The 205611-nt window shown below is 42.3% G+C and overlaps 6 protein-coding genes, 3 long non-coding RNA genes, 2 other non-coding genes and 1 pseudogene across 31 annotated transcripts; 8 read left to right on the top strand and 4 right to left on the bottom strand.

The window, feature by feature from the left end:
* Window positions 1-26895: 26895 nt before the first annotated feature.
* Window positions 26896-28588, bottom strand: Tlcd2 (TLC domain containing 2). The gene is given in 7 exon segments (XM_078041084.1): window positions 26896-27147; window positions 27149-27299; window positions 27301-27458; window positions 27980-28011; window positions 28014-28198; window positions 28412-28458; window positions 28460-28588. Coding segments are annotated over 7 exon segments (954 nt in total).
* A 1717-nt stretch (window positions 28589-30305) lies between these two features.
* Window positions 30306-36837, bottom strand: LOC120884179 (uncharacterized). The gene is made up of 3 exons (XR_005726467.2): window positions 36711-36837; window positions 34603-36011; window positions 30306-32582 (listed from the first exon to the last, which is right to left on the bottom strand). It is a non-coding gene; the product is annotated as an uncharacterized LOC120884179 (long non-coding RNA).
* Window positions 36838-40864: 4027 nt separating this feature from the next.
* Window positions 40865-52897, top strand: Wdr81 (WD repeat domain 81). Of its 5 annotated transcripts, XM_005327905.5 has the most exons (10): window positions 40867-44801; window positions 46290-46397; window positions 46664-46854; window positions 46977-47167; window positions 47444-47609; window positions 47687-47852; window positions 48503-49192; window positions 49837-49982; window positions 50308-50487; window positions 51750-52897. In XM_005327905.5, exons 1-10 carry the CDS (start codon window positions 41135-41137, stop codon window positions 52068-52070), a joined length of 5826 nt encoding a protein of 1941 aa, XP_005327962.2. In that variant the 5' UTR covers window positions 40867-41134; the 3' UTR covers window positions 52071-52897. The 5 variants fall into 5 exon arrangements, 4 of the variants coding, with proteins under 4 accessions (XP_021583835.2, XP_040125213.2, XP_013215256.2 ...); XR_002484248.3 differs by lacking the exon at window positions 51750-52897 and having other exon boundaries at window positions 40865-44801; window positions 48503-49206; window positions 50308-50442; XM_013359802.4 differs by lacking the exon at window positions 46290-46397 and having other exon boundaries at window positions 40866-44801.
* A 1111-nt stretch (window positions 52898-54008) lies between these two features.
* Serpinf2 (serpin family F member 2) lies at window positions 54009-62514 on the top strand. Of its 5 annotated transcripts, none has more exons than XM_078042628.1 (10): window positions 54009-54149; window positions 55538-55604; window positions 55754-55813; window positions 55912-55974; window positions 56254-56455; window positions 56948-57091; window positions 57214-57417; window positions 57817-57959; window positions 60491-60695; window positions 61345-62514. In XM_078042628.1, exons 2-10 carry the CDS (start codon window positions 55542-55544, stop codon window positions 61755-61757), a joined length of 1497 nt encoding a protein of 498 aa, XP_077898754.1. In that variant the 5' UTR covers window positions 54009-54149; window positions 55538-55541; the 3' UTR covers window positions 61758-62514. The 5 variants fall into 5 exon arrangements, with proteins under 5 accessions (XP_077898754.1, XP_077898757.1, XP_077898759.1 ...); XM_078042631.1 differs by having other exon boundaries at window positions 55754-55807; XM_078042633.1 differs by having other exon boundaries at window positions 55754-55792.
* A 1039-nt stretch (window positions 62515-63553) lies between these two features.
* On the top strand, window positions 63554-63645 carry LOC120884668 (small nucleolar RNA U83B). The gene has a single exon (XR_005727089.1). It is a non-coding gene; the product is annotated as a small nucleolar RNA U83B (small nucleolar RNA).
* Window positions 63646-64389: 744 nt separating this feature from the next.
* Smyd4 (SET and MYND domain containing 4) lies at window positions 64390-125529 on the bottom strand. Of its 12 annotated transcripts, none has more exons than XR_013436254.1 (12): window positions 125106-125446; window positions 123976-124121; window positions 113270-113414; window positions 107140-107229; window positions 104265-105417; window positions 92152-92334; window positions 91563-91726; window positions 89900-90023; window positions 88849-88965; window positions 88224-88347; window positions 69974-70451; window positions 64812-64931 (listed from the first exon to the last, which is right to left on the bottom strand). XR_013436254.1 is itself a non-coding variant. In XM_078042625.1 (11 exons), exons 2-11 carry the CDS (start codon window positions 124107-124109, stop codon window positions 64793-64795), a joined length of 2382 nt encoding a protein of 793 aa, XP_077898751.1. In that variant the 5' UTR covers window positions 124110-124121; window positions 125106-125444; the 3' UTR covers window positions 64390-64792. The 12 variants fall into 12 exon arrangements, 2 of the variants coding, with proteins under 2 accessions (XP_077898751.1, XP_077898750.1); XR_013436253.1 differs by lacking the exon at window positions 125106-125446 and adding an exon at window positions 125459-125529 and having other exon boundaries at window positions 64813-64931; window positions 89891-90023; XR_013436252.1 differs by having other exon boundaries at window positions 64813-64931; window positions 89891-90023; window positions 125387-125529.
* Serpinf1 (serpin family F member 1) lies at window positions 70530-82960 on the top strand. Its single transcript, XM_005327906.5, has 8 exons — window positions 70530-70662; window positions 74615-74702; window positions 76509-76707; window positions 77474-77629; window positions 78015-78218; window positions 79212-79354; window positions 81761-81971; window positions 82579-82960. Exons 2-8 carry the CDS (start codon window positions 74622-74624, stop codon window positions 82836-82838), a joined length of 1254 nt encoding a protein of 417 aa, XP_005327963.2. The 5' UTR covers window positions 70530-70662; window positions 74615-74621; the 3' UTR covers window positions 82839-82960.
* Window positions 86316-116063, top strand: LOC144376139 (uncharacterized). Its single transcript, XR_013436259.1, has 3 exons — window positions 86316-86416; window positions 106377-106446; window positions 115903-116063. It is a non-coding gene; the product is annotated as an uncharacterized LOC144376139 (long non-coding RNA).
* A 52-nt stretch (window positions 125530-125581) lies between the features above and the next one.
* On the top strand, window positions 125582-180270 carry Rpa1 (replication protein A1). 2 transcript variants are annotated; one of them, XM_078042626.1, is made up of 17 exons: window positions 125582-125738; window positions 130813-130863; window positions 132101-132179; window positions 132826-132934; window positions 143099-143187; window positions 157136-157228; window positions 162552-162684; window positions 163986-164088; window positions 165850-165918; window positions 166062-166254; window positions 166406-166545; window positions 166910-167058; window positions 169610-169742; window positions 172023-172199; window positions 173911-174018; window positions 177791-177877; window positions 179325-180270. In XM_078042626.1, exons 1-17 carry the CDS (start codon window positions 125706-125708, stop codon window positions 179427-179429), a joined length of 1851 nt encoding a protein of 616 aa, XP_077898752.1. In that variant the 5' UTR covers window positions 125582-125705; the 3' UTR covers window positions 179430-180270. The 2 variants fall into 2 exon arrangements, with proteins under 2 accessions (XP_077898752.1, XP_077898753.1); XM_078042627.1 differs by lacking the exons at window positions 125582-125738; window positions 132826-132934 and having other exon boundaries at window positions 130812-130863.
* LOC101967482 (14-3-3 protein theta pseudogene) lies at window positions 159440-160773 on the bottom strand (annotated as a pseudogene).
* Window positions 180271-185008: 4738 nt separating the features above from the next.
* Trnaa-ugc (transfer RNA alanine (anticodon UGC)) lies at window positions 185009-185081 on the top strand. The gene has a single exon. It is a non-coding gene; the product is annotated as a tRNA-Ala (tRNA).
* Window positions 185082-188295: 3214 nt separating this feature from the next.
* On the top strand, window positions 188296-192758 carry LOC144375801 (uncharacterized). The gene is made up of 2 exons (XR_013435675.1): window positions 188296-188430; window positions 191796-192758. It is a non-coding gene; the product is annotated as an uncharacterized LOC144375801 (long non-coding RNA).
* Window positions 192759-205611: the final 12853 nt, after the last annotated feature.

Below are 205611 nucleotides of genomic sequence, written 5' to 3' on the forward strand. Positions count from 1 at the left end.
TTCATTGGTGGGTGTCTCTCTTCCATTCCACTTTCCTCTTTGGCAATGACTACACATCCTTACAGCAGTCACAAAGGTTAACTAAACATAAATCATAGACCTCTAAGTAAGAACTGAAACTGTAAAGATCTTAGAAGAAAATATAGGAGTAAAGACTGAGGATATAATATAACTCAGTGGCAGAGCCCTTATCTTACATGCCCAAGACCTTGTATTTAATCTTCAGCCTGCAAAAAGAGGACCAAAATAAAAAAATGGGAAAGTGAAATTATTAAAGATTTAATGGAGATGGGTGGATGTGAAGGATTTGATACAGGTAAATGAAAAGAAAGGAATTAACTAATTCCAGGTGGCAGAAACTAGGAGTTAGAATGCATTTATTTATTTTTGTCATTGCTTCACAGCATGCTAGGCAAGGTCTCTACCACTGAACTGTATCCCCAGCCCCTAGAATAATAATTTAGAAGGAGGAATGAACATGGCATTCTCTGGAAACAGCCAGCAGATCAGCCTGGCAACAATCTAGGATCAGCATTATCACAGTCATTGTAGTGAGATCCTAAAAAAAAAAAAAAAAAAAAAAAAATACCACCTGTATAAGTTTCACTATGTGCCAGACATTTAAACATTGCTCCTGGTGAGATCTTAAAGTGGTCTGTAGTTTCACTAAGAGTATGTTGCAAGGCTGGGTTGTAGCTCAGTGGTAGAATACTGCCTAGCAGGTGCAAGGCCCTGGGTTCAATCCTCAGCACCACGTAAAAATAAATACATATATTGTGTCTATCTACAACTAAAATAATTTTTTAAAATATGACACAGGGCTGGGATTATGGCTCAGTGGTAGAACGTTAGCCTAGCATGTGCAAGGCCCTGGGTTTGATCCTCAGCATCACATAAAAATAAATAAAATAAAGGCATTGTGTCCGACTACAACTAAAACAAAAGAAAACAAAAAAGTATGATACAATGTCAATTTCCTGGTTTGATTGTTATACTAGGGGTATATAAGAAGATAAGCTGAGTAGAGGGTATGTAGGAATTCTCTGTACTGTTTTCATTTTTTAAGTATTCATTATTAAAATGGTACATAAAAACATAAAAATTACATATTAATGGGGTATCATGTAATGGTTCCACACATGTATTCCACACATGTATACATTATATCTGTACTATTTTCTTTCTTTCTTTTTTTTTTTTTAAAGAGAGAATGAGAGAGGGAGAGAGAATTTTGATATTTATTTTTTAGTTATCGGCGGACACAACATCTTTGTTTGTAGGTGGTGCTGAGGATGGAACCCAGGCCGCACACATGCCAGGTGAGCACGCTACCACTTGAGCCACATCCCCAGCCCTCTTTCTTTCTTTCTCTCTCTCTCTCTCTACCTCTACCTCTCTCTCTCTCTACCTCTACCTCTCTCTCTCTCTCTCTCTTTCTCTCTCTGTCTGTCTCTCTCTCTGTCTGTCTCTCTCTGTCTCTGTCTCTGTCTCTGTCTCTGTCTCTGTCTCTCTCTCTCTCTCTCTCTCTCTCTCTCTCTCTCCCATACTGGGGATCAAATTCAGGGTGAATCCTAATGGTAGGTAAGTAGGTAAGTGCTCTACCATTGAGCAACATTCCCAAATGTTTTTTATTTTCAGACAGGATCTCACTAAGTTACTGAGGATCTCACTAAGTTGTTGAGGCTGACTTCAAACTTGTGATCCTCCTGCCTCAGCCTTCCAAATTGCTGGGATTTCAGGTCTGTACTGCTGTGCCAGCCAGGCCTATAAATGAAATTTTTAAATGAAGAAACTAAGGCTTAAAGAATATGGAACTTCTTTCAGGATTGCTTAACAGCTCACACTTAGTCTTTCTGATAAAGCTCAGATGAGTAGGAAAGTGACAAAACCAGAACAGATCTGAAGAGAAAATACTGTCATTATTATGAACCATTCACAGCAACCAAACCAGTGGCCCTGGGTTAAATCCCTAGCCACCCACCAAAAAAAAAAAAAAAGCAAGATAGAGAAAGAAAAATTAAGACCAAGTAGGGCACTATAATGCACACCTTAATCCCAACTACTAGAGATGTTGATACAGGAGAATTGCAAGTTTGAGGCTAACCCAGATGATTTAATGAGCCCCTGTTTCAAAACAAAAAATAAGAAGGGCTGGGGATGGCTGGTCATGGTGATGCATGACCACATCGGGAGGCTGAGGCAAGAGGATTTCAAGTTGAGACCAGCCTCAGAAACTTAATGATATCCTTAGAAACTTAACAAGATCCTGTCTCTAAATAAATAAATAGATAGATAGATAGATAGATAGATAGATAGATAGATAGATAGATAAATAAATAGTAGTAGTAGTAGTAGTAGCAGTAGTAGTAGTAATACATTTTGGAGATGTAGCTCAATGGTAAATTGCCTCTGGATTTAATATCCAGTACCATATAAGTTGTGGGGGGAAGGGAGGGGAGGGGAAGGGAAAGGAAAGAGAAAGGGGGAGGTGGAGAGAAGAGGGGAGAGGAGGGAAGGGAGAAAGGGGAGAGAGAGAGAAGGGGAGGGGAAGGAAGAGAGAAGCAGGGAGAGAGAAATTGAAATAAGACTGAAGGTAGGTTAGAACAATTGAATTGGCAGGGATCAAAGATTAACTTGTGCAAACTCCCATTCAATTGCAAGTAGTCTCTTCAAAGCATAAATTCCCTTAAAGACTTCCTTCTTCAATGATTTAATGTGCACCTCTAAGTGCCTAGACTTTCCAGGATGCCAGAATTCAGAGGAGAGTTCACAATGTTAGATTCTGCCTACTGAGAATGTGTGCTGCTCATGGGGAGATGGACACTAAATAACTAGTCATATAAATAATGATTTTAGTTTTTACAGAGTTATACCATCTTATAGAGCTTCGTTACAAAGATTTGATAAAAAAAACAGCAGTCTATACTCACTTCTTCCATTTCTCCATCCCCAAAAGAAACCATTTTCACTAATTTTAGCTATTTTGGCACTTACTTCCATATCATATTTCCACATTTGGCATATTATTTCGAATAATAAGCATGTATTGCTACTTCTGGATTATTGACTGTTAGGAGTTGTTTACTGTCCTTCCACTATAGAAAAATGGAGATCCACCCCCTCCTCCAGGTTCCCATACATGTGTGCTCAAATCCCACTACCCCCTTTTCCTAATATGGTTAAAATTTTGGTGCAATGAATAATCAAGTCCCCCCACCTCCTGTAGTACTGGGGACTGAGACCTCTGAAACCGTAAATCCTAAATAAACTTTTCCTCCTCTAAAATTGTTCTTGTTGGGACTTTTGGTCATAGAAGAAAACCCAGGACCCACATGTGCTAGACAAGTGCTCTACCAATGAGCTACAGTCCCTGCCCTGGTGAGATTAATAATCAATGTTTGTGGCCAGGCACAAGTAGTTCAAGCCTGTAATCCCAGTGACTCAGGAAGCTGAGACAGGAGAATCAAAAGTTCAAGGCCAGTCTGGGCAACTTAGAAGACCCTGTCTTAAAATAAAAAAATAAAAGGATCTGGGGATGTGACTCAATGGTAAAGCACCCCTGGGTTCAATACTCAGTACCACCAAAAAAAGCAAACAACTAAAAAAGACCAATGTTTACATAATTGTAATTACATGCAATAATAATTGTAATGGTTTAGATATGAGGTGTTCTCAAAAATCTCATGTGTGAGACAACGCAAAATAGTTGAGAGATGAAATGATTGGATTTTGAGAACTTTAACCTAATCAGTACATTAATCTTTTGATGCAGATTAACTGGGTGGTAACTGCAAGCAAGTAGGGTGTGGCTGGAGGAGGTGGGTCATTGCGGGGTGTGCCTTTGTGGCATATATATTTTATACCTGGTGAGGAGTCTCTTTCTCTCTGCTTCCTAGTGACCATCTCCTGTGCTAATTTCTTTTGCCACACTCTTCCAGCATGATGTTCTGTCTCACCTTGGGTCCAGAGCTACATAGCCAGTCATCTATGGACTGAGACCTCTGAAACCATGAACCTTAAATAAACTTTTCCTCCTCTAAAATTATTCTTGTTGGGACTTTTGGTCATAGAAGAAAAAAAATGACTAAACCAATAGCTTATTCTTATATATCACTGAGTATATTATATACTATTCTAGGCACACTGTACATATTAATCCACTTAATTCTTACAATAATCCCATTAATGTCATTCTATTGCACAGGCAAGGATATTGGGGCACACAGACATCAAGTAATGTGCCAAAGACCAATGTGGCTAATAACTGGCTTGGAATTTAAATCCCGTGGTCCCACTCTAGTTTGCTAAAATGTCTCTCTCTGCACTTGGTATGCATGAGTGTGCAGCTCATTTATGTAGCTGTATTTGCTCAGTTTTCTATGGACTGATTGCCAATTACCACAGTTACTTTACTAGTTTTCAATTCTCTACGTAAGTGTTCAGACACATAAATTAATGTATCCAGTTCACCTACTCCCCACCGCCCAAAAAATAAATTCTTTCCCAGAACTTCCTGATATGAAGCAGTATATGCCAGTTTCCCTCTTTGTTTACAGCTCTGTTCCTGTAATCCTCCTTCACTATCCTGTAGGGAATTCCCTTTCTTCTCTTCTGCACTGAATCTCCTATTTTCTGTATCTATGTTTTCCTCTTTCTTGGTAGACTCTCTAATTTTGGTGAAATGTATCTTCCAGGAGCTTTCTTAGAGGATACATGGAAGATAAATTTGAGACTTTGCCCATCTGATAATACCTTTATTCATCCCTCACACTTGATGGCTAGTTTAGCTGAGTATCCAATTCCAGTTTGAAATAATTTTTCCTTCAAATTTTGGTAGCATCGATCCATTGTCTCCCCCCTCGAAGTACTGGACATTGAACCTAGGAGTGTTTTACCACTGATCTACATCCCTAGCTTTTTTTTTTTTGGGGGGGGGTGGTTGGGACGGGTACCAGGGATGGAACTCAGGGGCACTCACCCTCTGAGCCACATCCCCAGCCCTATTTTGTAATTTATTTAGAGACAGGTGCCACAGTCTGGCTGGGCACAATCAGGAGCCACTTGTCAAAAGAAACTAACTTTATTTTTAGAACCACACACGCCAAACAAAACAGCTCCTCAGAAAAAACCCTCAGAGCCCAACTGCCACCACCAGCTTCCCACAAGCCTCTCCCCCAAAACCACAAGCCTCTCCACCTCCCACAATCCTCCTGCTCTTGAGGCCGATTGGCTGGGTCACAATCAGAGCCAAAAAAGTCCCCCAATGAGCAGCTCTGTGGTCTGAAAGGGCAAGGAAACAGCCCAATGAGCATCACCGCAGAGGAGCCAATCAGCTAGATGTTGCTGGGGCCGCTGTGAGCCAATCATCAGCTGGCAGTCTGAAAGTTTGCTGGGGCCCCTTCAGCTGTGGCTCTCAACATCTCCCTCTCTGTTTAAACAACAAGCATGTGGCTTAGGGACCATGCCTGCCTTAGGTTGTCCAATAGTACATATGGTCCTTACTCGTTATCGGATGAGCTGATCTCAAGGCGTCAGCCTCCTGTCTTAGGATGGTACCATTGCAATTGGATCTTACCTGTCACTGACTACTGGTCCAGTATATAGCCACACCTGTGGAGAGGTCTTTGTACCAGCAGGGGGGGAGGTTCTTTGCCTCACCTCTGTTGGCCCCCAAATTTTAACTGAACGATCATGACAAGCAGAAGGGAGGAAGATACACCAAGCCAATTGACAGCTCCTTTTGGAAAATTGTACCACCGATGACATCATCAGCAAAAATACCCCAACACTAACACAAGTCGCTGCACCAACAGATAGTTCACAATGCATACAGGTGAGTTCACAATGCATACAAGTGATACATAGTCCAGGCAAGTTCTGCAAGCAGTTCAGTGATGGCTATTGCAGAAGCTGTAGATTGGTTTTATCTTTGTCTTCACTGACACCGGGATGAAGATAGGAATTCTGGCAATAATGGCTAAAGAAAAAATTATGTAACATTCCAGAAGGCACTAAAAGAAAACAATTTTCTTAACAATTTACATTACCTTGAAGAGAATTATTAAATATAATGAAAAGGAAAGGTGAAAGTAAACAAACAGATCTGTTAACCTCCTGTTTTGTTCACATATTAAAACAACCCTCGGGGGTTGGGGATGTGGCTCAAGCGGTAGCGCGCTCACCTGGCATGCGTGTGGTCCGGGTTCCATCCTCAGCACCACATACCAACAAAGATGTTGTGTCTGCCGAGAACTAAAAAATAAATATTAAAAAAAAATTCTCTCTCTCCTCTCTCTCTCTCTCTTAAAAAAAAAACAACAATCCTCAACAGTTGTTTACCCAATTTAAATTAAACCATTTAAATCACGTGAAAAAAAATATTTGGATACATTTTTTCATGAGCGCTCATCATATATAATATATGGACATACGTACATTAAAACATATAACACAAAACACAAGTGTGCACACATAATATAATACATACAACACATAACATAATAGTAAAGGCCTTATAACTTTACAGATGAAATCTCCATTGCAATGTTTAAAAACTCTATAGTCAAAAAATAGAACTGTTCAGCAAAATATTAACCTAGGTCTGTATGAGCTCAAAAAACAAAATAGAACTTCATGATATGGGAAAGGGCAATAATAAAATAGATATTGAAAAAAGCATCCTGGTTCTGTTGCAGATGTAAGAATAGCCAAACTGGAGTTTTGGATATCAGCTGTTATGGATTTGAGCCAAATCATCTTCTTTTTGGTCTGTAGAAATCACTTTAGTTAATCTCTCTGGAATCCAAATCGGCTGCTGTTTTCCTTGTGGAAACACACAAACAGGCCCCCGACTCCAGACAATCACTGGGTCAGGACCTTGGTTAATCTCTCTGGAATCCAAATCGGCTGCTGTTCTCCCTATGGAAACACACAAACAGACCCCCGACTCCAGATAATTACTGGGTCAGGACCTTTCCATTGTCCTGATAGAATATCCTTCCAAAGTATCTTGGGCTTATGTACATTTTTTGGACACATATGCCTTTCCGCAGCACTAAGTCCTGATGAATCCAAATTTTAAAAGTTTAGAGTAAAAAGGGTTATTTTAAGTTTATCGTTGGGGAATATATACCCCTTCCCAATTCCTTCTTTTTGCTTTAATAAGTACATTTTAATAGTTTGATGAGCTCTTTCAACTATGCCTTGTCCCTGTGGATTGTATGGGATTCCTGTTATATGAGTAATGCCAAAGGTTGAGCAAAATTGTTTAAAAGAGATAGAAGTATAACCAGGGGCATTATCTGTTTTTAACTGTTTTGGAATGCCCACAGTGGCAAAATTTTGTAAGCAATGAGCTATAACATCTTTAGTTTTTTTCTTCGGCATGAAGAGAGCCCATCAAAAATCCGGAAGAAGTATCAACTGTAACATGCAAATATTTTAATTTTCCAAATTCTGGCAAGTGTGTGACATCCATCTGCCAAATATGGTTAGGTATCAGTCCTCTAGGATTGACTCCAAGATTAACTTGTGGTAAAAAGGTCACACAATTTTGACATTGTTTTATTATTTGTCTAGCTTGTTCCTTAGTTATTTTAAAACGCTTTTGTAAAGTATTAGCATTGACATGGAACTTTTTATGAAAATGTATAGCTTCTTCTAGTGTAGAGAAAATATGTATGTCATATGTAGTTTTATCTGCTAAATCAGTAACCAAATTAAGGGCTCCAGGCAATCCTGTATGTGCCCTGATATGTCCTATAAAGAATGGATCTTTTCTGGCCCAGATTAGACTTTGTATAGTGGAAAGCAAAGAGAAAACAGTAGAGGAAGGGGAAATCCTACCAGCATCTTCAAGGGATACTATAGCATTAACTATATACTGACTATCAGAAAATAAATACAGAATCTTTAAACATCACAAAAGCTTGTAATACTGCATTAAGCTCTACCTTTGAGCTGATTGTTTGGGTACTAAAAATGTAAAAGTTTGATAAGGTGTAACTATTGCTGCTGTACCATTATTTGACCCATCAGTGAATATATTTGGAACATTCATGATAGGTGTTTTTCTTGTCATTTTTGGAAAAATTACAGGATGCGATGACCAAAAAGACAATAAAGGATTAGATGGTAAGTGGTTATCAAATGAAACATTAGATTTGCACATGATTATTGTCCAAGTATTTAACTCATTAGCTAATTCATCAATTTGATTCATAGTATATGGAGTAATAATTTTATTGGGAGAAATTCCAAACACTCCCTTTGTTGCTTTTATTCCTTTGAGTATTAATTGTCCTACAGCCTCAGGATACCTAGTAAGAATAGTGTTAGGAGAATAAGATAAATGTATCCATAATAATGGACCTTCTTGCCAAAATACTCCTGTAGGAATATTTTTTGTTGGTAGTACAATAAATAATAAAAGCAAACTTATATCAATTCTATCCAAATGCATATTTTCCATATATGTTTCAATGATTTTTAATGCCTTTCTTGCTTCAGGTGTTAACATTCAGGGTGAATTTGGATCTGATGGACCTTTTAGGATATCAAATAAAGGTCCCAACTCTCCTGTTGGTATACCTAGATAAGGCCTTATCCAATTTATGTCTCCTAATAACTTTTGAAAGTTGTTAAGTGATTTGAGTTGATCTACTCATATTTGAATTTTTGGTGGATGGACCATGGTTGAAGATAATAGAACTCCTAAATAATTATTTGGAAAATTTAATTGTACTTTATCTATTGCTATCTCTAGATTATAATTTTTTAATAAGTTTGTAAGTGTGGCATAACATTCTAGCAACGTGTTTTTATCTTTGTGTGCTAATAATACATCATCCATATAGTGAAATATTTGTAGTTCAGGATTTTGATTTCTAAGTGGCTGGATTACTTTGTTAACATAAATTTGACACATAGTTGGGCTGTTAGCCATCCCTTGAGGAAGTACTTTCCACTCATATCTCTGATCAGGACCTTCATGATTCAGTGCAGGGATAGTAAATGCAAAACATGGACTATCCTCAGGATGAATTGGAATTGAAAAAAAAAACAATCTTTAATATCTATAACTAAAACATACCAAGTTTTTGGCAAAGCAGACAATTGAGGAATCCCCGATTGAGCAGGTCCCATAATAAACATCTCATTATTAATGGCTCTTAAATCTTGCAATAATCTCCATTTACCAGATTTCTTTTTGATGACAAAAATGGGAGTATTATGGGGAGATAAAGAAGGTTGTATATGTCCTTCCGCTAATTGTTGTTTGACAAGGTCATGGGCTGCTTGTATCTTTTCTTTAGTCAGGGGCCACTGAGGAACCCATACTAGTCTTTCTGATTTCCAAGTAATTTTTATTGTCTCAGTGGCCCTTTCTGAAAATCCAACCCATGTCTGTCTGTTCCTTGATCTATTTGTATTGGTGCTGCTATATCTTGTTCTTGTTTTTCTAATCTTTTTCCTTTCCTAAAACCTTGTCTAGTCATAATAGTGGGTGCATTTTGGTTGATGTTATTTGTTAATGTCAAACCTAATTGATCTAGGACATCTTGTCCCCATAAATTTACGGGAAGATGATCTAATACATATGGCTGTATAGTTCCTTCACATCCTTCAGGATCCTTCCAATCTAATACCATTGCACTTCTATGGGGATTAGTCACCACTCCTAGGCCTTGAAGCATTTGAGTGCCTTGTTGTAATGACCAATGTTTTGGCCATTCTTTTTTTTTTTTTTTTAACAAATGTTTCCTTCTCTAAGTTGTTTTTTTTTTCAAGAGAGAGTGAGAGAGGAGAGAGAGAGAGAGAGAGAGAGAGAGAGAGAGAGAGAGAGAGAGAGAATTTTTAATATTTATTTTTTAGTTTTTGGCGGACACAACATCTTTGTTGGTATGTGGTGCTGAGGATCGAACCTGGGCTGCATGCATGCCAGGTGAGCGCACTACCGCTTGAGCCACATCCCCAGCCCTGTTTTTTTTTTTTTTAATAGAGAGAGAGAGAGAATTTTTTTTTAAAGAGAGAGAGAGAGAGAGAGAGAGAGAGAGAGAGAAAGAGAAATTTTTTTTAATATTTATTTTTTAGTTCTCGGCGGACACAACATCTTTGTTGGTATGTGGTGCTGAGGATCGAACCCGGGCCGCACGCATGCCAGGCGAGCGCGCTACCGCTTGAGCCACATCCCCAGCCCTGTTTTGGCCATTCTGGACAAGAGATGATGCTAAGGTCTGCACCTGTATCCAGTAGCCCATTAAATTCATGTCCTTGAATATTTAGTTTTAGCATGGAGCGAGAATCTAAATTTAAAGAAAGCATAGCCCAATCTACACCTGTGGAGCCTAATCCCTTGGAACCTCTTTCTACAGTACAACTGGAAAATTTATCATGTAGGCTGGGTATTATTAGTAACTGTGCTATTCTATCTCCTGGTGAAATTACTGATATACCCTTTGGAGAACTGGCTATAATTTTTATTTCACCTTCATAATCGGGATCAATTACCCCAGGACTTATCATAAGTCCTTTTAGAGTAGAAGAGCTGTGTCCCAATAATAAGCCTACTGTTCCTTTGGGAAGAGGTCCTTTTACTCCTGTGGGAATGATTTGAACTCCCATCTCTGGAGTTAGTAGTGCTCTGGCAGAGGCGCAGATGTCCAACCCTGTGCTCCCTCTGGTTTGTCTGATGAGGGATCTGATGGACAATGTGTCCTGGGCACTACCCTGATGGGGTTGCTGGGTTCCTCCAGTGCTCCGTATATTTGTGGTTTTGGGCCCCGGAACATTGGGCCCCCCCCTGTCCATTTTTTGGCAATGGAGCCTGATGCCTTTCTCCACGATATCGTGGATAAACACCTGGTCCTTGTTCGTTTTTTGATAATGGATGACCCTCTATGGTGGTTTGAGAATGGCATTCATTAGCCCAATGTCTCCCTCTACGGCATCATGGGCAAATACCTGGTATTCTACTCCTTTGATACCTAGTTTTGTTAAACCCTCCTCCTATGGGGCAATTCCTTTTAAAAATGTCCTGTTTCTTCACAATTGTAGCATGTTCCTGGCCTGGCATCTAAAGACTGTTTTACTGCAGTTGCCATGATTTGCCCTTGTTCATTAATGTCTCTGGCATCTAAAAGCCTCTTTTACTGCAGCTGCTATGACTTGCTCTTGTTCGTTACTGTCTCTACATAATTTTATATATGTGTTTAAATCTTCATGTTTCCATGGTCTAATGATATCTCTGCACCAATGATTCACTTGGTCATAAGCCAGTTGTTTTATTAACGGCATTGCTTATTGTGTATTCCCCAAAACTCTGGTAGCTGTTTGAATAAGCCTATCTACAAATTCAGCATAAGATTCATTAGCTCCTTGTATTATCTTAGATAATTGACCTTGTAAACCTCCATGTCCTTGTAAAGTCTTCCATGCCCTAACCGCCTCTACAGCAATTTGTGCGTATACGCCAGGATCATATGCAATTTGTTGCTGCTGATCCTCATAAGGTCCCTTTCCTAACAACATATCTAGATTTCTCTCAGGATAACAGCTGCTGCATTTTGCCTAGCCATTTCCTTGCAAAATTCCTCATATTGGCAACTTCCATAACAGGTATTGTCCTCCATTTAGCACAGCTTTACACATATTAGCCCAATCTGCTGGTGTCATGTTCAAGTTGTTAATGGATTCGACCAAGCTTACAGTGAAGGGTGCTTGAGGACCATAGGTTGTTACAGCCTCTTTTAGCTGTTTCACTGTTTTGAAATTTAAAGCATGGTGAATTCGCTGCCCTCCTGCCTCAAATATAGGGCATGTTAATATTTGAGATCCTGTCTCAGGATCCCAACTATCAACTGCGGGGGTTGGGAGCCTCCCAGCATATAGAGGTGGCACTGTTGGTTGGACACTTACACCCTCTGGTGATAGAAAGGTGTTAGTAGCAGTCTCTTGTAGAGGTGGCGCTATTGGTTGGATCCTTACACCCTCTGGTGATAGAAAGGTGTTAGTAGCAGTCTCCTGTTGTAACTTTTCCCCTGATGGCTTTTTCTGCTCTAAACTTTCTTCCTCTGACTAGTTCGAGAGATCTTCTCTTTTACTTGAATCTTTTCCTCTGTCTGACTAACTTGAGAGACCTTCTCTTTTACTTAAATATTTTCCTATGTCTGACTAACTTGAGAGAACTTCTCTTTTACTTGAATCAATATGTCTTCTCCTTCCTCTACCATTGTCTGAACTGAAGGCTTTAGACTAAGCAAACAAGATACGAACGTCCACAATGGCAATGTGCCAACTGGAAGAGTCCCTGGGCTTTTCTTTTCTACTCTTTTTAAATCTTCACCATAATGGTTCCATTGTGATATATTTAACAACTCCTCCTTAAAAAGCCATGGTCTACATTTTTGTATTGTATCAACGTATGCCCTGACTGTTCTTGATTTTACTGGGATGCCTCTTTCCTCTAACAATTTACTTAACACTCTTTTGGTTTGTTTTTTACTAATTTCTGATCCCATATTTCTACTATAATACAACCCAACAAGATAACACCAAACAAAACTGAGACAGAATGAAATAAAAATGGAACAACAAAAAATCATTATAGCCTTTCTATGCTCCTGAAATGTCCATCCGTCCTTTCTCCCTATCTGTTCCTCAGACACAAATAATTTTTCCTCAGATGTGAGCGGTTTTTCTTCTGTCTCACCCCAGGGACAGGCAACTTAAAACAAAAGTGAAGCAAAACAAAAGAGGAATCTTAAAATGGCTACCCATCCTCTCACCCTGCCCTCAGGGGCGAGCAGTTTACCTTATCACTTACCCTCAGTCATTCCTCATGTGGCCCACCAAATGTCACAGTCTGGCTGGGCACAATCAGGAGCCACTTGTCAAAAGAAACTAACTTTATTTTTAGAACCACACACGCCAAACAAAACAGCTCCTCAGGAAAAGCCCTCAGAGCCCAACTGCCATCACCGGCTTCCCACAAGCCTCTCCCCCCAAACCACAAGCCTCTCCACCTCCCACAATCCTCCTGCTCTTGAGGCCAATTGGCTGGGTCACATGGGTGGAGCCAAAAAAGTCCCCCAATGAGCAGCTCTGTGGTCTAAAAGGGCAGGGAAACAGCCCAATGAGCATCACCACAGAGGAGCCAATCAGCTAGATGTTGCTGGGGCCACTGAGCCAATCATCAGCTGGCAGTCTGAAAGTTTGCTGGGGCCCCTTCAGCTGTAGCTCTCAACAGACAGGGTCTCACTGAGTTGCTCAGTGCCTTGCTTTGCTGACGCTGACTTTGAACTTGTGATCTTCCTGTCTCAACCTCCCAAACTGCTAGGATTATAAGCGTGCACCACCACCACAGTCCATTGATGTTGCTTGATATGGATCTGTTTTCTTTCTTTCTTTCTTTCTTTCTTTTTTTTTTGTTTGTTTGTTTGTACCAGAGAGTAAACCCAAGGATACCTAATCACTGAACCACATCCCCAGCCCTTTTATTTTGTTCTGGGAATTCCATGAATCCTTCAATCTGACTACTCATGTTTTTGTTTCTTTGTTTTTTATTTTTTATTGTTTTTTAATTGTTGATAGACCTTTATTTTTTATTTATTTGTATGTGGTGCTGAGAATCCAACCCAGAGCCTCACACATGCTAGGCAAGTGCTCTACCACTGAACTACAACCCCCGCCCTGTTTTTTCATTTTGGGGTGTGTGTGTGTGTGTGTGTGTGTGTGTGTGTGTGTTTGTGTGTGTGTTTCTGGGGATTGAATCCAGGGTTTCATGCATGCTAGGCAAGCATTCTATCAACAGAGTTATATCCCCAACCCATGTTTTTTGGTTTTGAGAATATTTATTTCATTATTTATTTGATGATTTTCTTTCCTTTCTTAGTGTTCCCTTTCATTATTTTGATATTGGCTCTGCTGCACTGGTTTCTTGAGTGTCTCATCTTTTCTGATTCTATTTTTTTTCATTCTATTTTCTTTTGGGGGGAGATTTCTTAACTTTATCTTTCATTCTTCTAGGAGTTTTTTCATTTCCGATATCACACTTTTAATTCTCAAGTACTCTGTTTAGTTCTTTCTGAATGTTTCTTTTGGTAGTATCATGTTCTTTTCTCATGGTTACAATATATTCCCTTGTCTCTCTGAAGAATTTAAGAAGAGCTTTTCTCAAGTTTTATTATCCATGTTATTTTATCCACAGTTGTTCCCATTTTTCTCTTTCATTTTATTTTCTTCTGTACATATTTCTTATTATGGACTTTTCTCAAAGCCTATATTGATTATTTAATTGAAGTTGTAATAAATGCTTCTGATGAGAATCACAGAGAGATTTAACGTAATTGTGGGTGAAGAGTCTTGGAAATTTTTTTATGGAAAGAGATGTTGGAAATGAGCACTGCAGAATGAAAATGTATAAGACAAAAAGTGAGAAGAAGGAGGAAAACCAGAAGGATCAAAGTGGGGAGAATGGAAAACATATCAGGCATTGGGCACTGCTGATGTGGGTCCTAAGAGAAGAAGAAGCATGGCATGTCTGGTAACCTGAAGAAAGTCACACAAAAAGTGAAGTAGAAAATACCAGTGGTGCATGCAGGTAATCCCAGAGGGTGAGACAGGAGAAGGATCACAAGTTCAAGGCCAGTCTGAGTAACTTTGCAAGACCCTGTTTCAAAACAAAAACTAAAACGGCTGGGGATATATCTTAGTGATAGAGTGCATTTAAGTTCAATCCCAATACCATTTTTTAATGGTATTTTTTAAATGGGATGTTATTTTGCATGGAAATTACATGATCACATTTGCATTTTAACATTCATAGATGAGCTGCCATGGAGAGAATACTTGTGAGGCCAATCTACAGCTGATTAGCCCAGGATGGGGCAACAGAGTTGGAAAGGAATGGATAGATGTGAAAGTCATTCTGAACTTGGTGATTAGTTGTGTGTGTATGTAGGAAGTGGGAGGTGGATAATTTAACTTGAGGAGGATTCCTGTTTTCCTGACTCACACTGGCACTGCTATGCACAGGCTAGGAGAATACTGGAAAGTATAGATCTAAGAGGAAGGATTCTGATGGGGACCCCTGGGATGTCAGAAGGAAACCAACCCATCGTCTATAGGTCATCTGTTCATTCTTGGGCTATATATGTTTGGGTAACCTTTCTCTACATCCATCACCTCTGGTTTGCCTCCCCTGGACGATTCCTAAGTTCCCAATTTCCCATCTTACTCCAGACTCCCTAAGGAACTCACTACTATGTATCTTCCTATGTGCTTGGTACATAGTAGGTACTTTATAAATATTTGTTGAAAGGGAAAAAAAGTAAAAGTAAAAGGTGCTAGAGATACTTGAAACCACAGAATAAAATGGCATATTTTCCTTAGATCACAATATAGACAATTTCACTTGAAATTTTGTTAAATTTTTAAAAATCAAATATTGCTTTTTTTTTTTGTACCAGGGATTGAATCCAGGGGCTCTTAGCCACTAAGACACATCCCCAGCCCTTAAAAAAAATATTTTACTTAGAGAAGGATCACAAGTTCAAGGCCAGTCTGAGTGATTTAGCAAGACCTTGTCTCAAAACAAAAATTACTTCCAGTAGTAGATTACTTAGAGACAGGGTCTTGCTGAGTTGCTTAAGATCTCATTAAGTTGCTGAGGCTGGCTTTGAACTCTCAATCCTACCTCAGCCTCCCAAGCCACTAGGATTATATGCATGAACCATTGCACCCCACAAGGATTGCAATTTCATTGAAACTTTATTTCAAATATTATTTTTATGTTAAAACAGATAATGATAGATTTTGAAGGGGAATGTAAAGTTCATATGATTTTTTAGGAGTCCATATATGCCAGGTGCAGTTCCTATCTCAAAACTAAAAATCAAAAGGACTTGGAATGGGGCTGGGGTTGTAGCTCAGAGGTAGAGTGCTGCCTTGCACGTGTGTTTCACCGGGTTCTATCCTTAGCACCACATAAAAATAAAGATATTGTGTCCATCTACAGCTAAAAAAAGTAAAAATAAAAATAAAGGGCTAGGGATGTAGCTCATTGGTAAACTGCCTCAGAGTTCAATCCCCAGTTACAAAAAAGAAAAAAAAAAAGAGTTGATATATGTCAAGAAAATGCTTCTACAGCTACCTTAGACTGTGTCCATTTCCCTCCTCAATCTCCCCAGGACCCTAGTTCCCCATTCATAATTCCTATATTCTTCTAGTCTTACAGACCAATGCCGTTGACTCATTGTGGAAGGCAGGAACATTTAGATTCTGCAAACAGAATTGGGGAAAAAAAGGCAGGAGCTTGAGGAAAATGGTGTTTGGACAAGCTGCTAAGGGGAGCTGGTGAATAAGTAGGTGGCACTGTTGGTCTGCATCAAGCATTTGTGACATACCAGTTGTGCAAGCTTCTCTGTCTTCCTTTTGCAATGCCCTGATTTGGGATGTGATGCAGGGACAGTCCCCATGCAACTCTCTCAACCTCTAGGATTAGCAATTTTCACTAGTCAACGAGATGAGGAAGTTCACTCAAGGGCATGAGCAGGCAGACCAGATAGAGGGGGACAAAGTTTAACCCTAAGGAATTATTTACTATCTCTGGAATGTCAGAAGCTGTCCCAGGGTCTGTTTTTTTCTTTTTTTTTTTTTTTTTTGGTTGGCAGTGGAGTCCCTTCTAGGGACTCTTAACATCCTTCTTCACTAATTACCTCTGATTCTTCAGCTCCTAAAGCCACATGGCTGATATCCTTATTGCTGCAGGAAAAAAGCCTTCAGTCTGAGATCTGGACTTCTGTGTCTAGGTCCTACAGAAGGTGAGGCCAGTGAAGTCTTGGCTTCTGCTAGATCAGAGGCAGGTACTGCTCTGCAATACCAAGTTAAGTGCTGTTCACGTCTGCAGAAGAAAACTGAAGTGAACCTCTGCCCTGCATAGTTACTGTATTCTTTAAAAGTACAGAAATCAATAGTGGGTAAAGTCTGGCTTTCAAACTGAAACATTCTGACCTATAAATACTACTTTAGAGGCAATTTATGTGACTCGATTAATCTTCAGTTGTTAGCTGGCTCTTACCTTTCCACCTTGAAGTTTTTTCACTTCTCAGACTTTCTATAAAGAAAGAGGCAATCTGGTATATAAGAAGTAGCCCTGAACTAAATCAAAGACCTGAATTCTAATTCTGTCTGTGCTGCAAACTGTGTGGGTATGCTTGGATAAGTTGCTTCACTTCTCCAGGCTTCAGTTCCTTTAGTTCCTCCAGACTGAGTAATTTTTGTGTGTGTGTGTGTGTGTGTGTGTGTGTGTGTGTGTATTGAGGATTAAACCTAGGACCTTGTACACACTAGGCAGGCACTCTACAACTGAGCTACATATGCAGGGCTCTCGTGTGTGTGTATGTGTGTGTGTGTGTGTGTGTGTGTGTGTGTGTGTGAACTAGGGATTGAACCCAGTAGCCCTCTATCACTGAGACACATCCCCAGCTCTTTCTATTTTTTACTGTGAGACAGGTCTTGCTAAATAGCTTAAGCTGGCCCCAAATTTGTAATCATCCTGACCCAAACTTCCAAGTAGTAGATTACAGGCATATGTCACTATACCTGGCTCCCAGACATTTTTAAATTTTATTTTGAGACAGAGCCTCACTAAATTGTCCAGAGTTGTCCTTGAATTACCATCCACCTTGCCTCAACCCTCAGGGTCACTGGAATTTCAGGCATGTGCCACTGTATCCAACTAAGTTTTTTTTTTTTTTTTTTTGGCTGAATTGAGCCTCTCTTTTCCAGGGTCCCAACTGAACAGACTATTATTCTTTGATTCTCATCATTGTTCTCTTTTCCACACTCCAGATGATTCTACTCTTAATGACTCAAATGTAATTCCAATTCAACTTGATCTAAATACTCAAATGATGCTAAAAAATTGTTCTCCATCTTTTGAGTCCTTTTTTTTCTGTGTTGCTTCATGGCTCAGGAAAGCTCTTTTACATCCTGGATTAGCAAGATCAGAACATATAGAGCACATCTTAGCTGAAAGTCCTAGTAGTAGTCAAGGTACTGAGGCTCAATGTCTTTCCTGTGTCATGAACTTAATTTAGCAAAAGAGGATATGATATTCTGTTTGAGCAGGCTTAGATCATATGCCCACTGTGAAAAGCAGTGGGAGAGGGGTTGTTTTCAAAAGAAAATTCCTATACTGTTAGCAGACAAAAATAGAGATGTTGGGGTTGGGTTTGTAGCTTAGTGGTAGGGCGTGTCCTTATCATTGGGGAAGGCTCTGGATTTGATCTCCAGCATTGAAAGAGATAGAGTGGGGGCGTGGGGGTGTCAGCCACAGATGGTACAAGACCTGGGTTGAGTCCAGGTCTTTCTTGGCACTAGGTAAGTAGGCAAACCTGAAAAAATTGCTCAATCTCTCTGAACCCTTTTTCTTTTCTTTCATATAAAACTGATGGATGAATCCATCATATAGGATTAAATTGGATAATGTATAAAGAGTACCTTCCTTGTAGTGGGAGCACAATGAGTGGGTGCTATGACTTAATTAATCATCCTAAAGAAACATTTCATCTCAACAGGTAGTCTTCTTTTTACAGTAACTTCTCTTTCAAGGTCTCTTACAGAATGAGGGTTCCTAACTTGCAATCTGACAAATCTGGATTTTAAACATGATAAAGTGTTGACAATTAATTTACGAAGATTTCAGTTTAATTTTCTCATAAAAGCAGGATTAATCTGGCTAAACAATTCTTTGGGTTTTTACCACAGTGCTGATTTTGTACTAGGAATTGAACCCAGGGATGCTTTACCACTGAACTACAATCCCTTTTATTTCTTATTTTAATACAGGGTCTCACTAATTTGATAAAGGCCTTGCTAAGTTGCTGATGCTGGCCTCCAACTTGTAATCCTCCTGCCTCAGCCTTCAGCTAGCTGGGATTATAGACATGCACCACCGCACCTGGCATGAATTTGCAATTTGACTGTAGAAGATCTGGAGTATTCTAGGGCTTTGTAGTTCAAAAAGAATGTTAACTGGAGTCACAGTGGTGAAAAAGTTTACTAAAACACTATGCTAGTGCACCATCACATTCCTTAAGAAGTATTAAGGCTAAGTACACAAATTTATGTCCATTAATAAAATGTCTCATGTACACTGTAAACAATGTAATAGGAATGAAAATAATTTACCAGGTTAACCCATAAAAGCTACAAACACTAAATCAAATATATAATTTTTAATTTTTTAGTTGTTGATATAATTTTATTATTTTTTTAAATTTTTATTTATTTATATGTGGTACTGAGAATCTAACCCAGTGCCTCACACATGCTAGGCCAGCGTTCTACCACTGAGCCACAGTGTACTTTTATTTAATTAATTTAAATAATTAATTTAAACCCAGGCACCTTTATTTAATTAATTAATTTATTTTTATTGGTGCTGAGTATCAAACCCAGTGCCTCACACATGCTAGGTAAGTGCTCTACCACTGAGCTACAACTTCAGCCCTAAAAAGTATAATCTTAATTCAAGTGGGAGTTTCTAATTTATGCCTGATATTGGCCGAACACAACAAATATATGTGTGTGTATACATATATGTGTATTTTTATCATAAGCAGCAAAAAAATTGTCATTATTGACTCAGTCAATGCAACAAGCTAAAGACATAGTTCTTGCCTTCAAGGGACTTACAATGTCGTTAAAGGGAGCAGAAAATTAATAGTGCAGTGTACACCACAAAGCAGCACATAAGTAAAATAAGTTCTGTGGGGAGCCACTCTGAATGATTTGAGCCTTCCATCCTGAAGCAAGAGGCTTTGACCGGTCATTACGTTTCCTAGTGACCTGGACTGTGGTCCCGGACCAGGAATTTGAGGGCGTGTCTTCAGATGTAGGCGTGTCACCCATAGAGTTGAGCTACACTCACCTATTCCTCTGTAATACTACTCCTTTGCCCTGTTTGGGATAGAATGTTCCATGGAACTACCCTTTTGTGTGTCCCCTTCTCTTGCTCTGCCTTTGGGTGTGGCCTTCCTAGATGTCAATCAACCTGCTGGCAGCAAACATCATGAAGCTAGACTCAACCCCCTGAAACCTGGCCCCTTGCCTCATTCTTGATTGACTTCTCCTCAATAAAGGGGTTCAGCAAGTGCTCTCTCTCACTCTCTCTTTACTGTGGACCCTTGAGGTCAGAGGAGCCGTCAGAGGACCCCAAAGAAAAAGGTATCTCTGTCTCTTGTGTGGTTATTTCATGCAGCCCAGTTCACCTGAAGTGACCCTAGTGTTTTAGTCATAAGGAATGAGACAAAGTTCTATAGATCTAGGAACCACTAGTAAAAATATCTCTCTTCCTCTCTTTCTCTCTCTATATCTCATTGGTAAGTGTTTGTGTATAAATACATATGACATTTGTAAAAATGCATTATATAAAAGCACAAAGCAGCCAGTTGCAGTGGCACACGCCTATAATCCCAGCGCTTCAGGAGGCTGAGGCAGGAGGATCTCAAGTTCAAAGCCACTCTTAGCAAAAGCAAGGCACTAAGCAACTCAGTGAGACCCTGTCTCTAAATAAAATACAAAATAGGGCTGGGGGTGTGGCTCAGTGGTCGAGTGCCCCTGAGTTCAATCCCTGGTACCCCCCTGCAAAAGCATATAGCACATATATAATAGATATATTCAAATTTGTAACTGAATCAACTTTACACTCTCATCAAAATGCAGTTCTACCAACTCTCTATTCAGAGATCCACTTTCTAGCTTGGTTTAGAAAAGCAGCTTCTGTCATCTACTAAAGAATTAATGAGGAAGTAATCTTGAAGACCACTTCACCTGGTGGTTGTGGTTAGATCTAGCAAGCACCATCTTGGTGATTAGACTCATACCAAATAAAGCATCTGCCAATCTCTGCTTTCTTTTCTTCCTTTCTTTTTTAGTGATCTACTTTTTTTTTTAATCTTTCTTTCTTACATTTTTTCTTTTTAATGTGGTGCTGGGGATTGAACCTGGAATTTGTTTATGCCAGGCAAGTGCCCTATCACTGAGTATATCCCCAGCCCCACCTCTATGTTTTTGAGCTTCCATTTTTCTAGGGTCCTGATTTTTCGATTCTTCTTTGAGTCACATCATCTTTACTGGATCCACACTATGTTGTTTCACTCCTGCTTTCGCAATTTTTTTCTTCTTTCTTTTTTTGTGGTACAGGGAATTAAACCCAGGACTTGTGCATGCGAGGCAAGCACTCTACCAACTGACCTATACCCCCAGCCCTGCTTACTCAATGATAATCACAATTAAGTCCTGTCTTTCTGAAATTTCACTGGGCCATAATGATAGACATTTGTGTATGATCCAAAACTCTTCAGATGTCCACTAACCCCAGCTAACTTCATCCTTCCTATAGGGGTTTTACTAGGTAACTCATAACAAAAGCAGTCTTATTTCCCTAGTGGTCAAGTTTTTGGGCACCCCTCACAGATATCATCAATTTTTACTCAGAGGGTACTCACTTGAACCATGAATTTATGACAGTGGCAAAGGATAAGGTGTGTGACTTCAGATGAATTAATATTGACTTCAACACCCTCCTCACATGGGTTTTTCAGATTTCTTTTTCTTTGAAAATTCAAGACAGAAAACATTTTTTGTTAAACAAGGTCTTCAATTAAGATAGCAAATTGAGGGTTTTTTTTTGTTTTGTGTGCGTTTTTTTTTTTTTGTTTGTTTGTTTGTTTGTTTTTGGGGCACTGGAGATCTAACCTAGGAACACTCAACCACTGAGCCACATCCCCAGACTTTTTTATATTTTATTTGGAGTCAGGGTCTCACTGAGTTGCTTAGGGCCTCACTAAATTGTTGAGGCTGGCTTTGAACTCTCAATCCTCCTGCCTCAGTCTCTGGAGCCACTAGGATTGCCGGTGTGCACCACCACATCCAGCTGCAAATTGAATGTTTTTTTTTTTTTTAAATATTTTTAGTTGTACTACACAATACTTTTATTTCTTTATTTCACACGTGTGAGGCAAGCACTCTTATCACTAGGCAAGGATTATAACCCCAGCCACCACAAATTGAGTTTTGAAGATACTATTTTTTTATTTTTCTGTACAAGGAATTGAACCCAGAGCCTCTTGCTTGCTACCACTCTACCACTGAACTACTGAGCCACTTTCTGAGTCCTATTTATTTTATTTTGGGACAGGGGCTTGCTAAATTGCAGTTTGGCTTTGAATTTGTGGTCCTCCTGCCTCAGCCTCCAGAGTTGCTGGAATTACAAGCTAGTAATACTGTGCCTGGTTTAAAGATACTTCATTAAGGACAAACTCTTTAACAAAATTCAACTTTGTCCAGGTGTGGTTGTGAGCATCTGTGGTCTCAGCTGCTCAGTAGGAGGATGGCTTGAGTCCTGGAGATCCAGGCCAGCCTGGGCAGCATAGGGAGATACTGCTTTAAAACAAACAAACAAACAGGGGCTGGGGTTGTGGCTCATGGTAGAACACTTGCCTTTCATGTGCGAGGCCCTGGATTCCATCCTCATCACCACATTAAAAATAAATAAATAAATAATAAAAGTATTGTAAAACAAACTACAAAAAAAAAAAAAACCTTTGTTTCTCTCTCTCTCTTTTTAAAATCCATCCATTAATTAATTAATTTTGTGGTGCTGGGGATTGAACCCAGCGCTGAGCCCTGGCAGCCCCAGCCCCTATTTCTCTATCTTAATATCTATACTTGTACCTCTCAGAGTCTAGTCTTATTACATGGAAATCCTCTGCTCTTATTTTCTGCCTGTGTTTATCTAGTTCCAACTGTGAGTTTCTCCTCAATCTCTACATTTGTGTGTTTGTGTGTGTGTGTGTGTGTGTGTGTGTGTATGTGTGTGTGTGTGTGTATATGTGTGTGTGGTGCTGGGGATTGAACCCAGTGCCTGAGCTCCTATTTGTTATTTTTCCCCATTGAGCTTCAGTGTTTTAGGACTCTGTGACAGAGATCTCACTTTTTAAATTTATTTCCAGGTCTCCATTATTTCTTTTTTTCTTTCTTCATTTATTTTATAATTTTTTAAATTTTAATTTGTCGGGGCTAGGGCTGTGGCTCAGCGGTAGTGCACTTGCCTGGCATGTGTGAGGCACTGGATTCAATTCTCAGCACCGCACATAAATAAATAAAATAAAGGTCTATCAACAACCAAAACAAATATTAATTCTATTTATTTATTTATTTATTTATTTTGTGGTACTGGTGTTGAACCCAGGGCTTCACACATGCTAGGCAAATGATCTAATCCTGTTTGTTTAGCGGTACTTAAAAAAAAAAAAGATCTTGAATTTTGTTATTGTTCATGTATCTTCTCTGTGGATGATAGAAAGTGTTATTTCTTTCTTCCATTGCTTAGTAAAATAGTAACCTTAATCTGCTCTACATTTATCATACATACTTTAAAAAAATTTTTTTTTTTTTTTTGGTACTGGGGATTGAACTCAGGGGCACTATGCCCCTGAGCCACATCCCCAGTTCTTTTTATTTATTTATTTTATTTTATTTTTAAATACCTACCCCTTTTTATTTTGAGATAAGATCTTGTTAACTTGCCAAAGTTGGCCTCAAATTTCTGATCCTTCTTTTTTTGAATTTTTTTTAGTTTTTGATGAACTTATATATATAAATATGTAATGCTGAGAATCGAACCCAGTGCCTCACATGTGCTAGGCAAGCGCTCTACCACTGAGCTACAATCCCAGCCCCAAATTTTTGATCCTTCTACCTCGGTCTCCCAGATTGCTGGAAGTACAGACACGTGAGACCGCACTCAGTGTGCTCTCTCTCTTCATTTCTGTGTTCTTCCTTTCATTCCTTCCAATATTTATTTGTTCTGTTCTTCCCCCTTTCTCCTCTCTGAGAATCTTCTGGTCAGCCCCTTTGCTTATTCTTCTGTCTCAGTGTACATCTCTGATTCTGTCTTGTCCTTCTCTTCCTGCCACTCTCTGCCTATCAGTCACTGTCAGCCAGTGGTTTGCTCTATAGTTGTTTGTCCTTTGTCTTTCTGTCTGCCACCAATTCAACATATTTCCTGCTCCCCTCCTCTGTCAGTGAGTCTTTCCACAGGCTGCCTTCTGCCCTTCTGCCTCTCAGCTCCCCTGACTAATCCTCTCTCTATTTCCACTCTCCTCCCTATGCTAATCTCTGGATCTGCCACTATCACCTCCATCTCTCCAGAGTCTATTTGTTCTCCTTATCACTCACTCTCACTATTTTTCTGTCTAGACTGGCTGTGCCTTTTATACTTGGAATTCTTTTCTATCAGCCTTTATTTTATTCAAATTTCTCTTGTCTTCTTTGTTTGTGGCTAGTTGTGATTTGGGTTCTTCTCAGCCTCTGTAATAACATCTTTTTCTATATTTCTGCAAAGGCGTTCTCTCTTGCTGACTCTCAATCTTTCTTTGCTTCTGCCTTCCCTGTGCCTCCTTCTATCCATCCCTATCTCTGTCATCCTCTTTGTCTTTCCTTTAGCTTCTTTTTTTTTTTAATATTTATTTTTTAGTTCTCAGCGGACACAACATCTTTGTTGGTATGTGGTGCTGAGGATCGAACTCGGGCCGCACGCATGCCAGGCGAGCGCGCTACCGCTTGAGCCACATCCCCAGCCCTCCTTTAGCTTCTTAACGAACTTTTTTTTTTTTTTTTGCGGGGGTGGCCCCTTCCCACTGACGAAATTTGATCATATGTGTTTGCTGGGGATTGAACTCAGGAGCACTTGACCACTGGGCCACATCCCCAGCCCTATTTTGTATTTTATTTAGAGACTGTGTCTCACTGAGTTGCCTAGTGCATTGCTTTTTTCTGAGGCTGGCTTTGAACTCCTGATCCTCCTGTCTCAGCCTCCAGAGCTGCTGGGATTATAGGTGTGTACCACCATACCCTGCTTGTTTATCAGTACTTTAAAAAAAAAAAAAGTCTTGGGGCTGCGATTGTGGCTCAGTGGTAGAACACTCACCTCTCATGTGCAAGGCCCTGAGTTCGATCCTCAGCACCGCATTATAAATAAAAAATAAAGGTATTATGTCCAACTACAACTAAAAAAAAATAAATTAAAAAAGAATCTTATCTTTTGCTTTTGTTTATGTATCTTCTCTGTGGATGATAGAAAGTATTATTTCTTTCTTCCATTGCTTAGTAAAATAGTAACCCAGGGCTGAGATTATAGCTCAGTGGTAGAGTGCTTGCCTTGCACTCATGAGGTCTTGGGTTCAATCCTCAGCACCACATAAAAATAAATAAATAAAAATAAAAAGGTATTGTATCCACCTATTACTAAAAATTTTTTAAAAAATAAAATAAAATAATAACCTTAATCTGCTCTACATTTATCATACCTTCTTCTTTTTTTTTTTTAATTCAGGATTGAACCCAAGGGCATTATACTCCTGAGCCACATCCCTAGTTCTTTTTATTTATTTATCAATATTTATTTTTTAGTTGTAGTTGGACAGAATACCTTTATTTTATTTATTTATTTTTATATGGTGCTGAGGATCAAACCCAGGACCTCACACGTGCTAGGCAAGTGCTGTACCGATGAGCCACAACCTCAGCCCCCCATGTTTTTTGTCTTATATTTTGAGACAGAATCTGCTAAGTTGCTTAGGGCCTCGCTAAATTGTTGAGGCTGATCTCAAGCTTGCAATCCTCCTGCCTCAGCTCCTGAGTCACTGGGATTATGAGCCTGTTCCACTGCTCTTGGCTCAATGTGGATGTTTTGACTGAGAAAGGAGGTGTCTTGTGTCATAGAAAACATATAGCAGGAATATCAGGGAAGGAAGGAAAGAGAGCTCTCAAATGAGACCCAGAAGAGGTCCAACTATTCTTTTATCCATTTGCAGCCAAGTGGGAACCTCTATCACCTGTTCTGCCCCTGCCCTCATTCTTTCATGAGACCCTGGCCCTGGAAAAGTCCTACAGTAAACACTCAGATTGGTTAATTGAGCTCCATCTATGGCTCTGGGCTTCAGTGCTATCTTAAGACAGACCTAGCCCATCCCCATTCCTCTAAGAATGTACATTTTCTTTGAAAGATCAGAAGATACAAAATAATTAAAAAGGTTGAACATAGTAGGACTAGGTTAAGCACAAACTCAATACCTGTAGTATGGCTTTGGGAACCAAAAGCATCAGCAGTAATTGCAGTGGCCTGAGTTATTCTGTCACTTGGCAACTGTAATACCCATTCCTACTGGCAATAGCATCTCTTGTGCCCCCTTCCCACTGACAAAATTTGATCACATGAGGTCTCTCTTTCTTCTGGTCCTACCCCCTTCATACCAGATCTTTCTGATTCTAGTGGGATCTCACTTTCCCTCATCTGTCCCTATGCTAGAGTAAAGAGTTTCTGTTTCTATTGGCAATTTCTTCCAGCTTCATGCCTTTTGCCACCTTGTATTGATAGCTCTGGTTGTTCTCTTCAGTTCTTTTTCTGGAAAGGGTGGTCATCTGATGATGGAATTCAGTGAACAGGAGCCCACATTCCCAGCCAGTCACCAACATCAGCATTTCTTCCTGGATCTTAAAAGGGTGGGGGGTAGATAGCCAGGTGCAGTGATACATGCTGTAGTCCCAGTGACTTGGAAGGCTGAGGCAGGAGAATCACAAGTTCAAAGTCACTCTCAGCAACTTAGCAAGGCCCTAAACATTTTAGTGAAATCCTATCTCAAAATAAGAATTAAAAAGGGCTGGGATGGGCTGGGGATATAGCTCAGTTGGTAGAGTGCTTGCCTTGTATGCACAAGGCCCTGGGTTCAATCCCCAGCACCAAAAAAAAGGGAGGGGGCTGGGAATGTGACTCAGTAGTTAAGCACCCAGTACAAAACAAAAAAGGGGGTACTAGGGGGAGGTTAATTAGCTGGAAGAGGACCTGAGGTACGGTAGTCCAGTCCTTATCCCCATGGAGAACTGTTCAGTAAAGATCACCATCTCCTTATCCTGGCCCCATCTCCTGTCTAGGGCTGGTAGAGGAGGAGCCTGCCATTTTCTGTAGACTTTTAGGCTGAGAATGGAATTGTCCCTGGTGACAGGCTCAACATCACATGTTCTAGTCCACCTGGTTTTCTTCAACCCAAGGAAGGGTGGGGCCAAGACCACAGTGATGACTGATCTGGATTCCAACACACAGTGTAATACTTGCAGCAACCACAATGACCAGTCCAGTTCCACCAAGGATGACCAGAGCAAGAGGCACCTGACATTGCTGCCAGAGCAACCACAGATTCATCTACCACAGGAATATCAGGTGGAAGAGGGCCACTGGTCACAGAGAGGGCTAGGAAGAGGATTTGGTGAGAAAGCAGCAGCAGTTTCTGTAGGTGCAAGCAGGCAGAGTTCAGCTCCAACAGCAGAGACACCACTAAGAAGCCCATGTAGTAACGAGATAGAACAATGGTGCTGAGGCAGCACATTATCTGGGAGAGGCAGCGCATTATCTGGGAGTGGAAGTCTAGGTCAGAGGACCTCCCATGACCTGCACCCATCATGTCCCAATCTCCCAGTCCCTATACAAGGGACTGTAGAGCATTTTGTGAAAGTTTCCCCAAACCTGACCTTTATGCTTTCCCTTGTCATGGGGACTGAACTACCTTGGCTCAGGGGCTGTCTAATCTTGGGGCTTCAGCATCTGTACAGTACCCCCAACTTCCATTCCTGGGCTTTTGTGCCCCATCCCTACACCCTATATCAGAAATCTCCATATTCATAGTTTCTGTGATCAGCTGGACACTTGGAGGGATCCAAGCTTCTTGGGCAGTGTCCAAATTCCAAACTGTGGCCAGCGGTCAATCCCTCCTCCAATTCATCCTAGGATTGGAATGATCAACCCCAGCTAGGGTCAAAGAATTTGTGTGAAGTCAGAGGAAAGAAAGCTAAAGAGAGGTTCAGAACCCAGGTTGGGCAGGTCTCCCTTCTTGTCTGGCCTCTCAGAGTCCTCCCACAAATGGTGACAAAGAAGGTCCTAGGCCTGACCAAGGTCTGGTTCCACAGCATGTAAGCTCCATTGGACAGGAAGTAACCTATGGAGGTGGGAGAAGGGGACCTGAAATTCCCACTCGAAATTTGCCCTTCACTGGCCCAGTCTTCCTTGCAGATCCACTGACATTGACCCCAGCAGCAGGTCTCAGGGCCGGTGGCCGTGAATCCAGTTGGCGGTCGTCTGAGAGAAATGGGGGAGCCACGGCCAGACTATCTGAGACCCCGACCCATTCTCAGTTTGGGTACTTCCCTCCCACCCATTCATGTCCCCACTCCAGTCTCAGACTTTGAAGCAGTCTCCAATCAGTTCTGAATGTACTCGCCGGGTCTTCTAGCCTCAGCTTTCCCTGTTCATCTCATTCCAGTGCCTCTCGAATCCCTGGGGGCCCCGCACGGGAGCAGCACCCCGATCCCGGTTAGCAGGCTGTATATCAGCGAGACTATAGGTGTACCGCCACTTCCAGCGGTTCTGTGCAGCAGATCCCGGCATGGGCAGCAACTGCAGCCCCCAGTGCAGCCCCCGGAAGGCGGCAAAGGAGGCTCCAGTAAGGAGAAATCCCGAAGGCGCCATGGCTCCCTGGGTCAACTAGATCCGGACGGGTTCCTGTGGCCCCTGTGCCTTTCCGCAGGACGCCGCCAAGACACTCTGCGGGATGGGTGGTCTGGCTTCCTTACACGGCTCCCTTGCCCGCCCCGCCCTCCGCATCTGCTATAACTTTCCTCTGCTTGTCCACGCCCCGATTCCTCCGCCTGGCGCTGATTGGAGCAGCCGTGGGGCCACCGCCCTAGGAGCCACGGCAACCGATCGCGTCCGGCATCAGCCTGGGGAGAGCGATTTGGGGTCTTCTGGGTACTAAGCAGGGCAACCGAGTTCAGAGAGACTGCCAGGATGTAAATAGCGGGTTTTTTTTTTTTTCAACTCCTCGTGTCCTGAATCCCTCCAAGTTTCAGAAATGGGTTCCTAATTTTACCTCACACTCCCGAGGGCCCCGCCCCACTAACTCTCACCTTCTCTTCCCTGTTGCCTCATCTTTCACCTACTGTTACCCCTCCCCACGCACCCCTCACAGACTTGAAGGTGAGGCAAGTGCAACCCAGCACTAGGGCCCAACACGGACTCATCTTTCCCTCCCGCTGTTAGTTGTGGGAATGCTACTCCTCAATTCCTTGGAGCCACCCTTCTGCTTCCCAAGGTTTCCAGAACTTTGACACATCCCAGCACTTGTTAAGTACAGGAGTCCTGCCCCCTTACATAGCTTCCGAAAAGGAACAACAGCCCCCATTTTGGAGAAGTAAACCACTGGGGACCCTAGCCTCTTTTTATTTTTCCCCATTTTTTTTTTTTTTTTTTTTAAGGAAGGCGGGGTGGAAATGGGAAGCCTCACCAATGCAGTCATGAGAACTTCTTCCTTTCTTGGTATCTTTTGGATAGGCAGGAGAATCTCTTCCAATCAGAGGACAAGGGAAGGTAACAGGTTCATGTCAGGTTGGGGCAGAATCAAAATAAAAAGTGGTGTTTTCAGCAGCAGGATTGTTAGGATCCTAGAACCCTCTGGGAATTGAACCCAGAGCCTCACAAGCAACAGGCAAGGGGGCTATAAGACTGAGCTACATGCCCAGTCCAGAAGTCTTAAGAAGAAAACCCTTCCCAATCCCTCAGCTCTTGGAGAGCAACAGTTTTTTTGTTTGTTTTGCTATTTTTCCTTCCTACTCCTCTCCACACCTTTTTAGCTGGCTGAGAGCCAGCAAGTCACAAAGCTGCTTTCTGTATGCTGAGGGCCAGTCCTGAAAAGTTAAGTTCACAGGGTTGCAGGAGACCCTGGGTTTGATCCCCAGTTACTCCCCACAAAAAAGAATGAAGTTCATAAACCAGTAGGTGCCCCATCCAAATATTTTCACCTGGGAACATCTCCTCCTTCTTCTACACCATCTTATCCAAAGGTTTAAAAAAATCAGTGATTTTTTTACATTTTTTTTTATTATACGGAAGCAATATACAATATTGAAAATTTGGAAATTACAGAAAAACCAAAGATGAAAATTACATTTATTCTACCATTCAAGTTAACCATTATTAACATCTGAGTATATCTTCAGTCTGTTTTCTATATACACAAGCATACACCCATTACAACAAAATTGTGTGTAGGTGGGTGTGTGTGGTATTGGGCATCAAATCCAGAGCCTTGTGCACACTAGACAAATGTTCTATCACTGAGCTACATCCCCACCCCTACAACCATATTTTAACAACAAAATTGGTTTTAAAATGAAACTGTCACATACACTATTTTTGTAACCTCTTTAATATTCAAAGAGCATTTTTCTTTCCAGTCAAAATGTTCTTGTACATGACTTTTAATGGCTGCACAGTACTCCACCATCTGGACAGATATACAATAATTTACTTAAGAAATCCCCTATTGCAAATTTTCATTACAGCAGAAAAGGAATGAATTCCCAAACAGTTGCTTTCCATTTTTCTTTAGGCCTGGAATGAACGAACATTTTATAACTAAATCTTTAATTATTTTCTTAAGAGAGTCCCAAATGTCGAAACACTGGTTTAAAAGATACGAAACTTTTTAGGGTGTTTAATACATATTATCAAACTTCCATCCAGAAAGGCTGTACCAATTTATACTCCCACATGCAATGTATAAGAGTTCTTTGGCCAATATTGCATCTTATTTATTATGCTAAGGGAAAAATGCTTTCAGTGATTTTTTTTCCTTCCTTAATCATTATTATAAAATCATTTTTTCATGATCTTATACATTTGAATTCCTTTTATGAATTTCCTGTGTATGTCCTCTCACAGCTGCCTCATGCTCCTTGAGGCTGCTTATATAAAAATCACAGGCTGGGAAAGAGCTGGAAGGCGGCAGGTGAAGCCATGGGACACTTCACCATGGTTTCACATCTCCAAGAGAGGCAGAAGGACTGAAGAACAATGGTGAGTGAAGTAGGAGATGGCTGGAAGCTTGTCCTTGGTGGAGGCTGGCTGTTCTCCCTCCTCCTGGGGAACTCCAGTCCTTGATGGGCCCCACTGCTGGCTGCCCAGATCCAGCCCTGTGCTCTCCAGGTCTGGTCAATCACTGGTCTTCTGCCTGCCTCTGTATTTTCAGGCTGCCCTTCCTCACCTCTGCTCTGTGATGGCTGAACATGGCAGAGCTATATGCTCCTAGCTGGATGGACACACTGTGGCCAGTGAAGTGAGGAGGGGAAGAAAGGGTGGAAGCAATGTCCAGGGACAGAGCAGTCTTTGTTGCAGCCTCTGAGTAGACTCAGTCTACCCACCCTCCTCTACCATAGTCCTACACACATCCTGCCCCTCAGATAAGGCTACAGAGGAGCTGGGTTCAATGATCTTCTCTCCCCTATGACTTTCAGTTTCTCATAAATGGAGAATAGGATCAAGCCCCCCTGCACATCTCCTCTCACCAAACAGATCAAACAGCTTCCTGTAATCCCAGAATTTGGGTAGTTCTGTCAGGGAGACTGATCCAAGGCTGAATCACACCAGAGCCCCAGCCCAAGCCCGCAAGTGAGAATGAACGAGGAGCTAGAGGTGGTGGGTTTACACTGTCTGACATCCAAAAGGGGGTCACATCCCACAACCCATCTTCCCCGGTTGTACAAGCCCAAGCTTAGTGTCAGTCACTACCCTGGAAAGCAAAGTGAGAGAAGCAGCAGTAGAACCCCATTGGCTGTTGGGTGGCAGGGGAAGCCTTAGGTCATGCTTGCATGGTGGGAAGTCAATATAAAGACTGAGCTCTTACTAAGTAGCTCTACCTCCCCACCCCCCAACACCTGGGATTGTAATCAGAGATGGGGGAGGGAGAATTTATGTGAAAAGCTGTTTTGTTTCCACCCACAGGGGAAGGAGAGCCCAGGCTGAGTCAGCACAGGTGGGTTTCTAATGCCCTCCTACGTACTCATCTGTGGGATTCCCCATCTCCAGGTGGAGAAACAGGTGTCCCAAAGATTTAGGTGTCCCTAAATCTAGAATCTAGGCCAGTCTAAGAAAACACAGGGAAAAGAGCAGAGGGATGACTTATAGAGGTCAGAGTTTTACTATCACCTTTCCCTAAAGAGTAAACTCACTTTTGGAAAGGCCAAGTAGGAAGATTGGGAGATAAGGAAAGTAGGTGAAAGGAGGAAATCTGGGTCCAGGTGTACAGAGTTTCCTTCTCTCCATTTCTTCTCATTGCCACACAAAGACCAACTAACCTTGGAGAGTTTGAGCCACCTATTCCCCAATTCAGCCAGCATCTCTATCTAAAGCTGCTCCTTTGCTGGGACAATCTGGGTGAAGGTTCTCTGAGAAGGGTTTTCTTTCCTCCCCAAAGCTATTATCACCCCTGCAGTTAAGATCTTCCCAGCCCCAGTTCTGTCACCTTCCAGATGATAGAGAAAGCAGATCCTTCTCCTCTTCCTCCTTGAAGCCAGGGGCAGAGGGCAACAGTTCTTCAACTGGCAGCTTTAGCTGGGTCAGGACATAAAGCTTGCCACTGAAGAACTACTGCGGCTCAGCCAGGTGAGGATGTGGGAGGCACAAGCTCCTATAAGGAAAGGGAAGAAAAATGGGAAGGCACTAAGCAGGGCTGTGTCACAGGGACACCATCCCACTGGCCATCAAAACCCAGCTCCAGCAGACCTTCAGCCTTCTAATGAGGGGGTTCATGGCTGGGACCTGGGACTGAAGGAGCTCTAAACTTCAGAGACAAACAGCTACAAAGAGACTTCCTTTGCTCCTCTTTACAGACCAGAGCTACAGAAACTCTTAGCAATCCACTAGGCACTTCAGCCTCTCCAGCATTCAGAGAGGGCAGGGTCTAGGACCCAGGTCACACCCCACTAGTCACTCAGATACCAGATGAGAAGTTGTACCTCAGGTCCAGAAATGTGAGTTCAGTGATCAACCCAACTGACTTGTTCCTAGAGAATTCAGCTGGAAGAGAGTTTGGGGGGCCTAGACTGGGGAAGAGTGAGGAAGGGAAGAGATCTAGTGTTTGGAAGAATGTCAGCAGAGGCTCCCAGACTGTAAGGGAGAGGACAGTGGACCTAAGCCTGGAGGGGAGGGAGGTATGGGCAGGGTGGCTGGGCAGCTTCCTCAGGACTCTCAGATGCCAGGCATTCCGCTTGCACATTCCGGGTACATCTGGTATGAATTCCAGGCTGTCTGCCGGCCCCTCCATGTCTGAACTTTGTTCCAAGTTCCAAGCCCCGCCCCCACAGTTCCAACGCATGAATCAGCAGGAAAAGCCGGGCCCTGCAGCATGGCCCAGGGAGGGGGCTGGGGGCGTGGCAGGTTGAGAACAGTGAGCTGGGGAGGGCGGGTCTGCAGTGACACTCTGTCCAAGGGCATGGCCCATGCCAGACTGAGAGGCCAAGGCGATTTTGCTTTGGGATTTCTATACTAAGAGAGTGGAAAGATTAGGGTAGGGGTGGGGGGTTTTCAAATTCCAAAAACCTCTTGAGAGGCATGAACTTTATGGTATCTTCCTTCTCTTAGGTGACCATCCAACTCTGTCCAACTCCTCTGTATGAGATGGCTCTGTTCTGCCCACAGAATTCAGAGCTGCTGAGAGTCTGTGCCAAGCAGGTGCCCTTGGCTTCAGGGAGGGGTGGGCCCAGGGCACTGACCCTCTGACCAGCTGCTCCATCAACCCTCTGGCACTCAGACAGCTTCTAGCCCAGTCTGACAGCCAGGATGACAGGCCAAATGAGTTGGAGGCTGGAACTAAGGCCAGAGGGAGGTGGGGGCGATAGCCTACTCAGAGGCCATGGGGAGGGGCCAAGAGTTGGCCGAGAGGTGGGGAGAGAGAGGGAGCCCAGTGATGACTAACCCAGGCGCCCCACCCAGCCAGCCGGCTTCCCAGGCGGTCAGGGCCAGGCCTGGGCTAGGGGCCTCATACCCGGACAGCCAGGGGGGAGGTGCAAAGGTGACCTTCTCTCCGCCCAAGACAGGCAGTTGGGGTTGGGGGGGTTAGAGTTTCCAGGCCCTCCTCCTGCCCGTCTCCCTCCCACCCTCCGCCCAACCGCGTGAAACCCTAACCTTTGGGTTGCATAAGGCCCCCGCACCGTCGCCGCCCCCTACTCTTCTCCCCTCCCCCCTTACATAACATCCCCCGGAGGGAATGAGAGGAGGGACCGGCCCGCCCAGCGACCCCTTCCCTGCCAGGGAACTGAACTGGCCCTGACCCAGTGAACGCCGGTAGAAGCAAAGCACCTCCCCGCTACTCGCTTGTCCAGATACTCCCCATACTAGACGGTCGACTCCGGATCCTCAGATCAGAGGGCGCCTGGGTTAGTCGACCCCGGCCCTCTAGCCCCTCATCTTGCCCGCAGCTACTCCCCCAGACCTTCCGCCATGGCTCTTGTCTCGGACTCTTTCTTTAAACCTCATGACACACTATTCCACCCAGTTCAGGTCCATCTCCCCTCGAGCGCCGCCGCCCCCGCCACCCCCTCTTCCCTCCCCCGGAAGGGCAGGGTGTGGCCGCCAGGACCCCACTTTACCCCATTACCCCGTTACCACTACTCCCCCCCAGTGTAACCGGGTCCCCAGATCACACCCACCTGGTGCTGGGTGTGGGGGTTGCTGAGAGTTAGGGAGCAAATCACTGCGGTCCGCTCCCCACGGCCGGCGGCGCTGTCTCTTCCCAGCGCCCAGCACACACCGGCTCCAGTCTCCGATCAGCTGGCAGCGTCGTGACGCACAAGTTGCGATTGCACCGCCCAGGGCCAATCACCGCCCACTGCTGGGCAACGTGACCACACCCACTCGGGGGCGCCCTCACTTCTTCCCTGGTCCCACCCCCTCCAGGCGTCTCGGTTCTGATTGGCAAGAAGGCCACCCCTTTGCCTAGCAGTGTTGCGTTAAGCCACGCCCACAAGCTCACAAACTGACCAATAGATGAAAAGGCGTGGCCTACCCCTCCACCCAAACGACTGGCTTAAAAGAGAGCTACGTCAAACCGGAGTCTGAAGAGAAGAAGGAAGTAAAGGCGTGTGTGTTTGCAGGGCATACTGGTTAGTGTAGTTTTCGGCCTGACACTCTCGTTCCCAGAATGCAGCGGGCTCTGTGAGTTGGCATTTTTAAACAGATCTCAGAATCCATCCCGGGGAAATCCTTAAAGGGCTACAGCCCCATCTTTCTGGAGCCGTGAGTGCTTCTTTTAGACAAACCCAAATCGGATTCGCTGGCCTCCGCCGGAAGCTATAACTCTCTAAAGAAAGGTGAAATAGGCGATGCAGCAGGAGTGGGCAAAAATGAAGCTGGAAATCAGCCCCTGAGGCAGCAGACTATTCCGTTGGGATACTTCTTGAGGGATTTTGGGGGAGAGAGGGTAGCCCACCTTGTCCAGCCCCAGCTTTCACTGGAGAGAGCTAGTCGACTCCTCCTGGGGAACCCTTTCTAATCAGCTCAGCTTTATTCTTGTTCCTGTCACAGAAGAGTTCTAGAGCCTCTCAAGGGACAGCTTCCTAATAAAAGGAAGAGAGCACAGTCCTCAGTTTAGAGGAAAGGCTTCAGAAATTAGGGGATGGGCGGTGCCAAAGTGCAAGTGACCAGAAGTCCCACTCTTTGATTAACCTCCATTCTGTCCCGCCCTCCAAAGCTCTCCATAGACTCCGGCCTCTTAGGGAAGCGATTTCAAAGGTGGAGACCAATGAAGAGGCTGCTCCTTCCCCAGAGACCAATCAGAGTCTACAGGGCGGGGGATGGGCACAAACTGAAATGAACCCAATGACTTGGCAAAAGCTGCTGAATTGCTTATTTAAAGGGACAAGCTTGCGACCCGCTCCATCCCATCACTTGCTCACCCCATCACCCTCACCAAAAGGGAAAGTGTCCATAAGAATCCATCACTTAAAAGATCCAAATTGAGGGTACCGGTAACAGATAAAGTTGGAGCATAAGATAGCTTCTTCTGTGTTAATACAGACTTCATCAGGTGATTGCCATGGTTCCTTGGAGCTCCAGAATTCTGTGTTCAGAACATTATGCCTTTAAGGAGACATCCTGCCTTCCGCCCCAGTAACAGCTGATTGTTGGAAAGTGTGACCTTAGGGGACGAATCAGCTGTTACCACATCCTCCTCCTTGCATGCCCTCCTCCATCCTATTGTCCAGCACTACTCCTCCAGAGGAGGGGAAATTAGGAAGTGGAACCCAAAATATGGGGGCCAATTGTATGAATCTTGCTCTTTCCCATCACTGCAAGATTGTCACTCCAACCCAGCTCCTTAGAGATTGTGAGTTTGGAGCTAGAGGTATTTCCTGTCAGCATAGTCAGCTCAGACCCGCCCTCTCCAGTCTACTGAGGAGGCCACTATTGGGGAAGCCCGGAATGGTGGACAGCTGGGTGTGTGGGCCCTTGAGGAGGGTACTGGAGACAGTACAGTGAAGCTGCAATCTAAGCTTCACTGCGGAAAGCAAACCTTAGGGTCAGAACCCAGTTTCCCATGCCAGCTGCCCTCTACTCCCTGCTCAGGTTGCTCTATTCCTCAGCAGTCAGGAGCCTGCTGAGGGGATCTTCCTGGCTTTGCCATATACTCACTTCTAATTATCCTCGGGTGCCAGCTGGCCCCTGGGCTGGCTGGTTCATCATTTTCTTTAAGTGGTACCCTGCCCCCATCCACCCTCCCAGAATGTGGAGCTGTCCTGGGACGGCAGTTTGAACTTACTGGTCTGAGAAGCCAGGGCTTTGGCTGGGAAGTCCTGCAGAAAGACCTAGGTAAATATTTCACCCTGCTGGCTGAGAATGCTGACATATGCCTGTAATCCCAGCAGTTTGAAGGTTGAAGCAGGAGGATTGCAAGTTCAGAGCCATTTTCAGAAACTTAGCAAGGCCCTAAGCAACTTGGCAAGACATTGTCTCAAAATAAAAATTTAAAAGGGAATGCAGTTCAGTGATTAAGCACCCCTGGGTTCAACCTTGGAACAAAACAAACAAACAAACAAAAATGTGTATGTATTTTGCCCCAACCCTAAGCTGGGAGTCAGGGTCACTCCAGGACAAGCTTAATGTGAAGTCCCAGGACTGACTTGGCAAGGTTGGGAGAAATTGAGCAGGGCCCTGGCCAAGCTTGGAAGAAAGAGAAGTCTCATTAGCTGCCCCATTCTCCATTATCCTTAGCATAGAAATCTCATCCTCTTTCTCCACAAGGTCCTGGGGGTACCCTTTTCCATTTTGTTTTGCTCCCTAACCTTTCACCCAAAGCAGGCTTTGAGTTTAGATTCTCAACCTAAACATTCTTGACATTTTGAGACAGATAATTTATTGTTGGGGGAGGGGCTGCCCTGTGCATTGTTCCATCCCTGACCTCTACCTCAGATGCCAGTAGCAACCCCCCAATTATGACAATCAAAAGTGTCTCCGGATTTTACCAGATGTCCTGGGGACCAAAATATTACTGTTGAGAACTACTGAGTTAGGAAAACTTGGGTTCAAATTCTAGCTGTAAGCTTATAGAAGATACTTTCCTCAACTACAAAATGGGGTGAATAATAAATTCATGTTTGTTTGTAAGGATTTAAATATATTGTTTGAAAACAGGACAGTACCTGGCCCACTGGCCCACAGCTGGTACATTAAATGTTAACTTCCTTTACTTTTCTCCCTGCCAGATCAGTGAGAGCTGACCTCACTCAGCTTGGGCGGACTTCCAGGACAGCTGCAGCTTCCCTCCCTAGCTATCCAAGATATGACCTCCTGGAAACTCAATATTGAGGTTGGCAAAGGGGATTGACTAATTTGGTCCCAGATTCTCTAAAGCCCAAAGGTGCTTGAGTTGAGATTCAGGGAGAGACTTTGTGGGGTGAGGGAGAGGTAAATTTGGGAGTAAAACTATTATCATTATTATTACTAATTCTTATTATTTTGTAGTGCTGGGAATAAAACCACTGAACTATATCCCTTATTAATATTATTAGTGCTAGGAATCAAACTCAGGGTCTTGTACATATATCCTAGGCATGCACTATAGCCCTCGCCCTAGAGCATTATTTTTCAAGATATGCCTTGAAGATTGCTGCTACCTGGGTGCTTGTTAAAATTCAGATTCCTAGGTCTCACCCTTTCCAGTCTACTAAATTAAAAAGTAAGCTCTATCAATAAAAAAATGAATTAAAATAAAAAAGTACAACCTATTAAAAACCACTTCTTGTTGGATACAGTGGCACATGCCTGTAATCACAGTGGCTTGGAGGCTGAGGCAGGAGGATCGTGATTTCAAAGCCAGCCTCAGCAATTTAGCAAGGCCCCCTAAGCAACTTAGTGAGACTCTGTCTCTAAATAAAATACAAAAAGGGCTGGGGATGTGGCTTAGTGCTTAAGCACCCCTGGGTTAAATCCCTGGTACCAAAAACAAAACACAAAAAAACACTTATCTTGGGCCTGGAGATATAGCACTGTGGTATAGCACTTATTCTAGCTGTCATGCAAGAAGTCCTGGGTTCAATCTCCAGAGCTTCAAAAAGAAGAAAAACAATTCCCTTCTCTAGGGCTCAGGTCAAGGAAGCTCAGAAATCTCAGGAGAACCAAGGCCAGGCATTGCAAGGACATTTCAGTTCTAGGCAGGGAAAGAACTTCAAGAAGTTAGGTACACTCAAGGTCACTACTGTAGTTCAAGCCAACACCACTAGAGGGCAGGACAAACACAGACTTTCAGAAAGAAAAAGTAGTGCCCTGCTTGGTCTAAGTAAATTGAAACTAGAGCAAAGACCAGATGGACCAAGTTTTATTGGTACTAAGAAGGGGGCATTACCTCCTGACCATCAAAATGAGTCCTCTTCTGGGTTCCGTCTCCAGAACCAAGCAATAATAAGAATAAGAAACCTCACGTCACCTCCCCCCAAATACTATGGGCACTGGGGGTGTACCACAGCTAGAATACTTGCCTAGCATGTGCAAAGTCCTGGATTCAATTCCCAGCACCACTGAAAAAAGAGTGGGGGGAAGGAAATTAATGAACAAATAAAAAAATTAATTTTCTCGTTTCAGTTTTTCATATCAAATCTCATTTCCCAGGTGAAAAAAACAATAGTGTAGCTGGTTGCTGTGTTGCTGGCCTGTAATTCCAGCTACTTGGGGAGGGTGAAGAAGGAGGATCATAGGTTTGAAGCCAGCTTCAGCAATTTCGTGAGACCCTGCCTCAAAATAAAAAATAAAGGTGCTGGGGTTGTGGCTTAGTAGTAGAGCGCTCACCTAGCACGTGTGAGGCCCTTGGTTTGATCCTTAGCACCACATAAAAATAAGTAAATAAAATAAAAAAAAAATCAAAAGGGCTGGGGATGTAGCTTAGTAAGTGCTGCCTGGGTTGGGAAAAAAAAACAAAAAAGACACTGTCTCAAAGGTGACCCCCCTTAGTAGAGAGAGAGAGAAAGAGAAAGAGAGGGAGGCACCCTGATTCAAATAAAAAAAGAAAAAGAAAAAAGCAGTTGGGGATATAGCTCAGTGGTAGGGAGTTTGCCTAGCATATGGGAGGCATTGGGTTCAATCCTCAGCACCACATAAAAATAAAGGTATTGTGTACCTCTACAATTAAAAAAACAAAACAAAACAAAATAAGAAACCCACAAAGGGCTGGAAATGTGGCTCAGTGGTAGAATGCTCCTAGGTTCAACTGTAGTTCAAAAATAGAAAAAAAAAGAAAAAAAGAAAAAGAAAAAAGGAGACAGATGCAGATGTAATATTCTAATATTCCTGTCTTTCACCAGGCCTCCCCCTTTTTTTTTTTTTTTTTTTTTTTGAGTTTGAACCCAAGGGCATTTTGCCAGTGAGCCCCGGTTTACATCCTGTTTTACAATTAAGCTGCAGAGGCCCTGACACTTATGATCCTCCTGTTTCAGCCTCTCCAGTCACTGGGACTGGGATTACAGGAGTTTGCCACCATGCCTAGATCCCTGCTTGTTTTTCCTTAAACTCCATCCCCCAAACGCTTACCGGACTCAAAAACAAAAACAAAACAAACAAAAAACCTTAGTTGTTTCATTGTAGACAATGGCCTGTCTGTACTGCAAATGAGTCAGAACTAGGAACCCTTGAAAAAGACATGTAGTTCCAGTGCCTGCTGCCTGGTTTCTGTTCCCTATCCTGTGCTGCACCCTACCCACAGCCACAGTGGCATCTGCAAGGCCGAGACCACACTGGCAACCAGAGGCAGATCTTTGACAGGAAGTTTTGGTGGATCATTTCCTCCCAAGAACTCCAGGCCTCTGTGCTGGGCCACTTCTCTGCCCAGATATCCCCGAGTTAAATCAGAAGAAAAAAGACTCCAAGAAGGATGTCAGGAGGGGAGGGCTCCAGGGAAGAAAGACTTCTCTGGACACCAGCTTCTAAGTCTCTATTCTGCCCCTAGGGCAAATCTCTTTGGTGGCTCTTGGTTATCACCCTGTAAACTATAAACAGTAACAACTGTCCTCACCACCCCACAGAGTGTTGTGAGGGCCAAGTGCAATGTTACTGATGAAGTGCTTGGGGAAAGTAGAAAGCTCCTTGGTTAGGAAGGCAGCGTAGAAGCACTGAGTGGGTTTGATGCTCCAAGTCCCAGCTCTGTCGCTGGCTTTGCTGATAATCTGCATAAAGGTTGGCATCTCTGACAAGAGCCTCTCTCCTCCGCATTCGCCAGGAGAAAAGAAGGGAAGGGAGGGAATGCTGGGTCAGGATAACCTTCGCCTGCGCTGCCAGGGGTGCTGGATTTCAATGCAGCCCCTGGATGGGGCAAAGACTGGACGAGGCCAGGGAAAAGCCGCTGGAGGGTGGACTCAGAAACCGGTGCCGGCAGGAGGCGGGGTCTTGCCGGGCCCTTTCGAGCCACGTGCTGTTGTTTCCGTGCCGGGACGATCACGTGGCCCGCGTCAGCTGACCCGTCACGGTAAAGCCCAGCGCTGGCGCCCGGCAGCCCCCGCCAGGTCGCGCCCGGAGCGCAGGACCCTTCGGAGGGGTAAGAGCGCCCCTCTCATCGGTTGTCGGTTCATCCCAGCCACCTGTACTCAAGTCCCTGCCCCTCGCCCATCCCAACCCGCTCGGCCTGGCACCCAGGAAGCCATCACGAGGAGGGCCGTGGCCGGGCTCGGCCCCGCGCCACCCCCAGGCGGCCAGCAAGAGATGGCCCCGGGGAGTAGGGGGCGGGAAGTCGCCGTTAGCACCCGGAGGGAGGACTGGTCCCCACCCCCAAACCCCGACATGGAGGAGCTGCTTCGGAGAGTGGAGAGGGACCTGAACATCGATGCCCGTCAGATGGCTCCAGCCCCAGGGGGCACCCACATGGTGGCCCTGGTGCCTGTGCGGTGGCTAGCTAGCCTCCGTGAACGCCGGCTGGGACCCTGTCCGCGGGCAGAGGGCCTGGGCGAAGCGGAAGTCAAGACTCTCCTGCAACGCTCAGTACAGAGGCTGCCCCCAGGCTGGACGCGTGTGGAGGTGCACGGGCTGCGGAAGCGGAGACTGTCCTACCCGCTGGGTGGGGGCCTGCCCTTTGAGGAGGGATCCTGCGGCCCTGAGACTCTCACTCGCTTCATGCAGGAGGTGGCTGCCCAGAATTATCGAAATCTTTGGCGCCATGCATACCACACTTATGGGCAGCCCTATAGTCATAGCCCTGCTCCCTCAGCTGCCCCTGCTCTGGACTCAGTAAGACAGGCTCTGCAGAGAGTCTATGGTTGCTCTTTCCTGCCAGTGGGTGAAGCCACCCAGTGCCCCTCATATACCAGAGATGGCACTTGTCCCTCCCGGGGCAGCCCTGCCTGCCCCAGCCTTTTGCGAGCTGAGGCCCTGTTGGAATCACTGGAGATGTTGTATGTTGTGCACCCCTACGTGCAGTTCTCCCTGCATGATGTAGTCACTTTCAGCCCTGCCAAACTGATCAACAGCCAAGCCAAGGTGCTTTTCATTCTCTTTCGAGTGCTGAGGGCCATGGATGCCTGTCACCGCCATGGGCTGGCCTGTGGGTCCCTGTCTTTGCACCACATTGCTGTGGATGAGAAGCTTTGCAGTGAACTTCGCCTGGACCTAAGTGCTTATGAGATGCCCACTTTGGATGAGAACAAGGAAACCCCTGAAAAGAGGGGTGGGACAGGCCATAAGTCTGAAAAGGAGGGACTGGAGAGATTTGGGTGTCCCTCTTGCCGGGAGGAACTTCGGGGCCTTGTGCTAGACTGGGTCCATGGCCGCATCAGCAACTTCCACTACCTTATGCAGCTTAATCGGTTGGCAGGTCGGAGGCAGGGGGATCCCAACTACCACCCAGTGCTACCCTGGGTGGTGGACTTCACCACACCCCATGGGCGCTTCCGAGACCTACGCAAGTCCAAATTTCGCCTCAACAAGGGAGATAAGCAACTGGACTTCACATATGAGATGACTCGGCAGGCATTTGTAGCAAGTGGTGCAGGTGGTGGGGAACCGCCTCATGTTCCTCACCACATTTCAGATGTTCTCTCTGACATCACATACTATGTGTACAAGGCTCGGCGCACACCCCGGTCAGTACTCTGTGAACACGTCCGTGCCCAGTGGGAGCCCCATGAATATCCCGCCAGCATGGAGCGGATGCAGACCTGGACACCTGATGAGTGCATTCCTGAGTTCTACACTGATCCTTCCATCTTTTGTTCCATCCACCCTGACATGCCTGACCTGGATGTGCCAGCTTGGTGCAACTCCAGCCAGGAGTTTGTGGCTGCTCATAGAGCACTGCTAGAGAGCCGTGAGGTATCCCAGGACCTGCACCACTGGATTGACCTCACCTTTGGCTATAAACTCCAGGGCAAGGAGGCTGTGAAGGAGAAGAATGTGTGTCTGCACCTGGTAGATGCCCACACTCACCTGACCAGCTATGGCGTGGTGCAGCTCTTTGATCAACCTCATCCCCAGCGCCTGGCAGGTGCTCCCTCCCTTGCCCCTGAGCCTCCTCTCATTCCTCGGCTATTGGTCCAGACCATCCAGGAGACCACAGGCCGGGAGGACTTTCCAGGACAGCTCACAAGTGGAGTGGGCAGACTGGTTTTAGAGGCTACTCCTTGTGAGGCTGGCTGGACCAGAGAGAGGCCCATGGCAGGGGAAGATGACTTGGAGCAGGCCACAGAAGCTCTGGATTCCATCTCCCTTCCTGGGAAATCAGGTGACCAGTTGGGCTCTTCCTCCAGTCTAGCCCCTCCTGGCCTTCTGTCTTTCTCAGCAGCCTCAGCCTCTCGACCAGGCCGCAGAAACAAAGTTGTTGTCGCAGACTCTGGGGAGGCTGAGGAGGGGAAGATCCTTCTTCCTGAGGGATTCAATCCCTTGCAATTCCTGGAGGAGCTGGAAAAAATGGGCAATTTCCTGGCCAAAGGCCTAGGGGGCCAGTTGGAGTTACCTGAGCAGCCTCAGGTCCAGTCACCAGTACAGCTGCGGGACCTCTTCCATCGGGACATGCAGGCACTAGGTGTCCTGTTGGCTGAGATGGTGTTTGCCACCAGAGTCCGGACGTTGCAGCCTGATGCACCTCTCTGGGTACGTTTTGAAGCTGTTCGAGGGCTCTGCACATGCCACCTCAAGGAGGTCCCTGTATCTTTGCAGCCTGTGCTGAATACACTCCTACAATTGAGTGGACCCAAAAGTCCCATGGTAGTGAAGAGAGGCAAGCTGGACCCACTGTTTCAGTACAAGCCTGTCTCTCAGGGATTGCCCCCTCCTTCCCCAGCCCAGCTCCTCAGCCCCTTCAGCTCCCTGGTTCCCTTCCCTCCGTACTTCCCGGCACTGCATAGGTTCATCCTCCTGTACCAGGCAAGGCGTGTGGAGGATGAAGCCCAGGGACGGGAGTTGGTGTTTACTCTGTGGCAGCAACTGGGTGCCGTGCTAAATGAGATCACTCCTGAGGGCCTGGAGATCCTGCTGCCCTTCGTGCTGTCACTCATGTCTGAGGAACACACAGCTGTGTACACAGCCTGGTACCTATTTGAACCTGTTGCCAAGGCACTCGGCCCTAAAAATGCCAATAAGTACCTCCTGAAGCCTCTCATTGGTGCCTACGAGAGCCCCTGCCGGCTACATGGACGCTTTTACCTGTACACTGACTGCTTTGTGGCTCAACTGATGGTGCGGCTGGGCTTGCAGTCCTTTCTCGTCCACCTGCTGCCCCATGTCCTGCAGGTGCTGGCTGGTGGAGAGACCTCCCAGGAGGAGAGCAAGGGCCTTGTTGGTGCTGCTGAGGATGAGGAAAGTGAGCTCCCAGGGCCTGGGCCTGGCTCCTGTGCCTTTGGGGAGGAGATTCAGATGGATGGAGAGCCTGCTGCCACCTCAGGCCTGGAGCTCCCAGACTACACATCTGGTGTCAGCTTCCATGACCAGGCTGACCTGCCTGAGACAGAGGACTTCCAAGCGGGGCTGTATGTGTCTGAGTCTCCTCAGCCTCAGGAGGCTGAGGCTGTGAGCCTAGGCCGACTGAGCGACAAGAGCAGCACCAGCGAGACTTCCCTGGGCGAGGAGAGGGTTGCAGATGATGGGGGTGCTCCTATGGATAAGAGCAGCCTCAGGTCAGGCGACAGCAGCCAGGACTTAAAGCAAAGTGAGGCCTCTGAGGAGGAAGAGGAGGAGGAAGAGGAGGAGGACGAATGCTGTGTGGTGTTGGAAGAAGATGAGGGGGAGCCCCATGAGGTCACAGGGGCATCTGAGCTCACTCTGTCAGATACAGTGCTGTCCATGGAGACAGTTGTGGCTGCTGGTGGTGGGGGAGATGGTGAGGAAGAAGAGGAGCCCCTGATTGTGCAGTCAGAAGGCAAAGAACAGAAGATCCTCCTTGGTGAGTCCTCAGGTCTGGGAGGTGTTGGTCAGTCACTCCCCTGCTTTGTTCTCAGTATTTGCTGCACTCCTGCTCTGTGCCAAGCTTTATATCCAGTTAGATGCACACGGAGTACACATCAGCAGAGGAGGTGCCAAATGGTAAACAGTCTGAACCCAGGACTCTGTGCATGCAAGGCAAGCGCTCTACAACCGAGATTATGTAGTGTAAATACTATAAAGAACCTTTTTGAGCCCAGAATGGTGCCACACACCTGTAATCAGAGTGACACAGGAGGCCAAGACAAGAGGATTGCAAGTTCAAAGCTAGTCTCAGCAACTTGTGAGGCCTAAGCAATTTATTAAGACTATATCTGAAAAAGTAAAGAGGGTTGGGATGTAACTTAGTGGTAAAGCACCCCTGGGTTTGACCCTGTCCCCTGCCCCCCCCCCAAAAAAAAAAAAAAAACCTAGCTGAGCAAGGTATGGTGTAATCTCAATGACTTGGGAGACTGAGGTAGGAGGTTTGCAAGTTCAGGACCAGCAGGGCAACTTAGTGAGACCCTGTCTCAAAATTTAAAAACTTAAAAATAAAAGGATTGGGGATGTAGCTCAGTGGTAGAGTATCCCTGGATTGAATTCCCACTACTGAGACAAAAAAATAAAAAAGAACAAAACTAGCTGGGTTGCTATGTCTGAATGGAAAATAGGGCTTAGATCTTTAGATCTAGTTTTCAGGAGTCAGAGAAGGCTTTTTTGAAAATAGGAAGGCGTAGCTCAGAGGTAGAGGGCTTGCCTGGTTATGTGTGAGACCTTGGATTGAATCTCTAGCACTGCAAAAATAAATAAATAAATAAATAATTTTAAAAATGAAGAAGAAGTATGGACAGTTGAGGTTCAAGGAGAAGTGGAAAATAAATGGATAAATGATAGTTGTAGCCAGGTACAATGGTGTACATCTATAATCCCAGCTTTCTAGGAGGCTGAAGCAAGAGAATCACAAGTTCATAGCCAGCCTGGACAATTAGTGTTTCAAAACAAAAAAGGTTGGAGTTGTAGCTCAGTGGGAAAACATTCACCTAGCACATGCAAGGCCCTGAGTTTGATTCCCAGCACCACACACACAAAAAAAGGTAGTATGTGAAGAGAAAGAGGATTCAAGTCTGAGGGAACAGCATGTTTGGGGCTCTGAGGCTGTCACATTTTCATCAAAGCAGTGAAAGGCTAGCATGGTCTGTTTGAGAGAGCTGAGAGAAGGGGGCCAAGCCTGGCCTCAGGAGTTTGGGGAGGTTCACTGAAAGGGCGACTTTCCTACAGGTTGTGCTTAAGGAGAGGGCCTGGCCCCTCTGCCACTGCTAAATGGAGGGGTGTGGGATAGCCCAGTTTAGGCCAGGCTCATTGGCAGAGCTATAGCCAGAGTCAGCTAGGTGGGTGTGGTACATCAGGGATGGTGGGAGGAGTGATGAGCCACCGTTATCTGATGAGTTCAGGGTCTGCTCCTGCCCTGCAGATACAGCGTGCAAGATGGTCCGCTGGCTGTCTGCCAAGCTCGGCCCCACAGTAGCCTCTCGCCACGTGGCTCGGAACCTGCTGCGCCTGCTGACATCTTGTTATGTTGGTAAGGCCTGCGGTTGATAATGGAGATGGTGTTTTCCTCCCAGGCCCTTCATCCATCTTCAGTACTCTCTCGGAGATCCTTCCTACCTCTGTCTCAAACCACTTCTTGGGAAGATCCTGGGTCCCAATCTGTAAGCTTCTTCTTAGGGCAGGGCATGGGGCAGACCTTAAGCTAAAGTGAGCAGGAGCAGTTCCCACGGTCCTGGAAGACCAACCTCCCCCTTGCCCTCCACTAGCTGCTCAAGGATGCTGGCTCTTCCTTGGCAGGGCCTACTCGGCAGCAGTTCACAGTCAGCAGTGGCGAGAGCCCCCCATTGAGTGCCGGCAACATCTACCAAAAGAGGCCAGTACTGGGAGACATTGTGTCAGGGCCTGTGCTCAGCTGTCTCCTCCACATTGCCCACCTGTATGGGGAACCTGTCCTCACCTACCAGTACCTGCCCTACATCAGCTACCTGGTCAGTTGCTGATTTTGCAAGCCTTGGGTGGGGAGGCTGTGGACTTAAGGGCTGGCTCAGGATTCCTGGGGTACTAGGGGGTCTATGGGGCAGCCTAGCTCTCATCTACTCTGTGGCCCCAGGTGGCCCCTGGGAGCAGCTCAAGCCCCAGCCGATTGAACAGCCGTAAGGAGGCAGGGCTGCTGGCTGCAGTGACGCTGACTCAGAAAATCATCGTGTACCTCTCCGACACCACCCTTATGGACATCCTTCCCCGGATCAGCCATGAGGTCCTGCTGCCTGTGCTCAGCTTCCTCACTTCCCTCGTCACCGGGTAGGCCCCTGCCCCAACCCTGTGAGGGGAGCAGCCCAGCTGAGTGGCCTCCCAAGGGGCTGGGAAACTCAGGGCAGAGAAGATAACACTGGGTTGGGTGTCAGGAATCCTGGTTCTGATCCCAGTACTGTGATCCTGAGCAAGCAACATTTGCCTCAGTTTCCTCATCTGGTTTGAATCAGTTGACCTTGGAGACCCTGCCATTTAAAGCTCTTGATAGATCTGATCAAGACCTATCTGCAGGATAGGTCCCAGGCTCATGAGCTGTGTTTCTAGGTTTCCAAGTGGGGCTCAGGCCCGGACTGTCCTGTGTGTGAAGACCATCAGCCTCATTGCCCTCATCTGCCTGCGGATTGGACAGGAGATGGTCCAGCAGCACCTGAGCGAACCTGTGGCCGCCTTCTTTCAAGTCTTCTCTCAGCTGCATGAACTGCGGCAGCAGGTAGGCAGGGCTGCCAGGGTGGGGCAGGCTGGGCCAGGGCTGTGGACTAGCTGATTCCCTGGGCTTCCTCCCCATAGGATTTGCAGCTGGATCCCGAGGGCTGCAGTGAGGGTCAGCTGCCAGAGGCAGTTTTCTCTGATGGGCAGCGGCGGCCAGTGGACCCCACCCTGTTGGACGAGCTGAAGAAGGTGTTCACCCTGGAGATGGCGTACACAATCTACGTGCCCTTCTCCTGCCTGTTGGGTACTGCCCTATCGTGTTCCCTTGCACAGTCTTTGTGGATACATCTCTTCCCTGGGAAGGGACCCATACTCCCCTCCAGCTAAGAGTCAGCAGTGGGTTTTAAACAGATTTGGGGGTCAGCCCTCGGCCCTCCAAGTCCCAAGGTGATATATAAACGGGGACTGAGCATTAGTCAGCAAGAGAGGCTCAAGAATCCCTGGGGAAGGAAGGGGAGGCAGGTTGATGTACTGATGATCCACAGGAGCTGTGTGGGAAGGAATGAGTGACCTACCATTTATGTAGCTTCCCACTATGCTGGGCATTTCCGTGGGTCATCTCCCTGAACAGGATAAGCAGCCCTGTGGGTAGATGTATTATTATCCCCCCAACCAAATTCTAAGTGCTGGGAGGGCAGGGCACACACCACCTGTCCAGTTCACTATCATTTCTGTTGCTTAGCATGGTACCTAGCGTGTAGAAATGACCACACACATATGGACTGGATGAAATCAGTTACTGGGTAGGATAGTGAGAGGCTCAGAGTGAGAACTTACTTGCCCAGTTATACAGTCAGATCTTCCCTGTCTTCTGTGGTTTCAAAGCCCTTGAATGGGTGGCGACAGCCACCTGCTATCTTCCCGGATCTTAGGACCTCTTCCACTCCCATCCAGGTGACATCATCCAGAAAATCATTCCCAACCATGAGCTGGTTGGGGAGCTGGCGGGACTCTATCTGGAAAGCATCAGCCCAAGCAGTCGCAATCCTGCCAATGTGGAACCTGCTGTGCCTAGCACCGGCCCTGAGTGGGACCCCCAGGGTGGAGTCTGTCCCCAGGATGATGGCCACTCAGGGACCTTTGGGAGTGTTCTCATTGGGAATCGCATACAGATCCCCAATGACTCTCAGCCTGAGAGCACTGGCCCATTGGGCCCCATCTCTGGAGTGGGTGGGGGGGGCCTTGGCAATGGGAGGGAAGACAACGCCCTGAAGCGGGAGCTGCCACGGAGTGCCCACGGGCTGAGTGGGAACTGGCTGGCGTACTGGCAGTATGAGATTGGTGTGAACCAGCAGGATGCCCACTTCCACTTCCACCAGATCCGCCTGCAGAGCTTCACCGGCCACTCAGGGGCTGTCAAGTGTGTGGCACCCCTGAGTAGCGAGGACTTCTTTCTGAGTGGCAGTAAGGATCGTACTGTGCGCCTCTGGCCACTGTATAACTATGGGGATGGTACCAGTGAGACAGCCCCCCGACTCATCTATGCCCAGCACCGTAAGAGTGTCTTCTACGCGGGCCAGCTCGAGGCTCTGCAGTATGTGGTGAGCTGTGACGGGGCTGTACACGTCTGGGACCCCTTCACAGGTGAGCGGGCCCAGGTGAGGCCTGTTTTGTTGCTGCTGGACCTCGCTCTGACAGGCCCCTGGGAATTGATCCTGAGAGTTGGGGGATATAGTGGTATGTTTTAGGGAGAGATTCAGTGAGGCTATACAGAGGAGCAGTTAGAGCTTAGAATGTTTTAGATCTGCATTTGCATCAGCTCCACCACCTTACTTGCTTGTGAACTTGAGCAAGTCATTGTGCTGTTGGAAGCGTTGATTTTCCCATCTGTAAAGTAGGAATTAGAAAAAGTGGTTTAGAAGATAACACACTTAGAGGTTTGGCTTGATGCATGTAGTACAAGTTTGGCAAACCATTGCTTAATTACTCATTGGCATTATCATAGGGAAAATATGGTTAAAGAGGAGAAGGGAAAAAATAAAAGGGACAGGTGTAATGTTGGGACAGAAAGAGGGAGATGGTATCTAATCAGGGGATACTGTGTAAAGAGAAGACATTGCTTTGGGAATGGGAGCCTGATCTGATCATGGAAGCAGGAAGGAGGGAGAGTCTGGAAACATCTTTAGCATTTTCTGAGTATCCTTGGGGAATGAGAGACAGGGGACAAGAAAGAGTCAGGGTTCTTCCCTCAGCTAGGACCCCAGATCCACTGTGCCCTTCCTTTTCAGGGAAGACACTTCGCACAGTGGAGCCATCGGACAGCCGTGTGCCCCTGACTGCTGTGGCTGTCATGCCTGCCCCCCACACCAGCATCACCATGGCCAGCTCTGACTCTACCCTGCGCTTTGTAGACTGCAGGAAGCCTGGCCTGCAGGTCAGGGGATATGCAGTTTCCTGAGCTCAGGCCTGGTTCTCTGGGGACCTGGCAGTGAGGAGGATACACACCAAGACAGAAAGGCAGACCGCTGCCCTGGGGCACTGGTTAATTTCTCTTTGGAGATAAATCATCCTCAGCAGCAACCCTGGGGACAGGACTCTGGCCTATGATGGGGGTGGGTTCTGGGCTTTTCCTTTCCTCAGATGGGGCCAGAGGCTCAGGCTTTCTGGCTGAAGAAGCTTAAATGGTGAGCGGGACCTGGGGGCAAGAGGGTGGGGTGACTTAGTGACAGCACCTCAGCAGAGTCTCCCTCTGTCTGCAGCACGAGTTCCGCCTGGGTGGCGGGCTGAATCCTGGGCTTGTCCGCTCCCTAGCGGTCAGCCCCAGTGGCCGTAGCGTCGTGGCTGGCTTCTCCTCAGGCTTCATGGTGCTCCTGGACACTCGCACAGGCTTGGTTCTACGAGGCTGGCCAGCTCATGAGGGGGACATTCTGCAGATCAAGGTGATGGGCTCAGTTCCCGTCTACTCCTTACTGCCCAACCTCGGTTCATCACCTGGGCTCAAGGCTCACCCAGGGACAGGTTTGAGCTGGTGTCCCTTATATCTGCTCAAGGCCTGATGGGCAGGGAAGGTGACTCTTCTGGGCCAACTCAGGTGCCAGCTGCACTGCTGAGGCCTTGGCAGGAGACAGGCCGTGGAGGCGGGGACCAAGGGCAGAGCTGACCCTGCAGCTCCATGGAGATGTTCTAATGAGTAACCCTTGTCCATATTTGTCTTGCTTGGAGGGTCAGGGGTCGGGCCCTGTCCGTGACCCAATTCAGGTTAAATAAAGCTCAGCTGGGAGGCTGTTTACTGCCCCCAGACCACTGAGCAGAGTCCATGCCCCCTGCTGGGCTGCTCTGGTGGGGGCAGGAGCAGGCCTGGGCATGGGGATCCTACTCTCTTCCACCCCATTTTCAGTCACAGGCCTGGGGACTAGTTAGCAGTCCAGCAGGGGAGGAGGGCTACTTGTGGGGAAGATTTCTACAGGCAACTGGAACCCTCTTCCCCAGCTTGGGTGGAGACCAGGGGACATGTGTTGTTGTTGCTGAGGCCAGGCTGTCCCCATCTCCCTTCAGATTTCAAGTATCTCTAAATTCTGACATTCTAAGAAAGTGTCAGAAAGGCCTTGGTATTAATCTTGGTTCTGCCACTTACTAGCTCTATGATCCTGTTAGGATTAATTAATTTCTGTGAACCTCATTTTTTCCCTCTAAAAAATGGGGACAATGGCAGCATCTTCCTCATAGAGTTGTCCTGAAGATTAAATGTGGTCATTAATATGGGCAGTATGCCTAGCGTAATACCTGTGGATGGTAAGTTCTCAAATGAGAGAATGATTAGGTTAATGACACTGAATATATCAATGTTAACTATGGTTAATATGATGTGGCAGGGTGGCAGCCTGTCATCCCTCAAGATGGCCTGTCTGAGCTGGGCACTGTGGCTCATGCCTGTAATTCCAGTGGTGTGAGAGGCTGAGGCAGGATGATTGCAAGTTAGAGGCCATCCTCAGAACTTAGTGAGACCCTGTCTCTAAATAAAATATAAAGAAAGGCTTTGGATGTGGCTCAGTAGTTAAGTGCCCCTGGGTCAATCCCTTGTACTCCCCCCAAACAAAACAAAACAAAACAAAACAAGGCCTGTCTCTCCTGGGCAATGTGGGAGGCAATGAGTATACAGGTGGGTCCAGGCCGTTGCTGAGAATCTCCTCTTCTCTGGCAGGCAGTGGAAGGCAGTGTCCTGGTCAGCTCCTCCTCTGACCACTCCTTGACCGTCTGGAAGGAACTGGAACAGAAGCCCACACACCACTATAAGTCAGCATCCGACCCCATCCATACCTTCGACCTCTATGGCAATGAGGTGGTCACTGGCACTGTGGCCAACAAGATTGGTGTCTGCTCCCTGCTTGAGCCACCCTCCCAGGCTACCACAAAACTCAGTTCTGAGAACTTCCGTGGCACACTTACCAGCCTGGCCTTGCTGCCCACTAAACGCCATCTCCTGCTGGGCTCGGACAATGGTGTCATTCGCCTCCTGGCATAGGCTGAGGGACCAGTGGGCTGGCATCTCCCTAGAGTCTAGATCTTCAACCTTGTTCCCCCAGCAGCTCCCTCGAGGCTGCCCCCAGTCCCCTTTCCCTGCCAGCTAAGGCCTCCACCTGAGATTCCAGCCCTTGAATCCTCAAAGCCATGAGGCTGCCAGAGGTCTCCCATTCAGGGCTTGGAAGATGCTGCTCCTAGTCAACGGGAAGCAAGGAGAGCAGGGGAGGCATCTCGTTTCTCCCCAGCTCTGCCCTCTGGATCCACATGGGGATCCACAAGGAAGTTCCAGGAAGGGGAAGGGAGACTGGCCTTGCCAGCTAGTCTCTAGGAAAGCCCCTGCCCCTTTCTGGGCTCTCTCTGTCCCTGTCCCTCAAGAACAGGAAGCTGCCCCAGAGCAGGGCACTGATGGTGCTTGGATTCCAGCCTAAGGAGGGATGACCATGATCCAGGAGTTAAGGGCCTTGGTCTGGGGTTTAAGTGTTCACCCAGCCTGCCCCAGAAAGAGGGCAGAACTGGATACAAAAGGTGGGCTGGGCCAGCTGGTGCCTGCCAGGAGTGACCTATGCCTTGTCTGCCCACCCCTAACCACAGTGTTTGTGCCTTGAGCTGAGGAGGTAGCCTCTGGGCCCAGAACCTCTGGAGGTGTCCAAGATCCTGAGAGGGGAGAGAAGACTCATCTCTGCATCTCAGGTCTCTCCCAGGGGACAGAACCAGTTGTCTCTGGGTCCTAATCTGGAGCAGACATGAGGACTGAGGCTCATGGCCCCTGCTACCTCCTTACTATTTGCAATAGATGTAAATATTACAATAAATCCTTTGGAAGAGCCATGGAGTAGAGTGAGCTTTGTCTTTTTATTTTCTTTTCCTTTCTTCCCTTCTTTCCTTCCTTCCTTCCTTTTGGTACCAGGGATTGATCCCAGAGGTGCTTAACCACTGAGCCACATCATCAGCCTATTTTATTTTTATTTTGAGACAGGGTCTCACTAAATTGCTTAGGGCCTCACTAAATTGCTAGGGCTGTCTGAACTTGCAAGCCTCCTAAGCCACTGGGATTACAAACTTGCACCACTCCATCTGGGTCTCTTTTTTTGAGACAAGGTATCACCATGTTTCCCAAGCTTACCTCAAGGGATGCTCCTGGTTGACCTCCCGAGTAGTTGGAGTTATAGTCGCACACCACCAAACCAAACTTATGACTTGTCTTAATGGTGGTGGCAGGGTGGGGACAATTGAAACTCAGCAGCTGGGTCTAGGAGATGAAGAACAGGGCAGGAAGGTGGGAAAGCAGCCTGATTGTTATTGCTCTTTGGGTGGCAGAGGGTGTAGGGCTTCTGGTTTGTGCAGCCTCAAATCGGTTTTCCAAACCCTCATTCTTAGGAAGAGTAAGCAAGTCTTGCTCCTCATGAGGTAGGACACTTGTGGAGACTGCAACCCTCTCTCTCCTCTCTCCATGCCCTGACTTCTGGCTCACGCTGAATGCAGCCAGCCAGGATCTGGGGTTTGTAAGGGATGCGGGTGGGTCTCTGCATGGGCTTGTGCAGCCTCACTTTCCCTCCCCTTGGGATTGGGGAGGCAGCTGTGGGGGGAGGAGAGGACACTGGAAGCAGGAAACTGGATGTGACTCTGGATCCAGCTCTGTGTCCTTGGGCAGGGCACATAGCCTCTCTGAGCTGGACTGAACAGGGATAATCTCCACTGGGAGGTCTGACATAGTGCGAGACCCCTGTGTGTCCTGGATCGGACCTGGTCTTGGCTGACCAGATCCAGCATCCTCAACTGTCTCCTTCTGAACGTCCATTCTCCAGGCTCAGGTGGATCCAAATCCACAGAGGCTTTGGGTAACTGTTTCAAGACTAGATACCCCTGTAGAAAAGGGGCTTCTGGCACTCATATCAATGTTTAACCGGATGTTCAGGTCAATATTTACCAGAAGAGAAAGCTATCTGAACAGGGGTTGGCTAAGAGCAAAGGTCCTGGTGGGAGGGGAGGGCTAGGCTGGGCTGGTGGAGCCCGCCAGAGCGTGGGGAGCACCGAGTTGGGCCAGAGGAACATCGTGTGCAGCAGCAAGGAACCTGTCGAGGTAGGGTGGAGGGGTGGCTCAGCCTGCCCCTGGGGCAGGAGTGGAGGTGGGGAGCTGCTTACTTGGCTGAGGGGTCTGGGCTGAATTTATTCAGGAAGCCTGTAGTTTTGCAGCCTCCTGGGGTAATGAGGAGTCAAGGTGGGGGTTCCAGAAGAAGTCCCTCTGGGACTTGAGAGATAAGGTCTTTCTTGCTAGGAAGAGTCAAATGCCCAGGTTGGAGACCAGGCTGGCCAAGGGCCCTTGTATATGATGGGGGTGGGCTCAGGAATGATAGAAGGATCCTCTAGAAGGATTGGCCCTGAGATAGGGGAGGGATAGAGATGGGGGATGTGAGACCATCTCTTAGGCCAAGGCTGGGGCTGATTTATCCTCCCCTAAATCAAGACATGCTACTGGGCGTGGTGGCACATGCCTGTAATCCCAGCGGCTTGGGAGGCTGAGACAGGAGAATCATGAGTTCAAAGCCAGTCTCAGCAAAAGCAAGGCGCTAAGCAATTCAGTGAGACCCTGTCTCTAAATAAAATACAAAATAGGGCTAGGAATGTGGCACAGTGGTCGAGTGCCCCTGAGTTTAATCCATAGTTACTCCCCATCCCCCGCAAAAAAAAAGACATGCCATTCCCACCTATCAGCCTGATTTTCCTGAACTGGCGTGGAACAGAGCAGGGGGCGAGGCTTGTGATTCCCGTAAGTCCAAAGGTGGCTGGACCAGTCATTCATTGGGCTCTGCTGCTGGGTCAAGGAGGCAGTCCTCTGTCCACCCCACCACGCCTGCTGAGCCTCAGGGATTCACGGTCCTGTCCACTATTGTTGGCAATACCCGACCAACCTGAGAAAGACTGACCAAACAGACAGCAGGCTGGGTAGGCTCTCTGGTGTGGGAGCCCTTCTGAGAGGCTCAGGACAGGCTTCCACGGTAGTGGCCCTGGAGCTAGCCTGACAGCTTTCTTCCACAGAGGGCCAGGCCTTGTCCTCAGCATTTATAAAGACTGTCTTTTTTGGTTCTCACAATCCACATGGGAGGAGGCGGGGACTTCTGCCACCATTTTCCAAGACAAGGCAGGTACCTGAGGCCTCCAGCCAAGAGGCAGAGCCTAGATGCAAACCCATGTCTGATGAACAATGCAAGCCCTAGAAGAATGAGAACTCTTTAACAACTCCTGATGAACCAAAATGTCCTTAGTGAATGAAATGGGAAGACCTAGAAATGATAAAGGCGAAAACAGTTGGAGGGAATCCCATCCTTCAGATTGAGAACCACTGCTAATGTGTTCTTAGTGTGCATCCTGGTTCTGTAGCTTGGCTGAGTCAGGGTATGTGTGGGTAGGATTCCACCACCTGGTGTGGGAGCTTGAGGTGGAAACTAAGCCTTCTTGTCCCTGACACAGGAACATGACACTGCTCCGAGGGCTCTTGGTGCTCAGCTTGTCTTGCCTGCAAGGCCCCTGCTCCGTGGTGAGGTTGGGCTGAGTTCTGGGTGGGGCTGGTCAGTCAAGTTGAAGAAGTGGCTGGTGGGGGAAAGCCGTGGGGCTGAAGGGGTTTGGGTCTAGGGAGGGCTTGGCTCAAGGGGGCTCCCCTACCTCGCCTCACCCTTTTCTCAACAGTTCTCTCCTGTGAGCGCCATGGAGCCCTTGGACCAGCAAGTAATGGGCGATGAGGTGCATGTGAGAGAAGGGAGGACCTGAGGGGTCTCGCCTGTGGCTTGGGCAGGGTGTGGGACCTGTAGAGAGGATCGCTCTCCATCTGCTTCCTCCTTCTGCAGTCAATTATCGGGCAGGCCCAGGAGAAGCTGTCCCCGCTTGCCCTCCTCAAATTGGGCAACCAGGTACAACCAGGTGGGGCTGGGGAAGAGTGGGCAGGGCCAGAGGGAGAAGGGCCAATCAGCAGGGGTGAGGAAACTGGGAGGCGTGGCCGTGAGGCTGAACCTCAGGGGTTCAGAGGCCAGAAGGGATCAGGTAGGAAGGACCCTCAGGTGGCCTCCCACTACCCTAAGGGCTGGGACAAGGCCCTGCCACAATCAGCCACAGGGTCTATGAAGGAGACATTCAATGTAGTACCTGGAGCTGACGCTTCTGACCTCACTGCCCACAATCTGTCCTTGTAGGAGCCTGGTGGCCCAACTGCCCTGAAGAGGTCCCCAGGAGACTGCAAAGGTGCCCCAACTCCAGAGGAGACTCGCAGGCTGGCTCAGGCCATAATGTCTTTCACCGCTGACTTGTTCTCCCTGGTGGCCCAAAGTTCCACCAGCCCCAACCTCATCCTGTCGCCCTTGAGTGTGGCCCTGGCTCTGTCTCACCTGGCACTAGGTACTGTGGCAGCACCTATCCAGACCAGCAGAACTGAGAGGCCAGTAGGAACTCACTACTCCAGAGGTTATCAGTGGATGGCTTCTTCATCAGGGTCACATGGACATTTGGTAAAAATGCAGATTCCTGGGCCCTCACCAGTCTCTGTGAATCAGATTCCCAGGGATTGGGCCTGAGAATGTGTTTATTTACAAGTTTCTCTAGTGATTTTTGGTGCAAAAGTTTGATAGCTATGATATCTCCCACTGGACTCGAGGGTCTCCTTGTGGGAAACTGAGGTCCAGAGAGGAAAGGTAACTTGAGCAAGATGAGGCCAGTCTGTGAGCAGCATAGATGAAAGTAGCCTTCAGGAGTTCTGTCAATCAGTGGATACAGGGAGAAAGCATGAGCTTTGTGGGCGTACTCATCGTGGGTATCTGAGAGGGCTGGAATGGGAAGTGGGGGTGGAAAAGAAGCCCCCACCAGGGCCTCAGCCCACATGGTCTCCTCCAGGTGCTCAGAATCAAACACTGCAGAGCTTACAACAGGTACTGCATGCAGACTCAGGATCCTGTCTCCCCCATCTGCTGAGCCACCTCTGTCAGAACTTGGGCCCTGGGACCTTTCGATTGGCTGCCAGAATGTACCTGCAGAAAGGTAGTGCCCTGCATGGGAGAATGGTGAGGGAGATGGATTTGGCCTCACGTGATCAGCTGGAATATTGGTGGCTATGGAGGCCCCAGCCCCTGGGAACAGCTTGTGTGGCCCTTTGTGTTTAGGATTTCCCATCAAAGAGCATTTCCTGGAGCAATCAGAACAGCTCTTCGGTGCAAAGCCCATGAACCTGGTGGGAAGGCAGGAGGATGACCTGGCGAACATCAACCAATGGGTGAAGGAGGCCACAGAGGGAAAGATTGAGAATTTCCTCTCAGAGCTCTCAGATAATACCGTATTGCTTCTCCTCAATGCCATCCACTTTCAGGGTACACTTCTCTGCCTAGAAGCTCTCCCCTTGCCCTACAGGCTGAGTGGGGTTGTGTAGGGTCTCTTTCTTCTGAGGGTCTCTTTTCCACCTCAGGCTGGGCCATGAGGCAAGGGGCTCTCTGGGTGTAGGGGCTCAGGAACTGGGATGAGGCGGTTGAAGACAGAGTATCTTGGGAGATAACGGGGGGGGGGGGGCAGAAAGACCCAGAGGGGTTCCTGGGAGCATTGCGGGGGGAGGGGAATACAAGCCCAGATTTAGAAATGTGGGAAGAAAACTCAAATTAACAGCACCCCCTGGGGTCTTGGCCTCTACTTCTTGACCCTTGACTAGGTTCTAGGGAGGATAGGCAAGAGCCTGGTCCTAGGCTACATGGCCTCTGCCCTCTGCCTGGCTGCAGGTTTTTGGAGGACTAAGTTTGACCCAAGCCTCACCCAGAGAGACTCCTTCCACTTGGATGAACAGTTTACGGTGCCAGTGGACATGATGCAAGCCCATTCCTACCCCCTGCGCTGGTTCTTGCTGGAGCAGCCTGAGATACAGGTCACCCTTGTTGGGCCTGGGTGTTGGGAGGCAGAGAAGGGGGGAGGCAGGCTGTGGAGTAGTTACAGGGGTAAAGGGGATGCCCGCTTTCCTTGCAGTCTTAACCCTGAGGCAGGAGGCTCTGAAAGGCAGCACTGTGACTCCACCCAGGAGAACTGAGGCTGCAGGATCTTTGAAGTTTATTAAGTCAATGAAATTACACTGAGCATTTGCTGTGTGTGATACTGTTCTACACACAGTGGGTTTTAGTGGAGATCAGGGTCCTACTCTTAGGAGGGAAGATACACAGTGCATGAGCAAATATAAATCAACACCATCAATTGTTTTTATTTTAATTTATATTAATTTTAATATTTTTTTGCGGGGCAGGGGGTACCAGATATTGAACTCAGGGGCGTTTAACCACTGAGTCACATGCCCAGCTTTTAAAAATTTTATTTAGAGACAGGGTCTCACTGAGTTGCTGAGGCTCTCACTGCATTGCTAAGGCTGGCTTTGAATTCTCAATCGTCCTGCCTCAGTCACTGGGATTACAGGCGTGTGCCACTGCACCTGGCACACAATCATTTTGGATAGAGTTAAGTCCTATAAAGGAAAAAGGAAGGAAGGAAGGGAGATCTGTAGTGATATGGTCAGGGAAAATTATTTCAAGAGGAGGCACTGACTTGAGATCTAGATGCCTTTTGGTGATATGGGTTTATTCCAAGGACCTGAAGTTTGTGGGGCAGCAGAGGGACAATCCCAGCAGCCAGGTAGCTACTCAGTGCCTTAGTAACCCCCAAGCCTTGGAAATTCCACCGGCTCTCTCACACAGTGCTGCTTAGAAGGAAGGATCTAAACCAGGCATCATGGCTTAGGCCTGTGATCCTAGAAATTTGGGAGACTGAGACAGGAAGATCACAAATTCAAGGTCAGCCTGGGCAACTTAGTGAGGCCTTCAAGAACTTAGCAAGATGGGCTGGGGTTATGGCTTAGTGATAGATCACTCACCTAGCATGTGTGAGGCTCTGGGTTCAATCCTCAGCACCACATTTAAAAAAAAAAATGAAATAAAGATATTGTGTGTCCACCTATAACTAAAAAAAATATATTAAAAAAAGAGCTTAGCAAGACTCTGTCTCAAAATTTAAAAATAAATAAATTTTAAAAATGGATGTAATACATTATGATATAATGGTATATTAAGAATTATAATATAAAAATAAATAAATAAAATTTTTAAAAAATAGAAGGATCCAAGTCGGGCATATTGGTGCTTGTCTGTAATCCCAGCAATTTGGGAGGCTGAGGCAAGAGGATGGCAAGTTTGAGGTCAGACTGGGCAATGTAGTAAGATTCTGTCTCAAAATCAAATTTTGAAAAGGTCTAGGAGTATAGCTCAGTGGTAGAGCACTTGCCTAGGAATGGCTTCTCTCCATTTCATCCTGAAAGAAGGCCTTCTCTTCCTTCATTCTTTATCTCCATTTCCCCATCCTCTTTAACCTTCCTCTTTCTCAGGCCCAGGAAACCAGACCTAGTGCTCCTCTCCCTGTGGGCAGGAGGCCTGCACACAGGTGCTCTGCTAGAACCCGAGGAGTTTCAGCTGCAAAAGCGCCTTGAGCCTAGTGCCTTAGCTGCAGGAACTCTCACCCTGAAATTCAGTGTATATACACAGCTGACAAAATCATTGCATGTAGTGAGAGGGAGAGGGGAGGGGACTACCCTTTGCAGTGGCTCCTGCACAGAATTCTAGGTTAGTTTGAAAACCAGTGACCCAGCTGGGCATGGTGGCACACGCTTGTAATCCCAGCAGCTGGGGAGGCTGAAGCAGGAGGATCATGATTTCAAAGCCAGCCTCAGCAATGGTGAAGTGCTAAGCAACTCAGTGAGACCCTGTCTCTCAATAAAATACAAAAAAGGGCTGGGGATGTGGCTCAGTGGGTCCAGTGCCCCTGAGTTCAATCCCCAGTACCAAAAAATGAAAAGAAAAATAAACACAGTGACCCCCTCACATGGAGAATATCAGAAGCAAAGACAGGTGGTTCTTTAGCCCATTCACATGGCTAGATGTACAAGATGAAGAGAGAGACATTATTGATTTCTAGTACTAGGGTTAACACCAGAAGAGCTTTACCATTGAGCTACAGCATCCCCAGCCCTTTTTTAATTTAAAAAAGGCTTTGGACAGTTTCTTACTAAGTTAGGGCCTCACTAACTTGCTAAGGCCAGCCTCAAACTTGTGATCCTCTTGCTTCAGCCTCCCAAGTCACTGGAATTAGTCATGGGCCACTGCACCCAGTGAGATAGCCTTTATTTATTGAGCACAGCCTGAGTCCAGACACTGCTAGAATAAAAGCATTATCTTGTCCTGTCTCATGTCAGCTTGCAGTGGGGCAGGAGATGTTGCTCCACCTCACCAGGTGAGGAGGTAAAGGCTTGATCAGGATAGACTTGAACCCCAGTCTGTCTGTCTCAAAAAGTGCATTCTGGACCAGACTCCAGGTAGGTTTGGATGCTTTCTGATCCTCATGGTCTCTCCTTCCTCTTTGTAGGTGGCTCATTTCCCTTTTAAGAACAACATGAGCTTTGTGGTGATGGTGCCTACCCACTTTGAGTGGAACGTGTCCCGGATACTGGCCAACCTGAGCTGGGACACTCTGCACCAGCCCTTGCTGCGGGAGAGGCCCACCAAGGTGCGGCTGCCTAAACTGCATCTGAAACACCACCTGGACTTGGTGACCACACTCAGCCAGCTGGGTAAGGAGGCTTGGCGTGGGGCTGGGCAAGGAGAAGACTGACTCAGAGCTGGCTCTGAATCCTGATGTTTTCTAGAGGTTGGGGGAGGGTGAGAGTGTATTATATGAGTCCTTTGTCCTTCTGTCCTGGGGTGAGCTGGGGCAACCCAGGGTATGAGGAGCTACAGTGCTGCCCAAGAGAGAGCACTGCAAAGACTCCTAATAGACAGCTCAGGGCAGCATGTGAGCCTTGCTGACTCTCCTGGAAGGGGTTGGAGAAGCTGGGGTGCATCTACCTATCAGCCATATGCTAAGCAACTTCTAGATTCCAGGTACTGCACTGAGAACCCACACTATAAAGAATGCTCAGTCTAATGGGGTGGGCACCTAGGGATTCAGGAATTTATAGTTCATCATAAGTGATAAAGACACAGGGCTTTTCTCCGGCTCACCCAGGGGAATACTGAGCAGGTACCCACTCTAGATTTTGGGGCTGGGGATCAGGGAAGACTTCCTAGAGGAAGTGATATTTAAGCTAAGACTTGAAGGTTAAACAGGAGTTAAGTAGCAATCTGTGGATTCAAGGTGTTCCCTGGCCAAGGTGCTAGACAGGCCCAGGCAGCCTGGGGGAGAGAGGGTGATCCTGACCAGCTGTCTGCTGCCCTGCACAGGCCTGCAGGAGCTGTTCCAGTCCCCAGACCTGCGTGGGATCTCAGACGAGAGGCTGGTGGTATCCAGTGTGCAGCATCAGTCCACGCTGGAGCTCAGTGAGGCTGGTGTGGAGGCAGCTGCAGCCACCAGCACGGCCATGTCCCGCATGTCCCTCTCCTCCTTCAGCGTGAACCGCCCCTTCCTCTTCTTCATCCTGGAGGACACCACAGGCCTGCCCCTCTTTGTGGGCAGTGTGAGGAACCCCAACCCTGGTGCACAGCCTGAGCTCCAGGAGCAGCAGGATTCCCCTGACAGCAGGGACTCCTTCCAGGACCAGAAAGCTTTCCTCCACAGAGATAAGCCCTTTGGCCCTGACTTGAAACTCATGCCACCCTCCGAGGAGGATTACTCTGAGTTTAACAGCCCCAAGTGAGGGCCCTGGTCACCAGCATCCTGAGTCCCCACCCGGACCAGCCTCTCAACTTGTGTGACTCTTTCCAACCAGCTTTGTGGGATGGGGGTGGGGGGCGGACTGGGTGGGCCTTCTGGGAAAGGGGAGGAGCCATTCTCTCCCAGCTCTTCCTGGGGAGTCTGGGGAATGGGCTGGGGCCGGGAAGCCGGCAGGCATTAGGGAATGTTGGGCTGGATCCCTCTTCATTTCTTCCAAAGAAGCTCAGAAGTTGTCCTTTTGAGGGCTAGGGTAGTAGGACAGTGGTGGATCCGGTTTTGTCAGGAAGCAAACTAGGTTAGTCCCTAAATCAGCCAGGACACTGGAGGGAGGGCTGTCTTTGGCCTTATCCCTGAACTCTCTGGCTGGGGAGAAGAGAGGCCCTGGTGGTAGCTCAGAAGGCAGAGCATTGCCCTGGGTTCCACCTCTGTCTCTCATAGGACCTTGTATCCTTCTTGTATCCATAGATCAAGGTTGACATTACCTCTGATGTAACCTGCTAAAGGCCTACCAGCCTCCAGCCTACCCCAGATGTCCTGCTCACTCCCCGTCTCCTGTCCACACACCCTCATCCTTAGAGATGCCAACACTGCCAGGATTCCCCTTCCTTCCTCTCTCCTGTCTTCCTCCTCAGCCGGGAGCTCAGGAGCTGAGGCAGGGAAGGGTTTCATTAGCTCTCTCAGGCAATTTTGTAAAGTTTTTATAGTGATTTTTATGCCACCTGAATAAAGAATGAATGGGCTGGGCTGTTTGGATGTCACTGTTCTGAGTAGGGCCGTAGGGCCGAGAGCAAGTGGGGGCAGAGGGGAGGCAGGGAGGCGGCCACAGAGCAGACTGCAGTGAGCCCTCTCTGTGCCACGTTTGGTCTCTGGCCAAATGCCAGTCCTCTCCAGGGCCACCTCCATGCCAGCCTGGCTCTGCTCTCGGCCTTTTCCTCTCCACATGCCTCAGGCAGCCGGCAACAAAGGCAGCTCAGAATAGCACCGGCCTCCTGGTTTGCAAGAACTGGCAATTAGGGGGTTTGTGGGGCTTTTAATTACACATCAGCCCCTCTGCCAGGAGCTGGCGCCCGCCAGCCGGGGGCAGGCTGACAGCTGGAGGCCATCATGCCTGAGGATTTGGGGAACAAGGTTGGGGGTACCTTGGCACAGGGCTGCAACTTCCTCTGTGAGAGTCCAGGAACTGGGGGCAGCACGGGTGTCTAAGTGGGCGGGGCCTGTGGGTGGCCACGCCTCCCTGCTGGGCCTTCATCTGAGTGATTGCAGGGTGTCCATTTGGCAGCAGCCCCTTGGGTCCTAAAGTGCCTGGAGGTCAGAGAGACCTGGCTTCTCCACGCTTATGAGCTAGCAGCATGGGGAGGTGGATAAAGAAAGAAGCCCGTGGTGTCAGAGAGTTGCTGGGACGGATCGCTAGGGCTCCAGGGCCATGGTGAAAATGTGGTTTTTGATTTAGGAGAGGTAAGAAGTCACTGGAAGGTTAACTCACCCATCAACCAACTTCAGTTTTACCTCTGGTCTTTCTCAGTGCTCTCCTCCTCTCCATTTCAGCTACCAGTGTCCAGGCCACTAGTCATCACTGCCCAGGGTCACTGCCATTGACTGAGTCTCCCTGATGCTGGTCTGCTACTTAATGGTATCCTCTGTCCTGCAACTCCTTACTGAGCACCTCCCAAGTGGCCAGTCTCTGCAAATGCAGCAGTAATAAAGAAAATAGGATCTCCATTACCCTGAGCCCAAGCCCAAGTGGTGGAGTGGTCTAGATAGTAAGTAAAAATTCAAGATAAAGTTCAGCGATGAAGCCTGGAGTGAACAGGAGGCATAGCAGCTCATCAGACTGTGGGACTGTTCCTTGTTGCCTTCCTACTGAGAAAAAAAGCAAAACAAAACAAAAACAAGATCCAGTAAAAAAGCCCCGTGCAGTGGCACATTCCTGTAATCCAGCCACTTGGGAGGCTGAGGCAGGAGGATCTCAAGTTTGAGGTCAGCCTCAGCAACTTAGTGAGACTCCATCTCAGGAAGAAGAAAAAGAGAAGACCCATTAAACAGTATGAGAACTGCTTTAAAGAAAACTCACATGGCAGTGCGGTGGCACACGCCTATAATCCCAGTGGCTCTGGAGGCTGAGGCAGGAGGATCACAAGTTCAAAGCCAGCTTCAGCAATTTAGAGAAGCCCTAAACAACTCAGTAAGACCCTAAATAAAAAAGAAAAAAGGCCTGGGGATGTGGCTCAGTGGTAGAATACCCCCGGGGTTTGATTCCCTGGTACAAAAAGAAAAAAAAAAAAAAAGAAAACTCACATGGGTAACTAGGAAAATCCTTTCCAAGGGTGACATCTGAGCAGCAAGACGGATATTATAACCACCTGACTATTTAGAGAGACCTGATCATTTAGTGTTCAGGATAAGGCAACAGTCAAGGGCAAAGGCCCTGGGGCACAAAAGGATTTGGATTATTGGAGAGACACAAGGAAGGACAGTGTGATGAGAGTGTGAGAGGCCAGAGAAAAAATAAAAAGATGAAACTAGAGCTGGATGGAGTCAGATCATGTGGGTCCTTGCAGGCCAGAGCCAGGGATTTGCATTTTATCTCAAGTACAAAGGGAAGCTGTGCAAGAGTGTTTCGCTTTAAATTTTTTAGTTGAAATATAATATGAAAAGTATACAATTGTAGCTATATATAAGCTTAATATATTTTTTTTTCTCCTGCACTACTGGGGAATAAAACCCAGGGCCTTGCACATGCTAGGCAAGTGCTCTACCACTGAGGACATTCCCAGCCCCTAATTAATATTTTCATGAATCAAATATCCCTGTGCAACCAGCACCCCAAACAAGAAACAGACTTCACATTCCTGTCCTCTGGTGACAGCGATGAGTTTTTACTTGCTTTCAGGCTTTAGATAAAGGAATCTCACAGTCTGTGCTCTCTCGTGTCTGTCTGGCTTCTTTAGTGCAAGCTCATGGTTGTGAGATCCATCTGTGTTTTCGAGGATGGCAATACTCTGTCGCTGAGGAAGCCTTTTAAAATTGCGGGGTGTCGTGATCTGAGTTGAGTTCTGGAAGACTCCTTTGGCTCCCATGTGGGGAACAGACTGGAATGATAGGCACAGGAAGACAGGTAGACAGGCAGGAGATGAAGATACCTTGGCCCAGGTGCTGGCTGTGGAAATGGGGGAAGCAGTCAGAATCGAAATGTATTTTTCAGATGGACGTTATAGAATTTGTGGGTAGAGCCAGGCATGGTGGCACATGCTGTAATCCCAGCTACTTGGGAGGCTGAGGCAGGAGGATCACAAGTTTGAGACCAGCCCAGGCAACCCTGACTCAAAAAAATAAAAAAAGGCCTGGGGATGTAGCTCACTGGGAAAGTGCCCCTGCGTTCAATCTCTAGTATTGAATAAAAGAAAAAGGAGAAGGAGAAGAAGAAGGATGACTTGTGGATAGATGGTGTGGGAGATGAGAGAATGAGAAGGAAGACTCAAGGATATGGGGCTCATCGGTAAATTCCTAGGTCTTTTTTGTTGTTATTAGGTACCAGGGATTGAACTCAGGGGCACTGGACCCACTAAGTCAAATCCCCAGCCCTATTTTGTATTTTATTAGAGACAGGGTCTCACTGAGTTGCTTAGTGCCTCCCCGTTGCTGAGGCTGGCTTTGAACTCACGATCCTACTGCCTCAACCTCTCAAACCACTGGGATTACAGGCGTGCTCCACTACACCCAGTAAATTCTTAGGCCTTTTATTTGTTGTTTATTCTGTGGTCCTGGGGATGAAACCAGAGCCTGACACATGTTCTCACTGGGCTACATCCCCCACACTCGGTTTTTTTGTTTTGAGAAAATGGAGTAACAGTCCCTTTTACTGTCATGGGACACAGAGTGAGGGACAATTATAGGGTGGGTTGGAGAGTTCCATTTTGAATAAGTTATAGTGGAAATACCACAGGAACACAGGGTGATTGGTTGTACATTCCAGTTGGCTTGGAAAGTTTGGGTTATGCCTGTGGTTCTAACATAATTAGTTAGCACCCCCTTTTGCTTTTAGAGGTGTCCCTGTTGAAATGATCAGTTATAGGTTCATCGTACTTACCTGGCATCCATGTGGACATGGTAGTAGTGCGATTGCTGGGTCAAGTAGACAATTGGATATTTGGATCAGAAATAGAAGTGCATAGCTGAGAGCATGTAAAATCATAGGGGATGGATAGAGGTCATCCTTAGCATGTGCAAGGTCCTGGGTTTGATCCTTAACACCCCCCCAAAGTCATGGAACTATAGGAAGCCACTTAAGGGGAGGTGATGCTAATAGAGAAGAGAGGGTCCCAGGATCAAGCCAGCAGAAGAGACAGAAAAGATGAGGTATCGCGAGGTGGAAGAGAATGGAGAGGCATGGAGTATGGATTTCAAGGAAGGAGAATGGTCCATTGCTGCCTGTGTCAAGGACAGAGGTGTCCCCTTAGTGCTGAACAGCAGGTCATCCAGGAAGGTGGCAACAGCAGTTTCAAAGAATAGTGGGCACAGGAGCCAGGCATTTGGAAGGAAATGGGACCTGAGAATGTGTAGATACATGAGTAAATAACTCTTTCCATTGTGGCTGTGGAGGAGACCAAGAAATGGGTGTGACTTTAGGGGATGTGGCCTAAAGAGATGTCTTTTTGATTTTTTTTTTATTTTAAAAAAATTGTGGGGAGGTACTTGGGATTGAACCCATGGGGCACTCTATCATTGAGCCCCACCCCCATTCTTTATTATTATTTTAACTTTTGAGACAGGGTCTGGCTGAGTTCTACAGGCTGGCCTTGAATTTGCGATCGGCCTGCCTCAGCCTCCCAGGTAGCTGGGATTATAGATATATGTCAGGGTGCTCAGCTTCACTATGTAAATTTCAAATCCCTGAATGATATATAGTATTGTCTTGCATCTTTTGAAACCTTACATAAAGGTATCAGACTGTTCATTTCTTTCTTCAATTTGTGCCCCTCCACCTTGTGAGAGAAGTCTGTTTGGATATATGTGGTTTAACTTTGTTATTTTTCATGGTTGTAAATTTTTCCATCTTTTCAAATGTAATAGTTACTTTTTTTTTTTTTTTCAGGACTGGGCATTTAACCCAGGGGTGCTCTAACAATGAGCTATATATACCTCAGCTCTTTTTATTTTATTTTTAATTTTGAAAATGATTCTTGCTAAGTTGTTGAGGCTGATCTTGAATTTATGATCCCCCTGCCTCAGCCTTCTGAGTAGCTGGGATTACACCCAGCTCTGTAAAACTTTTTTTTTTTTTAGTAACTTTATTTTGTTTATTTATTTATTTATTTTTATGTGGTGCTGGGGATTGAATCCAGTGCCTCACGCATGCTAGGCAAATGCTCTACCACTGAGCCACAACCCCAGCCCTCGGTATAGCTTTTACTGCCTTTGAGTTTTAAATCATGTAAACAAAAAGTCTGTTCAAAATTAAGTAAGTAGAGCTGGGTGCAGTGGCGCATGCCTGTAACCTCAGTGACTGGGGAAGCTGAGGCAAGATGATCACAAGTTTGAGGCCAGTCTTAGCAATTTATCAAGACCCTGTCTTAAAATAAAGAATAAATTTTAAAAAAGGACTGCATGGGGCTGGGGTTGTGGCTCGGTGGTAGTGTACTTGCCTAATATGTGGAAAGCACTGGGTTTGATCCTCAGCCCCACACACAAATAAATAAAATAAAAGTCCATAAACAACTAAAAAATATTTAGGAAAAAAAAAAAAAAAGGACTGCAGTTATAGCTCAGTAGTAAGATAGCCCTGGGTTCAATTCCCAGTCTAAAAAAAAAAAAAAATGAGGATATAGCTCAGTTGGTAGAGTGCTTGCCTCACATGCACAAGGCCCTGGGTTCAATCCCAGGCACCACAAAAAAAAAAAAAAAAAAAAAGTAAATAGGATATAGTTCAGTGGTACAGCACTTGTATAGTATGCATGAGACCCTGGGTTCAATCCCCAGAACCACACAAAAAAGTAAATTTTAATAATGTATTTTATTGAGCCTAATATATGTAACTAATGTGAAATGTTGGAGAAATGTTTTTCTCATATAAAATATCTGAAATTTCACATTCACTTTATATTAAAGCAAGGCACAGGTGGCTAGTAGACACTGTTAGTAGATGGTGCAGCTGTAAAGATGGCTGTGTAGAATGTGCCACATTACGTAGGAACAATCTATTTTCACTGTGCAGTGAGTTTCTAGAGGGTGGGCCCTGAGTCTCATTCCTCTACAACACTCCTCCACTGTGGGCAGGGTCTGGGGCTCAGTGGTAGAGCCCTTGGCTAGAATGCGTAAGGCACTGGGTTGGATCCACATAAAAATAATCAAATAAAATAAAGATATTCTGTCCATCTACAACTACAAAAAAAAAATTTTTTTTTTTTTAAATACCCCTCCACTGAGTCTGTAGCATGGTGATTTGCTAGAGGTGCTCTACAAATTTTTGTTGGAAGAGACTGAACTCTGACCGTTGGCACACTTTTTTCTATAAAGCTGAAATTTGCCCACTAGAAAGTGGTGCAGGGACCCTAGCTCTGCTCCCTAGGTCTTTATATGAGAATACACATAGATTCCTGTAAGTTTTTTTTTTTTTTCCTCTCTCTTTTTTCTTGAATCTAGGGCGTGTTCTACCATTGAGCTACACCTGGAGTTCAGCCACTCCCTCTTTTGGTATTGGGATTGAACCCAGGGTGCTTTCCCACTGAGCTACATCCCTGCCCCTTTATTTGTGGGTTTTTTTTTTTTTTAATGTTGGGTAGTTATAGATGGACAGGTGCCTTTATTTTATTTGTTTATTTTTACGTAGTGCTGAGAATCAAACCTAGGGCCTCACGCATGCTAGGCAAGCACTCTACCACTGAGCTACAGCTACAGCCCCTTTTATTTGTGTTTTGAGACAGGGTTTCTCTAAGTTGCCTAGGCTGGCTCCAAACTTTGGATCCTCCTGCCTCAGCCTCCTTAGTGCTGGAATTATAGGCACAGACTATTGTACCCAGCAGTTTTCTCTTTTATGAACTTAATATTCAAGAGTACTCCCCTTTCCTTCTTTGATATCTCCTTCTCTGAATAACTACTGGATTTTCTCATCTAGGACTTATATCTGCTTAGAAAATAATTTGTTATAGAGGCTGAGAATTCCTAATCAGAATATCTGAAATTTAAAATGCTCCAAAATTCAGAATTCTTTGAATGCTGATATGAAGCCACAAGACTGATGGGTCAATGTACACAAATTTTGTTCCATGCACAAAATTATTAAAAATATTGTATAAAATTAGCTATGTGTATGAGGTGTATATGAAACATAAAAGAATTTTGTATATAGATGTGGGGACAAGTGCTAGGGGTGTGAATGGCAAACCACTTACCCCGTAGGCACAGCCCTGGGCGTGAGGCCATGTGTTGCAGTCCCTGTGCTTGCTCCATGGCCCACTCCTCGATTGGTCGCTACATAGACAGTTGGCCAGAAATTATACTGATGGTAATCTGCTTAGCTACTGCCTCAGTATATATACATGGTAACTGTGCAATAAAATCAGACCTGCTTCCTGCTTGGTCTCCAGAGGTCTTGATTAGCGACTTCTCAGCCACACTCTTCTCTACCCTGTACCCTGTTCCCTGGACCTCCTCGCTGGATGAGAGAGAGCCCATGCATATAGGCTTCAGTTTCATCCCCAAGATTTATCATCACCTAAATGAAAATATTCTAAAATCTGAAAAAATTGGAAATCCAGAAATACTTTGGATCCTAAACAATTTAAATAAGGGATACTCAACCTGTAATCTAATAATTTCTTATGTTGATCTTTTAGTTTCACAACCACAGTGTAAGCTCCTAAATGGGTGTACGGGCACATACCTGTAATTCCTGGAGGCTGAGGCAGGAGGATTTCAAGCTCTAAGCTAGCCTCAGCAACTTAGATCTTGTCTCAAAAAATAAAAAGGGCTGGGGTTATGGCTCAGTGGTAGAACACTTGCCTAGCACATGTGAGGCACTGGGTTCAATCCTCAGCACCGAATAAAACAATAAACAAAATAAGGGTATTGTGTCCATCTATAACTACAAATACTTAAAAGGGGAGGGGGCTGGGGATGTGGCTCAGTGGTTGAGTATTCTTATGTTCAATCCCTGGCACCATATAAATAAATAAATAAATAAATAAATAAATAAATAAATACCACAGCAAGCTGGGCACAAGTGGTCTCCTCTCCAGGCAGCCTCTATTGTAGGCTTCCTCTTGGTACTGATGTGTACAGTATTTCTCATTTCTTCCAATGGTCAGATATTTGCCCCATTTCCATTTTTGAACTTCAGAAATCATAGAATTTCAGATCTGAAAAGTTCTGTTTTTATCTCTTTGTTTTTCAGCCAAGGAGAAGGAAGAGCCATGAAAGTTATCTTGCCCCAGATGCCAGTTAGCACCAGAGTCAATGACCAGCAGTAGCCCTAATCCCCATGCTGGGCCAGTGTTTCCTCTCCCTGCTCTCTTCCCACTCCTGCTGAAAAATACTCATGCTCTGTCCAGTCCTCCACGGTGGCCAAGGTGCCTTCTGGGGTTGACCATTTTGCAGGGAGTCCCAGGGAGCAGCAACGAAGACCCAGGCCTCTGCACAAGGAAGATCTGGTGGAGGAGGTATGCGAGTGTGGGTCCTGGGGCTGGGGGGTGGAAGGAAACAGCAGTGGGTTAAAGTTAATAACCAAACAATGATGCAATCACAGAATCCAAAATGAGTGCAGGTCGCTTTAAGAAAGGAGTAGCTGTAATCTGAAGCCTGCTGGACGTTGGGTTGAAAGGCAGCTTGCTGGAGCCCCTCTGTGTGCTTCTGAGAGGTTCCTGGGCTGGGAGTGGAGCTGCAGCAAAACTCAGGTAAAGCCGCTCCTGTCTGGTCTGTATCTGTGCATCAGGGGAGGTTGGGAGAGGTTCCCCTAGGCCCAGGGGACTGCAAGAGGCTGGGGGTATCCCAGGGAGCAGAAAAGAGGGGTGCAAAGAGGAAGAGGTGGTAAGGCAGTATGCCTGAAACTTGGCCACCAGGCTGAGTAGATGGGAGAGGGCAGGGGGAATGGGAGCACAGAAGACCCGGAGCCAGTTACCCCCAAACCCCCACTGCTATAGAAGACACTGGAAGGGCTTTTGAATGGATTGAGTGGGGACAATGGAGTGGGGGTGTGTGATGGGGAAGTTCGGAGTCAGGTCTGAGCAGCACCCAAAAGGGAAGGACACTCTCAGGGAGCTGCCTCTGCCAGGGGCAGTGGGGAAGGTGTCCCTCTAGCAGCCCAGCCGGGCTTCCGCTCACTCAGCTCCCTGACACTTTTCCAAAACCAACTGGTGCTGATTTCAAAGGTAGTTTCCCAGTGCCACCAGGCAGCTGTCCTGCTGAGGACTGGGATGGAATATGGCAGGGTCCCTCTGTTCTGTCCCCACCATTCTCTTTGGCCACATGATTTGTGAGTAAAGGCTGGGAGTCACATGAGGTCATGGCCTTTTGCAAACAACAACCACTGTTTAGCTCCACCAGTGCAAGGGGTTTGGGGCTTAGCTCTCCCAGCCCATCTTTCACATTCCTTGGGGCGAGCCACAGCTGGGAAGGCTTGGTCTGAGCCAAAGAAAAGCTGCAGGCTTCCCCAAAACCCATCTTTGTTTGGTCTAGGCCTGTCCACCAAGATTTCAGACTCCTTGGGGGTGGGCTGGGTGGGGACCCAGGGCTGATCCTTCTGGGGTGTGCAGAGGTGCTACTCTGGGGCAACTTGTCCTGACTCATTTAGGTTCCAAGATTTCAGGAAAAAAACCTTGCCTGGAGACTGGTGGTGACACTATGGGTGGGTCAGAGGGGACCCCTAGAAACCCTTGTTTCCAGAGCCAGGGGAGAGGGAGGTGCCCTTCCTTGCACTATGGCCATGTGGCTTAAAGGCTGTGTGGTTCTGGGAGGAGGCGGAGGAGGAGCAATGGTGTTTGTCTCACAATTGGGTTTAATTTGAAACACATGTACTGGCTTAAATTTATCCTCTCAGCTTGAAGTCATCACAGTTCCTGTGCCTCTAGATTTGTGGCAGAAAGGAAGGCTGACCTTGGGCAGCAGGGATCATATTCACCTCCTTCCCAGGCCCTCCCCACTCTGTAGGCCAGGAGTCTGACTCCAGTACTGCCCTTTGGCCAGGATGGCATCATTGTCTCTGTGCCCCTGGCCAGCCAATGGTTGCCTGCCCCAGCCCACATAACAGTCATCTTTCACAGGGCCTTGCATGTGCTCTGAGGGACACCCCTTACAGACCCTTAATTTCTGCCCTCTCAGTCCCCTGGTAGGTGGCTTTGATCTCTCCACTTCCTTAATCCCTATGGCTTGAGGTGGCAGATTCAAAGACATGCCACTTACACTACCTATCCCTGCATCTAGCTCTGGGGCTGGCTCTGGACCCCTGTGCCTTCCCCTGACAGGTTCCCTTACCTCATCTTCTGTCCTAAGCCTACCCATTTGGTGACAATTCTCTGTCACATAAGCGGGCACTTGGACTTAGGCTCTGTAGGGACTCAAAAAGGTCCTCTTTTCAAGCGCATCAGAATTGCTTCCTTATGTACTCTGCCAGGGTGACCCTGTCTCCTCCCTTTTCTCTCCATTTCCTATTGCTGCAAGAGGATCCCTGAGCAGACAGCTTTCCCCTCTGGTCTCGCCTCCCCCTGCATCTCACTGAATTTTCAGTCTCCAATAAACCAGTCTCTTGAGGAGGCTCCTGACAGTGCAGGGTGGGGTCTGCTGGGTGGAGAGCAATTGCAATCTTGGATGGCGTTGAGGTCTCTGTCCTGTGCCACAGAAAGCTTTTCCTGTAGTCTCAATGGATGGTTCTTCCCTGAGCAGCTGGGCAGCCAAGTGGAAGAGCAGCTGGCTGAGAACACAGGGCTCCCTGGAACTCTCACTCAGAGCAGCAGGAAAGGAGGGCTTAGAAAGCTGAGGCTGGTTCCTGCCAGCCGTCCTGCCTTAAGCTGAGCAAACTCAGAGACAGTTTCTTTTGTTGCCTTTCATGTACTAGAGTGTTGTCTGGTGGATTATCAGATTTAATTTTAAGGACTTTAGCCAACAATCACATACTGCACTCTTAACTTTTCTGATCCAATTTGCTCTGGGAAGACAGAAAAATTGGTGTGTGTGTGTGTGTGTGTGTGTGTGTGTGTGTGTGTGTGTATGTAAAAGGATGAAGATAGAGCCCAGGAGACCCTCAGGATATGTATGTTGCAGGATAGACAGATGGAGGGAGACCAAGGAGCAGCCAATGGTCCTGGCTACTGACTTTGTAGCTAGAAGGTCTCCTGGAGCCGGACATGATGCTACACGCCTATAATCCCAGTAACTAGGGAGATTGAGGCAGGAGGATTACAACTTCGAGCCCAGCCTCAGCAATTTAGCAGGACACTTTCTCAAAATAAAATACAAAAAGGATTGGGGATGTAGCTCAGTGGTAAAGCACCCCTGGCTTCAATCCCCAATACCAATACATAATAAATAAGTAAATAAATAAATAGAATGCCTCTTGGAAGATTGTATCTGTGACCCTCCCCCCAGCTGCCTTCATCCCCTCCCATCCCTAGATCCTGACTCCAGGGGAGTGCAGAGATGAGGTGAATACGGGAGGATAGAGAGCCCTAGATCCAGATTTGAGTTGTCCCTTGTGGTCCAGCTGCCAGACCATAGGCTGGACAGAGGGGCTTCTGCTGGGGAAGGTGAAAAAAATGTGGGTGGTCTTACCAAGAAGTAGGAAGCTTTAACCTGAAGGAAAGAAGGAGTTTAAGAGCTAATTTTGAGCTGGGCCGGGGTTGGGGTGGGGCTATGGCTTTACACGGGAGCCATGAAGCCATAGAATTATGGTTGAAGGGGGACATATTCAGCCCTGGGTGCCTACCAATCTCTAGCAATAAGTGCTGCTAAAACATTGTCTAATTTTTAATTCTCATAACAATAGGTAAGTGCTTTATTTATTTATTGTGATACTAGGGATTGAAACCAGGGGCTTTGCTAGGCAAGTGTTCTACCACAGAGCCACATCCTCAGCCCTTTTATTGATTGATTGATTGATTGATTGATTGATTGTTTTGAGACCAGTTCTAACAAAATTGCCCAGGCTGCCCAAATTTACAATCCTCCTGCCTCAGCCTTCTAAGTAGTAGGGATTACAGGTGTGTGCCACAGTGCCCAGTTGATTTACATTTTGCAAGGAAAAAAAATATTTTTTTTTTAGAAGCAATTAACTTCCAGAATCAAGATTTGAACCTAGGCAGTCTGACCCTCGGCCCTGCATTGCTAACCATGAGGGGAAGAACTCTTGAAATGGAAATGAGAAGGGAATGAACTCCCTTAGGCCACGGGTTTCAGGCCAGAGGAATTCAAGAAGTGTTTGAGAACTTGTGTGGGCTGGACCAGATGCTCCCCTTCTTGGTATTCTGTGATTCTACAGAGACCTGGTTCTGCCCCCACTGCTTTGGGAAAGAGGGTCCGAATCCTATCAAATGAGCTGGCGGGGTGCCTCCAGGGAAAAGCCTCAGTTTGCATTTGTGCCGGGTCCTACTCCATGCAGAGGAGCACTGCTGGGTCTTTACCGCTCTGGAGTTTTAGATTTAAGGTGAATCCTGGGACAGAGAGCATGGGATAAGGGCACAGCTCCTGGGGGACAGTGGGTGAGAGGCAGGTACAGATTGGGGAGGACCCTGCTGGGAGGTAGTCATCCTCAGGCTGAGGGTCCATTTCTAGGCTGGGAAGTTATTTCCCTTGCTCATCCCCGTTCCGCCCAGGGTGGTGGGCTAGGGGAGTGGCCTGTTCCTCTCTCTCTTCCAGGTCCAGGATGCAGGTTCTTGTGCTACTGCTCTGGACTGGATCCCTGCTTGGGCACAGCAGCTGCCAGAATGTCGCTGGCAGCTCTGAGGTCAGTGGGGATGGGAGGGCAGGTGGGGGCATCTGCTGTACCAGCCCCCCCTTAACAGGCTGCATGGGAGACAGGACAGGGAGCTGGCACTTGGGTTCCAAGCCAGGCTCTGGCCTTTATTCCTCGAGGGCATAGGTTTCTTCAGCAGCAAAACAGAGAAAATGTCTTGCCTTGTCTTTCAAGGGATAGAGTGGGGACAGAAACAAGATCCAAAACAGTGAAAATCCAAAGCACTTGAACAAGTCCAAGGTGCCCCTTCTGACAAGATCTTTCCTCATTTACATGTACTACTTGTGGGGCTCATGGAGTGGGTGATGTTCTTTTTTTTTTTTTTTTTTTTTTTTTTTTTTTTAAAGAGAGAGTGGGAGAGGAGAGAGAGAGAGAGAGAATTTTTAATATTTATTTTTTAGTTCTCGGCGGACACAACATCCTTGCTGGTATGTGGTGCTGAGGATTGAACCCGAGCCGCACGCATGCAAGGCGAGCGCGCTACCGCTTGAGCCACATCCCCAGCCCGTGGGTGATGTTCTTGACTATTTATTCTCATGCTGACCAGAGGCACAGCAAAGGATGAATGAGCACAGATGGACCTCCCTCCTGGCCAGAGGGCACAGTAGGGTTGCAAAGGCAGATACAGGCCCTTGGAGGAAAGCTTCTGCTATATGACAGTGTGTGTAAGGTAGCCATGCCACACAACAGACAAGGCAGCTAGGAACTATCAGCTGGAGCCCTGGACTTTGTCATGGATTCTGAGTTTGAATTCTGGCTTGGTGACCTTAGACAAGTGACTCTTACCTCAGTCTCTGTTTCCTTACAGGGCCACTGTGGCCTTTCATTTATTTCTTACCTCCTGAACACCTACTCTGAAGCTGCTGGGGATGGGTAGAAATGTAAAAGAATTTATTCTTGCTTTCAAGGAACTCAAATTCTTTTGAGATGTTAGTTTTTTGGGTATCAGATACATCTATCAACCAGTATGAATTGAAATTAGTTAAAAAGAACTAGAAAAGGTAGTTTTGGGTGTAGCTCAGTGGTAGAGTGCTTGCCTAGCATGTGTGAGGCCCTGGGTTCTATCCCCAGCATTGCTAAAAGAAGAAAGGAGGGAAAAAAAAAAGAAGAAGAAATGGTAGGTAGCTAATAAGTAAGTGGCAGCAGATGCTGCAAAACGATCAGAAAACTAGAAGTGCCCTTTAGATAGGGGTGGTCAGGGAAAATTTGTGATGGAGGAAAAGATATCTGGTCATGAAAGACAGGAAGGCAAAGACTTGGGAGCAGTCAGCAAGGGTGAGCAAATGGGAGCCTGGGGTGGCCTGAGTATAGGGTTTCTTGGGGAGTGGGGAGGAGAGTTCCTTGCCTTTTTTGGAGGTGGGGAATCAAACCCAGGGCCTTACATTTATTAGGCAAGCATTCTATCACCAAGCTGCAGCCCCAACACTTTTTATTTTGAGACAGGGTCTCATTAAGTTTCCCAGGCTGCCTTCAAATTTATAATCCTCCTGGTTTAACCTCCCGAGTGGTTGGGATTAGAGCTGTGTGCCACCAAGCCCAAGTGCCATTTTGAAAAAAGTGTGTCAGGCTTGCAGCTCACAGGTCACAAGTGTTTAAACCTGGCCAATTTCTCTTTTGGGCAATTTCTCCCCAGCAGAGAGCTCATGCTTACCAGGGAGCAAACTCATCCCAATTCTGAAGACTAAACATAATAAGGGGCCAGAACAAAAACCCCACCCAAAGCCACAGGAGACATTATTCACTGTGTGTCTCTACTAGTCCTCATCCTCTAATCCAGGACTTCCTGTCACCCATCAGGGTTCCTTGGCTCCTGATAGCACAGGGGAACCAGTGGAGGAGGAGGACCCTTTCTTCAAAGTACCTGTGAACAAGCTGGCAGCAGCTGTCTCCAACTTTGGCTATGACCTGTATCGCTTGAAATCCAGTGCGAGTCCCACGGCCAACGTACTGCTGTCCCCGCTCAGTGTGGCCACTGCTCTCTCTGCCCTTTCACTGGGTGAGTGAGCAGCTGCAAAAGGCCCCAGGTAGACCTGGGGAGAGTCCCCCACTGGGTCTGTGTGTGTGTGGCTCCAGGATGGGTAAGGGGTGTTGGGAAGGTGGCTCTGGCAGGGTACCAATCTATATACATGGGAGCTTGAGGGCTACACACTCACAATTCCCACCACTTATGGACACAATGACCTTACTGCTCATTCATCCCTTCCTTGAAAAAGCTGTGCTATGTGTCAGCCATTCACTCAGGTCCTGGGGATCTAACTGCCTGAGTTCACCCTCAGTGGGTCACAGCTGAGTTCACGGGAGGCAATGAATAGGTAACCACAAAACAATCCCAACCACTACAAAAAAAAAAAGTGTTTGGTTTGGTGATGGAAGTGCAGGGACTTTGCCTCACCCCTACCTTTACTTCTCTCTAGGTTAGTGCCACTAAGAAAATCTCTAAGCATGCAGTTACTTTGCTTCTATTGCCCTCAAATTCCTTGCCCACCTAGAATGTCTGCAGTATTGGCTTATTTAGGCTCTCAGCACACAAAACAAAATAGGAGTATAGGGCTGGGGTGGTGGCTCAGTGTTAGAGCAATTGCCTAGCATGCATGAGGCACTGGGTTCGATCCTTAGCACCTCATAAAGGCATTGTGTCCATCTACAACTAAAAAGATTAATAATAATAATAAAGAATAGGAGTATAGTCTCCCTGTCTTGGCGGAGGCCTGACTGAGCCGGCAGGTAGTTATCAAGGCTCCTGTGTTTGTCTCTCCGGGCAGGAGCGGAACAGCGAACAGAATCTACCATCCACCGGGCTCTCTACTATGACTTGATCAGCAACCCTGACATCCACAGCACCTACAAGGAACTCCTTGCCACCGTCACCGCCCCCCAGAAGAACCTCAAGAGTGCTTCCCGGATTGTCTTTGAGAAGAGTCAGTTGCCTTTCCAGCCTGAGGGGCTCTGTGCTCTGTGCCAGGAATTTCTTTTAAACAACAGACCACGTGTGCTCAGGCCAGGCCTGGCACTGGTGGGCAGAAAGGGATCTGTGAGCCCAGAGAGGACCAGAAAGAGGAAGTAGGGACAGTGGGAGGGTGCAGGGAAGGCAGTAATGTGAAAAAGAACAGCAATAGGCAAAATCTGTTGCTCCCTGTCCAGTTCCTAGGGAAGCTGGCAGAGGTCCTGTGGAGTCATGGAAAGATGCTGAGCAGGAAGCTGGAGCCTGCTGAGTGGTCAACTAGAACCTAAGCCCAGCATGTTCTCAAAGAGAGGGTGCTGGCTCAGCTCTGGGATACTAACCTCTGCTCCACCTCTTTTCAGAGCTGCGGATAAAATCCAGCTTTGTCTCACCACTGGAGAAGGCCTATGGGACCAGGCCCAGAATCCTGACTGGCAACCCTCGAGTGGACCTTCAGGAGATTAACAACTGGGTACACGCCCAGATGAAAGGGAAAATTGCCAGGTCCACAAGGGAAGTGCCCAGTGAAGTCAGCATCCTCCTTCTCGGTGTGGCTTACTTTAAGGGTGAGGGTTTCTCCACTTCTCTTTGTCCAAGGGTGGATGGCAGGTGTCAGAGGGGGCTGAGAAAGAGGCGAAGTCAAAGACCTTGCCCAACATAACCCAGGGAGAATGCTAGAGGAGGATACAAGAACTACAGGTGCCTGAAGTATGCCTGCTTGTCATCTACCAAGTGCCCAGAAAGTATCTGATAAGTATCTACTTGGTGTAAAAGCCTGTTGGCATTGGACACTGTGTTAGATTTCTGGCTTTTGACTTAGATCAGGTTTAAATCCTGGCTCTGCTTTTATGAGCTGCATGACCCTGCACAAGTTTCAAAATGTTTCTGAGTCTATTTCTCATCTTTAATGTGTAGGTCACACGCTGACTTCGTAGACACTTTATATGTCTTCTCAGCACCCCTACAGCTATAACTGGAACACAACAGGTGCTCAGTAAACTATTGTTAGTTATCTACCAAATTTTTTCTAGGTATTGGTGATGTACCCAGAGACTGTTCCACAGGTCTCATTCTGAAGCCAGTGCTATTCAGATAAGGCTTTGCAGAGAGTGGTTTGGGGAATCTTCCCCTTAAAATGCTTTATGACTATAAATCAGGTAGTAGCAAGAGTGAACCCCTAAATTTCTAGAGAAAAGTCTGATGGCTTCCTATTTCAAGCATTGATCTCCAGGGAGTGAGAGAATCGTAGTCTCAGACCCAGTATATTCAAAGCCACATTAAACCAAAGGAGCTTGGTAATCCATTCAAACCAACAAAATCAAATTATTTGCATCTGAGTTTTCCAGACCTATTTGCTTGCAGAGGGTCCTGGAAATACTGAGGTCCAAACAATACCTGCCAATATGGAGCAGCTATTCCCTCAGGTGTCAATACAGAGCCACTGAGGACTAAGATTTCTTTAACTGGGCAATTTTCAGTAGTGGGCTTTGGAGATACAGTGTGATCTCATGGCCTTTCTGATCACTGGGGCTCAGGATACTCTGTTCATTTCATTTCAGGGCAGTGGGTAACAAAGTTTGACACCAGAAAGACTTCTCTGCAGGATTTCCACTTGGATGAGGAAAGGACTGTGAGAGTCCCCATGATGTCAGACTCTAAGGCCATTTTACGCTATGGCTTGGATTCTGATCTCAACTGCAAGGTCTGTAGGGGTGAAGTCAATGGAGGGTGGTGGGAGAGGTCTTAGAGAGGCAGAATGGTATAGCAGAAATAAATATACTTTTAAAATTCTACAGCTATCTGAATTTGGCCAGCTCTGTGACTTTGAGCAAGTAAATAACATCTCTCAAGTCAGGTGTGGTGGCGCATGCCTGTATCCCAGCAACTCAGGAGGCTGAGACAGGAGGATACAACTTTAAGGCCAGTCTTAGAAACTTAGTGAGATTCTATCGCAAAATAAAAAAATAAAAAGGGCTAGGGATGGACTCAGGGGGTGACCCTGAGTTAAGTCTCTAGTACCAAAAACTAAAACAAAATACATCTCAAAACCTTTCTTCTCAAAATTGGGTGAGAGGTAGTTGTCAAAACTTATCCTCTCAGGACTTGGTATAAGGATTAAGGTAATGAAAAATGGTCCTCAAATTTTGGCACTCAAATATTGATGTCTTTTCATTTTTTGGGGGGGATACTGGGAATTGAACTCCCTGGGACTCTCTATCGTAAGCTACGTTGATATCTTTTCTTTCTTTTTTTTTTTTTTGTGTGTGTAATCCAAGCTTGTATTTTTATTTTATTTTTAATTTTAAATAATTTTAAATAAGTTTTAAATAAGTTGGATGATTTTTTAAAAACCTTTATTTTATTTATTTATTTTTATGTGGTGCTGAGGATAGAACTCAGTGCCTCACGCATGCTAGGCAAGTGCTTTACCACTGAGCCACAACCCCAGCCACTGTATTTATTTATTTATTTTAAAATAAATGACAGCAGAATGCATTATGATTCTTTTTTTTTTATAACTTTATTTTTTTATTTTGATGAGGTGCTGAGGATTGAACCCATATGGTAGGCAAGCGCTCTATCACTGAGCCACAACCCCAGCTCCCCATTACGATTCTTATTACACATAAACAACACAATTTTTCATATCTCTGGTTGTATATAAAGTATGTTCACACCAATAATATATTTTCTTGAGAACTTTTGTGTTTAGAATTAAGAACCAAACTCCACGAACTGTTACAAACTCCACATTGCTGGCTTTCTAAGGCTTCGTGCATACCTGACTTCTTGTAATTCTGTCAGTAGTTCTTAACCCTTTTTTGGGCTATGGATGTCTTTAGGACAATAGTGCCTGAAATACTACAGGATAAATGCCACTTGTGCACATGAACCCATTTCTGTAAGATCCCAGAGGGTTCTTGGGATCCTTATATTTTTTTTCTGTGGGCCTTAGGTTAACAATCTTTGGTCAAAAACTCTATGATATTGCTGCTTTTGTATTGCTGTGTCCAAGACTCCCATTTCTAGTTCAATTACCTGCACAGAACAGATGATCAATCAATAAATTAATGTTGGCAAGTGGATTTGAGGAGAAAACAGAGACCTGAAATTCAATTCTACTTCTTTAGAACTATACCAGAAAATTCTTTCCACAGATAACTTCAGTTGGTATTAGGCTAAGAAGAGTATAACTTTTTTTTTTTTTTTTTGATGGAACAGGGGATTGAATCCAGGGCCTTGCACATAGGAGGCAAGCACTGAGCTATATCCCTAGCACCACCCCCCATATTATTTTTTCTTTTTCAGTACTAGGGATTGAACCCAGATGTATTCTACCACTGAGCTATATCTCCAGCCCTTTTTATTTTTTATTTTGAGAAAAGTCTTGCTAAGTTACCCAGACTGGCCTTGAACTTGAGATTTTCTTGCTTTACTCAGGCTCCTGAGTTAATGGGATTATAGGTGTGCTCTTCTGTGCATTTTCTTTTCTTTTTCTTTTTGTAATACTGGGGATTGAACTCAGGACATGAAGTCAAACAAACAAGCAAAAAGAAACACTTCTCCGTCTATTGACCATGATGCTAATGGCCCATATACATAATTCTAATTTGCTGCTTTCAATCTTTTGCACACTAGGTAAGCACTCTAGCACTGAGCCACATCCCTAGCCCTAAAGCCTACTGTTTTTTTTTTTTTTTGGGGGGGGGGTGGGTAACTGGGGATTGAACTCAGGGGCACTCAACCACTGAGCCACATCCCCAGACCTATTTTGTATTTTATTGAGAGACAGGGTCTCACTAAATTGCTTTTGCTGAAGATGGCTTTGAACTCTTGATCCTCCTGCCTCAGCTTCTTGAGCCACTGGGGTTATAGGCATGTGCCAATGTACCTGGCCCAAAGCCTACTTTTTGAAGGAATATTCAGAGATGACTTTCTGCCAGAAAACAACAACCTAGGAGACAACTGTTACATAGATCAGGGTCTCGGGACACAAAAGGCCTGGGCCCCACGAGAAGAAAGAGGAAGACAGCTCTTGGTGTATGTCCATTCCTAAGCTCTTGGGCTGTAAAGGGCTGACCCTTATCCTTCCTCTCTGTTGTTTCAGATTGCCCAGCTGCCCTTATCTGGAAGCATGAGTATCATCTTCTTCTTGCCCCTGAAAGTGACTCAGAACTTGACCTTGATAGAAGAGAGCCTCACTTCTGAGTTCATTCATGACATAGACCGAGAACTGAAGACTATCCAAGCAGTCCTGAGCATCCCCAAGCTGAAGCTGAGTTATGAAGGCGAAGTTACCAAGTCCATACAGGAGATGAGTATGTTTGCCACACCCCTTTGCTCTTGGTGGGTGGGGTGGCGTGAAATCTTCAAGCATTCTGCCTTGCTAAGCAGAACTCAAGAGCTCCATGGCCTTTTTGGAAGGCCCTGCACATGTCCTCCATTCTACTAGTTCTGGAGGGGAAGACTGAGCTGTCTTCCTGTCACTCATTCCTCAGCACCATCACAGGTCCTATAATAGAAGCTCAGAACATTGACCCTCCAGACAGGTCTGTTTGACCTGTTTTCTTTTTTTTTTTCTTTTTAATATTTCTTAGTGGCCAATGGGCCTTTATTTTATTTATTATTTATATGCAATGCTGAGGATCAAACCCAGGGCCTTACAGATGCCAGGCAAGTGCTCTACCACTGAGCCACAGCCACAGTCTGTTTGACCAAGGTTTCTAAGCTGTCATGTGCTGTGTGCTCAGGGGTGGAGCACTTACCTCTCGGCCTGCTCAGAGGTCTACATAATTCACAGAAGATCAAAAGCAGGGCTCCACTCCAGCTTGCTTGCCTTTTTGAGAATCAGGATATAGGATTCAAGATTTATCCTCTGGTGTGTTGGATATGGGTGGGTTTTAATGGGAATCTCTATCTTTGCAGAACTGCAATCCTTATTTGAGTCACCAGACTTCACCAAGATCACAGGCAAACCTATCAAGCTTACCCAAGTGGAACACAAGGCTGGTTTTGAGTGGAATGAGGATGGGGCAGGAACCTCCCCCAGCCCAGACCTCCAGCCTGCCCACCTCACTTTCCCCCTGGAATATCACCTTAACCAACCTTTCATCTTTGTACTGAGGGACACGGACACAGGAGCCCTTCTCTTCATAGGCAAAATTCTGGACCCCAGGGGCACTTAATGCTCTACTTCAACATTCTAGAACCCTAGAAGAAAACCCCAGAGGGATGGCAGATTATACATTACATGAAGGATGCCCCTAGTTTCAATGTATACTTTGCAATAAAAGAGCTTTCTCCTTAACTTTTGTTACTTTGTTTCTCCTCCAATTTTGAGCTATGAAGATACATTTCCTACTTAGAGCCTGGTTCTGTTCTGCTGAAAATGACCATTTATAAGTATTTTTAGTTATCTGTGTTGTATAATGCAGGGACTGATTTTCTGCTGTGGGAGTGTTTATGTATTAGTCCTACTGCTAATCCCTCCTGGAGGGCACCTCCCATACCCACAGTCACTGAAGCATGTTGTCTAAGTCAACTTTCCATTACTATAACAAATACCTGAGACAATTAGTAAGGGAAAAGGTTTGCCAAGTGTACAAGTGGTGCATGCCTGTAATCCTAGCTACTCAGTAGGCTGAGGCAGGAGTATTTCAAGTTCAAGGACAGCCCGGGCAACTAAGATCCAAAGTAGCACAAGCTTTTAAATAAAATATACTACAAGACTGAGGCTGAGGCTGTGGCTCAGTGGTAGAGCGTTTGCTTAGCATGTATGAGGCACTGAGTTCGATTCTCAGCACCACATATAAGTAATGAATAAAATAAAGGCCCATACATCTAAAAAGATATTAAAAAAAAACTATGATTTTTTTCGGGGGTGGGAGGTATACTGGGAATTGAACCTAGGGGTGCTTTACCACTGAGCTATCCTCCTAATTCTTTTTATTTTTTAAAAAATTTTGGGTACTGGGGGAATTGAACCAAGTGGTGCTTAACCACTGAGCTATATCTCCAGCCTTTTTTATTTCTTAATTTTGAGATACAATCTTGCTAAGTTGTTAGGGCCTTACTAAGTTGCTGAGGCTGGCTTTGAATTTGTGATCCTCCTGCCTCAGCCTCTGAGCTGCTTGCACCACTGTGCCAAGCCCTTTATATTTTATTTATTTATTTATTTATCTATTTAGTACTGGATCTCATTTAGTACTAGGGATTGAACCCAGGGGTGTTTAACCACATTCTCAGCTCTTTTTATTTTATTTTTTAAAATTCTGAGTCAGGGACTAAGTTGCTTAGAGTCTCACTATGTTGCCCAGGCTGGCCTTGAACTTGTGATCCTCCTGCCTCAGCTTCCTGAGTAACTGGGATTACAGGTGTATATCTAGCTAGAAACAATTTTTTTAATGTTTATTTTTTAGTTTTAGGTGTATACACGATATCTTTATTTTATTTTTATGTGGTGCTGAGGATCGAACCCAGTACCCTACCAGTAGTGATACAGCTCTACCACTTCAACCACTTGAGCCACAACCCCAGCCTTAGAAATAATTTTTTTATAAAGCATTTAAAGAAATTTCCCAAGTACACATAAAATGGGACTTGATATATAAAATTCTAAATGTATCCTTTTTAAAAAATATTTATTCAGTTGTAGATGAACATACAGTATCTTTATTTATTTTTATGTGGTGCTGAGGATCAAACCCAGTGCCTCACACATAAGAGGCAAGCACTTTACCACTGAGTTGCAGCCCCAGTCCCTTTACCATTTTTTTTAAACAAATCTTTTAAAATATATTTTTTAGTTATACATGGACACAAATTCTTTGTTTATTTTTATGTGGTGCTGGGGATCAAACCCAGTGCCTCATATGTGTAAGGCAATCGCTCTGCCACTGAGCCACAACCCTAGTCATAAATGTATCCTTTAAGGAAGTATACCTATATTACAAAGTACAAGAAAGCCTTCTTTAGGAACATGAAACATGCTAAATGTTTGGAATGGAATAACTAAAGAAACTGTCTGCAATTGACTAAAATTTTTTTTTCTTGAAAAAGCCCTAGCAAAAAATCTTATTGGCTACTCCTTTGCCACAGTGAGTTATTAGAGAAACTACATTCTGCCTGATTTCCATTCAACAAGTGTTTGAATGCTAACCTGTATGTTAGAATTTTTTTTAATATTTATTTATTTTTTAGTTTTCGGCGGACACAACATCTTTGTTTGTATGTGGTGCTGAGGATTAAACCCGGGCCACATGCATGCCAGGCGAGCGCGCTACTGCTTGAGCCACATCCCCAGCCCTAACCTGTATGTTAAATATTCAGTTTTTTGAAAGCTGCCACCAGCTTAGGATTATTCATTTCCTGACTATAATGCCATGGCAACTGACGGGTACTTCTTGGGCATGGCCAGGGTAGGTAAGCCTTCAAAAGTAGAGTTGGCCTGGCCTTCCTTCCCACTAACTTATCTGAACCACTTGGTCACCATTAGTGATACAGCAGCAGGGTTCAGATCTAGAGACTCCCACAGTCTTGATTGGGATGGGGTCTGGATTATTGCTACATATCCTCATGGGATGCCATCCCTATCTTCCGTTTCTTGGGTTTGAAACTACAAAAAGCAACATCCACACATCCTCACAACTTCTCTTTTGGTGGCACTGGGGATCGAACTCAGGGTCTCATGCACTCTACCACTGAACTACATCTTCAGGGCCCTCTCGGCATTTTTTGAAGTCCTCCATCTTCCTTCCAGGTACTCACGCAATCTGTATTTCATTTGTCAGTCTGTGGAGGTTTGGCAGAAATAAGTAGTCTCTTTTCAAATTGCTAACAGGTAGAACTCAAAAAAGAGGCACATGTGTTATCAAGTCATTCCTGTGAGTTTGATTTTTATTAGTGTTTGGTTAGTGAGTTTCCCAAAAGGATTCAAAGCCAGGGAATAAGGACTGGTAAAACACAAATACAGAGTTGCCATTACAGGAAGAAACTGTCCAGCAATAAAATGGCCCCATATTTATTTCTTTATGTAACAATTTATTCTTCCCTGGTTTTAACAAAGGATTTGAGGAAGCTAGATGCTGTAAGTGGAATTCTGTGTCTCTAGGGTTAAGAAGCCATGATGGTTTCTTGCTTTATAATTATTTTTCAATTACAATATAACTACTAAGAGTTGAAGTTCCCACTGGAGTGGTATGCAACATTTCATTACTACTAGAAACCATAGGAATGTTCCAGGGAAACAGATTCTCATCACTGAGTGAAATGGAATGTAGCCAAAACCCCAGGCTAACATCCAGATGCCTGTAGATCAGCTACAACCCTTTTAAAGGGTTTGGATTCTCTAGATACTGGTTGTAAGTCTTTTCTGGGGCCTGGGAATTTTTTATTGGAGGGCGATTAACTACTTCAAGACATATTCATCAAAACAGGTGTGCATCTCTCTCCAACTGCACTGTCCTCCCTGCCCCTCATAATACTTGGCATGGGATAGCTGGGCAAATCCTGCCTTCTCTGATGACAGGTCTGCAGCAAAAGAATCTCTTTACTCTGCCATGATTCCTTTCCACTGGGCCAGAGACCTTTAGGGACTTTACCCTAAAGGCCCTGCAGGAATGGGTGGCAAGTCCAATAAAAAGGATCTCATCTTTTGCAGCTCCTGGATCTCATCACTCAAAGGGCCACAGTGTACCAACAGAATTTTTTCTGCCTTTTGTATGGTGTTCAGAGCTTCAGGTACTGCAAACCTGGACCAAGGGAGGTAAGAGGAGTTAGTTTAGCCAGTCGAGCAAATATTAATTGAAGGCTTTTTCACATACTGTGAAAGACAGAAAGTCATCTAAGTTCATTTCTATCCTCCAGGATCTTATAATCTAGGATAAGACACTTTCACAAATACACTGCAAGGTAAGCTTGAGGGAAAAAAAGCTATGATTAAAAGTATAAAGATTCCAGAATCCTTGGGGCAGGGTTGTGGCTCAGCGGTAGAGCGCTGCCCTTGCACCTGTTTGATCCTCAGCACCACATAAAAATAAATAAGTAAAATAAAGGTTTTCTGTCCATCTACCACTAAGAAAGAAAGAAAAAAAGAAAGAAAGAAAGAAAGAAAGACAGACTCCAGAATCCTGAGAAAACAGGTAAATTTAAAGCTCTAATCTGATATTTATGCAAGGTTTATTTTTATTATTATTATTGAACCCAAGGGCACTTAACCACTGAACCACATCCCAAGACCTTTTGGTTTTTAATTTTGAGACACTAAATTGCTTAGGGCCTCGCTAAATTCGTGAGGCTGGCTTTGAGTTTGTGATCCTTTTGTCTCAGTCTCCTAAATTGCTAAGACTGTAGGCATGTGCTATCGTGCCTGGTTTTTATGCAATATTTATGAAAGAGTGTTCATCCTAGGGCAAACAAGTCTACCCGGACCAAATTCTGTACTCTTTCCTCTCTCTTTGACCCTATGACTCACAATCTTACATTTAAGCTTCATATGCTTCAAACACTTTCTCATACCAATGTATGCCAATGACAGTTATTATTAAGGCTGGAGATATTACATCCAGAAATACTGAAATCAAATCCCCTGCAATAACTTCAGTAAAGAAAGTCAGTGAGGCATCACCTCATCAACCCTGCTGTTCTTTAATCATTTTTTTAAGTAGATGGACACAATACTTTTATTTTATTTATTTTATTTTTACGTGGTGCTGAGGATCGAACCCAGTGCCTCACACATGCTAGGCAAGTGCTTTACTACTAAGCTTCAACCCCAGCCCTCCTTACTCTTAATGTATGTTTGTTTGTTTGTGTATGTGTGTGGTGCTGGAGTTTGAACCCAGGGCCTCACAAATGCTAGGTAAGTGCTCTACAACTGAGCTATTCTCTCAGTTCATTTATATATTTATGTATGTACCACTGGCCTCTACTCAACAGATGCTAGTAGCACCCCTCAACCCCAGTGATGGCAATCAAAACTGTTTCCAGACAGTACCAAATACTGTCTGAGGGTAAAAATCATTCCTGGTTGAAAACAACTACTTTAAAAGGAATAGGATGCAAATGCAAACTAGGGAAAAAGCAGAGCCCCTAGAGTTGAGGTTGTTGGAAATAAGAGCCAAGGAGGTGTGATTAACCAGACAGGAATGAGAAGGAATGCTATGCTGGTGGGTGGTGGGCTGCCAAGAAAGTCCCCCTGGGAAATTTGCTTCAGATTTAAGTGCTTTCCCTGTATCTCTCTGGAGGAAAGTTTAAAGCTTCAAGTTTGTCAGTATAACAGAAAGCAAAGATCTCTTCTGAAGAGGAAAGAAAAAAGCTTCAATATGCTTAAAAGTATCATAAAAAATATTCACAGAGGGCTGGGGTTGTGGCTCAGAGGTAGAGCACTTGCCTACCATATGTGAGGCACTGGGTTCAATCCTCAGCATCATATTAAAATAAATAAAGATACTGTGTCCACCTATGTAACTAAAAAAATAAAACAAACAAACAAAAACCCCATACACAGAAGCACCTAGTAAAAAACAGGACAACGTACCCTGGCAAAGCACTAGGAAAAGGGAAAGACTCACCCATTGAACAAGACTTGGGCCAATTTGAAGAGTTCATGGCCCATTTCAACACTGGATGGGCCATGGCGAGCCTCAACCACTCGGAGACTCTTCTGTAGGTGGGCAGCTGATTTTTGCCAGTCCCCTGTGAGAAAAGGAAAATCTTACTTCTATAAAGGACCACAGTCTGCCAGGTGTGGTGGCACATGCCTGTAATCCTCAGCAGCTTGGGAGGCTGAGGCAAAAGGATTGCAAGGTCAAAGCCAGCCTCAACAACTTAATGAGGGCCTGTCTCAAAATAAAAAATAAAAAGGGCTGGGGATGTGGCTCAGAGGTTAAATACCCCTGGGTTCAATCCCTGGCACAAAAACAAAAAACAAAACACAAAAACAAAACAAACAAACAAAACCCACAAAAAATATCCATAGTCAAGGGCTGGGGATGTAGCTCAGTGGCAGAGCACTTGCCTAGCATGCATGAGTTCAATCCCAGCACTGTAAAAACAGAGTTAACTTGGATAAATTTCCAGGGTATGGAAAGCCAAATGGAAGGGAGAACAGCTTCAATTTAAAGACTGAAAAAACAACCAGAAAAAGCAAGGATTAGGACAAACACATGTTGCTGGAAATGAAAACACACACCATACCTAAGGCAGCATAGGCTTGGGCCAAGTCATCCTCAATTTCTCCCACCATGGTGTGCTCAATTGACAGGAAGCTCTCTGCATCTTGCTGGCATCTCAACAACTGCTGAATGGCTTTCTCTGTTGATTGAGGGGGGGAAAAAAAAGCGCCTCATTATGGACACAGACCCAGCCCTGGAAATGAGAACCTAGGTCTCAAGTTCTGTATACATTGGGCTCAATGTGGAAACTCCCGCTTCTTCCTTGGGTCATTACCTCTTTCCATAATGTCAAGCTCTAACTTGTAAGGGTAAGGGGGAGTCCAACAACTACTTTTCTAAAGAGAGGATTTTTTCCTTTCTATTTTTCTTCCCTTCTTTTTTTTTTTTTTTTTTTGGTGATGCTGAGGATCAAACCCAGGGCCTCATGCATGCTAGGAAAGCACTCTACCACTGAGCCATATACCCTGGTCCAATAACAGGATTCTTGTCTCCACTGGGCACATGCCTCACTGCTCTCTAGAAGAGACAGGCCCTTATGAGGGCAGAACAACCTTCCAAGGAAGTTAGATCATTAAGACTGTGGAGTTGGGGCTGAGGATGAGGCTCAAGCAGTAGCGTGCTTGCCTGGCATGCGCGCGGCGCTGGGTTCAATCCTCAGCATCACATACAAATAAAGATGTTGTGTCCACCGAAAACTAAAAAAGAAATATTAAAAAAAAAAAAGACTGTGGAGTTAAAATAAATGACACTGAACTTCTGGAACTGCATAAAGCTCATGGAAGTCAGAGATAACCCTTCAGCGGTCAGGATAAGTTCAGATAGTTGTAACTTAGCTATCTGATGCCTAAGACAACAACAGCTTGAACTCTCTGGAACTTTTTCAAGGACACCAGTCTGAGCTGGTTAGGGTTTAGTCTCACTGGCCTACATAGCCATCTTGTGGCTGGTGTGGGGATAATTGAATTCAGTTCTTCAGTCATTCCTGAGTATATTCAAGTGCAAGATGTTTTGAGAATAAACAAAAGGGAAGGGACTGGAAGATCAAAGCAGGGAGCCAGTCTCACCTAGCTTACCACTTCTGAGAAGCTTCTGGGCCATCCCAACCTGCTGCTGAAGGTCTTGTAACCGAGAGATCAGGTGATCCCTGCTGATAGATTCTGTACAAAATCTGTTGCCACAGCTCAGCACATCATCTCCCTGTGGAAGTCAGCACTGTCTTTATTCCTATACCGGAGTCGGTTATTAATATTGCATGTGCTTACATTATAGGATCACTGACGTGATAGGGAAAAGAAATTCCTGCAATAATACATCAGGATCAAAGCCTGACTGAATTTCGTCTGATAGCAGCTACTCCAATGAAAGCAGTAGCTGATCTAATCCTGAGATTTCATTTTTGGAACAGAACTGTTCCAGAATAGTTCACAATTTCTTTCCATCTCAGCAGCCCCTCTCTTACCTCTCTTTGGGGCCAGACCTTTGAATGACAAACACATTTCTAGTGGTTATTAAGAAAAGCCAGCAGAGCTGGGTGGTACAAGCTTATAATCCCACCTACTCAGGAGGGTGAGGTAAGAGGATTCAAGTTTGCAGCTAGCCTGGGCAACTTAGGAAGACTGTCTCAAAATAAAATTAAAAAAAAAAAAAAAAAAAAAAAAAGGCCAGAGGTAGAGCACTTGCCTAGTAATGCACAAGGCCCTGGGTTCCATCCCCAGCACAAACAAAAAAAGAAAAGCATTTGACCTTAGGTTTGCAATTCCAGATTTCCAAATAATTAGCTCTGTATTCTACTTCCTAAGAAGAACATAGTTTCCTCTGGCAGAGGATAAAACCTGAGGTGGGCATTTGCTGTGTTCAAGATGCCAATATCTATGCCATCAAGAGCAATCCAATTTCTCCTGGAAATCCTAATTCCTTCCCTAGTGTCCCATAGCTGAGGTGTTGGGCATGTGGCCATTCCTCTGGCCCAAATGGCTGGAGGACAACTGTGGGCTCTGATTTTCCTTCAGCCACAGTCATTGGTCAATGACACAATAGGACTTTCTGTCCAGACTATGTTGGAATGGCACACATTTTCATCCTCCTGGGCAGGGAGGACAAGGAGACTGAGCTGCTGGATGTTCTTGCATGGTGACAAGGAAGTCTGTCTGCGGATGGGGCCAGCACAGAGGGAATGGAGCTGAAAGAGGCAAGCAGAAAAATAGGGTCCTGGTGACATTATTTGAGCCTCTGAATCAAAATGAATCTGAAGTAGCCTTACCCAAGGATTTTTTTTTTTAAATGGTACTGAGGATTGAACTCAGGGGTGCTCTACCACTAAGCTCCATTCCTATTATTATTATTATTATTATATATTTTAATTTGAGATAGGTCTAAATTGTCCAGGCTGGCCTCAATCTTGCGATTTTCCTTCCTCAAACTCCCAAACTTCTGGGATTATAGGCATGCATTACTGCCCTGGGACTTCTTGATTTACCTGAGCAAATAAATTTGTAGTTTTTTTTCCCTCCTTAAATCAGTTTAGATGGGATTTTCTGTCATTTGCAAGAGAAACATCACTAACTCCAACCTTTCCCTGTGGTTCCTTTGGAGGGAAAAACCCACGGGTTGAGTTTTCTGTTGTGTTAAACAGAATTGATATTATTGCTCTCAGGATCTATAAGTCCCCCAGGCTTCCTCCTAAAGTCCGATGACCTTTGGGCTCAGAACAATGGAGAAGGGAGAAGAGAGATTTACCTGCATGATTGCTCTGCAACTGTTACAACAGAATGCTTCCCACCTGGGCCCTGCATCTGTTCTGAGCTCCTCAGTATGGCAGGCTGGACAACTGCAGTCAAAGAAGTACTGAGACCTCAGCTTCTGCTGCCTTTCAGCAATACCCATCCGGTTCTGGTGAGGTCCTAGAGAGAGATTACCCTCGGCTGAGACTTAAAGCAAGAGAGTTCAACACCACTTAAAAGCCTTTAGCAGAGCTGAGGGTCTGGACAATCATTCACCATGACTGATGACCATTACTCAAACATTTGTAAAACTGGCTACTGAAATAAATAAGCTTCCAAGTTGCCGGGACAGGAAGAAAAAGAAGCTGAGAAGGTGCTTCTTGCCCCTTTTCAGTATAGGAGGTTTTTAGGGATTAAGTGAGTGACACGATGATTGGTTTTGTACAATGATAAGAAGACCTTTTTTCTTTTCTTTATTGCCCCTGGCCTGAGGATGCCTTTTCCAGGAAACAAACACTGGAGAGGGGAAGGCACCTGCCCATCGCCTTGCTCATTCCTCTGTACCTCGTCCTTTCAGTCGATGAAGGTGAGGAGGGCTGGCTCACCATAGCAGTGGAGAATCTCTTGCCCTTTTCTAATCCTTTGTGCTGCCCGAATGGTGGCGACGGTGCTGGTGAAGGACATGCTGGTGTTGGGGCTGCAGGAGTGGTTCAGGAGGCTGACAACAGGGAAGATACCCGTGGCAAGGCGTACTTGCCTGCTGTTGGCAATGATGCTCTCTTTAGATCCTGAAAGTGCAATAGGCAGAAGGAAAAATGTATCAGAACATAAGTCCTGGCCTCATCAGCCATTCTTCAGATGAGCTAGGCAGCTGGGCCTGAAGCCCATCTGAGTCATGGCTCCACAGTCAGATACAATATAAATTGGATGGAACATGACTCACAGCAAATTCTGGTCCCCAGGAAGCAAAGTGAACGAACACATGAAAAGTCCACTGGAATCCTGGAACATAGCCATTGTGTCTCTACACCACATGTACAAAAACCCCAAGATTGGAATTTATAAAAAAAAATAATAAAAAAGGCATTATCAGTAGGGAGCCTTCTAGACAGTTTCATAACATTCACAAGGACACGGAAACTAGAGTACGTGTTGGGATTATTTCCCAAAGACTAAGTGCTTTTGTTTAATAGGTCCTTGCATGGTTAACAGAACAAGTGGCCTAGCTACCTTACTGAACTTTATATATTTAAGTAGGCTTAAGTGAATATAAAAAAAAATCAATATTTCTGCTGTGTATAGAAATTTGCCTGTAAATCCAATAACTTGGGAGGCTGAAGCAGCAGGATTGCAAAGTTCAAGGCCAGTCTCAGCATCTTAGCAAGAACCTATCTCAAAAAAAAAAAAAAAGGACTGGGTGCCATGGCACACGCCTATAGTCCCAGCAACTTAGAAGGTTGAGACAGGAGGATGAAGAGTTCAAAGCCAGGGCTGGGGTTGTGGTCTCAGTGGTAGAGCACTTGCTTAGCATGTGTGAGGCACTGGGTTCGATTCTCAGCACCACATATAAATAAGTGAATAAAATAAAGGTCCATCAACATCTTAAAAAAAAAAAAAGAGTTCAAAGCCAGCCTCAGCAACTTAGTGAGGCCCTAAGCAACACAGTGAGACCCTGTCTAACAGACTATAAAAAAGGGCTAGGGATGTGGCTCAGTGGTTAAGTGCCCCTGGGTTCAATCCCTGGTACCAAACAAACAAACAACCCCCTGCCACATACACACACAAAATAGGGCTGGGAATGTAGCTCAGTAGTGGAGTGCCACAGAGTTCAATTCCCGGTACCCCTCCACCTGCCAAAAAGTTTGAGATGTAGCTCAGTGGTAGAGAAGTCATGTGGTAGAGTAACCTGGGTTCAATCCCCAGTACAAAAAAAAAAAATCATATTTTTTACACTCACTTCTCCATCCTGCCCTTTGTCCCACTTTTATGGGAAACGAGTTAGAAGTTTTTATGTAAGCTGACTCTCTGTGCTAGCTTTACTGAAGACAGTCTCATGCTCCAAATAATCTCTTTGTCGCCCAATTGACCAGCAACTTAACTATATGATTGAAAATCAGGAAGAAAAAGGCCTCCTGTAGTGAGCCTGCTCTGCACCAAAGCTCTTGAATTTATGTTCACATGCGAGTTGTTCGGCTCATGTGCTGGCCAATGTGTTAGATTTCTGTCTCTGTGACCTGAGAAAATCAACTTCAAGAGAGAAGTTTATTTTGGTTCATTGCTTCAGAGGGTGCATGCTTGCCTGGCCCTGCAGCTTTGGGCCTGTGGTGATACAGTGCTTCATACTGGGAATGCACGGCAGAAGCAGCTTCTCATCTCACGGTGGCCAGGAAGTGGGGAGCAGGGTGGGGTCCTAGGATCCCCTCAAGGGAACACCCTCAATAACCTAATTTCCTTCCACTAGGTCCTACTTCCTAACGGTTCTACCACCTCCCAATAGTGCCACAGCCTGGTAACCAAGCCTTAGCATATGGGCCTGTGGGGGACATTTAAGACCCAAACTGTAACAGCTATTTGCTTTCACTTTGGACACAGTGCTACTTGATTTGGTTATGTAGTTTCTAAGGCCACAAAAGTTCAGAAGCAGGGAACTAATACCAGCAGACTATAAGAGGCAGGTTTTTTTTCTGACAATGAAAAGGAGACAGGTGACAGAATGAAAATGGAGAAAGAAAATTCACATAAGAATAATAGCTTTAGGGCAAAAACACCAGTACAGCAACACTAGTACCACTGGATATGGTGGTGAACATCTGTATCCCAGTTACTTGGGAGGTTGAGGCAGGAGGATTGTAAATTTGAGGTCAGCCTCAGCAGCCTAGCAAGGACCTCAGTAATATTTTTAATAATTTTCTTTAAGAAGGGAAATTGCATGGAAATGGAAGGAGACCCTCATGGTTATACAAAATTACATACAAGAGGAAGTGAGGGGAAAGGGGAAAAAAAAACAAGGGGGAGAAATGAATTACAGTAGATGGGGTAGAGAGAGAAGATGGGAGGGGAGGGGATGGGGGATAGTAAAGGATAGGAAAGGCAGCAGAATACAACAGACACTAGTATAGCAATATGTAAAACAGTGGATGTGTAACTGATGTGATGCTGCAATCTGTATACGAGGTAAAAATGGGAGTTCATAACCCACTTGAATCAAAGTGTGAAATATGATATGTCAAGAACTATGTAATGTTTTGAAAACCAACAATAAAAATTAAAGGAAAAAAATAATTTTCTTTAAACTGCAGATGGACACAATATCTTTATTGTATTTTCTGAAAAAAAAAATATATTTTTTTGGTACAGGGGATTAAACTCAGGAGCACTCAACTACTGAGCCATATCCCCAGCCCTATTTTGTATTTTTTTTAGCGTCTTACTGAGTTGCTAAGTGCCTTGCCATCGCTGAGGCTGGCTTCCAACTTTCAATCCTCCTGTCTCAGCCTCCTGAGCTGTTGGGATTACAAGTGTGAATCACCACTCCCGGCTTTATTTTATTTTTATGTGGTGCTGAGGATCGAACCCAGTGCCTCATGCGTGCCAGGTGAGCGCTCTCCCACTGAACCCTGGCCCCATCCCAAAGACCTAAGTAATTTAGCAAGAACCTGTTTCAAAATAAAAAAGGGAGGGGATGTGGCTCAGTGGTGCCCCAGATTAAATTCTTGGTATTAAAAAAAAAAAAAAAACCCACAACACTAGTACCACTCCAGAATGATTGAGGTTGTAGAGACTGAATCCAGGAGCACATTTTCTCTGAGCTACATCCTCAGCGCTTTTTATTTTTTTAATTTTGAGACAGGATCTTGCTAAGTTGCTGAGTGTCTCATTAAAGTGCCAAGGCTAGCCTCTAACTTGCAATCTTCCTGCCTTAGCCTCCTGAGTCACTGGGATTACAGGTGTATACCACTGTGCTCAGCACCCCTCAAGTTTTATCACACTTGTAATGTTTCACCTAACCAGAGGCTCCTAGATGGATAGCACACGTGCATGGGATTTTGTAATAGCCACACATATCCCAGGAGTATATATGTTATAGCCATCCCAAAAGGCTTAAATTATGTTCAGTAGCCTCAGTATAAGCATGAGAAAGATCATGTTTCCAGCAATCTGGTTGAAACATGAAAGATACTAATACTTAAAGGAAAACATTTAGTTTTCTAGAAAACTAGAAAGCCATTAGATAATTATGATATTACTGTGCATATGCTAGGAATCTCAACAAACCATTAACAAGGAAATAAATATTCTAAATATAAATGTAATGAATATAGAAAATATCATGAACCATCATGTGAAAATGTTCTATAAAGGAAAACATTAAATACAGGAATTATGTAGTCTCTCTGCAGACAATTCTATTATCTGTTGCTATGGGGGACAAGAATAGAACAAGTAAATACAATTCACAGGGAATCCAAATGCCTTGATTTTAGTCAATAATTCTACAAATTGTATTAAAACCTTTCATCAGAACTTCTCCTAAGTGCTTGACTAATTTTAGTTTCCTCTCCTCCCTCCTCCCCGCTTGTCCAATGTCTACCTTCTGGAGTATGTGCTAATGAGCAGTGAAAATGCTAAAAGGTAGGCAGCAGGAAGGAGCAGTGCAGGGCATGAACAATTTGGAGTCTGAATAATCAGCCTCGGCATAATTAAAAGTTGACTTGCATTCCCAACTACTGATAACTGGCAATCCATATTAGAACAGTTGCTAAAATTTTCCCAGAAAAAATGATCACAATACAGTGAGTAATAATGTCAGCTCTGTGAATTATTTATAGATTATCCTCTAGCAGAAGTAGGCCCAGGAACTGAGTGGGGTGCTTATGTCAGAGTTGAATGTCTCTCTAATTATTTCTAAAAAATTAAGTATTGATTTTTAAAAATTGCTCAATATTTTGCATTAGTCATCTATTAGTAGAGATAATAGAAAGTGAGAATATGTAAGTGCCTTATCAAGCAAATTTAATGTGTGACATTTTGTACTTAAAAAAAAAAAACCAAAGAGGGAATGATTCTTTAAAAAGGTTGTCTTGCTAATATCCCTAATGCATTTAAAACGAAATTTAAGTTAAAAAAATTCATTCACAATACTTGCAGACTATATCTACTCTGGTCCATATCTTGTAAAACCAGAACTGTGAGTCAAGTAATCAAGGACCCAAACTAAAAGTAGATTTCTGGGTTGTTGAAGAGTAAAAGTGAAGGGCAGTGAAGTGACGTGAAGCTACTTGTGGCTTTAGTAAGCCTTGTTTTGACATGAATCCAGATGCACTGTGGCTGTGCCACTGAGACAGAACCATGCACACCTGTGTCAAAGTCTAGGATGTCATCGGTGGCCAGTTCTTGCCCTTGAGATGGGCACCAGAGAGGTTTCCAAGGAGCTTTGATTAAAAAGGATTTATAAAAAGATAATAATGTACATTTTTATAGGTTTTTGTCAAAGTCTATCCTAGTTAACACTTTAATCCTTCTTCTGTGCTACTAATGAAACAGCTGCTAATGAAATTCAATGAGAACACTAAACTGGGAGGTGTTGGAACCCCAAAGAAATAATAAAGAGGGATATAACAAGATTAGAAATATGAGCAGACTAAAACAGAATTAGATTGAATTAAAAAAATGAAAGTGAACATTGCTGGTGGGCATGTAACTGATACAACTTACCTGGAGGGTAAATTTGTAAAATGTATCAAGTGCCTTAAAATGCTCATATTAAAAAAAAGTTATTAGCATTTGGATTATTTTTGTTATAAAAAACTAATTAAGGGGCTGGGGAGTAGCTCAGTGGTAAAGCACCTGCCTAGCAAGCATTAGGCCCTGAGTTCAATCCCCATCACCATATAAAACATAAACAACAATAAAAAATGATATTTAAAAAAAACAATTAAAATTACAAAAGAAATACATGGCAGTCAGAAAAAAATTTAAAACCTAAAATTGTTTATGATGCATGCCTGTAATTCCAGTTACTCTGAAGGCTGAGTCAGGAGGAGGGCAAGTTCAAGGCCAGCCTGGGTAACTTAGTGAGGTCCTCTCAAAGAATAAAAAAAAAAATAACAAACAGGGTTGAGATGTAGCTATCCCCTGGGTTCAATCTCCAGTGCTTCAAACAAAACAAAACAAACCCCTTGAAAGGTAGAGATAATGATAGTTATCCGGTTGGGCAGGTATAACATTTTGATGTATTTTCTCAGTCTTCTTTCAAGGTGTATGCATGATTTTTTTTTTCTACCAGGTATTGAACCCAGGGGTACTTTACCACTGACCTACATTCCCAGCCCTTTTTTATATTTTATTTTGAGACAGGGTCTCACTGAGTTGCTGAGGCTGGCTTCGAAATAGTGATAGTGCTGGGATTATAGGCATGCGTCATTGTGCCTGGCTATGCATGGAATTTTTAACATAATTGGCAACATGGTGCAAGTGGGGATTTGTAATTTATTTTTCTTTTATTTATTTATTTATTTATTTAGTTAGTTTTTGGCATACACAACATCTTTATTTGTACGTGGTGCTGAGGATCGAACCCAGGGCCACATGCATGCCAGGTGAGCGCGCTACCGCTTGAGCCACATCCCCAGCCCCTATTTTCTTCATGTAATATATCATGATCATTTTTTTTACACCCTAATCTAAAATGCACATACTAGGGCTGGAGATATAGTTCAGTGATAGAGCACTTGCCAAGTATGTGAAGCCCTAGGTTTGATTCTAGCACTGCAAACAAAACAAAACACAAGTGCATATTATAATAATGAAAAAAACAAACCAACAAAACAATTCTTCCAATCTTAAGAGGCAAAAAAATGCTATCTTTTTTTAATTTCTAGCATGAGATTAGAAATTGACCATTTTTATTACTACTTTGATATAGTGCTTGTTCATGTGCATTTCAAAAAGATTTATTGAGATATAATTTATCTACTATAAAAATTCATGCATCTTAAGTGTACAATTCAATGATTTTGGGGGAAATTTACATAGTTATGCAACCATTACCACAATCCAGTTTTAGAACATTTTCATCACTATGCAGATTTTTAAAAGCTCATTTTAAAAGTTGTATCATTGCTAGAGATGTTCTTCATTTTGTCATCCACATCTTAATTTTTGTTTATGGGTTTTTTTAGGGGCAAGGATGATAAAACAACAATTTCATTCGTTCACAATCCCATGTGCTAGCAATTTTGACTAAGCTCAGTTGAATGCTTTTTTCTGCTGGTTTTATCCAGAGATTACTCATGTGATTGCTTTTATCTGGCACATGGTCTTTTCTCTTTAAGGAGCCCTTGTTCACATGGTGACATAATCATTCCAAAGAGGTGATAGTGGAAGTTATAAGGCTTTTTGAAGTTTAGACTCAAAAGTTATATAATGTTACTCCTACTGTATTCTATTGGTCAAAACAAGTTAGAGAGCTAGCCCACATTCAAGGGGAGAGGAAAGACACTCTAGTTTCTGATTTTCTTTCTTTCTTTCTTTTTTTTTTTTTTGGTGATGTTGGGGATTGAACCTAGAGCTTTGTTCATGCAAAACAAGCACTCTACCAACTGAGCTCTTTCCCCAGCCTGATATTCCACTTCTTGATGAGACAAAAGTAATGTCAAGCTACAAAGTGGCAAATAGGGATGGGAGAAATAGTTGTGGTTATCTTTGTAAACAATCTTCCCCAGAGACTTTGAGGCTCACTGAGTTCTCTCATTATATATAAGTGCCCTGAGACACAGAGGAGTTCAAGAACCAGGTCTTTCATATCCTAGTCCAACATTTTCATTCCTTGAAGGCCTCCTTCACCTACATCCTTCACCTTAATTAATTAATTAATAGACAGGCTCTCTCTCTCTCTGTTGTCCAGGTTGGCTTAATACTCCCAATTCTCCTGCTTTAGCCTCCCAAGTAGCAGAGATTACATGCCTGCACCACCACACCAGGTTATCCTTTATCTTCTTTACCCTTTATGATGTCCCCTACCTCCACTCTGTGGTCCTAGGGATCAAACCATCATGGTGATTTGAGAGATACACGCTCAGAGCCTCATTTTTTTAAAAAAAAAAAACACTTATTTTTTAGTTGTAGATGGACACAATACCTTTATTTTATTTATTTGTTTATTTTTTTATGTAGTGCTGAGGATTGAACCCAGTGCCTCCCTTACTAGGCAAGGGCTGTACCACTGAGCCACAACCGCAGCCCCTCTTTTTATTTTTTATTTTGAGATAGGGTCACTAAATTGCTTAGGGCCTTGCTAAGTTGCTGAGGCTAGCCTTGAACTTATAGTCCTCCTGTCTCACCTTCCAGAGTTGCTGGGATTACAGGAGTGTGCCACTGCACCATGTCTAAATATTTAACTTTTTGATGATTTGAAGAATCTAATACTTATTTAGGGGCTACCATCTGTTCCATATTGCTTTCAATTATTGTAGCTTTAATGCTGGCATACGATCTGATATTATCAAGACCCTTCAGTGTTCAAATAAAAACAGCCACCTATAGTATTGCTCACTCATTCATGAAGAACTTTAGAATGCTGTCAAGTTCCAAGAAAAGCCCAATTTTGATTCTGTTTGAAATTGCATTAAGATGATTAGGTTAATGCAGGGAAACTGCCACCTTTACAGTCTTTCCAATAAGAAGACGGCATGTCTGTTTATCCAATCCTTTTAGATCCCTTCACACTTTTGGGAGAAACCTTACATGGTCAGTTATTATTATTTCTTTAATCAACTGCAGGATGTGATATGGGAGTGATTTATTCATGTTTTTTTTTTTAAGATATTTGCCACTCATTTTGTGGACAATCACTTTATTTATTTTTTTTTATGTGATGCTGAGGATCAAACCCAGTGCCTCACACATGGGAGGCAAGCACTCTACCACTGTGCCAAACTCCAGCCCCTATTCATGGTCTTAACAGCTATATTCACAAGTGAAAGAGGGCTAGGTTTTCCCATTCTCTGGAACAGTTTATATACCACAGAAGCAATTTTTTCTTAAGATAACTTTTTTCAAAATTATGGTCTAATTTTTATGCACAATAAAAATTTACTGAAAGAAAAAATTATAGTTAAGTATGTTCCTTAAAAGTTTTTTTTTTTTTTTTTTTTTTTGTGCCACACTTGGTGGTGCATGCTATAATTACAGGGATTTTTGAGGCTGAGGCAGGAGGATTGCAAGGTCAAGGCTAGCCTCAACAATTTAGCAAGCCTGTCACAACTTAGAAAGACCCTGTCTTAAAACAAAACAAAAAAGCAAGCTGTCTACTTAATATTTACAAAATGAATAGCCTAAAATTCTATTATTTATTTACTTTAACTTATTTTTTAAGGAGATAGGGTCTTTTTTAATATTTATTTTTTAGTTGTAGTTGAACACAATACCTTTATTTTACTTATTTATTTCTTTATGTGGTGCTAAGGATTGAACCCAGGGCCTCACACGTGCTAGGCCAGTGCTCTACCACTGAGCTACAACCCCAGCCCAAGATAGGGTCTTACTATAGAGCCCAGGCTAGCCTCAAACTCTTGGGCTCAGGCAATCCTCCTGCCTCAGCCTCCTGAGTGGCTTTAGTCTACAGGCATGTGTAACTGTACCTGGCATCAAAGTTTTTCACATTTGAATTTATAAAATATCTCCTTTATTGTTCAAATTTTGTGGCCTTTCCTCCCCCAAACAGATTTCTTAATTGGATTTGCCAGATCTTTGTCCATATCAAGAATCTATAAACTGAAATCTGTAGTCTAAGAATGGCTTTTACATTTTTTAAAAAATTTTGGGGTATCAGGGATTGAACTCAGGGGCGCTCAACCACTGAGCCACTTCTCCAGCCCTATTTTGTATTTTATTTAGAGACAGGGTCTCACTGAGTTGCTTAGCACCTCGATTTTGCTGAGGCTGGCTTTGAATTTCTTATCTTTCTGTCTCAACCTCCTGAGCTACTGGGATTACAGATGTGTGCCACCATGCCTGGCTGGTTTTTACTTTTTTTTTTTTTTTTAGCATTTATTTTTTAGTTGTAGTTGGACACAATACCTTTATTTTATTTATTTATTTTTACGTGATGCTGAGGATAGAACCCAAGGCCTTGTACATGCTAGGTGAGCACTCTACCACTGAGCCACAATCTCAGCCCTGGATTTTACATTTTTAAGTGGTTGGGAAAAAGAAATACAAAAGAATGATTCTTCTAAAATGTGAAAAATTTCAAAAATTCAAATTTCTCATTCATTTGCGTTTTGTTCATGGCTGTTTTTGAGGTGAAAAGCTGCAACAGAGACCACACTACCACTAAAACCTAAAACGTTTACTATCTGGCCCTTTATAGAAAAGTTTGTGACTTCTGATCTATGAGATACAAGCTTAGAAAGATAGATAGATATCTACTAAATCCCCTAGCTTATTATTTTTATCTTGGTTTCTAGATCCTTAATATATTTGATCAGTCAAAGTCAGAGTGGTACATTAAATTTTTTCACAACAATGGAAACAATCTTCTCCTTGTATACCTAACCATTTTTGTTTTATAGATATGTTTCTGAGAGCTAAGGCTGATGATATATTTCAGTGTGGAGAGCCTCTTTTATAAAAATAAAATGCTTTCTTTGTTTTACGTGTATCTTACCTTGAGTTCTATTATTTTGTAATAATACCAATGCCATGATTTACTTGTGATTCTTTATATGTCTTGTCCAAACATCCTGTCATTTTGCTATAGGAGTCACTTTTGGAAACAGAATATAGTTGAATTTAAAATTTTTAATCTATCCTGAAAAGACTCTTTAATAGGTGTTTAGCCAGTTTATATTTACTATTATAAACTCATTTTTATTATCTTTTGCTCTGTGAGGTTTTTATTTTTAATTTTTTAAAAAATATTTATTTTTTACTTTTAAGTGGACACAATATCTTTATTTTACATTTATGAGGTGCCTCAAGCATGTTAGGTGAGCACTCTACCATTGAGCCACAACCCCAGCCCCACTGTGAGGTTTAAAATAAAAAAATTTCCCCTCTAAAATGGCCATGCCCCAAATATTCAAATCTGCACATAAAATGATAGGAAAGGTATACAATCCATATTCCCCCCCCCCCCCCCCCCCCCCCCGGTACTGGGGATAATCCATGGCCTCATGCATGCTAGGCAAGCACTCTACTACAGAGCTTCATCCCAGTCAATTTTATTTTTTATTTTTAAAATATTTTTATTAGGTATTGATGGACTTTTATTTATTTATATGTGGTGCTGACAACAGAACCCAGTGCCTCACACATGCTAGACAAGCGCTCTACACTGAGTCACAACCCCAGGCCCAGTCCATTTTATTTTATTTTGATTCTATTGAAGCAAAAAAAGGCAAAGCAGAAAACAGACTCTTCTGAGGTGCCTTCAGTAATACAATGGCACCAGGCTAGTGCTAGTTTTAGATGTTCCATGTGCTTGTGGATAGGAGAGAGTATCAGGTCCCAAAACATTTTCTAGTGGGTATCTGTATAACATATAGCTTGGTAACTAAATTAAAATTAAACATAAAATGCACACTAAAATGCTTATAAATTCTAAATTACCTAATATGAAAAATCAGAAGAGCTAAATATATTTTTAGTTAAATTATCTTGACTATTAATCTGCTTATAAATCTTAGGTTTAGCTAACATCTAATTTCTTCCCTTTCAATGAATTAACTGGAAAAGTTAAGTGTGATAAACTGATAGAATTAAAACACATTTTCTGCTATGAAAATCATACAATAGAAATATTACAAATGTCATTTACTTTCTATTAATTGTGCTCTGTTGTCAATACAGTCATACTGGAGATTCACTCACGATTCTGGGCACATTCAACCTCCTTATCTAGCTTGCAAACCCTTGGCTATAGAACCTAGTTCAGATAAGCAGTGCTAGGCTGGCTGGTCAGTGTCTAGAGGTAGTCCTTGGATGGCTGGCCACCTGACCATAGACAGGCCATTTGTAGGGTGGCCAATAGTTCATGGTATAGTCTAGTGTGAAAAGCTGGCTGGGAAGGATTCTGTTTTTATTGTTTTGTTTTGGTACTGAGGATTTAACCTAGGGTACTTTACCACTGAGCCTACATTCCCCAGTCTTTTTTGTTTTGAGACAGGGTCTTGCTAAGTTGCTTAGGGTCATTAATAAATTGCTGAGTCTAGCCTCAAATTTGCAATCCTCCTGCCTCAGCCTCCTGAGTCACAAGGAGTATAGGCATTCTCCACTGCTCTTGGTTGGACCCTATCCTTATGCAGTCTCACTTCACTATTGTTTTTGCCTTTCCTGCTATTTAGCTTTCTCTGTGGGTGTATCCTTCTGACAAACTTGTTATTACTATTTGAGAGTTTTCCTTTAAAATCAAAATATCTCAGTAACACACATTTTAACTTTTTAAATGATTTTTGTGCATGTACATACACAACTCTGTAGTTAGGCTAGATGAACTATGCATTTTACAGATGGGAAGGCTGAAGCACAGTAGGATAAAATAATTTGTTATAGTCACATAGCTTCTCTATGGCATAATAATGATAAGACAAGATAGCTGTGTTTGCTCACTAGGTCACTGATTTGTTTGAAGGTTTGTTTTCCTTTATAGTTCTCCCCCCGCCAAACATCAGCTACAAAAACAACATTAAGGCCAAAAAAGAGATTCCTGCCTTACCTGTGTGCTGTAGGGTGGTTATGGCCTGAGCATTACACTGCAGCTGTAACATGTGTCGCAGCATGGCCACGCCCCAAATATTCAAATCTGCACACAATTCAGGAGTCACTGTGGCTTTCAGCTTAGAGGAATTCAGACCTGTGGCAAGGACCCGGGAGCTGGCTGCCTTGAGTTCCTTGCACAGTGCAGAGACACTTAGAGCACAAAGGAATTTGTGTTCTGGACTATGGTTTTCAGTATGAGGCAAGAGGTTGAAAACAGCATTATAATTATTTTCATACTTCCCACTAATATCACATCCGGGAATTGGGGTCTTAACTACTTTGTCATTTTCCTCATTTTCCTCCTGGTCATAATTGAACATCTTGACCAGATTCTTGCTTTTAGGGAAAGAGATGTTGTTACTAATTTCATCACGAAGCTTACTTGTGACTTTGCCAACATCCTCAAATCTGGTCAGAAGAGTCAACCTCAGGGCAACGTGGCAAAAGACACCCAGGGTGAGAAGCAGCGCCCCCAGGGGACACTCTACACTGTGGTAGAACTCCCAGGCCTGCTGCATACACTCTTGACTGCAATACTTGGCATAGCTGCACCCATCACAGGGAACAGTAGCCAAAGTGTGCTTCAGACATCGGTGACAGTAGAGGTCCCCAATGGCAATTCTGGTATCCCACTTGTTCTCTAGGCTGTGATGTGGCATTTCTCCTGGGATAAGGACACTCACAAAAGCATCCTCCTTCACCAGGAGTTCTCCTGGGAGAATGTCTTTTGTGGCGATCAGACAGCGGCCTTTTAAAGGGTCTGTGCATAAGCTGACAGATGGTGATGCACTGGAAATTTGTTCATTCTCTTCCTTTAGGTCCATATCCTCAAAGGCTTTGGCTAGAGATGGTGGGAAGGTCTCTGGGAGACTTTCCTTTTCTTGTACCTTCTTTTTTAGACGATGAAGGTTTTTCTGCAGAATTTGAAAGGAGGAAGCTGCTAGGGTTTGTTTGGCAGCAAAGTCACTTTCAAGATCACTGACTGTTTGACTTGCTTCCTGAAGTTTCCCCAGAGTCACCAGGCATTCAGCCTTACGCAAATTCATCTTAGGTTGCAGTCTTTCTGGATATCCATGTGTCTGTGCTCTGATGATGTCTTCAAGACACAACTGAAAACAGAAAGAAAATCCCAAGATATCCTTGGTCTCTACTCTTCAATGTGAACTGAAAATCCTTCCAAAAATTTACAGGAAAGTTATGTATTATAAAAAAGTGAAACAACTATAACCAAGAGCTCTTTTTTTAATCCTTTGTGGTACTGGGCATTGAATTCAGGCTATTCTATCACTGAGTCATATCTCCAGCCCTTTTTATTTTGAGACAGGGTTTTCCTAAATTACTCAAGCTGGTCTTGAATTTGTGATTCCTCACTCTCAGCCTCTGGAGGAGCTGGGATTACAGGTGTACACCTTCACACCTGGCTCTTAAATGTTTCTATTTCTAAGGGGGAAAATATCTCACAGAATTATAGGGAATTTAAGAGGGCAGTTTTGAACCAAACAAACCTGTGTTCAAATACTGACAATGCATGACCTGACACAGATAGAAACATGACCTTACATAGATAACATAATTTCTTAATGCCTTAGTTTTCTCATCTGAAAAACAGGGATAATATCTCACTTGATTATTTTAATGAGGAAATAAAATAATATGTCCAAAGTGCTGAAAGAAGGGCCTGGAATATACTATGTTCTCAATAAATAGTAATTAGAAAAAGAAAAACAGAAACAGTCAATATAGAAAAGTTATAAAGGGTTAAATGTTTTTCAAGTTCTATTAATAACTGTCCTTGGGCTGGGGTTGTGGCTCAGTAGTAGAGCACTTGCCTAGCATGTGTGAGGCACTGGGTTCAATTCTCAGCACCACATATAAATAAATAAAATAAAGGTCCATCAACAATTAAGAAAATATTTTAAAAAAATAACTGTCCTCATTAGTCCAGGACTTTCTTGCTTAGGATCTACAGTTAGATTCTTGCTCTTCTCTTTTAGTCTGAATGGCAGTAAGTGTGAACATGTGACTATTCTAGTAGTTTTTTTTTTTAATATTTATTTATTTTTTTTAGTTCTCGGCAGACACAACATCTTTGTTGGTATGTGGTGCTGAGGATCGAACCCGGGCCGCACGCATGCCAGGTGAGCGCGCTACCACTTGAGCCACATCCCCAGCCCTCTAGTAGTTGTTAACTGTAGGGTAGAACTAGAATTTCTGTGGAACTCTGAAATGGATATACCAAATGGTACTTTAGAGCTTGTACTTAGGACTTTCTATTATAAACTTCAGAGGTCCCAGAGGTGACTTTTTAAAGCACAAATCTGATTTTGGTCACTTCCTGTTTTAAAAACCCCACTGAACCAATTCTCAACAATTAAAGGATCAGAAGAAAGCCATTCACAGTTCACCTCATAGGCACTCACAGGTACTCAGGGTACCTTTATTTTCTTGTGGCTTATTTAGGGTGAGCTATATTATTACAGGGATAATTTTATTAAACACTCCTTACTTATCTAAAACAAACAAATAAACAAGCAAATACTTGGGACCCACTTGGAACCTGAGGTATTATTAGCAATGCATTTTGTACAACTGAGCTTGACACTAAGAACAGCTGACCTATTGGCTATAGTCCATGGCCCTATGGAGTGTGCCACAGATTTTCTGGTCATGTGTGATAGGTAAAATGAATCAGGAGAAAGGACAAGTTTGGTTGGATATTAATGTGCTCCCAATTAATGAGTTGCAACATAGCTGGATTTCATGTATAAGGAAGAAGCCGAGAGGAGGCCATCTTCAGTGAAGCATGAGGCTCCTGGCATCCTGATACTCACTTCATACTGACCCAGGTGGAAGAGGGCTGCAGAACGATTAGCATAGCAAAGTGAAATGTCCTCAGTGTTAGGCTTTGAATGTGAAATTCCCTGCAAAACAATGAATTGTTAAAGGCATAAATGGAAACTAGCATATCTAAGAACATTTTTTTTTCTGGATAATAAGGGCTCTACTAATAAAGACTGAATGAAATTGGGAAAGTCACTACGTTTTTATGTGTTCCAGCTGCTTCAGTTCATTTTTAACTACCTTAGAGCAAAGCTGTGAAAACCAAGTGAAGAAATAAATATTCAACACTTTGAAGATAGCAGCATCAGACACAGCTTCAACTGAAAACAATAATAAAGGCAAATGAAAAAACTGAGGAAAATATTTGCAAGCAAAATTCTGCATTTAACAAAGGGTGTGTGTGGGACTGGGTTACAGCTCAACGGTGCAGTACTTGCCTCACATGTGCATGGCTCTAGATTTGATCCCTAGCGACAAATAAACAAACAACCAAATAGAAACAAAGAGTGTGATTGTTGCAAATAGAAATTCACTAAATAAGAAAAACAAATAGCTAATTTACATATGGACTACCAAACACATGAAAACGAAAGCAAAAAAGGCTTACTTTTCTCCCTCTCATCAAATTGGCAAGAATAATAACCTCAAAGGTGGAGTCTCAAATGATTAGAGAAAAGATGGGGATTATTCAGTGAAAGTATTGGGACAAGTAGGTAGCCTCTGAGAAAAAGTAAAGTTAACTCAATGTATGATAAGTGTTTCTCTAGGAAATACAAATGGATTAAACTTTTTTGGTGGGGGGGGGCGCTGGGGATTAAACCCAGGGCCTTACACATGCAAGTGTCCTATCACTGAGTTACCCTCTCACTCTGCCCTATCACGTGTCCTATCACTGAGTTACCCTCTCACTCTGCCACCTCCTGCCTTCCAATGGATCAAACTCCTAACATAAAAAAATGCAATTATAATAGCATTGGAGGAAACTATAAGAATAGTCTAAACCCAGAAGTCATAAAAGGTTAATAAATTTGATCACATAAAACAGTAACAGGAGCCAGGTGCAGTGGTGCATGCCGATAATCCCAGCACCCCTAGAGGCTGAGGCAGGAGGATTGCAAATTCAAAGCCAGCCTCAGCAACTCAGCGAGACCCTGTCTCAAAATAAAATATAAAAAAGAGCTGGGGATGTGACTCAGTGGTTAAGCACTCCACCCCTTCATTCAATCCTTGGTACCAAAAAACAAAAACAAAACAAACAAACAAAAAACCCCAAGCAGTATCAAAAAGCAAACATTAGGGCTAGGGTTGTAGCTCAGTGGTAGAGCACTTGCTTACCACATGTGAGGTACTAGGTTTGATCTCCAGCACTACATAAAAATAAATATTAAAAAAAGGTATTGTGTACATCTACAACATATATATATATATATATATATATATATATATATAGAGAGAGAGAGAGAGAGAGAGAGAGAGAGAGAGAGAGAGAGAGAGAGCGCGAGCGCGCGCTAGAGCAAACATTGGACTGGAAAAAATTTACAAGTCATATTACAGGCAAAGAGTTAATTTCTTTTTAATTTGTTTTTTGTAGTTGTGTATGGATAGTATGCCTTTATTTATTTTTTAATTTTTTTTTGAGAGAGAGAGAGAGAGAGAATTTTTTAATATTTATTTTTCAGTCTTTGGTGGACACAACATCTTTATTTTATTTAATGTGGTGCTGAGGATGGAACCCAGCACCTTGCACATGCCAGGCGAGCGTGTCACCGTTTGAGCCACATTCCCAGGCCCAGTATGCCTTTATTTTATTTGTTAATTTTTATGTGGTGCTGAGGATTGAACCCAGTGCCTCATACATGCTAGGCAAGCACTCTGCCACTGAGCTACAGCCCCAGCCCAAGAATTAATTGCTTTATCAAGAGTTTCTACAGATCAATAAGATGACAACCAATATTTCAATAAGAAAATATGCAAATGATATGGACAGTTCTTTTAGGGAAATACAAATGGCTCTAAAACATATGAGAACATGCTCAACCTGATTCATAACAAAATGCAAATTAAAATCATTCTGAGATATCATTTGTCACATATCAGTTTGGCAAAGAAAGATAAATAAATAAATAAATAAATAAAACAGCACGTTGAGTTGGCAAAGGAATGGGATAATAGGCATTCTCATTGAGTTGCTAGTGGCACTGCAGATTGGTCTGATGACTATGGAGGGCAATTTAGCAATATATATCAATACTTTATTATACATATTATATATACATACAAAATCTCCATTGACCAGCAATTCTTCTTCTAGGAAATGATTCTATAAATATGATAGTTTATCTTACAGACATGTATAAAACAAAATATATGAAAAATTTCTCATCATAGAATTGTTTGATAGCAAAAGATAGGAAGCAACATTCATAATCATCTACAGACTACTGGTTAAATAAATTATGATACATCCATTTAATGGACTATCATGTAGCTATTAAAAAAGAATGAAGAAGCTCTTTACCTACCGATGTGGGATGATCTTCAAACTTACTGTTAAATACAAAACATATGGTGTCGAATGGTTTGTACAGAATGGTATCATTTGTGTAAAATGAGACTGGGAGTGTAGGAGTGAATATTATTTATTTATTTGTGGGGCTGGGGATCAAGCCCAGGGCATTGTGCATGCTTGTCATGTGATTTACCACTGAGCTATACTTCTGTCTGTGGTTTGTTTGTTTTTTGTACCACAGATTGAACCCAGGGGAATTAAACACTGAGCCACATCCCCAGACCTTTTTATTTTGAGGCAGGGTCTCCCTAAGTTGCCTAAGGCCTTGCTAAATTGCTGAGGTTGGCTTTGAACTTGAGAAGATCCTCCTGCCTGGGCCTCCCAAGTCTGAGATTATAGGTGTGTACCACCGCCCCTTTTATTTTATTTTTCATTTTGAAATAAGGCCTCAGTCCTTTTTATTTTTTATTTTGAGACAGGGTCTCACTAAGTTGCTTAGGGCCTTGTTAAATTGCTGAGGCTAGCCTTGAACTTGTAATCCTCTTGCCTCAGCCTCCTGAGTCACTGGGATTACAGGCATGCACCGTTAGGGCCCTGCCCTAACCCTAACCCTAACCCTATATTTAATTAAAAATCAATTTTGTTTTAAGAGACAGTGTCTCACTATGTTGCCCAGACTGGTCTTGAACACTTGGACTCAAATAGTCCTCCTGCCACTGTGATTATTCACTTATATGTGTGAGAAATATGATAGTTACAGTGTTAATTTATGGGGATGGGCAATGAGGTGGCTACGGTGCAGAAGCAGACTACACTGTATATTCTCGGAACTTTTAAAATCTAACTATGCAAACATATTCACTATTAAAAATAAATAGATATAATAATAAAACCATAATGGCCAGTATTACTTAGGAGATGAAATGAACATTCCATGCTCTATTAGAAGGCATGTCAGCTAGTTCTCTCCAAGAGATCAATTCAGCATCAGGTATCAAAGGCCTTAAAAATATACTGCCTTTGATCCTTTAGATTTATCCTAAGAAAATAATTAGTTGTATACAAATATTTACATAGAAAGGTGCTTACTGTAGCACTATTTTACCAAACATATGTCAACATTAGATGCTAAATTAAGTCCATTTCTTCTCTGTAATGTAACACTAAGCCAGCTGTAAAACATCATGTTCTAGTGGAAAATTTAATAATACGAGAAAATGGACACAATAAATTGTTGAGGGGAAAAAGCAGGTTACCAAACAGTAAGTGCAGCATTACCCCAATTTTGTAAAAGGAAAACACATTTTCAGAGCAAAACCGTCTAGATGGATGGATATAAGCAAAGATGTTAACAGTGTCTATCACTGGTTATGAGATTTTTTTACTCTTTAGACTTCTCTATATTTTCCAAAGTAACATATATTACTTTCACAGACAAAAACAACAAGTATTATTTTTAAAAAGAAAGAAAATAGTAGCTTTCTAGAAAATTGCAGGGCACCATAATTACCCAAACACTAGCTTTAGGAAATAGGAAGCTCATCTCCCTTCATATCCAGCACAATCTTAATCTTTTATCTGACTTAATTTTTTTTCTGACTTAATTTTTTATTTTATTATTTTTCCTTCAACAATTTTTCAGGTGATCAGATTTTTTTTTCTTTTTTTTGGTGGTGGTTCTGGGAATCAAATTCAGGGTTCCATGCACACTAGGTAAGTCTTCTACTGCTGAGCTACATCCCCAGCCCTCCATATGATCACATTTATGATGCACAAGATTATGACAAGATTAACTCTTTTTTTTTTTTTTGGTACTGGGCACTGAACTAAGGGTCACTTGACCACTGAGCCACATCCCCAGCCCTATTTTGTATTTTATTTAGAGACAGAATCTCACTGAATTGCTAAGCGCCTCTCCATTGCTGAGGCTGGCTTTGAATTTACGATCCTCCTGACTCAGTCTCCCAAGACGCTGGGATTACAGGTGTGCGCCACCATGCCTGGCTTATATTAGTTTTAAATAACTATTAAGCCAGCCTGCACAGTGGCACATGCCTGTAATTCCAGAGCTTGGGAGGCTGAGACAGATGATCATGAGTTCAAAGCCAGCCTCAGCAACAGCAAGGTGCTTAGCAACTCAGTGAGACCCTGTCTCTAAATAAAATACAAAAACAGGACTGGGGATGTAGCTCAGTGGTTAAGAGCCCCTGGGTTCAATCCCTGGAACCAAAAACAAGCAAACAAACAAAACTTATAAGCCATTTATCATTAAATCATTATTTCTAATGGATTTTACTCCTTCAGCAATCAGTAAAGTTAAATACTTTGTTATAACACTACGAAGCAGGGTTTTTATCAGTTGCAGATGCTGTTGTTATAGGTTTGACAGTTTTTGGAAAATTAATTCCAAACTTTGAGTATAGGTCTGTTAAAGATTCAGAATAAGGGTACACCCTTCGAGTCACATTTTGGGATGGGGGGTGCTGGGGACCAAACCCAGGGTCTCATGTATGCTAGGCAAGCCCTCTACCACTGAACTATACCTCCAGTCCCTTGTACTCTAAGTTGCCCAGGCTGGCCTGGAACTTGTGATTCTTCTAATTTAGCATCCCAAGTAGCTGAGGTTACAGGTGTGTGCTACCATGCCCAGCTTATACTCATTCTTTTAATAAATAAGATCACAGACCTGATGGAAGGGATTGATATATACTTACTTTAAGATCATACAAATCTCTTCAAAACTATTGAAAAAGTCTCTCCAGATCTTATTCCAGTTTCTACCATGGAAGCAGGCCAACAAGGGTAAGATTGTTACAAGCCATGATTCCTCATAAATCTACTCAGTGATGGTTAATATAATTTTAAATACTTGCAAACGATAAAATGGAGTTTAACTGGGCTGTGGCAAATCAGCTCATTTTCCTTTCAAACTTTATCTAAGTCATTTTGGTTCTGAGCTGACACTGTGGCTACTTAAAACCTAGTTGTTCTCTAAGTCAGGAATATTAAGTATATGTCTGAAGGAATAAATGAACAGAAGTTTCTTAATGAAATTCAGAGCAGGCATGCCAGTAATCCCAGGTACTTGGGAGGCTGAGGCAGGAGGATTGCAAGTTCAAGGCCAGGCTAGGCGACTTAGCAAAACGCTGTCTCAAAAATATTAATAAATAAGGAGCCGGAGTTGTGGCACAGTGGTAAAGCACTTGCCTGGCATGTATGAGGCACCGGGTTTAATTCTCAGCACCATACATAAATAAATGAGTAAAATAAAGATCCACCAACAACTAAAAAATTCATATTAAAAAATTGATAAATAAATACAAATAAAAAGGGCCATAGATGTGGCTCAATGAGAGAGAACTTGCATAGCATGTGCAAGGCCCTGGGTTTCATGCCCAGTACCACAAAACAAAAGGAAAAAGAAAAAAATTCAGAACAGATGAACTACCCTTTGTTTCAGAATACAACCAAAAGCAGAATTCTATCAATTTACTTTTTTCAAATCCAATGCATGATTTATAGACAAAAATATCTGGCTAGAAATTTAGTAATACTCCTCTATCTTCTGCAGAAATATGCTCTGTTGAATTTTTGGACTGGGAGCATTTTACCTTAGAGTACAGCACTGCAGCTCCTGTATAATCCTTCTCCTGGAATTTATTGTTTCCTTTTTCTCTGTAGAAAAGGGGAGCATTGGGGTCCTTTTCCACCAGGTAGTCTCTAGAAAGTCTTTTTAAAAATATCTCATCCTCAGGTCTTTGTGAAGAAGGAGAGAGAAAGGGGGGGGGGACAACAGAAATTTGTTATTTCAAGGGAAGTTCCAAACCATAACACTTGAAACAAGAATGTGTGCCTGAGAACACTGGAGCATACAAGTCTGTACATGTTATGGAGGAAAATATCTCATGGTATTCTTCTGATTTCTTGAAATAATGCTAATGTTTTATTCTTTATCTCATATTATTGATTAATGAACCATTCTTTGGATCATATATCATAAAGAAGATTGGATGTGGAGAATAACATAACACATGGCTTCTTTGTACCAAAGAGTATTCTTCACTTAAACTGTGTTGAAAATACTTGTTAATGGCCGAGGAGAGGAAGAGAGACAGAGAGAGAGACAGGATATGAATCATAAAGTACATGTAATGAATTGTTAATATCTGGGGCATCTGGAAAAAGGCTATAATACAGTGATTCTTTGTATGATTTTGGCAAGTCTGATATTATTTCAAACTCTAAAAGTTTTAAAAGTAAGTGTACAAGCTGAGTGCCGTGGCACATGCCTGTAATCTCAGGAATCGGGAGGCTGAGGCAGGAAAATTGAGAGTTCAAGGGCAGCCTCAGCAACTTAGACTTAGTGAGATCTTAAGCAACGTAGTAAGATTCTGTCTTAAAAAAAAGAAAAGAAAAAGAAAATGAAAAAACAAAAGTGTTGGGGATGTAGCTCAGTGGTAAAGTGCCTTTGGGTTCAATCCCGAGTGTCCAATACAAAACAGAAACAAAAAAATAAGTATATAAGTACTCTACATAACAGAATTAATAAAGTTGATTTAACGTATAAATACACACATACATTAGTAATAGAGAATACATCCTTTTTTCCAATAAAGAGAAACAGTATAGAATAACCTGTACTACGCTCTTTAACTATAATGCCATGGAGTAAAATATGAATAACAAAAGTAGAAACAAAGATGATATGAAAAATAAAAATTCTCTTAAGCAATTCTTGGAAGAATGGGGCAGGGGCTGTAACTTAGTGGCAAATCGCTTGCCAAGCATGCATGAGGCACTGGGTTAAATCCGCAGCAGAATATAAAAATAAACAAATAAAATAAAGGCATTCTGTCCATGTACAACTACAAAAAAATAAAAAAACCTACAGAATGCTTATATATGGCTTTAAAATTTTTGTTTTCAAGATCCAATAATAGGGGCTGGGGATGTGGCTCAAGCGGTAGCGCGCTCGCCTAGCATGTGTGCGGCCCGGGTTCAATCCTCAGCACCACATACAAACTAAGATGTTGTATCCGCCAAATACTAACAAATAAATATTAAAAAAAAAAAAAGAACCAATAATAAAAAATACCTTCTATGGGCTAGGGGTGTAGCTCAATGGTAGAGCACTTGACTGGCATGCAATAGGCTGTGGGTTTAATCCCCAGCACTGCAAAAACAAAACAAACAAACAAAAAAACCTCCTTTTACACTGTGATTTGGTATGCTGCTTCTATGTATATATATAGTATATTTTAAAAAAATTGTCTTTGCTGTGTATAAGTTAAAAATTGTTACTATTAAATGTGAATTAACATTTAAATATAATAGACAAAATTACAACACAAAAAAAATTAGGAAAGATTTAATTCAAAAGGTATGCTTGTGGGCTGGGGTTGTGGCTCAGCAGTAGAATACTCATCTAGCACGTACAAGGCCCTGGGTTCAATCCTCAGCACCACATATAACCACAATAAAGGTATTGTGTCCACCTACAACTAAAAAAAATTAATAAAAAAAGTATGCTTGTTTGCCTGTCCTAAATTTACTCCAGTTCAGAACATATGGGGATAATATTCCCATGTATATCTTCATAGAGCATATCCTTTTTTTGATACTGTGGATTGAACCCAGGAGTACTCTACCACTGAGTCACACCCCATTACCTTTAATTCTTTATTTTGAGACAGTGTCTTGCTAAATTGCCCAGGCTGGACACAAATATGCAATCTTCCTGCCTCAGTCTCCAGAGTTGCTGGGATTACAGGCAGGAGCCACCATACCTAGCTCACTATAGAATCTATTCTTATTTGTTTTTGTTTTAAGTTAGGTTAAACCTGAAAATCCTAGTTCAGATGAAATGGTTGTGGTAAACAGCAAGAATAGCAAAACTGTTTTTGTATAACATAGATATTTTTTGAATTTTAGATTAAAATAATAACAAACTCATGTTTTATAATTATTCTTTGGCATAATTAAAAACTAAGCTGCAATAATTTATTCTTTTCTTCAGGTACCAAGTTTAACTCAAGTCCTTGCCTATTTTTTAACTGGATTTTCTGTTGTTAAGTTGTAGGAGTATTTATGTATTTATGTATTTTTATGTATTCTGGATCCCTTATCAGATAAGTGATTTGCAAGTATTTTCTCCCATTTTGTGTGTCTTTTTACTCTCTTGATAATCCTTTGATGCACAAAAAATAAATTTTGATGAAGTCTAATTTATTTTTTTCTCTTGTAGATTGTTTTTGGTATCATATCCAAGGAATCATTGTCAAGTCCAATATCATGAAGATTTTTTTTTCTCATGTTTTCTTTTAAGAGTTTTACTGTTTTAGCACTTAAATTTTCTTTATTCAATTTGAGTTTATGTGTGTGTGTAGACATAGTGTAAAATAAAGGTCCAGTTTCATCCTTTTACATGTGGATTCATACAGATGAACCAAGTACCTTATTCCCCCAGTCTTGACTTCTTTCTCTGGAGCCCTACAGAAGCAATCTCTTATGGAATCAGTTGGCAAATCAGAAAATTTCAGTCCCAGTCATAGAGTACAGAAGTACTCAATCAGAAGTTTGAGATTGGAAATAGTAGTTTAATAACTGGCACACATCCAGGTAAACATATTGTTTTCCTCTGAACCATTTGAAAGTATAGCCATTATTGAATTTCACCTCTAAATATTTGCAGGCCTCTGCTAAGATAAAGGATATTCTGCTATATAAATACATTTTCATTATCACTAAAAAAAACCCCACAAATTCAAATATCATCTAAATTTATATTTTCCCTATTATTCTTTTCTTTTTTTTTGGGGGGGGTACTGGGGATTGAACCCACTAAACTGCATCCCCAGGCCTTTTTTAAAAAAATATTTTTGTAGTTGTAGATGGACAGCAGGCCTTTATTTTAATGTTTATTTTTATACGGTGCTAATAATGGAACCCAGTGCTTCATTCATGCAAGGCAAGCATTCACCAACTGAGCTACAGGCCCAGCCCTCGCCAGTCCTTTTATTCTTTATTTTGAGACAGGGTCTGGCTAAGTTGCTGAGGGCCTCACTTACTTGCTGAGGCTGGCTTTGAACTTGCAATCCTCTTTGTCTCAGCATCCTGGGTTGCTGGGATTACAGGCGTATGCCACTGTGCCTGCTTCCCTATTATTCTTAAAATGTCCTTTATATCTTTTTCTCATGTCAACCCTATCCAGGATTAAGGTTGTAATGAAGTATTGAATTTTTTTTTTTTTAAGTGGTACTTGGATTCAATTCAGGCCTGCTCTACCACTGAGCCACATCTCCCTCGCCCCCTTTTATTTTGAGACAGGGTCTTGTTAAATTGCTGAGGTTGGTCTTGAACTTGTGATCCTCCAACATCAGTTTCCTGAGTTGCTAGGATTTTAAGTGTGTGCCACAGTGTCTGGCCAATTCTTTTTAATGAGTAACATTTTTGAAGACTCAAGACTAGGAAAATGTTCCACATTCTGGTTTAGTCTCATTATTTCCTCATGATTAGAATCAGATTCAATACTTTTTTGTTAAGAATATTATTATACAAGCTAGGTGGAGTGATACAAGCCTGTAATACCTGTTTAGCAAGACCTTGTCTCAAAATTACAAAACAACAACAACAACAACAAAATAAAAAACGGCCAGGCGATGTGGCTCTCACCCATAATCTCAAGTTCAAAGTCAGGCTCAGCAACTTAAATTTTTATTCATTTATTTTTACTAAAAATAAAAAAGGGCTGGGGTATAACTTAATGATAGAGCATCCTGTGTTCGATCCCCAGTAACACCCCCCACACACACACACCCAAAAGAATATAGGGCGCCTGGCATGGTGGTGCAGACCTGTAAACCCAGTGTCTCAGGAGGCTGAGGCAGGAGGATTGAGAGTTCAAAGCCAGCCTTAGCAAAAGAGAAGCGCTAAGCAACTCAGTGAGACCCTATCTAAAAAAAAAATACAAAATAGGGCTGGGGATGTGGCTCAGTGATGAAATTCCCTTGAGTTCAATCCCTAGTACCACACCCCATAAAAAAAGAAGAAGAATATAGGGCAACTTCCTTAAACTGAATGGTATTCCTTAAATGGTATATACCACAAATCAATGGTAAATGTCCTAAATGGCTATAACTATTCAACATTGTACTAAAGGTTGAACTAAAACTATGAAATTAAAAAGTAAAATAAGAGGTACAAATATTGAAAAGGAGGATAACTATTTACAGATATAATTACTCAATCTAAATATTCCAAGTGGATTAGAATAATAATGGTGAAGTAACATGAAAATACAGTTGGGTGGCCAGCTCTAAGATACTATATAAAGAAAACTATAAAACTTTACTTAAGCACATAAAAGAAAACCTAAATAAATGGCAAGACAACTCTTTACTTGGATGAAGAAATTTAATATTGTAAACATGTCAGGTCTCCCTAAATGAATCTATAAATTCAACACAATCCCAATCAAAAACCCAACGACATTTTTTATGGAATTTGATAAACCAATTCTAAAGTTCACATGGGGGAAATGCATATACCATAGTCAAGATATTCTTAGAAAAGCACAATGACTATGTATATATGTGGGGAAACTTGGCTTAACAGATAGCTAAGTCACATTTATACTACAAAGTTCCCTGCTTTTGAGTGGCTCTTCCTCCTACCTCTGGCAAATCTCAGTGGACAAATCATTCCTTGGGTTGAAGTAGGATTGACCTCAACATCACAATAGGGTCTGGAAATTGAAGGGAACCACACATCTGTATTTGAAGGAATGTGAATGTTATTGCATATGATCAGTTAGGTTACTCTGAGCTCAACTCAGAACTTTTGCTGAAATATGCCAGAAAGATGGCCTCTTTCCTTGGAGCTATTTAGCAATCAGGGTGTGTCCAAGGCTGCAAATAGTTACAGCATCCACCAGATGCAGAGTCTGAGATGAAAAAATACGGAGTCTGATGAAATCCTCTGAGCCTCTGGATAACAACCGTCTGAAAATAGATTTGCTTTTGCACACCCTAGTTTCATAGCTATCAGTTTCATAATTTGAGCTGAGTTTCGGTTACTTGAAACTGAACAGAGTCCTGAAATGATACTGTAAAGTCATGGTAATTAAAACCCTTTGGTTATGGTAAGTAGAAATATAATAATGATTCAATAAGTACGGCATTTTGAAGCATTGGGGAAAGGTTGGACCATTCAATAAATGCTGTGGAAAAACTGTTTATGGGGGGGGAGTTAGAATATTCCTTCACGTCATACAGATATGTACATGAATCATAATTTCATATTGTATACCTTAAATATATAATAACTTTTATTTTTCAATTATATCTCTACAAAGCTGCAGATGGATTACAGAGTTAAAAGAAAGCATAGGGGTGGGCTGAGGTTGTAGCTCAGTGGTAGAACATTGCCTTGCAAGCATGAGGCATTGGGTTTGATCCTCAGCACCACCTAAAAATAAATAAACAAAGATAAAGATATTGTGTCCATCTACAACTATAACTAACTAAATAAATAAAGCATAGGGGCTGGGGTTGTGGCTCAGTGGTAGAGCGCTTGCCTAGCACTTGTGAGGCACTGTCCATGTACAACTAAAAAAAAAAAAAAAAATTTTTTTTTAAAGTAACGCATAAACTGCTTGTAGTGGTGTATGCCTATAATTCCAGTGACTCAGGAGGCTGAGGCAGGAGGATCACAAGTTTGAGGCCAGCTGGGCAACTTGCAGGCCCCGGCCTCTCTCTCAAAAAAAAAGAAAAAAAAACAAAGAAAAGAAAGGGATGAGCACCCCTAGGTTCCATCCCAAGTATGGCCAAAAAAAAAAGGCATAAAACTACCAAAAAAATTAGGAGAAAATCCAGTAGCTTTGTAATTTTGGGGAAAAGTAGACCACCCTAACTAAGCAAGACACATAATATAAAAGTTATAAAGGGGGCTGGGGTTGTGACTCAGCAGTAGAGCACTTGCCTCTCGCGCGTGAGACCCCGGGTTTGATCCTCAGCACCACATACGAAAATAAGCAAGTGAAATAAAAGTGTTGTGTCCAATTACAACTAAAAAAAAAAAAAAGTTATAAAAAAATGCCAGCTATAAACGCTAAAACAAATACACATAATTTATATATTGTCATCCCTTGCTTCCTGAGGGGCATTGGTTCCAGGGCCCCTGCAGATAATAAAATCTGCAGGTGCTCAAGTATCTTATATCAAATGATGTAGTATTTGCATATAACTATGCACATCCTTCCTTATGCTTTAAATCATCTCTAGATTACTTACAATATCTAACAGCATAAGAGCTCTATAAATAGCTGTTACACTATATGCTTTAGGGAACTATGATAAGAAAAAAGAATTCTGTACATCTTAGGACTGATAAACACCATAGGCCTAATTACATATTACATGAGCAAGATGCCCAGACACGCAGCAAACAATGCTCAAATACTGAGTGCTGGAGAGAGATTGAGATTTGATTTTGTGAAATGGCAGGAAGCTACAGCAGGGTTTGCCATACATCATGTCATTTGTGTGGATTAAGTATAGTTTTTGGCGCAATTCGAGTTTTGCTTTTTGGGACTTTCTGGGGATCCCCTCAAATGTTTTCCATCCAAGTTTGGTGAATCCATGGATACAGGACCCATGGTTATGGAGAGCTGACTGTACGGTGAGACACAATAAAAAGGGCTAAAAGATAAAACAGACTAGGAGGAAAATTAACAACAAATATAGCAAATAATCATATACCAGATTTATGAAGATCTATACATTTATAAGAGAAAGATGACCTATTGAAATATGGGCAAAGAACACAAATAACCAATTCACAGAAGTAATACAAATGGGTTATGTCATAAAAATAGCATTATTTCACTAATAATCAGAAGTGTTCAAATTAAAATGAGTATTTTTCAGTTCTAGAAGTACATCTGAATCTTTTATTGTTGTTTTGAGATGAGGATCTAACTATGTTGCCCAGGCTGGCCTTGAACTCTTTTGAGTTCCAGTGATCCTCCTGAGTAGTTGGGATTGGAGGTGTGTGCCACAATGTCTGGCTTGTTGTTCTTTCTATGGATTCCAATATTTCATTGAATTACATCTTTTTTTGTCTACTTTGTCCATTTTTTCCTCTATTTTCTTTTTAAAATTTTTTTAGTTGTAGATGGACTTCTATTTTCTTAACTATATTAATTATAGTTATTTTAAATTCCTGCTTACAAACTCCTATATGTGGGTTGGTCTGTTTCTAATACTTATTTATTTTTCTTCTGATTAATTATTGGTCACTTTTGTGTACATTTGCACATATAGGTTTTTTGTTTTGTTTTTTTGGGATACTAAAGACTGAACCTAGAGGTGCTCTATCACTGAGCTATCCCCCAGTTCTTTTTATTTTTTGAGATAGAGTCTTTTGGCTTCCGTTTCCTCCAGGACAGTTCCTCTGTTAGGGTCCAGCCTGATCTTGGCCTGAAATTATCCCAGGAAAGAAAATGCTAAAAAATGATCACCTAGGAAGAAGTTGTCCCTCTCTGCAATTTTAGTCCCTCTAGCTCTTATTGCTATTTTATGTCTTTAAAAACATTTATTAAATAAAAGATTTTTAATTGCATTGAGAATGTTGCCTTCTGTGATCTATCATATCCTATCCAGAAGCAAAACTACATATGCCAAAGAAACATAGCATTCACAGTACTACAATAGACAAGATTTGAGAATAATGTGGGATGTGAGGGAAAGGGAAAGATTAGACATGACTCCTAGGTTTCTGGACAGATATAGTGCAATTCATTAAGAGATTACATAAAATGATATGACATAGCATGGGAGAAGATCATGAGTTCAGTGTTTAATATGGAATGGCTCTTAGGTTTCTTGTTGAATATAATGAATGAAAACAAGCTAATGCAATTCACTAAGATAGGAATCACTGAAAGAGAATATAAATTTTTTTTAAAGAGAGAGTGAGAGAGGAGAGAGAGAGAGAGAGAATTTTTTTAATATTTATTTTTTAGTTCTCGGCTGACACAACATCTTTGTTGGTATGTGGTGCTGAGGATCGAACCCGGGCCGCACGCATGCCAGGCGAGCGCGCTACCGCCTGAGCCACATCCCCAGCCCAAGAGAATATAATTTTGAGGGTGGGATCCTGAGTTTGGTTTTGAATACACTGGATTTTAAGTATCTTTTTTGGGGGGAGTATTTGTAATTGAACTCAGGGGCACTTGACCACTGAGCTACATCCTCAGCCCTATTTTGTATTTTATTTAGAAATAGGTTCTCACTGAGTTGCTTGGTGCCTTGCTTTTGCTGAGGCTGGCTTTGAACTTGTGATCCTCCTGTCTCAGCCTCCCAAGCCACTGGGATTACAGGCATGCAGCACGGTACCCGGCTGGATTTTAAGTATCTTTGAGACTTTCAAGCAGTCAGTTGGATTCAAATATCTGAGTCTCAGAACAGAGGTAAGGGCTAGAGATAATGATTTTAAAGGTGATCAGTATACAGGAGATAACTGAAGTCATAGGTGTGAATGTGACCACCTCAGTTGAGAATACAGTAAACAGGAAAGAAAACCCATGCTGGAGTCTTAAGGAATTCAATATTAAACAACCAGGAAATCTCTTCTTTAATTTATATTGCTGTCAATTCTCATTGATTATTACATTTTGCTGTGAATAAACTGTATTGGGACAGCTATCTATTTTCCAAAGTTTTACCAGAAGTTTTCTATTTTTGGAAGTTCTGCAATGGAAATCCACAGATCCTGTAGAGCTTTAGATATTATTTTTCAAACTATAGGTCATGACTCAGTGGGTCATGAAATTAATTTAGTGGGTCCTGATTAGCATTTTTAAAATGAGATAAGTAGAAGAGAAAATATCAAAGTGTATCATATGCAATAAGTATCTATACCTTCTTGCTTGGTGAACTTATCCAGATTCACGGCTCTTAAAGCCATGTTCAACATTAATATTTGTGTGTGTGTGTGTGTGTGTGTGTATGTATATATATACTGAAGACAGGGCATTCACTAAGCCTCATCCCCAGCCCCATCCCCAGCCTTTTATTTTTTTTAAATTATTTTTAGAGACATAGTCTCACTGAGTTGTTTAGGGCCTTGCTAAGTTGCTAAGGCTAGCTTTGAACTCATGCTCCTCCTATCTCAGCTTCCTGAGCTGCTGGGATTAAAGGTGTGCACCAGCGAACTTGGCTCAACTTTCATATTTGTATCTCTACCCCAGGCCTCTCTCCTAAACTCCACACTCATTTAGATATCACCAATTGCAAATGTAATCTGTAAAACGAGCAAACAAAACAAAACATTCTTAGCTGAGGGAGTCTACTAGATATCTAAAACTAGCTGAGGGAGTCTACTAGATATCTAAAACTCCAATATGAAGCCCTCGTCTTTCTTCCTGAAACAGCCACCTCTGTAGCCTTCCCTAATGATGACAATGTCATTCTTCTACTTCCAGAGTGTTGCTTTTTATATTCTCTAACACACTACATTCCACCTGTCAGGAAAGCTATTAAATATATACCTCAGAATCCAGTTGCTTCTCCCCTTCCCCACAACTGCCACTCTGGCCCAAGTTATCATCATCTTGTCTCTCACCTGGGTTAATACAACTGCCCTCCAGTCCTCTCTGCTCCCACCCTTGCTACTCTCCTGTCTATCCTCAACTCAGCAGTCAGGGTATTCCTTTAAAACAACGGCCAGCAAACTTTTTTGGTACAGGCCAGAGAGTAAATATTTAGGCTTTGTGAGCCAAGAGACAAAACCAAAGCTCTTACAAAGGTACTTACATAACAAAAATAAATTTCCCAAACCTTTTTATTGACAAAATTCAAAATATAATTATAATAGATAACAATTTTTTTATAATTCAGGTCTACTATTGCAAAAACTGAAATTCTTTTTTTTTTTTAAATGGGCACCATTTTGCTTAGTGTACAAAGCCTGTGTTTCTTATCATCAAATCAATTGCAACTATTTATCTGTAAAAACCATTACTAGTTGTGGGCTACACAAAACAGGAAGTGGGATAGATTTACCTTTTGGGCTGTAGTTTTGCTAATCTCTGTTTTAAAATATAATCAGATCATGTTACTCTTCTCCCAAAACTCACATCAATTAGTTTTCTATGTTCAATAAATTACCACAACAGCAAGAACTGCTAAATTCCCTAAAATACATAAATCTGAAGTTATTTAACCTTTCCATCAAAGAAATATTACTTCACAGCAAATGACAAAAGAGAACATTTCTCAGATTGAAACTTCCCTGGTTAAAGCTTCCATTCACTTACTGAAGAAGCGAAGAGGAGTGAAGAAAGATATCACTCAAAGTCTTTGCTTTGGAAATGGTGACCTGAACAGACTTCGGGAGTAAAGTCCACTTCTGAAATAAGTATGATTTCCATTCATCCACAGGCAGATCCATTCTATTTCAGGTCTGTAAAGTGAATAAGAAATGAAGAATTCAGATTTCTACAAATGCATAATTCTAGAAAAATCAAGATTTCATCCAAGCAAATGTAAAGCAACAAAATCGATTCTTATGGTCTTCTACTGTAATTGTTCATATGCTGAAGAAGGATCAATATTTTGTCATGCCAATCCACTCAACAAACTCAGTCAGAAACATTTATCAAAAGCCTACTTTGTTCCAGGAATTATGGTAGGTAGTGGTTATACAAAGACAATCAGATAACAGTAGATAGCTACCATCCCAGTCCTTTTTAATTTCCATCTTCCCTAGTTGCCCAAGTCACTCCAGATTTTATTTTCCACTCACACTAGCAACTATTAGGTTAAATATATCTCTCCATAAATCAGTTTTCTGCTTCAATCTCCAGATCCTTCTTTCCATCAAAGCTCTCACCATCGTGTGTGTGTGTGTGTGTGTGTGTGTGTCTCTGTCTGTCTCTGGCTAAATTGCCCAGGTTGGCTTTGAATCTGTGATCCTCCTGCCTCAGCCTCCTGAGTAACTGGGATCACAGGCCTATGCCACTCACAGCTCATTGGAGGATTCTTTCCAGAGTGTTATAACAGTCTCCATACTCTCAATCCCAACCTTCCTTCCCTTTCAAATCTACTCCACACATTGGGAGAGACCTCAGTCCTCTGTCAATTCGTTCCTCCTAGCATACAGGGAAACCCAGTACAAATTCGTCATTATTTGATCTTTGGCTTATTTTCTAATTCTCCTCTTCCTCAGTATCCTATCATACTGAGCTACTCATTGTTATTCCCAGGCTTGCCAGGTAATTTCCTGTCTCCAATGTTTTTGCATAGGCCATTTGTTCTTCCAGAATCCACAGTCACTTGGAGTCCACCTAGCAAATACCCACACTTACTGGATTCGGTTCAAATGGCACTTCGTCTGGGTTGCCTTCCTAATTTTCCACCTGTGATGCATCACACTGGGGGCCCATACCTTGTCTACCTTGAGTGTGGGCTCCTCTGGGTAGAAATTCCCCAAACAGACTGCGCTCACATCTGAGGCTTCTTTACCTTCAGGGATCCCACGGTGCCAAGCTCTGGGCCTGGCACAGGCGGGAGGCCTGCAGTGGGTTGCCGAAAGAACCAGAACCAGGTCACTGCTTTGACTATATTTAGAACAGTTATCAGAAAACAACTCTATTCTCTGGGCTACCCTGCGGCCCATAGGCCAAAGGCCTTGGCTGGTACGCTTCCGAAACCCCGCTGCGAAAGGACCTGGAAGAGGGCGCCGGCGCCTTCAGGGGCTCCCGCCAATCACTGCGCGCGCAATTTGGATCCGTGCCTCACCCCCAGGACCCGCCATCCCGCCACCTGGCCTCGGACCCAACCACGGGCGAATCACGTGGACCGCCCATCGAGTCTCGACCAATACGATGGCTGCTCGGCGCCTAGGCCCGCCCCAGCGTCGCGCACACGTCGGGGGCGGGAGTGGCGCGCACAGTTTCTCCGGCCAATCGCTGCACAGCCCGCGGGACCCCGGTAGTGAAGTTGGGGAGCCGAGGAGCGCGAGCGCGGGAGTTAGAGCCCTGGAACCATGGTTGGACCCTTAAGCGAGGGGGCCATTGCGGTGAGAAGACATCAGGAAACCGAGCCGGTGGCTTCGGGAGGCTGTAGGCCTGGAGCTGTGGGGAGCGGAGCGGGAGGAAGCCGCAGGCTATGGGGAAGGAACGCTGGAGGGGGAGAAGTGGAGGACCGTGGGGAGGACAGCTTAGGGTCTCTCTCTATGCTTCCTGAAAGGATTTTTTCCTTGTCTTTTAAACAGGCTCACTTTTCTAATTAAGAAAACAAAATAAACGACCCCCCCCCCATCGTCCACCTGCGGCCACATTGTCTCCAACTCTTCCCCCATCCACACCCAAACTTTCGTAGAGTTGTTGCTTTCCCCTATTTCATTTCCGTACCTCCCACTAGCCCTCTCCAATCAGACAGTCCTCTGATCACTATAGAAAACTGGCGAAAGTTACCCGTCCAAGTCGCCAAGTTCGACAGCCGCTTTTCAAATTTCGACTTAGATGAATACTCAGAATTGTTTGGGCCTGTATTGATCCGTGCTGCCTTTTGCTAACACTGTCGTCTTCTGGGTTCTGTGGCTCAGCTAGTCTTTCCCATCGTATTTGTAGGCCTCTTTTTGTAAATTTCTGTTCACTCCAGATTCCCTCTAGGTCCTCTTCTCCCTGGGCAATTTCATTGCCATCTAGATGTCAGTCGCACTAATTCCTTTGTGCCAGCTACCTTTACTCTAAAAGACGAGCTTCTGTAGTCTGTCTGCCTTCTTGATTCTCAAAGCCATCTCAAATTCAGCAAATGCATTACATAAGGGGACCTCTTGATGTACTTGTCTCAGCGAATGATACCTTTAGAAAGTTATCCTAGCAGGAAATGGAGGAGTCATTCTTTCTACATTCTTCATTGCTCTGGTTGACCAGTTCATTACTAAGTGAAGTGTATTTTATCTCCATATAGATCTTCTAAGCCCATTGACTTTTCTCCACCCACACTGGCACCATCATTTCTTGCCCCGGCTGCTCTCACTTGGCATACCGTGCTCCCACCATTCCCATCTAGCCTGTATACTGTCTACCTTTGCTTTCTCTCAGTGTCCTGATCATTCTTTTTCTTCTGCCTGGATTGTTCTTGACTCCTACCTCACTAGCTAACATAATGTTCAAATTCAGATCAATTACTGTTTCAGGAAAGTCTTCATTTGACTTTCCTTACTAAACAAATAATTTTTTTTTTTTTTTTTTTTTGGTACCAGGGGTTGAACCCAGGGGCTTAACCACTGAGCTACATCCCCAGTCCTTTTTTAAAAAATTTTATTATTAGTTATTGATGGACCTTTATTTATTTATTTGTTTATATGTGGTGCTGAGAATCGAACCCAGTGCCTCACACATGCTAGGCAAGTGCTCTACCACTGAGCCACAACCCCAGTCCCCAACTCTCATCCCTAGCCTTATTTATTTATTTATTTATTTATTTATTTATTTATTTATTTATGTATTTTAGTTATACATTGACACAATATCTTTATTTTTGTTTATTTATTTTTATGTGGTGCTGAGGATAGAACCCAGAGTCTCTCACGTGCGAGGCGAGCGCTCTACCACTGAGCCACAACCCTAGCCCATCCCCAGCCTTTTTAATTTTGAGACAGTCTTCTTGAGTCGCTAAGGGCCTTGCTAAATTGCTGAGGCTGGCTTTGAACTTGCAATCCTACTGCTTTAGCTTCCTATGCCACTGAGATTACAGGCATGTACCACCACAGCTGGTTTAAATGTCTTTACTTTGAGACCTTAATTTCTCTTTATTGCTTATTAGATGTGTGACTTTGGGCTAGATACTAACCTCTTTTCCTTTCCTGTAAAACAAGGGAAATGATACCTGTTACTTGTAGATTAGTGGGAGGATTAAGTGCATTATTACTTTTTTGTGTGTGTGGTGCTAGGGATTGAACCCAGAGCCTTGTGCATGCAAGGCAAGCATTCTGTCAACTGAACTATATCCCCAGCCCATGTTATTACATTTTAAAGTGCTTAGCCCGCTGCCTGATACATGGTAAACTGCTGAGGCTTTACCAAAAGCTTTACCAAACTTGCGATCTTCCTGCCTCAGCCTCTAGTTACTGGGATTACAGGTGGTGCCTGATACAGTAAATGTTTAGTGTATATTTCCTATTATAAATAATTATATATGTATGTTTACATTTTTGTTTATTTAGTTAATATAACTTTCTGTGCCCTCCAAGAGTCAAGTGATTATTTGAATAAATTGTGAAGCCTGGGAAGTGATCACAAATGGTAGTCCTCATTTAATTTATAGCTATTGCCTTGAGACTTTAAGACAAATTGGGAAAGACAAAGTGGTACTTCACTTTCATAGTTTTTTGGAGCGGGTACTGGGGATTGAACCCAGGGTTGCTCTCCCAATGAGCTACATTCCCAGCCCTTTTTATTTTTTATTTTGAGACAGAGTTGAGAGTCTTGCTAAATCGCTCAGGCTGACCTTAAATTGCCATCCTTCTGCCTAACCTCCCAAGTTTCTGATTACAGGCCTGCACTATTGTGCGTTGCCCAATGCTTGACTTTTTTGGGGGGGTACTGGGAATTGAACTCAGGGGCACTCAACCTCTGAGCCATATCCCCAGCCCTGTTTTGTATTTTCTTTAGAGACAGGGTCTCACTGAGTTGCTTAGCACCTTGCTTTTGCTGAGGCTACTTTGAACTTGTGATCCTCCTGCCTCAGCCTCCCAAGCTCTGGGATTACAGGCATGCACCACCACGGCCTAGTGTTTGACTTTTAATGTTTAAATTGCCTTTCTTGTGGACAGCAAATAGTTCATTCTGACAATTTCTGCCATTTAGTTGGAATGCTCAAACCTCTTACACCTAATATAATTAGGTTTTAAATTTTTTGTGTTGCTACTTGTTTTCTATTTGGTTTGGTTTTTTTGTTTTTAGGTTTCCTGACTTTTGGATTATTTATGTATTTTATTTCTTGATTCATATTTATCTCTATTGATGACTAGCTGTATTCTTTACTCTTAGACTGTGTATCTTCTTAGTCAGCTGGGGCTACTATAAAAAAATACCATAGCCCTGATGGCTTAAACAGACACTATTTTTTTTTTTTTTTTTTTTAATTTCTGGAGACTGGGAGTCCAAGATCAAGATACCAGTAGGTTTGATTCTTGGTTAGAGCCCACTTCTTGGCTTTTAGACTGCTTTCATATTGCTATATGTTCATAGATGTCTGTGCTTTTGCAGGAAGAGAGCACTGGTCTCTTATCCCATTGCGGGAGGGTTTATGACCTCATTTAAAACTAGTTGCTTCCCGGTGGCTTTACCTAATGCAATCATATTGGAGAATAGGGTTTCAACATATCAATTTGGGAAGTCACAAACATTCAATCCAGGGGCTGGGGTTGTGGCTCATAGTAGAGCATGCGCCTAGCATGTGTGAGGTCCTGGGTTCAATCCTCAGTACCACATAAAAATAAATGAAATAAAGGTATTGTGTCCAACTACAACTAAAAAATAAGTATTTAAAAAACAAACATTCAATCCATAATTTTGTTAGAACTGTTTTTTTTTTTCCCCTAAAATTTCTTTTGTAGTTGGAAATGGACAGGTACCTTTATTTTATTTATTTTTAAGTGGTGCTGAGGATCTAACTCAGTGCCTCACTCGTGCTAGCCAAGTGCTCTGCAACTGAGCTATAGCCCCAGCCCTAGAATCATTTTTAGACTCTTAAAAATCATTGAGGCCCACTGGGAGTTTGTGTTTTTGTGTGTGGGTTTTTTTTTTTTTTGGTTTATATTTGAATATTTATAATTTGAAATTATAACCAAGATGTTTAAAAATGCTTATTTAAAATAATAGTACAGTCATCCATTAAAACAAGTAACATTTAGTGAAAAACATTTCAAAACAAAAATAGTGAAAAAGTGGTGTGTTTTACATTTTTGTACACCTCATTAATCTGGCGCTTGGTAGAAAACATGATATGTAGGTTTTCATATCCACTTCTGCATTCAGTCTAGTTTGGTTTGAATTATATGAAGAAAATCTGGCCTCACACAAGATAATGTAATTGAAAAAGGGAGGAGTGTTTTAATATCCTTTTATGGCCCTTTCTTTTTCTCTCTCTCTCCCTCTTTCTCTCTCTCTCTCTCTCTCTCTCTCTCTCTCTCTCTCTCTCTCTCTCTCTCTCTTTGGTGATGCTGGAGATTGAACCCAGCTGCTCTGCTACTGAGCTATATCCAGGCTGGCCTCAAACTTTGAATCCTCCACAACCTCTGAAGTAGCTGACATTACAGGGATGTGTTACCACACTGAACTCCGTGTGTGTGTGTGTGTGTGTGTGTGTGTGTGTGTGTGTGTGTGTGTTGCAGATAGACACAATACCTTTATTATTTATGTGGTGCTGAGGATCAAACCGAGTACCTCACGCATGCTAGGTGAGTGCTCTATCTCTGAGCCACAACCCCAGCCACACCCCCCTTGTGTTATTTTTAACATGTATTAGTCATTTGGGAAATATTAGCTCATTACATTATGCAGATCTTCCAAATGTTGATGTATTTTACTATTTCAAAAACTCAAATTCATTAACATTACCAGTGATTTCATGAGGAAAGTATTGTGAAACTTTAAAGTTGATAGTAGTGAATGTAAATATTCAAAAGTTCTGATTTTTACAAGGAAACACTTTTACTTTTGGCAACAGATACTATTTGTTGTTTTCTTTGAAAACAGGCATTCCTGTGATTTGTTCAGAGTGATAAATTAGATTTTTCAAATGACTGACTCTGACTTCTTTTTGTTTTGTTTTTTTGGTACTGGTAATTAAACCCAGAAGCATTTTACCATTGAGTCACATCCCCAATCCTTTTTATTTTGTATTTTGAGATAGAGTCTCAATAAGTTGCTTGTGGTCTCACTAAATTGCTGAGATTGGCCTTGAACTTGAAAATCTTCCTGACTCAGTTTTGCTGGGATTACAGGCATGTACCACCATGCCCTACATATTCCTACAACAATATTATGTGTAGTTTATTCCATATACCAAACTGTAAAAAATATGTTGGTTTTTAATGGTGATTTGAGTGCATATCTTACAATCTGTTTTTACTCTTTCAGGCCATAATGCAACAGGGAGATACATCCATAAAACCTATTCTCCAGGTCATTGTAAGTACCTCTGTATGTAATTTTCTTTCCCTTTAGCTATTATATAGTTGTTTGCCATTTGTTCCAGTAAGGTCTTGGAGAAATTTTTTTCCAATTCAGGATGTTGAATTTTTTTAAAAAATATTTTTATTTGCAGATGGACATGATACCTTTATTTCAGTTATTTTTATGTGGTGCTGAGGATTGATCCCAGTGCCTCACACATGCTAGGCAGGTGCTCTACCCCTGCCTAGCCCAGGATGTTGAACATTCAATCCCAGCCCAGGATGTTGAACATTTTTTAGACTCATGTTAAATAAGTTTGATGAAGAACATACAGATTTGTCCACTTCAGGAAATTCTTTCCATCACTGCAAAAAAAAAAAAAGTAGGTCAGTCCACATCATACCTGGGAAAGGAACCAGGCCTTTTTTTTTTTTTAAATTATGTGAGCTATAGTTAAACCTTTGGGGGGTTCAGATTTAAAGCTTTGTGTCTATGTTCTTTTCCATGGTTGGTCGATGACTGTAATGCATTAGTACAATTCTTACTTGTCACTTTGCTTTTAGGTTTATCTTGTTTAAATCTGCCTTATGTGTAACCTGCAGAGAGATACCTAAAATGAACTTCAAGTTCAAGTAAATGTATCAGCTCTGCCCCATATCGTTAGGTGCATTTATTGCATGTGTCTTTCTGCTTCCATCTCCATCCCAATTGTAAGCCCCTGCAGTTCAAGGATTTTTTAAATTTTTATTTATTATTTTTAGCATGTTTCCTATATATTATCTTGTATAAACTAGGTACCTTGTTTTTTAAAATTATTATTATTTTGGGGATGATTTTCAGCCAAATTTTAGTTAGGGAAAAGGGAACACAGAAGTATTGGCAGTTCATTTTATTCTGGTCTGTATTGTGTTTGAGGAGAGAGGTTGGTGGGAAAATCATCTAATCTAGTTTTTTCTTTTGTTTAGGTTTAAGTGGCAAGAGAATGAGAATCTTATCATCTTCTTTTTTTTTTAAATATTTTTAGTTGAAGATAGATACAATACTTTTATTTTATTTGTTTATTTTTATGTGATGCTAAGGATTGAACCCAGTGCTTCACATGTGGTAGACAAGCACTCTACCACTGAGCCACAACCCCAGCCCCTCATTTTATGTTGAACTAATGGCAAACCCACTGTCCTACCGCTAAGGTTTACTTATCTTTGGGGATTGGGCAGCAAATCTGGCTAATGAATCAAGTTTTCTGTCCTAGAACATCCGTCCCATCACAACAGGGAATAGTCCACCACGCTATCGACTGCTTATGAGTGATGGATTGAACACTCTGTCATGTGAGTATGATATATAAATCTAAGAATTTGTATTTAAATAATAAAAGTACAACTAGTACTTAGATTTCAATATTTTAGCACCTTCCTGAAGTCAGCATTTGCTTAACTGTGCACTTTATTCAGAATTGCAGCTCTTGGAGAATGTTCTAACAATAGACTGGATGTAGTGGAAAGCTGCCACTTGGCTTAATTAATTTTCACTAACTGGTGCTCTATGTTTTCTTTGATTAATTTCCCTAAGGATGATATTGACATTTAGTGACTGTGATGGGTTAGCTGTCCTATACTTGCATTTTTGGGGATTTTATTTCCGTGTAGGAAGCTTTAAAAGGAAGACAGGAAAGAATTTTCAGAATATGGGCTTGCTATCTCTAGTTACAATGTGAAAGACCTAGAAAAGACTTTTTTAGTTTTTTCAAGAAACCTAAATGATGAAAAAAAATAATTTTGGCCCTTTAAGAAATATATACATTTAAGAATAGCAACAGATGTTGAACACATAGTTGATTATACTGTTTTTGAGTAGGCAGAATCTGATTAGCCCTTGAATAGGACCATATTTAAGTCATTCTTTTTTTTGTAATTAGCTTTCAGATTCTTAAGACTGAATTGTTTTAGAGGCTAAAGTAATCTTTGTGCTTTTCAGCTTTTATGTTGGCAACACAGTTGAACCCTCTTGTTGAGGAAGAACGGTTGTCCAGTAATTGTATTTGCCAAATTAACCGATTTATTGTTAACACTCTGAAAGATGGAAGGTATGTGTTATGTTTTCTGTTTTATTTTATTAGAGAATGGAGTTTGAACAGAGAATTTTTATTAGATACCAAAATTCAATTAGGAATTTTTAAAAGGCAGTAATGAGTTTGAGCTCAGGTGTCTAAAATGTGGTATTGAGAGAAATATGGCAACAAATCGGAAATCTCAGAGCAGATCAAAAAGCAGAATGCATAACTATAATTTTTTTCTAATTTCGTTTTCTTTCTTTCTTTCTTTCTTTCTTTCTTTCTTTTTTTTTTTTTTTTTTTTTGATACTGGGCTTTGAACCCTAGATTCTGTACCACTGAGCTACACCCCCAACTCTCTATATTTATTTGTTTAGATTTTGAGACAGGGTTTTGCTGAGTTGCCCAGGCTGGCTTCAAACTTTGTGATCTTCCTGCCTTAACCTCATGAGTTGATGGGATTAAAAGTTCGTGCCACTGCATCAGACCTCATTTCTAATTTCTTCACTGTTTTTAGTATCTTTTAATGAAGAGAAGAGGTCACTTACTACAACAAAAAGATATATTTAATTACATAAGCTGTTCCTTTTTTAATACCTTTATTTTTATGTGGTGCTGAGGATCGAACCTAGGGCCTCGCATGTGCTAGGTGAGTGCTTTATTGCTGAGCCTCAGCCCCAGCCCTAATGATGTCCCTTTTTTTGGAGTCTTTTTTTTATTATTATTTATTTTTGTGCTAGTATTGAACTTTACCACGAGCAACATCCCTAGCCTTTTGCGTTTTTTAAAAAATTTTGACACAGGGTCTTGCTAAGTTGCTGAGGTTGGGTTTGAAACTTGTGCTTCTCCTGCCTCAGCCTCCCAAGTAGATGTTATATGCTAGAAGTACAGTGGGGAACAAAACTTATTCCTTTTACTAAATGATTCATTTTACAGGGGAGGTGCTTTATATAATATTTTCCTGTCTAGTTTTTCAATTACAAGATGTAACCAAAACACATGAGATGCAAAAATGACAAGCATACCCGTATGACTAAGGATATATCAATGTATGTTAAATTATCTGTATATTTCCAAGCAGCTTTTCAATTTATTTCTGTTAGGTGTATCTTTATCCTTCTTGTATTTGTTTTTTTTCTTTTTTGGGGGTACTAGGGATTTAATCCAGGGGTGCATAACCACTGAGCCACACCTCAATCTCTCTACTTTTTTATTTTTTATTTTGACAGGGTCTCGCTAAGTTGCTTAGGGCTTGCTAAGTTGCTGAGGCTGGCCTCAAACTTGTGATCCTCATGCCTCAGCATACTGAGACGATAGGATTATATAGGCTGTGCCACCACGCCCAGTTTATCCTTCTTTTAACTTTTAACCTTTCTGTTGTAAATTTTGAATGACTTTTATAAATAGCATATAGGTATAAAATTCAACTTGAGATTTAATTGGTGTTGATTCTTTTTTTCTAATTTTATATTTCCGTATTTTGTTTGTTTGTTTGTTTTAATTTTTCTCTCTTCCTGTCTGGGATTGACTGAGTTTCCTCCTTTTTCCCCTACTGGTTTGTAAGCTTTATATTCTATTTCTGCTTTCCTGGGTAATTCTTAAATTAAAAAAAAATCTATATTTGAGTGAACATAGGTTCTAAAGCATGTCATATTTTTATGTGTTTTTACCATGGTTAAAAAAAAAGTCTTAAAACTTTGTTTGGATTGAAGGTTCAACTTTGTTTTTTATTTCCTCCAGTTAACTTTATTCTCTCCTAGAGTCAGCACCTATTGAGGGTTGCTTATATTTTGTTAGCTCACCTTTGCCTCTTTAGCCACACTCCTTTCTTTTTGGTTCAATTTTTCTTTCTTTTAGTTTTGTTTTAATTGCTGAGGATTGAACCCTAGGGTCTTCTATTACCCTAGGGTGCTCTATTACAGAACTATATCCCCAACCTTTGTTTTGTTTTGTTTTGTTTTTGAGACAGGATCTCATTAAGTTGCCAAGGCTGGCCTCCAACTTGCAGTCTTCCTGTTTCTGCCTCTCTAATCACTAGGATTACAGATGTGTGCTACTGTGCCCAACTTGGTCAATATCTTTTTCTTTTTTTCTTTCTTTCTTTCTTTTTTGTAGTTGTTGATGGACAGAATGCCTTTATTTTATGCCTTTACTTTTATGTAGTGCTGAGGATCAAACCCAGTGCCTCATACATGCTAAGCAAGCACTCTGCCACTGAGCTACAGCCCAGCCCCCAACTTGGTCAATTTCTAAAGCACATCTTTTAGAAACTTAAAGGGAGAGTTTGAATGGCAAAACTATTATGTAAAAATTTCTTTATTTTGACTTTTGGTTAAGCTGGTTTTATCAGGTGTCGAATTCTAAATTGAAAGTTTTAATCATGTCACTTAAAGATTGTGATACTTCAGGGCTAGGGATGTAGGTCAGTGGTAGATTGTATGCAGGAGGCCCTGGGTTTAATCCCCAGCATCACAAATAAGACTGAGGTTGTTCTGAGAAATGCATTTAGGTAATTTTGTCATTGTGTGAACATCATAGAGTACATTTACACAAGCCTAGATGGGAGAGGTCATCGTTGGATGTGGCTTCTTGGTGCAGTCAAGAGATACAAACATGAAAAGAATGAAGCCGCTGCTAGCATAGCATGGCAACTGTTTTAGATTTAACTTGTTTCTCTAGTAATCAGGAGTACATTCTAACAATAAAAAGTATAGTACATAGGGGCTGGGGTCATGGCTCAGCGGCAGAGGGCTTGCTTCACAAGTGTGAGGCACTGGGTTCAGTTCTCAGCACTGTATATAAATAAATGAATAAAATAAAGCTCCGTCAACAACTAAAAATTTTTTTTAAAGTATAGTAAATACATAAACTTAGTAATATAGCTGTTATTATTATCAGGAATTGTGTACTATACATAATTGTATGTGTTTTGCTTTTATGTGATTGGCAGGCTTGAAAATTCTAAGATGATCCTAAAATATCTTATAATTCTAGAAGAGTGAGGAAGTCATGTCAAAATGACAGAAACTGGTGTGAGGGCCTTAAAATTGCCAAATTGGGACAACTTAAAAATCAAGATAGTAACAGACTTAAGCCTATTGGAGGAAATAGGAATTCATAAATCCTGGATAAATGAATGAATGTACGTGATTGGAATAGAAAGATTTTCCTTATAACAGACTGCCATTTTACAAAAGAAGAAGGAATTATATAATTAGAAAATCAGCATTTCGCTACCATCATGGTAATGACTGATGCATGATAAGTGCTGGTTAAGTTTCTAGTGGCTGCTACCTCAAATTTGGTGCTTTAAAGCAATAGAAACTTACCGAATAATAACAAAACAACAAACTATTTTGTCTGGAGTCCAGAAGTTGAGATGTTTCACTAGTGTCAGCAGATTGTGTGTTCCATCTGGAAGCTTTGGGAGAATGCAGTCCTTGACTCCTCCAGCTTCTTGTGGCTGCTGGCATTTCTTGACTTATGGCTGCATCATTCCAATCTGTGCCACCATTGTCATATTGCCTTCTCTTTGGCCTGTCAATTCGAAGTTTCCCTCTTATGGAGGATACTTGTGATTGCATTTATGACCCTTCTATGATGATCTTCTCATTTTAGCCCTCAAGTTAGTTGCATTTGCCAAGTCCCCTTTTGCCATATCAGGTAACATTCACAGGTTCCAGGAATTAGGATGTGGGTTTGTTTTGTGGAATCATTATTCAACCTACAACAAATACTAAAACAAGTGGGTGAAGATTTGATAAGAAGATATTTATAGAATTAAAGTACCTCTTAACAACATAACTATTAATTAAAAACAGAAAAGTTTTTTTTTTTGTTTGTTTTTTAAGTTCTGGAGATTGAATCCAGAAGTGCTCTACTAGTGAGCTACATCCCAAGCCCTTTTTTAAAAATTTCTTATTTTGAGAGAATCTCCTAAATTACTTAGGACCTTGCTGAGTTCCTGAGGCTGACCTCAAACATGTGATCCTCCTGCCTCAGGCCCCTGTTGCTGGGTTTACAGGAGTGTGCCACTGTGCTCAGCTAAAAGGTAATTTAAAAAAATATATATATATATATTAATTATAGATGGACATTATATATTTTTAAAAAATCTTTATTTATTTATTTTTATGTGGTGTTGGGGAACCCAGGGCCTCACCTGTGCTAGACAAGCGCTCTACCACTGAGCTACAACCCCAGCCCGACATTATATCTTCGTTATTTTTATGTAGTGCTGAGGATCAAACCCAGTGCCTCATGCACGTTAGGTGAGCCACAACCCCAGCCCTAGAAAGAAATTTTAACAGGGAAGAAACCTGACATATTCTAATGTCAGTGATAAAATTGCCAGTAATGCAACAAGTGAACATCACGTGTCACTTAATAGAATACAGTAGTAACTCAGAGACTATTCTGTCATATTCTTGCCAAAGGTATATAATTTGTATCCAATTACAAGGAAGCCTCAGACCAGTGAGGGATATTTACAAAATAACTGATCTTTGAGCTTCAGAATTTCAAACTTGAAAGTAAAAGAAAAATTTACAAACTTGCAGATTGAAGGAGTTTAAAGAGGTGTGATAATTAAATGTAACTAGTTCTTTTTGCTGTTAAGGGCATCATCCAACTGGGCAGGATGGTGCTCACCTGTAGTCCCAGCCTCTTGAGAGGCTATGGCAGGAGGGTCCCATTTGATAAACCTGTCTCAAACTAAAAAAGGCTGAGGGTGTAGCTCAGTGGTAGAGTACCCATTGGTTAGATCCCTAGTCCGTCCCCCCCCCACAAAAAAAGGGCATGATTGAAAAAACTGATGAAATTGGGTTATTGGGTTAGATGGAAGTATGAATATTAATTTCCTTTTTTTTTTTTTTTTTTTGGTACCAGGGATTGAACTCAGGGACACTTGACCACTGGGCCACATCTCCAGCCCTTTTTTTGAATTTTTACTTAGAGACAGGGTCTCACTGAGTTGCTTAGTGCCTTGACATTGCTGAGACTGGCTTTGAAACTGTGATCCCCCTGCCTCAGCCTCCCCAGTCACTGGGATTACAGGCATGCACCACTGCACCCAGCTTAATTTCCTAATTTTGATGATTTTATTGTGGTTAGGAAGTTGAACTAAAAATTTCAAAGTTTCACACTGTGTTTAGTTTAAAATTTTTTTAAGTGATTTAACACAAATGAGCGGAAGGAACTGGTTTAATCAGACAAATTTTTCTTTACCAGAAGAAAGAAACTTCTGTGAATTTCTGGGAAGATTTAAAGAAGTCAGGCTTGGTGGCGCATGCTTGTCATTTCAGTGAATCCAGATGCTGAGACAGAATGATCTCAAGTTCAAGGCCAGCCTTTACAATTTAGCAAGAGCCTGTCTCAAAATAAAAGGGCTGGGGATGTAGCTCAGTGGTAGAGCTCTCCTGCTCTCCCACATAACAAAGATTTAAATAAGACAAAATGTATAAACAAATTTTAAGGATTAAAATGGTTTTAAAATCTGTTAAATTAATTTAAGCACATTTGTATTTTTGCCAGCCTTCCTTCTCTTTATCTCCTTAATTTTGATTCTCTTGACTAGTTTGATTTAATTCAGAAACTTCTTTTTCCTGGGATACTCCTGTTCCCTAATACCAATCTATTTGCCTTTATTCTAGAATGACAACCTGGCTGGGTATCTGTTTTGGAGTTCCACTGTAGTTTTACCCTCAGAATTTTAATGTTGATCCATAGAAGTCAAGACCAGCCTATTCTGATTTCTGCATTTATGTTGTTTTTTGGAGGGGAGTAGGTATAGGGATTGAACTCTGGGGCACTCAACCATTGAGGCACATCCCTAACCCTATTTTGTATTTTATTTTAGAGACAGGGTCTCACTGAGTTGCTTGGCACCTCAATGTTGCTGAGGCTGGCTTTGAACTCAAGATCCTCTTGCCTCAGCCTCCTAAACCACTGAGATCCTCCTGCCTCAGCCTCCCAAATTGCTAGGAATATAGATGTCCACTACCGTGCTTGGCAATTTCTGCCTTTTTTCTTTTTTCTTTTCTTTTTTTAATATTTTTTTAGTTGCAGAAGGACACAATACCTTTATTTTGTTTGTTTGTTTTATTTTTATACTTTATGTTCAATTAACTTACCTGGTTATGTTTCAATATCAAGTTTTTCTCATTTATCGGTCCCTACCCACTGCCGGCATACGGTATGCTCTTTCAGTCTGCAGATTCAGTTCTTCCATTTTGAAGTTTTTTTCTGTGTTATTCCCTTATGCTGTTTTCTATGTAATTTATTGAATTCCTGGGTAACTTTGTTCTCCATGTAAGTCTTTAGTGTGCTTCAATCCTTTTTCTAATATGTGTTGGATTCCATCAGTGTTTCTCAACATAATAGTTTTTAGCTCTCTTCTCTTCTTTGATGTTTATGTTTTTAGTATTAGATGTGTAATAATTTCTTAGCTTTTTAAAAAGGTCCCTGTTCTGTGTCTTGTTTCACCTAATCTTTTGGCGCATGTATATATGTATATATATAAAATTTTTTTTTTAATTCAGTCTTATTTATTTTGTGAATCACTTTTGGGAAGTATCCATTTCCTTTCTTGGCTTCTGCTTTCTTCCAGGCTGTGTTCTTTCATTGTCTTTTCGCTTCCCTTGTTCCTTTCATTTTTATGCATTATTGTCTTGCAGTATTGCTGTGTTGTCTCCTTTTGTCTTGTTTGAGCTTCATGTGGACACTTCTGTCCAGACTTGCTGTTTGCTCTAACTATGCTAGGTGTGCCTTCTTGCCAATCTTGTCGCTTGAGACCTGTTATCTTTCACTCCAGGCCACCTTTGTGTGTCTTAAGCTGTGCTTTCCATCCATTTTCTGTCCTTTAGGACATGATTATGGGAAAGGGTAGAGGACCTTGCTGGAATTGAGTACCATCCTTCCTGGGAAACTCTTCAATGCCTGTTCTCTCCAGTCAGGAATCAGTTCTACTCCCATGGGATCTGCTTTATTTCACTACCTTTTTTTAAAAATTTTTTTGGTAGTGGTACTGTGTTTTGAACCCTAGGGTGTTCTACCACTGAGCTACATTCCTAGCCCTTTTTATTTTTTATTTTGAGACAGTCTCCCTAAGTTGCTAAGGGTCTCACTAAGTTCTGAAGCTGTCCTGGAACTTGCAATCTTCCTGCTTTAGCCTCCCAACTAGCTGGGATTTCGGGAGTGTGTCAGATGCCTGGTTCTTAAATATTTCTATTTTAAGGGAAAAAATCTTTTAATCTTTTAGCATTATGAATTATTTTAATAGATTATCTATTAGTAAACTGTTCTTTTATTCCTAGAAAGTAAATTCTGCCTAAAAAATAATCCTCTTACCTTTCTTTCTCTTTTTTTAATCTGTTTTTATTCTAAATAATTTTAATTTTTTTACAGAAATATGAGGCATTTAAGAGCACAGACTTCAAAGACTGAACAAACCTGCATTTTACATACTGACCCTACCTCTTATTAGAAGTATAACTTTATGAAAGAAACTTAATTTAGTATGTTAGTTTTCTTATCCAAAAAATATAGATGATAAAGATAGTACCAGATTGTGTTAAGTGGTATCCTGGAACTAACTAGTCGCTATAGATTCTGAGGTCCAACCATATCTAGAATGAAAATTGGATCAGATGTTAACTTACTGAACTATTTTTCAAAGTAGCTTCTCATCAGCAGCATATGAGTGTGGAAGTTTCCACATATCCTAGCCAACCTTGTAATTATGTGATATAGAGTTTCAGCTAAAATATCAGATTCTGTAAAGTATTGTAGTTTATTTTGACAATATATTCCTTTTTTTACTTCAGTTTACAAAAATTTGAAGTAAATATCAGAAGTTTTCTTAACAGTCCTCATCTTTATTCTTCCATATGAATTTTAGAGTTCTGTTATCGAGTTTGAAAAAACAAGCAAATATTGTGTTGGAATACAAATAATTGTGTTACATTTATGTAATATTTGATGTTAGGAGACCTTTTTATGTAAGAATATGGTATGTATCCATTTAAAGTCTCTCGGATTTTTTAGATACATAGTTGTATTATCTCCTTATTCGATATTTATGTCATTCATTTTGTTTATTTTTAATCTTATTGAATTAGCTAGCACTATCAAAGTTAGACAGTAATGGTGGTAGTGGGTACCATATTTGTATAATGATTTTGATGGAAATGCTTAGTGCTTACCATAGTGTTTATCACATAAATGCATGCACTTTATCATGTTCAGGGTATTTTTTAGGTCCTTCTGTTATTCAGGGTTTTGTTAGCAATGGCTCTTGAATTTTTAAAAAAGATTTTACTGTATTTTGATACAATCATATTTTTAATCTTTTAGCATTATGAATTATTTTAATAGATTATCTAATAATGAATTGTTCTTTCATTCCTAGAAAGTAAATTCTGCCTTAGAAAGTAATCCTCTTAGCTTCCTTTCTCTCTCTCTCTTTTTTAATCTGTTTTTATTCTAAATAATTTTAAATGTCTGAAACAGTAGAGCCAGGTATGGTGGTTCACACTTTTGTAACTCCAGTGACTCAGGACGTTGAGGTAGGAGAATTGCAAGTTCAAGGCCAGCCTCAGCAACTTAGCCAGACCCTGTCTAAAAAATAAAAAAGGACCTGGGTGGGCTGGCGTTGTGGCTCTGTGGTAAAGTGCTTGCCTAGCACTGAGGCACTGGGTTTGATCCTCAGCACCACCCAAAAATAAATAAATAAAATGAAGTTTTGCGTCCACCTACAAATTAAAAAAAAAAGAAAAATTTTTAAAGGAATGACTTGGGATGTATCTCAGTGGTACTGTGCCCTTGGGTTCAATCCCAGTACCAAAAAAAAAAAAGACCATACAGTGGTATTGTGAGTTCCCATTAGAGCCCATTTTTCAGCTTCGTATTTTACCTGATATCCAATCTTGCTTTGTGTACTCTTTTCCACATCCTCTTTCCTCTAAAAATTTGAAGTAAATATCAGACATTATATTATTCAGAAATATTTTTGTAAATACTTTCTAAAGAATTCTTAGCCATGTGCAGTAGTACACATCTGTCATCCCAGCTACTCAGGAGGATATCAAGTTTAAGGTCTTGGGGAACTTATTGAGATCCTGTCCAGGAGAGATATATAATAAAATAATTACTAATAAATATGAAATTAAACTAACAAGAGTGTTCTGAAAAAAACAAATCCTAGCTATAGCAAAGAGTAGAACAAGGAGACCTCATTTAAATGAGAGACTGGAGAATTATTTCTTAATGTAATAATGTTTGAGATGAGAGGTTAAAAGTATTAGAGGGCTAGGGTTGTGGCTCAGCCGTAGAGCGCTCGCCTAGCATGTGCCAGGCCCTAGGTTCAATACACAGCACCACATAAAAATAAATAAATAAAGATATTGTGTCCAACTAAAAAATAAGTTCTTTAAAAAAGAATTTTAAAAAAAAGTATTAGATGAAGAAGAATCAGTGGGGGTAAAAAGCCACAGAGGGCAGTCTGTACAGAAGTAGGCCTTGTGGCATATGGCAGGAATAGAAAGATGTGGCTTAGAGGGCAGAGAACTCAGGAGGGATGAGTTGAACCAGAGAGGTTAGAAAGGCCAGACCACATAAAGCCTTGTAAAACATGTCAAAGGTTTTTATTTTAGCTACTTATCTTACTCATCAAAGTGGTTTTTGGGGTCTAAGGTTTTGGGAAAGTTATTGAAAAATTTTAATCCGAGGTAAAGATGTGTCAAAGGCCTGTAAGTTCTTAAAGATAGGTAATAATTACATTTTTTAAAATACCTGCTGTCATAATTGGTTTTGTAATTATTTAGATAAGTATGTTTCTGAGAATTCATAATCTTTTGGTGCCACATACTCTCATGTTTAATAATCTAAATTCTTATCATGTCAGTGGCTCCTTGAAGATATGGTGTGTAGCAAGAATGCAGCATTTTAATTAAAGGACTACATGGGAAGTGAATACCCTGCAATCATTAAAAGGCTTGATAATGATGCAGTGAAAGATTAAAGGAAATATTTGTGTAGGAATTGATATCATATATTTTTCAAGTTATTCAACAATGAAAAACAGTTGACAAAGGGAGAATAGTTTTTATCAAATGATTATTGAGGATAAGCTTTTTAAATAGTTTGTCATTTAGAATGCTTCTGAATTTATTCTATCTTGTTTCTATTTTGCCCTTGTAGGAGAGTAGTTATTTTGATGGACTTAGAAGTTTTGAAATCAGCTGAAACAGTTGGAATGAAAATTGGTAATCCAGTGCCCTATAATGAAGGTAAAATGCTCTTTAAAGTTTGTACCCTTAACAGAATAACTCTTTATTGATCCAGGATTCTATTTTATGGATTCAGTTGTTAGTCTTAATAAAATCACAATGATTTGGGGGATCTGGGAACAAGGTTATTCTGCCTTATGTTCAATACTGAAGAAATGATCTATGAAGAAAAAGAAAATGTAACAGACATTCTCTGTAAGATTCAGTTAGAGTAGGCTAAAAAATAACAACTGTCTAGGATGTTATAACAATAGAGGGTATTATAGGATATCTGTAATATTAATGAGAAATGTGTTTTCTTAAGATTAGGGCACATTAATGTTTTTAAAAAGTGAGCCAGGCATGATGGTGCTGTCATAATTGCACACCTGTAACCCCAGAGGCTCAGGAATCTGAGGCAGGAGGATGGGGAGTTCAAAGCCAGCCTCAGCAATTTTGTCATGCTTTTTCTGTTTCTATTGATAATTATAATTGTGGGGGGTTTTGTTTTGTTTTTGTTTGATTAATATAGTGAATAATATTGATTGATTTTTTTTTTTTTAATTCTATACCAACCTGGGATTTCTGGGATAAGTCTGTGTCATTATGATGTACTATTCTTTTTACATATTGTTGGATTTGTTTTTCTAAGTCTACTTGATTTGATTTTGTTTAGAATTTTTGCATATCTCAGAGAGATTAGTCAGTAGTTTTTTGTTTATTAAATCATGGCTGGCTGACTTTGGTATCAGAATAACTCTGATCTCAGAATTGGTTGGAAAGTGTTCCTTCTTAAATTTTCTGAGAGTTTGTATAGAATTAGCATTACTTCTTCCTTAAATATTTAGTAGATAGACTGGGGTTGTAGCTCAGTAGTAGAACACTTGCCTAGCATGTGGAGGCACTGAGTTCAATTCTTAGCACCACATATAAATAAATAAAATACAAGTTCACTGACAACTAAAAAAAAAAAAATTTTTTTTTAATGTTTAGTAGAATTCACCAAAGATACCCAATGTATTTTGTTTGCTTGCTATATATAATATATAAAAAATAGATGGGCATAATACCTTTATTTTTTATTTATTTTTATGTGGTGCTGAGGATCGAACCCAGTGCCTCACATGCAAGTGCTGTACTTCTGAGCTACAACCCTAGCCTTTGTTACTTTTTATGAAAATATTTTTATTTTTTATTTTGTAGTTATAGACAGATAGCATGCCTTTATTTTTTTCTTTTTTTAAATTTTATTTACTTATTTTGTCGTTGTAGATGGACAGAATGCCTTTATTTTATTTGTTTATTTTTATGTGGTGCTGAGACTCGAACCCAGTGCCTCACGCAGGCTAGGCAAGTGCTTTTCCACTGTGCTACAACCCCAGCCCCGAAAAGGTTTTAACTTCTTTTTTTTTTTTAATCTGTTAGGTACAGGGTGATTGAGGTTATCTATTTCTTTTTCTGTGGGCTTTAATAGATTGTATTTTAAGAAATATAGCCATTACATTTGAGTTCTTGAATTTATTGGCCTGTATAAGTTTAAATGTTATAAATACATTAATAATTAGTTAAATAAATTAAAAGGCAGAAAATATCAAATGGATTTATATGTACTTATAAACATACATATATGTAGTTTCATATATAATATTCCCTCATTATTATTTTAGGGTCTGTAGAATCTATGGTGATATCACCTCTCTGATTCCTCATATTGGTAATTTTTTTCTTGTTTTAGTTTTTTTTTTTTCTTTCTTTCTTTCTTTTGTTTTTGTGTGTGTGTGTTGTTGTTGTTGTTGTTGTTGTTTGTTTTGTGGTACCACTGGGGTCTGGTGCATGCTAGGTAAGAGCTCTACCACTGAGCTATATCCCTAGCTCTATGTTCTCTTTATTGTGATCAGTTTAACTAGAGGTTTATGTTATTGATTTGAAAGACCCAACTTTTAGTTTCATTGATTTTTCTGTTACGTTTTCTATTGTAGTGATTTATGATTTTGATCTTTATGTGGTGCTGTTTACATAATATTTTAGATGTCTTTTTTCCTTAAAGTGGAAGCTACATTTACTGAGAGCTTTCTTCTTTCTAATATAGGTTATAGTGTTATAAATTTACCCCTAAATACTGCTCTAACAGATCCAGAAATTCTGGAATGTTACATTCTCATTTTTATTCTGTTCAAGACTGTATTATTTCCATTTTTAATTTCTTTGACTTTGTGGTTTTTACCAAATGTAAAGGTTTTCTAGGGATCTTTTTGTTATTGATATTTAATTTAATTCTGTTGTGGCCAAGCAACATACTTTTATGACTCAAATCCTGTTAAATTTATTTAGTCTTATTTTTATGTCTCAGATTATAGTCTCAGTAAATTATGTGTGTACTTGAAAAAGGTGTATTTTGGTTGTTGGATGGAGTATTTTGTCAGTTAAGTCAAGTTAGTGTAGTTTAAGGTTTCTGTATTCTTTTTTTTTTTTTTTAATATTATTTATTTTTAGTTTTTCGGCAGACACAACATCTTTGTTTGTATGTGGTGCTGAGGATCGAACCTGGGCCGCATGCAGGCCAGGCGATATGCTACCGCTTGAGTCATATCCCCAGGCCGGGTTTCTGTATTCTTAACTGATTTCCTCTTGTTCTATTTTTGAGAGATTCATTTTAGACTCTAGCTACAGTTATAGGTTTCTCTCTTTGCAATTTTTGTTAGCTTTTGCTTCCTACATTTTGAAACTCCATTATTAAGTGTATAAGCATCTAGACCTATTATGTTCTTTTCTGAATTGATTCCTTTATCATGAAATGACTTTCTTTATTCCCAGTGAAAATATGTGCTTTGAAATCTGTTTTAATACAAATAAAGCCACATTAGCTTTTTTAAATTTAGTATTAGCTTGCTATATCTTTTCCTGTCCTTTTATTTGAATCTAGTTTTAAATACATCTAAATATTAAATTTGTATTTTTATAGACAGTATATATGTGGGTCCTACTTTTTGTCCAGTTTGATAATTTCTGCCTTTTAATGGGTTGGGGGTTAGCCTATTTATATTTTGTATAGTTATAACATATAACTTAGTGATATGTTTAGTCTCTCCTTTCTATTTGTCTTTTATTTGTCCTATCTGGTTTTCTTTTTCTTTTTTCTTTATACTTTCTTTTTGGTTGAATATTTTTTATGATTATTTTCTTCTTTACTGGCTTCATTACTATAATTTTTTGTTATTGGTGCTTTAGGGTTTATAGTATGCATTTTAGTTTATCATGGTCTATTGTGGGTGATACTGTACTACTTCATGTATAGTATAGGAATCTCCCTTTTCTTTTCTCCAAACTTTGTATTATGGTTGTCAACAATTTTCCTTTTATCTGTGTAATAAATCCTATAATACATTGCTACTATCTTTTTTAAAAAATGTTTTTAGTTGTAGAATGACACAATATTTTTATTTATTTGGTTTTTATATGGTGCTAAGGATCAAACTCAGTTCCTCATGCATTCAAGCAAGAGCTCTACCACAGAGTGACAACCTCAGCCCCTGTTACTATCTTTGTTTAAGCAGTCAATTATTTTTTAAAAGAGATTTAAATAATAAGAAAAAGTGTCACATATTTACTCATATAGTTGTAATTTCTAGTGCTCTTGATTCCTTTGTGTAGGGCCACTTTTCCAACTGGTATCCTTTCCACTGGTAGTGAATTCTTTGCTTTTTTTGTGTGTGTGGTGCTGGGGATTAAATCCAGGGCCTTGTGCATGCAAGGTAAGCACCCTACTAACTGAGGTATATCTCCAGTCCGAATTCTTTCAGTTTTTGTGTCTGAAAATATTTTCCCTTTGGCTTTCAGAGATATTTTTGCTGAGAATAGAATTCTAGGTAGACAGTTTATTTTCTTTTCAGGACTTTAAAGATGTCATCTTACGTGTATAGTTCCCCTCAATGAATGAACTTTTGTATCATCTTCATTTTTATTCTTCTTTGCTTAACGCTTTTGCTCTCACACTTTTTTAAAAAAAAATTTAGTTGTAGATGGACACAATACCTTTACTTTATTTAATACCTTTACTTTATTTATTTATTGGTTGCCACAGAATCGGACCCAGTGCCTCATCTGTGCTAGGCAAGCGCTCTACTACTGAGCCACAATTCCAGTCCACACTTTCTCTCTTTTTAATTTTTTTAAAAAAATTTTTAGTTGCTGTTGGACACAATACATTTATTTTATTTATTTCTGTTTATGTGGTGCTGAGGATCAAACCCAGAGCCTTGCACATGCTAGGCAAGCACTCTACCACTGAGCCAAAACCCCAGCCCCTCTTTTTTATTTTTACAAGCTCTCACATGCCATTCTGTACACTGAGCTTCACCCCAGTCCTTTCATAGTTTCTCTGGATTAAAGATAAATGAAGTTGAACCCGATAAATTTTGTACTGGAGGCTAACTACATCCTGTCATGGTTATTGTATCTAAAACTTGGTCCTAGGGCTGGGGATGTGGCTCAAGCGGTAGCGCACTTGCCTGGCATGCGTGCGGCCCGGGTTCGAGCCTCAGCACCACATTACAAACAAAGATGTTGTGTCTGCCAAAAACTAAAAAATAAATATTAAAAAAAAAATTTTCTCTCTCTCTTAAAAAAAATATAAAAAAATAAAAATAAAAAAATAAAACTTGGTCCTAGCCTTTGCCTAAGTAGAGTAAAGGAAGGGAAAAGAAACTTGGATTTCAATTCTGAACACAATTACAGAATGGGAGAACGAGGGAATAATTTTAGAGATCAGTTGTTAGGGTAAGGAAGGGACTTGCCGAAAGTCACATGGTGAATTGCTTGAGGAAATGAGTTAGTATTGGTGATTTCCAGCTGAAGCCTCTCTTTCTATTGTATCCAGGACTTTGAGGATTAACCTTCACACCAAACTTTTACCTACTGTAAAAATTATATTTAGGTATGTAGATTGTGTGAGTGAATCCATTATGGGAATGTCAAATAATTGGAAGTTATCATTATTTCATATTAGTATATGTGCCCTTTAAAATGTATAATTTTTTAATTGAAACAATAAAGATGATCAGATTTTTTTTCCAGAACCATTAATTTTTGTTTTAATTTTTAAATATATATATATATATTTTTTTTTTTAAGTATTTTTTAGTTTTAGGTGGACACAGTATCTTTATTTTTTTTTTTTATGTGGTGTTGAGGATCAAACCCAGTGCCCCATGCCCTTGCTGTACACTTCGGCCACAACCCCAGCTTAAATATATGTTTTCTGAAGTCAAAATTATAAAATTATATAGTCAGAGAAATCTTATCCTACTACTGTCTCTACTACCATGTTTTTTTTCTGGCCGCATTTTGTTTGTTGGTACATTATAATTTTACATATTAATGGATTTTTTTGTTACATATTCACACATGGACACAATTTAACAATGTAATTTGGCCAATATCATTCCTTAACACTTTCTTCCTCTGTCCTTCTTTCCCACCCCCTATTCCCTTTCATCTACTAATCCCCTTTGATTTTCATGAGATCCCTGCCCCTGTCCCTTTCCTTTTCCTCTTTCTCTCTCTAGTTTCCACAAATGAGAGAATACATAGAACCCTTGACCTTCTGAGTTTGGCTTATTTTACTTAAAATAATGATCTCAAGTTTCATCTGTTTTCCTGCAAATGATATAATTTTATTTTTCTCTATGGCACTGCTGCCCTTTATAATGATTTATTTTTGTTCTTCATATATTTCTTTATGTAAATATAACTAAGCACAAATATTATATATTATCGTTCGGTACTCCACCTTGCTTACAAGGCAGCATATTATGGCACTATTTTCTCTCTTTTTTTTTTTTTTTTTTTTTTAAAGAAAGTGAGAGAGAGAGAGAGAGAGAGAGAGAATTCTTCAATATTTATTTTTCAGTTTTTGGCGGACACAACATCTTTGTTTGTATGTGGTGCTGAGGATCGAACCTGGGCCGCACGCATGCCAGGCGAGCGCGCTACCGCTTGAGCCACATCCCCAGCCCCTATTTTCTCTCTTTTTTTCCCTTTACTTTTCTATTTTAGGATAAGGTCTTGCTAAGTTGTAAAGTTGATCTTCAACTTGTAATCACTTGAACTTGTAATCAACCTCCTGAGTCACTGGGATACAGGTATACATTACCACACCCTCTTTTTTATCCTCTTATAAACCGTTTTTAAAAAGTTTTTAACCTAAAGATATTTCCTTATATATGTTGCAGCATTTTTTTTCTTTTTTTCTAAATTAAGTATTTGTGTGGCTTTTCCATAATTTATTTAATCATCCCTTTATTGAAAGACACTTGGATTACTTCCATGCTTTGGCTATTAAAACAGTGCTATAAATGTCTGAAACCTTGGGTTTGATCTCTTGCACCTTAAGAAAGAAGAAACATTACTACAGTGAACAATTTCATACATAGGCCCGTATATGAACTCAAGGGATTTGGTTGCCACAGATGAGATAACTGAGTTAACTGTTAAATGTATCTGGTTGGTAAATACAATTAGATATTCTACTTCATATCAGATAGTATCATTTTTATATTCCTACCAGAAGTACACAAAAATATTGGTTTCTTCATAGCCATGCCAAGATAGTATACTATTAATATTTTGAATTTTTACAAATTTGATAGATGAAAAATGGTATCTAGGTGTAGTTTTAATATGTATTCTGAGCAAGATCAGCATAAATGTTTAAGCACCTTGTTGGTTTTATTTTTGTTTTTCTATGGCGTGGCTATTCTTATTGCCCATTTTTCTTTTGGGTTGTTTGCCTTCTCAATTTCTAAGAGTTCTTTAAAAAGTAGGGGGTATGAGTTCATAACCCACTTGATTCTAATGTATGAAATATGATATGTCAAGAGCTTTGTAATGTTGTGAACAATTAATAAAAAAAAAAAAATAGGGGGTATGGGTGAGGTGGCACATACCTGTAATCCCAGTGACTAGAAGGCGAGGATCACAAGTTCAAAACCAACATTGGCAGTTTAGCAAGAGTGTATCTCAAAATAAAAACAAAAAAAGACTACAAACTCCAGTGCCAAAATAAAAGTAGGGGAATTATAAAAAGAAAAGAAAAAGTAGAGGATCTAGTCCTTTGTCTCTAATATGAATTGTAGAGCCTTTTGACTGATTTGCTTATGGTGTTTTTATTTTGCTATGTGGTAAGGTTTTTATTTTTTTAATGTAATTGGATTTGCCAATTATTTTTTATGACTTCAGGATTCTGAGCCATAATTAGAAATGTCTTCCTCACTCCAAAGTTATTAAGGCATTAGCTCATGTCTTATTCTAGTACTTGCACATTTTAGTTTTTACATTTAAATCATCCAGGCTGCTTCTGTCTTACTGTTGTGATTTCTTAACTGGTGCTATTATTGGCTTTACTTTCATATAATTTGAAAAATTTGTAGGTTTGCTCTGTCCTAGTTTCTCTAAATTAAAGATACAGCTTTTATGTGGTATGTGTGTGTATTCACATATGTGAACATACATAGGGTAGCTTTGTGTTTTTATTGCTTTGTATGGTTTTTAGGAAAAGTGGCAAGATTTTGGAACTAGGCCATCACCATGCTCTTCCCAGTAATGGAACCTGATGGATATTTTTACTTACACAAATAGTAGTAATTTGGTGCTTTAAATTGGAGAGGGAAAACTGGAACTTACCAGGTAAAGTGCCAAATAATTAAATTAGAATATCACATTTATTTTGCAATAATAAAGTTTTATTGAGATGAGCACATTGGTTATCACATTCTCAGCTTTTAGAAAGAGTGCTAAGGTAAAGCAATAGTTAGCATCCCTGGTGAAATCATTGAGTGCAGCAGGGGCAGGGAAGTGTGCCTGTAGCCAACTTTTATCACCATTGGCCAGGTTTCTAATGCTTTTTATGTTGTATTTAATTGAATGGTTACTCTGGACATTTTATGATTCGGGGCAAAAGTGTTTGTGATAAAGATGGAGATGGAAATGCTGAAAAATAATTATTGCTTGAAGTCAGATCTATAGCTGTGGAAAAATACTTCCTTTGTCTCAATATCCAGTTTAACGGCCCTTCCCTTTCTTCAGAGTCTGTAAAAGTGCACAAGGATAGGAAAATATTTTGCTGTTCAGAATTATTATAGAATTGTTACTAGATCAATGACATTGTTGGGCCATGATGGAATATTGTTACAGCTGCCTTGTAGTATATTCACAGTAATGGTTTCTAATTTTCTATTGTGAAAGTAAGGAAATTTGTGTTAGTAGGCAGAGAACTAAAATCAGATTTTTATATCCTCCCAGTACATAATCCTGAACCTGTTACTTGTCAGGTGACCAGTAAAATTGGTTGACTAAATCAAGCCCAGAAATAAGCAGGATTCCAAAATGTGCATTGAAATTTAAAATACGCATGTATAGTACTATTACTAGATTAAGTAGAGATGATTACAGAATTTCTGAAGTGTAAGAAATAAAGCTTCAAACAATTTATACTTCACATAATACTGAATTGGATTATTTTAAATCTTTCATACTTACCACTAAATTTTGTCAGTGTATATGCTTGTGTATAAATTCTCTGTACAGATATACTGTTGCTAATAATATTGTACTTAAGTATACTATACAATTCTTTTTAAAAAATTATTTAGTTTATTCACTTTAGTTATTGATGAGCCTTTGTTTTTTCATTTATATGTGGTGCTGAGAGTCGAACCCAGTGCCTTACACATTCAAGGCAAGCGCTCTACCACTGAGCCACAACACCAGCCCCAATTCTTAGATATTAATATTTTATTACTGACATTAGTTGGAATTCTTTTCAGACTGATTTTGTCTATTTTGTGTAAACAGAAAATTATAATTATGATATTTATTCTTTGTAGTTGGTATTAAGAAAGTACTTGCTGGGGCTGGGGCTGGGGTTGTAGCTCAGTGGTAGAGCACCTGCCTGGCACATGAAGGGCTCTGGGTTCGAGATCCTCAGCACCACATGTAAATCAATAAAATAAAGGTATTATGTCCAACTACAACTAAAAAATAAATATTAAAAAAAAAAAAAGAAAGAAAGTACTTGCTGGTAAAAGTTGTGATTTTTGTTGTTCTGTATACTCCATTAGCTATAAGCTATTTTTTCTCTGCTCATGACTCACCTACTATTATAATAGATAATAAAAATGATAAGTGTGAGTGCAGGTAAATCAAGGCATCTGGTTTTTTTTTTTTTTTTCACTAAGCCACATCCCCAGCCCTTTTTATTTTTTATTTTGAGACAGGGTTTCTCTAAATTGCTTAGGTCTCACTAAGTTACTAAAGCTTCAGCCTATGGAGTCACTGGGATTACAGGTGTCTACCACCAGGCATGGCTAAAGAGTCTACTTTTAAATATTTCCTTTCTGTGTCAGAGCCAATGATGTGAAAACCAGCGCAGATCAAGAGTCTAAGAATTATAATGTTGATCCATCTTATTGTAATGGTTTGATTTGCAGGTGGCATAAAGCAGAAGATTATCAGAAACTGAGTTTCAACATTACTGTTGTGCAGTATAATTTTGATTTTTAGAAAGATTGCACTTTAGCTGAGTTTAAACTGATATATGTGAGGTCTTGTGAGCAGCTGCTCTGTCGCAGTGCATCAGTTGAGGGGTTGCTATTTAGAATGCACCAAGATTCTTACTATCCATTTGTTTGGGGCTGTTTCTTATCCCAGATTTGCAAGTGTGGTTCAAAGCAGGCAGGAGTTAAGAATTGCTCTTTTGTTGGGCCCGTAATCCCAGTGGCTCAGGAGGCTGAGGCAGGAGAATTGTAAGTTCAAAACCAGCCTCAGTAATTTAGTGAGGGCCTAAGCAACTCAGTGAGACACTGTATCTAAATAAAATATTTTAAAAGGGGATGTATATATGTATGTATAAATAAATAAATAAATGTGCTATTAAGCCTATTAGTAGCTTTTCCTGATTACCAGACATGGTTATTAGTTATGTTCTATATAATTAGACTTATTAATGCCAGGACTAGTTGTTTAAAATTTGAATTTAACTCATGCCTATAATCCCAATGACTAGGGAGGCTGAGGCAGGAGAATTGCAAGTTCATAACCAACCTAGACGATTAAGCAAGACACTGTCTCAAAATAAAAAGGACTAGGAATGTAGTTTGATGATAGAGTGCCTTGGATTCAGTCCCAAATAACACACACACACATACCCCTCCCCCCCTCCCCCTCCCTCTCCCTCTCCCTCCCCCTCTCTCTCTCTCTCTCTCTCTCTCTCTCTCTCTCTCTCTCTCTCTCTCTCCCCTCTCCCTCTCTCCCCCCGCCCCCGCGGTTAACTGCATATAGTGATGTGCATGGACATACATAAACCTGAACTCAAGATTAGGTTTACTCTTCCCAGCTGTGTGACTTTGGGTACTTCATTTACATATCTAACTTAGTTTTCTTATCTTTTTAAAAGGTATAGTACTGTCTACATCATAGTACTAATACTTCCTGGAATAATGCACTTGACCTTGAACCTGGTGCATAGTAAACCCTCAGAAAATGGTAGCTATTATTAAATGGAGACTTGCTAGATGTTTCATCGGATCTTAATAATCCAAGGGTTATGCCAGATTCGGTGGCACGCGCCTGTAGTCCCAGCTACTTGGAAGGCTGAGGCAAGAGGATCACAAATTCAAGGCTAGCCTGGATAACTTAGTAAGACTGTGTCTGAAAATAAATTTTTTTTTTAAAGTTTGGGGATATAGGTCAGTGGTAGAATGCCTGCCTAGCATGTGGGAGGCTCTCGGTGGATTCCTTAGTACTGCTTAAATAAATAAATGTTAAGACTGTATATCATTGCTATACTTATATTATGGTAACATTAATTTTAGATCACATATTAAAATGTAAAAAATGTGCTTTTTAGAATAGGTAACTAAGTAATTTACATTTAGTTCTTTTTTTAATTTAATTTTTTAATTGTGGATGGACACAGACTTTTGTTTATTTTTATGTAGTGCTGAGGATCAAACCCAGTGCCTCATACATGCTAGGCGAGCGCTCTGCCACTGAGTAGTTCGTTCTTCCTTTTTTTTTTTCTTTTATTTATTTAGTTATTTATTTTTTCGGAAGACGTGGTCTTGCTATGTTGCCCAGGGTAGTCTCAAACTCCTGGGCTTAAGCAGTCCTCCTGGCTCAGCCTCCCCTAAGTATGGGGTACTATGAGTACATGCACAGCACCTGGCTACTTGACCATTTTTAAGTGCATAACTCAGTGACATTAAATCTGCTCACACTTTTGTTCTTTTATCACCACTCTCTATTCCAGAACTTTCATCTTCCCCAACTAAAACTCCATACACACTCAACTCCCAGTTCCCACTCCTATTCATACCTGGTAACCACCCCTTTTTTTGTGGGGGTGGGGGGTACCAGGAATTGAACAAGGGGCACTCAACCACTGAGCCACATCCCGAACCCTATTTTGTATTTTTTTAGAGACAGGGTCTCACTGAGTTGCTTAGTGCCTCACTAAGTTGCTGAGGCTGGCTTTGAACTCTTGATCCTCCTGCCTCAGCCTCCGGAGCCGCTGGGATTACAGGTGTGAGCCACTGTGTCCAGCCCTGGTAACCACTCTTATACTTTGCTTTTCTATATTTGACTATTTCCACTTCCTCCTAAGAGTCAAGTTATCTTTTTTAATTTTACTTTTTTTTTTTTTTTTTGGTACTAGAGGTTGAACCCAGGGGTGCTTTACCCCTGAGCTACATTCCCAACCCTTTATTATTATTATTATTATTTTTGAGACAAGGTCCTGCTAAATTGCTTAGGGCTTCACTAAATTGCTGAGATTAGCCTCAAATTTGCAGTCCTTCTGCCTCAGCCTCCGATCCCAATCCCTAAATTGCTGGGATTAAAGGCATATGCACCTGTAATCCCAGTGGTTTGGGAGGCTGAGACAAGAGGATCGCAGATTCAAAGATAGCCTCAGCAAAGGTGAGGCATTAAGCAACTCAGTGAGACCCTGTCTCTAAATAAAATACAAAACAGGGATGTGGCTCAGTGGTTGAGTGCCCCTCCCTGAGTTCAATCCCTGGTACCAAAAAAAAAAAAAAAATGGCATATACACCATTGCACCATGCCTGGCTCAGTTACATTTTTATAGAAATTGAATATGTGTAATCAGCAAAAACCAGTGTTGTTTCCTGTTCCACCAGTATGTGAGGCAGCAGACAAAACCCTGAGAAAGGGACATTTTTTTTTCCATATTTTTAATTGGTGCATTATAATTACACTTAATATTGGGATTCATTTTTACATATTGGTACATGCACATAATAGAATTTGGTCAGTATTGTTTCCTAGCATTTTCCCTTACCCTCCTCTCCTCCCTGGTCCCTGAGAAGGAAAGGGACTTTTTAGATTGTTTAGATAGTTTAGTCATTTTTGAGACTATATAGAAGAAAGGGAGGAACTGGGGTGGGAGATAGTAGGGGTTTGTATTTTATGGTTTCATTTTTAAGTGTTTAATCTTTATTTTTTTGGCATGTATTTTATGAAGCAGGTAAAGATAGTTCTTCCCCCAACCAATTCAGTACTAATTACTGAGTAACTCATCTTTTCCCTACTAATTTTTTCAAAAGTTTCATTTAAGAATTTAAAACTGTTTTCTTCACAAGACACATTGTTAAAGGAGACAGTTCTCCCATGCTGTTTCTATGACACTTTTGTAAATTCAGAGATAATGGAAAAGCTAAAAAGTAAGCATGAAAATTTGTGTCAATAATCTAGGTCCTTTTTCTATGTAAATAAGATCTCAATTTTTCTCTCCATAGGAAGAACTAAAGAATAGTTCTATTTAACCTTTTTCATTTTATGCTAGGTTTATTGTACTCTAATGACACAGTTATGTCTCATTTAGCTATACCGCTTAATCATAATAGTGGCAGAAGTAAATTAAATCAGTATGTAACATGCCCATTTGAATTAGGACCTTGGGAAGTCCAACAGGAACTTGAACCCAGCAAGTTGAAGAAGGCAAAGACAGAGTGGCAAATGAGGAGCTTTGCTAGCTATGTCACTATTAATGTTTTAATACACTCTAGGACATTTTTCTGAGCTGCCCTTGTGTGCTGCAAGCACTCTTGGTGAGCAGCCCAGATGAAGTTGACTTCTATCTTGAAGCCAATTACAAAGGCAAAATCAAATTCCATGAATCTAATATTTTAAAGCATGGGACATGTTTTACCATTTTAACATTCTTCAACTTCATAAACATTTGTATAAAGGGCAAGGGGCAAATTCTTATTTTCTGCTTGAGGGACATGTTCATTTTCCCTCCTCTCCTTTTAATCTTCCTGTTTTCTTGACACAACTGCTTCTGAACTCCATTCTCATCTCTCCCTGCTGTGACAGTTCACTAGCGCTTCACGGTACCTAAGACTCTTTCAACTCTTATTTTCCGCCAACTGTCAGAAGCGAAATAAGGTTGCTTTGGGAGGGAAAGGGGAGAGTCCTTTCTGAATGTCTCCTTTTCCTTTGAAGCAGGAACACTTCAGAGACAATTGAACTGCTTTTAGATTTTCCTACCACCCAGCCTTTTCTTCTGATAGATCCTGCCATGAACACACGATTCTGTTGATGACATCTATTTGTTGCTATGGAAATAGTGGTAGTGTCACAGATTCAGCCCAGTAACTTTACTGCAGGTTCTTGCAGGAGAAATGGGCAAGGCTTTAGGGGAGAACCTCATTAAAACTGAAAGCCATCAATTATGAGCAGGTGAAAGGTAAATGGAGCTAACCTTTTCTACAAGGAAAACAAAAAGCGAACCCCTAGCAAATTCACCACATGCATTTGAATGCCCCAGCATGAATTCTGACCTATGAGAAATAATAAATTTACACTCTCTTGGAGTATTTTTTATACTTAAATTTAAGTCTCTTAGCTCAAATTATTTGCACTAAAATGGCCTTTCCCTTTTGAATTTCAGGACAAGGGCAGCAGCAAGTAGTTCCTTCCCCTGTCTCAGCAGTCAGTGCACCAACCAGCAAGCCCCAGCAACAGAATGGGAGCTCGGGAGTGGGTAAGATTGCCATGTGTTGGACGTGTGTTGTTTATGTATGTCAGGTTTTTTAATGCCTTAAAAGTTACTCTGGACTGAAGTATATTTCTCAAATGCCATTCATGATACAGTAGTTGTGAAAAATAATTGCAATTCTTATTGTAGAGCATGTGGTTGAAAAAATGAAAGTCTTTGAAAGATGCTTAATAATATGTCTTTTCTTATCAGAATCATATACCCTTCCCAGTTCATCTGGTGGTTTCTCACATCTTTATGTTTTACACCCTCTGCTTGTGAATTTGCATACCTTTTAAATTCATGCCTTTTAATGATCTAGGATACACTTATTAAATTTGGCTTGTCTCTCTCCAAGTTTCTCAGTTTGGGATCTCCTGAGTATTTGTTGTTTGCTTGAAGACAAAATCATTTATATTGGTCATAGGTTCTGCTTCTCAGTCTCATGGATGAAAAATCATTTCTCCTTTTAATTTTCTCTTCAGCAAGTCCTGAGAGGCCCTGATGGAATTATTTTATTTACTGTTTGGCCTTTGTTTTAGGGACTACTTGCTCTGGAAGTCAATAGTGAGACTTAACACTTTGTAGAATGTGGTTGGATTTATTTTTAGAAGTTTCTTTTTCTGTCACAACATCACCTACACCTCTTCTTCTCTTCCCTTCCATTATTAGTTTCTATTTTTCAATGCAGGATTCTGAGAACAGCAGGGTTAAGACATCACTGATGTTTCTGTGAAACTTTTAGGACATACTACTTTTCTCCTTTGGTCTTTGTTGTTTTTATCTATTATCTACCTTGTAATATCTGTGTATCTCTCATCTATCTGTCTCCCTTTTATTAGTGGATCTACTAATACACAGCTGTCAAATTATGGACTGTTGAAGGGGTAGTGGAATAGATTATCCAAAATACTAAATAACCGCAAAAGCCTCTTCCTTAGACTGAAATATAAATAATACAGAATTTATTCTTCTCCCTACACAGATTCATCTTTCCATCTATCTATTGAATTACATTGAAATTTATTTATTTATTTATTATAGAATATAATTTTATTTTATGTTACTCTGCTATTACATAGGGCATAACCTTTTTTTAAAAAAAGATCTTTCTTGATATGGACACAATGTCTTTATTTATTTTCATGTGGTGCTGAGGATCCAACCCAGTGCCTCAGATGTGCAAGGCAAGCGCTCTGTCGCTGAGCTACAACCCCAGCCTCATAGGACATAACAGTTTCACAGGCTTTTTGGGGACTACAGTCAATGATTAGCAACACACAATAGTGGTCCAACTCTCTAAAGGATAATCACTAGACAAACTGGATACCCTCTCACAAGTGCTCAGATCTGCATGGAAATGTACTAAAGTTTTAGACTTGGACTTGCGTATGGAAATGCATGGAAATGTACTAAAGTTTTAGACTTGGACTTGTGTACTTTTATTTCCCCTTTCTAGAATATTAAGAAATGACATGTACTTTAATTTGCCAAAAGCAATGCTTGTATTCTGGCAGCAACATGCTACTTCTATTACATAGTAAAGTGAATACCAGAACTACAAAGGCAGGAAGTGTAAGTGAATTTTTACTGGGAAGGGAAATTGTCAACTTAAACAGCAGCAAATGATGAGTGAATAAGGAAACTCCCTATTATCACAGATAGACATGACCTTCACAACATGGGATATAGGAGACATTTAAATTTGTCTCACACACACACACACACACACACACATACACACGCGCGTGCGCGCGCGCTACCCTCCCCCCCCCCCCCCAGCAGTCAGGAAATGTCAAGTGCTTTGCTATTCGATCTAATAGTTCTGGATTCCTGCTAAAAAGGAAAAACAGTAAGAGTATAGAAAGGTTGCTTACTGGGCTGGGGATATAGAGTTGGTAGAGTGCTTGCCTTGCTTGCACAAGGCCCTGGGTTCAATCCCCAGCACCACAAAAGAAAGAGAGAGAGAGAGAGGTTACTTATTGAAAGGAAAGCCTTAAAGAAGAACAAGGAAGGAAATGTAGAAATTAAGAAGTCATTTAGAACACTCTTTAAATTGCAATTAACTACATTTTCCTATCTTCACATAATACAAAACATAGCTACCTCTACCTGTAGAACTGGCTCAGATTACTCAAATACCACATACATTTTTAGTCTTCTACTAAGTGTTTGGAATTAATTATATTTATATGAAATGAAGCTATTAATACTTTTCTACAGCAGTAACTGCACACCAGGAAAGCCAAGACAAACACAAATCAAGGAATGAGTCTTCCCAAAGCTGTAGTGTGAAAAGACTGTAAACAGTTGATTCCATACACATGAATGGGTTTCTTTGCTGTAGGAAATCCAAGTGGAATAAGGAATGGAGATGTGTAAAAAGATTTCTTGAAAGAAGTATTAAAAAGAAAATTCTCTCTCTTTTTTTTTTTCTCTCTCTTTAAAAAGAAAAAGAAAGAAGAAGGATAACACCCTGTTTGCATTTAGTTTTCAGCCCCTTCTGCTACATCAATTCTTCTCCTGCCCTGTCTGATATTCATAATGTTAAGTTGTCTCAAGCAACTGCATGACGAGGGTGCTGTCCTTGTATGAGTCTTCAGTGTATCAAGTTCTTCAATGACCTCATCAAAAGCTGTTTAGCCAGTGTGCAGGCAAGCTCTAGGTTATTAAGGTTCTCATAGTAAAATACAGAAAAGTTAAGAGCCAGCCCCAGGGGGCTGGGGATGTGGCTCAAGCGGTGGTGCGCTCGCCTGGCGTGCGTGCGGCCCGGGTTCGATCCTCGGCGCCACATGCCAACAAGGATGTTGTGTCTGCCGAGAACTAAAAAATGAATATTAAAAATTCTCTCTCTCTCTCTCTCTCTCTCTCTCTCTCACTCTCTCTTTAAAAAAAAAAAAAAAAAAAGAGCCAGCCCCAGGCTGATTTGGTGTGTGGGTTGCATCTCTTATCTCTTTCTTGCTTATATCAAATGCCTTTTGATGAGCTCCTTGGGAATTATCTATAGTTTGTTTTCGATCATCACCAAATACAACTTCAGCAACATACCGGAAGTAATCTCCTTTCATTTTCAGATAGAAGACCTTACTCTCTCAATTAGTTGCATTGGCTATTAAATACTTATCCAACAATTCCAGCACTGTGGTGCAGATGGACCTCAGCTCTGACTCCACTTTCTCCTGATAGCCCTTAATAAGCTGCAACTTCTTGGAGGTGTTAGTCTTCTGCTCAGTGCTCGAGATGACCCTCCAGGCTGACCTGTGGCCCCCTGAACACGTTTTTGTAGGCCACCAAGAGCCAGTTGCGCTCCTTATTGGACAGCTCATGCCCTGCTCGCTCACAGCCTTCATGCAGGTGGTTGTGTCGTCGTAGTGCTTGGCCTGCTCGGCCTGCTCAGTCAGCTTGGCCTTCTGGGTCAGCTGGGTCTTCTCCTTGGCACAGGGACCGAGGCTGGGGGCAAGGCCAGTGAGGACGAGCGCCAGCCCTGATGGGGAGTTCTCCTCCTCTAGAGCTTCTGGTCCCCTCGCACCTGCAACTCGAGTCTTGAAATTTATTTATAAAGATTATTTAATATACTCTACATTGGATAGTGAGTTACATGTGTACTGAGGGGTGGCTACCTAGCATACAAAAATTAGGTGGAGCTAGGTGTGGTGGTGCAAGGTAATCCCAGTGGCTCAGGGGGTGGAGGCAGGAGGATCTCAAGTTCAAAGCCAGCTCAGCAATTTAGCCAAGCGCTAAGCAACCCAGTGAGACCCTGTCTCTAAATAAAATACAAAATAGGGCTGGGGGTGTGGCTCAGTAGTCAGGTGGCCCTGAGTTCAATCCCTGGTACCGCCCCACCCCCCAAGAAAAAATAATTGGGTGGAAAAAATTGGATGAATGGATGCTTATGAGTGTAATAAAATTGTGTATTTTATATTGTATATGTACATACACATACATATATTCTGTCATATATGTGTATTTCCTAACATCATCTTAAGATCATTATGACTGCTGTGTATGTGTTTATCTCTCCTGACTCCCCAGTTAGAATAGGGAATTTTAGGATCTGGGCCATTCCTGTGTGTATTTCTCACTAAGTGCCACAAATACTTAGAATAGTGTGTGCATGCTGTGGAAACTCAGTAAATAAATGGTGAATTTATATTTTTAGCCAAATTCTATTCGGAAGAAACATTTTGGTATAAAATGTAGGAGATCATTGAACTAAATTAGGTTTTCTGAATAGGAGGTTGAAGCTTTAGAGATGCAATGTGTATATAAAGAAACTCATCTAATACTGCAGGGCAGCCACACAGGCTTGGGCAAGGCTTCACAGGACCACTCACCTATGTTGCTTATTTGTTTTTTGGTACTGGAGATCAGCCCAAGAGTGCTCTACCACTAAGCTATATCCCCAGCCTTTTTTTTCTTTTTTTCTTTTTAATTTTGGGAAAGGGTCTTGAACTTGCATTTCCAGTTCTTCTACCTCAGTCTCCTGAGTCACTAGGGTTACAGGTATGTGCCACCCACTTACCTATCTTGACCAAAAACTGATTCTTGCCTTTTGCTAACTAAATGGCACCCTATAGACTTTGTTCTAGACTCTTTCTTCCTGTGGTGGTGTTTTGAGCTGATGCATTTGTGATAGGTGTCCTTCACCTCCCACATTTGTCGTCATCTTCTTTTTTTCTTTTAAAAACATTTATTTAGTTGTAGATGAACACACAGTATCTTTATTTATTTTTATGTTGTGCTGATTGAACCTAGTACCTCACCATTGTGAGGAAAGCACTTTACCACTGAGCTATAGCCTCAGCCCCCCACATTTGTCTTCTAGATCCTTTACCATCTAGTCTTTCTTTTTGCGGGGAGGAGGGCGGTGCTGGAGGTAGAACTTATGGTGTGTCTCATACTGGATTAGTGAGCTATATCCTTAGCCCCTGCTTTTCTTTTCTTATGAGACTAATGACTTGCCATTAGTTTTCCCAGTCAAGAAAGTTGATTTTCTTTCTCTGGCCCATTATCTTGACCATTGATGCAAGGGAAAGTTTTTGGAGGGTGAATCTCAGAAAGTGTTTTGTGCATATATTACCATTGTTATCTTCACCTTAGGGCTTAAATCAGCAGATGGATTCCTGAACTACTGTGTGCTCATCCTTCCTTCCAAATGGCTTTCCTGGCCTCTTGTTTCAGTCTGTCTGATTGCATATCTCTCAGACACTGTAAAGGAAAAACTTTGCCTTTCATTTTATATAATTTGACAATGGTACATCAGCAATAAGAATTATTATAAAACTTTATTATAAAAGTTCAATTAAATCATTTTTTTGTGTTTGTAAAGGTTCTACTGCATCTAAGGCTTTTGGTGCTCCAAAGACATTTGGAAAACCTGGAGGAACCAGCCTATCATATCCTTCTGGGGGGACGCAGTCCAAAGTGGTACCCATTGCCAGCCTCACCCCTTACCAGTCCAAGTGAGTTGATGCATAGGTCAAGTACAGAATGTAGTTACAAAACGGTATAGGAAGTTACAGTCACCACACATAGAGTGGATTTCTTTATTCTGAGGGGAAGAGAGTACAAATTACAACAAACTTTAACTTTTCTGTCAAAAAGAATAACATAAACAGCAATCTGCCATAGCCTGTGAGGTTTCATTCATTTCTGAAGAATTTAAAATTTAAAATATTTACTGCTTGAAGAATAGATCATTAGGCTTGTGAATAAAAATAAATATTTGTGCTAATTCAGAAGGCATTTTATCTTATATAAGTAAGTGACTTTTGGTCTAAAAATTGTTGCTATAATTTAGTTTGGCTAAGATAATCTGTACTGTTTGTATTAATCACATAAATATACCCTGAACATGTATTTGTTTTATGTGACTTTTTTTTCCATTGAAAATTAGTTCTTTTTCTAGAATTCTTTCAGATATGCATTTATTTATTCTTCAATATTTGGTAATATAGATAAAATTAATTCCTCTGTGAAATTGTAAGTAAGGAACCCAGTATGCCCAGCACCTGCTTTTAAGATGGGTACTAGGCTTGGGTCTTGTCTCTTGGGCCCTGCCCCTCTCTCCCTTCTTTTTTGTTCATCCTAGAAGTGGTGATGGAACCAGGGGCACTCTACCAATGAACTGTACCCATATCCTTTTTGATTTTGTATTTTGAGTCAAAAGTCTCACTAAGTTGGGGGACTGATCTCAAATTTGTTATATTCCTTATTTAGCTTCCTGAGTTGCTAGGATTATGGGAATATGCCACCACGCCCAGCTTAATGGGTTTTTTCAAGGTCATACAGCTTCAGTGTGTTTTCTTTTGGTGGTCCACAGACACAATGTTCTGTGGCTTATGTTTATAATTGGCATGCATTAGAAAGGGAGTTTGATACCGGTTATATCAGTTCCCAAAAGTGAAAATAGTGGCAAAATGTAATTGCTGGTATTACTGCATTTTTTAGCTTAGATCCTTCCATTAAGGGAAGATTGTTGCCTTGGTGATGGCTTTTGGAGAAGGCAGAGAGTTTATACATTTACTTACTTGACAGAAGAATGATTTAGTGTTAAATCACCTTGTATGTTTTACTCTTTGTCTATCCTATAAACTGTCAAATCTGTATATCATCTTGGGGTTTAATTAGCTGGATTAAAGTACAGCTGACATTGACAAATGGAATATGCATAAGATAAGAAAGGCCATGGGAAGATGATTTCTTACTTCATCTTTATTCCAAGTAAGACACCAAACACTAATGTGACCTGTATGGTTTTTAGGTGGACTATTTGTGCTCGTGTTACCAACAAAAGTCAGATCCGTACCTGGAGCAATTCTCGAGGAGAAGGGAAACTTTTCTCTATAGAACTGGTTGATGAAAGTGTGAGTATATGCCAAGTGGATCTTAGGCTGAGCTCTGCTGGCCTATGTGGTGGAGATGTGGTTTTCCTTCTGTTTTGCTTCTTAGATGCTATCTGAGGTAGAGGGTTAAAGATCATACATAAAATCCTTGAACTTAAAGGAAAGCATTTGTTGTGTTAGAAATTAGTTTTCTAAATGTATAAGTTGCCTCACAGGTACAAAAAAACCTGAGATGTTCTGTCTGATTTGCTGGAAGCTTAGTTGAAGCCCTAGGATGTAATATCTACTAATAAGCAAATTGGGGCTTTGACCTCCAACAAAAGGCAGGCAATAAGCCACCTTGTATAGTGAACAGTGTGTGGGAAATGGGTTCTGTCTGGGCAGATTGTCTATATGCCTTATTTAAATGAAACAGAACCCTGATGGTAGGACAAAATTCCTGAGCCATGGAATCTTGAGTTTTGATAACTGATTTGCCCATAGTTTTGTTTATAATGGCTAAATTATACTTTTAAGTATTCTTTTCAAACTGCTGCATATTTCCTATTGGCTTAAACTCCCAAATGTGAGGGGAAAGAATAATTTATTTTCTTCTCTTTTATGGAAGATAGTGTAATTATTATCAAAAAACTAATTTTCTGCAAGTTCTTCCACTAATCTGCAGTTGGCTAAAATTCCAGCATTTATTTTTTCTTATTCTGTAACTTTTTTTTTTTCTTTCCCCCCTTGGTGGTACTGGGGACTGAACCTGTGGGCACTCTACCATTGCGCTATATTCCCAGCTTTTTTATTTTGAGACAAGTTGTCACTAAATAGTGCAACCTGGACTTAAACTTGTAATCCTCCTGCCTCAGCTTCCCAAGCAGCTGAGATTACAGGTGTGCTCCATCACGCCTGGCCATCTGTATGTAACATTTTGATTGACTGAAAAATAAATGTGAAAAATCAAATCACAAGCAACTTAAAAATATTTCTTGAGTGACATTTTGGTAGTGATTGCTGAATGTGAAGTAATTCATCACCTAGGTTGCAAGTATGAGAAGCTGCTGAATCATCCTAGTTCAGCATCCTTCCTGTGGGCTTCAGTTGTGTCCTTAGTATCTAAAATTTGTTTATTGTCAGAATATTAAACGTGTCATTGTTTTGTTTTAAATTTCTAACTTGAGGTTAGAAAGCATGATTAAAGCATGATTATAGGATCAGCTAGTTGAACCCTTATTTAGTCAGCAGATGGCTTAAGTATGATTTAAGATGTGGGTTTTTGGTATATATGCAGCCTTCTCAATCAGTGGTCCATTTTATGCTTGTGCACTGCTCAAAGATCTTTTTGTTTGTTTGTTTGTTTGTTTGGAACTGGGGATTGAACTCAAGGGCACTTAACCACTGAGCCATATCCTCAGCCCATTTTTATATATTATTTAGAGACAGGGTCTTGCTGAGTTTCTTAGCATCTCACTAAATTGCTAAGATTGGCTTTGAACTAGGGATCCTCCTACTTCAGTCTCCCGAGCCACTTCACATTCGGCAATCACTACCAAAAATGTCACTCAAGAAATATTTTTAAGTTGCTTGTGATTTGATTTTCACATTTATTTTTCAGTCAATCAAAATGTTACATACAGATGGCCAGGCATGGTGGAGCACACATGGTGGAGTTACAGGCATGTGCCACTGTGCTCAGCTCAAAGGTATCATCTTGATGCTAAAGTGGCCTGCCTTTTCATTGGTTGAACTCAAGTGTCAAACACCACAATCCTAATCTACCCTCACTTGCTTCTACAGGGTGAAATCAGAGCTACTGCATTCAATGAACAAGTGGACAAGTTCTTTCCCCTTATTGAAGTTAACAAGGTACGAAAGTGTTGATTTAAAATTGATGCAGTTGGGTGGTACAGTGAGAACAAGGAGACGCCCTTTCATTGGAGGGCAGTAAAGGGTTTTTATGCCCAATTTGATAAATTATCTTGCATTCAGTGGCTTGGCTTCTTTTACAGGTGTATTATTTCTCAAAAGGCACCCTGAAGATTGCTAACAAACAATTCTCTGCTGTTAAAAATGACTATGAAATGACTTTCAATAATGAGACTTCTGTCATGCCTTGTGAAGATGATCATCATTTACCTACGGTTCAGTTTGATTTCACAGGGATTGGTGACTTAGAGAATAAGCCTAAAGACTCACTTGTAGGTAAGTCCAAATATGAGAGAAAAAGAGTGGTGATGATCAGTTTTATTTGCAGTTTATGGGGAGCTTAAAGACTTACAAGCTTGTCATTAAGCCTTGATCATGTTATAATGGGAGCCTTGACCTCTTTTAAAACTTTGTTTTTGTGCTTTAGACATAATTGGGATCTGCAAGAGCTATGAAGATGCTACTAAAATCACAGTAAAGTCAACCAACAGAGAAGTTTCTAAAAGAAATATCTATTTAATGGACATGTCAGGGAAAGTGGTGAATGCTACTCTGTGGGGAGAAGATGTAAGTACTTGACGCTTAGTAGAATGCTCCACAGGTTGGCTGTCTTGTCCTATAAGTTGTGGGGCTTTGGTCATGTGGGTGTCAAAGGGTTGTACTGTCGCAATTATTTGAAATCTTTTCATTTACTTTTGTAGAATGTACTATGATTTCAGCTTTCTCTGGTTAAAATGTTCTTTCCTATAACACTAGGAAAGAAATGATAGATTAGTTTTTATATATCACTGAGCAGATTTGTTTGAGGTCTATCTTGTATAGATTTTGTATACATTGATTATATTCACTCTACTGTTGACTATTTTCTATAAAAAATACTTTGCATGTTCTTGCTGGTGACATTTGTGTGCATTTGGTGTTCATTTGGCAGGCTGACAAGTTTGATGGTTCTAGACAGCCCGTGATGGCCATTAAAGGAGCCAGAGTTTCCGATTTTGGTGGACGGAGCCTTTCCGTATTGTCTTCAAGTACTATCATTGTGAATCCTGACATCCCAGAGGCCTATAAGCTTCGTGGATGGTAGGTTTTGTAGGACTAAACTAAGATGAATTATTTAGTCTAGGCTTGGAGAAGAACAGTTTAACATCAGTATGTGAGTTCTTTGCCAACTAAAAGGCTTCACTATTTAATGTAGCAGTTTCCATATTTCCTGGTGGTGTTACACCTTCTGAGAGGATGATTTTAAAGCCCTTAAACTGACAAGCCCATAATCCATGACAAACCTGGACAGTCCAGGGAGGCTGTTAGAATGTGAGTACTATATGCTGACCTCCATCCTGCCAAAAAAGGGTACCAAACTGTAGTAGCAATGTGGGGAAGGACTGCGTGAGGGCAGGACTGCATGCTTATACCATGAGCTATAGGGGTCTGGCATGAAGAGAGAATGTACTTTCTTACTCTGTGGACTCTCTGGTGTCAGTCACATCTCTAGTATTACTTGGACTCTGGTAAAGCATGGTGGAACATTGGGATTTTTGTTGGCATTATATTGCTATTCCCAAAGCACTCAAGGGATGAGGAGAGCCTATTGAAATCTCCTCACAATATCTAGCTTTTTAAGGCATTAAGACTGCTGTAAAAGAGCACTTCACCCTGAAACATGGTATGCAAGAATTGATGTGGTCAGGGAAAACACTTTAACTAGCCCAGGCTTAAATAATTTGTATAGCTGGTCACAGGGGCATGTGTGTCAGTTTCCAGCTGTGTCTTAGGGTTTAAGTGACTTCAGAATTGGCTCATATTTCATACTCCTCACTTTGTTTTGAGTCTAATGTGAACCAGTAGTGTAGTATTTAAGTAGTTTCAGGCAATGTATTTGGAGTATTCATGTCACTTTAGCCATTCCCATGAGTACAGTCCACATATATCTATTTAACTATTCTGGTAGCTGGCATTGTATTATAAGGCAGAGCCCATTATAGTATGACTAGAAATAACCACAGCTTCTTGTTGCTTGATTTGCTTTCCAGCTCTGGAGTTCGACCCCAGGTTAATTGTGTGCCCACATTTAAGGTGTTCATATTTCACTTGTCAATAACTGTGATCCCTGGCAACATAAAAAGACATGGCTGTCCCCAGGACAAAATAACTTGGCATTGATCAAAGCGAAGTTTGGTGCACATACCCCACATAGGCAAGGATTAGTGATGTTTAGATCTTGACTCTAACAAAGTGGAATTTTTATTGTAAGAAGGGCTGCCTCTCTCCTTGCTCTGTTGACTCCTGATGAGCTGTCTTTGGTGGCAAATGTCTCCTTGGAGTTTTTGAAACCGTAAACTTGTGTAGCTAGTAGTGGTGAAACAGATTTATGGACCTTGCTGTGCCTCTGTGATGGATTTAGCTGCTTACCTGACAGAATGAGAAGGCAATTGTCTGCAGCTTAGGGCAACATTCATTCTGTAAGATGGTCTCTTTTAGGAAGCCTGTTCTGTACATGGTTAGCTTTTAGTTATCCACCTTTTGGATGATGTTGGGTGTTTTTAATCTCAGACTGACTACTGCCTGCCACAGGTGTGTTTCTGAACCCACCTTCTACCTGGTCTCCTTTCCTTCACATCACCTAATAGGTGATCAGGAAGTATGATGAATTTTAATAATGATTCAATACAAATTAAGTTTAAATTAGCATAAGTAAAATATCACTATGAAAGTAATTTCAAAAAAAAAGGAGATAATGCCTTCTGTTAGATTACTTTGGGTTATATAATTGTTGAAACTCTATCAGGCTTTAGAAGTTTTCTACCATAAAAATGTTTTTTGACTAACTTATTCCAACATGTTAACTGCCCCTTTTCATACTAAATACATTTCAGTGATGATAAAAATGCATCTGCAGCCATTGGCACATATCTGTAATCCCAGCAGTTCAGGAGGCTGAGGCAGGAAGATCTCAAGTTCAAAACCAGCCTCAGCAATTTAGGGAGACCCTGTCTCAAATTAAAAAAATGGACTGGGGATGTTGCTCAATGGTAAAGCATCTCTGGGTTCCATCTCCAGTACCAACAACAACAAAAAAGGCATCTGCCAACTGAGATGAGCATTAGTAGCCCAAAGGATTACACCATAGATCCCCATTATTACTTTCTCTTTTTGTCTTTGTGTGTTACTGTTTTGAGGCTGTAGCCCAGCCACTCTTGATATGCATGGCTAGTTTAGAAAGAGGGTCTATGGTACTTTGGCACTGTTTGTTTTGACCACTGGGGGGCATCAAAGCAAATGAGATAACAAAGGACATTTGGTTTCTTCAGTAGACTTAGGGTACAGTAGAAGATACTGACTTGAGTCCATATGACCATGACTGATGTGAAAGTTGGGTGCCGGTGCAGAGAGCTTATGTCTAGTATATAGAAACAGGTGGCACATTTGAAAATTACATAAAGTGCCTGTCCTTCCCACTGGGGCTATAGCTTAATGGCTGTAGCTCAGTGGCAGAACACTTGCCTATTTTGTGGGGAGCACTGGATTCGATTCTTAGCACCACACAAAAAGGAAACAAAGGCATGCTGGTCATCTACAACTCAAATAATAATAATAAAAAAGAAGTGCCTGTCCTTTTTTTTTTTTTTTTCAGGTTTGACTCAGAAGGACAAGCCTTAGATGGTGTTTCCATCTCTGATCTGAAGAGTGGAGGAGTAGGAGGAAGCAACACGAACTGGAAAACCTTGTATGAGGTTAAATCAGAGAATCTGGGCCAAGGTGACAAGGTATCTTGTTCCTCACATTCACAAGATCATAGAAAATGTGTACAAAGGGATGAGTTTTGAAATGTGGTTTGTCTTGAAATCTGGTTTCTGATCAGAGCCATAATTCTTACCCAGAGCTCCCTGCCCAGAGGGTGACAGTGGTTGAGAGTCACAACCAGAGTGAAGGGGCTGTGCTTGCAAATGGGAATATGTTGTAGCCCCCTAGAATGTTGAGGCAGAAAATGTGAAAACCTCTTCGAGGGATCCTGAGTAAGTGGTAATAACCAAGCTTTGTATAATATGAACTGACTTCACATCCATATTTCTTTTCTGCAAATCAAAGTATCACATATCATGGAGACATTTTTTGAACAGACCATTAGTCAGACTCAGTGTCAAGTGTCCAGCAGTTCCCATATGCTTTAACCTCTCATAGGCAGAGAGGACTGGCTCTGGTATTTGACTTAGTTGCAGCTTTCCTTTTAAGGTTTGTACTTAATGACCCCTGTTCCATCTTGATCTAACCTGTTATGTCAGTAAAGTATTTAAATCATTTATTTCTCTTTTATGTTTCCCCAAATAGCAATCCCTGCTCCTTTCTTGTCATCATATACGATTTAGGTTTTAGTCTCTTATTGTTTCATTTCACCATACACCCCATCCATCATTGTCATGAACAGCAACTTATGACGCTGTTATATAATATCTTGATAATGAAACATTGGACAAAGCTGTGTTTTCCTGTCACCCAAATTCTTTCTTAACTTAAAGGTAGACAATATGTAATAATAAATCGGACATATAGGGTTGGGGATGTGGCTCAAGTGGTAACACGCTCACCTGGCATGCGTGGGGTGCTGGGTTCGATCTTCAGCACCAAATAAAAATAAAATAAAGATGTTGTGTCCACCAAAAACTAAAAAATAAATATTAAAAAGTTTCTCTCTCTCTCTCTCTCTCTCTCTCTCTCTCTCTCTCTCTCTCTTTTTAAAAAAGAAAAGAAAGAAACAAAAGAAATCAGACATATAAAATACCTGTCTATTCCTAGACTTCCAAGTATAACCCACAAATACAGAAAACCACATGCATGCTGGGCATGTGCTCTACTGTTAGGCTTATTCCCAGCCGTAGAACCATCTAAACTGGGTACTAGCCCTGGCTCACACATGTTGTATTGCCTCTTTTGGTCTGAGATATCATAAAGACACGGTGATGCTGACCTGACTCTGAATTCAGGGTACACCCCAGAGTCAACTGCTACCTGCCAGTACTAAGATCTGAGATCCTCTGTGGGGTGCTAAAAGAAAAGACAAATATCAACAAAAATCCCCAAAACAAGACTTATCCCTTGCTAGATTTACTCATTCGTGATTTCTTTGCTTAGAAGGCACATCTCTTAGGCACTGGTATTTTTGTATTCTACTGAATGACTCAGACCAGGGGTTGGCAAACAAGGCCTAGGGTCTTGTCTAACCTGCCACCTATTGTAAAGTTTTAATGGAACATAGCCATATGCTTCCATCTACATGCTAACCATGGATCTTCTTCCCCATAATAGCAGGGTTGAGTAGTTGCAATAGACTGTATTATTGAATAGCTCATTAGGCTTAAAATATTCACTGTCCAACTTTTTTTTTAATATTTATTTTTCAATTGTACTTGGAAACAATACCTTTATTTTATTGATTTATATGTGGTGCTGAGGATTGAACCCAGGGCCCCTAATGTGCTAGGCAAATGCTGTACCTCTGAGCCACAACCCAAGCCCTCACTGTTCAGCTTTTAGCAGAAAAAATCTAGCTTTATCTCTGGCCTAGACAAAGATAAAGGTGAATCTAGGGCCTAGAAATCACAGTCCTTGATTTTCATGTGGGAGGATTGGCTAATCATAGCTGCATTAGATTTTTGTGATCTATATTAGTCTATTTCCTAGATTTATAGCCTCTAGAGGGTCTGAGGCTAAGGAGGAACAAGTTTTGTCTTGCCTATAATCTTCAAAGATGAAAACAATGTCAGTTTTAATTAATTAATTGAGTCTAATTTAGAATGTGTTCTTGTGTTGATAGGAATTATATGCTTTAGAACTTGGTTTACTACCTTTGTGGGTTTTGTAAGCAGTACAAATTATTTCTGAATTATTCAGAGTGCATGATTCCTTGTACTCACTTTGTGAGCTTAAGAATTTGAGTACATGTATGTAGGCTTTGAGCCACTTGTATGTAGGCTTTGGGCTGCCGTTGAGTCCAGTCCTGAACATAGGCTTGGTGTTCAGTGTCCCATTGTCATTCTTTTCTTCTGAAGGCAGACTATTTTAGCTCTGTGGCAACAGTGGTGTATCTTCGCAAAGAGAACTGTATGTACCAGGCTTGCCCAACTCAGGACTGCAATAAGAAAGTGATTGACCAGCAAAATGGATTGTACCGCTGTGAAAAGTGCGACAGTGAATTTGCCAATTTTAAATACCGCATGATCTTGTCGGTAAGTAGAATGGGTAGATAAGAAGCAATGTGGTATTTTTTGAGTCATTCCCATGTGCCAGGCACTGTGATACAATAGCAGAAACAAGATCGTTCATGGTAGGAAGCTTACAGATGAGTAAGTGCTGAAGAGCTTATTACTGTTCTATAAATAAGGAAGGAAGGGCCTTTCACTCAACTGAATAGCAGTCTGTTTTCAGCTACTAAAAGCTTTTTTTTTTTTTTTTTTTTTTTTTTTTAATGCCAGAAAGTTATGTTGAGATGCCCTGGCTGATTTCAGTCTTCTGTGCATGTCATACAGCTTACAGTATTGGTGGCACTCACCTGCTAACAGTTATGAAGATAAATTAATTTGAAATGGCATTGCTGGAGAGCAATAATTGTACTTATACAGCCAGTGCCTATATTTAGTTATTTTTCTTATGGATAATTTGTTCTTCTAGCCATGGTAGGAATGTGACTGTGTGCTCCTATGGGATTGTTGCTTTTTTGTATTGTAAAGATTGTTCATTTTTCTTTCATGACAGTAACTGGTAATGATACAATAAAACAGGCACTCTTGCATTTTTCCACACAATGATTTGGCAATAATGTATCAGAAGCCCTAAAAATGTTTATATTTCCTGTCAGGAAGTTGGAAGGCTGAGGCAGGAGGATTGCAAGTTTGAGGGTAGCCTTGTCAACATAGCAAGAACCTTTCTCAGATTTTTTTTTTTTTTTTTTTTTTTTTTTTTTTTTGGCGGTGCTGGGGATTGAACCCAGGGCCTTGTGCATGCGAGGGAAACATGATTTTTTTAGAATTTAAAAATAAATAAAAATAAAAAAGTGCCAGGGACATAGTTCAGAGACATATGCATCAATCCCCAGCACCACAAGGGAAAAAAAAAAAAACTTTAGTTCATAGCACATTGCATCTGGAGGTGACCTAGATTCCATGTGCCTGAGTTTGCTTCTGGAGGAGAGTTTGGTTAGGCTCAGTCCCCACTGAGCTCTGAAATCACACATCCACAGCCTCCATATTAAACTCCTTTCTATATCTTTCACAGTTTTTAGGATATAGTATAGGTGCTCCTTAGCTTAAATGGATTACATCCTGATAAATCCACGGTAAGTGGAAAATATTCTAAGTTGAAAATTCATTTACTATACCTACCAAACATCATAGCTTAGCCTTAGCCTTACCTACCCTAAACATGCTCAGAACATTTTTAATAGCCTATAGCTGGGCAAAATCATGCAACACAAAGCCTGTTTGGTTCCCCCTTCCCCCAAATTGATTGACTGATTGATGAGGATTGAACCCAGGGGCACTGAGCTACATTCCAACCTTTATTTTGAGGGAGGGTTTTGCTTGATTGCTGAGGCTGGCCTCTAACCTGTGACCCTCCTCCCTCAACCTCCCAAGCTGAGGGATTGCAGGTGTACATCACCACACTCAGTTTACAAAACCCGTTTTATGATTAAAGTCTTGAATCTCATATAATTTATTGAATACTGAACTTAATATGGAAGATAATTATTGAATAGTTATGATTTTTGCATAAGGTGAAAATTATTAAGTCAAATCACCCTAAGTTGGCAACTACATCTATATGTAACGGTAATTTTTTTTTTCTCTTGGAAATCATTTTAATGAGTGGAAAAGTTAATCTCTCACTTTCAGTGTGTCTTTTATTATTTCTTTGTTGAAATAATAAAATTATGTGTTTTAGGCAAATATTGCGGATTTTCAAGAAAATCAGTGGGTGACTTGTTTCCAGGAGTCTGCTGAAGCTATCCTCGGACAAAATGCTGCTTATCTTGGGGAATTAAAAGAGAAGGTTAGCCACATATTTTATTATAGCTGTAATTATTCTCATAACAATGAGCACTTTTTTGCTGTTTAATATTTTTTGGTTTCCTAATTTGGGGTGTTTCTTAGTCTGGTGGTTATTTGTTATCACATCTGATTTTTTTCTAATTTTGTCCATTTTGAATGTGTATAACAATGAGGTAATGAAACAGGTGTATAAAAAAAGCTTTACAAATAAGGCACCTTTTTTGTGAAAGGATTACTGGGGATTAAACACAGAGGTGATTAACCACTGAGCTACATTCCCAGTTCTTTTTATTTTTAACTTTAAACACAGTCTAAGTTGCTTAGTGTCCCACTAAGTTGCTGAGGCTGGCTTTGAACTTACAATCCTCCAGCCTCAGCCTCCCAAATCACTTCGATTATAGGCATGTGCCACCAAGCCTGACAAAATAAAGCACCTGTTTATTCCATGTAGATACTATGTGTGCTTCTTATCACCAAATTTGGATGGTAAATAACCCAGAGTTTAGGTGTGCCTTTTTAATATAATAAATGCCTTCCAGAACATTTGAGTCAAATTCTGTTTTAAATGCACACATGAGGTGCTTGCTATTAAAGATATCAGATATAATTCTTATGAAGCAATTTTCTTTCATAAGATTTTACCCATTTTATTTTTACAAATTTGAATTTTTATATATTAGGATTATTTAGTGCAGAGAATAGACTACTAATTAGTAAGTTGCTCAGATATAACATAGAAGACTAGTAAACCCGTATTTTCTAGGCCATGAAAATCGCCGTCCATCTATATATCTGTGTTGTCCCCACCCCCAGCCTCCCCATATTTCCTCCAAATTGGAATGCTTACAAAGATCACAAAGAAAAGAGAATTTGCCATTTTTTTTTCCTTTCTGTCCTTGGTTCTATTTGATTCTGTCCCCACTTCTATTTTAAATTGTCCATGAGATCTCTGAAAATAGTCACAAGTTCTTTTAATGTACATGTTGAAAGCCTAGGGAACAACATATAATACTTATAAAATGTCTATATAATGAAGTTATTACTAGTTTTATATAAAGTTATTATAGTTTATTTTATGCATTTTTATGTAAGATATATTTTATAATCTCGCTTGCTTTATAGAAGCAACAAGTTCTTTTACAAAAATAACTGGAATTGACTTTGAAGTGTGATAGTATCTTTTATCTATTTCATCTGGTCCTTTATTTTCATATCAGAGTTTAAGGCTCAGCCTTTCAGGATTTTTTATGAGCTTATATTTGACTGTTTTTACTGCTGGTGAATAAGGATATATAGGAACTCTTCCCTCAGGAAGCATAGTGGCTTTTTTTTTTTTTTTTTTTCCTTGTAGTACTGGGGATAGAACCATGACTTCATGCATGCTAGACAAGTGCTCTACCATTGAGCTACACCCCCAGCCTTTTTTAAATTTCTTTTGTTTGTTTGTTTGTTTTATGTGGTGCTGGGGATCGAACCCAATGCCTCACATATGCTAAGTAAATGCTCTCCCAGTGAGCCCCAGCCCCAGCCCAGTCTTTTTTATTTCTGAAAAGGGGTTGCACTAAGTTACCCAGGCTAGCCGAGACATGGGTCCTCCTGCCTCAGCCTCTAGAGAGGTTGGGATTGTAGGTGTGTTCCACAGGGTCCAGGTGCAGATGGAGGATGTGTGCAGCCATGCTTTTCCTAATCTGGAAGAATAATGGCAGCTATATAATTCTCTTAAGGTTTAACGTATAATTTTATTACATGTTGAAAGCCCAGAGAATGACTATTTTGTTCAAGTTACATTTATGAAGAGAGGTCCATATGATAAAGCCATTTTCATGTTCCATATGCTTGCAAATTACTTTACTTATAGCAACTATTAGTTTTATATGTAAAGTTATTATAAGTTCATTTTATGTGTTTTATGCATACTTGCCTTACCAGAATTTTTTTTTCAATACAAAAACTTTAAGTAGCATTGAGGAATGCAAATAAGAGAGAAAGGACTATGTTTTTAGATATTCTCAGACCTTTGCCCATTCTACCTGTCTACATGTACTTACTAAATTAGTATTTATACAGAGACTGAAATAATGAAATAAATGACAATTTGAACTTGAACTTACATTTTCTGGTGTTTTCCCACCTGGGTTTTTTGGGGTTTTTTTTCTTTTCTTTTTGGTACTTGACCACCGAGCCATATCCCCAGCATTGTTTTGTATTCTATTTAGAGACTGAATCTCACTGAGTTGCTTAGCACTTCACTTTTTGCTGAGGCTCCTGCCTTTGCCTCCCCAGCTGCTAGGATTACAAGCATGCACCACCGCGCCTGGCTATATTTCTTATTTTGAGCAAGGTGTCTCTAAGTTATGCAGGCTGGCCTTGAACTTGAGATCCTCCTGCCTCAGTCTCTTTTGAGAGTCTGGGATTGCAAGTATGCACCACCATACCCAGCTTTCTCACCAAATTCATATGTGTGTGTGTGTATATATATATATATAAATTTTTTTAGTGTTGATGGGCCTTTATTTTATTAATTTATTTATATGTGGTGCTGAGAATTGAACCCAGTGCCTCACACATGTGAGGCAAGCACTCTACCACTGAGCCACAACCTCAGTTCCATCACAAACATTTGAAGTCTTAGAAATGTGTTTTCTTTTCTTTTTTTTTAAGAGAGAGAATTTTTTAATATTTATTTTTTAGTTTTTGGCGGGACACAACATCTTTGTTGGTATGTGGTGCTGAGGATTAAACCCGGGCCACACGCATGCCAGGCGAGCGCGCTACCACTTGAGCTACATCCCCAGCCCCTAGAAATGTGTTTTCTAAGAATGTTTCTAATTTTTCATATGTGGTAAAATAGACATAACATAAAACTTACCATTGTAACCATTTTGAAGCATGTAACTAACTGGCACTAACTGTATTCAAACAATAGCTCCCCATTCCCAACTTCTCCCAGCACCTGGTAACCACCATTCTACTTCTGTGAATTTGATGACAGTTAGCTCTCTGCATCTGAAATTCAATCAACCACAGATCAAAAAATTTTTTTTGGAAAAAAAAATTGCATCTAAGCTGAACACATATTTTTTCTTGTCCTTATTTGCCGAACGATTCAGTATACAAAACTATTTACATAGTATTTACATTGTATTAGATATTAAAAGTAATCTAGAGATGATATAAAGTGTATAGGAGTATGTTCGTAGGTTCTATGTAAATACTATGCTGTTTTATTTGAGGAACTTGAGTATCCTTTGGTATTTGTTTGAGGGAAGGTCATGGAACAGGGAGGGAGACTGGTACTCTAGAGTGTTGAAATTTTTAATAAAATTCTGCTTAAATGGTTTTATGTGATGAAACATCACTTGTAAGTCGTTTCTCAGTAATTTCAAGTGGGGCTGGGGGGGCAAGATAATTCAAAAGGTACAGTGGCTACTTAAGAGTGTGAGTCTTGAGGACGGAAAATTCAAAACCAACCTAGGAAACTTAGTAAGTCCTTGTCTCAAAAAATAAAAAGCTGGAGGATATAGCTCAGTGATAGAGCACCTACCTACTATGTGCAAGAACCTGGTTCAGTCCCTAGCAACACACACGCACACGCACACACATGCTCTTATACAAGTAATCCAGTAGTTTCCATATGTAGTTTGTTTTTGTTTTTGTTTTTTTGGTGGTACTGGGGATTGAACTCAGGGCCTTGTGCGTGCAAAGCAAGCACTCTACCAACTGAGCTATATCTTCAGTCCTCATGTGTAGTTTTTTATGTTTGTTTTTTACAGAATGAGCAGGCATTTGAAGAAGTTTTCCAGAACGCCAACTTTCGATCTTTCACATTCAAAATCAGGGTCAAACTGGAGACCTACAATGTAAGTAAGGTCATCAGAGACAGAAGGGTTAACAGTAGGAAATGACTGCTCCCCAGCAACTCCGATATTGGAGTCTTTGAGTGGCCTATTGAATGCCTGACCCACGGCTAAGCACCCTGTGTTCATTACTTGTGGAACTTTCCTTACACTGAGGCACTCTTACCCTGAGGAAACAGACTCAGGTTCAATGTCTTGTTTGAACATCTAGACAGGGAAATGCTGTCTATATGGCCCTTTCTATTAGAATCTGGGTTTTTGTTTGGTTTGGTGTTTTTGTCTGTGTACTGATAAAAAAAAATGGTAATGTCTATACTAGACTCACAGTTCTTATAAGTTTAATCAACATATGAAACAAAGGTCACATGTAGTTAAAATTACCTTGAAAATTCCTTTAATTGCCCATGTCCTACGGTTGTGTAGCATGATAAGCAGCTTTCACTGAGCACTGTCAGACACTGTCCTACATCCTTTACATGTGTTGTCTCACTTGATCCTCACAGTACCCCCTGTGGTGCCCCCATTTTGCCAATGAAAAATGCAGGCATGCTGAGATTGAGTCTCTGGCCTGAAAGTCATATGCTAGCAAGCAACAGACCTGAGATTCCAACCCAAGCTGTTCGACTTCTAAGCTTTTCTTCTAACCGTTTTTTAAAATATCAGTATATTTAATAATGTACTGAGCACTTGGGAGTGTGAGAGCTGCTAGCTGAACCATGCAACCTCTGGGCATCACCCTTTCTGCCTCTAAAGGCACTACTCAGTCCCTGCAGATAATATATGAGTGAGAAGGAAGAAGTCTACCAACCTTTGCTAGCTGCAGCATTTAACTCATTCTGCATTATCAGACTTTGGGTGAGATGTTTGTAAGCATTAAATGAGATGGATGTCAAGTAGCAGTGTGATATGACAGGAGGGAATGGATTGGGCTAAAGAGGGATTTTAGGGTCACTTAAGTCCCCTCTTGTTACGGACAAGGAAAGTGATCAGAGCTGAGACAGGGCCACCCCCTCTGCTATAGGTGCTTTTTCTTTGACAACAGCTCAGCTTTTCTTGAGATGAAAATCAGCTTTCAAACAAGCTGTGTGGCTTTGGGAAAGTCACTTATCCTCTCGGGGCTCCTATTTGCCCCCCTGTAAAAAGAATAAAGACTAGAGATGCCCCACAAAGCCATTCAGTTAGACTTTGAGGTCTCTGAGTGTTGAGCGCCTGAGGACAGGAAGGAAAGGGCCTGCACAAATTGGAGATGTTTTGGCCACTGTCCCAGCCCTGAGAATTTTGGGCTAGGCTCTCACACACAGTGTTTTCTTTGTGGGAATTACTGAACTCTGAATCAGTGTGTCTGTTTCCTCCTGCTGGGCTTGTTGAAATCACTGAAGCAAAGCGGGTTATCACCACTGCTCCATGCCAGGGCTTCTATCACTCACAAACCGCTTTTCTCATTTCAAAGGATGAGTCTCGAATTAAGGCCACTGTGATGGACGTGAAGCCCGTGGACTACAGAGACTATGGCAAAAGACTGATCATGAACATCAGGAGAAACGCGGCGATGTAAGAGAGCAGTGCAGCGCTGATTGGGCAGAAGTTTGAAAGCTAAAATGGAGTCAGTCTCGTTCCTATCCCCACATGATAGTCAAGAGTTAGAGCACCTCTGTGGTGGACTGGCAGTTTCCCCTCTGAGTGCCTCATGGGACCCAGGCAAAGGACAAAGTGCTCAGAGGGCTGTAGTGCAAACTCTCAGACCCAGGCCCTCCCTCTGACTTCAGGCTTTTACTGATTTTATTAAAATTTCTTTATCTTCAAGCAGCAATTATGTTACAAGTAATTGACCCTAACTCTGCAAACAGTGAATTAAATTATGTCACTCAAGTTTTGCTTCTCCAGTGGTGACGCCTTCAACTTGGGTTCCTCCTGGGTGGAGCCTGGCACATTGGTGAGGAACCCAGGCATTGAGTCTGTGTGTCTTCCTGGAATTCAAAGCCTCTCTCTAGAGGTGCCACATCGTCATTAAAGCTTGGAATAGCAGTAGGGTAGAATTATTAATCAAAGGCATATCTTTATATCTGAAGACTATCCTTCCTTCAGGGTTTAATAGATTTAATAGACTGCGTCAGATGGGTCTGATATTAATCAAAATTGTTTCTTGTGAGGATGGCTGATAAGCATTGACTTGCTGTCCCCCAGGGACATGCAGGCAACCACAAAGCATTGCTGGAGTTTTCACTTCAATTAATGCTGCATTTGGTTGGTGAACGACACTGTGTCTACCTGTACATCATTTCTTGTGTTTGTGTGTTTCATTTCTTGATTAAAGCTATGTTAAATAGAAAGGATTTTGAAGAGAGAAAGCCTTTTGTTTCCCTTACTTTGTTTTAATAAAGAGTATATTCTATGCATGTGAATCCTACTTTCTTTGAATGCAAAAGGTTCTTGTAACTGGAAAGCAATTAATTAGCCTTCATAATAAATGTTCACTTGGGAAAGATGTTAACTCGTTACAAACTTGGAGATTAGTCCAAGGCCTGGAGATCATTCTTGCTAATGTTTGCAACCCCAAAATGCATCTTTAAAAGAATGAAAACACAAAAAAAGAAAAGCCATTGTGCCCAAGAATGCTGATGATCTGGCACTTTGGGATTTTATTGATGTTTACACAGCAGTCTAACACCAACCAGGCTTTGAAATGTGTACAGACAGTGAGCCAGTAAGAAAACAGTAATTATGCTACTGGGCTTTTCAGTCAGCAAGAGCATGCTTGCGCTGTGTGTTCCTAATCATATTAATTATCTATCCAGTTGCTGCAACACACCGCTTGGCATTTGCTGCACATCTCTCCAAGTATGCGGGCAGTGATGCAGTCGGCCTGCAGCTGCGGTCCTGGTTTCTAATTTGTGTAGAAGCAGCATATGGAGGCTTTGTGGACCCCAAGAGTGATGCCACCCTGTCTGTTTCATCCTCAGCTCTCCTTTTTCAAGAGGAAGCAGCCAACCTTAGACTGAATGACTCCCATTGCTGAGAACAGACAGAATGGCTTCCTTTGAGGCCCACTGAGGGTCGAGATTCATTTCTCCTTACCCTTCCCTCATGTCAGAAGAAGGGAATTGGGTTGCACTTGATTCTCTGGCTGAGGTCTCACCAATATTTAAGGAAACTCTTTTCTGTCTGACCTTGCTGATCAATCATTGACTAGAAAATTATAGTCTTCAGCGCTGTTTGGGATGGACAAATTGTGGGTTGGAGATGGTAATCTAGCTTTCAGTCCAGTAACCAGTCTTTTATATCTACTATTCCCGACATTCCTCCTTCTCCCCAGCATGTATCTGTCTGCCCAGTGAGGGGGACTGACTAGCAGCTCTACCAGCATGTGTCCGAGGACGCTGGGCCAGTCTCCATACTTGGTCCTCGGCCAGTGCAAGGAAAGCAGCATATCTACATGGATGCGATTAGAAATCCAGGGGGAGTGAGAGGGAGGGGGCTCCCTGGAGGGAGGATGCTTAACAGATTTCCCTACTAAAAAATCAGATCACCAGCAGAGCAGCCTCAGAAATTGGCTCCACTGTTTTGCTTTTAAGAGATTTAGGTCCCAGAGGGTTGCCTAAGTAGATTCTGGCCCACAGTTCTTAGAATTCTCTTGGATATAGTTTACCTCGAAAGGCCGTTCATGTTGTTCTATTTCTCATCTTTCACTTAGAGATCAATGTTTATTTTGCGTACAGTGTGACATCAGCATTAAGCAATTAGGGAAAAAAATCTAATCATTTCGCCTTTATTTTAAATGGTTCTTGAATTCTCCTCAGTCTCATTGTGAAAGAAGAAAAAATAAATAAATAAAAAGGTAATAATCTGATTTCTGTCCATGTTTTCAGTGTTTTATGCTTTCCATTAAAGCCTTACTAATCTCTAGTGTGCTGTTCTGACTTTTTTTTTTTTAACTGCAGGGTCAAAACTGCCCTTCTCCCCCACCTTTTTTTTTTTTTTTTTCCCTGAGTGGCCTGTCTTTGAAAAGTATAAATAATATTGATCGTGGTATTTAATACGCTAATGAAACCCATAGTTATTGACTACATAATTAATATACTGTCTAAAAGTGAAGTTTGGCAGCCCAGTATATGAAGGTTTATATTGACTTGTGTTTCTTTGGCAATAAGCCTGCCAAGGCTTTATTTATAGAAAATGAAACCGGTTGCTCAGCCTCTCCTCCTTTGCACTTGTTAGAAGGCCACTCCTGATCCTCTAGTAAACTGATTGTTTCCTTCTCTCAAAGAGTGAGTTGGTAGTTGTTTTTTAATCCTCCACGTTTTTGTATGGCTTGCTACATCTTAGTCTTATAATCTACTCTGTAGGGAGAATTCTGGCTTTTACAAACATCTTTGGAAATAATTATTCTCTCAAAAAGAATACAACAGTTTAGATGTTTTATTTTCACAAGCAAAATAATAAAATAAACAATGAGTTTATTTTATTATTTAGCTTGTTAAGAATTTGTTAGGGCTGGGGATGTGGCTCAAGCGGTAGCGCGCTCACCTGGCATGCGTGCGGCCCGGGTTCGATCCTCGGCACCACATACCAACAAAGATGTTGTGTCCGCCGAGAACTAAAAAATAAATATTAAAAAAAAATTCTTTCTCTCTCTCCTCTCTCACTCTCTCTTTAAAAAAAAAAAAAAAAGAATTTGTTAGTATTTGCTGGGCATGGTGGTGCACACCTGTAATCCCAGCAGCTTGGGAGGCTGAGACAGGAGAATCATGAGTTCAAAGCCATGAGTTCAGTGAATGTGAGGCGCTGAACAACTCGGTGAGATCCTGACTCTAAATAAAATAGGAAATAGGGCTGGGTTGTGGTTCAGTGGTGGAGTGCCCCAACCCCTGTACCAACAACAAAAAGAATTGTTAGTACTTACTAAAGAAAAGATAAAGGGGAAATTTGGACCATTGATAATTATTTCTCTGTATCCAGCGATAATCTGCCGTGGAGCTATATCCTCAGCCTTTTTTTTTTTTGTACTGGGAACTGAACTCAGGTGTACTCAACCACTGAACCACATTCCCCAGCCCTTTTTATTTTTTATTTTGAGACAAAGTCTCACTGAGTTGTTGACCTTGAACTGGCAGTCCTCTGGCTTCAGTCTCTTTAGTAGGAATCACTGGGGTGCATCACCACACCCAGCTAGATCATTACTTTTTATGCAAGTAATCCACATTTATTTTAGAAAAATAGCTTGGAAACAAGAAAAATCAAAATCATCCATAATTCCATCAACCAGCAATAACACTTGTTTAATTATTTTCTGTGTATATATAAATGTGGATAAATAACTAATGACCTCCACCCTCTTTTAAGCCAAAGAGGGTGGAGGTCATTAGTCGCAGCTGTGATAGAGCACTTGCCTAGTATGCATGAGGCCCTGGGTTTCATCCCCAGTGTCACAAAAGAATGAGATGGGATCATACCATTTTGTAACGCCAAGCACTAGATGATGGAGATCTTCTTTGATGAAAATAGATCTGCATCATTTTAAGTGGTATTTGGCTATTCAGATGTGTATATTTATGGAGCCGAATCACTCTTGACAGATTCTTCTACTTTTAAATTGTTATAAACTCAGGTTCACATGGGCATGAACAGGTTTTCTTTACAGCATTGTGAAAATACACGCTTGTGCTTCTTGTCCTGTTAGGTTCTCTGATTGTTTTTCTGTTGCCCAAGTCCAGTGATAACTCATCCTACCCTGTGTGCCATCCAGAGCTGGCAGGTAATTTGAGCAGACCCTTTAGAAGTTGGTAGATGAATGGAGGGAGAGTGGGAAGGGAAGCTTTGGAGCCATCCCTGGTATCACCACCTACCCAAGGGATGTGGGTGGTGACCACCAAGAGGCCTGAACCCAGCATGGCAGAGATGGCTTCCCAGGAGCACATTTGACTTGCTTTATAAATCAACCTGATTCTTCCTCTAAAGCTATTAGTTACTGATCCTTAAATCTTTTAATTATGTTTGTGATAGAAATTTTGGTAGGTCGTTGAGAAAAGTACCTGGTCAGTTGTCTCCTTGGCCACCTGTTCTAGCCTCCTTGATTTTATGTGTATATGTAACATTTGTGATGTTTTTAGCTGGGAATTGAACCAGGGGCACTTTACCACTGAGCCACATCTTCGGTCTTTTTTTATTTTGTTTTGAGACAGAGTCACCAAGTTACTTAGGACCTCCCTAAATTGTTGCTGAGGGTGGCCTTAAACTGCAATCCTCCTGCCTCAGCCTCCCGAGTAGCTGGGATTATGGGCGTCCACCATTGTGCCCAGCTATTTATTCACTTTTATGCTAGGGATTGAATCCAGGGCCTCACACATGCTAAGCACGTGCTCTACCATGGAGCTATATCCCCTCTAGATGGCTTTAAATCAAGATACTCATTCCCAGGAACTGTGGTCTATTTGGAGCAAGGCTTGGGGCTACATAGTCATATCAGTGAAATTAAAATTCAGTGGATGGCAAGATCACTGGAGACGGGAGTCATCAGCAAAGACTGCACTAAGAAACAAGTTGAGTTGAGACATTTGGACTGTAACCTTCATTTAGGTCAGGGGCTGACTGACTGCATGGAGGATGTGTGCCACAGCTAATCACAGTTACTCATTCTACATTCGTTACTCATGAGGAAATTATGTAGAAGCCATAGAAGTAGGGAGAAGGCCCCAGAAGTTGGTACCCTGTGTGAATAATGTTTGATGGGGTTTGGGATAAGAGATTCCTACTTGCGGGCTGGGGTTGTGGCTCAGTGGTAAAGCGCTTGCCTAGCACGTGTGAGGCCCTAGGTTCGATCCTCAGCACCACATAAAAATAAATAAAATAAAGGTATTGTGTACAACTACTAAAAAAAAAAAAAAGATTCCTACTTGCTTTAACTGTCATCAGACCCCAATTTGTATGGAGCTTGTCATGATAGCTGGTGACTTGCCAGCAAACTTGTGGATGTATTTAAGGCTTTGAACCAAACACCTGGCTTTCAGCTTCACCCAGGCTCTTTGTAGCTGTTACCTTGCACCCCTACTTCTTAGCTGATGGCAAATCTCAAAATATCCAATTTTCAAGAAAACAATTTTTGTTTTTTCAGCCTTGAAATAGACAGGTGAGGGGGCTGGGGATATAGCTCAGTTGGTAGAGTGCTTGCCTTGCATGCACAAGGTCCTGGGTTCAATCCTCAGTACCACCAAAAAAAAAAGACTGGTGAAAAATTTAATCCCAACCGCCTCCCATTTAATATTTATACCCATTTCAAAAGTGATCAGGTAAACTTTTAATAATGGTGAGCCATTCTTATAAAATTGTACCTGTTCCCTAGTGTATTACCCAGTTTGGTAATTGGAAGTTGGTGCTGTCATTAAAAATGACAGCCTCTTCAGATAACGTGCTGGTGCTTGTAAAATGCAGATAACCCATCCTATATTTAACTTGTGTGTGGTATAGCTTCCTTTCAGTAGTTAGGTAACCAAGGGGCTGGTGCCTCCAGCAGGAGAGCTCCCAGCAGGGAGCAGCAGCTCTGTGCTTATGAATACCCTGCCCTGAAGTGGAGCCAGAACAACCGGGACTTTTTAAAAATAAGCCCCAATTGGACTCTCATCTCCTCTCACCGTTGACACTGCTGTTCATGTTGAAGTTTATTTATATCTTCAGTCAGCCATGGTACAGAGGTCATTTCTATTGGCCTAAAATTTTAAAGGCTTATAGTTTTGCCTAGGAAAGCTGATCTCCTCAGCACTCAGGCTTGTAATGCCGAGCTTGACTTCTGCAGAAGCATTTCTGCTTCCATAACACCCTCTCTCCCACCACCGCCGCCACTGATCTCCTTCTCCACTGTTTATTTAAAATCTGAATAGCTTTATAAGGTACATCCCTGCAAATGAGCTCTCTTCTAATGGGCTCTCTCTAGGCAGCAAACCTTCCATAAAGGAACCACTAATTAAGCAAAAAAAAAAAAAAAAAAAAAATTGTCTTGCTTAGCCACGTTTCAGGAATCCAGCAGTCAGTTTAGAATATGGCAGCATCCTTCTTTATACCCGTGATATTAATACTATTCTTTTGTCTCATACCAGAGTGTTTGGCTAGCAGGTTTAGGGGTAATGTGTGCATGTGTCTGTATTCCTGTTCCTGTCTTGCTATCTTTTCTTTAAATATTTATTTACTTTTTAGTTTTAGGTGGACACAATATCTTTATTTTATTTTTATGTGGTGCTGAGGATCAAACCCAGTGCCTCATGCATGCTAGGTGAGCACTCTACCGCTGAGCCACAACCCCAGCCCTTGCTCTCCATCTTTTAAGAGGAAGATTTGTTCCCGTAGACTTTTATTTTTTGTGAAAATCCTTATTAAAGTTACTCTTTAAGGATCAAACCCATGCCGAGCCTTCCTGGTTGAAAGAGATGCTGTGGGAAAGTGTGTCGATTTGCAGTGGAGGCACGCACAAGCTTTCCGGGAAGATGCCTGTCAGTCAAATGGGGTTCGTGTGGTGAGGGCCTGAACGGTGCTCTCTCTGTCTCCATCTGAGGGCGAATTGAAGGTGTTAGCAGGCTTAACCGGCCAGCATCACTCATGGCCGATGTGCACACCACAGCCGCATGCTACACAAGCCTCCTAATGGAACCTTTAGCTCCTTGGAGCCAAGTCTCATTTTGTGTGTGTTATTAAAGTGCGGGTGACTAGGAAAAGCAGAGCCCTCTTAATTAGAGAGCGACATTCTTGCATAGTAGTAGTGTTCCATTCGTGGCATAATTGTCACAGCAAATTACCAGTTAGGTTAAATATTGAGCTGGTAGCTCTCGGAGCTTCAATTATTTGCTCCACCCTGCCCTCCCTATCCCCTCCTACCCTCACCATCACCTGCTATCCTGCACTTCTAACTTGATCTTCTGCCAAGTGGTAGCTTTTAAGTGAGGCTTAGAGAAGATACACTTTACAGCAGGAGCAATAAATCTGGCTTTGGGCAAGTTATAGAATGCCAGGAACATCTGAACAAGGGGTGGGTGCAATTTTTGCTCCGTGTATGGGGGTGTGCTGGGTCATCTAAGTCCAGCTACAACCCACTCGGTCCATCAGTATATCTAACACGGGTGTCTCTATTGTGAGAACACTGCTTAAAACACCCCGGGAAATGCAAAGGAAATGTAAGACGAAGTCCCTTCTCCCGATGTTAAATCTGGGAGGGGAAGGCTCACAAAATGGAAGAACGTGCTTTATCAACAAGCAGAGTGATTCAGAGCAGATCGAGTATGTGGTGCAAGAGAAGAGTCTAGTGGAGGGAAGGGAGGACAAGCTGGTAGAGGCAGCCACACAACTTGCAAGCTGTCATTGTGAAGGTGCGAGAAATGGATTGGCAGGAGGAAAAGAAAAACCCATTTCATGCTGAAGGGACAGCACACTATGTAGGAGAATATAAAATAGGCGCAGGTGATACCAAGGAAATTAGCTTGGTTTGAGTGGTAGATCTTCGTGGAAAAATAATAAATGAGATTGCTGAACATCATGAGAACGACCTGGATCTTGATTTCCTTGGAGCTTAATACTTAAGCCCTGTGGAATGTAGGTCTTCCTGAGTGTTCTTTGTCGTTAATTGACCTTTCTGTTGCTCATGGAGCTGGTGAGCTTGCAAGCTAGGTCCACAGGAAGATTGCTCCAGTGCAGCCCGCCTCTGCTTAGCCAACTAAATCGCTGAGGAAATCCTGCAGGGGATGTTATTGGAGTGTTGTACACTCGATTCCTCACAAGCTTCATGCTGGGCTGCTCATTTCCTTTGGACAAAGATAGACTGGCTCCCTCTCTTGTTGATGGAATGAAAATTCTCTCTTGCATTATGGCTCATGTGATAACTTTGGTGGCGGTGGTGTGGGGATAATGAAGAGTCTCTTAATGGCTCTAGTTAAACCCGGTAATATCACTCTGTCAAACTTCAGCTGACTGTGGGAATCTAACCTAGTTTTTTTGTTGTTGTTGTTGTTGTTTTTTTTTTTTAATTTCTAAACATCTAAAACCTGCCACTGGCATCTTCAAAGCACTAATAAGGCGCCAGCCCTCATTTGTCTGTTTCCTGGAACATACTTATAAGCTAATTTCTTGACTCTAGAATAATGCCCCTCTCACTTGCAGCTCCCCAACCCGAGGTCAGATTCCTTGGTTAGGCTTAGGAAGTTGAAGTGATTTCCACCACAACGTCACCCATCTTGGGCTTTTAGCCACCGGCATGCTGCTTTAGTACCCCCAAAGGAGGAGAACTCATTTTGTTCTGCAAAAGGGGGAAATGAATTTGCTTCAGGACCTGCCTAGGTCTAATTAGTCTAGAAGCAGGGTTTGCCCTGTGTGTGAGGCGCGCGTGCACGTGTCGGGCGGTGTGTGCACGTGTGTTGTGTGCACGTGTGTGCCTCAGCTACGTAACACGTGCGCCTCAGCCATGGCTGCCGTGTGTTCAGATTGGCCCACTTCTGTCTTGCTTCTCAAGATGGCTGGTGGATGTCACCTTAGGACTCCAGAAAATGTCCTGCATTCACCCCCCCAAATGGGGAAGCAACCAGGTGGGATACGAATGTCAAGGGAACTCTATAATGGGCCTGGATGAATTTGGAAATTGGGGGCCGCTGTGCTGAGACAGAGGAAGGGGTAATGGGGAGGAACAAGGAAAAAAAGGAATCGGTGGGGGGAGAGGTCATTTTAACCTAAATTAAATAATGGAAATGACAATTATGAACAGCAATAAGAGCAATGATTCGGCAGCCAGAACTACAAGACCATGACAAATGGCTCTCCAGGGAAACAGGCGCTGCCTCCTCTCCTGGAAGTCAGAGAAGGGGTCTCTCCACCAACCAGGGGCGGGAGGCAGAGTCTGCGGCTGCCTGATTTAGCCTGGAAGTTAAAATCGCTGAAGCAGTTTATAGAAACACCAGAGTGAGCTGCGGCGCACAATCAGTAGGCAGGATCCAGAAATGATGGCATAAATGTTTCAAATGTGCTCAGGGTAATTAGTTTTGAATTACCATGTGCATATTTTAAACATTTAAATGATCGTCCCAGGTTTTCGAAAACAGTTTCACGCGGCTTGATGTCGCTCCCCCTCCCGGCGCGTCCTCCCCACAGGAGAGTGGCCGCGCTGGGACTGAGCCAGGTGAAGCAGAGCTGTTCTGCGGCTCCAGCCACGAGAGAGGTGAGCGGCGGGAGCCGCGCTAAACCCTCAGATAAAGGCGGATTAGGCCGCAGCCACGGGTCTTGGCGCAGCCGGCTCGCCCTGGACGTTCTTTCCTCCGAGCCAATGTCATCTGCGCCAGTTTTTCAAAACGATTTGTTCAGCTTTTAAGTTTTCCATTGTGCATGAAAATGCAATTCCATTTAGGTAGCTTTCCCCTTCCATCCCATCCCCCTTTTTATTTCATGAAGCCTTAGACATCTGGGAAACTTGAAAGGCGACTGGCGAGGTAGGAACTACATTTGGGGTTTTAAATCAGTGACCTTGTCCACTGGTCACTCGAGGCAAACAGCCTTCCAGCAACTTGAGTGGGCCTGGTGTTTGGCTCAGAATGCAAACACCAACGTCTAAGATCCTTTATTCAGGCAGCAGTGGAAAAGGCTAAAATTTTCATGCCACGGTCGCCTCGAACTTTACCTGCCTGCCACAAGAGTTGTTAAGGCGGTGTCCTCTGGTACTTCACAGAAGCCATTTTGGCTTTGGAATGGGGATGTTGAAAGTAGGGCCTCTAACTTTACCTGAATTTGGAATAGTGGTTTGGAAATGCAGCTCTGCATTCTTTTCTCCCTGTAAGACGCTGTTTCTCCAGCAGGTGGAGCTGGGAGATAAAAACTATGAGCCTATTCCCGGGACCTTTGAGTGGGAGCTATCTATGTTGAGATCCTGATTGAATGAAAATTGTTCATTATGCAAACTGTCTGGTTCAGTACACAGAGGCAGCCCCCAGGCACAAACCCCAAGTAGTTGCTTTTGCTCTCCCCAGATTAAAACATATGAACTGCTTTGATGTAATCTTATAACAAAGCTTAATAGAAATTTTATTTCTTCTGAAGTTGCCTGTCATTTCTTATTGCCCCCCTTCTTCTGTCCTATTAATACCCTTACAGTCAAGGATATGCAGCTCTGTATTTGATGATGAGAACAGTGTGCTTTCCTCGGCAATGGTTTGAGTTATTTAAATACAGTTACACTGCTCACAATATGTTTAATCTCTTGGTGTTTTTTCCCCCACTGCTATTTATCATTTTAATGGAATGCTACAGAATATCACATTATGCAATGTGTTTAAATTGATAAATTATATTAGAAAAATATTGGATAGGAGTTCTTAATGGTAAGTGGGTTTTTGTTAGAAATATTTTCTCATTAGTAGATCAGCAGCTCAAAGGGTAGAAAACTGTAAGGATTTGGGAATAAGCTATATTTATGACCTATTTGGCTAATTAAAATTAAAGCATAATTTTAGCATGAAGTTCCTGCAAGACTTTGCAGAGAGGGTGGAGAAAGAAACTTGCCCAAATCCAGTTACTTTTAAATGTCAGTTGCCATAACAACTTCACATGAGCCATATTTTTACTTGAAAATTCCTTTTAGGATTCGGTTGCTATAATAATTTGCCTCGGCTCTTTTTAGGAGGCATATTTTTCTATTTTCCTTTTGTGATCATTTTAAGGCTTTCTTTACTGTAACAAAAATGACCATATAAACTTCAACTTGTCATTTTTCCATGGAAAAGAGCAGAGTGGTCCCCCAAAATGGTAATGTGGGCTGCGGGGAATTTTTTTTTTTCCAGAGAGGCTTCTCCCAGGCCATAGTGGAAAAGGGCCAAGCTCTGGGGATCCATTGCTGCAAGAGCTAGTTCCCTTCAGGGTGGGAATTATTAAACCAACAGAATTTTTTGAAGCATGACTGTTAAGCTTTTCTGTGCCCTAGTAAGTTTTGGTCTTTGTTTTTTTGTGGCATTGGGAATTGAACCCATGACTTTACACACGCTAGGCAAGAGCTCTACCACTGAGCTACATCCCCAGCATTGTGCCCCGGGTGTTCTACACTAGCCAAGGACCAGTATGACTGTCTCAAGGAAGGATGGGTCTGTTCATGCCTCCTGAAGGCCCCTGGGCAGCCATCAATGTGATGTTCAGTGGAGCTACTAATATTTGACACCTGAGTGAAGCAATTCCCAAAGTATTTACTTAGAAGCAATGCGACAGCCGAGTAAAGTTCAGTGCCCTTTCTTTTGCTCTATGGCTATTAACCTTAATTCATTAGACAGTATGACCTCAGATAAGCACCTGCATGTGGGATCTGTTCTGGCCACAGGCACACCAGATCTGCCAGCCTTCCGGATCTCTCCAGGGCCAACTCTTGTCATTGCGAAGGGCAAGCTAGTGAGAAGGGCTTGCGAGTGGGAAGGACATGTAATTTCAAAAGACTTCTGGATTCACCCCCTTGATGGAGCCTGGTTCTTCTTGCTTGTCTACTGTGTCCCTGGTGGAAGCTATAATCGAGTCTTTGGCTTCAGTGACATCAAAGCTCTTCTTCCTGTTCCTAATATGGTCCTTTCTGGCTCTCTCTCCCCTGTCTTTCCTCCTCCTTTCCCAAACCTTCCAAATCTTTTCAAGACTCTGAAACTTGAACATTGGTGGAAATCCTGCAAGAAGGGTGGCAGAGAAGATTGGGTACCTAGTTATTCTCTTGCTTCCCTCCATGGGCCTCACACTTTCTCTTCTGACATTCTTACCTGTACAGGGACGGTAACATCTGTCCCTCCAGTCTCATAGGGTGGAAGTGAAGCTCAAACACAATGATTTGTGGGAAGGAGAAAATATAAAACGCTCTGTCACTTGTGAAAGGGATAGTAATTACCCAAGGGCCCCCTTACCTGCCATTTCACTTTTCTGTGCTTTCTGTCACCTGCAGTCAACCGGAGTCTGAAACTACCAAATGAAAAATTCCAAAAACTCTTCACAGAAGTTTTAAATTGCACCCGGATCCGAGGGTTCCTTGAGCACAAGCACTGCAATGCCACCACGTGGCAACCGAGATGGCCACCAAGTGACTAACGAGTGGGTGGGTAGTGTACGCAGCGTGCATAAGCTGGACAGGGGGATGATTCACATCCTCGGGCAGGACGGTGTGGGACGTTGGCGATTTCGTCACGCTACTTCCCAGGGACCCACAGAGAAGGTCAGAAGTGGCCTCCATCCCACGTCACCGTGCCCGCGTCACTCACCTCACTTCATCTCTTCACATAGGGTAGGTGCTGCATCATCTCACACCATCACAAGGAGGAGGAAGAGGAGTTCGGTACAGGATTTTGGGGAAGAGGAAGAGGAAGGGGCCCTATTCACAACACTCTAATTGCAGAATATTGTTATAATTGTTGTATTTTATTATTAGTTATAGTTATTAATCTCTTACTATGCCTGATTTATAAATTGAATTTTATCATAAACAGGGGGGAAAAAAACATAGAAACTGGTACCATCTGAGGTTGCAAGCATCCACTGGGGGTCTTGGAACCCATCATGCCACCTGAATAAGCAGGGTGACTGTACTATATTTTCTCCTGCAAGGTGAGCAGACTTTGGAGGTCAGCACTTACGTGCAAGAGAAATCAACTGGGCTGGAAACACGAGTTGCTCTTTTCAGACCTCAGTGATGTGCTTTGGGAAGAGACTTTGATGAAGGTTCGCATCTGTTTGGGGATGTTCAACATTTTGATTGCTCTATACACGTCCACTGAAATGTAATACTTGACATTTCTCGAGAACCTGTGTGTGTGTGTGTGTGTGTGTGTGTGTGTGTGTGTGTGTGTTTAAACCAAGTGTAACCAAACTGTGTGCTCAGGGAAATGGAAATAAAACATTACTGCTTGGTTTAGATCTGCAGTTGGAGTTTCTGCTTCAAATCCTCACCCTGCTTTGAGGACATCCGTCCTTTCTCTACTTTTCAGCCCCCGGGCGTAGGAGGCAGACTGTTCTTCACACATGAGGGAGGCAACACAGGGAGAAGACAATGTGAGAACTTTGTGGTCAGACAGATCTGGGTTCAAATCCCACATTTTCCACTTACTGGATTTCACCCCCTGCATATAGATCAGGGGTGATATTTTTTTTAAAAAAATATTTATTTTTAGTTATAGTTGGACACAACACCTTTATTTCAGTTGTTTATTTTTGTATATAGTGCTGAGGATCGAACCCAGGTCTTGCAAGTTCGAGGCTAGCACTTTACCGCTGAGCCACAACCCCAGCCAGACCATGGGTGATATTAATGCCCGCCTTCCAGCCTATTGTATAGATAGAAAATAATAGAGAGAGAGCACTTAGCATGTAGAAGGATAATTTTAAGGCACTGATGATTGTGCATGCTCATAGAAGGTCAGAGATCTCTTTGGCACATGTGGCTCTGATGCCAGTACCTTGAGACCTGGGAGATATTTCCTCTCTTTCCTTCCTTCCTTTCTTTCTTTCTCTCTTTCCTCCTTTTTTTTTTCTGTTGTCCAGTACCAACAGAAAAATGGGGATGAAAACCTGGGATGTTCTACCACTGAGCCACATCCCCAGCACATTTTATTTTGACACAGGATCTCACTAATTTGCCCAAGCTCGCCTCGAACTTGCAATTTTCCTTGCCTTAGCTTCCCAAGGGACTGAGATCACGTGTGTGTGCCACCACACCTGGCTTTGGGGGAATATTTTCATAGTTGCAGATGATTAGAATGGGGCAACCTGGAGCCTGGTGGTGGCTTTCATCCCTAGGGTTCTTGTAGGCAAATCTGGGACAGCAGATGAAGAGCATTGCAGATAGATTGGTTTAAATTGTTTTCTTTTTTGCAGTACTGGGGGTTAAACCCAGGGCCTGATGCAAGCTAGGCAAGTACTCTGCCACTGAGTTATTTTACCCTCAGCCCTGGTAGGTCAGTTTTGATTCAACCAAAGAAAGTGATTTCTCATGATCAGAATTAAGCAACGACATAATAGGTTGAGTGAGAAAACAATGAACATCCATCCCTTTTCCATTAAGAAAAGACTGGAAAACACTTGCAAAGCTCCTTGTATTTGGCCCTGGAAAAGCTGAGCTTCAGTTGAAGCTTAACACTTTCCTTTGGGTTCCCTTCCCCATCTAGGGTGCCTTGAGAGCATGATGCTCTGCGGTGGCCTGCCACCTTAGAAACCACCTCCCAGAGAAGGCACTTGGGTCTCAGTGACTCTCTGAGACAAAACAATGGTTTTGGAAGGTGTGGTCTGGCTTTGAGGAAAGGCTAGATGTCCCTGTGGCTTTGTTGCAGATCCAAAAATCACAGGTGCCCCAGGGGCTTCTGGGATGTTCCCTCTGGCAAGCAGAGGACCCAACAGGGAGAAGTCATAGGGAGAAGGCATTGTCCTGGGAGCAGATCTCCTGGTGGCTTTGATGACATAGTGGATTGAATTGTAGCTTCTCAAAGGATATGAATACCCATAACCAGTGATTGTGACCTGATGTGGAAAAAAGTGTCTTTGCAGATGTTACTATGTAAAGGATCTCAGGACAAGATCCTTTGAATTAGCCAGGTGCCACTATGGCGAACGCCTTAAATCCCAGCCACTCGGGACGCTGAGGCAGGAGTTCAAAGCCAGCCTCAGGAATTTAGTAAGGCACTAAGCAACTCAGTGAGACCCTGTCTCTAAATATAATACAAAATAGGCCCGGGGATGTGGCTCAGTGACCAACTGCTCCTAAGTTCAATTCCTAGTACCTTCCCCCACCCCCTAAAAAAAAAAAAAAAGATCATTTGAATTAGGGTGGGCCATATATTTGATGACCAGGGTCCTTATCAGAGAACAGAAGAAGGGAGGACACCCAGAGAAGAAGGCAAGATATGAAGACAGGCAGAGTGGTGCAGAGATAAACCAAGGAGCCCCCATAACCACTGAAGCTAAGAGAAGGCATAGGACAAACACTCCCTCAAAGCTTCCAGAAGGACCAATCCTACCACAATCTCGATTTCAGATTTCTGTTTTCCAAAACTGGATAGAATAAATTTCTGCTGTTTTCAGCCACCAGTTTGTCTCAGCAGCTCCAAGAAACTCATACAGCCTATATTTCTGCCATCTTGAATGCTCTCATGTTCCTTCGGCTGGGTCATTGAGGGGACTCATGGTCTCACTCGAGTTTCTATTGTATTTGTTAACATCTGGGATTTGTTGCTCCTGGGAGGCTTTTATTTAGAATCCTCACTGCAAAGTACAGAGCTCACTCTTCTTTACCCCCAAGTACTTCCTGGGGTTTGCTTCCTTCCGCATCAGGCTCAATTTCATTGTACACTTTTTGGCTGGGGTTTGTTTGTTTGGTTTTTTTTTAATCATTTAATGACATCTTAAGCCACAACACTAAGGAGCACAGGACCATCTGATGCCCATGGCTCAGGTCCTGTGGGGTGCCAGGGTGGGGAAGCAGTGGGGGAAAGAATGTTTTTGAAAACCACCTTAAAAAGAAAAAGTGGCCCCAAGCATGCAATCAGCAGCTTTCGGCCACATTCTGCCAGCCGTAAATTTAATCTGTTTTGACCTGGACACAGCTGTTTTCCTCTGTCTTCAGCATCTTATTCTGAACTGCAGTGGCCAAGTGCCCTCTGTCATCGGCTGTGAGTTTTCATGCTGAAAGACACTCTAATGAGACAGTTGGCACCACATTCTGCACCTCGGTGGGTATTGTTCCCTCAACAAAGTTTTTAGTTAACGAGTTTGGGGGTTTTGATCTCAAAAGCACTGGGGAGATAAGCCAGCAGGCCCAGCAGTGACATGCCTTTGGAGACAAGCCTGAGCCAGTTCTGTTTCCAGGAGCTGATGATCAGCCCCCAAGGAGCCTGGAAGTAGCCATGCAGGAAGGCAGGGGATGCTGGGTTACTCTCCCCCACCCTCTACTACCTCCATCCAAGCCCCCTGCTTTCTCCTGGGAAAAAAGCAAAATCCCCGGGTGTGATTCTTTGAGCTCCGGTGGCCCCATCCTGCTTTTCAGACAGAAGCGTTTCTTCTTGTGCAGCCCAGGATGAGCACAGAAATAGAGACATCATTCTTTAGGGGACCTCTCTTGGCATCACCCTCATGCACCAGCACTGGGGAGCCAGTCTCTGCCTCTGAGGACAGACTATCCATTTATCCCGTCTCCTGGCAGGTGACATCCAAGGAACGCTTGTGCTGGACCCTGTTGCTACAGAATGTCAAATACACTGGCTCTTGTGGAAACTCCCTGGCCCAGGCTTGGGTGTCTGAAGAGCTGGAGCCTTTCAAATTCTCAGAACTAATAAGAACCTTTCAAATCTTTTCCTTTCACTCTTTTCTTCTTCTTCTTTTTCCTATAATATGATTTTCTGTGTAAGAGCACCAAGTACTGAATTCTGCAGAAAATGAAGAAGGCTGTCAAAAAGCCAGAAAGAAAAGAGGAAAATCCAATGCTGTCCCCAGCAGCAATAACCAGAAGGTACAACCGACCCTGCCCTGACTCAGCAGGTGAGCCCTACCTGTGCCAGCCTAAACTGCCACCAGTCCTGCGGCCCTGCGTGGTAACAAGGAACTCGGGCACTCTGTAAATGATGCAACATTTATACAGCATCCATTTACCTTGCACGCACCTCTGCTTCCCTTCTGAATTCCTGGCAGCATTTGACTTCTAAGGAAGCCCCTTTTGCCTATGGAATTCATTTCCTCATCCTCCCTTGGAGAGGATACGGCCTCCTGTGAGCGGTGGTTTGTGGCAACAGATTGCAAACTGGGGAAGAAGCCTGCAATCCGGAGGCAAGAGAGGTGCTGGGAGAGGGAGGGTCTCTTCCCTGGAAAAGCAGCCTGTTTAATGGAGTCCTTAGCCATGCATGAGGGCGGGGTGCTGTGGGGAAATGCAGGAAGCCGCTGCCGTATGAAGTGTAAATATGATGATTGTTGTCTCTTTCACGGGAGGTAAATAAATCAGCTCAATGTAGATTCAAGAGGTGGCTGGTGATGCTGTGTACTTACACGGGCGTCCGGAGCCTGGCCTCTTCAGAGTGCTTCAGACGTTGATTCATTACACCTTCCACCAGCCCGCGGAGGGAGGGAGGGGGAGAGTTATTATCCCTGCTCCAAACCAAGGGACCCAGAGAGGTTAAGAGGCAGTAAGTTGGAAGGAGAAAGCGCAGCCCCGGCAGCCCATCCAGCGCTCCCGCCACTAGATCACGCTTCACTTAGAAACAAGTAATTGTCAGGTAGCCTATTTTTCGGGGTCTAATTTCAGCATAGGAGGGCTTTGTCTCCTTCATATCTGAAAAATGTATGAGCTTATGGAGCAGGGAAGAACGAGACTTTAATCATGTGCCACTCTTGTTTGGGGGCTGAAGCTTCTGAGGGAGAAGGAAAGTCTCTTGGCTGTGGGTTCTGCCCAGCAGGTGATGCTGAGACAGTGTGGTACGGTCACCACTGGGGTTGGCAAATGGGTCAGAAGCACAGAGTCCCTGTCATCCCAGGGCTAGAGTTCAATCCTGACTGTGAAATACAGAAGCCAGGCAGTTTTAGACCCCAGAGGGGCAGACAATGGCCCCCAAGATAATTCCCTGTGAGCTTGCTACCCTAGAATCTGGGGCTCTCCTCACCCCCAAATCCTACAGCTCTCCCAGGGCACTGGAGAAGGGGAAGCAAGTTGCTGGCAGAGCTCTGTCATGTGGGTTACCAAGGAACAGGCGAACAGAGGAAACTGCCTGCAGTGTCCCCAAAGACCAATTTCCTCCAGCCCCAGCCAGTACAGAGATCCTCCAGCAAGTCCCAATTGCCAGGGTGGCTGCAGCTTAGCGTCTGTCTGATGGCATCACAGATGGATGCGAAGCCAGCACCTCCGGGCACTGGGGGAGAGAGTGGAAGGGCCTGACCCGCCTGGCTCCTTATCTGAGGGAAGTCACATCTGGCACACCTGCCTGGGCATCACCTCCTGCTCCTAGTGTGTGGAGGGGAGAGAAAGCTGTAGGAAGCCTCTCCTCTGTTTACTTAGCCCAAAGCCACGGGGCTCAGACTGAGCCCAGCTAGATTGGGCAGGCCCTGGGGGATGTTGCAGGTAACTTGCCACCATTATCGCAACCCGAGGCTCACCTGCTCTCCCCTCCTCTCCCTCCCTCCCCTCGTTCTCTGCCCCCCTGCTCGCTTGCTCTGCTCTCTCTCACTCAGCCTCTCTGCTGAATTCTGCATTGACATCAGCACTTCCAAAAACAACAACAAAGGAAAGTAGGTCACTGGCGGTGCCAGATCAGAGCTGGCCCTGGTGCCGGCTGAGTCCGGGATGAAGCCCATCCCAGGGAGAGCAGAGGGACGCCACCGACCTCTGTGCCTACGGTCTTACAGGAACTTGGTTTCCCTCCTATATATATCCTTAGTAGGCAGGGTATGCGTGTCTGTGGTCTGTGTGCTGGCACACTGGCTCACGGATGGGGACAGGGTGGGGCTTCTGCACCACGGGCAACATCCCAGTCCTTCCCTCTGGTCCTGGTGCACTTGGACTTGGGAGTAGGAAGCCAGCCGCCAATGCACGTTCATTGACACACGCGTGTGCACAGGCCCGTGCGTGCTGCCTTCTCCTCCCTGTTTTTCAGGGGCTTCCCACATAATATTGCTTCTGCTCTCTGTGGCCATAGAACTCCCAGTTCTACTTGAAAGATTACCCAACACGCTAATTGGGACTCCTGCTATGATTAAAAAGAAATTTCAGATTAGAGCCACCATGCCATAGAGCTCAGCAAGAAAACAGCTCTTTATAAGCCCAGCAGGAGCGGACTTTGGTTTATTTTTTTTCTAACTTTGAAAGAAGATGCATCTTGCTGTTGTTTTGCCCAAGAGAAGTAAAGTACAAATAGTCACCAGGTAAGGCCCACAGCATAAAGACAGGGGCAGTGGCCCAGAGGTAAAAATTATAGACTTTCCCCCTGCTTTTTGCATACAAAGACCACAATGGAGTTATTTCTGTAGGCCTAGATCTTGCCTCCACCAGCACCTTTGGCCCCGATTGGCAGATGCCACATTCAGTCTGGGTCAGCCTTCACCTAGCATAAAGCTTTTCTGAGAAGTCGAGGGTGAGGTGCACATTTCAATCTAGCTCCCTGAAGCCATTAACTCTGGAGGTCCCCAGAGGTGGCTGGGGGCGGGGAGTGTTGGAGCTGTGGTCATTCAGAGCCCTGCACTTCTGAATGATTTCACTCACAGCTCTGAGCCCAAGGCATCTGCACTTTCAGATCTCATTAGCTGGGGGGTGGGGGGGATACACTACTGCTCTCCTGGGCATCTACCTTTTAAAGCATCTTGGGTGGGAGGGAGAGTCCTTCCAACTCTCTCTATGTCAGCCAGGAGCCCCAAACACCCATTCTGTAGTTAAGATTTTAAAACTTTGATGTTGAACCCAAACCCTGGTAAAAGGGAGCCATTTGACTTTATGTAAATAAAGCATCCCCTTAATATTGGCTTCATTAAAAGACCCAAGAAAAGAACATCAATGTTTGCTGATGGAAGAGTGTAATTGTCTTTAAGGGTAATTGGCTAGTTATTGCAGATAATTGCCTGCAAATAATGGAGAGACAGGTAATAAAGGGGAAGAGGGGGACTGGCACACCTAAGTAGCCCCTCAGCCTGAGTAGGGCCATGTCAGGTCTAGGATCGTGTTGCCAGCCTCTCTCCACAAACCATCATCCCTAGACTTTTGAAACCCCATAGAGTAGTAAAATTCCAAAAATAATTTGGAGGTCCTTCCTTGGGTTGCCAGTATGTTCTTTGGCCAACTGAGAAATAGCACCAGCTAGGCACCAATATCATGAGTTCATACAATAAATATCTTTTTAGAACACCCTCTCCTTCCTACAACCAAATGAGAGGATGCAATTTCAGAATAAGGGATTATCTTTAGATTGAATAAATTTGGCTTAATGAAAAGCTCACTACATTAATGTTTCTTTGCAAATCGTTGAAATCGGAGTCGCAGGCTCCCCTTGTCTTCAAACTAGCATTTGGCAAACACTCTTCCTGGGGAGCTTTGCTTCTGCCAGTTGCACAGCTTCTAGAATGAGAAGAAAACAGAAGTGCCTGGATCAAATTCTGTCGCTATCTTCTGGGCGGCTTTCCTTCCTTCCCTACGCCGTTTCTCTTGGGTGAGAAAGTAGGGAAGAAGACAATTTTGTCAAAACCAAATTGGTTGAAAGGACAAATTTGGCAAGAATGATGATTTCTGCCACCACCTTTGCAGCTCTTGGTACCAATTTTCCAAGAACAGCTAAGTATAAATTACCCTAAAGGCAGAGCGCCACCTACGTTTCAGGGTGGGAGGTGCAGCCATGACTAGGATTAACAAGTCTGCTGCACCAGGCTCTCTCCAGACATCTACACATTCCAGAAGGCCTTGCATTGAATTCCAAAAGGTTTATGGGCTCCCTACTCTTCCTTCATACCCCCAGCCTTTGTGGAGAAGACCCTGGTTAAGAACACTGACTCTGGAGCTGGGTATGATGGCACATGCCTATAATCCCAGTTTATTTATGAAGATGGAGGTAGGAGGATCACAAGTTTGAGGCCAGCTTCAGTGATTTAGTGAGATCCTCTCTTAAATAGTAAAGAAAGGAAGGGAGGAAGGAAGGAAGGAAGGAAGGAAGGAAGGAAGGAAGGAAGGAAGGAAGGAAAAAAAGAAAAAAGGAACACTGATTCTGGGCAAACATTTCTCTTACTTCTCAGTCTAATGATAAAATTATACTTAAAATCCTTAAGCTTAATTCATAAAAGCAAAGCAACAAAATTGACCACTTCTAGGAACTGGGGATGTAACTCAAGGTAGATCACTTGCCTAGCATGTACCAGGCCTTGTGTTCAATTCACACTTCACACACACAACACACACACACACACATACACACACACATACACAATTGACCTTCCTTTGTCCCTGTTGGAAGTTCTATTTCTTATCAAAGTTTCTCTCTTGCAGGCTGTGCTGGTGCATGGCTACAATCCCAGTGACTTGGAAGGCTGAGGTAGGAGGATTGCAAGTTCAAAGCTAGTTCAGCCATTTATTGAGGCCCTAAGCAACTTAGCGAGATCTGTCTCAAAAATAAATAAATAAATAAATGGTAAGAGGGATGGGAATTTAGCTCAGTGGTTAAGCACCCCTGGGTTTAATTTTTGGTACCAAAAAGAAAAAAAATTTTTTACTCTCTCTCTTTCACAAGTGCTCTACCACTAAGACACATTTCCAGTCCCTCAAAGTTGTTTTAATACAAGAAAATTTGATCTAACTAGATGAAGTAAATATCATTAACTGAAAATAAATTAAATTAAAGTTTGAAAGACAAAATAACACCATGTTACTTTATTCTTTTCTTTTCTTTCCTTCTGTGTGTGTGTGTGTGTGTGTGTGTGTGTGTGTGTGTATGTGTACGTGTATGTGTGTAGTACTGGTAATTGAACCAAGGGATGCCACATCCCCAACCCTTTTTTTATTTTTTTAGTTTGAGACAGGGTCTTGCTAAGTTTCTGAGGCTGGCCCTGCACTTGAGATCCTTCTGCTTCTGCCTTCTGAGTGGCTGGGATTACTGACCTGCACCCTGTGCTAGACTCTTTCTTTCAACATGAAGTTACCATTGGGTAACACCTCCCAGTACCTTTTTGTTTCAACTTCCAGAAACTATGATTAATTCCAAAATAAAAAGTTAAGAGATTAAAAAAAAAAAAGGAAAATCTTTGCTAAAAACGAATTGTAAAAAGTTGTAATATCACCTAGAACAAATTAATACATGAACTAATGGTTGCCTGTTCATTTCTTAAGCCAATTTGCTATTAAACTACTTTTTAAAAATTGGGAACAAAATTTAAAAATTCATGAAAATATTCCAAGCAAGCAAAATAGACATATTTGGTTGAAAATGAATATGAAGATTTTAACTTAATTTTCCAAATGAACCAAAACAATGAAAAGAAAATACAAATTCCCAGAAGAGTCATAGGATTCACAAAAGCTCTGAGAAGAGGCCCAAAATAGATTAGCACAAATGCTTGAAGCACAAAGAGAAGAAAAAATGGAGGATGGGGGATGGCTAGAAATACATCCATTTTAAGTGGTTCTTGCAGGTTTCATTATAAAGTTTTTTTTTCTTTTGTGGTGTTGGGGATCAAACCAGGGTCTCAACACATGCTGGCAAGAGCTCCACAATTGAGTGACACTCTACTCCTCACTGTCAGCTTTGAGTCACCATTCGTCCATGGTCTTCCATTCACCTGGTGGCAACAGATTCATGGTGCCCTGTAAGAGGACGGATAACATGGCCAGGTCCTTCTCTGCCTTGCTATTGGCATCTGTTGTATTGAACATGAGATTCTTATAAAAATAGGGACCTATGGGGCTGGGGTTATGGCTCAGCGGTAGAGCACTCGCCTTGCATGTGCAAGGCCCTGAGTTCAATCCTTAGCACCACATAAAAATAAATAAAAGTTATTGTGTACAGCTACAAAAAAAAATAAATATAAAAAAATAAGGATCCAGCTGAGGTTGTCAAGAAACTGGGGAAACAGAGTTACTGACCCATTCAATCCCTGTAACTGAATGGGAGAGCACTGTAGCTCAGTGGCAGAGCACTTGCCTAGCATGGGTAAGGTTCTGGGTTCCATTTCCAGCCCCACCTACTACCCTCCGCCCCTCCCCCCACACACACACAAAAGAGGGGGGCAAAATGAAAAAGAAAATTGGGGGAAACAACATTGTCCAGTTGGGAATTTTCTGCCAACTATGCTCCTGATCCATCTATTTTTCTTTCATTCTTTCTCTCTCTCTCTCTTTATTTCTCTCTCTCTCTCTCCCTCTCTCTCTCTCTCTCTCTCTCTCTCTCTCGCACACGCTTTCCTATCTATGTACTGGGGATTGAACCTAGGGGTGCTCTACCACTCAGCCACATCCTCAGCCCTTTTTACTTTAAATTATGAGACAAGGTCTCACTAAGTTACTGCCCTGGATGGCCTTGAACTCCTGCCTCAGCCTCCCACATTTCTGGACTACAGCTGAGTGCCACCACATGCACCTGCTCTCCTATTTTTTGATGGAAAAGAAGGCAGGAAGGACAGGCTCTTGTCAGTTCTCTCAGTCTTTGCGTTGGCAATCCCAGTTGACCTTGTTTGGGAAATTTGAGGGAATGGGACCCAGAGAGAACCTCTAGGAAAAACGAGAGGAAAGATCTACTGACTTTCTCTCGTAGGCTTTTGCAAATTACCTTTTCAGAGCTTGAAATTCCTGGGGGTAAAAAGGAAGAGTTGTATTCCCCAGTGTGGGCCCATCTTGCCATGGATCATGTGGCACAGGGCCTCCACTAGTGACAGCTGGGGTTTGGGACTTGCCAGAGATGCTTGGATTGCTTCCACTTGGGAAAGGAAGGACAGCCGGCGGGGCAGAGCCTGTCTTGGACTCAGAAGCAAAGGTTTGAACGACTAGAGGATCCCATTTCTTTACACTGTTAAGTGGGGATTGTAATCAAATCTCCCCAGAAGGGACTCTTCTGTTTGTTGTGAGGTTGTGTCTGTGAGGGGGGGCTTTAAAATCCTTAAAGACTCTCCAACTCCAAGTTGGCATCACATTTTAACTTGCCACTGGTCTTTGGAAAATAAATGATTAAAGAGGAAGATCTGCAGGAGGCAGGGTTGTGGCCTGGCTGGAGCCTGTCTCAGGGGCTGAATGGGTCAGAGACTCTCAGAAATGAAGCCATTTCTGATGGAGAAGGCGAAAGAGGGAGTTAGCCAGGGTGGAGTGGGGGGTCGGTTCTGGTGGCCCCTGGGAAGGCTTAGGTCAACCTAGGCTCAGTGTGAGGTTGGAAGGGAGAAGACAGGAAGCAGTAGCTGAGTAGGAGGGATTTCCAGAAGATTCCCCCATGCATCAATCTGAGGCCAGTAGGGACAGCTAACATGGGGTGAGGTGAAGGGGTGGGGAAGCTGGCAACAGGACGATTTTGGGATTAAGGGACGGCTCATATAGGCTTGGAGGATGCAGCTGCTGTTCCCTGGCAGTTTGTCACCAGGAGGATGGCACAGAATTTCCAACTAGAGTCGGCCACTCTCAGCCCAATCCCCTCTCTGTTGCAGACTGGGACCCACCCATGGTGGGTTTGAGCCTCCCTTCTGATGGGTTCTGGCCACAACTGACAGACACAGGTAAGGCGGCCAGCCTGAGGCTGGCTCCTGGAAAAGAGGCTGGTATGGAAATTCAGATGACTCTGTACCTTCAACTCTCTAAGTGCCAGACGCTTGGTGGCACTTTAAATGCCTCAGATAAAACAGTGAGAGACTCTCCTGGTGGCAGGCGAGACGAGGGGTCAGGGACCTCAGTACCTCTGAGGCTCAGATCCTGGATGAAGAATAAAAACACCTTGGAGATCCCATGACCCTTCGTGCGGGGGGAGAATGTCAATGTGGCCTAGCTGTCTGTGAAAGCGTGGAGCTTTGAGGCACTCCCAGCTCAGGCATGGCAGCCGTGGGACTGAGGGCTCACAGTCTGTGGGGAGCCTGTACATCCTGAGAGTCAGATAAACCCCTTCAAGACCACCAGAGGCTCAGGAAGGAACACGGAGTCTCAGAGCTCAGACCAGATCTGTCACCTTATCCATAAACTGCCCATATCCCTGAAGAGTAGTCACCAGTATGTGACTGGCATTTTTGAGACAGACCCCTTTGCCCCTCCTCTGATGACTAACTACCCTTGCAATCCAATAAAGGGGGATTTGGTTTTCTATCTGCTACCTCCTCAGCTGGAACCTACACCGAACATGGGGAGTCCTGTTCACCGAGGCAACCCAGGGCCTAGCGAGGGCCTTGCACATTTTCAGGGCTCAGATCTGTTGGCTACATAAATGGCCCACATCTGGCTGCATGGGGGAGAATGATAAGACACCATGCCTGAGTGGCGTGTACCTCTCTCTACGGCTCCCTTCTGTCTTTCCCTAACACCTCCTCATGGGCCCCATGACTACCCTGGGGAGCTGTGCTTTCTCTCAAGTGCCACTGAATGTGTCTACCCTTGGAGTCTGGCTCAGAGACCCCCTTTCTCTGCCTGTCCGGTACCTTCCACGGTTTCCTCTGTGAGTTTGGTCCACTGGCTCCCTGAGCAAGTCTTATTTGGTGATTATCTCTTGATTCTCTCTCTGGCTGAAGTGGTGAGTGGTCACCTGGATGCTGCCACTCAGAGGTCATCATTGTCTTGCCATGACTGCCCCTCCAACCCAGAGATTGGGGGGGAGGAGAGGGGACATGAAGGCATGGGGTCCCCCACCGCCTCCTACATGTTTAGGTCCTGAGCACTGGCGTTTCCTTCTTCCTCAGAGCGGGTCTCCCGGGAAATGGTACTTACAGAGATTGAAGAGTTTAATACACGTCTCGCTTCCTCTTTTCGGAGGCCCTCAGAGGGAGCCGCAGAAGCTGAGGCTGGCAGGGGCACGGAGCTGCCTGGGTAAAGGAGCAGGGGAGGGGGGTGGTGGCGTGGAGTCTCAGCCAATTTGGAAAGCACCATGACCTGAGCACATTTTGCAGCAGCAATGTCAAATTCTGCCATTCAGGCATGCCATTAATGTGCACACTGCCACACAGAAACCAGTGACACAAAGGCACAGCCTTCCCCACCCTCCTGGTGCTTAGAAACTAACAGCTCTAATGAGAAATGAGAGCTGAAAGGAGAGAGATGGGGGGCGGGCTGCAGCCGTGCAGACTGATGCGGTGTGTTGGAGGAGGCT

The sequence above is a fragment of the Ictidomys tridecemlineatus genome, chromosome 3 (assembly GCF_052094955.1).
Source record: "Ictidomys tridecemlineatus isolate mIctTri1 chromosome 3, mIctTri1.hap1, whole genome shotgun sequence".
Taxonomy (NCBI): Eukaryota; Metazoa; Chordata; class Mammalia; order Rodentia; family Sciuridae; genus Ictidomys; species Ictidomys tridecemlineatus.

Bases quoted from the DNA above. Each gene is read 5' to 3' on its own strand.
- Smyd4 (XM_078042624.1), bottom strand. From the start codon at position 124,109: ATGGATCTGCCTGTGGATGAATGGAAATCATACTTATTTCAGAAGTGG. The intron at 113,415-123,975 runs GTAAGTGAATGG...TTCTTCACAAAG, and splicing joins CACTCCTCTTCGCTTCTTCA to ACCTGAGGATGAGATATTTT. The intron at 88,966-89,890 runs GTGAGACTGGCT...CTCAATCAACAG, and splicing joins TCTCAGAAGTGGTAAGCTAG to AGAAAGCCATTCAGCAGTTG.
- Serpinf2 (XM_078042628.1), top strand. From the start codon at position 55,542: ATGACACTGCTCCGAGGGCTCTTGGTGCTCAGCTTGTCTTGCCTGCAA. The intron at 55,814-55,911 runs GTGAGAGAAGGG...CTCCTTCTGCAG, and splicing joins TAATGGGCGATGAGGTGCAT to TCAATTATCGGGCAGGCCCA. The intron at 55,975-56,253 runs GTACAACCAGGT...CTGTCCTTGTAG, and splicing joins TCCTCAAATTGGGCAACCAG to GAGCCTGGTGGCCCAACTGC.
- Serpinf1 (XM_005327906.5), top strand. From the start codon at position 74,622: ATGCAGGTTCTTGTGCTACTGCTCTGGACTGGATCCCTGCTTGGGCAC. The intron at 77,630-78,014 runs GTCAGTTGCCTT...ACCTCTTTTCAG, and splicing joins CCGGATTGTCTTTGAGAAGA to AGCTGCGGATAAAATCCAGC. The intron at 79,355-81,760 runs GTCTGTAGGGGT...CTGTTGTTTCAG, and splicing joins ATTCTGATCTCAACTGCAAG to ATTGCCCAGCTGCCCTTATC.
- Wdr81 (XM_005327905.5), top strand. From the start codon at position 41,135: ATGGCCCCGGGGAGTAGGGGGCGGGAAGTCGCCGTTAGCACCCGGAGG. The intron at 46,398-46,663 runs GTAAGGCCTGCG...CTTCCTTGGCAG, and splicing joins GCTGACATCTTGTTATGTTG to GGCCTACTCGGCAGCAGTTC. The intron at 47,610-47,686 runs GTAGGCAGGGCT...TCCTCCCCATAG, and splicing joins TGCATGAACTGCGGCAGCAG to GATTTGCAGCTGGATCCCGA.
- Rpa1 (XM_078042626.1), top strand. From the start codon at position 125,706: ATGGTTGGACCCTTAAGCGAGGGGGCCATTGCG. The intron at 164,089-165,849 runs GTGAGTATATGC...TTGCTTCTACAG, and splicing joins TAGAACTGGTTGATGAAAGT to GGTGAAATCAGAGCTACTGC. The intron at 165,919-166,061 runs GTACGAAAGTGT...CTTCTTTTACAG, and splicing joins CCCTTATTGAAGTTAACAAG to GTGTATTATTTCTCAAAAGG.